The sequence below is a fragment of the Euprymna scolopes genome, chromosome 13 (genome assembly GCF_053919585.1).
Source record: "Euprymna scolopes isolate OS-2025 chromosome 13, ASM5391958v1, whole genome shotgun sequence".
Taxonomy (NCBI): Eukaryota; Metazoa; Mollusca; class Cephalopoda; order Sepiida; family Sepiolidae; genus Euprymna; species Euprymna scolopes.
Genome location: NC_136494.1, coordinates 4,134,985 through 4,387,430, shown reverse-complemented (window position 1 = coordinate 4,387,430; position 252,446 = coordinate 4,134,985). Strand labels below are relative to the sequence as shown.

The following is a 252,446-nucleotide window of genomic DNA, read 5'->3' as shown; positions in this document are numbered from 1 at the left end:
TACACAGCCTAACCTCAAAAGTTTACACCTTTTTTTTTATTTATTTATTTTTTTTATTCAATTTTCACCCCAAACAAGGCACAGTGTCACTTTGAAGCAGGGGGCTACTATTAGGGACTTAATTAGCGGGGTATTATGAAGGGAGATGAGTAGAAAGATGTTTGTTAACATTACACTTGAACTTCTGCATATCATTGCAGTTGGGAAAGCAGAATCCCGGAAGGGAGTTCCAAAGACCCGCAGTTCTGGGGAAGAAACTATTGGAGTAAAAGGCTTTCTTGCACCTAGGGATCTCTACTGTAAAGGGATGAGACTTAGTAGCTTGTCGGGTTTGTCGGGGGTAGTTACATCGGGGAGGTACAAGTGTTTGCAGTTCGTCAGAGCATTCACCATTAAAGTATTTGTAGAACAGGCAGAGGGATGCAACATCTCGTCGATGGGACAGAGGCTGAAGCCTAGATGACAGTTCAGGACCTATCAGGTTGGCGACTCTCTTTTGAACCCTGTCCAGGAGCGAGAGACAGATGCACCAGCCCAGATGTGACAACAGTACTCCATACATGGGCGAATGGTTGCCTTATAGAGGTATAGGATACTGTCAGGCGTAAGTAGTTTTCTAGCACGGTAGAGGGAGCCAACCTTCCTTGCAGCAGCCTTGGCAATGCTCTCAATGTATCTATTCCAGTTCATATTCCCTGTAAACGTTAGGCCGAGGAGTTTAAAAGAAGTACTTTCAGGCAATGTGTTATTGGCCATTGCTATTGGTGGTAGAGAAGGTTTCTTGTAGTTATTGAAGGAAACAAGCTTAACATCAAAAGTGCATTTGAGAAGTTTTATTATTACACAAGCCGATAGAACTGATATAAAATCAGCAGTAGATTCTTTGATACAACAGGGGCACGTTTGAAATGAATATTTCTGTTTAAAGCACAATTAAACCATGATACTTGACTTTTGCATTTTCAACTCAAATTCAAGCCATAATATATAAATACTAGCTCTTCGCCTGGTGTTGCCCGGTCATACAATACGTTTAAACATGATATTTTTATTTATGCACATTGCGTATGTATTATTATAGAATTAATCCTTTATTGAGTATTATATATTACGAGGAATAATTTGCCCGATGGACTAATTCACATAAATAAATAATAATAATAATGTCATTCATTAAATCCCATCTGTGTTTGTTTATAATATCATGTCAGCTGACAAGAATATCCTGAAAAAGTTACTTCTAATTAATGTTTAGCTTTTAAATATGTTGAAGAAATGATTTGCAGTGATTTTAAATGGTATCTTTTCTTTTATTGTAAATTGAACTCATTAATAAGAAAAAAATTAAAATAAAATGGTAAGGTACAACCGGGCTTGAACAAGAGATCATTCCATCTGTATTCAAATGCTCTACCACTGAGCTGTAACTGCAGCTGACAATAAATCTGGGGTTTTTTAAACAAGAAATGATTTGCTGAGATTTTTTTTTTTATTCCACTTGGCCGGTATAACGTAAAATATTCCACTGTAAAAATTCTTTTTTTTATCTATAAGAGAGAAAAACTATTTTCAAGATCGAATTTTTTTTCAATTTTTGAAAATAATTTGCTGAGATTTTATTATTTCTAACGTTGCCAACAGGCATTAAAAAAAATAATAAATACCACATCAGAGAAAATAAATCTGCAGAAAATCGCTAGACTTTTAACTTTTGCCATTTGAAATTTTCAAAAACCGCTAATTCAAAACAAAAAAAATCTCCAAAAAAGAAAAACGTTATATTTTAACTACCGACCCTACATAAAAATATCATGAATGTACAAAATATTCCATGTTTTCTCACTACATATTTTTAAAATTATATTGAAGCGATTGGTGCCCCATAAGGTTTTAAATTTTTATTAGCTAGTTTTATCTGTTTTTCGGAATGGATATATTTTGTTTCTTGCAAAACAAAATATAAAATCAAATTCAACATCACAATAATAGTGTACCTAAATATTTTTTATTGTCAAATAACTTCTTAATTATCAGAAAAATTAATATTTTTAAAATAAAAATTGAAAACAAAATCCTCAAAAGGCAGGCACCACATTTATACGTGAATTAATTGATGGATTTTAGAACCATTCTGAAGGGGAGATTGGGGAGGGTAGGTAAAAATGGCACAAATGTATAAATGGGAAAGATAGCACACGATGAAAATCTTTGAGGATATATACAAAGGGAAAACAAAGTAGTTGGTCAATTTAAAAATAATTTGAGGATATATACAAAGGGAAAATATTAAGTAGTTAGTCAATTTAAAAATAATCTGAGAATATATACAAAGGGAAAACATTAAGTAGTTGGTTAATTTAAAAATAATTAATATCCATATTTAAAAGCAGATAAGAACTCTTAGCTATCCCTTTTCGAAAAATGAGATTTTAGGTGAATATGTGTAAATATTCAACAAAAAATATTTTAGAGTTTAAAGTGGGGGGATCATTTTTCATATAAATGTTTATTAAAATGATCCCTAATTTCTAGGGCATTTTAACTTTTTGGGGACAGATAACTAATCTTTAATATCTGTTTAATCCTAAATCTGACTTGGAATGTCAAAACCAAGTGTCGAATAGTTAGCAGTCGAGAAATTGTAAACAATAACAAAAATCAACAAATCCCTAATATCAAATGCAGTAAAATTCAAGTATCTTTATACCTGCTGAAATTGTGTTTACATTCCTTTTATTACATTTCTTTCCAACAAATAACTGGTTGCTTGTCGCTTAACCGTTGGGGACTTCATTCTTGAAAAATTGTATTAAAAAATCTGATTACCACTAACTCTAAATTTGGGAATGCAAATTGAACTTAGGGTTAGTCGTAAAATAAGTCATTTGTTTACAATTTTTCAGGAATTAAGCTTCCCCACCTATTAAGCAATAAGTGGCCATTTGTTCATTTTTTTTTTTTTAATTTAATGCGCAAAAACCACTTTAAGCAACATATTTTGAAATTAGAAAAAACTGTTTTAGTATGTTAAAAGTATGTATGTCTGTAGATAATTAAATTGTACTGCATTTGGTATAAGTTTTTTGCTGTTGTTACTTATTTTATAATTTTTGTACCGAACTTTTATATACTTTTATTAAGTGAATAAATACTTTTAAATTAAGGGGAGAACTTAGATTGTATTTTATCTATGGAGGCTGGAACGCTTCCTCCTCCAATAAAATGTACTTGGAAAAATCGATTTTATCGTGAGTTTAGCAATGGTTAACAAAAAAAATGGTGAAAAGAAAACAAATAGTCAATAAATGATTGTTACGAAAGGCAATAAATGCTATTTTTCTATCTGAGTTTAGTTTATGATTAAGAGTATTTTGAAGCGCTTTTATTTTAATCTTAAATTGTGAGTTTGTACGTGTCAAATATCTCCAGATTTTCTAGAAAAAGCCTGGTAGCCACTAGATCAAAATTTTACCTGCTAGATTGCAAACAAAATCTACAAATCTAGCGGAAAAAACGCTAAATTGGCAACACTGATTATTTCCCTTTACCGGCGTAGCAGAAAAGGTTACCCTGTAAAAATTCTTATCTATAAGAAAGAGTATTTTAAGATTTAATTTTTCCGCTTTTCGATACTTATTGGATGAATTTCTATACAAAGCATATCTAAGAACACTGCCAGACATAAATTACCTTTGTGTGAAATTTGTAAAAGATTGGTTCTGTCGTTTCAGAACCTATGAGGAAGAAACTCACACACATACAAAAGTCACTTTTAGATAATAGTAGAGATAATTTTATAAAATCAAGAATAGGTTCTCTACAGTGCAATGTAGACTACAATGTATTGTGAAGTAAGTCACTATGGAAAGACATGTGAAGCTTCCTAATGGTGCACCACGATGGGTCTCCAATAAGAGCAGGTAATCAATTGATTTGATTGAAAAATGGGCGATTTTACCAATTTTGATAACAAAAATATGAGTGTGAAATATTCCTTGATCATCATTCAATCCCGGGCAACGTCTATTTACCCTGCCAGTATAATATATATTTGGCTGGGACTATCTTATATAATATCACTTCCCAAAAATATTTTGTAAGACTCGATACCACAGGATTCATTAATCTGTGTTCATATTCGCCTCAAGATTCTGATATATATATATATATATATGAGAAAACAGTTAATGAAATATGTTAAAAAACACTTTGAAATGAGTTAAAAACATATTTAATCTGAAAAGGAAACACTAGATAAATGGATAGTCCTTAATCTGCGGAGTTTCGAAGAAATACTCTTAACTTCATAACATTTGACATCCAAAATTATTATCAATCAATTTCTCCGATCCTTTTAAATAAGGCTCTTATCTATGCTAAAAGAAATTCTGACTTAACTAATTTAGAAATAAAATTAATTCTCCTAGCGAGAAAGTCCCTTATACAATTTAACAATAAGCTTTGGACTAGAAAGGATAACCCTGATAATTTTGACATCTTGATGGGTGCTTCTGACTCTGCAGAAGTTACAGATTTGGTGAGACTCTTCTTACTGAAAGAACTTAAATACCACTTTAAACATATCCAAGGGGGTCTTTATAGAGATGATGCCCTTTTTACTACAACAGCCAGGCCAAGAGAGTACAACAAAACTATTAAAAAATTACATAACTTCTTCAATAACTTTGGCTTTTCTATAATTATCGAACCAAACAAAAAAACTTCAAATTTTCTAGATGTTACACTTAATCTTAACACCGAAACTCATAGCCCCTATCATAAACCTAATCTTACGCTTTTATACGTCCATAAATCTTCTAACCATCCCAACTCAATTATAAAATCTATAGTACCATCTGTCTCTAGAAGAATTTCTGCTGATAAAAAAACTTAATCAAAATGCTACTTTCTTCAATAATGCTTTATGGAACTCAGGACACAAAAAAAAGATTAAATACAACAATTATGCTCCTCCCGCAGGCCGCCTTAAATCTGTAATCACACACAATATGACTCGTAAGAAACCAGTTCAAATAGCAAGATCTGCTGCTATCAATAACAATGAACCAGTCTACAATTATAATCCAAACCAAAATACTAATTGCAATGCCTCTAACCCATCTAGTTGCATCAGGAGAAAGAAAAATATTTGGTTTAATCCTCCATTTAGCCTAAATGTCAAAACTAATATACCTAAGGAATTTTTCAACATTGTACAAAACTCTTTCAAACACCCACACAGATATAGTTCTATTTTCAATAAAAATTCAATCCGGATTTCTTATTCAACAATGCCTAATTTAGCACAAAGAATCTTAACATCTAATAACAAAAAAATTAAATCAGCCCAAAAAATCCCTTTCCCAATTAAACCCAAAACTAACAGTAATTGTAATAACAAACATCTTTGCCCACTCAATAATGATTGCATCCATAAAGATGTTATATATTCTTGCACTATTACTGAGCTCCCACGCAATCCTCCCATAACAGACACTAATATTTTGTCTTCAAGTTATTCTTCTTCCCATCCTCCATAGTTACTAATCCAATACACCATTTGAGCAGCCCTTCCATCTACAATCATACAACTAGTAATAATGATGATGATGATAATAATAATAATAAAAATATTAATGAGAATAATAATATTTCTCCTAACAACCATCCTAACACTAACAACACTCATTATCCCCTCCAAAATAGTCCCCATACAGACATTGTCCCACCATTTGTTGAACACTATGAACAAAATTCAAACTATTTAACTAATACAAATCAGCAAATTAATATTAATACCAGACCTCGAGCTTTTAATAAAGTACATACATATATCGGCACTACTTCAACATTAATTAAGAAAAGAATATCAAACCACATTTCTTCTTTTAACAACCATAATTTTAATAATAACCAAGGAACTTCTCTAACCACTTTAATTAAAAAACTTAACTAACAATACTCCCTTCTCAATCAAATGGACTATTATAAAAAAAGTTAAGTCTTATACTCCAGGCTCTAAGTCATGTCGCCTCTGCACAACCGAAGCTATAACTATAATTACTTCCCCTCTAAGTAACAATATAATAAATTCTAAAAATGAACTGATCTCTTTCTGTAAACATAAGTCCAAATTTAATTATGGTAATTTTGAAATTAAATAGTTATTACTTTTATCTTTTATATAGATATAAATTATTTTTCCTTTAACTTTATCATTTTTCGACATACTTCTTAATACTTTATAATTTAATAATCTTTTATTTTAATTCTTTATTTCTTCTTTGTATGGCCGGTTCTTTATTTGCATTTTCTGTTTTATTTATTTATTTATTTATTTTTTATCTGCATTTTCTGTTTTATTCTTTAAACTTTCCTATCAATCTATCAATATACTCACACTTTCATATCTTGTATGTATATTTACTTAAATTTTACTATATGAATTTACTTATTTTTTTATTTATTTTTTATATATATATATATATATATATATATATATATATATATATATATATATATATATATATATATACTTTTTCCTGAAATTGCAGATACCGGCCATCTTCTCCTCTTAAATAATTTTTATTTTTTATTTTCATTCTTATTTATTTTATTTTTTTTTAATTTTATTCTTATTTTACTTTATTTTATATTATATTTTATATTTTATTTTTTATTATATTTCATTTTCTATTTATTTATTTATTTTCTATTTATTTATTATATATTTATTTATTTTCCTTTTAATGTCGTTTAACAATTCTTGCTGACACTTTTTTTTTTTTTTTTATAAGTGACCTGTACATTTTCTGTTGAGCTATATTATTTTGCCCTATATATATTTTCGCGCCTTTAACATTTCCTGTCTGGGTCAGTTTGACTTTTTTTTCCCTTTATTTTATTTTATATTTAACTTTATCATTTTTTTTTCTCCTTTCTCTTCCCAGATTTTTTTATTTATAGTTATGTCTCGCAAGTAGAGTGAAAAGCACATCTTATTTTTCTTTTATTGATATTTTTTCCTTGTACACACTTTTTTGTGAATTATTCCACGGATTTCTGCGTTTGGATTATTATGGACCATCTTCTTCCAATTACGGGATTTTTTTGGATTTTACTTGTACAAATGGAAACTCTTAACTTTCTTGAAGTTTTACATTTGGATTTTACCGTCACTGGATTTTTTATCTTCCACCAGACTATCCATTAATGTATAATAACCTTTTTATTTACCATATTCCCTCTGCTTAACTTATTTTGTTTTCAAGTAAGATTTTTGACTTATTTGTTGTTTCATCAAATACTTCTGCATGCAAAATCCGATCCTGCATTTTGATAATTCCTACCCTCTGATGAGAAGGAGAGTATTTCTTCGAAACTCTGCGGATTAAGGACTATCCATTTATCTAGTGTTTCCTTTTCAGATTAAATATGTTTTTAACTCATTTCAAAGTGTTTTTTAACATATTTCATTAACTGTTTGCTCATATTATAAGCTCTATTTCCTATTTGGTATTATCGAGCTTTTATATCTGGCTGAGATAATTTTATAAATATTAATTCTTTAATATTTATAATTTACTTTAATTTTACCATCTTGGATCATTTTGATAAATTCAATTGTAACTTTCATTTTATATATATATATATATATATATATATATAGCCAGCAACAAGTTAAACTGCAGACCAGCTTAATGCGGGTACTTGTCTTCCGCTTTATGGTTTTTTTAAATCAGAGATTTGCTTCTCCTAGAAAGGTTGCCTTCACCACGACTTACGGGAGCCCTCTCCACCCCAACGCACACATACAAACACACGATGCTAGTTGGCCATTGACCCCGAAAAAGGGTTCATTCGCCCTTTGGAAGGTCTTGTTTTTAATCCTTCAGGGAGACTAGCCACCCTCCTCACCAAACAAGTCTGGTGGGGGAACCAGTTTAGTCGCCGGTGACCCCGCCATGAGGCAGGTAGTACTGGGTTACATGGTACCAGTAGCATATGACATGACCTATATATATATATATATATATATATATATATATACATACACTGAAGATTCCAAAAAGGATGAAACACTAGTGGTTGTAGGTATTAAATTATTATAGTAAGAAATAATTATGTCAGCCCCTTTAAGAAATTTGTTTCTTATCATTGAGCAATTTCAGTTGAATTAAGTCGGTCAATTGAGCTCTTATGCATAGATCATCGTATAACAATTAGATCACTGTGACTCATGTAAAGAACATCTAAAAATAAAATATTTAAATTCAACGTTATTTCATACGGTTAATGGTAGCCGATTGGATACGGTCTTTGCTAATCGAGCCAGAGATGGCTCATGTTGCCAGGTTCGAATCTGTCGACTGGTGTTAATTGTGGCACTCTGCACTGAAGATTCCCGAAAGGATGAAACACTAGTGTCTGCAGGTATTATTATAGTAAAAAAAAAAAAAAAAATAAATAAATAAAATAAAAATAATTTATATATATATATATACACACACACACATATAGTTTTTATTTTTTCCACCTTTAATAAAGCTCCCTTCATACAGCTTTTGACGAGTGAGAGCCGAACTAGTCAACTGACTATTTTTTTTTTCGTAACCCCAAAAAAAATCATGAAATTATATATTTCACCAGATTTTTATTTTATTCACTGTCGTACATACATATACACACTCATGGTAGCTTCCTTCAATTTTGACAGACTATGGATACCGGCTGTCCAGGTGCCTGCACGTGAAATTTTTGCAGCAAGAGTTGAGCAATCTCAAACCACATCCCTCGAGTCGGCGTTGTTAAATACCAGTGGCAAATGGAGGTTCAGGCCGACTGGAAACAATGCTAAGATAAGCGGATAGCACATACAACACCTAGAATTCCCAAATGGTCACCCATCTGGTACTGACCAGGCTCAATGTTCCTTAACTTCGCTGATCTGATGAGAACCGGTGTGTCAATAAGATTATGTTGTATACAACATCACTATATTTTTGTTTTATGCATTGTTATAAATACATACACACATATATAAGCATATACACACGCATACATACATATAAGCATATACACACGCATACATACATATAAGCATATACACACGCATACATACATATAAGCATATACACACGCATACATACATATAAGCATATACACACGCATACATACATATAAGCATATACACACGCATACATACATATAAGCATACACACACGCATACATACATATAAGCATATACACACGCATACATACATATAAGCATACACACACGCATACATACATATAAGCATACACACACGCATACATACATATAAGCATACACACACGCATACATACATATAAGCATATACACACGCATACATACATATAAGCATATACACACGCATACATACATATAAGCATATACACACGCATACATACATACATATAAGCATATACACACGCATACATACATATAAGCATATACACACGCATACATACATATAAGCATATACACACACATATACATATAAGCATACACACACACACACACATATATACATATAAGCATACACACACACACACATATATACATATAAGCATACACACACACACACATATATACATATAAGCATACACACACACACACATATATACATATAAGCATACACACACACACACATATATACATATAAGCATACACACACACACACATATATACATATAAGCATACACACACACACACATATATACATATAAGCATACACACACACACATATATACATATAAGCATACACACACACACATATATACATATAAGCATACACACACACACATATATACATATAAGCATACACACACACACACATATATACATATAAGCATACACACACACACACATATATACATATAAGCATACACACACACACACACATATACATATAAGCATACACACACACACACATATACATATAAGCATACACACACACACACATATATACATATAAGCATACACACACACACACATATATACATATAAGCATACACACACACATATATACATATAAGCATACACACACACATATATACATATAAGCATACACACACACATATATACATATAAGCGTACACACACACATATATACATATAAGCATACACACATATACATACAAATATATACATACACATATATAGACACATAAGCATATACACACACATATATACATACACATAAGCATATACACACACATATATACATACACATAAGCATATACACACACATATATACATACACATAAGCATATACACACACATATATACATACACATAAGCATATACACACACATATATACATACACATACATACACACACAAAGCACTAATTTATGATGCATAACTTAACATTTTATGACATCATTGCTAACCTTTCCATAGAAAATGACTAAGCACTGAGCAGACGGGCCGTTCTTCTGCACACTTTACATAATTGTTATTATAAAGAAAAAAAGATGAAGCTATTTGTTCAGCATCCCATCCTTAGAAATGTTTTTTTTCTCTCTTTTCTTCTTGTTATACTGGGAAGGGATCCAGTCATCCGATAGGCGGAAGGTAACAACTTATTACGATAGAAGAGAGTCTAACCGGATTAGGAAACGGGGAAAAAGAGGCTTAACTATGATGTTAGTCAAAATGAGGTGATGAGGAAGACAGTTGTCTGCGATTGGAATCAACAAATGGAAGAAGACAAAGGAAGAGAAAAAAAAATTTTTATCTTAAAATAATTTGATTATGAGAATTTTTCACAAGATTTCATGAACCAATTCTTCAAAATTGAAAACGATATTCTTTAATTTAAATATAATCATTAAAAGCAGGCCATCATTTAGTGAATCAAGGAGAAAGTACACTGACTGACAGTCTGTTCGTAGACTTGTAAAATTTTCAATAACAAATAAAGGAAGAGCATTCTGGCCAAACAAAAATTGCCTGGGCAGCCCTGCCGGCATTCTCTGGTAAGGGTGTCTAAGGAAATTATGCAACATTTTTCATAACAAATAAGACATACATGCTGATCTTTTATGCGTTTCTTCTTCTTTTCAAGAAGAAAATAACATAAAGAGACGTTTGCTGGGTGTTTTCATATATAGAATTCACCTAAAAGAAAGAGAGACTAATGTTATCTTATCTAGTTATTTACTTCTTAAACATAACTTTTTAACTTAAGAAATGAGAGATGCAGACGGACAGAGACATTATTTGAAGAATACAGATTTAGGAGAGAGAGAGAGAGAGAGAGAGAGAGAGAGAGAGAGAGAGAGAGAGAGAGAGAGAGAGAGAGAGACTAATGTTCTCTTAAATAGTTCTTTACTTCTTAACTTTCTAACTTAACGAAATGAGTGATGCAGTTGGGCAAAAACATCAGTAATATTCGCTAACATTATCATTGGCAATATCTTGTTTGCACAACTTCCACAAAAACCCTCCCTGAAAACATTTCTTAATCTCCTCTCCATTTTCTCTACAGCGTTCGACGTATGCTCTTTACTTTAACTTTGTGTCATCTGGATTTCATTTAAACTTGGGAAAATTCTGTTTTACAGATCTTGGTTATTATCATGCACTCAGTGTGACCCTTTGTAAAATGTTTTTGACTCCTGATGGGGGTATGAGACGAATGGATTCGCCAATCATTTCTATAACCAACGGCTGTGCTAAACAACCAATGAAAATGTTTCAAAATTATTATAAAAATTGTCGAATTTTGGATTCAATAAGTTAACTACGGCACGGACCGCATTTGATTCTTGGCCGCCATCTTGGTTACTGATCTGAACTACGCCGTCATCTTTGTTCAACACAATATCTCAAAACTTAACACGCTTATCAAAGTTCAAGAATAAAACATCAAAAAAGCATGACAAATTGATTGTTTTTGTTTTGTTTTTTTTTAATTTGGTAAATTATTTCTTTGTTACAGACCTGTTACGTGGTGATTAACAAATACAAAGGATATGATAGGAGACGAGATGACAAGATTTAAAATTGTTTTCCTTTAATGGAAATCACCCTAGACAAGGCATAAAGCCACTTGATGTAAAGAGTTCTAAAAAAACAAAATAAAATAAATTACTACTTCAATGTCAAAAACCAATGATAAAAACAATACGGATAGATTTCCACTCTGTATACAATAACTCTTCTCCCATTGTCAGTAACATCACTCAGTGAATGTGAGGACTAAAGGACAAAATAAGGGAATATGCAACATTTTTAATAACAGAATAGACGTCTTTATACATACTTGCAGGTGTTTATAGGCGCTAGTCTTTTACATGCTTTCTGCTTCTTTTCACAAAGAAGGTAACACAAGGAGACATTTGCCGAGTTTTCATATATGGTTTTATTTGGAGAGAAGTTACTTAGTTCAGACAAGTCAGTGTTATTGTAGTTAGTTATTTTTGATTTTGTTATTGTAGTTAGTTATTTTTGATTTTGGCCTACAATCTCAATGCTCAACAACGCAACCATTTAATATAAATTTACACAGGTGCTTCATTACTGTCTCATCTTTGTAAATTTTTATCACATTTTATGTACATGGTATTGAAGCACATTGTTTTGTTTTTTTTGCCAAATAAATTGAACTGAAATGAATTGCATTATTATCTACAAACAGCTTAGCATTACCGTATGTAACAAGTGATATAATTTAACAAAAGTTCTCTCCCCCAAAAGGAGAGCATACATAGTTATATACGAGTGTTGTTTCAAAAGTAAGACCTTTTTTTTTAAGTAAAAAAACTAAAATGTTGAAGAGCTACACAAACGGGAGTGGCACCATTAAAACGAGCAAATTTTTGTGCTCTAGAATTTGTTTTTTCTACATAGTCACCACCATTCTATCTGATCTGCTCTACGAAAGCCGACTTAAAAAGCTTAATCTTTTCTCCCTTTAGCACTGATGACGACTACGCAGGGATCTGATTTTGGTCTACAATCTCCTTAATGGTCATTATGATAAACATCGCACAACCTTTTATTCACTCCTGCACCAAAAAGAGGACTACACGGACACTACATGAAATTTTTCACCGTCGGTTTCGATTGAACCAAAGGAGGGCTGTGTTTTAAATCAGAATCCATGGACCTTAGAATTGACTTTCAAGTAAAGCAATAAATGCAACAACAATGTAACAAGTTAGGGTAAATTTAAACAGGTGCTTGACTACTGTGTCCTCTTTTTTTATAAATTTTTGCCACCTTTTCCCTCACATGGTATTGAAGCACAATTGTTTTATCTTTTTGCCAAATAAATATAATTGAATTTACTTCCTAAATTTGACTTTCTAATTTACTTAAACGAGTGGTTCAAATGGACAGAGACATCAATAACATTCGCCTTAGATCATAGGTTTCTACATCATTGGATGTGGCTCACCTGTATCGCCTTAGATCATAGGTTTCTACATCATTGGATGTGGCTCACCTGTATCGTTTCCATGGAGAGACTCGTCTGAAACCTTAGTTTTCTCCCTGCTTGAAAACGTGGCATCATTCTTCAGTCTCCGTTTTGTCCACCATCCCATCTCAACTTTACATCACCCATTTTTCATTAAACCCTAGGAATGCACTGCTTTACAGATCTGGGTTAACATGCACTGAAGGTGACCCTTGTCAAAATTCACACCAGCTAACTTAATCGCCATTGACGTAGGGTCACTACTTTGTAACAGGTTTATATTTGTCAGCTCTAAAAAGAATAGCATTTTTTGTTGTTGTTTAGAATGCTAATTTTCATTGTTCAATTGTGCCCTAAAAAGAAACATTCATTTCAAATGTGGTCCTGTCATATCAAAGAAACTACTGCTAATTTTATATGCTGGGCCCTTCTGCTTGTGTAGTAATAAAACTTATACACTCATGATGTTTGGCTTTGTAAGGTGTTTAACTTTGTTCAAAATCGAGCTGCTCCTCGTTTCAATTGGATTTTTTGATTATCAATATTTATCAGAGGCATTCCAATACAAAACCTATCTAAGAACACCATAAGCAATTTATCAGCCAATTTTTATACAAATTAAGACAGAAAGGAAGGGTTTTAGTTCCTCTATTTGATAAAAATCTTAATCTTGATCAATCCACATGAAATTAAAGTTAAAATAGACTAGCTAACTGCAATGAGTAATCAACTAAGTTAAAAACTCATACATCTTTATTCGATGATCAATATGGAATGGAGAAAGAAAAAATCTAAAATAAAATTAATTCTTGCAAAACATGTATATATCATACAATCAAAACTTTACTTTCAAAACATGTATATATCATACAATCAAAACTTTACTTGCAAAACATGTATATATCATACAATCAAAACTTTACTTGCAAAACATGTATATATCATACAATCAAAACTTTACTTGCAAAACATGTATATATCATACAATCAAAACTTTACTTTCAAAACATGTATATATCATACAAACAAAACTTTACTTGCAAAACATGTATATATCATACAATCAAAACTTTACTTGCAAAACATGTATATATCATACAATCAAAACTTTACTTGCAAAACATGTATATATCATACAATCAAAACTTTACTTGCAAAACATGTATATATCATACAATCAAAACTTTAGTTGCAAAACATGTATATATCATACAATCAAAACTTTAGTTGCAAAACATGTATATATCATACAATCAAAACTTTACTTGCAAAACATGTATATATCATACAATCAAAACTTTACTTGCAAAACATGTATATATCATACAATCAAAACTTTACTTGCAAAACATGTATATATCATACAATCAAAACTTTACTTGCAAAACATGTATATATCATACAATCAAAACTTTACTTGCAAAACATGTATATTATACAATTAAAACTTTACTTGCAAAACATGTATATATCATACAATCAAAACTTTACTTGCAAAACATGTATATATCATACAATCAAAACTTTACTTGCAAAACATGTATATATCATACAAACAAAACTTTACTTGCAAAACATGTATATATCATACAATCAAAACTTTACTTGCAAAACATGTATATATCATACAATCAAAACTTTACTTGCAAAACATGTATATATCATACAATCAAAACTTTACTTGCAAAACATGTATATATCATACAATCAAAACTTTACTTGCAAAACATGTATATATCATACAATCAAAACTTTACTTGCAAAACATGTATATATCATACAAACAAAACTTTACTTGCAAAACATGTATATCATACAATTAAAACTTTACTTGCAAAACATGTATATATCATACAATCAAAACTTTACTTGCAAAACATGTATATATCATACAATCAAAACTTTACTTGCAAAACATGTATATCATAAAATCAAAACTTTACTTGCAAAACATGTATATATCATACAAACAAAACTTTACTTGCAAAACATGTATATATCATACAATCAAAACTTTACTTGCAAAACATGTATATATCATACAATCAAAACTTTACTTGCAAAACATGTATATATCATACAATCAAAACTTTACTTGCAAAACATGTATATATCATACAATCAAAACTTTACTTGCAAAACATGTATATATCATACAAACAAAACTTTACTTGCAAAACATGTATATATCATACAAACAAAACTTTACTTGCAAAACATGTATATATCATACAATCAAAACTTTACTTGCAAAACATGTATATTATACAATTAAAACTTTACTTGCAAAACATGTATATATCATACAATCAAAACTTTACTTGCAAAACATGTATATATCATACAATCAAAACTTTACTTGCAAAACATGTATATATCATACAATCAAAACTTTACTTGCAAAACATGTATATATCATACAAACAAAACTTTACTTGCAAAACATGTATATATCATACAATCAAAACTTTACTTGCAAAACATGTATATTATACAATTAAAACTTTACTTGCAAAACATGTATATATCATACAATCAAAACTTTACTTGCAAAACATGTATATATCATACAATCAAAACTTTACTTGCAAAACATGTATATATCATACAAACAAAACTTTACTTGCAAAACATGTATATTATACAATTAAAACTTTACTTGCAAAACATGTATATATCATACAATCAAAACTTTACTTGCAAAACATGTATATATCATACAATCAAAACTTTACTTGCAAAACATGTATATATCATACAATCAAAACTTTACTTGCAAAACATGTATATATCATACAATCAAAACTTTACTTGCAAAACATGTATATATCATACAATCAAAACTTTACTTGCAAAACATGTATATATCATACAATCAAAACTTTACTTGCAAAACATGTATATCATACAATCAAAACTTTAGTTGCAAAACATGTATATATCATACAATCAAAACTTTACTTGCAAAACATGTATATATCATACAATCAAAACTTTACTTGCAAAACATGTATATATCATACAATCAAAACTTTACTTGCAAAACATGTATATATCATACAAACAAAACTTTACTTGCAAAACATGTATATATCATACAAACAAAACTTTACTTGCAAAATATGTATATATCATACAATCAAAACTTTACTTGCAAAACATGTATATTATACAATTAAAACTTTACTTGCAAAACATGTATATATCATACAATCAAAACTTTACTTGCAAAACATGTATATATCATACAAACAAAACTTTACTTGCAAAACATGTATATATCATACAAACAAAACTTTACTTGCAAAACATGTATATATCATACAATCAAAACTTTACTTGCACAAAGTGTTTTAGATTGATGTCCATTCCCACTACTTAATATATCGAGCAAGTAGAGTTGCAGGAAGAGAACCTTGTGGTAGTTTAGACTGTCTGCTGTCTTGATGATGTGCCTGGTGATAGAGCTCACCGTTACGATACAGCAACTGCCAGAATCCGTTCTGTGTGGGAAAAAATTAAGAGAGCTCCTCACAGTCCTCACTTGCAGAGACATCTCGTTACAGAGTAATGGCTATGCTTGTAACACCTGCATCAGAAGCATTCTCATGTATGGCAGTAAGAATTGTAAGTGTTACAGTTGAATACATTACCAGACTAACTCGCAACGATCATGCAATACGATGGATATGCTCCTCAAAACTTGCTGATAGAACCCCTCTCAATGAGCTGAGATCTAAGTTTGATCTTGACATATCAAAGGCCTTCGACAAGGTATGGCATAAGGGTCTACTTCACAAGATTTCCAGCTACGGTATAACTGGAAATGTTTTCTCAATCATTAAATCATTTCTCTCTGATAGGCTCATAAGAGTAGTGGTTGATGGACAAAAATCAGAGGCCTGCAGTATTAATGCTGGAGTCCCTCAAGGGTCAATCCTAGGCCCAACTCTCTTCCTGATCTACATCAATGACCTCCCTAAACATATACTTAAATCATTCGTTGACATCTATGCTGATGACACGACCATCTACGGCAACACATCAAAGGCTGTAAATGACAAAGTTCTCTCTGATTCTCTCTCCTCTGATCTCGAGCGCGTGGTTCAGTGGGGGAAGACGTGGCTGGTTACCTTTAATGCATCTAAAATCAAACTCCTATCCTTATATCATCAATGCTTTGATCCTTATCTGGTATCAATTGTGATGGATGACTCTCGTCTGGAAGAGGCCCCGTGTTTTGACAAGCTTCTGTGTTTGACCTTTACTCCTGATCTGAAATGGAACACGTACATCAAGTCTGTTGCCAAGGTCGCTGCAAAGATGGTGGGATCCTTCTACCGCTCCAGAAGATATCTCAGTACGGATGCAATTCTCTATCTATATAAAAGCCAAGTACGTCCAAGGATGGAATACTATTGCCATATCTGGGCAGGAGCTGCTAAAAACAGCCTATCCTGCCTTGAAAGAGTACGAAATAGACTTTGTGGCTTAGTGGGGGATGCCCTTTTCTCTACCCTGCAACCTCTCTCCCACAGAAGAGACGTTGTGAGCCTATCTTTGTTTTATTGTTATTTCCATGGCAGGTGCTCGTCTGAACTCCAAAAAACACCCATCTAGCTGAATCCACTGTGAAAAATTTCCCCCTCTTTATCTGTGCCTAAATCAAAACGTGGATTCCATGAACAAAGCTTCTTTTTTAGAACTGCACGCCTGTGGAACTCTGTTCCGTCTTCCTGCTTCCCACCTGACTACAACTTGGATGTCTTCAAGTCCAATGTTAACAAATTCCTAATGAACCGCCCCCTTAAGTAAACACTTCATCAAATCTCCACACAAACGTAATGTACTTGCAATAACCCTTATCCCTGAGTGGCTTCTGGGCCTTGATAAGTGGTGACCACTGTGTAAAAAAAAATCTCAATTCAGTAGATGAGACCCTATACTGGAACAGACTAAGTTGGTTTGCAGGGTAGTCGGCAAATAACCAATTTATTTTGTCAAAATTTACAATATTGGCATATTATAAAAAAATTATTACAATAAAACTATATTAAAAATTTTTTTTATTCAACTTAGGCATAGAGTAATGTTGGCTTGAGGGATGAGGTGGGGGGGGGCGAGAGTCTTTCTATTGGTCTATGAAAGTCGACAAGTGGCCAAGAAGAATCATTAACTTTGATGCCCTTGGAGCTTGTCACAGAAGTCGACCCAGGAAAAGGTGGAGTTCCCTCTATCGTGTTAGAAAACTACTCACCCCTGAGAGTATCCTGCACCTCTACAAAGCCACCATTCGCACATGTATGGAGTATTGTTGCCACATCTGGGGTGGTGCATCTACCACTAGTCTGTCCCTAGATTTGATCTCAATTCAGTAGATGAGACTCCATGTAGGAATAGACGGAGATGGTTTGGCCATATCCAATGCATTGGCAGTCGACAAGCGGCCAAGAAAAATCATTAATTTTGATGTCCATGGAGCTTGTCCAAAAGATCGACCTAGAAAAAGGTGAAGTGATGACATCAAGCAGGATCTGAAACATGATACGTTAAAAATTAGCAATTGATCGAATCGCGTGGCGAGACGTCATTGGACCAAGTCAACGACCTAAATGTCCAACCCTCAAACTTAGAGAATAAGTGATGATAAATGTGCAGTAGTAATAGTAGTAGTATGTAGATTATCGATTTCGGAGAATAAAAGGTCTATAAAAATAAAACATTAATAAAAAAAAAGTAAGAAACAATCTATCTTTATTAATATGAGATAAAAGGAAAGTTTGTGTGTGTGTGTGTGTGTGTGTGAGTTCCTTATGGACTCCCAAAACAGCTGGGCCGATTTATTTTTTTTACATTTCGCACAAATGTACTTTATGTGCCTGGCAATGTTCTTAGATAGGTTTTGTATGGAAATATCTTCAATAAGTATTGATAATCGAAAAAAAAAAGTCCGATGAAAGAAGGAACAGGTAATTTTGACTATAAAGTTAACACCTTATACAGCCTAACATCGTAAGTGCATTTGAGAAGTTTTATTATCACACAAGCAGAAAAGCTAGGCATATAAAATCAACAGTAGGTTCTTTGATATGACAGAGACCCATTCGAAATAATTGTTTCTGTTTAAAGCACAACAGAACCATGATACTTGACTTTTGCATTTAAAACTTTAAGTAGTTATGTATTAAAAAAATGTTATAAAATCAACAAGTTCTCTACAGTGCTACATAAACTACAATGTATTTTGGACTAAGTCACTGTGAGGATGGATGTGAAGCCTGTTCCAAGTGCAATGCGGTGGGTCTCTAACTAGAGCAGGTAATAGACATACGTTTTTCAGACTGATATGTGAATAGGTATGTCGCGCACACATGCACACAAGCATTCATCAATATGCACCGGTTATTTGCCCTTGTCTTAGCTTTAGATCTATCCAGCAGGTAACATCTCTACTTCCTGTTTCTCATTCTCTATCCACTTCCGTTCTCTCTCGTCTGAATCTCCAATGTAGACAGACACACTTTCTGTTCGCCTCAACAGGCGGTATCTTCGTTTATAAAATAAAGGTACATCCTTTCTCAAGGTAAGAATACACATGCCTAAAACTACATTAACGAACTTGTATGAACACTAGATACACATGCATTCACAATGAACTTATTAAAACTTTTCCTGTTTATAGATATACACATAACGAACATACAAACATTTCAAGTTAAAAAGCCTGCTTATGCGTGTGCGTGCACACACAAACACACACACACTTGTTTTTACGTTGTTCGTTTAATAAAATATATTCTTTGAATATATTGTAACTCGGTAGCCATTGTCTCATTTTGAGGTCTGAGTTTTTGAACACGCATCATAAAATCTACAAGATTGGGTAACCCCTATCTCTACAGATTGGTGACTCAGTTCAACTACACAGGCAATTAATCGATTTGATTGGAAAATGGGTGATTTCGCGGATTCCGATGACAAAATGTGGGAGGGTGAAACATTAGTTCATCTTCATTAAATCCCGATTAACGTCGGGTCTCCCTGCTAGGTCGTTACTAAATTCCTTTTGAATTGACTAGAAATGGTTGACAATAACAGAACGGAGTTGGAAGATGTATTTGTTTACTATTATTTGAAAATCAATTTAACAAAAAAGAGACTTTGGTAAATTTCGGAATATGTAGTCGACCATTTTGAAAAAGAAAAAAAAACAACGTTAGATCAGTTTTTTAAGACAAAATGCAACAAAAAATTAAAATACTGTAAAAATAACAAAAAATATCCACCTAGGTAGAAAAGTAACTTTTATTGTCATTGGTAACATTTATTTGGTATCTATTTCTTTCACTTTTTTTCGTTAACTATTGTAAACCCAACATGAATAAAAGGTAGCAGCATTAACAAGTTCCATTTTTCCAAGTTGCTATCATCGCAAATACAAAGAAAGCGTCTGTATTGTTTTCTTTCCCGCTTTTCCGAGACAGCTTTTAAAATAAAATATAAATACAAAAATACATAAGCTGCAAATGTTCCGTATTGACAAAAAAAAAAAAAAAAACAATCAAAAACTTTTGATGCTTCTTGCTTTGTCTGGTGTATTAGTGTGTATGTACGTGTATTTTTTTTTTTTTTAAAACCGTCTCGACAAAATTATTTATTACTAGTTGGCCTATAGAAATTTCAATTTTATTCGTCTGTTGTTCTTCGTTTGCTGCCATGTTTGAATATATTTCCATTCTATAGACATCCGACACCAACGCAGACTCCACAATATTATTGTATCATCATTGTTCAAATCTAAACATACATACTACTTATCTAAGTAATCTACATCCAAAACTCTTATAAAAGTTTGATTTATTTAATACAAGCAGGGAGACCCGACGTTGCTTAGGATTGAATGATGATCAGAGAATGTTTCACACTCCCATATTTTTATTGTCATCGAAATCGGTGAAATCGACCATCTTTCGATCAAATCGATTGATTGCCTGCTCTATTTGAGGATCCATCACTGTGCACTGGGACGGAGCTTCATATGCCTCCCTGCAGCGATTTATTGCACAATACATTGTTATCTACATTGCACTGTAGAGAACCTCCTGTTGATTATATAAAATATGGCTTGAATTAAAGTTTAAAATGCAAAAGTATCATGCTTCAACTGTGCTCTAAACAGAAACATTCATCTTGAACGTACCCCTGTCATATCAAAGAACCTACTGTTGATTTTATATGTCGAGACTTTTGGCTTGTATGGTCATAAAGATTCTCAAATGCACTTATGATGTTAGGCTATGTAAGACGTTAACTTTGGTCAAAACCGCCTGTTCCTGCTTTCATTGTATTTTTTTGATTATCAATACTTATCAAAGACATTCCAATACAAAACCTATCTAAGAACACTGTCAGATATAAAGTAGATTCGTGTGAAATTAAAAAAAACAAAAAAAAAAAACGACCCATTCGTTTTGGAGTCCATAGGGAACGAACTCTCACACACGCAAAGTTCCTTTTATATAATAGAGAAGATAAACAAGTTAATGAGTCTGACATTTATGACATTAAAAGATATCCTAAAAGTGCTGATTGCTTTAAAATGGTTTCAGCAAGAAGCAAACGAAATGTTAACATTTCCGAAAAAGGTCAATATTTGGAGTATGGCTAAGAATTAGAATTCAAGTTTAAAAAAAATAAATAAATGATAGAAAGAAAAAAAAGGATATTTAGTTTAAAGAATTTATATATTATCGTTAAACAATCATTATTCTTTATACCTGCAGACACTAGTGTTTCATGTTTACACAATCATTACATACATTAGGCAATCTCGTGTTTGAACGAATGGAAGTCATGGACATTGCATAAGCGCTAGTTGACCGCCTTTTAGTTATAATTATGCTGCAATAAATGAGAGAATAATGCACTCATAGAATTGCTATTTCTTATCTCTCTTATGTTCATTGAGCTTTTTCTCTAATCTATTTGGGTTTCACCAAACTATATATGATGGCAATTTTGGCAAGGAACAATGTATATGCCTGCATTGAAATTGTTTGTTTTGGAGATGTTTTGTTATTTTAATGTTTGTTTCATAGTTTGTGATGTGGTTTGTATGATTGGAATTCCTAGTTTGTTTAGTGTAAATTATTGTATGATTGTTTTGTGTACGTAAAAAATGTCTGTTTATGAGAGAACTGTCTGATGTACATGATTCTTGTTTATTTATCCTGGAAAATATTTGGCTTTTTTTTCTTTGCATTTAATATGGGGGATGTTGAAAGGTTTTCAACATATTTGTGAGGTATTTGAATTCTATGTGCATTCAGAATTTGTAGTTCAGAATATCTGGACAAAGAATTCTCTCATAAACAAACATCATCTTTTATCTACACACACCAATCATACAATAATTTGCAACACAGCAAAGCAAAAATGATATACAGAGCTATCCGAAGATAAGGTTAACGCAATAGGATGATTGTCAGGTAAAATTGATCAATGGCAACATGTTCCAATGATGGGGAATTCTTGCAATCGCACTCACACCTGCTCCACCCTGTTCTCCAATGGTATCACCAAGGTAACAAAACTTCTGAACAATCTCAATAGCTTCACCATCCAAATATATGAGGGTAGTTCCAAAAGTAAAGCCTCCTATTTTTTTTTTTTCACTCAAAAAGTTGCAGAGCTATGAAGACGAGAGTGGTACCATTAAAATGAGCGACTTTTTGTGCTTCAGAATTTATTTTTCTACATAGCTACCAACATTCTCAATGCACTTTTGTCAGGAATTCAATGACACATCTCTTCTTCTTACTCACATCCATAACAGGGGTTGCTTTCTTAGAGTCTCACAATGTCAATATCTGCAACAATGTTATGAAACTTTCAGGTCATAAATGCATAAGTTCAGTCATCATAACAATGTGATTTGCAATTCCCTATTGTGGAATAAAAAATAGGAGGCATTACTTTTGGAACGCCTCTTGTACTTTCTCCATATCATTTGTCGAGCATTCATTCAGTTTATTCTTGAACTTTTCTACATTAGTGCAATTTTACCTTGATAAGATATATATATATATATACTAGCTGACAGCCTGGCATTGCCTGATCCTATATTACGCTTAAACATGATATTTTAATTTCTGCAGATTGCGTATGTATTATTACAGAATCTATCCTCTATCAATTATTATATATGAGGAATAATTTGCCCGATGGACTCATTTGCAAAAAAAAAAAAATAAAATAAAATAAAATAATGTTGTTCAAATTCTGTCTGTGTTTGTTTACAATATCACGTCAGCTGATATTTTGGGCTTGATGATGAATGCCCTGGAAAAGTCACTTCTGATTAATGTTTAGTTTTAAAATATGCAAATGAAGAAATGATTTGTGGCGATTTTAAATGGTATTTCTTCTTTTATTGTAAATTGAACTCATTAACAAGAAAAATTTTAAATAAAATGGTGAGGTATAACCGGGCTTGAACAGGGAATCATTTGATCTGTATTTGAATTCTCTAACACTGAGCTATATCTCCAAACGACAATAAATCTGTCTTTTTTAAGAAATGATTTGCTGAGATTTTATTATTTCCCTTGGTTGGTGTAACATAAAATATTCCCTTATAAAAATTCTTATTTATCTATTTTCAATACTTATCTGATGAATATTTATACATTAGAAACATATCTGTGTGAAATTTGCAAACGATAGGCTCAGCAGTTTCAGAAAACCTATGAGGAAGAGACACACACAAAGTGACTTTCATATAATATATATATATATATATATATACATACATATTACTTTTTTTCACTTCAAACAAGGCATATTGCCATTTGGATGTAAGGGGCTATTATTTGGGATCATGTCTAATAGGGAGTGGAGTACCAATATGTCTGTTTACATGATATTTAAATTTTTGTAGATTAGTACAGTAAGAGAAGAAGAAAACAGGGAGGGAATTCCAAAGTCTGGCAGTCCAAAAGAAAAAACTATTAGAGTAGAAGGCTTTCAAGCATCTAGGGATCTCTACAGTGAAGGGGTGGGATTTTGCTGATTATTGGGTTGTTGGGAGTATGTACATCAAGGGGGTGCATCAAACCAAATTCCATTAAAGTACTTGTTAAACAGGAACAAGGATGCAACATTGTGCCGATGTGACAGAGGATACAGCTTAGTTGATAGTGCGAGCCCTATTAGGTTTGAGACTCCTTTTTGTACTGTCTAAAAGTGAGAAACTAGAGGTTGATGCACCAGTCCAGAACAATACTCCATGCATTGGAGAATTGTAGCTTTGTAAAGATATAGGATGCTCTCTGGTCTGAGTAGTTTTCTAGCACAGTAGAGGGAGCCCGCCTTCTTTTCAAAAGCCTTGGCAATATACTCAGTGTATTTGTTCCAATTCATGTTTCCTGTGAATGTTAAGCTTAGGAGTTTGAACGATGAGCTCTCAAGTAGGGTGTTTTGTAATTGTTAAAGGAAAGAAGTTTAATCTTAGTAGCATTAAATATTACCATCTATTTAAGATCCCATTCCACTATGGATATGTGTATATTCATCTTTCCCCTCATACCTTTATGAATATCAGGAACAATAAAGGTCTAATAACCAACCCCTGGGGCACACCTGCATTAATATCATGTTTAGATGTACGGCCACTGAGGACAAACTGGAATTTTTGATTGTCTAGGCTCTGACTATATTGAGTATTCGTTCAGAAATATCATAGGATTTCATTTTTGTGAGAAGGCCCTTTATCAAGTTATACAAAATATATAAACTTCAAAGAGTATCTTAAATTAAAATTTTTTTGCTGCTTCTACACTATTGGGACGAAATTTCTGAAATCGTAAAACTGAATTTCACATGAAACCAATGGTATCTACGTATTCTTCGTATTTTTAAGATGATTATCCAAAAATTACGAAAATCAATAAGGTAGAAAATTATCTATTAAAGAAAATAAAAATAAAATTTGATGAAAACAATCATAAGACACAGGAGTTCAAAAGGGAGGTAATTTTCCATTTCGATTTAAATAAGATGGCAGCAATTTTTTTTACCTGCTACCACGATTGAAGTTGTTTTTTTTTTTTTAATAATCCAGTAATATTCCGGTAATTTTTTTAAAATTTGTTGAAACCATTGTTTTTTGATGTGAAAACTCCATTTATCGACTACAAAATTTTGTCCCAATAGTGTAGAAGTGCCATTCTTTTTTTTTTTTTTTTAACAAACAAAATTTATTTTTACTTTAATAATTCTCTATTAAAAATAAGATTGTGTACAAGATTAAATGTTTGAAGTTTTTCTTGCCAATAATTTTAGAATGTAAAAAGGAAAGATATTGATCAAAGCCATTATAACAATAAACTTAAATATTGTTATTTTCATGTCACGTGCTCGACTGAACTCCAATCTATGGTTCTCCCTTGTCAAACTTTCACAAAAAAACGGAAAAACACTTGATTAGTTACAACCACTATAAACGATTTACCCCACTCTTTATCTGTACCTAAATCTAGATGCAGATTCCATGAACAAAGCTTCTTTCCCAGAACTGCCCGCGTGTGGAACACTGTTCCGCTGCCCTGCTTCCTGGTTGAATACAGCATGGTAGCCCTCAAATCCAATGTAAACAAGTTCTTGTCGAGTCGTCCCTATAAATAATCAAATTCTACCTAATTTACACCATTAACGATTACTACACTACCACCTTACATTCATTAACCCTTATCCTCGAGTGGCCTTTTGGTCTTGATAAGTGGCGACTCCCAAATAAAATAAAAATCATGAACGTTTTTATGAAGATTTTATGTTCTCATTTTTGCTAATTTAATTTTTCTTCTCAATTTCTGGATAGTCAATCCATTAGTTAAATGAAAAACTGACAATCAATGGATATTGCTTAAAAGGCTATTAGTCATAATTTTTGTGTGATTTTATATGTGGAAAAAAAATTTCTGATGTAATTCATGGTTTCATTTCTCGTTTCATTTTTCTCTCCTTCCTTCATTTTTTTTCTAAATAAATTTATCGAGAGATTTTACATCAGGTGAGATTTTTAGTGACATCTTACATCATAGAAGACTTTGTAAACTTTTTCTCCCCCCCGCCTTTTTTTTTCCTTAATTTGTTGATGTTAAATTCTGGAGTGGTAGGCCCTACAAGGAAAAATTGTACATCCAATCTTGTTGATAATTATATCAAAGTCATATCCGATGCATCACGTGTGGTTGACTTGAAAATTGAATAAGAGGAGTTAGTCACATCTTTTGAAAGCATTAACAAAATCACATCCCTTCACTGTTGATAGCCCTAGATGCCAAAAAGCTTTCTACTCTAATAGCTTCTTTCCTTGGACTGCTAGAAGTTGAATTCCCTTTCTGTTTCCCTTACTGTACTAACATGCAGAAGTTTAAATGTAATGTGAACAAACATCTCGCTCATCTCATTACATAGTCCCAAATAGTAGCCTTACATCCAAATGGCAATATGCCTTCTTTGGGGTGAACAAGTATAATAAAAAAAAATAAAAAAAAAACTGTCACAAATTAAAAGATAATGGACCAGACCCTTATATTGTGACTTGACAAAAAGAGTAGAACATAGAAAGTTAATTTTGAGTTTACTTTAGACAGTCGCATTAACTCACACTCCCCTTATTTTGTCCTTTAGTCCTCACATTCCATAAGCGATGTTTCTGACAAAGGAGGAAAAATTGCTGTTTTTTGGATCAGTATTTATTCCATCTAACATTTACTGTTGGCAAGTTTTTGACTTTGAAGTAGTACTTTTTATTTTTAGCTCCTTCCATCAAGTGGCTTCATGCCTTGTTGGGAGTGATTTCCAAAAAATAGTCCAGCAATTAGAAACCGAGGGTACTTTTTACAGGTTTCTGTGATTAATTATTTAGTAATAGTGATTATTGTACAACTATTAATTATACAAGACTTTTACACAAATCTCCAAAATAGTAATTACTGAATTTTTGTTCACAAACACCTAAAGTTATAAAATAAATTCCCATAACTAGATGATAACTATATGATAACTGTAAGACAAAACAAAGACAACCTGTGAAAGCCTGGACCTGTAGAATCTTTTTTTTTTAACAGTGGAATCACCGCTTATCAAGGCCCTGAGGCCACTTGAGGATAACGGTTATTGGGTGTACAGTAATCAATGGGCTAATATCGTAGTAGTCGTTGGTAATAGAAATTTGGTAGATTAGATTACTTAAGGGAGGGGGGTCATCAAGAATTTGTTTATGTTGGACTTTAAGACAACCAAATTGTAGTCAGGTGGGAAACAGACAAACGAAAGAGTTCCACAGGCATGAACTTCTAAGAAAAAAGCTTTGTTCATGGAATCTATGTTTTGATTTAGGCACAGATAAAGAGTGGGGAAAACTTTTGACAGTGGTTTCAGCTAGATGAGTGTTTTTCGTGAAAGATTGGCGAGGGGGGACCAGAGATTGGAGAGAAAAGGGCATCCTCTAGGCTATGAAGTCTATTTTGTACTGTGTCAAGGTAGGATAAGCTGCTTCTAGCAGCTCCTGCCCAAATATGGCAACAATACTCCATTCCTGGACGTACTTGGCTTTTATATAAATAGAGAATTGTATCCGTTGTGAGATATTTACTCGAGCGACAGAAAGATCCCATCATTCTTACCACTTACTTCCGTCCTACAACAAGAAGATGTGATACAAGGTGAAGAAAAACAAGCCAGTAGCTCTAAAGGAGGAACACTTTGGCTTAACAAAAATAACCTGGTATTTCTTTTTTTTTGGGGGGGGGGGGCTCAGACAGTTAAAAAAAAAAAAAAATGGCCCATACTCTGTTGACTTTGAAAGGATCTAGTATGCTTATAAAATTTATTCTTTCTTTTTCAATGTTTAATCATACATTGAATGACATCATAAAAGGCATTGGATGAGAGAAACAGAAATCCTTTAGGCCAGTGATAAGTAGTAAAAGTAAAAGGAGATAAATGAGTAGAAAAAAAGACGGAGAAGAGTTTTTAAAAAAAGTATATATTATTCCTATTTACTTGCTTCCCAACGAGGGAGCAAAGTTAGAAACAATGTCGGTTTTTAATGTGGGGAAAATCCTGCTCACCAAAATGGGGCATTCTGAATAGAAAGACAAATAAAAATAGAAGTACATATTATTACTTGAAAATGGAAACATCATGAAAGACGACTGGTAGCTTTTGGTAAATTTATAAATTAAACGACACGTGACTTGTGGGTTCATCTTGACCCAACAGATCACTGGAGAGAAAGGAAAAGAGTAAGAGGAGAGGAGATTGGACTAGATGACGAGTTCCCTAATCTACATCTCAGTTGTAGTAGCCGTTTTTTTTTTGTTTATTTATTTATTTTTTTAAACAAGGGAGCCACAACCTCTTTCTCACAGAAGAGATGCTGCAAGTCTGCTTTATCATTATTTTCATGGCAAGTGCTCATTTGAGCTCCAATCTATGCCCCCCCCCCACTCGCCAAACTTTCACAAGAAACACTCGGCTAGCTGAAAACACTATCAATAATTCCTCCCACTCTTTATCTATGCCTAAACCTAAACGTAGATTCCATGAACAAAGCTTCTTTCCTCGAACTGCATGCCTGTGGAACTCTCTTCCGTTTGCCTGCTTTCCAGCTGACTACAATATGGTTGTCTTCAAGTCCTACGTAAACAAGTTCTTGATGAGCTGTTCCACTTAAGTTAACAAATTTACCGAATTTCCATTACTAACAATTACTATATTGTCCAATTGACTACTGTACAGTCTTTAACCCTTATCCTCCAGTGGCCTCTTGGCCTTGATAAGTGATGTCTATGTAAAAAAAGTCACCACTTATCAAGGCCTGAAGACCACTCGAGGATAAGGTTTAATGAATGTAAGGTGGTAGCATAGTAATCGTTAATGGTGTAAATTGGGTAGAATTTGATTATTTATGAGGATGGTTCAACAAGAACTTGTTAACATTGGACTTAAAGGCTATGATATTGTAGTCAGCCAGGAAACAGTCCAGTGGAACAGTGTTCCACAGGTCAAGGAATAAAGCTTTTCCATAAAATTTGTGTTTAGATTTAGGCACAGATAGAGAAGGGGGAAAATTGTTGATAATGGTTGTAACTAGTCGAGTGTTTTTTTTGTGAAAGTTTGGTCAGGGAGAACCATAGATTAGAACTCAAACGAGTACTTGCCTTGAAAGTAATGATAAAATGGAAACATGAAAAATTAATAGTAGGTTTTGGAAAATTTATAAATTAGATGACCCAAGTTGTAGTTACTGTTTGTTTACAGACGCCTCCTAGGGTTTTTGAGACAGACTCCAATAATCATGTATGCTAGCAGAACTCATGGAAATTCCACAGTAGTTGGAAATTTTTAAAACAGATAAAATGAATAAAAAAATAAAACAAATAACGATGAATTTAAAACAATTTTTAAGCAAATTCTTTAACCTTTTAAAGCTAAAAAGAATTGATTTTTAAAAATTTAGATTTTTTTTAATAAAAATTTAACACACAACACTTTTTCTGAATAATTTTTTATACAAATTATAAAGGAACAGATGTCAATTCACTTGCAAATTTTTTTTAATTTTAGAAAGAAACTATAATCAAAAATAAGCCTACAATTTCTTCTCAACATGACTTTAAATTATAAAATAGTCAATTTGAAATCGTAAACCAATAGCCATGTTTTTTAATTGGAGATGAAATGGTTTTGATGATTTTTAACTGATAAAAAGTGACTATAAAGGGAGGTAATTTGTTTCTCATTAATTAATGTTTGTGATGATGATTTTTTTATGACACTGTACGTACGGACAAGTAAATTAATATTTAGATTCTGAAATTATATTATCCTGAGTATTTGGATAAGTATATTTCATTTTGATCAAAAGAGGTGCAGCATTATTGTGGAGAGTTTTGTTCACCCTGGTCATCCATAAAAAGGAAATAGGTTTTACTTTGTTTTATTTATAACTTGAAAATTATAAAAATCAAAAAGAACTACTGTATAGTAAGATGGATTTTGGAATTTTTTCAGATGAGTTTGAAGATTTAGAATCTCTAGTTTTTAGTGTTGGAATAATTAATCGAAATCAGAATCAGAACTTCTGGGGTATATTGGAATCAGAAAAAATTGTGCCTATTTTCCGATGGCAAAAACGATTAAAAAAATTTATTTTATTTATTATTATTCAATTTTGTTAAAAAATCTTCAACTGCTGGTAGTAATAATGAAATAATGAATATTTATTGATTTTCAACTATCAGTAAAACTAAAATTGATAGCTTATCCCCCCCCCACACACACACATGTAATTTTATGTTTGAGAAAATATATGCACATTTAATGTGTTTTTACAGTAATCATGAAAAAAAAAAAAACAACTTTATAGTTAATATTTAGAGATTTATAAAGAATCGGAATTGGTAATTGTATTGGAATCAGGAAGTTTGTATGGAATTGGAAAAAATGTTAGAATTGTCCCATCACTACCAGTTTCACATAAAAATTCCTGAGTGCATAAGATGCCCTGAAGAAGATCGGAGGTTATATCAATTTTATTTAATCCATAAGTAGCAAGTACGACAATCCTCAACATCTGAAATGATTTTGGTAATCATTTCAATAAAATAAAATAATCAGTGATATGTATTTCTAACAGAACCTTTTATTTAATCCACGGAGATAGAATGTTCTCGTTCCGTCAGCCACGACCAGGTAAACATCCTAAATAATTTCCAATTGTGTTCTGCATATTGCCTGCACTGAGAATTGAACTTCAACCTCCACAAATTTTTTGTTGTTTTTATTTTCAATTTCTACTAGTTCCGTTCATAATTATTCTATTGGAATAAATTTAAGAAATTATTAAAAAGACATACATTGGAAAGCAAGTCAGACAATCCTCACCATTTGAAATGATTTTGGTAAGAAATCTTCCTTTTTAAATAAAAAAAATCAGCAATAAGGCTTTTTTTTTTCTTTAGGTCATCAGAAATGATAATTTATGCTTCTGAATTTTTGAGATGAGGAACGATAGTTTGTATTATTTGGACTACTGTTCTCATCTTGTGTTATTTTCATGTTTCAATCTATGTAACCTATGATCATCTTTATCTTGTCAAACTCTAAAATCTTTCTGTAAAACTCAGGAATCTGCACAGAATTTCGAATGGAATCCTTGATTTAATCTATGAGAGTAGAATGTTCTTATTCTGCCGCCATGATTTGGTAGACATCCTATACTACTCACAATTGTATTGCATGTATCGCCTGCACTGAGGATCGAACCTTTAACCTCCAGAAGAGTGCCACTTATAACTGAATTTTACCAAGTAGTTTATCCATTATGCCATGGGTCCTTGTAAGTGACACTCTTCTGGTGGTTGAAGGTTCAATCCTCAGTGCAGGCGATGATCAGAATATAAGTGTGCATTACTTAGAACTTCTACTCAATTATGGTTGACGGAAAGAAAGCTACTATATTTGTGGATCAAATACAGAGTTCTGTTTGAAATTCCACGCAGATTCCTAAGTTGGAAAGATTCTAGAGTTCGAAGAAGGTTAGAGGTTACATCAGTCAAAACGTTGTGAAAATAACATTCAAGATGAGAACAATAGTCCGAATAAATCAAATACGAATAATCAATCCTCATCTCCAAAAAATGTAGAAACATAAAAAAAAGCATTTTACTAATAAAAATATTCATAATTTCATTTAAACACCACATTATATACCCATTTTTGAAAAAGAAAAATAAATGTTTACTTGGAATTACACTTTATCAAAAAACGAAAAATCTTTATGCTGTATGCATGATGGAACAAAGATGTCATATTCCAAAAATCACATAAATTGATCAAATATATTTTTTGTAATTAATAAAATTAAATTTAAAGATTTTTAGCAATTAAAAAGTTTTAATTATTTTGAATACAAATAAAATCTCTGTAGTCGAATTGAATTGTCACCCTTGAATTCTGACAAAACTTAAATCATCATGGCTCTCCAAGCCTCCTCCTCACTATCTCATAAAATTTGATTTTCTTAAAAAAAAAAAATTAAAAAAAATAATAATAAAAAAAAAATACTTGATTTACAGTTACATGATTTTTGGAATATGACATTTTCGTTACGTGATGAGTAAATGAGTAAATACATTAAAGATTTTTATGTATCTTTGTCTTTTTTTAATCAAGGGTAATGCTAAATAAGCAGCAAAAATCAAGTCCAAACTATTCATTTTCATTATTTAATTTGATTTAAATTAAATTTTAATTTAATCACAAATTAAAATTTAAAAAAATGTTTTTAAAAAATTATTAATTTACCATTGATAATTTTTATGCATCACAAAAATGCTTTTATTTAAAATATTTCAAAAAGTATGGGACTATCTGAAAAATATATATTTTTAAATATTAGAATTTTTTGCTATAAAAATCTTTAATTTATCATAAACAATAAAACCAGAAGTCAAAAAAAATGGTGTGCCATTTTGGTTGTTGCTAATTTTGGGGTGCCTCAAACCTATTTGATCCACTCTAGTAGTTGTTAAAGTATTAAAAGCGTCACTTACTCTGATAGTTGCTAAATCACTAGTTTGACAATCTGTAGCCTTTAGCGAATGAAGCCAGTTAGTGTGAACCAAAAGAATCTGGAGAAAAAAAAAAAGAAACAAAAATGATAAGAAAATAAAGTTGTCCGGATATCTTAAAGAATTATTATTATCAGTAGAATGATACTTATAAACTATTGCATGCACACTCAAAACATTTAATTACAAGAATAAAAAAGCATTGGAAATGCAAAAGGATATAGGGATGGTATGCCAAAAAGTATACAAACAAGATAGCTATGAATGGCTAGGCACATGGAAATAGAATTACATCCAAAGTATAGCCCTATAGCTTTTCTCCGATCTTCATTCCGTGCCATCATTACGGTTGTAAAAAGCTATAGGGCTATACTTTGGATGCAATTCTATTTCCATGTGCCTAGCCATTCATAGCTATCTTGTTTGTATACTTTTTGGCATACCATCCCTATATCGTTTTGCATTTCCAATGCTTTTTTATTCTTGTTAATTAGTATTTTTACTTACAGTCTTATTTTTAAACTTACATTCATGATAGTATTGTCTTTTTTAGGAGGCGGCTCATTGCCGCCTCCATTAGTAGCAGGTCGCTTCCTGCTGGGTTTTAGGTCTTTGGGTTTTGGGCCTTAGGAGTTGCCTCTTGGTCCTCCATCGGTTCTATATTACATAGAGAGTGCTACCGCCTCTCTGATAAAATAGTTAGAGTATTATAAAGTTCTAAAATGTTCATACCTTCACTATTAAATTTTTCTTGACTTTCTTGCAGTTTCTTTTGCGGTTAATTTAACTTATTTCCTTTGGCGTTTGGTGAGTTCTTAGAAGAACTGGTCTGATCTACTTTTCTTAGCGAGCGAAGAGATTCAGCTGCATTTAACAATGGTTGCTATAGTGTATTTTTGCGCATGCGTGAGAATTTCAAGTTTCCTCCTTATTTTTCAATAGTTTGACAGTAGTCATGTGTCTTTCTGCCAAGAGCGACAGACGTCAGTGTTAGCCGTGATCGTCTAGAGGTTAGGACCCCACGTTGTGGCCGTGCTAACTTAGATTTGAATCCTGGTCACAGCATTGACATTTTGTACATATTTTACAGTCCAAAATCTGAAGAATTATTTGTTTTTATAACATTGTTTTTTGACGTCGTACTTGCTGATAGGTTACTCTTATAACAATTTTGATCAACTGAGATAAAGATTTCGTGGTTTCATTAACGCTGGTGGGTTACTGTTTAAAGAAAAAACCTTAACGTTCACCTCAAATATTCAGCGTCCAAGAAATATAGGCCACTGGCAAACTGGAACGTCTGTGAGCATCCGGTGTATTATTTGGAGCTGTCCCTTTTGAGAGAAGTTCCGTGTTCGAAGTGGTCTGTCTACATTGGGTATATAGTGTTTAAAACTTGTTATTACACGTAATCTTATTTAATTATGGAGTTAGCTAAAAAGCGATGGGTCACTGCACTTCTCCGTGTAAAGAGCAGTCGATTGATGCTTGAACTGTTGTCAGAGACCGTTCGTACACCGAGATACATCGTCTCAAAAGAAAGAAGAAGAAAGAAGAACAATTGGCCATTTTTGTACCCTTTTTTTTTTGCTCTCTTTTGACATTTTAACCGACGTTCTGACACTCGCTGGATTCGTAAGACACTTCTCTGTAAGAATATGTGCTTTTTGAAACTTATAAGTTGATTTTAGTTGAGATTTGGATAGTTTTGTTTTGTAGGCGTATATAGGCGTGTACGGGCCATCCCTATATAGAGAGTGCTACCGCCTCTCTGATAAAATGATGTTTTGTTTTACGGCATATCAACCCTTTATGGTTTCAGCTATTTTAGTAAACAATTTCATGCTTCAAGTTGTTCATACTTTGAAATATTTATTCATGGTGTTTTTGATTTGGTTGTTTACAGTGCATAAATCCATTTTCAGATTATTTAATGCCAAATCCAGAAATTTTGCAAAAAGATTTTACGCTTAAAGTTCTTTATATTTTTAAATATTTATCCGTAGTGTTTGGTTTGGTTGTTCTTTTACACTTTGCAGAACATGATTGAGTTTTGCAAAGGGAGAAAGAAAAAAAAACAATGATGTCAGTGTTTAGTGCATTTTTAGTCAGGACACCACATTCTCCACAACCCCCAAATGGAACTTCACTATTGGATATCTTTCTAGTTTTAGACACAGAGTTTCATTTTGTAGGGTAATAGTCATTACTAGGGCTGTGACAACAGCGTATTCTTTTTTATTGTTTTGACTCTTGAGTGTGTACCTGTTAATATCTTATGTTTTTATATAGACTGATGTGGTTCTCGGTTGACTGACTGTGTCTTATTGTGTCGGATATATACTTGAGAGTCGAAAGAATGAAAAGAATATTCTGTTGTCACAGCCCCAGTTATTACATATGCACTTTACAAAACATGATTGACTTTTGCAAAGGGGAAAAAAAAAGAACAATAACATCAATGGGGCCTCTTAAGGTCATACCTGGAAATAAAATGATATATTTAACACAACATTTATTTATACACCAAGCTGTTGTTTATATATTGACCTTTCGGCTAGGAACAAATGCCCCCCCCCCCAAAAAAAATGAGCAACATCAACTTTGGTGCCACAGAAAGTGATAGTGAAGAGTCTTGGAGGATGGAAAGAGCAAGAAAGAAAAGCACCATCCAGACTGTCACTAGAATGCAACGGAGAGTACTGTTGTGTAACCACGAGCTCTCAATAACAACTGCCAATCTAACGCTGTTTGTCATCGTTCTATACTCATTCATTTTCTTAGTTTCTCGTTCTGGCCAGGTTGTCATCTCTCACATGCTAAGGGTAAGCACTGGTTTATAAAAAATAAACTCAAGAGAAACCAAAGAATCTGACAAATTCTAAAGATCAGTTATACTGTGGGTGTGTCTGTGATACGACCAACACTCTAAATAAAAGGAAACACAAACTTTAATGCATTCTGTAGATATCAGTTGTATTCTGGGCGTGTGTGTGACACCATTGACCTTCTAAACCAGGGTTTCCCGAAGTGGGCTTCATGGAACCCTGGGGTTTCATAAGCGAGACTGAGGGGCTCCGGAAGGCCTTCCTTATAGAGGACCAAATCCTTTATATGGAAAAATTAAATGGCTGCAAACATTTAATTTGTTGATCTTTTTTTACCGCAAAGAGATATGATACATAACTACAGACGTAAAGAGTTTTAGGATGATTCATATAACAGACAATGAGACATTTATGTAATGGCGTATATGGCGACAACGATGACAATTACTTGTTGAGTTCATCGTTTGTAGTAAAAGGGATATAGATCTGAGAGTGTACTGTTCATTTACAAGACGAATCACAAAACGCATTACCTTTTCGGTTGAAATGATGAACGAAGACGTACAAATAACATGATATTTATTCTTCCAGCTGGATGAGATGATCAAATCACATTCCTAAGATTGCAATATGTATTCTTTTCAATTTCTGATTACTACGTTCGGTTCTAGCCTTTTCCGTTAATAAATATATTTTCAAACCTTATTTCCTTTGTTTCTTCAATTACATCTTTCCCCTTCCATATGCAAAACTTCTTTTCCTTTTCATTTAAAAAAAAAAAAAAAAAAAAAGAAAGTACATATTTTCAAATGCCAGTACATTTTTTTCTATTCTTCATTTATACCCGAACAATTCTTTTAATCCTTACAACCCACTTTGCTAGCAAAAAAACAAAAAAAAAAAAAAAAACAGACACCATCATAAAAACAAAACTTTTTTGGTCAGCCCTTTTCCAACTGACTTCCTAATTATTTTTAGACCAGACTCTCCATCCGATCTCCCTGGAATATTTCTTTTGGGTGTAGGGTACAACCTCCTACAGTCAATATCAGCTGTTTTAATCCATCCACCCTTATGCCGTAACAACTGAGGTCCATTTCTTTTTTTTTACCTCTTTACCAACTCAACTTCTCATCTGATGGGTCCTGACTCTTTCTTTTTCGTGTGTGTTACTATTAATTAGAGCATTGTCTCATTTTCTACACTATTTTACTTCTTTGTGATGGACAGCAAAGCTTATTTACTTAAACTTTTGTAGTGGTTGGTTTCTAATTATGCAAGATACCATTTATCATAATGATTCACTCGGACTTCCTAGCTTGGACTCTTAGAACTTGAAAGAGACATTAAAACATCACCATGAACTAAATAAACCCCCTTCCCTGCGCCAAATCCTAATGCACATACTGAAACCCTAACTATGGCAGTATGCAATTTTTCTTTTCTCTTCCATCAGAGAATCCAAGATTCCAAAATAGGCTTATCCTCACAACAGAAACATATGCAATGAGTAATCGCTAATAATGACTTGTGTGAGAACTCCTAGTGAGTAAAATAATATCAATCATAAGTAATACTTACTTCTTTATTCAGGACTTTACAAAGGGAATACACATTGGAAGGGATCTGAAAATACAAAAAAAATAAATTTTATTTTTTAATATTTTTTTGTGTAATTATTGACTTATAACTAGTTTTATAAATTTGTTGTGACTTTAAAAAAAAATCCTTAATAATCAATGCGTTACATTACAAGTTGTCTTATGTTGAATACTGATTAAATGAGTTAGTGCACTATGTCCAAATACAAAGTAAGTACAGATCAGGGTGACACAAGGTTTTGGGAAAAGGCAGAAAAGAATGCTCTATGCAACACCTCCCCAGATGTGCCAACATTATTCCAGTTAAGGACATATCTGACGTTTATATAGATAGATGATTGCATCCGGGAGTCATATTTTCTTGGGTGATAGAATGAGCCAATCATTTTTTTTTAACAACTTTAGAAACAAACTAAATATATAAATCGTTCATTTACTATTTGGAATGAAAGTCAGTCCTAAAAAATTGGAGCAGTGAGACATTTCTTATAACTGGAGGGGGGGGGGGAGAGAACAAGGATCTGAGTATTGGTGGTGAAAGAAGGGAAGTTTAATTTTAGTGGTGAATGTGTTCAAGATTAACTTACCTCACTGCATTCACTGCTAGAAATATCAAAAATTGGTTCTGGATTATCTTCAGCCTAAAAAAGAAAAACAAGAATATGCAAATGAAGTAGGAAATTAAAAAAAAAAAAAGAATATGCAAATAAAATAGGAAATTAAAAAACAAGAATATACAAACAAAAATAAAAAATATGCAAATTAAATAGGAAATTAAAAAATATGCAAATTAAATAGGAAATTAAAAAAAAACAATATGCAAATGAAATAGGAAATTAAAAAAAAACAATATGCAAATGAAATTGGAAATTAAGAAAAAAACAACAAGAATATGCAAACGGAATTAAAAAAAATTATGCAAATAAAATAGGAAATTAAAAATATGCAAACGAAATAGGAAAATTAAAAAAATGTGTCATTATTAACATGAAATATTTGTTGCACTTATTTTGTGGAATGAAAATTATAGATAATCAATCCGGTTGAGTTTATCGGATATAGAAAATAAAGAAACAAGCGATGTATAGCATGAATTTCGAAGCAAAATAATAATCTGAGGTGAAATAATTATTTGACCAATGATTGGGACAATACAATAATGTTTATTGTACAAATAGTGAAAAACAAGAATAGAATCTAATGACGGAGATATATATATATATATATATATATATATATATATATATATATATATACATGCACTATTATATAAAAGTCACTGTGTGTGCGAGTTCCTTCTTCATAGGTTCCGAAACGGCTGAGCTTATCTTTTGCAAACTTCACACTTAGATAATTTATATGTCTGGCAGTGTTCTTAGATATGTTTTGTACAGAAATTCATCTGATAAGTATCAAAAATCGAAAAAATCTGATCTTAAAAATAGTCTTTCTTTCTCATAGATAAAAAAAAAGAATTTTTACAGGGAATATTTTACATTACACCGACCAAAGAAAATAATTTTATTTCCCTTGGCCAGTGTAACGTAAAATAAAAAAAAATTGCTTTAAGATCATTTCTCTCCGGGAAGCCATACGAATGAGACATGACCAATAATGTAGAATAATCTAAGAAGAATGTTACTTCAATGTTTGTCCGTTTTTTTTGTTAGTTACAAAGTTTAAAAGTAAATAACTAGCTAAGATAACATTAGCCTCGTTTCTCCTAAGTAAATTCTCTCCAAATAAAATCTTGAAGGAAATTAACATAAAGTTTTTTGTTAATTTATTAAGAACTGCGATTTTCACTCAAGTCTGATACTAAATAAGCACCTAATAAAATAAATATTGGCAGCTGAAGTTACATATGCCCCATGGTTACAAGCATATAGTTGTAGAGTTATAGAAGAATAAAAATCAATTCCCCTAAACAAAACAGTTTAGCATGATATTCAAAATATAATGATACTAAAATCTGATGTCTAAAATCCTTATTCAAATTTTGATCAAAATCCATAATATTTGGATCATGAAAAACGTATAAAATTTAAGGCTTGAGCTTAAGGAGTCTTAAGAAAATGAAATTCTGAGAATTTTGCTTAATTAGTGTCTAATAATGATGGATCGAATCAAATACAAATCTGAAATATTTGAATTTTCATGCGAGACATTCTAATGCCGATATTATGCCCTCTAAAATTTTATTAAAATACTCCAACAAAACTGAAAATTAATGATGTCTAATATTTATTAATTGATGTCTAATATTTATTCTTCACATTTGATTTCTTTTACTAACACTTTTGGATTTAGTATCATTATTTTATATGATTTTAATCTATGTCAAAATGGTGCAGAACTGTTCTGTTTGGAAAATTCATTTTATCTGTCCTAGGACAGGTATTCTAGTTTAGTATGTGTTTTTTTTTTTGTTTGTTTTTTGACACAATGTGCTAATTTACTTGCCTCCCCACCAAAGCAAGGTTAGAGGGAGTAAGAATGATGACAGAGTGAAAGAAAGAAAGAGAGGGGGATATGATGGCAGAAAGGTGTTGAGAGAGAGAGAGAGAGAAAATAAAAAGACATGTTTGATGAAAAAGAAAATTGTAAATAGAAAAACTCAAAATAAAAATGTTTTTCTTTTTAACCTTTTTATAAAACAGGTTTTTAATGCAACTTATTTTTATTATGTATCATTTTTTTTATGTATATATGTTGACTTGTGTATGCATATCTGTAATGTAAAAAGAAAACACACACATGAGAAAGGAGTAGGGAAGCAAGAGCAGACGATACATTTTTATTGTAATTTCAAATTGTTTGCTTTTTTTTTTGTAATTCCTAAAATAGTCTGTATTTAAAACAAATTTACTTGAAAAAAAAAAAAAAAAATTTTTTTTTTTTTTTCATCCTAAACAAGACAGTGCCACTTGAATGTTAGGGGCCTACTATTTGGGACCAAATCTACAGGCATACTATGTAGGGAATTGAGCAGCAAGATGTCTGTTCACATTACAGGGTGGAATGAGAAAAGTGTCATCCTAAAGAAAACACTACAGCTTTATTCTAAAAATTTTATTGAAAATCAATTCAGGTAACTTGATTATGTAGTAGAGCTGATATCTAATGTAGCTGCCTTCAGCCTCAATCACCACCTCAATATAACTCCAGAACTGGAAGCATACATTTTCCACAAGTGCCGGCAGAAGCTCAGCGGGAGCTTGGCAAATACTCAGCAAATGGCAGTGATCAGGCTTGCTTTGGTGTTGTAGGAGGTTATGTTGGTGATGTTCTTTACTTATGACCAAATGAAGTAGTCCAACGGGTTCAGGGTCAGGAAAGGATAGGAGCCCAGTGAGAGAAAGGTACAAAGTCGTAACACTCCTTCTGAAACCAAACCTGGGTCTCTTTGAACTTGTAGGCAGGCACCAAGTCCTGCTACCATACCCAGGGTCTGCTCCAGGGGATTACCACACTCTCCAGCACATTCAGGTACATTTTGGTGTTGACTTTCTAGCTGACTTTGAAAATGTGAGGTGGAATGATGTGGCCCCGACGCCAAAGACCATAACTGTGGTCGGACACTTTATTTTCATCACTGAGCACATTCTTGTTATCCAAGGCAATCCAGCGATGCATTTTAAGGGTGCTGGCAATGGTCCTGTTGTCATAACTTGGATCGGTAGTAGAGAACAGGAGTTGTACAGCAGTGCATCTCCGATCTTGCTCGTTGAACATTGTGCCACTTTCAGACATAATAGAAGGCTCCTAGCACTCTTGGGACTTGTATATAGTCGATGGTCTGCTACAAAAAAAAAAGAAAACTGGTCTTCAAACGGAAATGGAATCATGCTGTCTTTTCTAGGGCAACAATATTATTGTTCCACCTGGTACACTTGAACTTCTGCAGGGCAGCAGCGAATCGGGAGTGAATTCCAAAGTCTAGCAATTTGAGGGAAGAAACTATTAGAATAGAACTCTTTCCGGCATCTAGAGACTTCTACAGTGAAGGGGTGAGATTTTGCTGCTTGTCAGGTTAGTCAGGTGGAATACAATTATAAGAGGTATTACTTTTGGAATGCTCCTCGTAGTTGGTTTCAGTTCACGCCTCTATGAGGATGAAGGTTTTTGGAGATTTTAAGTTAGGGTTTTTTGTCATGGGAGAAGTATTTTTAGGATGAGCCGAATTCAGAGGAATATTTTCAGGTTTTATATTTAAATGAGAAAAATGAAAGAGTGTCATACAGTAAACAAAAGAATGAGTTAAGAAGGAATATATTCATAAAAGAGATCATTTATATAGGTTAAAAATGGAAGGTTTACAGCAATAGGAAAACATAGAATGTTCGTGAATACTTTTAGAGTTCTTGCAAAAATAAGGGATTCATTAGCTGAGACATTTAAAGAAGTCTTGACCTATTAGGAGCCGTGAGTTTTAGGGGTCAGGAAACTTCTCTGCTCAAATAAATAAATTATGATTAATTGAAAAAGAGTTCAGTGACGCACCTGCAATGAAAATAACAGTTTTACTGTATTTGTACTAATGACAATAAAAATAAAGCTGTACTTGTACTAATGACAATAAAAATAAAGCTGTACTTGTACTAATGACAATCAAAATAAAACTGTACTTGTACTAATGACAACTAAAACTGTACTTGTACTAATGACAATAAAAATAAAACTGTACTTGTACTAATGACAATAAAACTAAAACTGTACTTGTACTAATGACAACTAAAACTGTACTTGTACTAATGACAACTAAAACTGTACTTGTACTAATGACAATAAAAATAAAACTGTACTTGTACTAATGACAATAAAACTAAAACTGTACTTGTACTAATGACAACTAAAACTGTACTTGTACTAATGACAACTAAAACTGTACTTGTACTAATGACAATACAACTAAAACTGTACTTGTACTAATGACAATAACACTAAAACTGTACTTGTATTAATGACAACTAAAACTGTACTTGTACTAATGACAACTAAAACTAAAACTGTACTTGTACTAATGATAAAAATAAAACTGTACTTGTACTAATGACAATAACACTAAATCTGTACTTGTACTAATGACAACTAAAACTGTACTTGTACTAATGACAACTAAAACTGTACTTGTACTAATGACAATAACACTAAATCTGTACTTGTATTAATGACAACTAAAACTGTACTTGTATTAATGACAACTAAAACTGTACTTGTATTAATGACAACTAAAACTGTACTTGTATTAATGACAACTAAAACTGTACTTGTACTAATGATAATAAAAATAAAACTGTACTTGTACTAATGATAAAAATAAAACTGTACTTGTACTAATGATAAAAATAAAACTGTACTTGTACTAATGACAATAAAACTAAAACTGTACTTGTACTAATGACAATAAAACTAAAACTGTACTTGTACTAATGACAATAAAACTAAAACTGTACTTGTACTAATGACAATAAAACTAAAACTGTACTTGTACTAATGACAAAACTAAAACTGTACTTGTACTAATGACAAAACTAAAACTGTACTTGTACTAATGACAAAACTAAAACTGTACTTGTACTAATGACAATAAAACTAAAACTGTACTTGTACTAATGACAATAAAACTAAAACTGTACTTGTACTAATGACAATAAAACTAAAACTGTACTTGTACTAATGACAATAAAACTAAAACTGTACTTGTACTAATGACAATAAAACTAAAACTGTACTTGTACTAATGACAATAAAACTAAAACTGTACTTGTACTAATGACAATAAAACTAAAACTGTACTTGTACTAATGATAAAAATAAAACTGTACTTGTACTAATGATAAAACTAAAACTGTACTTGTACTAATGACAACTAAAACTGTACTTGTACTAATGACAACTAAAACTGTACTTGTACTAATGACAATACAACTAAAACTGTACTTGTACTAATGACAATAACACTAAATCTGTACTTGTATTAATGACAACTAAAACTGTACTTGTATTAATGACAACTAAAACTGTACTTGTATTAATGACAACTAAAACTGTACTTGTATTAATGACAACTAAAACTGTACTTGTACTAATGACAACTAAAACTGTACTTGTACTAATGACAATAACACTAAATCTGTACTTGTATTAATGACAACTAAAACTGTACTTGTATTAATGACAACTAAAACTGTACTTGTATTAATGACAACTAAAACTGTACTTGTACTAATGATAATAAAACTAAAACTGTACTTGTACTAATGATAAAAATAAAACTGTACTTGTACTAATGACAATAACACTAAATCTGTACTTGTACTAATGACAACTAAAACTGTACTTGTACTAATGACAACTAAAACTGTACTTGTACTAATGACAATACAACTAAAACTGTACTTGTACTAATGACAACTAAAACTGTACTTGTACTAATGACAATACAACTAAAACTGTACTTGTATTAATGACAACTAAAACTGTACTTGTATTAATGACAACTAAAACTGTACTTGTACTAATGATAATAAAAATAAAACTGTACTTGTACTAATGATAAAAATAAAACTGTACTTGTACTAATGATAAAAATAAAACTGTACTTGTACTAATGATAAAAATAAAACTGTACTTGTACTAATGACAATAAAACTAAAACTGTACTTGTACTAATGACAATAAAACTAAAACTGTACTTGTACTAATGACAATAAAACTAAAACTGTACTTGTACTAATGACAATAAAACTAAAACTGTACTTGTACTAATGACAAAACTAAAACTGTACTTGTACTAATGACAAAACTAAAACTGTACTTGTACTAATGACAAAACTAAAACTGTACTTGTACTAATGACAAAACTAAAACTGTACTTGTACTAATGACAATAAAACTAAAACTGTACTTGTACTAATGACAATAAAACTAAAACTGTACTTGTACTAATGACAATAAAACTAAAACTGTACTTGTACTAATGACAATAAAACTAAAACTGTACTTGTACTAATGACAATAAAACTAAAACTGTACTTGTACTAATGATAAAAATAAAACTGTACTTGTACTAATGATAAAACTAAAACTGTACTTGTACTAATGACAACTAAAACTGTACTTGTACTAATGACAACTAAAACTGTACTTGTACTAATGACAATACAACTAAAACTGTACTTGTACTAATGACAATAACACTAAATCTGTACTTGTATTAATGACAACTAAAACTGTACTTGTATTAATGACAACTAAAACTGTACTTGTACTAATGACAACTAAAACTGTACTTGTACTAATGACAATAAAACTAAAACTGTACTTGTACTAATGACAATAAAACTAAAACTGTACTTGTACTAATGACAATAAAACTAAAACTGTACTTGTACTAATGACAATAAAACTAAAACTGTACTTGTACTAATGACAATAAAACTAAAACTGTACTTGTACTAATGACAATAAAACTAAAACTGTACTTGTACTAATGACAATAAAACTAAAACTGTACTTGTACTAATGACAATAAAACTAAAACTGTACTTGTACTAATGACAATAAAACTAAAACTGTACTTGTACTAATGACAATAAAACTAAAACTGTACTTGTACTAATGACAAAACTAAAACTGTACTTGTACTAATGACAAAACTAAAACTGTACTTGTACTAATGACAAAACTAAAACTGTACTTGTACTAATGACAATAAAACTAAAACTGTACTTGTACTAATGACAATAAAACTAAAACTGTACTTGTACTAATGACAATAAAACTTAAACTGTACTTGTACTAATGACAATAAAACTAAAACTGTACTTGTACTAATGACAATAAAACTAAAACTGTACTTGTACTAATGACAATAAAACTAAAACTGTACTTGTACTAATGACAATAAAACTAAAACTGTACTTGTACTAATGACAATAAAACTAAAACTGTACTTGTACTAATGACAATAAAACTAAAACTGTACTTGTACTAATGACAATAAAACTAAAACTGTACTTGTACTAATGACAAAACTAAAACTGTACTTGTACTAATGATAAAACTAAAACTGTACTTGTACTAATGATAAAACTAAAACTGTACTTGTACTAATGATAAAACTAAAACTGTACTTGTACTAATGATAAAACTAAAACTGTACTTGTACTAATGATAAAACTAAAACTGTACTTGTACTAATGATAAAAATAAAACTGTACTTGTACTAATGATAAAAATAAAACTGTACTTGTACTACTAATAAAACTAAAACTGTACTTGTACTACTAATAAAAATAAAACTGTACTTGTACTACTAATAAAACTAAAACTGTACTTGTACTACTAATAAAACTAAAACTGTACTTGTACTACTGATAAAACTAAAACTGTACTTGTACTACTGATAAAACTAAAACTGTACTTGTACTACTGATAAAACTAAAACTGTACTTGTACTACTGATAAAACTAAAACTGTACTTGTACTAATGATAAAACTAAAACTGTACTTGTACTACTGATAAAACTAAAACTGTACTTGTACTAATGATAAAACTAACACTGTACTTGTACTAATGATAAAACTAAAACTGTACTTGTACTAATGATAAAACTAAAACAGTACTTGTACTAATGATAAAACTAAAACTGTACTTGTACTAATGATAAAACTAAAACTGTACTTGTACTAATGATAAAACTAAAACTGTACTTGTACTAATGATAAAAGTAAAACTGTACTTGTACTAATGATAAAACTAAAACTGTACTTGTACTAATGATAAAACTAAAACTGTACTTGTACTAATGATAAAACTAAAACTGTACTTGTACTAATGATAAAACTAAAACTGTACTTGTACTAATGATAAAACTAAAACTGTACTTGTACTAATGATAAAAATAAAACTGTACTTGTACCAATGACAATAGAAATAAAGCTGTATTTGTACTAATGACAATAAAAATAAAACTGTACTTGTACTAATGACAATAAAAATAAAACTGTACTTGTACTAATGATAAAAATAAAACTGTACTTGTACTACTAATAAAAATAAAACTGTACTTGTACTACTAATAAAAATAAAACTGTACTTGTACTAATGATAAAAATAAAACTGTACTTGTACTAATGATAAAAATAAAACTGTACTTGTACTAATGATAAAAATAAAACTGTACTTGTACTAATGATAAAAATAAAACTGTACTTGTACTAATGATAATAAAACTAAAACTGTACTTGTACTAATGATAAAACTAAAACTGTACTTGTACTAATGATAAAACTAAAACTGTACTTGTACTAATGATAAAAATAAAACTGTACTTGTACTAATGATAAAAATAAAACTGTACTTGTACTAATGATAAAAATAAAACTGTACTTGTACTAATGATAAAAATAAAACTGTACTTGTACTAATGATAAAAATAAAACTGTACTTGTACTACTAATAAAAATAAAACTGTACTTGTACTACTAATAAAACTAAAACTGTACTTGTATTAATGATGATAAAATAAAACTGTACTTGTACTAATGATAAAAATAAAACTGTACTTGTACTACTAATAAAACTAAAACTGTACTTGTATTAATGATGATAAAATAAAACTGTACTTGTACTAATGATAATAAAAATAAACCTGTACTTGTACTAATGATAAAAATAAAACTGTACTTGTACTAATGATAAAAATAAAACTGTACTTGTACCAATGACAATAGAAATAAAGCTGTATTTGTACTAATGACAATAAAAATAAAACTGTACTTGTACTAATGACAATAAAAATAAAACTGTCCTTGTACTAATGATAATAAAAATAAAACTACTTGTAGTAATAATAATAAAAATAAAGCTGTATTTGTACTAATGATAATGAAAATAAAACTATTTGTACTAATGATAATAAAAATAAAACTGTACTTGTACTAATGATAATAAAAATAAAGCTGTACTTGTACTAATGATAAAACTAAAGCTGTAGTTGTACTAATGATAATAAAAATAAAGCTTGGCTGTTCTTATAAAATTTAAAAGAAGACATGAAATAAAGTAATCTCAAGTTAGGAGTATAAAGTCCTAAGTAGTGTTGGGACGATTCCTAATTTTTATACGATTCCGATTCCAGGAAAATATTGATTAACGATTCCGATACCAAGTACGATTCCGATTCCGATTCCTAGGGAATTTATTGTTTTGAAATATACCAGGTAGTTTTATACTTATGGTCGGTAGTTCCCAAATATGTTCCCTAACTTTGGAAGAGATATTTTATGTCTACACCGTCGTGTTTTGGTTTAAATAAAATTATTATATAGTAAACTAAACGGAAAAATTAGCAAAATTTATTTTAGAGAAAATTTATTTTACTTAATTGGAATACAGAAAAAAAACTCAAAGAAAATAGAATTTATCCTTCAGAGAAAAAACAAATAAAATAGAATTTATATAACAGAACAAAAACAAGAAAATTAGAGAATAAATACACATGATTCATTATTTTGGTCCTCATAATTAACAGATTTAATGAATTAAATAAAAAAAATATAGCGGAAGAGAAAGAAAATATATACTAATTAAATATAAAAAAAGTTAAATATTTGATTTAATAATTTATAAATGAACGTGCATGATGAAAAAAAAAAAACAATATACCACGTGACATGGCACCGTAGATACAAAATAACCTTTCCAAAGTTAACGACCATATATGAGAAATACCATTAATCGAAAGTTTTTGTGTTTTATACCAAAAGGTAGGTATAGCGAAAAGTTACAATTAAAGGAATTTCAAAAACGATTTTTTGTTTAGCTATTGATAGTTGTATTTGTGACGGCAGTTCTTCAGACCTCCATAATTCACAAGGAGTAGTTAACACCTATTATTTTTTCTTACTTTTTCATTGCTTTTACACATTGTTTCTAACGTGAAGAATAAGTTTAGCCAAACTAATTTTGAAATAGGGTATATCAAAGGAACACATATAAAAATGATACCACTATAAAAAACAAATGAAATACTAGATAAAATTGAGCAAACATAATTACCAAAATTACAGAAAAAGATTAAAAAAAAAAAAAAAATGGTGAAGTTTGTTGAGTGAAATGAATTATTGAAAGAAAATTAATTGAACTAATAGAAATGTTAAATAAAAAAATGTCACATTTCAATATTTTTTTAATAATTAAATTCTCAGGGTTGTCGAAATTAAAAATTAAGTGATTTTTTTTATTAGACTTCTTTCGAAGCTTGTTACCTTGAAAAATACATTTAAAACCCTGTTTTTTTTAAATAAATTGAAAAATAAATGCAATGAAAAAAATTTAATTGATAATTGAAACTTTAAAAACATATTAAACATTGAAAAATTACTTATCTCACAAATTAACGTCCAATAAAGTAGATCCAGTCTTCATACAGGAAGTTGGTTATAATAAATATATCTTTCCCAAACTTAAAAATTAAATTTTTTTTTTTTTTTGAGAGAGAGAGAGAGAGAGAGAGAGAGAGAGAGAGAGAGAGAGAGTGCTTTAAAATCGCTGGGGAGTGCCGTCTAAAATTTTAAAGAAGTAAATTTTAGGAGTTTAGTGCCTTTCAAAGACGGTTATCATAATTTATTATCATCATTTAATTTCCTTTTTTTCCTCCCCCCCCCCCACACCTTTCCACGTGGTTCAGTAGTTAACCAGTGCTCCTGTTGCTGTCAGTCAGCTATCTTTACCTAAGTTTTAATTTCTAGTTAAAAGAATTTTTCATGAATGGAATCAGCATTTTTAAAAATTATTATTTTAGTTGTATATATTGTATTTACTCTTTGAAGTTAAGGAGGGTTAAAAAAAAATGGTGACACCTAGATGGTGACGTAGGCAAAAAAAAAAAAAAAAAAAAAAAAAAAAAAAAGACACTTCGATTTCGACCCTCACTAATAAAACTGCTCTGAGTGACTAGTTGGTAATTTTTGTTCCTTTTCTTTTTTATTTTGCTCCTCCAATTTATTTGGATGCTTCATAGTTAAATGTTTTAACATGTTGGTTGTGGTCATGTTAGATGGTTTTATTCCTCGCGATATTTTAATTTGACAGACTTTGCAAATGGCTTTCAACTCATCATCTTCAAAAAGACTTTTTTTTGGACTTTGGGCCATATTAGAAAATTCAGTTTATCTGTAAACAAATAATTTACTATTAAATTTTGTTTTAAAGCTAGTCACTTATTTGGATAATTAATTGAAAATAATCCGCTAAAAAAGACAAAAAGAAAAAAATATAAAGGGATGGGGCGGTAAATTGTACCAACCGGTAGTTAACAAAAAAAACTTATAGAATTTAATTTTTGAAACCAATGTATAAAAGTTTACATAATGAAATGCAAATATGCATTTTCGGGTTTGTATTACTGTACACATAGATTCGAAAAAGTTGTCAAAAAACAAATATATAACAAACAAATATTATCAAAGGCAAGATAAGTTACTTTTCTACCAAACTGGGTAATTTATTTTGTTTTTATTCAATCTAACATGTTTATTCAGCTCGAAAAACATGCAGTGTTTACCGATGTATTGGAAAATTCAAAATGGCGCCCGACACTCTCTTTAACATGGTAAGTTCGGGAAAACGTGTTATAAATAATAAACTAGACAAAATACTATTAAAAAACACCGAATATATGTCAAAATATATCACGGTAACATATATTGAGCGAGTTTCTAGCAGTATTTTGTATAGTTTATTATTTATAACATCTTTTCCTGAACTTACCGTGTTAAAGAGAGTGTCGGGCGCCATTTTGAATTTTCCAATACATCGGTAAACATTGTATGCTTTTCGAGCTGAATAAACATGTTACATTGAATAAAAACCCAAAAAATATATCCAGTTAGGTAGAAAAATAACTTATCTTGCCTTTGATAACATTTATTTGTTATATATTTGTTTTTTGACAACTTTTTCGAATCTATGTGTACAGTAATACAAACCCGCATTTTCTTTTGAATTTTTTTTTTTGGTTGACTGTGTTCAATTCACACATGGTTGATGCGGTTCAATATTGCTAAACTATAAGTCCTTAGTAAAATTCTATTTATAAATACTTTTTAAAATTAAATTATTTAATTAATCGTAAATATTATTTAGACATAAACATTAATTGATTACAAAACCTTTTAAAAATATATATATTAATTTCTTTTTCGTTCGGCAAAAAACTGCGCAAAACACTTCTAATTTTCAATTTAAAATTCTAGAAAAAAGATTATATTATTCTGCTTTTAATATAATCAAATTCAGGGTTTTATCTTTCTGGAGAAAAAAAAATAATGGATTTTATTTCAATTAAATTAAAAAAAAAAAAACCTGACTGAATTGAATTAATTACCCTTAAATTAACGAAGGGGTTATTTAATAACTTTAGGTTTGGAAGAGATAGGTATGGGGTCGATTTTTTTGAAACTTCAAAAGAAACCGACTACTGTCAAAACTTTGCGAAATAATACAACGTGATCAATTTCATTTTAGAGATATTTCTTTCAAAAGCCTTCTTTTAAAAAAAGAAAAAAAAAGTATATTGTTCTATTAAACCGTTTACTGTTTAAATAATTTGACTTTGCTCGTTTTATTTTAAGAAAATATAAGTTGAAAAAGCATTTTCATTCACTATTAGAAGATTTGTCAGTAAAAAAAAAACAATCGCCAAAAAGATAAGCGTTTTTTTTATTTTTACTCGCAATGTAGAACCCTGCATACTTCTTTTCAAGTTAACTCTTTTGTAGTTTTGATTACAATAGATCTGAATCAATGAACCTTGTAAGGGAGGGGCACTAAGCATTGCCCTGTTAATAATGAATTTCTTTGGTTTCTTTTTATTTCTCTCTTGCGGTTAGAAATATCAGGAAATTTTTTTCTTTTTTTCAACATCAGACTAAAGAATCGTAATGAAGGAATCGGAAAATTAAGGTATTTTTTAACGATGCGATTCCGATACCTCCCAAAATACACGATTCTTACGATTAACGATTCCGATTCCGATTAATCGTCCCACCACTAATCCTAAGATTTCAAAATTAAAAAAAGGGGGGGGGATGCAAAATCTACTTACCAGGTGCATTTGATACTCAAACCTTCGTTTTGCTTCTTCACTTTGTTTTTTGAAGAACGACATTTTTTCTGATTTGTCAGTTGAAGAACGAGATGAAGATTTGGAACGTCTTCGTGTACTACTGTTTGTGCTGCTCGAGAAGTCTTCGTCACTCTCTGAAGAGTTAAGGTTATTTGCAGGTCCACATTTGCTCCGATGCTGTCCCATCCTAAATCAAAGGGACTGGAAAAAGAAATAAAAAAATTGTATTATAAAATAAAAAAAAATATTTCAGAAATGGTGTAAAATATAAAAATATTTCAGAAATGACGAGAAATTAAAAAATGAAAAAAATCCATCAGGAAAGCCTTGCTGAACAGGCATTTATTTTTATTTTTCCTCCTGAAAAAGAGATACTATTCTCGAAAATTAGGGACATCAACACCTATCATCTTGTACAACATATTATGTTTGTAAATAAACATAATATAATTGAAAATTATTGAAAATTTCTTATATTGTCATTTTTTTGAATGCTAACTCGTGCCCAGTGTTTCCTACAAACAACATTGATATAGGCTTCAAACAACTCCTTTCACACTATACCGGATGCTTCATGCAAACTAAAACATCCTTCTCAAATAAAAATAAAAATGATTTTTTTCCTTTGTACCATTTTTTTTCTTTTAAATAGATATTTTAAAGTTACAATTAATTATTACAGGTGTCATGGCCCGTGGCCCGGAGAAGGTCAGGGGGAAGAAAATTGAGACCTCAGAGTGGTTGCAAGTCAAATCGTTGATGTAAGTCCATGGCAGAGCGGAAACAACAGCAACATTGCTGGGGTCAAGTTATTTTTAGAGTTGACCAGAGGCCATGCCAAGGTCGTAGGAAACACGAACAGCAGCAGCCGAGAAGCAGGGAGGGAAAGAAAAAGAAAGAGAGGCAGTCAGGGTTCATGCGAATGATACCTTAAAAAGGAAAAAAATGTTATATGGTAGAATCTGAGTTAGCCATGAAGAGCGACGAATGTTTCTCTTTTTTAATTGGGCTCCGAAAAGAAAAAAAAAAAAAGAAAAAAAAAAAAAAAAAAAGAAATGTTATATGCGGTAACATATTACCCTGAAATGGAAATAGCAAGGATCCTCAATTTGGACTCTGATGAGAAACAGGTTTGTGAATTACTCATCTTTCCTCCACCAAACAGACTTTTGTGTTGTTTGCAGTCCGGTAGATGCTCGACAGGATTTTACCGTGCAGATGTACCATTAAATGAACTGTTGACCCCATCTCGGAATTAACCCCCTCCTTTCCACTGGAATCAATGGCGACTGCACTTCCTCTTTCTCCTCTGTCATCAATGAACTTTTTTTTTCGCCACCCTCAATCCTGGGTTATTTTTTCTTTGTTTATTTGTTTTTATACATAAGAAAAAGATAAATAAATCTCATAAAAAAGAATACATAAACTAAACCTCCGACCTCCTCATTATTTCATATTGAATTTTTTTGCCCCCTCTTTGCATGCTTCGCTTCTTACCGTTTGATTAGAGACTCGGGAAAATTCGATGGATGATTAAGTTTGTTTACACTTGACTGGATTCAGGGAACTAGCCGAGTAGCCATCATTGGTGGTAACGTCCCTTACCCTTCTCTAAGTCGAGTGCACACATTAACGTTAAGTCTGTGTGCTGGAGTTAAAGTCACTACTGTGCATTTAAACCCAGGCCAAGGATGTAACATAGGATATTATTTATCAACATCTCACCGTAGGAAGATTATAAACAAAGTCAAAAAACAAGAATGCAAGCTAAAAAGAAGCACTCTACAGAAAGAGCACTTTAGGCAAACAAAATCGACTGGGTAGCCTTTTCAGCATTCCTTGACAGGGGCGTCTAAAACGATTAGCAATAAACTAATCTCTTCCTTAGTAGGGGAGCCTCAGGCGATGAGCAATAAACTAAGCCCTACTCAAAAAGCAAGAAAGTTAAACCTGGAAATATGGACCTCCTAGAACTACACAGGACAATACCTTAGACTGGAAAAGGACAAGGCCATACCGAACTGGTCAAGAATCAGTCATATTTTGGTATGAAAATCCAGTTCCCTAGATGAAAAGCATTCTGGCTAAACAAAAATACCTGGCCATTCCTGTTGGCATTTCCCGAAAGGTGCACCTCAGTGCATATAGTATTGTTTATTCAGTTATTTATCTGAACTAATAAAAGTAAAATAAGTTGTTAAGGTAATATTGTTTTGATTTCTATAAACCGGATTTAAATTACAAATGGACGGGAAGTACTCCTTGAATTTAAACCAAGTATTAAGTAATACTGTTGAGAACCATTCGTTAACGGACGATTATTGTTGCCATTCATTTCTCTGATATCTTTCAAGTTAGAATTCTTTCCAGAAAGATATTGGGTACTTAATATAGAAACCACGTCAAGGTTGCCATCATCCCTAAGTGAAAATTTTTTTGTGCATATATGTTATATTTAGGACTCCCAGGCGTCGTCGAGGCATTGCAATTGTCAGTTGTTATTGAATGTGAAAATTCAATAGAAAAAGTATGATTGAAATGTTGCAAAAATAAAGTCGCAATTGATTTTTATCGAGTCAAATATTCAAGCGAGATAAACAACAGTTGGAATTTTAGAAACAATAAAATTTAGTATCAAAATAATGTCCTGGAATTAGTGACCCAAGTACTCAGTGACAACAGAGAATCGAACAAAGAGTTTTATTTATACAAACGGACCAATTTAGAGTCAAAATTGGACAGTCAAGAGAGGATGGTCTTGGAGAAGCTATTGGGTGCAAGACATAGCAAAATGTGAACTTCAACAAGCATTGTATAACTCTGGAATGGGATCCAGATGAGAATAAAAAGCACATAAATATATATTTCGTCTTGGTGCTTTCCTTTCAGAAAGAATACAAGAAACTTAGTAGAGCTAATGCTTTTAATGTTTTTGAAGAGAAGAAAAAAAAAAAAAAAAAAAAACAAGGTATGTGTCCTTTCTACTGGTGTCCCCACAGACAATGTTATTTGTCTCATTAAAACAAGAAAATATATACGTTTTGTTAAAGAACTGTCTTCATGCTAGACTATACAGATACACAATTATAAACAGGCATATATTATTGTTGCATCAAAAACTGTTAAATGTTATACAGCCATTCTGCTATACAGTTATTAATGTACACAATTAACCTTATATTGACACATATACACATACACTAGACTATAGAGATACACAATTATAAATCTTATAGGCACACACATTATATAGACCACACAGACATGTTATCTATACACTCGTTATATAAACCAACAACATAACATACACAACACATCAGTTCATATCGTTAACTATTTAGACACCGTCACCTGTCTGGTGGTGTTATTGGTTGAAAGCGTTGAGACAGGAGGTAGACATTCTTTTTTTTTATTCCATTTTCACCCCAAACAAAGCACAGTGCCACTTTGAAGTAGCGGCTACTATCGGGAACATAAGTTGCAGGGATATTATGAAGGGAGACGAGCAGCTAGATGTCTGTTCACATTACACTTGAACTTCTGCATATCAGTACAGTTGGGAAAGCAGAATCCCGGAAGAGAGCTCTAAAGTCTAGCAGTTCTGAGGGAAGACACTATTGAAGTAGAAGCCTTTCTTACACTTAGGGATCTCTGTTTTGCATGACATGTTGCCGAGTCGGCCGTGTCTCTATGTATCTGACTTGAATAAGAAAAGGAGTCACACAAGTTTGAAGAAAACGCCAAAGTCTTTTATTTAATTTCAACAAAAATACAGGAAGATAAACATGTGAATTGAGTGATTGGTTGGCATAAAGGTAATATAATTCTAGATATTTTAAAAATCCAGTTATTATCTGTGTAGCTTGCCACTGGGTTACAAAATGGTATTTGATCACTGTCATATTGGCTGCCTGGATGAAAGGATTTTTTTTTTTTGTAGAGTGGTGATGGTGTCTGTTGAAAGTGTCAAGACAGCAGATAGCCATTTTGCGGAGTCGACCACGTCTGTGTGATTGACTTCAGAAAAAGGTCACTAGAATTTGAAAGAAAACCCAATTTTCTCTATAATCGTACAAATCAATCCTTTGACACAGGAACATAAATATTAGTGATGGAGTGATTCTGATATTCCCCCCCCCATTCCGATACAATTACGGATTCTAATTCTTTATAAAATCGCTAAATATTTAACTATAAAATTGTTTTCTTTTTTTCTGATTCTCGTAAAAACACGTTAAATGTGCACATATTTTCTCAAACTTAAAAACACACTTGGGAGGGGGCTATCTATATAATTTAGTTTCACTGGATATTTAAATCAATAGATATTTATCTTATTATTTCTATACCAGCATTGGAAGAGTTTGTTTTAAACAAAATTAAATAAAAAAAAATTAAAAGAATCGTTTTTGGCATCGGAAAATAGGCATAAATTTTTCAGATTTCAATACCCTAAAAAGATCTGATTTTTCAAAATCTGATTAATGTCCCAACTCTAGTAAATACGTAAGATGAGTTGTTTGGCTAGTCGATATTATAGTAGGAAAGTAAAAAAATGTAAGGTGGTTGCGAGTTTATTCCTGCCTCGCATCACCATGACAATAACAAGCAAGAGAAAATGCCCGTTTGTCTATATTGACATTTCGACTAGCTGTCTTATATTGTGTGCAGATCAAACTTAGAGTGGATATTAGTATTGTTCATGTGCAGTGATGTGTTAAGTGATTGTTTACGCTCACTAAATCTCAACTTATTACACAATGGATTGAAAATAGTTTGTCATGTAATTGCTACCCATGTTTTCGTAAAATAATTTTCACTCAATTATAGCAAGTTTGTTCAATCATTATTTTCATGGCATGTGCTCATCTGAACTCAAATTTATGGTCCTCCCCTTGCCAAATTAAAAAAAAAACACTTGACTATCTACAATTTCTTCTGCTCTCTATCCGTGCCTAAATCTAAACAGATTCCATGAACAAAGTTTCTTTCCTAGAACTACCCACATGTGAAACTGTTCCATTGGTCTGCTTCCCAGCCAGTTACAATATGGTAGCCTTTAAGTTCCAACAACAACAAATTATTGTTGAGCTGTTCCCTTAAATAATAAAAATTCTACCCAATTTACACCATTAATGATTACTACACTAACATCTTGCATTCATTAACTCTTATCCTAAAATAAAGAGAAATTTTTATATATATATATATATATATATATATATATATATATATATATACATACATACATACATACTAGTAAAAGTACCCGTCGTTGACTGGGTTCAAAAACAGCCTACAGTAAATGGACTCTGATTTATGAAAGTATGATAGGTTATGAAAAGGAAGGGTTGCAAAGAGATAGCTTCGAATTTGGGGAGTATCAAAACCAAAGCAAAATATGATGAAAGCAAAAATAAAATAGATAAACCCCATAATTTATTATACCATACCTGTTCACACTGAAACACTTATAATATTCTGTGGATCTATATTAAAAAAGCTTGTTAAACTTTGTGATATACTTCCATTCTATGGAGGTCAGGAGCGAACGAACACCCCATAATTTTATTATACCATTTTTCTTCAAACTGAAACATAATTATCAAAGTATACTTACGCGGATAGATATGAAAAGTCTTTATTAAAATTTTTGCTTATTTCCATTCTATGGAGGCCAAGCGCGAACACAGACCCCACAATTTTATTATACTATCCCTATTTAAGTTAAAACATACTTATCAAAAGTATTATTATATACATCTATATCAAAAACACTTGTAAATGTTTTTTTTAATTTTTTTTTTATTTCCATACTTTGTGGACCAGGTGCATATGCAGACCCAACAATTTTAATGAATCATCATTATGCCAGATCAAACATACCCATTCCTGTGTCTTGATACATCTTGATATTTTCTATCATTATATGTGATCAGTTTTCTATAATAGTCAACCATATAGGAGCCTATTCGTGACCAGGCACACAAATAATGAAAAGATGTGTATGTACATTTTGAAATAATGAAAAGATGTGTATGTACATTTTGAAATAATGAAAAGATGTGTATGTACATTTTGAAATAATGAAAAGATGTGTATGTACATTTTGAAATAATGAAAAGATGTGTATGTACATTTTGAAATAATGAAAAGGTATGTATGTACATTTTGAAATAATGAAAAGGTGTGTATGTACATTTTGAAAAAAATCCAAGTTCAAGGAATGCCTTTTTTATATTGTAATATAATAAAAGGTATCCATTACAATACTATTTCGTTAGTCGCAATACGAAGCAATATTGTAATGCATACCTTTTTGAAAAGTAATAAATGACTAACTGAGTAAACTTGATATTTGGAACTTGGAGAATTATTATACTACGCACACACTATATATATATATACTAGCATGGGTACCCGGCATTGCCTGGGTTGACATGAAGTTACATTTGACCTAAGGATACCTAAGGCTATTAATCATTTTCATCATGGGCAACACTTTCAAAAATAAAAGACCGGAGAAAAACATGTAAATATAATCGTCCAAAAAAAGAAGTACCTGATGCCCCATTTCGGCAGAACAGATACAAAGAGAAGAAACTATTCTCCTGATATTGAACACATTTTATTGTATGTGTGTTAAAAAGAAAATCACCCCTCTCCCCACCAAAAATAAATAAACATAAATCAAAACTTTGTTTTAATAAAAATAGCAGAGAGTGCCCGAACATCTGAAAAAAATTAAAAAAATCAGCCAAACGCGTGCATGTAAAGGCACGTTTTTCATTGGCTTTTGTTTTTTTCGTAAATAATGGAAATTTTCGATTTGCTTTTTTTGAGGGGGGGAGGTTCTAAAAGTGTGGCTGAAGTTTGAATTTGAAGCGGTCAAAGTTTCTGTATAGCCATTTCAAGAATATTAAAAATAAACAAATGACATTTTTTCAGTTTATTCATGTTTTTTTTTTGTTTGAATATTTAAAAAAAAAACCTCTGTCTACACGGAATTGTTTTTTCAAGCTAGAAACTTCTGGAGATTACCAAATTATTTTATTTGGTGAAAAATTTATTCTTATGTTCTGAAGTTTCTAGGGGGAGACAACTCTACATCTTTAAAACTGTCGATGTTGAAAATAATTCCAAATAAATTAAATATATTATTAATTAAATTGTTAACAATTTGAAATAGAACACTTAAAACAATTCTCTCGCTAGAAACGTTAACTAACATACCGCTATTTAGTAAAATCGATTTTCCTTATGCAATATGCAAATGAGGTGGCCTCTTAATTGTATATTTTGCAAGAAAGAAACTATATATAGAAATAAATGAAAGAGTAAAGTAGGGGGCCTTTTGTATATATCAATCAAATTGTGAACAAACAAAAAACAGACAGGAATACAAATTTTATATATATATATATATATATATTATATATATTTTATTGATAGACAAATGTATAAAGTCACGGCACTGGACATGCTAATGTTTCAGACAGATGGTTGATTAAAACCACAAATCCTTGTTAGGCAACTTAAAAAGAAGTTTGTCTTCCACAGCAGAAAACCAGTTCTTAAATTTTTTCTTCCGTGGTTGCTTAAGTTTTTTTTTTTAAATCACCTGACAAAGACTTGTGATTTTAACCAACCATCTGTCTGAAAAATTAGCATGTCCAGTGTCACAACAGAACTTTGCAGCTAATTCTACCCTATGCGACGAAGGCCATCAACTCCCCATATTTCCTCCTATAGCACAGAACAAGCTAGGTAACATACAAATATCCGTGCATGAGGTCGCCAAGCTAATCAAGAACCTAGATTCCAGTAAAGCAACTGGCCTGATGGCATCCCAATTATAGTGTTAAAAAAGCTTCAACCAGAACTTGCTCCCATACTTACGAAACTATTTAAGCGCTGCCTTAAGGAGAAGTGCTTTCCGACTCCCTGGAAGACCTCATCAGTTTGCCCTGTATTTAAGAATTCAGGTGATGTCATCACCCTCTCAGTACAGACCAATAAGTCTCCTGTATGTTATGAGTAAGTTGCTGGAATCCATATTAAATAGAGAAATAGTCAACCACCTCAGCAGGAATAACCTTTCTTAGTGACACACAATATGGTTTCCACTCTGCAAGATCTACCGCAGATGTGCTGACGGTTATATCTCCCAGGATTAGTGAATCTCTTGACAAAGGCTTCCTTTCTAGGGCAATTGCTCTTCACATATCAAAGGCCTTCGACAAGGTATGGCATAAGGGTCTACTTCACAAGATTTCCAGCTACGGTATAACTGGAAATATTTTCTCAATCATTAAATCATTTCTCTCCGATAGGCTCATAAGAGTAGTGGTAGATGGATAAAAATCGGAGGCCTGCAATATAAATGCTGGAGTCCCTCAGGGGTCAATCCTAGGCCCAACTCTCTTCCAGATCTACATCAATGACCTCTCTAAACATATACTTAAATCATTTGTTGACATCTATGCTGATGACACGACCATCTACGGCAACACATCAAAGGCTGTAAATGACAAAGTTCTCTCTGATTCTCTCTCCTCTGATCTCGAGCGCGTGGTTTAGTGGGGGAAGATGTGGCTGGTTACCTTTAATGCATCTAAAACCAAACTCCTTTCCTTACATCATCAATGCTCTGATCCCCATCTGGCGTCAATTGTGATGGATGGCTCTCGTCTGGATGAGGCCCCGTGTTTTGACAAGCTTCTGGGTTTGACCTTTACTCCTGATTTGAAATGGAACACGTATATCAAGTCTGTTGCCAAGGTTGCTGGAAAGATGGTGGGATCCTTCTACCGCTCCAGAAGATATCTCACTACTGATGCAATTCTCTATCTATATAAAAGCCAAGTACGTCCAAGGATGGAATACTGTTGCCATATCTGGGCAGGAGCTGCTAAAAAACAGCCTATCCTGCCTTGACAGAGTACAAAATAGACTTCGTGGCTTAGTGGGGGATGCCCTTTTCTCTACCCTGCAACCTCTCTCCCACAGAAGAGACGTTGCGAGTCTATCCTTGTTTTATCGTAATTTCCATGGCAGGTGCTCGTCTGAACTCCAATCTTTGGTCCCCCCTCGCCAATCTTTCACGAAAAACACCCGTCTAGCTGAATCCACTGTGAAAAATTTCCCCCACTCTATATCTGTGCCTAAATCAAAACGTGGATTCTATGAACAAAGCTTCTTTCTTAGAACTGCACGCCTGTGGAACTCTGTTCCGTCTGCCTGCTTCTCACCGGACTACAACTTGGATGTCTTCAAGTCCAATGTTAACAAATTCCTAATGAACCGCCCCCTTAAGTAAACACTTCATCAAATCTCCACACTAACGTAATGTACTTGCAATAACCCTTATCCCTGAGTGGCTTCCCGGCCTTTATAAGTGGTGATCACTGGGTAAAAAAAATTTAAAAAAATAAAAAAAAATTGAAATGAACCAGCTCTCGTCTTGGAGAGGCTCCATGTTTTGACAAGCTTCTGGGTCTGACCTTTACTCTTGACCTGAGATGGAACACATTCATCAAATTCGTTGCCAAGGCTGCTGGAAAAATGGTAGAATCGTAATGCCACTCCACTAGATATCTCACTGCTGATGCAATTCTCTAACTGTATAAGAGTCAAGTATGTCCAAGGATGGAGTACTGTTACCACATTTGGACAGGAGGTGCTAGAAGCAGTTTCTCCTGCCTTGACAGAGTTCAAAATAAACTTTGTAGCATAATGGGGAATACCCTTTTCTCTTCCCTGCAACTTCTTTCCCATAACAAGTGCTCGTCTGAGCTCTAATTTACCAAATTTCCGCTACTAATGATTACTATGACATTTTCCCATCAACTACTATACACTCAGTAACCCTGACCCTCAAGTGGCCTCCACGCTATGATTAGTGGTAACTCCTTCATAAAAAAAATGATATTTTTATTTGTCCAGATTTCATATATATTATTATAGAGTTGTGATTTCAAAAGTAAAAAAAAAAAAAAACTATTTAGGTGCCATCATAAAAAATCCAATTATTTGGGGCCTCTACCGTCACTCTGCGACTTTTAGTTTCAGTAGAGATAGAGTTTGAAAATATGGAGACAGACAGTGCGTTTTATAAATTAGATTTTAGGGTAAGGGGCAAAGTGTAGTATTTGTTGTGTCCTGATACTACACTTCAGCTTCTAGACGGAGGTATTTTTTTTTTTTTTTTTTCCAAATCCAGAATGTCCTCTTTTGCGGAACTGGAAACTGATTGTGTCTAACTGTCCTCGTAGGAGGGGTGTGTGGAATAAGTAAACCCACAGCGAAAGAAAAATGGACAGTAATGCTGGAAGTATTTTTTCGCTTTCATTTTTGGAAGAGTTATACAAGCAAAAAGGGAAGACAATCCAAAAAATGCTTGCTTAATGGAACATTTTATCAAAAAAAAAAAAAAAAAAAAAAAAAAAAAAAATGGATGTAAATAAACGTAATTTAGAAAACGGCTTTTTTTTTTTTTGTAATGTCAAGAGTTTGAGTTCCATATAGAAACGTTGATTTAATTTGAATAAAATACGCATCAAGTGTGCTTGAAAGTCAAATGACAATGCAATATTAGGAAAATAAAATATTTTACTTGTTTGACATTTATAACAAATATATTTCGGGGCTAAACTCCATCCTCTGTATGTTGTAACAACATACGGAGTTTAGCTCAGACAATCCCTACATAGTACCCCAGTAGTTGTTGCCCCTGATAGTAGCCCCCTACACCAAAGTGGCAATTTGCCTTGTTTGGGGTGAAAATGTAATAAAAAAAAAAAAAGCTCAGATATATATTTAAGTTATAAATTTTAAACAAGTAAAATATTTTATTTTCCTAATATTACGTTGTGATTTGGCTTTCAAGCACACTTGATGCATATTTTATTTATTTTTTTTGTATTCTTCTTTACATCAAAAATTCAGCATAGACATGGATTGACAGGTTTAGATGGATGTATATGATATGACAATATCGGAATAAGGACTAGAAGTGTCTTTTTCATAAATAAATTTAATGTTTCGCAATTTAATGTTTTCAGTTGAGTTACTTCATTATTATTGAACTTGTTTTGAAATATACAAAAAAAAATTTATTAGAAAACAAGCATTAATTTTCGATTGTTTCCTCTTTTTCACTAGTTCTTCTGAAAATGAAAACACAAAAAAAACAAAAAAAAAAACTTCCAGAGAGCTAAAATGCAGTTGTGGCAAAAAATAAAATTTTATCAGGCGATTATGTATGAACACCCTAAAAGACTTTGTAGAAAGGAAAACAATAAATAAAAATAAAGATTTGTAGTGAACACACATAAAAGAACCTTTCTTTTATTTCCATAAACATTTTTGGTTTTCTTCCGAAAACAAATCCAAACGGAGAGGTATTTGTAGCAGATGGATTTGCAAGGAACCCAAGCAGGAGCTAATTCTCACAGCTGGAGATTTTGATTAGACTTCCTTCCTGGCTTGTCCAATCAGAAGCCAGCTCTCAGTCATGTGACTGAGTTCATAAAAGGTTAAACCAGCAACACACTTTTCTTCCTGGATCTTGGACTGACAACAACTCCACGTGGAACAGACCTGTCGCTCCAAACTTCTTTCAGGATTCAACCATACTCACCCGGCCTAAGACGTGAATGCAAACAAACCAACATGACTATCTACACCCACAGACTTTCTTTCTCATGCTACAATAATCTTTCATGATACACGTTTCTACTACTGCATACAAACATACATGAACAGTCTCTTTCAACAGGCCTGTGTAATCTTTAAATCTGCGTCTCCACACAGAAACACTTTCCGCGACTAACCCGTTTCCTTATTCTTACTAACGAAGATAATCAATAAAGCCATTTATTAAATACTAGCCTAGGTGCCCAGCATTGTCTGATCGTTTGGAGGTGTGTTTTGAGCAAAAAAAAAAAAAAAAAGTGGTAGCAGGCAGGTAGGCTCGAACCTGTGCCACCCAGGGGGAAAAGAACGTTAAAAAAAAAAAAAAAAAAAGTGACGTCTTTACTGTTGCACCATCTCCAAACCAGAAATGATGAATGTTTAAATTAAGGCTAGTCAATCTAAAAGAGGGAATGACTTTCGAAAATATTGGTGAAAAAAGTGACCCCTCATTGTAGAAAAGTGCCCAGTTGAGAATGAAGGAATTTTTTTTAGCCAATTTTCCATATTTGTCGTCCGAAAGATTCTAGTTTCAAAACGATACTGATCTCATGAAAATCCATTGCCTCTGTTGAAAGTTTTAGGCAGACATACAAACATACATACATTTAAACAGACAGGCGAGATTTATATTGTAGATTAGAATGAGATTTTGTGTCTTCATTTCTACAGATTCTTTAATAATTTTGCATATAAATTTAATGTAAAATGGTTCACAAATTCCGGGCTATTATGTATTTTAGGACAGTTAATCATTTTTTTTTTTTTGTGTCACATCTTTCTATGATAAAAGTGCGGTAAATGCTGCGCACGATCTTGATAAAACAAATTGCAACAGTCTTGCTTTTTTTTGTTTTCTTGACATCGAAATGAAACAACATTGTTAATTATTTTTCTTATCTGCATCCATAAATATTTATATGTCTGCTGCATCCTGGCAGCATCTAATAATATCTCGGCTGTGTTTCTTCAAAACAACGTAAAATAAGAAAACTAAATAACAGATGAAAAACAAAAAAAAAGCAGGGCAATATTAAATGCTTGTATAAAAAGGTATGGAAACTGATATAAGCCACCTTGTATATCAAACATTGTACAAGTTTTGTAAATAAATTTTGTAAAAAAACGATTATTTAGAAAATTCATTTTAAAGAATTTCAATTTTAAAGAAAACAGAAAATATCGATCGAAAAACGTAAAAAAAAAATCCAAAATTAGTTCATTATCAATAAATTGCGTCAATATAAAAGAAACGATTATATGATTAATGTTAATTAGCAAAAATAAAAAAAAACGACATTGAAAACAATCTGAAGCAATCGAATTATCGTTACATTTTGTCATTATACGAGTATTGTTTTTTTTGTCATTATACGAGTATTGTTTGTCATTATACGAGTATTGTTTGTCATTATACGAGTATTGTTTATTTTGTCATTATACGAGTAGTGTTTATTTTGTCATTATACGAGTATTGTTTATTTTGTCATTATACGAGTATTGTTTATTTTGTCATTATACGAGTATTGTTTATTTTGTCATTATACGAGTATTGTTTGTCATTATACGAGTATTGTTTGTCATTATACGAGTATTGTTTATTTTGTCATTATACGAGTATTGTTTATTTTGTCATTATACGAGTAGTGTTTATTTTGTCATTATACGAGTATTGTTTATTTTGTCATTATACGAGTATTGTTTATTTTGTCATTATACGAGTATTGTTTGTCATTATACGAGTATTGTTTATTTTGTCATTATACGAGTATTGTTTATTTTGTCATTATACGAGTAGTGTTTATTTTGTCATTATACGAGTAGTGTTTATTTTGTCATTATACGAGTATTGTTTATTTTGTCATTATACGAGTATTGTTTATTTTGTCATTATACGAGTATTGTTTATTTTGTCATTATACGAGTATTGTTTATTTTGTCATTATACGAGTATTGTTTATTTTGTCATTATACGAGTAGTGTTTATTTTGTCATTATACGAGTATTGTTTATTTTGTCATTATACGAGTAGTGTTTATTTTGTCATTATACGAGTAGTGTTTATTTTGTCATTATACGAGTAGTGTTTATTTTGTCATTATACGAGTATTGTTTATTTTGTCATTATACGAGTATTGTTTATTTTGTCATTATACGAGTAGTGTTTATTTTGTCATTATACGAGTATTGTTTATTTTGTCATTATACGAGTAGTGTTTATTTTGTCATTATACGAGTATTGTTTATTTTGTCATTATACGAGTATTGTTTATTTTGTCATTATACGAGTATTGTTTATTTTGTCATTATACAAGTAGTGTTTATTTTGTCATTATACGAGTATTGTTTATTTTGTCATTATACGAGTATTGTTTATTTTGTCATTATACAAGTATTGTTTATTTTGTCATTATACGAGTATTGTTTATTTTGTCATTATACGAGTATTGTTTATTTTGTCATTATACGAGTATTGTTTATTTTGTCATTATACGAGTAGTGTTTATTTTGTCATTATACGAGTAGTGTTTATTTTGTCATTATACGAGTATTGTTTATTTTGTCATTATACGAGTATTGTTTATTTTGTCATTATACGAGTATTGTTTATTTTGTCATTATACGAGTATTGTTTATTTTGTCATTATACGAGTAGTGTTTATTTTGTCATTATACGAGTATTGTTTATTTTGTCATTATACGAGTATTGTTTATTTTGTCATTATACGAGTAGTGTTTATTTTGTCATTATACGAGTAGTGTTTATTTTGTCATTATACGAGTAGTGTTTATTTTGTCATTATACGAGTAGTGTTTATTTTGTCATTATACGAGTAGTGTTTATTTTGTCATTATACGAGTAGTGTTTATTTTGTCATTATACGAGTAGTGTTTATTTTGTCATTATACGAGTATTGTTTATTTTGTCATTATACGAGTAGTGTTTATTTTGTCATTATACGAGTATTGTTTATTTTGTCATTATACGAGTATTGTTTATTTTGTCATTATACGAGTATTGTTTATTTTGTCATTATACGAGTATTGTTTATTTTGTCATTATACGAGTATTGTTTATTTTGTCATTATACGAGTATTGTTTATTTTGTCATTATACGAGTATTGTTTATTTTGTCATTATACGAGTATTGTTTATTTTGTCATTATACGAGTATTGTTTATTTTGTCATTATACGAGTAGTGTTTATTTTGTCATTATACGAGTATTGTTTATTTTGTCATTATATGAGTATTGTTTATTTCATCATTATATGAGTATTGTTTATTTTTGCAATATTAATATGAAAAATATGTTTCATTAAACTAAAATATACAGAAATTATATCAAATGCAAATAAATGAATACAACAAATAGAATAAATAAGTAAATAATATAGAAATAAATAGAATAAAATGCAAATTAAACTATGATCAAAATATATGTATTTTATTAAATATAACAAATGTCAGAAGTTTTTAGATAAAGACTTGATTAGTTTTATCCGGATGCTTCGGACTACTGTTCTCATCTTGTGTGTTATTTCCATAACATTTCGGTCGATATAACCTCCAACTTCCTTCAGGTGTAGCTTTTCAAACTCTGGGAATTTTTCTGTTGAACTAGGGAATCATGTCTGCAAGAAACCGTGTTATAGTAGAATAAAGTGCTTGGTAAAAAAACAATCGTAAAGTTACACTCTTCTGGTGGTTGAAGGTTCAATCCTAAATGTAAGTAACACTTAAAATACAACTGTGAATTACTTAAGACTTCTATCCAGTCATGGCTAATGGAACGAGAACATGCTACACTAGTGGATTAAATAAAGGGTTCTGTTTAAAATTCTGTGCAGATATCAGAGTTCAACATGATATACCTGAAAAAGGTCGGAGGTTACATTGATCAAAACGTGAAAATAAGACTTAAGCTGAGAACAATAGTCTGAAGAATGTGAATACAAAAAATTTATTAGTTATATTCTTTTGTCATCGTTTGACAAAAACTCAGAAACTACCAGAGATACAAAACTTACATATTTGAATTCTGTATGATAAAGAGTCCGTTAGGGTTAAAAGTCGTACGATAACGTTCATGTGGTTGGAGGTAATCAACGATAAGATTAGTGCATATTTCGTGAATTACATTCTTAATGGTATGAAAAACAATACTGAAACAGGGTCATCCATCCATCCATCCATCCATAGCCCTTGAGCCCCTGGAGGGGTATAGGCCATCTACAACTTTTTGTAGATGTTTTTGTAGCGAGGAGTTCTTTTTACAGGGTGAGGGTGCTGGCCCCACGCCCAACCTTCCTAGAAGGTATACACAGCACCTCGCCTTCCCAAATGGTCACCCATCCGATACTGGCCAGGCTCAACGTTGCTTAACTTCAGTGATCTGGCAAGAACCGATGTGTCAACGTGATTGTGCCGAACGAAACAGGGTCAGTCAGCTGATAATTATTCATGAAAAAAAGTTTCAATAAGGATAACAGTTTCGATAAGATTATATGCAGGGTCGGACATATTGGGTCAGGTGACGTAACAATTTATTCAGAAACATGAAAAAACAAGGCCGATAGCCATTAGTCGCGTGCTCTCGTGTAATGAATGACTGTGTTAGTGTAGGATTGACATGAAATTCTTAAAGATAAACTAAAATGACCGAAAAATGGACTGAAATGACTTAAATAAATAAAAAGTAAATGACTTAGAATGACTTTAATGAACTTAAGGATAAATTGAATGACCTTAAGAATGACTTGAATGCTTAAAAAATAACTGGAATCCTTCAAAAACAACTTGAATGATCTGGAGAATGACTTGAATGGCTTTGAGACTGACCGGTTGTAAAGTGGGTGATCATTTTACATTAAATTAATACAGAAAAGTGATCCCCCACTTTGTATCTTTTCCATACTAACGTAATGTACTTGCAATAACCCTTATCCCTCAATGGCTTCCGGGCCTTGATAAAAAAAATATCACAAAGTTACAACCATAAGTACAGCATGTAGTAAGAACAGATACTACACTTTGATCTTTACCAAAAGGCCAAGAAAACGGTAATTATTTGCTCCCCCACCAAGCAAATTAGGCACAAGGCCGATTTTTAATGTGAGGTGTGAAGGGGAAATGAGGACCAACTCCCCGGGGAGTAGGGGAGCTGGATAGTGACAATTGCTATGAAGGGTTGCCCCTACATTAACCAAAGTCTTATATGTGGGGGCAACCCTACATATAGTCTTTGCTTGCAGTATCTGCCGGAACAGATACTACACTTTTGTATTTTGATTTGAGACCAAAATAATAAATGTTAGGGGGTCAAATTGGGATCAAAGTTTAAAAAATTGACCTCTCGGTCGCTACAAAATTACTCAGACAAATTTTGGTCTCAACATTTGAAATCTTACATAAAATGTATTCACACGTAGGGCAAGTTATGAACAGTACATAGGGCTGAGCAAAGCCGGGCTGAACTACTGTACTACTATATTCATATATATATATATATATATACACTAGCTACTCAGAATACAATTGCAAATTACTTAACACTTTTACTCAGTCATGACTGACAGAATGAGAGTATGCTACCCCTGTATTCCATCTGAAATTCTATACAGATTTCTGAGTTTGACAAAATACACCTGAAGAAGGTTAGAGGTCAGATCAGCCGAAACGGTGTGAAAATAACATTCAAGATGAGAACAGTAGTCCAAAGAATCCAAATAATCAACCCTCATCTCAAAAATTCAGAAACATAAATTCTTTCAGCTCAGATGATGTAACTTTGTTGACAAATGTAACTTGTTTCCAAAACTCTTAAATGGAAAGGTAACCAAGCATTATTCACAATTTTAAAGCAGTTATCCATGGAACACTTAGTGAAAGCAAGATTATCAAGCAATACATGACTCATATGGTTATTCACTCCAAATGGATTGAGTTGGCTATTGCTAATGACTCAGCCACATCATGAACTGCTTAATTCCAACCTAGTTGGTTTAGTTCGTCCACAATGGTGACATCAAGTTATTTGCTCGGCTGGTATCAGATTACATAATTTGTTGGTATGGACATCTTTTCAAGTCAAACTACACCGTAATTAGCAATGTTTTTCATTCAACATCATGCGGTTTTCACTAGAAAGGGAGTGGTGTAGGATTAATGGTGTCCCTAGTTACTTGCCTCCCCACGAGGGGAGAGTTAAACACAAGGTTGGTTTTTAATGTAGGGTTGGGGGTTTTGTTTTATAGAATATCAACCTTTTTGGGGGTATCTAATACATAATCCAGTAATTTGGGGAAAAATTTTTATGCTTTAAGTTCTTTATATTTTCAAATATTCATTCATGGTGTTTGGTTTGGTTGTTTTGTAGAGGAAATTATTTTGACTCTGTAGAACATGATTGAGTGTTACATAGTAAAAAATCAAAGGTGTTGAATAGCGGGTGTACATATTGGAGACATAACGGATTATGAGACATTTATATAACGATGTATACAGCAATGATGATGAAATTACTTGTTGGGTTCATTATTTGTAGTAGAAGGAATATAGATGTGAGAGTGATGTGGTGTTTCACAGAGAGGGGAGATACATTATTTATGATGGGGATACCGTTAACACTTTTGGGTTTTACACAATTTACAATACAAATCACAAAAACACATTACCTTTCAGTTGAAATGATGAAAAACAAAAACTTACTAATAACATATTTATTCTTCCAGCTGGTTATGATGATGATCAGGTATTCGAATGCCTCGCAGTTTTACATTGTCCTGTCTCCCTTTCTAGTTCACTTCCAAAGGGGGTTCGGCTAACTCAACTCTCCTGTGTCTTCCAGCTGTGATTCTGAACTGACTACTCTCTGACTGACTCGACAACTGAATATTTGTTATCTATCTTTTTTTGTGACGTCAAAACATGCTCAGACATGTGATTCTCCTCACATGGACTTACATATTACATATGCCTACACACGTTTTTTTTTTTTGGCAAAACAAAGAAAATTCCTAAATTTACATTGTCCAATTCTACTTGCTCTGACTTCTAGTTGTATCGTTATTCTAACGCAATGGAAAATGTTCCACATTCCTCGGTTTGACTCTAAATTGCAATATACATTCTTTTCAACTCTTGAATACTGGGTTCGATTCCATCCTTTTCCTTATAATAAATATTGTTTCCAATTCTAATTACGTTGTTTCTCTAACTACCGAGTTTTGCAAAGGGAAAGGAAAACAATTACATCAATGTTAGGAATGTTTAGGCCAGGAAGTTTTAATGTGAATAAAATCCAGCTCTCTCAAAAAATTGGGACAAAAATTAAATTTGCCTCAGTCTAGAAGGATTTGCTATCACTCACTGAAGATAGATTTCAAGCAAACAAGAGGTGACACGATCACAATATTGGAAATGTTGCTTTAGTACGCCTCCATAAATCAATGATAACCAAGCCACTGACTCATTAGCGTCCATATTTCTTTTTTAGGATCAGAAGGCTAACACCTCAAAAAATTTCAGGTTTAAAAAAAGTACATGCCACATAAGATCCGTTTCAGCTTAAGAAAAATATTCTAATACTAAATCTGACCGTTATTTCTCTAGATTAGGCACTGTTTTCATATAGTATAAATCATATTTTTATTATTGGTTATGAATAAAAAACAAAATTGTCAATCGAAACATTTATTCTCTAAACACTCTTGTGTTGAGTATAATCTTCCCTTTTTATATTCCAACAATAGTCTACAAACATGCCAGGGTTCCATTTTCCATTTAAAACGTTTCTCCATCACTGAAATGTCCTGATGAAATTTCATGTCCTTCACTCACATCACTAAAATTTTCCGCAAAATTATCGAAAGTGACAACTGAATTAAAAAAAAATTGTATTTAATTCAACAAAAAGGAGTCCAGTAATGGATTTTCCATGCCATTATGCATATAAAAATGATCACAGATGTCCATTTTTTTTTAGTGTACTTAACCATATTTCAGCAATATCTATTTTTCAGAGATATTTATTATTAATCTTTAAGATTTTTTTTTTTTATTTATTCAACTTTCACCCCAAACAAGGCACAGTGCTATTATCTGGGACATAAGTTGCAGGGACATTACAAAGGGAGATGAGCAGCAGGATGCCTGTTCACATTGCACTTAAACTTCTGCATATCAGTACAGTTGGGAAAGCAGAATCCCAGAAGGGAGTTCCAAAGTCTAGCAGTTCTAGGGAGGAAACTACTGGAGTAGAAGGCTTTCTTACGCATAGGGATCTCTACTGTGTATGGGTGGGATTCAGCTGCTTGTCTGGTTTAACGTTGAGGGGGTACAAGTGCTTGTAGTTCAGAGCATTCACCATTAAAATACATTAATCAGGTTGACGATTCTCTTTTGAACCCTGTCCAGGAGGGAGAGACAAGTAGTAGATGCACCAGCCCAAATGTGACAACAGTACTCCATACATGGGCGAATGGTGTCCTTATAGAGGTACAAGATACTTTCAGGCATAAGTAGCTTTCTAGCACGGTAGAGAGAGCCCACCTTCTTCACAGCGGCTTTAGCAATGCTCTCAATGTATCTGTTCCAACTCATGTTTCCTGTAAACGTTAGGCTTAGGAGTTTAAAGGAAGTACCTTCAAGTAGTGAATTTTTGGCCATTGCTATTGGTGGTAGAGAAGGTTTTCTCTAATTATTGAAGGAAACGAGCATAATCTTGGCAGCATTGAATGGGACATCCATTTTTGTCCCCATTCCACTACAGACTGAAGGTCTTTCTCTAGTGTTTCTGCCATTGCCTTAGATATGTGTTCATTTGTTTTCCCCTCATGTCTTTTATAGAGCATGGGGTCATCAGTAAATATACCCATCCAGAGACTATTTTATCAGGGAGGTCATTTATGAATATTAGAAATAATAAAGGTCCAAGGATAGACCCCTGAGGTACTCCCACACTTATATCATTGCTTAGATGTACAACTGTCGAGGACAACCGATATTCTTCTCTTAAGAAGGATTTAATTACATTATGTATTTTTCCAGTGATACCATATGATCTGATTTTCCTAAGGCCATCGTACCATACCCTATCAAAAGCCTTAGATATATCTATGGCTACTACTTTACCCTCCCCTGCTTTGTTTAGTGAATGGTATATACGTTCAGAGATTACAGTTAGGATACCTGCTGTGGAACGGGCTTACCTAAATCCATATTATTGGTCTATCAGAAGTTTAGCAGCTGTAAGGTAATGGACTACAGCTTGATTAATTATGGTCTCAAATATTTTGGCAATAAGTGGGAGGAGGCTAATAGGTCGATAATTTAATGGGTCAGTTCTTTCACTAGAATTTTTGAAAACTGGTACCACAGAAACAGTTTTCCAGCAGTCAGATAAGCAAGATTCGTGAAGGCATTTATTGTAAAGTTTAGAGAGAACTGGAGCAACCTCGACAGAGCATTTTTTTTTAATAGTACAGCCGGGATGAGATCGGGTCCACATGCTTTCAAGGTGTCTAGGTTTTTTATGATACCATGCACCTGAGAAGGGGTGACTTTCAGATCATCTAATGTGGCCTCTGTTTGCAAAGGAAAGTCAGGGAGGGAGTGGTTTGCTGGTCCAATGTGGAGTTTGTGGCAAACCGACTGGCAAGTATGTCAGTCTTCTCGGTTGCCGTGCAAACAACCTCATGATTGTTTGATAGTGGGAGAATCGTAGACTGCCCATTATTTACTACACTGTTGTAGATTAGAGTGTCTTAAATATTACTCACTATTGGCAACTCTGATGTCTCAGCTTTCAGTATAAAAAGTAGAAGGATATAATCAGTTTCATCTTTTTTGTTTCGTATTAATTCAGTCAGAGTTCTTAGAAATCAAGGGACCCCCTTCCTGAGGCTAACACTTAATTTTGACATAAGATACATTTGAATATTCGAAGTTCTTTTATCTTTCAAACATTGAGTTAGTAGAAAAGTTAGTAATATTAATGTTCATCTTACTTATTGATAAGTTAACTACGGTATAGTAAATCTTGTTTCTTTTGATCTCTTGGTCTTACTGGATTTCAGGACAAAAATTCATCTAGTCTGGTGGAGTATCCAATTTCATATTGTTACTATAGCCAGCATCACTTGGTGAAGGTGTACCATTCCTTATAAAAGTCAGCACGTAGTTTTGTCGAGGATGTCTTATCTGGACTTTGAAATATTTAAAATATTTAATCGGCGTTTACTTGTAGGACAAAGTATCCTCATGCCAGTTTGTCCTGACTTTTAATGCATCCAAAACCAAGCTTCTATCTTTACATCATCAACGATCTGATCCCAATCTGGCATCAATTGAAATGGATGGCTCTCGTCTTGGGGAGGCTCCATGTTTTGACAAGCTTCTAGGTTTGACCTTTACTCCTGATCTGAAATGGAACACGTACATCAGGTCTGTTGCCAAGGACGCTGGGAAAATGGTGGGATCCTTCTACCGCTCCAGAAGATATCTCACTACTGATGCAATTCTCTATCTGTATAAAAGCCAAGTATGTCCAAGGATGGAGTACTGCTGACACATCTGGGCAGGAGCTGCTAAAAACAGTTTATCCTGCCTTGACAGAGTACAAAATAAACTTCGTGGTTTAGTGGGGGATGCCCTTTTCTCTTCCCTGCAACCTCTCTCCCACAGAAGAGACGTTGTGAGCCTGTCTTTGTTTTATCATTATTTCCATAGCAGGTGCTCGTCTGAGCTCCAATCTCGCCCCCCCCTCGCCAATCTTTCACGAGAAACACCCATGTGGCTGAAACTACTGTCAATAATTTTCTCCATTCTTTATCTGTGCCTAAATCAAAACGTAGATTCCATGAGCAAAGCTTCTTTCTTAGAACTGCACGCCAGTGGAACTCTCTGGCGCTTGCCTGTTTCCCACCTGACTACAACTTGGACGTCTTCAAGTCCAACATAAACAAACTCCTGACAAACCGCCCCCTTAAGTAAGACACTATCAAACCTCCAATACTAATGATTACTACAATACTATCTCATTGATTACTGTACATGCAATAACCCTTATCCCTGAGTGGCCTTCGGGCCTTGATAAGTGGTGACCCCCATGTAAAAAAAAAAAAAAAAAAAAAAAAAAAAAAAAATTTTGCACAGAGAGAACTTAGACACTCAAGGATAGTGTCTAGTAGGCATTCAAGTTCTCTCCTGCAAGCATTATGGAACGGTTTAAGACAAGGGTTTTTATTTTTACTCCGACTTAACCCTGCAATCTCTAAATTTTAGGTTTATTTTGGCAAGAGTAGGTTTGGTTCCGTTCAAATTCTATAAAAATGTAATAGCTCAAATTAGTTAATCCCTTTCTTTCTCTGGTCTGTTTTGATACAATACGCTTTTTTCGTCACAAGTTTTAATATGAAAGTGAGAACTGATGGAGTATCAAGCTTAATGTTGTTACTACAGACAACATCACTTAGAGAAGGTGCACCATTTCTCGTATAAACTATCCTATAAAGTTGAGCACATTTTTTAACACACACACACACACACACACACACACACGTGCGCGTTGCTTTTGAAATAATTATTTATCATTAAAAATAAATAAGTTTTTCTTCTGTAAAAAAAAGAAAAAGCAATTTTCAGTTAAATACTTAAATATAACAAAAATGTTTCTTATTTAAAATAGTTGCAATTTAATAATTTCTAAAACGATATGCTGTCTTTACCGTACAAATAATATTAAAAATAAATAAAACTAAAGTCACCTTTTGAAATGTATTTATTTAAAAATTGTACTGATTAATCGACCAGATGACATAGATGAATTGTTCAAAAATCAGATTATCATGAATCTCACCTGTCTGCTTAAATGTATGTATGTATGTTTGTATGTCTGCCTAAAACTTTCGACAGAGGCAATTCTCATGAGATTGGTATCATTTTGAAGCTCGACTCTTTGGACGACAAATATCGAAAAATTGGCTAAAACATTAATTCCTTCACCCTCAACTGGGCACTTTTCTACAAGGAGGAGGTCGCTTTTTCCGCCGATATTTTCAAAAGGCATCCCCTCTTTTTGATTGACTAGCCTTAATTTAAACCTTCGCCACCTCCGGTTTGGCAATAGATGCAATAGCAAAGATGTCACTTTTTTTTTTTTTCACATTATTTTCCTCCTTCACGGAACATGGTCTGAGCCTGCCTACCTACTATCACTTTTTTTTTTTTTTTTTTTGCTCAACACACTCCTCCAAACACCCGGGCAACACCAGGCACCGGAGCTAGTTTAAAAATAAATCAGAATTGTTTAGCTTAGTGAGATTAGATTAATCACCAGTTACCATGTTTGCTGATTAGACGACCTAACTTTTTTTTTTTAATGTATGAAAGCTGATAACCTATGCACGAATATGAAATGCCCTCGCGTATTATTATACAGATTATACTTTTAAAAAAAAAAAAATAATCAAGTACAAAATACGCTAAAGTTAGTCAAAGGTTTAAAAAAGTAAAATACTATAAGATATTGTTGATCATGGCAAGGCACGTATATACGCAGTGTGATGATGTATGGCAATGAAATTGGCCAGTGAGGATTGAGGATATGCGTTGCATGGAAAGAAATATGAAATTAATACGATGGATGTGTAATATGAGTCTTAAAGATTCAAGGTTTAGTGCTGATGAGCTCAGAGAAAGAGTAAATTTGGACAGGATAGAGTGATGGGTGCAGAACAGGAGACTTTTTTGGTTTGGTCACATTGAAAAAAAATGGAGTTATGGTAGCAAGTGTAGTTCATAGAGTAAGATCAAGAAAAATACGGAAGTGATGAGAATGGAAATAAGAGAAAGAGGGATAAATGAAGACCTGGGCAAAGATAAATTAGTTTGAAAATCAATTTCTTAAAGTTATACAACATTTGCAAGTGTGTAAAATAGATGTTAATAATAAAAAAATAAATAATATTATTAATTAGTGATGGGACGATTCCAATATATTTCCACGATTCCGATACAATTCCTGATTCCGATTCTTTATAAATCTCCAAATATTTAACTATAAAGTTTTTTTCCCCCTCTCAATTACCGTAAAAATACATGTTAAATGTGCAGATATTTTCTGAAATGTAAAAACACTTGTGGGGGGGGGGGGGATGATTTATAGATTTTAGTTTTATTGGTTGCTTAAAATTCATTATTTTATCATCATCAGTGGAAAGTTTTGTTTTAAATAAAATCAATTAAAAAAAGATAAAAGGAATCGTTTTGGGCCTCGGCACAAATTTTTCCGATTTTGATACCCCAAAAAAGTTATGCTTTTTCCAATTTCAATTAATCATTCCAACACTATTATAATTTAGTAGCATTATACTTCCCAAATTCACTTGCCACCTGATATGGAGGGTAAATATCTGATTGGTTAGTTCAATCATGTGGTGACATAGAAAGGATTTGAAGTTAGATTTCAGTGAAACAACTTTAGAAAATTAAAAAAAAAAAAAAAAAAAATATCCAAGACTAGATTCTACTAGATATGAATATTTCAACCCCTCAATCTTTTCTCCAAGAGCTTGACAGACATCTTAGAACATGAAACAATCATTCATAAAACATTTTATATTTATACAGGTCAAAAATTTACATTTTTTTTTTCTGTCAATTTTGACATATTAAAATATTCCATTTTACAGTTTTCTTATAGTAAAATTAATAATGTTAATTTTCCTATCATTTATTAATCAGTTAACTATTATTGTAGTATACCTTTCTTTTGGACTCTTGGTCTTACTGAATTCCAGGACAAGAATTCATCTAATCTAGCAGATTAGCTTAGTGTTGTTAATATTAGGAACTCGTGACTTCTGGAAAATCTACAACAGTGTAGTAAATAAAGGGCAATCAACAATTCCCCCACTATCCAACAATCATGAGGTTGTTTGCACAGCAACCGAGAAAGCTAACATGCTTGCCCATCGGTTTGCCTTTAACTCTACTTTGGACCCAACAAACCACTCCCTCCCTGATTTTCCTTTGCAGACAGAAACTACACTAGATGATCTGAAAATCACCCCCTTCTCAAGTACATGATATCATAAAAAAAAACTAGATACCGCAAAAGCAGGTGGGCCTGATCTCATCCCGGTTGTACTATTTAAAAAAATGCTCCGCTGAGGTTGCTCCAGTTCTCTCCAAACTTTTCAACAAATGCCTTAACGAATTTTGCTCCCATGACTGGTGAAAAACTGTTCCTGTGCTGCCAGTTTACAAGAATTCTGGCAAATGACCCATTAAACTATCGCCCCATTTATCTCTTCCCTTTTTTCACCAAAATATTTGAGTCCATAATTAATCACGCTCTTGTCCACCACTTAATAGTTGATAAACTTCTGTCTGATCATCAACATGAATTTACATAAGCCCGTTCTACTGCAGATATCCTAACAGTAATCTCTGAACGTATATACCATCCTCTAGATAAGGCAGTGGAGAGGAGGGTGGTAATACTAGACATATCTAAGGCTTTTGACAGGGTATAGCACGATGGCCTTATGAAAATCATATCCCATGGTATTACTGGACAAATACTTAATTAAATTCTTCTTAAAGAAGAGAGGAATCCAGGTTGTTGTCAATGGTCATACGTCCAAACAATGATATAAAGCGGGTATACCTCAGGGACCGATCCTTGGACCGTTATTATTCCTGATATTCATAAATGATCTCCCTGATAAAATTGTTTCTGTATATTTGCCGAGGACACCACGCTCTATAAAAGGCATGAGGGGAAAACAAATGAACACATCCACGACAATGGCAGAAACCCTAGAAGACTTCCAGTCTGTAATGGAATGGGGACAAAAATGGATGGTAACATTTAATGCCAAGACTAAGTTTCCTTCAACAATTACAAGAAACCTTCTCAACCACCAAGAGCCATTGGCTAGAGATTACCTGAAAGTACTTCATTCATATTGAGGTTTAAATTAAGGCTTGGCATATCGAAAAGAGGGGATGACTTTCGAAAAGATCGGCGAAAAAAGCAATCCCTCTCTGTGAAAAAGTGCCCAGTTGAGGGTGAAGGAATTAATGTTTTTGGACGAAGGGTCGAACTGTTACAGGGAAAGGCTGTCCCCTTTCCATGTAAATAAGAAGAGTATTAGATAAGGTGAAAATGAGATTAGGATAAGCCGAGACTCGAACCTTGTAAGCAAGGTTAAGTATTGGAATGTTAGAATTTAGTCTATTGATAAATTCTATTAGAATAGTTAGATATTGTTTATATTGTAAAAAGAATTGATTGTTCATTCTTTTAGAAAACTGAATATTAAAAATGTCAGCTAAAGAATGAACAATACAAATTAAAAATATATTGTTAAAAAATAGGTTAGAATTATATCTTCAGAATTCTTTTGTTGTTAAAAGTGTGTTTGGAAAATATGCATACGAGGGGCGTGCAATAAGTCATGCCCCTGACCCACTTCCCATAGCAGTAGAGCAACAAAACTTGGCACAGTTATTAATCTTTCTCTACATAGGAATCAACCAGAAGTATGCATTTTTTCCATCATTTGATTCAGCTCTGGAGACCGTTTTTGTAGAACACCCCAGGTTGGTCCTCCAACCACGACGTGACTTCAGAAAACAAGGCTGCATTATCTGGGAAATGCTTCCTTTCAAAAACAACTTCATGGCTGGGAAGAGGTGAAAGTCAGAGGACGCAAGGTCAGGAGAGTAGGGAGGATGGGGCAGGATTTCATAACCACACGCCCGTGCTTCTGATCTTGCGACATGCGAGTTGTGGACCCGAGCGTTGTCCTGCACGAGGAGGGTACCTTTGCTGATCTTGCCCCGCCTCTTGATTTTGATAGCTTCCCTTAATTTCCTCAAAAGTGAAGCATAATACGCTCCTGTAATTGTGATACCCTTTGCCAGGAAATCTGTCATCACTACTCCGTCCTGGTCCCAAAAGACTGTGAGCATGACCTTGTCAGCAGAGGGCTGCACCCTTGCCTTCTTTGGAAGTGATGAGTCCAAGTGCTTCCACTTCATTGACTGGGCTTTGGTCTCTGGATCATAGTGATGGACCCAGGTTTCATCCTGTGTAATCAGTCTTTCGAAAAACTTTGACTCATCTTGGCACATCTCCAAATTCATCCTTGAGCACTCAACGCGTTCTCGCTTCTGGAATGGTGTGAGCAACCTGGGAATCCATCTGGCAGACACCTTATGCATATGCAAATGGTCGTGAATGATAGTTTCCACAGACCCTGTATTAATCTGGACATCTTGGGCTATTTGGCGAATAGTAATGCGCTGATCTTCCAAAATGGCAGCCTCAACTTGACGGGCAGATGCCTCATCAATGGTAGAAAGGGGGGGGGGCGACCAGGTCTGGGAGCTGTGTCCACAGACTTCCGGCCATGTTTGAATTCATGATGCCAGCGTTTTACAAGGTCATATGATGGGGCATTATCACCATAAGTTTCTTTCATTTCATCAAAAGCCTCCTGTCGTGTGCGTCTTTTCAAATACAAAAACCGGATCACTGCTTGACATTTCACACCTGACTCCATTCTAACACCTGTAAAACAGAAACCACAATTAGTTCAGAGCTATAATTTGCCACATAACCCGTAGAGATATAAATCATTGCACATGCAAAATTTCAGCTAGATCAGACAACTGGAAGTGAGTCAAGGGAATTACTTATTGCACGCCCCTTGAAGCCATGTGAATTGGTCACGTTTGGAAAATACTTCTGACGTCATAGACGAAGGGGGATTCTCAATATAGAAGCTAGAGTTAGTCAGAGAGTCAGTCTGGGAGTCAGCAGAAGAGTAGAGTCGAGAGCAGTTGAGTTGGGTGAGTCGGAGTCAGTCCTTTGGAAGCAAAAGGAAGAACATTAAACTATGTAGATCCCAAATTTGAATTCTTGATGTAATCAATCATCATTGTTTTTGTAACTGCTGTCATGTGTCATCTTTCAACATTCAAAAGGTAATGTGTTAAACATTTAGTAATGAACATTGTGCAACACTTACAAGATTATGTACCTCCCCCTCCTGTGTTAAGAACTTGTATACATCTCCAGTCAGTATATATATGAAGTCCCAAGCATCCCAGAACTGTATAAATGTCTCTCCCTCATCATCACTATCATTATATGTATTGCCCAATATGACCCCCCCCCCCCCGTCTTTCTTTAATATGAAACCCCCACTATACAACTGAGCTTCAAAATGATACCGATCTCGTGAAAATCCATTGCCTCTGTCAAAAGTTTTAGGCAGACATACATACATACAGACAGGACTTATATTATAGATGGAGGGTTTTCTTTCTAAATTACTTTCAGACAGTTGAAGTTGTCAGAGTTGCTAGTCGCTTCCCAATGTAAATCTTTCTAATTATTTATTTTTTTTAATCCTCATTTCAATAGAATATTGGTAACTTATGGAGTTAAAAAAAAAAAAAAAAAAAAAAAAATCAAAAAAAAAAAAATCAAAAAAAAAGTCGAGAGGGGGCGAGTTAAAAATAAACTTTAGAACAGAAACCTCTTAGCAAAAGTAAATGAAAGAATAAAAAAAACCTGTGAAAAACATTAAAAATGGAGGAGTTCCACAATTATAAATATCAGGTTTACCAATATGAGAGGTCTGGCTACATGAAAAAAAAAAATGATGCCAGATGTTAAAAACAACAAAGACATTAGTAAAAGTGAAATGGTTAAAAAATCAAATTGAAAGAACAAAAGTCTCAAACAGAAATGTTAAAAGGAAATAAGTCGTTATAGAAAACCAAAAAAATCATGGAAATAGATTTGCATTTATCTTTCTATATTCATCAGAAGACATGTATGTATGTATGTGTGTATATATACATACATACATACACACATAAATACATACACACATATATATATATATATATCTCCACTTTGTGTTTGTATGTTTGCCCGCATTTTTAATCTTTTCAAGGGAGACCATTATATGAAAACTTCCAGCATCAAATGGCTCTGATGTTGTGGAGGCCATATACTACACTTTGGTCTTAGCCAAAATACCAAGGACCTATAAAAAAAATTTTGTGACTAGGCATTTTTAAACGAACAAAACAAAAAATTTAAACAAAAATAAAGAAAATGATACCAGATGTTAAAAGCATCAAAGACGTTAGCAGAAATGAAATTATTAAAAATGAAATTAATAATAGCATTCTTAGACCATCCATATATGTTAATTCCGTTGGAAAATTTAGATAAAATAACAAAAATGAAGAAAAAAATGCACTTAACCCGTTAGCGGCCGAATTAAGGGAAATATTTAGATGTAAAGCTTTTCATGAAAACTAAGTCTATGGACCCTTAACATCAGGATTTAAAATGGAACACATACATCAAATCCGTCATCAAGGTTAGAAAAAAAAAAAAAAAAAAAAGTTGGATCATTCTACTGCTCCAGAAGGTATCGCATTCCTGAGACAATCCCCTACTTGTATATGTCCTGAAAAGGAGTACTGTTGTCACATCTGGGGAGGAGCTGCTCAGAGCACCCTTTCCTGCTTTGAGAGAGTTCAAAATCGAAATCTAGTGGGCAATGCCCTTTTGTCTTCCCACAAAAGAGACATTGTGAGCATATATCTGCTCTATCGTTATTTTTCATGGCAGGTGCCCGATTGAGTTTTACTCTATGATTCCTCCTTATAATGCATTTGCAGGAAACACCCAACTAGCTACAACCATTATCCATATCAAGGGGATCTTATTTGGGCTGCGAATATGATGTTATTTTGAATATTTATTCAGGATTTACTTGCAGGAAAAAATATCTTTATGCCAGTTTTTCTCAACGAACTCTTATTCTTACCATCTACATCCTTATTTCTCATGTGTATATATATATACATTTTTATGTAAATAAATCTACATTCTTTCACTAATATATATCAGTATGTTTTCGTCATCATGCGGCCTTTTGCTTTTCAATCCATTAAGCCATTCAATCCATAAAACATGGAACATGGGATCCCAATTATATAAACAGGCCATCCTGTCCCCCCCCCTACGATCCGGTACATACCGATATATGAACATAAGTTGATATAGATAGAGATGAAGTAATCATGAAATGTGTCGTAGATTAAAAAAAAAAAAAAAAAAAAAAAAAAAAAAAATGGTCTTGTAATATCTTTGGAGAAATGCAAAGTCACAAATTGGGTAAAAAAAAAAAAAAAAAAGAAACTAAGGATTAAACAAAATACAAAACTTTGCAAATTCATGAAGATTGCCAATGCTGTTTTGATAGAAATAGATAAACTTGGCAAAAAAAAAAAAAAAAAGAAAGAAAGAAAAAGAAAAAAGAAAGAAAGAAAAAGAAAAAAGAAAGAAAAGAGAAAAAAAAGAAACGCCCCCTCCCCTCACAAAAAAGAAGAGAAAAAAAAAATTATTTTAAGAATGTTACTTTTTTAAGCTTTAGTCATTGTCCCAACCAACTTACACAACAACAAAACACTATTTCCAAGCCAACAAAAATTACTCAAGAAATACTAGTCGATTTACCCAGCGTTGCATGACTATCAAACACGTTATTATATTAAACGTGAGTTTATCAACGTTTCTTTCTCCCAAGACCTTTTTCCTATATTTTTAAACACAAAATACATGCTAAAATATATAACTTGTAATTGTATTCTTAGTATCGCCCACACTGAGGATTGAACCCTCAACCTCCAGACGTGTCTCAGAACTGAATTTTTACTTAATAGTTTATCTGTTATCAGCCAATCTATCTCATCTGTCTATAACCGAAACTGAAAACATATCTCCATATAGATAGATATATATAAATATTATTTCAATTTAATTTAGATAAACAAAATTACCATTAGGTGCGACAACAAATCTACTGTTTCAGTCTAAAAAGACTTCATCAGGTGACAAAAACAACCTCTGGTCACATTAAGCCATGATCCTTAAGTTTTTGTTTACCTAAATTAAATATATTAGGGTGTCCGGAAAATAATGGCCATTTCAGGAAGTCTGTTTTGAAATTGGATTTTATCATAGGATTTTTATTATATTTCAGGTAAACATCAACATTGATTTATATGTGCTCTTTAATAATTTCTTACTTTTTTCTTTCAGAAAACGTTTTATGAGTGAATGAGCCCATAATTTGGAATATGAGAAAAGAAGACTTACGATTACTTTTCCTGCATGAGTTTAAGCTTGGTAACAATGCTTCTCAAACAACTGCAAATATCAATAGGGCATGGGGAGAAGGCATCACAAGTGATAGAACAGTAGAAGGTGGTTTCAGAAATTTCGTAGTGGTAATGAGAGCCTTAAAGATGAAGAAGGTAGAGGACGGCCATCTAATCTTGACAATGAAAATTTGAGAGCCATTGTTGAGCAAAACCCATGGCAAAGTGTCAGGGAAGTGTCTCGAGAACTTGGTGTCAGCAGTTCAACAGTGTCGGACCATCTGAAGCAAATTGGCAAGGTGAAAAAGCTCGACAAATGGGTCCCACATGAGCTCAATGAAAATCAACAAGCTCGACGTTTTGAAGTGTGTTCGATGCTCTTTTTGCGAAACATTAATGATCCATTTCTTGACCGAATAGTCACCTGTGACGAAAAGTGGATCCTTTATGATAATCGGAAACGATCAGGTCAATGGCTTGATTGTAATGAACCACCCAAACATGTTCCAAAGCCAAAGTTTCACCAACAGAAGATTATGCTGACTGTTTGGTAGTGTGCAATTGGTGTTATTCATTACAGCTTTCTGGATGCTAATCAGAGCATCATGGCAGAGGTTTACTGCAATCAACTCGAAGAAATGCATCATCATTTACAAAAATTGAGACCTACATTAGTGAATAGGCGTGGTCCAATCCTGCTCCACGATAATGCGCGGCCTCATGTTGCGAGAATGACACTGCAGAAACTCACACACTTGGGATACGAAACACTACCACATCCTCCTTATTCTCCAGATCTTTCACCCACAGACTACCATTTTTCAAGCATTTAGCCGCTTTTTTAAGCAACAAAACTTTCAGATCTAATGCAGAGGTTGAATCTTTTTTCAAAGATTTCTTAGCATCTAAGCCAAAGAATTTTTATCAACGAGGCATAAATGATCTAGTTGATAGATGGCAAAAATGCATGGCTGATCAAGGATCATACTTTGACTAATTTCAATGTCTAGTGTCACCTATTTGATTAATAAATTCTTTTTCTCTAAAATTGGCCATTATTTTCCAGACAACCTAATATATATATATATATATATATATATATATATATAACTTCAAAATTTTTTTCCAAGTTTACAAATTGAATAATTCTGTAAACTTAAAGCAAGTATAAATATTAATATTTATAGGATAATCATAACCAGATAAAAATGCTCAATATTTGAGATATTGAGATAGAGCATTGATATAACTAGTGTTGAGATGATTAATCGGAATAATCAGAACTTTTATGACCAGGCAATGCCGGGAAGTATGCTAGTATATATATATATATATATATATATATATATACACACCCCATATTTAATTTGTAAGTCTAACATAATATACAAAAAGTATTATTAATGAGAAAAAAAAATAATCGGTGGCTTGATGAAAATTATGCAGTGTTTGAGAGTTTTATGAGAGGATTTAATTGCAGGAGAATGAAGGGTGTTGCTACTTTCTTTGTCAGATTACCTATTTACGAGTCTTTAGTCGGATTAAATGTAATAATTTGTAACTAGATGAAATACAAGCATACTTTGGTTAAACACGCTTTAGAAGTTGCTGTAAGTGGTGAGTTTTTAAGATTTGCAGAGGAAATATTTGGTTATTATTCAATAATTGCCAAAGTTGCGTAGGAAGAAAAAGTGACATTATTAGAAAGTGTTAGTTTTACTCATTTAGAACTGCTTTAAAGCATCACCACTCATTTTGTGACCAAATTTCAAATAATTTTTACAGTTCATAGGTCAGCTTCTCAGCTTATATTTTGAAAAGAAATTTTAAATTTTCGTTCAGTAGAACAAAAGTTATAAAATTACTGCTTTCAAAAATTCTCAGAATGTGTCAGGAACGGAAAGACTTTTTTTTGTTTTTATTGGCTGTTAGTTACCATAGCAACCAAATCTGTTACGCTACCTCAAATCGGCTGGGATGATGACGTAATAGGATATAAAACCTGTTGCTAATAATTCACCACTGTCCTGATCTATCGCTCAGCGGTATTGTCACTAAGATTTCACAGGTAACAAGCGAAACAGAGAGAGCAAATTTTATTTCAAAGCAAAGCCTGGAAAAATCATGGATTACATAGAAAAATGAGAGCATGAAAAGTAATATGGTTAATATTAAACATGGAAATGTACAATAAATAGTTGTTAAAACTGGAAAAGAAAAAGCCAAGATATTCTAGTAAAAAATATAATAAATTTATAACTTAAAATATTGCAGTATTAATTAAGAATCGATTATATAATGTTAAATTGAATTTTTGTTTTTAATTCTTACTGCTGCAATATTTTTAGTTATTAATTTATTATATTTTTTACTAGAATATCTTGTCTTTTTCTTTCCCAGTTTTAACAACTAGTCTTTTACTTTTCCATGTTTAATTTTAACCATATTACTTTTCATGCTCGCATTTTTGTATATATGGATATAATAAATATTTCATTCATAACTTTGAACCAAATCTTTATTCATGTAGAAAAAAAAATAACCATTTTAGTAATTACAGTACAAATTTATTTAGCTTTTAAATATGAGCGTAAAGAAAAGAAAAGAAAGAAATCAATTTGCCTTTCCACTTACAGTTTAGAAATAGATCTCAATGGCTGAAAATCAAGTCAGTCCCTCTAAAAAAAAAGAATATTTGAAAAACAAAAAAAAAATTATATATCTGAAACTTTTTCTTTTATATTGCAATTAAATGCTGCTCTGTTGAGCCGTATATTATTCAAGCAACGTCAATTGTGATTGTGTGTAGATATAAAGAGTGCCCAAAATAATCTGACACATTTGTAAGTAAAAAAAAAAAATTTTTTTAATTAAAAATTTAAACAAGCCGAGCATGCGGGGCCCCTCTTCACAAGTGAATAAATTTGTTCTGGCAAAAATTTACTTTCACCATGACTAATGTTTCTACATAACTTTTTAAAAATTCAAAGAGTGGTTATTAAGAAAAGTGCAAACAAAAGAACATATGATTTCGGGGCAATTTTGTGTGCCTTAGTGAACCATTTTTAATTATTGTTGAAGTAAATGCCACAAGAATATTGTTCCTCTTTTTGTTAAGGGGTCACTTTCTAACATTCTCCAAGTGGGGGGAAGGAAGTTCATAGCATCACAATTCACCGTTGTACTTTTGATCTTCCTTTGTCTTGTACTTTTTTTTTTTTCTACCATATCGCTGGAGATGATGGTGGCTAAGTGCATAATGACACAATCTGACAATCCGGGTGGACCAAATTCGAATCCAGTTCGTTCCACAGAAATACTTTCCCTTAATGTTGTCTCTTTTATAAGTACTTGATGTCTTTCTAGAAATAATTATAACTAGAAAGATATCAGGGAAATGAATGCCAACAATAATCATCGATTCATACAAAATGAATGAATGATGCTCAACAACAGATGCTAAGTATAACAAGCAGGCATTTAAGTCTAAACAAGCTTATATTGAACTTTTCAGCTTTGTAACAACTGTCAAATAGTGCAGTTTAAGGCCTTTAACATATGTAAATTTGAGTTCTGTACCATGCAAAAAAAAAAAATAAATAAATAAAATAAAAAAATAACCAAGTCCATCATTTGCCCCCCCCCCTCCCAATGTAGCCCCAAAAGTCCCCAAGGCCTTAACATATTTAAATTTGAGTTCAGCACCATGCAAAATTGCTAAATAAACGTACACAGAAAATTTTCAACAAATATGGTAAAATAGTCTCAAAAATGGAGTGTTTTTATTAGCCGTAAAAGAGCCCCTGGGGCACACCCAAGAGTTATTGCGAAGTATAAACAAACAAAATTATATAGAAATCAGTTCGTTACAACTTTTATAAAAATTTTATAAAAACCTAAGCAATCAATTTACAAAAGTGTCAATTTTAGCCATTTTAACCCGAAAGGCACCCCTAGGAGGGAAACTGGCATTTTCCCAGAAAATCAGTTCTGTTACTTTTTACTCATATCATGTTTAATGTTTGTGCAAAATTTTTAAAAATTCAAAGGCGCAGTTATTGAGAAAAATGCGGACAGATGAACAGACAAGGGTGAATTTACAGGTCTACCCTCCTGTCAGAGGACCAAAAAATAGAGCCAGACAAAAATGCTGTATTATTTAACCCTGCTCAATTTTTTGCAGATATTTTCTCTTTAGTAAATATTAGGTTGGTACAAAAACAATATCGTTTTTTCACATGTTACTTATAGAAAACCATGTTATATAAGTAATAATTACTTATATATAACCATGTTATATATCATTTTGAAGCGCGTTTTTCGCTCTATCGAATTATGTTATTCATTACCATTCTCAATATCTTCATTTTTTTTTTTGCAGGCTTTTCAACAGCATGGACAAAATTCAAACCAGCACAATTTTCTTGTTCCAGTTAAAACTAGGCCGAAAAGCTGCCGAGATAGCTTGTGATATTAATGATTTGTTTGGCCCAGGAACCACTAACAAACGTGTGGCACAATGGTGGTTCAAGAAATTTTGTAATGGTGAGGAGAGCCTCGAAGATGAAAATGGTCGCAGTCGGCCGATCGCAGTTCATAACAAATATTTGAAAGTCTTAGTTGAAGCCAATCTCCGCAAAATCACACAGAAAGTTGCTGTTGAACTCGAGGTCAACCACTCTACAGTCATTTGTCATTTATAGGGAAGTCAAAAAAGTTGGTTAAATGGGTGCGGCATGAATTGAAGTATAATAAAAAAATTGTCATTTTGAGGTGTGTTCTATGCTTTTTCTGCGCAACAAAAACGACCCATTTCTCAAATAAATTGTGGCGTGTGATGAGAAGTGGATCGTCTACGACAACTAGCGACATTCGGCACAGTGGTCGGATGCTGGAGAAGCTCCACAACACTTCCCAAAGCTGAAATTGCACCAAAAAAAAAAAAAAAAAAAAAAAAAAGTTATGGTGACTGTTTGCTAGTCTGCAGCCAGTCGCATCCATCACAACATCTTGAATCCGGGCGAAACCATTACGGCGGAGAAGTACAGTTGACAAATTGACAAAATGTACCAGAAGCTCCAACGTATGTACCCGAGATTGGTCAATATGAAGTGACCATTCTACTCCATGACAACACTTGCCACATATTGCTCAACTGACCCTGCAGAAGCTGAGCGAATTGGGCTACGAGACTACTGCATCTGCCATATTTACGGGACCACCAGTTTATCACTTTTTTAAGCATCTTGGCGACATCTTGCGCAAAAAATGCTTCAAAAGCCGAAATGATATTGAATTGGCTTCCAATGACTTCATCACTTCCAGAACTCCGAATTTCTATGCTAATGGGATAAATAAATTTGTTTCTCGTTGGCAAAAATGTGTTGATTCTAACGCTTCTTATTTCGACTAATAAAGTTTATTATGAAACCAGTTATGATTTTTTAAGTCGAACGTCAAAAAACAATATTACTTTTGCACTAACCTAATATTATAGATTTTTATCTTTTTGTTTTATTTTGCAAATATTTGCTTTTTCTGATTTTTGCAGATTCCAAATAATGCCAATTATGTTTATGAAGGGAGTAGGTGATTAGTTTTACTAAAATTAATTTCATAAAACAATATTTTTTAATTCTTATGTTTCAATTTTAATAACGTCAAATCATTTTTAAAACCAAATTAGATGCTAAAGATATTCAGTAAATGAAAACTATATAAATCAAATATTTCGGTTGTTTCCAGCCTTCTGTAGTGAGTTAGAGACATTTTTTTTTGTTCATTATCAAGTTATAACAATGAATGCTGATGATAGCCAATCTCTCCTTTCCAAATGGAAACAGTTAATATCTAGATATTGTGTAGAGAGCATGCTAATGATGGCTAATAGATCCTATATATATAAGAATAATAGTATAGTTATGTTACAAGATCTAAATATTTATTTTTCCTGCAAAACAGTTCCTCTAGCATTTTAAAATTTGGGTACATTTTTTACAGATCCATTTTGTTATGCAGAAACAAACGACAGTTATTTTGTCAATACCATCTCTTCTCATGCATACACTCTTCATAAAAATTAGAAATTCTTTGCTTAGATAGAAAAAAAAAAAATGCATGACACTACAAAAAGAAAAAAGTTCATAGAAGGTTCAACATAGTGTGTTTGTTCCGGCAGCCATCTGCACAAATGAATAAACATTGATATATTATATCTATGTGTGGGTACGTATAACATACATATGACTAATATTTTTTTGATAAATATAAAACTAATATATATATATATATATATATATATATATATATATATATATATATTAGTCAAATGCTTTAACTTTCACGAAATCCAAACTAGATAAAGTAAACAACACCTCAAAGTTAGATAGATGAAAGGTCTGCTAGAGATATTGTTATGTTTTGTTTGTTTTTATCTTTTAGGATTGAATTTCGTTTCAAAATTTCTATTATATAAAAGTCACTGTGTGTGTGTGTGTGTGTGTGTCTGAGTTCCTTCCTCATAAGCTCAGCCGTTTCAGAACTTACCTTTTACAAATTTTACACAAAGCTAATATATATGTCTGGCAGTGTTCTTGGATAGGTTTTGTACAGAAATTAATCTGATAAGCACTGAAAATTAAAAAAAAATTTGTTTGTAAAAATAGTCTTTCTTTCTTTCTCATCGATAAAAAAAAAATAATAATTTTTATAGGGGAATATTTTATGTTACACCGGATAAGGGAGATATTAAAATCTCAGCAAATCATTTCTTCTTAGAAAACAAAAAAAAAAAAACAGAATTAATGTCATCTGGAGATATAGCTCAGTAGTAGAGCATTCGACTATAGATCGAATGATGCCTTGTTCAAGTTTTTTTTTTTTTTTTTTTTTTTTTTTTTTTAAATCTTTTAGGGTCGAATTTGGTTTCAAAATGATTTTATATTTTCAATTCTGCATAGAAATATTGGATCGGGCAATAATTTGTTTTATTTGTTGATATTTGCAAAATAAAAATAAAAAACAAAACAATCATTTTTGTTCATAGACCTATTTCAATGTAAGACAGAACGTATCACAAGCATTTTGGTAATGATTACAGAGCTAAAAAGTTCAAGATAACCCTAAACAACATAAATTTTTGCTAATTTCTATTACAACACAATCAAGAAACCCAACACAGACACCAAATTTTACAATATTTATATCTTTCCAATCACTTATTCAATATCTTCTATTAATAGATATTCCAGCCTTCATTTCTAGATATTAGTTTCTAAACTTAATTTACATATATATTTACATATTATAAATTTATACACATATATAAAACGAGTTAAAATGAGCACAAAATGGCCGACATAATGTGGGTGAATACCTTTGGCAAGCTTTATTTGTCTACATAAGATGATTAAAACTATGCATCACTAGTCGGGGGGGGGCAAAGTAGAGGTAGGAGGATGTAACATGGGATTGCAGAGGGGAGTTGAGTTCATGCAACCTGCATGCATAAAGTGTATGTGGGAGGATGACCTGGTGGTATAAAGAGGACATGAGAGCAGTAGAAGTGGGAGGATGCAATCTTGGAGTACAAAGTAAAGGTGGGAGGAGGAAATCTGTTAAATTTTAATGATGGATGTAACATGGCGGTGTAAGTGAGAATGAAAGAATGCAATCTGGGAATCCGAAGTGGTGAATGCAACCCCGGGGTGCACGGTGGTAGATGCAACCCTGGGTTGCACGGTGGTAGATGTAACCTTGGGGTGCACGGTTGTAAATACAACACAGGGTGCAACTTAAATGTAAAAAATATTGATAGGAGGATACAAACTGGGGTGCAAAGTGAAGAATGCAACATGGGTGAGCAAAGTGGAGGTGGGAGGAGGCAATCTGGAAATCCTAAGTGGTGAATGCAACCTAGTGGCGAATGGTGGTAGATGCAACATGGTGTGAACGGATGTCGGTGCAACATGGCATGCACGGATGTAGGTGCAACATGGCGTGCACGGATGTAGGTGCAACATGGCGTGCACGGATGTAGGTGCACCATGGCGTGCATGGATGTAGGTGCACCATGGCGTGTACGGATGTAGGTGCAACATGGCGTGCACGGATGTAGGTGCAACATGGCGTGCACGGATGTAGGTGCAACATGGCGTGCACGGATGTAGGTGCAACATGGCGTGCACGGATGTAGGTGCACCATGGCGTGCACGGATGTAGGTGCAACATGGCGTGTACGGATGTAGGTGCAACATGGCGTGCACGGATGTAGGTGCAACATGGCGTGCACGGATGTAGGTGCAACATGGCGTGCATTGATGTAGGTGCAACATGGCGTGCACTGATGTAGGTGCAACATGACGTGCATGGATGTCGGTGCAACATGACGTGCATGGATGTCGGTGCAACATGGCGTGCATGGATGTAGGTGCAACATGGTGTACACTGATGTAGGTGCAACTTCAATGTGAAAAATATTGGTAGGAGGATGCAACCTAAGTGTTCAAAGTGGAGGTTGGAGGAGGCAATCTGGGAGTGCAAAATTGTGGGTGCAACATGTGGGGTGTAAAGTGGAAGTGAGAGAATGCAATCTGGGAATTGTAAATGGTGAATGCAACATGGGGTGGTGAAAAATGATAGATTCAACTTGTGTAAATATTTATATGAGGGTGCAACCTGAGGGTGCAAAGTGGTTGTAGGAGAATGACTGGTAGTGTAAAGTGCGGGTAGAAATATGACTTGTGACTACAAGATGGATGATGGACTGAGAACTACTGATCTATATTTAAAACACTTTTACGATGAAATTGACAACAGGAATACAAAAATGACAATAGCAAAAACAAGAAATGTTACCTGGTAATGTCTAGATGAATTTATATGGAATACTGGAAAGACATTAGTAAGGAAACGGAGAAATATTTTTTAATAAAAAATACTTTTATGATCAAAGAAAATAAGAAAATCTATAACAGAAATCAATATAAAAAAAAATAATTGATTTATATTAATTTTATATTTAAATGTTTTAAAATTATCTTTATATGTGGATGCGATATACTGAGTCACTTGAACATCTTTTACAAAGATTATTTAGCTTGACAGACATGATACAACCCTAAGTCCACCTGGCCCCATCACCACAGCACAAAAGCAAATTGTTGCAACTATATTTCAAAATAGAAGTTAAAAGAAAACAAATCATAATGTAGTCAAGTTAAGTAATATATGGTTATATGCTTCGAAAAAATTATTAGCAAAAATAAAGGGACGATTGCAATATTTTTTTCAATTCCGATACAATTACCGATTTCAATTCTTTCTAAAATCTCTATGTATTTAACTATAAAATTGTTATTTTTCACGATTACCGTAAAAATACATGTTAAATGTGCAGATATTTTCTTAAACATAAGGATACACTTGTGAGGGATGATCTATCGATTTTAGATTTACTAATAGGTTAAACTCAGATATTAACTATTTTAGTATTACTATCAGCGGTAGAATATTTTTATTTAAAGAAAATCAAATAAAAAAGCCAATTAAAAGAATTGTTGTTGGCATCGGAAAATAGGCACAAATTTTTCTGATACCGATACCCTAAAAAATTCTGATTAATCGTCCCAACACTAATATATATATATATATATATATATTAAATGAAAAATAAAAGTTATATATAACTTGATTATATAATCAGAACAATAAGGAAAAGTTAAGGGGGAATTTAAAAAAGTTCATTTTCTCCATTCACCTTTCTTTATTGATAAGATGATATAATTAAGTTATATATAACCTTCATTCCTCATCTTTCATTTAATATTATTGTTTGCTCCTTAATAGTGTTGAGCTTTTCTTATAAGTTTGGCTTTGTTAAAGAATTACTCTTCAATAAAATTATATGTATGATTTTCAGAATGTGAGAGATTGTATATAATAAATTCCACAGCCAAACAACATCGGAGCTCACAAGAGCCATGACAGTCAACGAACCAGAAGTTGTGTCTAACTGATGAGCCCAAATGAGTGCGAAACTCTAGTCTTGGACTTCCGGTTCGTTGACTGTCATGGCTCTTGTGAGCTGCGACGTTGTTTGGCTGTGGAATTTATTATATATATATATATATATATATATATATATATATATAAACTAAACAAATAAATTTAAATTCTGGAGTCTACATTTATATAAACTAGTTGTAGGTTGCTCGACGTTGCCCAGTCGTAAAATATGCATAAATATTACATTTTACTTAATGCAGAAACTGAGACATGTGTATGCAAGTATTTTTTTTTCCTTAACAAATCACTTCTTGTAATTACAAAGAAAAAAAAAAAAACTCAAGCTGAAATCTAAACCAAAACCAAAAGTCAATGAGTAAAGAACAATAACTATTACAACAGTGTAACCCGTTCTTTAAAAGAACTGAACGAGTAAATTAAAGATGCAAGTCTAATCTGATTTTATTATTTGCATTGAACTATGTAGCACAATATTATTTTCTGGGTATTAATTAGTACTTATTAATTTATCTCATTTGTGTCAGTTCTATATTTAATATACAATAGACACTATTTTCATAGAAATTGTAATAAACTCATATTTGCTGCATGTTATTGAGAGAGAAAAAGAAAAACTAATTTTTTGCATTATACAGAAAAATATCAGCCTTGTCAAAACACTTGTTAATTAAATATAGCTCTCATTCCATGGAATTTCCCTAGGTCACGCTAGTTATATCTTGTTTTCGAAATACAAAAACAAAATTCAACACTTTAAAAAATGAATCCAGTTTTCGAAAGGCAAATTTTGATCATGAACGATTGAATTTTGGTGCATTGCTATTGATCGATTTATAAAAAGGAAACGAGAATAAAAAAATCAATCGTAACATGTCAAGGATTTATCGAGCGATTTACCAAGGGGTATTGTAACAATATAACTATCTACTTATGAAGATCAGTCTTTTACAGTTATGTATGGCACAAATAACAAGCGTTTTTCTTCATCTCTCATGAAAACTAGCCCAGTCTAAAACATTACCATGAACCACAAAAAGACAGATATATTTTTAAATTTCTCTTTTGTCTCTCTCACATGCTAACACTCCCAAAACTTCCCATCCAGACCCCCAAAATGCCAACACTTCCTGCCCAGACCCCCCAAAATGCTAAAACTTCCCGCCCAGACCCCCCCCAAAATGCTAAAACTTCCCGCCCAGACCTCCCAAAATGCCAAAACTTCCTGCCCAGACCCTTAAAATGCCAAAACTTCCTGCCCAGACCCCCCCCTCCCCCAAATGCCAAAACTTCCAACTCAGAGAGGTAGAGAACCTTGTGAAAGGATCGAGAGGAAGAGAACCTCATGGAAGAATGGAGATAAGTAAAAAAAAAAAAAAAAAGATAAGCTTCTGCTGTGAATGGTTAGAAAGATCTCTGGTGGGGAAGGGAGTTAGCTTGAGAAAAAAAAAAAAGAAGGTTCTTGAGTGTTTAAAAAATTGCTGACATGGTCTTTAAAAATCCTGAAAGCAACTTCATGTCCTAAGATGAAGTACCGTTGCCACATCTAGGGAGATGCTGGTAAGAGTACTTTTTCCTGCCTTAACAGAGCTCAAAACCGGCTTCAAAATCCAGTGGGTGAAGCCCTCTTTTCTACTCTACTTCCTCTTTCTAACTGGATAGATGCAATGAGTTCATCTCTGCTCTATCGTTATTTTCATGGCAAATGGTCTCAACTGAGGTTCTGTCTTTTATAAAAGTAATGTTTTTTAGCAGTGATGTTTTCTAGGAATGACATTCCTGTAATATAGTGCATACGAGTGCATGGGATAATAGCAGCAGCAGCGAAGAATGACTGGCTTGCAAAGAGATTGGCAGCAGTAGCAAAAAAAAAGCACATATGCAAATTAGGAAGTGGGCACAGGAAGAAAAGGAAAAAAAGGAAAAAAGAAAAAATGCACCATGTGGTCGGGGAAAAACAAAATCGACATAAAAAAAAAATAAATAAATAAAAATGGACATGTAAAGTCGAAAGCAAAAAATGGCCGACTACTACAGCCGGTGTGTAATGGAGCAGAAGTGAGAGACTCTTTAAGTCTTGTCGAGATGGGAAAGTAACAGTAATAAAAAAACGAGTCAGATTTATTTATTTTTGCTTGTTTGTTCCTTTGAGTTTCCCACCCCCGTAAATTATCCATTTCCACCTTATTTACACTAACTATTAACATGCTGTTGTCTCAATTTTTACTGTACAATCATTAACCCTAATCCTCAAGTAGATTTTGGGCCTTGATAAGTGGTGATTCCTATGTATAAAAAAAAAATTGGGCTGCTTCCTGGCTGAATATAACATTGTCGTTTTCAAGTCTAATGTAAACAAGTTCCTGTTAAGCCATTTTCTCAAACGAGCACTACCCAAGTTCCACCATTACTGATCATCACAGTGCTGTCTCAACAACCACCTGACACTCATTAAGTCTTACCCGAGAGGGCCTTTAGTCCTTAATAGGAGGTGACCCCCAATAAAAAAAGAAACAAACAGAAAACAGAAAAGCCTACATCTGATTGCATTCACAGGAATGTTTCCAGCTACAGAAATCAAAACATGTCAATAAGCAAACTAGCAACTAAGCAATTAACTATAAATATTCACGAGTCAAGCGAGTGAAGATCAACTACTTCCCAATTCAATCATGTTTTATTTTTACTTACAACAGAAATAATTGGTGGCTCTCGACTGACCTAGTTTTGCTTGTGGTGCTTTAAAAGCAACTGAAAGCAGTGTCATGACTCACAGGGTAAAGATGCTGGTGCGTTTTGGATCTGGAGTTAAGCCAAAAGAAATGGCAGTCGGTATAATGGTTACTGACCACGGGCGATGGACATAGCTAGGCAGGTTCAAGTTTTTATCAGCACTAATACTATTGGAAATGGCTTGCCAACTACCTTTACTTCTAGGAGTTAAAATAAACAAAAAACTTGCAAACCCTGAACGTCCACCGTCTGATTAGTCAAGATATATAATGAAAGGATAACTGGAGATTTTAATCCTTAATATCTCTCCAAATGCACGCCGGGGGGGGGACAGAGAGATGGACGAGGGGAGGTAGATGGACGTAGACTAGGCCAAGGCAGGAGACAGATGAGGTGAGGGTGGGAGACAGACAAGGTGAGGGTGGAGGGAGAAAGGTGAGGGGAACGGGTGGGAGAGAGGCGAGGGGAGGGAGATACCAAATTAACATTTTTTTTTACTTTAAAATCACTGTCAAAGAAAGTTATTACTTCATCTTTCAGTTTTCATGCTGAGAAATTGTACAATAAATTGCGATGAGTGAACCAAAACTAAAGCATTCTTCATCAGTCATACTCTTGTTCCTCATTTTTTGACCCATGCTTCCATTACATATTTTTATTGTTTAGTAAAGCATATTTTATTGAGATAAATTACTTATCAGATAATTTAAATACAGTAAAACTCCTTTAATTTGAACTTCCCCTAAAGTTGGACTTCTTCTAAACCTGGACTTTCTCTAAACTTGAAGTGTCTCGTCATTGAAATTGTATTAGCATATTTGATGTGGAGTTGCAGTAAAACAGTTTACATGGTTTAGTCAGATATTGCGCAGAAATGTTAATATTGGTACTATGTAATTAATGTAAATTAGCTATTGATAATTCACAGTAACTGTAATTTTTTTTTTTTTTTTTTTTTCAGATTGCTATATTTAAAATAGTGTAAAACAACCCAGCACAATGGCTTGCAACTCTAAAAGAAAACAAGTGACACTGACTTTACTTGAAAAACGTCAAATTATAGAAAAATTAGATGCTGGAGTTGAAAATAGCGTTATATTGAGAGATTATAAGATTGGAAGAAGTACACTGTTTTACATCAAAAAGAAAAAGGAGGAAATACTGAACGCTGCTCCTTTCTCTCCAAATAAAAGACATGTCAAAAGAAGGACTCTTCGCAGATCAAAGCAAGTTAAATTTGATTGAATATTGCACGAGTGGTTTGTAGCAAAACGGAATGAAGGTGTAACAATATTTGGGTTCATGTTAATTGCGAAAGCAAAATCTCTGAAAGAGTTGAATATTGCAGAAGATATGAAATTTCAGTGAAGGCTTAGGAGCTTTAAGAGTAGACATGGTATAAGATAATTAACAATGTCACACGAACAACGGTCTGCTGATACACACGCAATATCAAATTATTGTGACAAATTCAAGACGATAATTGCCGATTATGGTTTAACACCAGAGGATGCTTACAACGCTGATGAAAGTGGCGTAAATTGGAAGTGCTTACCTAAAAAAAACATTAGCCGGATTTGAGGAGCCGAAAATAAAAGGATTCAAATTAAATAAAGAAAGACTAACAGTGATGGTATGTGCTAATGCTTCTGGAACTCATAAACTTAAGCTTCTTGTCATCGGCAAATCAAAGTGTCCCCAAGCATTGAAAGGAGTTTCACCTTTGCCAGTATCCTATTATTCTTCACGAAATGGATGGATGAATCAACAGTTGTTTAAAAAATGTTTTTTGCAAGAATTTGTGCCAGTTATCCAGAGGCGTTTTCTTGAATTAGGTAAATCTGATTCAAAGTGCTTGCTTCTGTTGGACAATTGTAGAGCACATCCTCCTGAGTCAGAACTAGTGTCATCTTGCGGGAATATTTTTGTGTGCTACTTACCACCTAATGTAACTTCTCTCATCCAACCTATAGATCAAGGGATTATTTGGAACTTAAAATGTTTCTACAGAAATGATTTCATGATGAATATGATAAATAGTACCGCGAGTATAAGCAATTCTCAGCACCATTTTACTATCAAAGATGCCATATTTTCTTTCGCAAGTGCATGGAATCAAATTCGAGCAAGCACATTAATAAAAGCATGGCCCAGTGCCAAAAGCTTCTGAACTGAAAGAATCAGAGAATACATCTGGTCTAGAAAAAATTTTTGAAACCAAATGGTTACCGACCAACCACGCTGTTCTTAAATCACTTAATGCAAATGATGTTGAAATGTGGGTGCAACAAGATGAGGAAACTACTGATCAATATCCTGAAGGCAGTAATGGTGATGAAAATAGTAACAGCTCCCATTCTCCTGATCCTAATGCAAATAACCAAGAACACTCTGATGAAGCAATATCATGGGATGATGCAGAAAAGTCTATGGAGACGGTTATAAAATGTCTAGAAAAAAGTCCTTACTTTAGTGACAACTATGTTTTGTAAGCAATGTCACTCCGAAGAGATATAATCATAAAGAAGCTAAACCAAGAAATTGTAGATTTTCGTGATCGCTTACGGAATATAATGGCAGCGCCCGAGAGCTCAATCGATGAAAATAGAAACTGCAATGAGACTCCTTCAATGAATAACTAAAAAAAAAAACTGTATTTTACATAAATGTATGATTTCTGTAGATGATAACTTAGGTAATAAATACCTAACAAGTAAGAGTAGATTTAATTTATTTTCATTGTTTTTGTTCCTGGTAATAATATTTAACAATTCTTACTTGCAATGTATCGTAAACTTAACTTAATATATACTTGAAGTATCATGTAGCAATGAATTTCATTTACTATTTCTTAATTCTTAGAAAATTAAAGTTAACTGCAGCACATTTTTCATCACAAAACTTGAACAGCATCCTCTAATTTGAACGAAGCGGATGTTCAAATTATAGGAATTATACTGTACATAAAAAAATTAAATATTGACAACAACCATCAGTCATTACGGCAACCATTTTCTGCTGGAAGTATTTTGATATCAATTCCAAGAATAAGAATATATCCGTCTTCAAATGATGCCAAACTATCATATCAAGACGTGGCAAATCAGCAAAAACTTTTACAATTTTAAACCATCTTAAAAAAAGGTTCATTCAGAAAAAGCAAAAGTTGCAGATAAGAAAAGAAAAAACATTGTTCAGGAACAGACATTCCAGGAACAAGTGGCAGCAACTATGAGCCTTGAGTGAAACACCAAACTGCGGGTAATATAGAATCGAGATTAGCCAAAAAGAAAGTTTGGAACATTAAAGACCACAGGTAACAAGAGATCCATTATCTGGTAGGAGAAATGATCGCTATTGATATTCAACCATATTCTGTAACATCTGATATTGGATTTAAAAGGTTTATTGCAACATTTTTTCCAAATAATAGTATTCCACCAAAAAAGTACTTCGCTGAATAAATAATTACAGATATATTTACAAAAATAAAAACAAAAATTCAATCATTTCTTAATAAAATTAGCATCATTTCTATGACTACAGACATTTGGACAACTACTACAAATAATGCTCCCTTTCAAATTATTTTGAACAGTGCAAAGTTGTGCTTAGAGTTGTTCAATTCCCTGGTACATATACAGGTGCAAGAATAACTGAAGAATTGTGCAATGCTTTAAATGAATATGAAATCTGGAGTAAAGTTTTCTTAGTCTTGTGGGATTCAGGAATAAATATGGTTGCTGGTGTCAAGGGAATGTGGTTTAAAGTCACTATCAAATTTCATACATACATTGCAACTCTCAATAAATGACTTATTATTTTCCCAACAGGCTGTACAAACGATCATCACAACAAAAATATAGTCTCTCACTTTAATCACTTTCCATCAGCAATTAGCAAATTAACTGAAATACAGGATCAGCTTAATTTGGAAAAACAAACTCATTCAAGATGCGACCATATGGTCGAATTCAACATATTATACTGAAAATAAATTAACAACAACAAAAAGCTCTTGTAACGTGTGCTCTTGATAAGATTCCTACCATAACAATTTACCAATGGGGACTTGTTAAAAAAAACTGTCCAGTTACTGAGTCCATTTGAAGAAATCAAAGAAGCAAGTAACAGAACTTCAATGATAATACCTACACTTTAAGCTTTGAGATTATTTCTTTCAAAAGCTGTCCAATCTAATTCTTCTGACTTTAGTGGAATCATTCTTACCATTGTTGAACAATTCAAGGAATCAACAGAAACAATATTCAAATATGAATTTCAAGAATATGACATAGAAAACACTATTAAGAATTGGATTCCACATCTTTCTACTGATGATAATGAAGCAGAATCAGGATACAATTCTTCAAGGTCTGCTGAAAGTGAAACTGTTTGAATTAGTTTCAAATGAACCTACATTAACAAATCCGAAATTAAAGCAGGTAGAGGCAAGGTTAAACCTTAAGACTGCAACCGCAACACAAGCATCACAATCTAAACTCAAAAGGAGTAAATTCCTTATGATTAAGTGCACAAAAGAATTTAATCATTATGTAACTTTACCACTACTTTCAAGAGGTGATTATCCATTACAGTGGTGAAAAAAAATTAGGAGACCTTACCACTGCTGAGTAAACTGACTTCGGAATATTTAAGTGCACGACCTTCATTTGTGGAAAGTGAGAGGCTCTTTAGAACAGATGATTATGTGTATGAACCTGTGTCTTGAGAATGGAGAAACTCAAATGTTTCTACATTACAATTTAAGAGTATTCAACTTTAAATGCTGATGAGACTATGAGAGCAAAGGAGGCAGGCACCAAGAATAGAAGATGAAGTAGAGCAGCAGCAGGTGCAGAGCAGAAGAAACCACCACAACATGCTCCAGTGGAAGTAGAACTTCAGCTCATATAAGAATTGGAACTTGTATTTTGTAGTTTCATCACTTAATAAAGCAAAAAAAAAAAAAAGCAATAATAGTCAGACACTTAGCAAATGTAAAGTTGAATCTGCCAATAAGTTACTTACCATTGATGAAATAGTTTAAATTTAATAGGAAAGAAAAAAGTAATTAACCGACTGATTACCATTAGAGCTGTTTACCTGCTGATTAATCGATACATCCCTAATATCTATTTATCTATCTCTGCATATAAGTGGCTTTGTGTGTCGCTACCAAATTCCTCTCTGAATTAGTTTACAGACTTGAAACTTGATATATAGGGGATTTGGACCTGTGGAACAAATTTGATTTGGTTTTTAGCCATTAAAATTAGCTGCAAAGGCTTCAAAATTTAAAAAAAATTGAACTTGCAGGCGTAAGTCACGTTAAAGTGCAATTGTACACATCTACAAATATACATTTATACGTTAAAGTCTGTTCATTTTTAACTATTTCTTGTTCACCTGACGATAGCTCAAATGGTAACGACTAAGGCTGGAGCGCTAAATGTTTTGATTTCAATTCTAGTTGATGGCACTCAAGTCATTTTTTTCTTTTATAGTTTTTTTTTTTTTAAATCACTACTATATTTTGGGTACAACATAATAATTGCTGCAATATTTTTGGTTATAGTAAAGAGGGTATGGTTACAAAAAATTGGAAGGTTCTATTTATAGACAGGGGTGATAAGAACTGACCAATCAAATGGAATGATGCTCTGCTATCGACCAATCAGAAACTGGAATCACTTTTAAAATTCAAGATTTCTACTGATTGGCTATTTAACGGGAAACTCTTTTCTTCAAACTTTTACAATTCAAGATTTCTACTGATTGGCTATTTAACGAGAAACGCTTTTCTTCAAACTTTTACAATTCAAAACTTCAAAAAATTGACATCACCATTTCGTTTGAAACATTCCTCTTCTCTTCTAAAACTAAAATGGCTTACAAGTAAAAGACAAAGGAGAATTTGCTCTTTAATAAATACGAAATCTGCATAAATTAAAATATCATAATTAAGCATATTTTATGACCAGGCAATGCCAGGCACCGTGCTAGTTTATATTAAAAAAAAAATTGCATTGTGACTGGTCTTTAAACCATTACAATAATTATTTTTGGCAAAATTTTAGCTATGCATCGAAGTGAACTTAACAGTTCTGGGAGAGTGTGAAATTTCTCATAAAAATCGGTCGCCTGTTCTATATTTTTCAGCAAGTTTTCCTCTGTAAATAATTGCATCCTCTAATAGACGTTGCTTAGCAACCTGAACATAAGGATGGCATCCTGCATTAAACTGATCACATGACCGATATGTCACCTCATCATCCTATTGTAGTTCGATAGACATTACTGTACAAAAAATAGCTCAAATTTCTGTGCGTATGTGTGTATGTAATATTTATATATATATCTGTGTGCGTGCGTGATCAATTCTACTGATTTTTGTAGTTAATCAAATCATTTTCTGGAGAGCGCATTTTGGGAAAAGTAAAGCCAGATTGAAATGGTGTTAGAAATTACTTTGATTCCATTGTTTTGTTGCTTCAGTTGTCTCCCCTGTGGCCTTGTCAGACCACTAATCTCCATCTATCTTCTATATATATAAAAGCGAAAATGTATGTATGTATGTATGTGTGTATGTTTGTGTGTCTGCTAAAATCTTTTGACAGACACGACGAAAATTCAAACAAAAAATATCGAAAAATTGGCCAAAGACGTTCATTTTTTTCACCTCGAAATCGGCAATTTTCGACAGGGGGTGGGGGGATCAACAAAAACGGCCCTCTCGATCGGTTCTACGCATGCATCATATGACGTCAAGACCTGATTTACTTTAAATAGTTGAAAAACTGAACAAATTTAATGTACGTCGTGTTAGCTCAGTTGATTAGCGCGTTGGTTCATTATCTAAAGTTTTGAGTTCGAATCGTGGTGCGAGATGTCTTTTTTTTCTTTTTTTTTTTCCATTTTTTAAATTTAAATATTGAACCAGTGTTATTTAAGCCATTTTTCACGTAACGTTCGTTTTTCTGTTTTTTTTGTTTTTTTTTTTACTTCGCTTATCCACCCCTGACCACACACCCAAAAACACCCAGGTACCCACCGATGTTTTTAATTTTAATATCGAAACAGGCTTATTTAAGCCATTTTTCACGTGTTCGTTTTTGTTTTCATGGTTCATTTGCCTTAGGTCATAACGCTCGACGACTTCTGGGTGCGTACCTGTCAATCTGGTTCTTACTTAAATAAATTCAAAAATCTTTCATTAGCTCATTCTGGCTGGCTGATTTTATTTTCAAACTTCACCTCAAGGCTTCCGGTTCGATCCTACCCCCCCCCCCACCTCCCCAGTTTCTTTTTTATTTAACACCACACACCTACAAACACCCGGGCAACGCCGGGTACCCCCGGTAGTCTATAAATATAAAAGCGAAATTGTTTGTGTGTGTGTGCGTTTTCATGCATATCCAAGAAAGGCTTTTTTCCGAGAACCTATCGGTCGCCTCACAACTTCTTAAAACTTTTTATATCATGCCTAAATGATAATATCTATGAGTTAACAACCGGGGGCGCCTGTCTATTTAATTTGCCTGACTTTAAAAAGATAAATATTCAACAATTTTCGATCGCCGCACGTGCATTAAGCTTTTTTGTATAAAAAAAAAGAAAAAGAAAAAACAGACTCGCGGTAAATAAAACACTGGTCCCACACTCAAAGTTGACGTCATTAACTCATCAAAAACAGGCACCTGCCAAGTCGCACATTTTTTTTTCACACTTTATTATTTTCCAACTGCGCGTCAAGGCTTCATTTTTTTTTTAAAACAACCAACGATTTTTGTTTTCATTTACCCGAAAACACACACACACCTACAAACACCCGGGCAACGCTGGATACCCCCCACTAGTCTATAATATAAATCTCACCTGTGTTTAAATGTATGTCTGTCTGCCTAAAACTTTCGACAGAGGTGACAGATTTTCACGAGATCAGTATCGTTTTGAAGCTCAACCCTTTGGACAACAAATATCAGTAATTTGGCTAAAAACATTAATTCTTTCACCCTCAACTGGGCACTTTCCTACAAGGATGGATCGCTTTTTTCACCGATATTTTCGAAAGTTACCCCCTCTTTTCGACTGATTAGCCTTAATTTAAACCTTCACCACTTCCGGTTTGCCAATGGACGCAATGGCAAAGACATCACGTTTTTTTTTAACGTTATTTTCTTGCTTCATAATACGGGTTCGAGCCTGCCTGCCTGCTTGCCTACTACCACTTTTCTTTTTGGGAAACACACACCTCCAAACACTCGGGAAATGCCGGGTACCCAGTCAAGTATATAATAAAATGACAGCAGAAATTCCCCTCAGGCACAAAGTATCGTAGGTTTGCAACAGATGCCACATACAAATTCAATACAGCTAGGCTAATAGCCACTATCTTATGTAGCTTTCGAACACTATTTTTGACACATTGAGTTGTGATAATAAAATACTACATTGCATCCTACGAGCAACACCATCACAATATCTTTAGAGGAAGGAGTCCCTATTTTTCTCTCTAAATATTGCTAGGTGGAGAGTTTAGTCACATACTATTTAAGATACACTGAATATATCTTAACTTGTTACAAAAAGTGACTACATGTTGCATTTAAGCATAAAACACACTCATTTTAATCTCTGAAAATCAAACACAAAGTAACTCTTGTAGCTTAAAGGGGAAATAACTCTTAGGGCTTAAATAAGCTTACTTCCAGTTTTAAAAGCAATTGTCAGCTATTTATAATTGAAAAATTAAATATAAATTAAATAAATCCACTTTAAATAATATTTCTAAACAACAATTAAAACGATTCTACTAAAACAAATAATTAATAACATGGAGCTAATTATTAAAATAAACTTTTGTAAATGTAATATGCAAATGAGGTTACTCATTCAATGTGGATTTATTTAAGAAGAAACCAATTATGTGCCAGAATCATTGAATTTTAAAAAAATTTTCATCTTGACGTATAAAAAAAAAAAAAAAAAAAAAAAACTGCTGATTCTGACTGGATTAATACTACCATTTTTTTTTTATCCGGAATTCTTTACAATTCAAAGCTTCTGACTGGATTGATGCTGCTAAATTTTGCTTCATTTAATATTTGCAATTGCTACATTTTGCTACATTCAATATTTGCAATTGGATAATTTTATTTTCTCTATGACAGAGTTATTTCTTTTTTTCATCTTATTGTTTTATGCGCTGTTGTAGTCATGGTAACAATATAGCAGTTAAGGAGACTTGTATAAAAAATATCGGACAATATACTTTCTTCTTTGTTCCAAAAGTAAAGCCTCCTGTTTTTTATATTAAAAAAGTGGAAAAGTTACCAAGACAAGAGTGGTACCATTAAAACGAGTGACCTATTATGTTCCAAAATTTATTTTTCTACATAGTCACCACCATTCTCAATGCACTTTTGCCAGGAATCCAATGACACATCTGCTTTCATAGAGTCTTACATTATCATTATCTACAACAGAGAGATGAAATTTTCAGATTATGAATGAATAAGTTATCATAATACAATTTGTAATCTCCTCTGATCCATTCAGGTGGAATAAAAAATTGGAGGCATTACTTTTGGAATGCTTTTCATATTATCCTTTAAAATGATTAGAGGAAATGTTCTTGAGTGTTATTTGTGCAATGTTTCGCTCGGTGTAGCCTTCGACCTTCGTCAGGCATGTTGGTCGCCATCTTAGAAAAGAAAGGAGAAAAGTTCCTGGCTTTGTATTCTTAGAGTTGTTTTTGTTTTTTTCGTTGTGGTTTTGTAAGTAAAAAAAAAATTTGGTTGACAAAGGGAGGTAACTAATAAGTCTTTTTCACACATACACAGCCACGGTGAAAAAAACAAAATAACTCCAAGCATATGAAAGCATCTACGGAACCAGTAACTTTTTTACCTTTCTTTTCCAAAATGGCGACCAACATGCCTGATGAAAGTCGAAGGCTACACCGACCAAAACGTGTCACAAATACCATTCAAGATGAGAACCGTGGTTCTATCAAAACAAGCTATACAAACCATCAGCCTCCATCCCAAAAATTCAGAACTGTTCTTACCGTAAATAAAAAAAAACATTCAAGAGCAAAAGTGATAAGTGAAAATACTTATCTAGCATTGGAGATAAGGCTTCGAGGCATTTAAAAAAAATTTTTTTTTTTTACTACGTATGATTTAGTCCAACAGACTATGGACAAGTTATATTTAGTGAGCGATGAAATCCTGGCCAATTAGAAAAGATAACATTTACACACACGTGCTTAACATGTACTTTTTTTTATTCCTCTTCTGATGTTTCAGAATGCGACATTTACCCCAAGTGGGCCAAGCAGAATTTCTCTTTCTAGGGAAGGTATTTATTTCTCTTCCACCATGAAAAATGCGACAAGGGTTTAAAAGCGAGATTGAAAAGTCAGTGCTTCAGAGGAGGAGCAAAGAATGCCTGTCCAGCTCTGTTGGCCTTTCATGGCAGAGGCGCCTCAGGTGATTAGTAATAAACATATCCCTTCTCAAAGGCAGTAAGCAAAGTCTAAGAGGGTGGACCTCCTAGAATTGCACAAAACCAGCATTTCACTGCAAATTCACACTCTGCCCCATAGACTATAGCAGAGCCTAGTCGACAAGATGGTCTGTTCTCAGTTGGTTGAGGTATGATCCATAAAGTCCTGTGCAGTTCTAGAAGGTCCACTCTCCAAAACTTTACCTTCTAACTCTTTAAGAAGAGGTTAGTTTATTGGTAATCGCCTAAGGTACCCCTATGGGGGAATGCTGACGAGAATCCCCAGGCATTTCTCCAATTCAGAATGCTCTTCCTCTAGAGCATTGGTTTTCAAATCATAATTTTCTGATCTTGTGTCACATCTTCCCGCGATGGGGTGGGTGGATATTAATATACTCCGGTCACATGTATATTCTGACCAGGCAAGATGATTTTGACAATGTGAGTTTGTAGAGGTATATGTCACCACTCTACAACAGCTGGTATTTGCAAATGGTCACCCACATGATAGCAACCAGGCTGAAAGTTGCTTAACTTTAGTGATTGAATAAAAACTGGTGTCAATGGGATTATGCTGAATACATGTGCTCATACATGAAACTTATGGCAAATCAATCGATGTTGGCATTTAGGTCAACGTTTTTTTATCCTCTTATTCACCTTAAACAAGCCAGATCCCCGAGACAACGGGTCACTGCAGATTAGGGACCATGCCTACAGGGACACTAAGTAGGGAGTTGAGCAGCAAGATATCTGTTCACATTACACTTAAATTTTACATGTTCATACAATCAGCAAAGTAGTATACAGGAAGGGAATTTCAAAGTCTAGCAACAGTTTGAGGGAAGAAACTTACAAAGTCGAAGGATTTCTGGCATTGGGAAACCTTTAGAGAAGGGTTTGAGATTCTGAAAGCAAATCGAGGATATAGGTTAACAGGTGTCAGTTGGCCGGTGAGTAAACACTGATTATTAGTGATGTTATAGTCAGCTGGGAAGCAGCCATGCGGTATTGTGTTCCAGAAATGTGCTGTTCTGAGAAAGAAGCTTTGCTCATAAGAGAAAGTGCTGGCCAAGAATATCTGCCTCCTTCATTGCAGTGGTGCAGCCTAGGAGGTCCTATTGACGTTCGCGTGTTCCATTATGTTAGGAAGATAAGTTTTGTAGCTAAATTACCTCAGTACAGATTTGTGTCAGATTAACAAAGTTAAGCAATATTAAACTTGGTCATTTCTTAAATGGGTGACTTCTTGAAAACACCAAGTACTGTAAGCAAAACACTACAATGGAGTGAATAAACAGCTACCAGTGCGGCTAAGAAATAAATGGTGACAGATTAGTGTCCTGTTATTGGAATGGTTTAGATCATGTATATTGCAAAATATTGAGCACTCTTAACCTAATAGTGAGATTACATAAAAAAAAAAAAAGAATTTCTAGAATTGTGGTGCATGTATTTCCTGAAAAAGTCCCCTTAAAATGGGGACAAAATGTTGAAAATTTCCTAAAAGGCTACAGGTTTTTCTTCCTTTTTTCCATAAATTTAATATAAAATGATCCCCCATTTCCGGGCCATTGTAACTTTTTAGGGTACCTATTTACTATGCCTCCCCACGGGACAGAGTTAGACATCAGGGTCGTTTTTTAACGTGGAGAAAAGGTACAAAAATAAAAATTGTCTCAGTCGTGAAGGATTTCTCCTCTAATGAAAGAGAACAAGAAATTGAAGTGCAGCATCTGAAGAACAGATACTACACTTTGATCTTGACCAAAAGGCCAGATTACATGTAACTTTTTAGGGTAGTTAACTAAATTTTCTTACCACTGACCCTAAATCCAGGTTACAAGGTTGTAGAGAAATTTTAAGCCCTCCACCATCCTAGTTTATTGCCAAAATAATAAGCAATTTGGTTTTTAATCACGTCAAAAGTGCAGTCATGCAGGGGAGCTGTAGGCAGCAAAACATGCGGATGTCCATTTGAAAACGAGATGATATTCTCAAAATTTTAAGCCCTCCACCATTCCAATTTATATTAAATACTAACTATTAAACATCTATCATTTTTTGATGCCCTAGACCCCCGGACAATGCTGGGTATCTCTGCTATTCATTATTAGAGCTGTGACAATAGAATACTCTTTTCATTCTTTTGACTCTTGGATACATATCCGACACAATAATACACAATTTATCAACTGAAAACCACATCTGTCTATATAAAAACAAATAAGGTATTAACGGATATATACTCAAGAGTCAAAACACATCAATCCATCACACTTAAGTTTGTGGTAAGTTATTATAATTCCACATGACAATAAAGTTCCTTTTAATCTATTTTGGGGAGTTAGGGAAAAAAGTCTTCACTCTAACAGTTCTCTTAACCAGAATAAGTATTAAAAAGTTAACAGCTTACTTAAAGCATTGTCTAGTGCGCATATAAAGGTAATTTGATACTTATGCACTTTTGTTACCGTGATGAAATAACGTTATTTAGAAAGCCATTCTTAACATGGGGAGTGGAGTGTTTTCTAACTATTCTCTACTTTCACTTATCAATTCAACATAAAGACATAAAACTTGAATTTAACCTGAAAATACTATTTAAAAAATATAGCATGGTAGCAAAAGTGCATAAGCACCGGTAATTTATAAAAAACACTACAATGCAGAGGTGTAACGGATAAATACAAGCTGACACAAATTAATGCATATAACAATGGAATGAGGTTTTGCAATTTTGTCATTTTATTGTATATATTTTTGTATCTATCCGTTATAACTTTGCCTTGTATTAGCATCTATAAATTATCTATAATATAAATTCTCACCTGTCTGTTTAAATGCATGTATATCTGCCTAAAACTTTCGAGAGAGGCGACGGATTTTCACAAAAAAATTAATTCCTTCATCCTCAACTGGGCACTTTTCTACAGGTAGGGTCGATTTTTCCGCTGACATTTTTTGCACGTCATTCAACCCTCATGTTCACGACATAAAAGGCGTTATTTCGGCCGCCCGTGACGTCACAACCACAGTAAGCACATCGGTAAAACAGTTTTTTTTTCACCTCTTTTTCCTCTTGCACGTTAAGGATTCAAGCCTGCTCCTACACCTATTTTTAAAAAAATTTTTTTTTTTTTGCGCTTGCAATTTTCATTTGTTTTTTTTTTTTTGCGCAACCAAATACTTTTACACACTTTCTTTTACACCTTCACATCATGGGTTCGAGCCTGCCTACCTACTACAACCGTTTTTTTTTTATTTTGTTCACACATCTCCAAACATCCAGGCAACGCTGAGCACCCAGTCTAGTCTTCATATATAAGGAAATATTTGTATTCTCCCTTCCCCCCTACTTTTTAATTACCTCATTCACGTCATCCTCTTACTCTCCTATTGCTGACACTACTCTCTTTTAGCCTCCACCCACCACTTCTCATCTCATTTGTCTTTCCTCATATCAGTTAATACATTTAATCATTGGTTTGTACATGGTGGAACGATAAAATTGTCGCTCTAGAAAAGACAACATTATTTCACCCTCCAACCACCACTGTTCTTATGGTCAGATGAAAGTTCCATATTGCATGATATTTTAAGAAAAAAATTTCCTTTCTCAGGTGTTTGAACTTTTTCGACTGTGGGAAACTGTTTAGCTTAGACTAAGTGATTGCTGGAAACATAAAAGGTAATTTCTAAAACGTAATTTCTAAAAGGTAATTTATAAAAGGCAAAACAATGCAGAGGAGCAACGGATAAACACAAACTGAAATAAATTCAAACATAACAGTAGAATAAGTTATACAGATTTACCTTTTATTAATACAATGTTTTTTATACTTTTAACATTGCACTGTTGTGTTTTTAATTGCGTCAGTGTGGTATGATGGAAGTTTGTATGATATTTCGGGAAAACTTCTCTTCGTCAGATATGTGTTTGACTTTAGTTCAAACATGCATACATGGGCTATTCTCGCATGAGGAAATCAATCTGGCAGCAACCCTTGCACTTTTTTTCATACAATTTTTTATTGTGGAAAACTGTCTGGCTCAAACTAAGCAATAAGATATTAATGTAGTTTGCTAGAACCACTGTTTAGTGTGTATAAAGGTCATTTATAGAAGGCAATACAATGCAGTAGTGTAACAGATAAACACGAGCTGAAGCAAATTAAGGTATCTAAAGATGGAAAAAGATTCACCTTTTAATACAATATATATATATATATATATATATATATATACATACACACACACATACAGGGTGGGCCAAAATAAGGGTCCTATCTTTAAATTTGAATAACTTCCACAAAATAAAAGTTAAACACAAACTTCATGTGTGTGTGTAAACTGACCCGAGATTTTTTTTAAATAAACAAAACAAATTTTGGCCGAAAAACACTTCTTAAAACTTACATGAATTTATGAATTTTTAAAAATAGGACCCTTATTTTGGCCCACCCTGTACATACACACACACACACACACACACTTTCATATACTTTTAACATAGCACTGTGATCTTATGGTCTGACGCAAGTTCCATGTTGTGATATTTCAGGAAAATTACTCTTCAAATCCGTATTCAACTTTAGTCCAAACGTGCATATTGGGGTTGTTATGCATGTGTGTTTGTCATATTTACATTTTCATCGCTCTTAACTGGAATAAGTATTAATATATATCTCCCCTGTTCCGTTTTCCTGCTTTCCAACTGACTACAATATGGTCGTCTTCAAGTCCAACATGAACAAGTTCTTGATGAGCCATCCCCTTAAGTAACCCAGTTTACCAAATTTCCACTACTAACGATGACCGACATGTTCCCCTTGACCACTGTACACTTATGAACCCTTATCCTCGAGTGGCCTCCGGGTCTTGATAAGTGGGGACTCCTTTGTAAAAAAAAAAAAAAAAAAAAAATTTTTTTTAAATAATAGGGTACAATTGTGAATAGCTCCAGTATCAAATAATCCTTATACATTGCGATGTTTACTTTATGTATGAAAACCAGAGAAAGGCGATATAACAGATGAGAAATATTTTAAAATCAAGTCTCCCCTTGCTGTTATTTCAGATTATTTGAAACCATAGCAGCAAGTTTTAATCTTCCCTCCATCAAGGCCAGAGGTTTTGAGGAAATATCAGATATTTTGTAATTCATGTGCAAAACTATGGAAACAAATGACTATGATTGAAACAATTTTATGGCTGTAAAAAAGTGCCAAAAATAGGCTCTGGATGATCTCCTTAATGTGTGAGCTTAAGGCCAGATGTCACATAATCCACTATACAATTCAGGTCATTACCTTTTCAACGAGCCTTCATTTGTTAAATTCTGATCAATAGTCGCTGAGATTTTGAACTTATAAAATTCCCAAAAAAGGTGGTATATCTATGGATATATCTATACTCGTAGCCAAATTGAATATTGAAATGCTCATGTCTTTGGTTCTATGAGACGAAACCACATGAAAATTTGCAGGATTTTTGAAGATTATAAGACTATTCTATGGTTAAAATTTTATAACAATTGGTTAAATCAACCTATATTTTCAAACCAATAAGATATGCCCAAATTTGCTTACATTTGCATATATAGTGTCCTGGCAAGCCAGCTTTAGTTTTGTTGCTTGGGATGAATTTTGTCTTTTTTTTTCTTTTGGCTTGGTTGTTTCGCCTGTGGCCTTGCAATTAATTAAAATATGATTACAAATGTGTGTGTGTGTGTGTGTGTGTGTGTGTGTGTGAGCTTCATATTTTCATTGCTAAACACAATTTGAATAAATGCATTTTACGAATACAAATTCTTATTTGTTTCAGATTAACTTTTTCAGTAATAACAGAATTATGAGCAAAGAAAACATCCATAAAATCAAAGAACTATAAATAATAGACTCGTTAAAAAATATATATATATACAAAGCGTTATCTCAACCAGCCAATCTCTCTTAGGAATTCATCTCTCAAACGGCTTATTGTAACATTTGGTCAACTTCAATTTGCTTCCAATTCAGCTTTTCTCATTTAACAAAAGATAAAACACAACCTCACTATTGTCTCCTGAACTATCACTTGATAACTTATGCCAAAATCTACACGCAACGTTTTCCTAGTATCATGTATTATGGCAATTGCTTTTTTATAATAGTAAACAAAAGTGAATGGTAAAAATGTTATACTATGCCCCCTCCCCATGCTGTAAGCAGAAAAATGTAGAGTAATCCTCTGTGCTAAATCGGTCCCTTCCCACCCCCATCCATGAGATTACTGATTAACGAGCAGATTACGTGTGAACCACTCTGAAAAATTGGAAGGAAAAAAAAATGATATTATTGGTCCACTGACTTGGTTGGATTTGAACCTTAGAATTCACTCTTGTCCGTTCGTTCCCAAAATTCTCAATAACTACTCATTACATTTTTCTGAAATTTTGCATGAAGTTACAACTATGCAAGGGAGAAAATGTAACATTTTCGGATTTTTTATAAAACTTCTGCTTGCATCCCCAGGGGTTAAAATTGCCAAAAATAGCACTGTTCGAGACATAGAATTTTTTTCTGACCATTAGATTTTGTTGAAAATTACCCAAAAGCAAGACCGCATAGCTATACATCTGGAAACGTAATATTTGACCCTGGGAAAATTCTGGGACTTGGTTTTAGGGGTGAAAAATACCTTTTGTGGCTATTTTTTCATTTTTCTCTTAAAATTCATACTTGTGTCTAAATAGGGGTACCGAATTAAAAACAAATTAAGGCATCGTTTATCATAAAACTGTCATTTGGTTGTTTTAATCCAGTGTTTTACATCAAGCCAGGGGTTTAAATGGTCAAAATAGGTAACAGTTCTGATTTTGGCTAACCATACAAAGGAAATAACTCTTGTAGACTTGATTTGACAAATATTGATTATATATTTGTAGATTGAACTTGATTACATGCAGTTGGTTTATAATATAAGGTCACAAATCAGTAAGCAGGCAACTCGCTCTTTTTTAAAGCGCCTTCTACACATGAAGATCCGACCTTTATCAAACTATACCCTCGTGAAAAGGCAAGTAAATAAGAACATATCAATTTTGATTTGTTTTACATTTCGAATTGACTATGTATTTATTCCAATTCATGTTACGTGTGAATGTTAGGCTGAGGAGTTTAAATAATAAACTCTCAGCTTATGTTCATAGGCAGTCATGAAGATTTCGTCAGTGATAAGAACCTTCAAATTTTTGTATTTTGTACGTAGATCATTTAGAGTTTTATCAGAAAGGGTCTTTCTTGATCTGACATAAAAAATAGAAAGGTGAAAAGCCGTGTGAAGTGTGGTACCGTTTATTTTACTGGCTGCAGTACCAATGGAAGCTGCGGCAAGAACAGCTGGATGTTCCATATTCTTGGGAGAAATTGTTGGCTTGAGGTAATCAGCTATAAAGGTTAACCACATGACTCTTTCCAGTCCCACCACAAAACATGACAAAGACACCATATAGTTTTTGGCTTGCTTTACAATTGCAATCATCTTTGCATATAAATTTAACTCCAACATATTAAAAATTTTTACGGCACAATCACGTGGACACACCGGTTCTCGCCAGATCATTGAAGTTAAGCAATGTTGAGCCTGGCCAGTACCAGATGGGGGGGGGGCCAATTGGGAAGGCTAGGCACTGTATGTATCTTCTGGGAAGGTTGGGCGTAGGGCCAGCATCCTCATCCCATAAAAAGAACTCAGTCGCTACAAAAATATCTACACAAAAATTGTAGATCGCCTATGCCCCCTCCAGGGGCTCAAGGGCTATGGATGGATGGATGTTATAAATTCACTGAAAGCATTAAAATACCCCACTTATTTTATATCAAATGCAAAGAAAAAAATATATTTTCTCCAACATATATATATATAAGCAGAAATATAATAGACCTAATACTTCCCTGTTAAACAGACATTTTCTTGTACCCACCCATGCCAACAACACAATTTATAATACTCTGAACAAAGTAGGAATACGAACGATGCAAGCGACATCATCAACTATAGCTCATATATTGAAAACCACAAAGCATCTTTCCAGAACCCCCACATCTCATGCTGGAATATTTCAGAGTAATCCTCCATACCATTCCCTGCAATGGCTGCTGTCAAATATATGTAGGAGAAACCGAATGAGATCCGAGAAAAATATTTGCAGAACATGAAAGAGATATAAAAAATGACAATCCCCTGAGCACAATTTTTGCCCATGTTTCATATCAAAACCACTCCTTTAGATTTACAAAGTCCAAAACAGTTAAATTTGCTTGTGATAAACTCCTACGAAAATTCTGATACCATCAAACAAAGAAACGGTTTTTACAATTTATTATAAGCAAATATGTGATCAAAGAGTATAACATGGATTTGAAACCTGATTAGTTTTGCTTCCACACTTTTTTTTTTTTCAATTGCTTTCTCTTTTTGTACATATTAAAAACAAAAAATTTCTCCCTTTTCAGAAGGGAAAACACAAAGGTTTCTTTCTTTGATGCTATCAAAATTCATAATTAGCGCCGATTCAAGGAGTCTTTGTAGAGGTTTATCATGAGCAATAGCAACCACTTTCGCTTCTTGCACAAAAAAAATGTATATATAAATATCTCACTTTTCAGAGTGGAAGACAAAGGTCTGCTCATCATGGTATATTTTATTCTCTATCATTTCCTGAAGAAATGCCCTGAAAATCGGGACGAAATATTGAAAATTTCCAAAAAGGCTGCAGGTTTTCCTTCCTTTTTACATAACATCGTATCATACCTACTGTTATGCATATATCATTTTTATTCCAGGTTAATAGTTTCTAGAGATGAAGCAACCAATTAATTTTTAACAAGGTTCATATAAGGGTGCTCAATACTGAAGTAGGACAATGTTTTGACAAGCTTCTGGGTTTGACCTTTACTCCTGATCTAAAATGGAACACGTACATCAAATCTGTTGCCAGGGACGCTGGGAAAATGGTGGGATCCTTCTACCGCTCCAGAAGATATCTCACTACTGATGCAATTCTCTATCTTTATAAAAGCTAAGTACGTCCAAGAATGGAGTACTGCTACCACATCTGGGCAGGAGCTGCTAAAAAAAGCCTATCCTGCCTTGACAGAGTACAAAGTAGGTTTTGTGGTTTAGTGAGGGATGCCCTTTTCTCTCCCCTGCAACCTCTCTCCTACAGAAGAGACGTTGCAAGCCTGTCTTTGTTTTATCGCTATTTCCATGGCAGGTGCTCGTCTGAGCTCCAATCCCTCGTCCCCCCTCGCCAATCTTTCACGAGAAACACCCGTCTGGCTGAAACTACTGTCAATAATTTTCCCCACTCTTTATCTGTGCCTAAATCCAAACGTAGATTCCATAAGCAAAGCTTCTTTCTTAGAACTGCACGCCAGTGGAACTCTGCCGCTTGCCTGTTTCCCACCTGACTACAACTTGGACGTCTTCAAGTCCAACATAAACAAACTCCTGACAAACTGCCCCCTTAAGTAGGACACTATCAAAACCCCCAATACTAATGATTACTACAATACTATCTCATTGATTACTGTACACGCAATAACCCTCATCCCTGAGTGGCCTTCGGGCCTTGATAAGTAGTGACCCCCCTGTAAAAAAAAAAAAAAAAGAAAAAAGGACAATATATACTTTTTATTATGCTTTACATAAGTATTTATATGCCACTACACATTCGTGAACATGTTTCGGTCAGCATATTACAAGTAACTAGAGATAGACCTCTTCAAGCGATATTTCTTATACAAGAGTCCAAACTCTGCCTGTGTATAAACAACATCGCTTGAAGAGCTTTCTAGTTACTTAACTGGCTGACCAAAACATGCTAATGAATGTGTAGTGACATATAAAGGCTTATGTAAAACTATATATATATATATATATATATTGTGTTGTTTATATTTATATTTTGTGCAGTAAAAATATATAATTTTTAAACAAAAATTTTTTATTTGAAGCAAGGAATAGAGAAAATTTAAAGTTTAAGAAAAGAACTTTAAATTTCGTGTATTCTATGCTCCAAATAATTTTTTGTTTAAAAATTCTATATTTTTACTGCAAAAAAATTAAATATAAATCATACAATTCTTACTTTGCTCTCTCTCTTGTATATTGAGTTATTTGATTTGGCTGAGATTGTCTTATCTAAAAATACGGTGGGGGGGGGGTTGCTCGAGTGTAAAATACACTTAAATATGATATTTTAATTTGACCAGATTTCGTACATATTATTATAGAGTCATGATTTAAAAAGTAAAAGAAAAGTATTTAGGTGCCATCAGCTAGAATCGAAACTGTAGCATTCAAATTCGGTGATATTACCACTACCAATGTGACATGCATATAAACCGATTAAAAATTATAAAATAAGATTATGTACAAAATGTTTAACGATTTTTTTCAATTTTGACCCGTTTCTGACCCATAAAAACAATTTTAACTGGCTAAAGATCTAGAAAAGAAAGGTCCATAAAAAATCCAATCATTTAAGGCTCCTAGCGCCACTCTGCGACTTAGTTTCGGATAGAGATAGAATTTGAAAATATGGAGACAAACAGACAGACACAGCTGTTTATATAAAAATATTTCCTCTCAACAATTTCTTGTAAGACTATAAAGCACAAGATTAATTAATCTGTGATTTAACTCATCTCATTGTTCAGATATATATATATATATATATATATATATATTTATTACACACATACACACACACACACACGAGTAAATGCGAGTGTATGTTAGTCATTTCAAAGGATCTTCTTTAAGAATATACAGCATGTTCTCGTTAGTTGAGCAATGTTGAGCTTGGTCAGTACCAGATGGGTGACTGTTTGAGAATAGCAGGCGTTGCATGACAGTAAGTCTACACTTCCCTGCAAACTCTGTTCCGTCTGCCTGCTTCCCTCCGGACTACAACTTGGATATCTTCAAGTCTAATGTTAACAAATTCCTAATGAACCGCCCCCCCCCCCTAATTAAACACTTCATAAAATCTCCTCACTAACGTGATGTACTTGCAATAACCCTTATCCCTGAGTGGCTTCCGGGCCTTGATAAGTGGTGATCACTGTGTAAAAAAAGAACTCCAAAAACCTAGCATCATCATCTCCCCTGACAGGGGACTGCTTGTGAATTTGATATTTCATGAATTTGATATTCCCAGTTCAACCTGCCTAGAGCAAGTGTTGCTTCGGTACATTTTTTTTTCTTTTTTTCAGATGAAATGAGATCTCTTGAAGTCATATTCTGTAATCAGTTATGTTTCTCTCGATGGCATTCTTAACACACAACACTGCTGATTAAATATTGTTGAAATTAAGCTCAAATAGAATGCAAACATAACCCACAGAAGAGACATTGCGAGCCTGTCTCTGTTTTATCGTTATTTTCATGGCAAGTGCTCGACTGAGCTCCAATCTACAGTCCTCCCTTCGAGAAACACTCGTTTGGCTGTAAACACCAATAATTTCCCCCACTTTTTATCTGTGCCTAAACCTAAATGCAGATTCCATGAACAAAGCTTCTTTCTTAGAACTGCACATCTGTGGAACTCTTCCGTTTACCTGCTTTTCAGCTGACTACAATACAGCCATCTTCAAGTCCAATGTAAACAAGTTCTTGATGATCTGTTCCCCTTAAGTAATCCAATTTATCAAATTTACACTTCTAACGATTACTATGACATTGTCCTTTTGACCACTGTACACTTTTTAACCCTTATCCTCGAGTGGCCTCTGGGCCTTGATAAGTGGGGAGTCCTTTGTAAAAAAAAAAAAAAAAAAAAAACTCAATAGTGTTTCTGCCATTTCCTTAGATATGTGTTCATTTGTTTCCCCTTCGTACCTGTTATAGAGAGTGGCGTCGTCAGCAAATATACCCATCTCAGAAACAATTTTATCAGAGAGGTTATTTCTGAATATCAGGAATAATAAAAGTCCAAGGATCGACCCCCTGAGATACTCATGCATTTATATCATATTGTTTAGATGCACGACCGTCGAGGACAACTTGGATTTTTCTCTTAAGAAGGATTTAATTACATTATGTATTCTTCAGTGATACCATATCATCTAATTTTCCTTAGAAGACCATCGTGCCATACTTTGTCAAAAGCCTTAGATATCTCGAGGGCTACCGCTCTACCTTCCCCTGTTTTGTCCAGTGAACGGTATATCAGTAATCCAAGTAATTAATTGCACTCCTTCCAAAACCAACTGCAGTGTGTTTGCCAGCATGTAAGTACATCCACGGTTTTTCAGTAGGAGGCTTAATAATAATTGGAATAGCTCTTGTAATGTTCACTCTCTAGACGTGGCTATAGGCCTAAGTTCGACATGATGTATTCAGTGATGATGACATTTTTTTCAGTAGATTAGAAAATGTAGTTTTTATGATATGTCATTCTCCTCTAGGTTCAACAAGTTCTAACGATTTAATGACAATTATTTAATGAACCCATTTAATGGCACTAAACGCATGCATTCACGCCTTGTGCAACGTATGCGTTTACGTTATTATGGTATGTGACATAAAAACAGTAACTGCGATTGGAATCTACAGCATGTCATTGATCAGAATGTCTGGTTAGCAACGTTTGCGTTCGTTGCATGTAAGTGTGCAGCAGGTTGGTTCTATATATGAAAATCGAAGAGACCACACTTGCATAAATGCATGTATTATCACTCGCGGATGCCGAGAAACGATTTATGTCTTACAAAAAAAAGAACACCAGAAAGGAAATTATCTGTGCAAAAAAAAAAAGCCATGAGACAGACCATTTAACTTGTCTAGAATCTACGGTCGACTTATACACAGGTAATACCTGAAATGAAAATTTTTTATTTTAAAATGCACATCGACTTATACACAAGATCGACTTATACGCAAGTATATACTATAGATAAAAAAAATAAAAATTTTAGGTCTTGGAATCAAGCATCACTTTATAAAAATTTTGCGTAAAATTATACCCAATATTTGACCACATAGCGTATGAATGAAAAAAAAAAAAAAAAAAAAGAAGAAAAAAAGAGTACTGTTTTTTTTTCTTTTTCATTTTTAAAATGGCAGTCATTTTTTAAATTGATTTATTTTCAGAACAATTTTTTTTGTTCTCGTATATCGTTAATTCTGCTTAGGATTAGCTATGGAGATTAATGATAAGAATTTTTCATAGGTGTGCTGTTTTTTCTCTGCTAAAAAGTACAGGAAGAACGAAAGTCTGTTGTCAAGAAAACACTAACCCTAAGAACTGAATGGTATTACGAAGGGGGGGGGGCAATACTCGAAAAAAAAATAATAAAATAAAAATTCTTAAATATATATGGTCTAAAAATGAAAAAAAAAAAATAGCGGCCATTTAGAAAATAAAAAAATGGTTACTCGTTCTGTCCTACGCTATGAAGTCACCTGGGTGACTGATCATTTTATATTATATTTATATAGAAAAGTGGAACCCTGACTTTAAATCAACTTTTGCCGAACTAAACCTAACATTTAGTTTAAGCTAAATTTAGGGTTAGAAAAAAAAAATGCAGACCGTGCTGAAATAGTTACAAATCCATTCTTAGCATGAGGATGGTTGCCTTTTTTTTTTTTTTTTTTTTAACTATTCTGTAGTTCACCTAGCAAATGTTAAAATCAATTTAACTTATAAATCCTATCTAAAATAAATAGCATATCAAAAAAAATAGTTCAGTTCAAATTCTGTAGACGTGCAGGTAATTTCATAGAACCACTCCCTTTGTACAAGGTTAGGGTTTCAGAGGATTTCCCTGCTGACGTCATATGACGTAATATATGAACTACTTCTTTGCGACGGTTCTTAATGCCAAAATTGTTCTCGAAAAACCACACAATAAAAACACTTGATTGGAAACGTGAACAACTATTTAAAATTATCAAACGTCTTCTTTTTAAATTCTTTGTGCATTTCCAGGGTGTTGACGTGTTACATATATTGTAGACAATTCAAAGATATTAAGCATTATGGCAGCTTATTAGACTTATATAAAAAAAAAATCTTTATAATGTACGGAATGAAGATGTCATATTCCAAAAATTACGTAAATTGATCACATATTTTTGTTAATAAAAAAAAAAAAAATAAAGGTACTCTTGCATAGTTCTTGGCCTTCGGGACAAGATCAAAGTGTAGTATCTGTTCTTCAGATGCTGCTCTTCTATTTCTTGTTCTCTTTCGGTGGAGGAGAAATCCTTCACGACTGAGACAATTTTAATTTTTGTACCTTTTCTCCACATTAAAAAACGACCCTGGTGTCTAATTCTGTCCCGTGGGGAGGCATAGTAAATAGGAACCATCAAGCATGGATCGGGCGAGACCGGCAATCATCGGTATCAGCCGACCGACGACCGTTGTTCAAATGTTGAAACACTAACTCGACTTTTTTATTTTATTTATTTAATTTTTCTTCTTTTATGTTTTTAGTAATTTTTTAAGGTGATATTAAACGGGCGGGGTGACTTTATTTTCTGATTAGTTACTTTCTTCCAATTCGAATGTCGTCTGCTTCCATTTAGATAATCGCTTTTTCATTGGCTAATCAAACTCCCAAAAATTCAATTAAAAAAAATAAATAAGTAACTAATCACAAAATAAAAAGTCGCCCGCTTAATATCACCTTAAAAATTACTAAAAACATAACAGAAAAAAATTAAATAAAACAAAAAGTCGAATTAGCGTTTCAACATTTGAACAACGCTCGTCTGATACCGATGATTGCCGGTCTCGCCCGATCCATGCTTGACGGGAATTCACGAGAATTCGGGTCAAATTATGCAAGAGTACCTTTATTTTATTTATTTATTTATTTTCAATTTTTTCCGCAAATTATTATCGAATGGGCACCAAGAAAGACGGAAAGAAAAAAGGCAAGATTTAAATATTTGTAAGGGGTGCTCAGTTTCTAATGCAACGTTCTTGCAAATCGATCACCCATTTTAGAAGCACTACGTTTTTAGTCCAAACTTCGCGAATTTAGCCTTTTTTTAAAAATAGTTTAGCCTTTTTTTTTTTTAAAGAGCCAAATTAAAAAAAAAAAAGTAAAAAAAAAAAAAAAAAGCCTAGATTCGCGAAATCTGGCCTAAAAACATCGTGTAGGTCTAAAATAGATGATCGATTTATTAGAATGTTGCATTGTAAACTGAACACCCCTTAGAAATATTTAAATATTGACTATTTTTCATTTTAAGAAAAAAATAGAGAGGGAGGGGCAAGATTCTCCAGGTTCGCCGGTGCATGTTCAGAGTTCATTGCACCGGCAGTTCAACCTAAAGAAGAAAAAAAAAAAAAAATAATGTGTAAGTCACGTAGAGTAGAGAAACACACACACACACACACACACGATAAGTGGTCTCAATGTTTGAAACATTCAGACAACTTGTTTCACAATATAATAATTAAGTTATCGTTACGATTACTGTTTCCACTTCACTTCCGGCTGCTCCTTAGTTTTTTTAATTGATTTTTTTTTTGGTGTTTATGCACTTTTGTTACTGCGTTATTTTTAAATAGTTTTTTTTTAACCCCTCTCCATGTTAAGAATGGCTTTCTAAATAATAACCATAATATTTTAGCACGGTATACTAAGTGCATAAAGTTCCTAACAAATATAAACTGAACTTTTAACATTTGCAACAACAATAAACAACAATGTATATTAAAATTTATTGAGTTTTTTTTTTGCTGTTGTTGCTTTCGAACTGATAAGTATATAATAATCTAAATTTTGATAAACAAAAAAAAATAAGCAAATAAGTAAGGTTTTAACTATATTATATAAAAAAGAAACATTTTAAATAATCAATATTAATTGGCTGTTATTCAAAAAGGAAAAAAAAAGTGCTTGTTAAGATATAGTCGACGGATTGAATTTTTTTATGTTATTTTAAGCAAAAACAATATTACGTTAGTCATGTCGAAAATAGTAATATATCAAAAAATTACGAAAAATCAGAGTAGAAAACTAATAATAGTTAATAGTAATTTTTACGGGAAATTGGTTAAAATTGCATTTTTCTTGGACGTTATAAAGTAGACAGTGAGAGTCTATACACAGGGGACATAACTCGAAAGGGATATTTTAGATTACTGATTCATGGTTGCAATATTTGTTGTCTATAGCGATAAGACTTTACTAAAAACACAATAGTTGTTCTACTCGCTGAATTTTCGTAATTTTTGGATATATTACTATTTTCGACATGACAATTAAGTACGTTTTGTTTAAAACGACATATTTAAGAAATAAAAATCTTAAATTTTTTTAATAGACACTTCTGCAGAATAGGAACAGAAACATTGTTTAGAAAGCCATTCTTAACATGAAGAGTGGGGTTGGGGTGGCGTTTTGTTTATTCTGTACTCTTACCTAACAATTTAATAAAAAAAAATCGGTAAATTTTTGCGACGTGCCCCAGTGCCCCACTGCCTTATAAACACCCCAACCTCCCCATGTTAAGAACGCCTTTCGGAATAAACATCTCCCCCACCTCGAAAGCCGTTCTTAACATGGGGTGGTTGGGGAGTGTTTATACTACGCTGGGGCAGGTTGTAAAAAAAATACCAAAAAATTGATGCTTATGTAGAATACGGACCGTGCTGAAATAACGTTATTTAGAAAGCCATTCTTAACATGGGGTGGTTAAATTATTCTGTACTATTACTCGATTTAATGATACCGCAAAATTGAATTTAATTTGAAAATCATATTTTATATATATATATATATATATATATATATATATATATATATATATGATTTGAAGTTATTTTCCAGAGGTAAGATAACTAGTGAAATATGACGAGGTTAATACAAGAGTGCCGAAAAGTAGAGAAAGTGACACTTTCAATTTGTCTTTACATAAGCAGTAATGTGTTGCTACACAATCATGAGCATGTTTCGGTCCTCAAGTATTTAGTAACTAGAGACCTGTTCAAGCAATCACGCTTACATTGAAAGCGAAGTCAGTAATCTTATATATATATATATATATATATATATATATATAATACATACACACACAGACACAAATTTTAACATGTTAGAGGAGCTGTTTTTCATAAAAAAATAAATATTTGGATCTTGGAATGTAACTATAACTGTTATTCTTTTATATATGCTCTCTTATATTTAATATACATTGAGTTTCTAAACAAAAAGGATTGGTATACACAAAGAGTGAAATATTATTGAAGAAACATTTTATCAAAACAAACAAACATATACAAGTCCGTTTCGTGCATAGTTGTCAAAACCTCAAGTAAAACCTGTGACTTATGCTGTAAACAAATTGAAATCTTACTCAACAACAACAACAACAACGACGATGACAACAAAATTTACAATGTCTGTCTTTTTATCTAATCTACAATGGTCAATGAAGATGTTTTGTATGTACGTACCAGTTGTTGAGGGAGATGAAAATCCATCAAGAAAAAAAGGTAGAGTCGCGTGGTTCGTACGAGAAAAAAGATTTAAAATTCGAAAGATGAAGAGCAGAAGAGAAATACGAGGATGAGGAGGAAGTAATAATAGAGAGACACGCAGTAAAGAGAGGAGGAGGGGAAGCCTTAAACGTGAAAGAGGGGAAATGGAGAAGAGGAGTTGGAAAATCAGAGGTGGAGGGATAACAGAAGAGGAGAGGGTTGAGGGGGAGGAAAAGCTTTAAAGCAAAAGAAGAAGGAATAAAGAGTGGGAGATGGAAAAGCAGATAAAGGGTATAAGAGAGGGAGGAGGAGGAGGTAGTAGATACGAGGAGAACAGGGTTTAAAAGCAAACGAGGGAGGAGGAGAGAGGAATAAAGATAGAATAGAGTGTATTAGGGAGAAGGAGGGGGGCGAAGGAGAAGATGATAAACTTAAAACACGTATGTAAATAGGACAGCCGCCTTTGTTATAGTTTATTTTAAAAGTTTCTTAGAAAAGCTAACGAAAAGAGAAAAAAAAAACTGATTTTACAGAATTTAAACTAACTTAGATTATCTTGACTATTACTGCTTCCACTTCACTTCCGGTTCTTCATTTTTAATTGATTTTTTACGGTATCTTTTGTTTATTAAAGTGAAATTATGCACGAAAGAAACCACTCTCCACAGCTAAGAGTTTTTTTGTTTTTTTAACAATAATGATATTATTTAGAAAAAAAATTCTTAACATTGGAGGTACAACCGGAAGTGACGGAAGTGAAGTAGAAGAAGTAATCGTAATGATAACCGGTTCAGATTAAAATAAAAAAGAGGTCTGGTTCAAATTCTGTAGAAGTACCCAAAAGAAGTCACACCAATAATCCAGTCCAAAAAAATCTCTTAGAGTTTTTGAAAAATATTTTTGGATTTAAGCAAATTAATCCGATTGAAATCGTTCTTGACACCACATTTAATAAATAAAAAAAAATTATAATAATAAATAAAAAATTATTGCAAGTTTATTTTATCGTACACTTGAAATGCCGAAATAAGTGGTGGCTATTTCGGAAATAGCCACCACTTATAACATAAGCAATTATATTGCTTAATATCTGGAAAACTACTTATTGGCGGAAAATTTAAATGCGATATTCGTTTTCAGCATACTCGAAGTCATTTTCAAGATAAATGTTAAGGTGGAAATCAAGTAAAAATGAAACGTCGTCAAGAAAAAATATAATAAGCTTAAAAATAAAAAGTCGAAATAAGGATAAGGGAACATAAAAGAAGTTTATAATTTTCTAATTAAGGAAAGGGAATCCTTTTGAGGTACTTATGCATAATAGCTTACCCAGTAAAACTACGATCCACGACAAGGGAAGACAATCATTGTATTTTTTTATATAAGAATGGACGTAAAATGTTCCGTTCTTAATTGATTTTTAACGGTATCTTTTGATTATTCAAAACAACGATGTTATTATTTAGAAAAAATATTTAGGCTAGAAAAAAAGTTGCTAAATTTTTAGTTTACCGACCCCTCGGCATTTCCTTTAAATTTTTCGACTTTTGAAGGTTTTCAAGTATGCTGAAAACGAATATCGCATTTATTTTTTGCACAAACAATTAGTTATCCCTTTATGAAGACATTCAGTCTCCAACGTCACTATCAATTTACTGGCGGCCATCTTGTTTTCCAATATCCCTCCCCCCCAAAAAAAACAGAAAAGGTCAACTTTGCCACACATCACTGGACACCCCCTCCTCTTCCCTCCACCGGCGTTAACGCCAAAAAAAGAAAATTTATTGGAGAGGGGGGGGGGTCTTCGGGTCTAGATCAAAGTGTAGTATCTGTTCTTCAGATGCTACGCTTCAATTTCTTGTTCTGTATGTGGAGGAGAAACCTTTCACAACTGAGACAATTTTTATTTTTGTTCCTTTTCTCCACATTAAAAAACGACCCTGGTGTACTGTCTAACTCTGTCCCGTGCGTCCGTGCGAGGCATTGTAAATAGGAACACAAGACCACAAATTAAAAACAGAAAACAGTTTAAATTGTATGTATCCGTTATGGAAAGAAGGGGTTTAGAGTAATATTTTAACGAAAAATAAAACGTTTTGGGTTTGTATTACTGTACACATGGATTCGAAAAAGTTGTCAAAAAACAAATATATAACAAATAAATGTTATCAAAGGCAAGATAAGTTACTTTTCTACTAAACTGGATATATTTTTTGTGTTTTTATTCAATGTAACATGTTTATTCAGCTCGAAAACCATACAGTGTTTACAGATGTATTGGAAAATTCAAGATGGCGTCTGATTCTCTCTTTAACACGGTAAGTTTGTGAAAAGGTGTTATAAATAAAAACCCAGATAAAATACTGTTAAAAACTCGCTCAATATATGTTACCGTGACATAGGTTGACATATATTCGGCGGGTTTTTAATAGTATTTTGTATAGTTTTTTATTTATAACACATTTTCCCAAACTCACCGTGTTAAAGAGAGAATCAGACGTCATCTTGAATTTTCCAATACATCGGTAAACACTGTATGTTTTTCGAGCTGAATAAATATGTTACATTGAATAAAAACACGAAAAATATATCCAGTTTGGTAGAAAAGTAACTTATCTTGCCTTTGATAACATTTATTTGTTATATATTTGTTTTTTGACAACTTTTTCGAATCTATGTGTACACTGTACAGTAATACAAACCCAACGTTTTATCTCAAACGAACATGAAAATATATCATTTTTTTTTCTTTTTACAAGAAAGTGTTTAGAGAGTAATATTTATTAAAATAAATTAAACTTTAGAAAGAAAATACGTTTACTGAAGTAAACACTGTATGGTTTTCGAGCTGAATAAACATGTTACATTGAATAAAAACACGAAAATTATATCCAGTTTGGTAGAAAAGTAACATATCTTGCCTTTGATAACATTTATTTGTTATATATTTGTTTTTTGACAACTTTTTCGAATCTATATGTACAGAATACAAACCCAAATGAACATTGGTAAATATGAAACTCATTTCACCCTCGGAAATTCCGTTTTTTTTTTTGGGGGGGGGTATTTCACGGGGAATATGAACGGTAAACGGGTTTTAATTTAATAGCTACTCCCTGGGGGTTTCTTTCACTTTCTTCGTATATATCTCGCCACATATCGATAATACACCAACGCACAACTTAACCTTAAAATGACCATTTTTATAGATTTTCGGGTATGTTATAAACGAATATCACATTAAAAATTGGGGAAGGGAGAAGATTCAATTATAGAACTTGTATAGTTTTTAACAGGTGCTTCTCAGTGAGAAGCCTTCTCACTGCAGTTGTTGATGTATTATCGAGATTGACCTTTTTTTTCTTTTTATCATAAAAATAATTGTTAAATCATGAAAATGCGTGATTTCTTTTGAAAAGGTGAACCGGGTGAGAAAAGAAAAAAAGAAAAGAGGAAATAATAAAAAAAATAGTTAATGCTTTGACTTATCCCCATAAAGCTCTTCAATTAAAAATTTGTGTAGAAGAAAAGATTTGTCTGTTTCACTTCGAATGAACAGATAGCGTGACAGGTATTGTTGCAGGTACTCTGTCCGAATGCCAGGCCTCTTGACCCACTCTTTAATATCTCGCCAGAGACGTTCAATATTTTGTCTATGTATATAGTAGGGTCTTGATGGTCCACAAATCTTTTGGAATGGTTTACCGTTCTATGTGTGTATTGTTGGCCGAGATTATGGTAAGCTTTCCAACAATCACTGTAAATAATGGAACCTGGCAAAGCAAATTTTGTAACTAACGGGACTAAAGTTTCTTCATTTCTCCGTTCGTCTGGTCCTGTCAGAGCGAGCATGAAACTACATTTCGAAACTCTCTCTCTGTCCCTTCAAAAAGCCAAATTTGGCTCAGTTTTCTTCCTTTGTTATATTTTCTGTGAACAATCAACGTTTCGTCAATTTCCACCTCGATGCCTTCTTCGCCGCCTATCACGTTTTGGTGTTGCACCAAATATTCGCACACCTCACTACAGAACGACCGCCAGTCAACCGCGGAACGGCTAGAAATTTGTAAATTCTCCATCACTGTTTTGTGATCCCACAGGTGGCTAAGAAAATGGTTAATAAATAATATTACCTCTCAGCATTCCATCCTGGTTTGCTCCAGGAATGTTCCTTTCGCGTCACTAACACTGAAGGAGCAGTATTTTCTTTTTTTTTTTCTTTTCGGCTCCACAGAGTAAGTTCTGCATTCTTCCTCCCTATAAAAGCACGTTTCTTTACAATTGGGGCAGGTGACACTTGTAGGAAAGACCACATGGAGTCTCAGAAAATTTCTACTGTTTTTCTTCCTGTCGAAGAAACTTCGCAATAGTATCAAAATACATATTTTGGCAACTGTCACAATCCGTGTGACTCATGTTTCCAGAAAATAGATGAAATTAATTGAAAAAATAAATAAATGTAATTAAGAAAGTGCAAAAATGAATGTAATGAAGAAAGTTAAAGAGTGTACGTTTCGATATCGAGAAGCGGGAAAATATTCAGAGGGGTGGGGGTGGGGGTGTTTGAAGCCGAAAAGTATCCGAAAAATGTATTGGGACCATATTTTGGCCCTTCTGGCTCCGTTTGGCTCTTTTTTGGCGTTTTTTTTTTTTTTTTCCTAAATTGGAAAATAGAAAACAAAATGGCCGCCAGTGGAAACGATAGTGATTACGTTGGATACTGAATGTCTTCAAATATGGATAATTAGTTGTTTGTGCAAAAAATGAATGCGATATTCGTTCTCAACGTACCTGAAAACCTAAAAAAATCGACAAATTAAAAGTGAATGTCGGTAAACTAAAAAAATACCAAAAAAATGGTAAAATTATTTAGAACAAAAAATTATTTAGGAAAAATTATTTATAAAAAAAATTATTTAGAGAAAAATTATTTAAAAAAATTATTTGGAAAACAATTATTTAAAAAACAATTATTTAGAAAAAAAAATTAATTAGAAAAAAAAATATTTAGAAAAAAATTTATTAAATTAATGGTTAATTCATTGGTTATAATCAGTATTGTTTGCTCTTCTGGACTTCCGGTTATTTTTTTTTTTTTATTATTTTTTTTTTTTTACAAAGGCATCACCACATTATCAAGGCCCAGAGGCCACTCAAGGATAAGGGTTAAAGAGTGTACAAAATTTATTATTGCTTCAGCTTCGCATACGGGACAAAGGTGACGGACAAGATATGGTCCCTTATGGTTAATGATTATCTTCCTCTCAGATAATGTAAAATCCTCCCCTTTCCTCGTGTTAAGAACGGCTTTCTTTTGTCCTTTAATTATCGAGCCAAATGGACAGCAGAAACCGGAAGTAAAAAAGATTAGACAAGATTGTCTATAACCCAATTTATTAGTTTACAAATAATTGTTGCAGAGTTTTTTTTTTTTGTTTTTTTTTTTGACAAGAGAATCACCATTTATCAAGGCCCGAATGCCACTCGAGGATAACGGTGTAAGAGTGTACGGTTATAGGAGTTTTGGTAGAATTGGTTATTTAAGGGAACAGAACAGCTTAACAAGAATTTGTAAAATTAAGAGATAAACTGATTTTGTCAAAAAAAAAAATAAAAGAGTTTGAGTGATTTTTAAGAAACTCGAAGCAATATTAAACAGCAAAGAAATGAAATTGAAACAAGAGAATTTTAAACATTTCAATTTTCGGATAATGTAGAGACCGTCGGTGTAGCTATTCGATTATTCATTTATTCTGTTATTCTTATATTCGAAATCTAAGAATTGAGAATATACTTAAACGTTTTTGATTTTCAGCCATAAAAATGGCATGATGAATTTATCTTTCTTTTCTTTTTTTTTAATGCAAAGGCAATTTTAGAACATTAATTTGTTCATAACATTCTAAAACGTAATTATGTACGATTTTGCAAACATTAAATAACATAAATGCTCTAAAGGTGTTCGTTTATTATTTGGGAATAGTAGTATCAGAATTATTTGAGAATGAGGATAGTGTAATGGAATAGCTGAATATTCCGGAATAGGAGAATATGATTTAAACGCATTTCGGAATAATAGTAGTTTTCGTCCACAAGTTACGTCAACATTCCGATCACTTAACAACAAGTTATTCCAACAACAATGCAAAATCAATTTTGTGTTTGGAATTTCTTGAGTCATTGATTTAAAAAAAAAAATTATATATAGCTTTAATCAATTCCTTGCACGAATGCAACTTTTTTTTTTTTTTAATAAATATTTTGAAACAATAATAGGTAAATCAGAAGAATAGGCGACTATTAAAACAATATATGTGACTGTGTGTGTCTCAGTGTCTGTGTGTGTGTCTGTGTACGGCGAGATGAAAAAGAAACAAACCAATTATTGGATAAATCAGAAGAACAGGCGACTCGAAATTCGCAGCGAGCAGTATCAGATAATAATTTATTCTTTTTTTTCGAAAGAAAAAAGAAATCAATAAATTTTTCATATATTTTTTTAAGTAAATTCAAAACAGTGAACCAATAACATTTTTCATGTTATTTTATGCCAAAAAAATAAAGTAGTACAATGTGATTTTTTTTTCTGACTTTGCTGCCGACTTCAAGTCGCCTGTCCTGATTCCCCCAATTATTGCATTATCGTTTGGTCATGTCCATTATGACGTCATCATCAAACGTCTCGGAGAAGAAAACGACCACAAAAAACGTCACGTTTTGTGGAGATAAGCAAAGAGAGAACTTATTTTTGCACTTGCACAAACGTGTATTGGAAAGGAAATATCATACACCAAAAACTACGTAAATTGATCAGTAAATAATTTTTAAGCGAATTTGAGTTTTTCCATGTTAAGGACGGCTTTCTAAAGTCTTGATTTTGGAGTTATCTCCCTTGTTCTTTCAGAATATTGTCAATGTGGCGTCGTGAGATCGTCGCTCATCGTTTAGCCATAAAACATGATTTTCTTTATAAAAATAAAATTATTTGATCAATTTACGTGATTTTTGGTGTACGATATTTTCTTTTCGTTACAGTTACAGTTACGCATGCCATACATATTTTTCTTTCTTTCGTGAGAGGGGGGGGGGGTGATATTCTGGATAAGCTCACTTATTTCAGTGCAATTGAACTTTTTTGGCTTGAGCAATTGCGTTTCGGTTTTGTATTGTCTCTTCTTAATGTAAAATCAATTTTTTTTTTTACATTTTCACCCCAAACAAGGCACGTTGCCGCTTTGATGTAGGGGACTACTATCAGGGACATAATCTACAGAGGTATTATGTGGGGAGTTAGGCAGCAAGATGTCGGTTCACGTTACACTTGAACTTCTGCATGTCAGTAGAGTTGGGGAAGCAGGAACCCGGAAGGGAATTCCAAAGTCTAGTGGTTCTGGGGAAGAAACTACTGGAGTAGAAGGCTCTCTTACATCTAGGGATCTCTACTGTGAAGGGGTGGGATTTAGCTGCTTGTCAAGTTTGTCAGGGGGTATTTACTTCAAGGAGGTACGAGTGCTTGCAGTTCGTCGAAGCATTCACCGTTAAAGTACTTGTAGAACAAGCAGAAAAATGGTGAATAGGCAAAGAAGAATGACAGACACAGGAATGTTCGTTTAAAGGACGAAAAATCGCCCTTTTATTTGTAAAAAGGAAAGGATGCGTTTGATCGAGAGCCCTCGTCCTGATCTTGATTGGTCGGCTGGATGTCAGGAACGAGTGACTTGACCGAGTCTGGATTAGTCAGGAACCGGGGGCCTAGACCCAGGAGCGGTCTAGGAATGGCATCCGGGACTGGAAAAGGAAGGCAACAGACTGCGAAGCAGGGCCAGGTGTTGCAAGAAGGAGTCTGGGGCTGCAGACAGGAGGTGCAGGAAGCTGGAGCTGCAGGAAGCTGGAGCTGCAGGCAGGAGTTGCCGGGAGGCTGCAGGCGCAGGAAGCTGGAGCTGCAGGCAGGAGATGCAGGAAAGCTGGAGGCTGCAGGAAGCTGGAGCTGCAGGAGGCGACAGGCAGTAAAACAAAGGGGAAGGTCTTTCGTAGGACGTAGCCCTGAAAAGGGCTCTTCGGATTACTACTGCGGCTGCACTGCGCTGCAGTCAGGAAAGGCTAAACAGAGTAAACAAAGGGGAGGTCTTTCGGAGGAACCTATCCCTGAAAAGGGCTTTTTGAATTATTGCTGTAGCGGCTGCTGGTATTGGAACTGGAGTTCGAGCTGCTGCTGCTGCTGCTGCTGCTGCTGCTGCATGAGATCCTACGGCCGTGTTTGGATCTCCTGATTCAGGGGGACTCTTAGCCCTCTAGCCGAGCTACTTGATTTGGTCAAGATGAACCGTATTCATGTCGTCGGCATGATATCAGAGCGGTCGTTTCGTGAACACAAACAAACGATTCTAATTAATTTTAGACGGAAATTTATGCAATCAAAAGTAGATTGTGAGTATTGATTCCATTTAAAATTAATTTTGTCTAAAGGATAAACGTTAATCGCCTGTTTTGGTGGTGTTTTTTGTGATATATTTAAGTTACGAGTTGATGATGAACGGGAGAAAGAAAGGGTGAAGGAATTCATTGCGGCCGGATCTTTTTGCTGGTTTCTACACTCATGCTCTCGCCGTGTCGCGTTTTAAGGTAAGGGAAGGCGCAGGGGTGCGGAAAGGAGAGAAAAACAAAGAAAATATTGAAGCAGTGATTTCCACCGTGACAAGTAGCTTTCTAGCACGGTAGAGAGAACCTTCTTCGCAGCAGTCCTGCCAATGCTCTCAATGTAATCGTTCCAATTAATGTTTCCTGTGAACATTAGGCCGAGGAGTTTAAAAGATGTATTTTCAGATAAAGAGTCTTTGGCCATTGCTATTGGTGATAGAGAAGGTTTCTTATAATTATTGAAGGAAACAAGTTTAGTCTTGGCAGCATTGAATGCGACCATCCATTTTTGTCCTCATTCCACTACAGATTGGAGGTCATCCTCTAGTGTTTCTGCTATTTCTTTAGATATGTGTTCATTTGTTTTTCCTGTCGTGTCTGTTATAGAGAGTAGTGTCATCAGCATATATACCCATCTCCCAGACAATTTTGTCAGGAGGGTCATTTATGAATATTAGGAATAATAGAGGTCCAAGCACTCCCGTATTTATATCATATTGTTTAGATGTACGACCGTCAAGGATAACCTGAATTTTTCTCTTACTTAAAAAGGATTTAATTATGTTGAGTATTCTTCCAGTGATACCATATGATCTGATTTTCCTGAGAAGACCTTCATGTCATAGCCTTTCAAAAGCCTTAGATATATCTAGAGCTACTGCTCTACCCTCCCCTGCTTTGTCCAGTGAATGGTATATACGTTCAGAGATTACAGTTAGAATGTCTGCTGTGGAACAGGCTTGCCTAAATCTGTATTGTTGGTCGGTCAGAAGTTTAGCAGCTGTACGGTGATGGACTAGAGCTTGGTTAATTATGGACTCAAATATTTTGGCAAAATGTAGGAGGAGGCTAATGTGGCGATAATTTACTGGGTCAGTTCTTTCGCCAGAATTCTTGAAAACTGGTACCACAGAATAGTTTTCCAGCAGGCAGGAAAGCAAGATTCATTAAGACATTTGTTGTAAAGTTTGGAGAGAACTGGACCTACTTCGGCAGAGCACTTTTTTAATAGCACAACTGGGATGAGATCAGGTCCACATGCTTTTGAAGTGTCAAGATTTTTATGATAGCATGTACCTGAAAAGGGATGATTTTCAGATCGTCTAGTGTGGCATCTGTTCGCAAAGGAAAGTCTGGGAGGGAGTGATTAGTAGGGTCCAGTGTGGAGTTGGAGGCAAACCGTCTGGCAAGCATGTTAGCCTTCTCGGTTGCTGAGCAAACAACCTCATGATTGTTGGATAGTGGGGGAATTGTTGATTGCCCATTATTTACTACACTGTTGTAGATTTTCCAGAAGTCACGGGTTCCTAATTTCTGTGCTTCGATGCGTTTTTTGGTGGTTTCAGTAAATTCTCTCTTAGCTGTCGCTATTTCTTTCTTACAGTTACTTCTGGCTTCTATATACTTCTGTCTGTTTGAACTGGACATATGTCAGTTAAATCTGCGCTACGCATGCTGCCTTTGCGCAATGGCAGCTGCACAAGTAGAAGTAAACCATTGGGGAGAGTCGGGCTTGCTATAAAATTTCTGTGTGGGAACATGTGCTTCAATTGCCATTTTGAACCATTCAGTGGTCTCATTTGCGCACTGGAAGTGAAAAGATATTTTGCCATGGGGCGTCTCTGATGAGATCCCTGATGGCTTCCCAGTCAGCCTTTTTATAATATCTTGTTGTTTTGAGCAATGGCGCCTCAGTTTTGGCCCTAGAGTTTAGGGCGATTTCAACCATTATCACTGCATGATCAGCGTTCCCAAGTGGGCTGTGGGCATTCATAACACAATCATTGGGAACTGTGATCAGAAACTGATCTAGAAGTGAAGCGTGTTGTTCTTGCTGGTCTGGAAAACGGGTTGGAAACATAACCATCTGTGAAAGAGAATGAGATATAGGGATGCTATGTGTTGTGCTGCCAGCTGCATCAAAATCCAAGCCAGTTTCTGTGGTGGACATTTAAGTCACCAAACACATGCACTTGTGCGCTAGTGTTGAGGGAAAGTGCTATATCTATGCTGTCAGAGACTTTGTTTATTAGGGTACAGTCCTGGATCGAGGGAGAGCGGTAGAGAAAATAAAAGTAACTAAGGTTATGTTGCATGTTAAGTCTAAAGCACATAAAGGCTTGATCGTCTGATTCTAGTTTTGTTTCTCTAGTCAAGGGGAGGGTGTTTCGAATATGTTATAACTTATTTAGAGCACTCATTTGTAACAGATTTTAAAAAACTTTTCATAGCCGAATTATTTTTTATTTCTATTTATTTATTGGTGGCTGTCCCGGATTCCTCCCCATACTGAAAATAAATAAAATATAAAAACATAAAATAAAAATAAAAATCTGTATTATGTACGTACCAGTGATGGAAATTAAAACATTCTACACAAAAAAAATCCTGTACATTTATTTCTAAAAAACAAAATAAAATTGTATGGCTAAACTACAAGCAACGATCTCTCAATGTCATATTGAAAACAGGTGAAAGAGAAAAGAGATAACTTTAATTCGAGATTGTAGAGATCCATTTTTAACATGAGGAGGCAGAGGACTAGAAAAACTCAAATTCGCTTAAAAATTATTTTCTTTATAAAAATAAAATTACTTAATAAATCTACGTGATTTTTGGTGTACAATATTTTCGTTAATGTGACCTTTGTCCCATTGAAGACTTACCTTAAAAGAGTGTTTATTCTGAAAGCTATTCTTAACATGGGGGGTATTCCGAAAGCTGTTTTAACATAGGGGAGATTAAGGGTAATACCCCTAAAAAGCAACCAGGCCACATTGACCATATTTTCTTTACATCATGCATAGTTTTTTTGGGGGGGGGCTTTTTCATATGAGGCGAATTCTAAACAAGCACCTATTTATTGTATTCAGGCGCTTGAATAAATTATTTTTTTTAAACATTCAAATCAATTTTTTTTAAATATTATAATAAATAATTTAGAATATTCCAATAATTTATTTTAATGAATTGTTTAAAAAATAATCCAATAAATCAGTAAAAAAAATATTCCAAAGAATTATTTTTTAAATATTCCAATAAATTATTTAAAAAATGTTACAATAAATTATTGAACAAATATTCCAATGAATCGGTTTTAAAATATTCTAATAAATTATAAAAAAAAATATTCCAATAAAATTTTTTGAAATATATTCCAGTAAATTATCAAAAAAATATTCTAATAAATTATCCAAAAATATTCTGATAAATTATTTAAAAAATGTTACAATAAATTATTTAAAAAATATTCCAATAAATTATTTCAAAATATTCCAATAAAGTTTTTGAGATATATTCGAATAAATTATCAAAAAAATATTCCAATAAATTATTTTAAAATATTCCAATAAAGTTTTTGAGATATATTCCAATAAATTATCAAAAAAATATTCCAATAAATTATTTTAAAATATTCCAATAAAGTTTTTGAGATATATTCCAATAAATTATCAAAAAAATATTCCAATAAATTATTTTAAAAAATATTCCAATAAATTATTTTAAAAAATATTCCAATAAATTATTCAAAAAAATATTCCAATAAATTATTTAAAAAATGTTACAATAAATTATTTTAAAATATTCCAATAAATTTTTTGAGATATATTTCAATAAATTATTAAAAAAATATTCCAATAAATTCTTTAAAAAATGTTACAATAAATATATTCCAATAAGTGATGTAAAATAACCCAACAAATTATTTGGAAAATATTACAACAAATTATTCAAAACATGTTCCAATAAATTTTTTTTTAATTCCAATAAATTAATTATTAGTATTTAAAAAATATTACAATAAATTAATTATTATTATTTAAAAAATATTACAATAAATTAATTATTATTATTAAAAAAATATTACAATAAATAAATTATTATTATTTAAAAATATTACAATAAATTAATTATTATTATTTAAAAAATATTACAATAGATTAATTATTATTATTTAAAAAATATTACAATAAATTAATTATTATTATTTAAAAAATATTACAATAAATTAATTATTATTATTTAAAAAATATTACAATAAATTAATTATTATTATTTCAAAAATATTACAATAAATTAATTATTATTATTTAAAAAATATTACAATAAATTAATTATTATTATTTAAAAAATATTACAATAAATTAATTAAAAAATATTACTACAAATTATTTTAAAATATTCCAAAAAAGTATTTATAAAGTATTCCTATGAATTATTAAAAAATAAATTGAAAAAAAAATTATTAAAAAAAATTACAATTAATTATTCAAAAAATATGTTAATAAATTATTGAAAAATATTCCAATAAATTCATTGAATTATTTAAACAATATTATAACTAATTATTTTAAAATATTACACCAAATTAAAAAAAAACATTCCAAAAGATTATTTTAAAAAAAACATTCTAATCAATAATTAAAAAATATTCCAATAAATTAAAACAAAAATATTCCAATCAATTATCTTTTTAAAATATTCCAATAAATTATTTTAAAATGTTCAACTAAATTATTTAAAAATATATCATAAAAATTATTTTTTTAAATATTCCAATAAATTATTTGAAAAATATTCGAATTAATTAGTTAAAATATATTCTAATAAACGATTTAAAAATATTCCACCAAATTATTTTAAAATATTCTAATAAATTATTTATGAACTATTTTTCAAAAAATAATCAAATAAAATTTTTTTAAATAAATTGCCATAAATGATTAAAAAAATTACAATGAATTATTTGAAAAAATATTACAATAAATTAATTAAAAATATTACAACAAATTATTTTAATATATAAAACTAATTAAAAAACGTTCTAAAAATTATTAAAAAAAATGTTACAATAAATTATTAAATAAATGTTGCCATAAATTATTTCAAAATATTCCATTAAATTATTTAAAAAAAACATTCCAATAAAAATATTTTTAAATATATTCTAATAAACAATTTTAAATATATTCCTTTAAATTTACAAAAAAAAATATTCTAATAAATTATTTGAAAAATATTCTAATAAATCATTTAAAAATATTCCAATAAATTATTTTTAAAACTTTTCAATAAATTATTTTAAAATATTCCAATAAATTAATGTTTTTTAAATCTTACAATAAATAATTATCTTACAATAAACAAATTATTTTAAAATATTCAAATAAATTTTAAAGTTTTCAAATTATTTTTTAAAATATTCCTATCAATTATTTCAAAATACGTTGCAATATTTTTTTAATGTTACACTAAATTATTTAAAAAAATATTACAATAAATTATTTAAAAAATATTACAATAAATTATTTTAAAATATTACAACTAATTCAAATAAAAACATTGTAATAAATTACTCCGCAAACATTCCTATAAACTATTTAAAAAATCCAATAAATTAATTAAATTATTTTTAAAATGTTGCAATAAATTAATAAAAAGATATTTTAACAAATTATTTTAAAACATTATAAAAAAGATTTTAAAAATTATTCAAAAATACATTGCAATGAATGATTTTTAAAAATCTCTCGATATAAAAATGGAACGTCTGGTTTATTCAAAATCGATAAACTAGAAATTTACAATCCCGTTTTCTGTGAAATTTTATAACAGTGAATCTTTATCACCGAACTTGGTTTTTAAATATTAAAAAGTAAATATTACCTCATTAAAAAAAAACAACTTTTATTCGCCGGGGAAAAGATGACGAAAAATTACGATTCTGACTATAACACAATTTTTTTTTTAAATCGTTAAAATAGTAACACAGAAATTAATCTCTATCTAAATAAAATGAACTCATTTTTTCCCGTCTGATTTTGACATTAATAGGATTAAAAATCAAGATATTTCATGCAAATATAATATGCACAAACGGCAGAACAATATCTGAGGTGTGTTATAGGCTTATTATTTCTCAAATTCCTCGATAATCTTAGATTTCTATACTTTTTCTGCTGAGAAGTCACGGCCAAAATCGGTTAAGATCAATGGAAGTGGTAAAATATTTTCTCTCTAATAAATTCCTCCTCCCCCTGCCACCACTTAACACCGTTTGGGGATCGTTCACAAGGAACAGTTGAGAAGAGAACACCGGTTTGGCTTCGTAGTTCTTTCATGTGAAGTTATTTAAAATCACTAAACTAAGCTGCAGTGCTCTGTGGCGTAGTGGTTAGCATGCTGGACAATTCACATTATATTTTCACGTTCGCGCCGACCTACCGTAGTCGTTTTTTTTTGTTTTTTTTTTCCTAAACAACTGGAATGGACTTTTCTTGGTGGCCGAACTGTTAACGTTGCAGATGTTTTTTTTTTTTTGTTTTTTTTTTCACACTTTATTTTCCTACTTTTACTCATGACTCCGGGTTTGATCCTTCCTACTTACCTACCATAACATTTTTTAAAACCGTCCCGGAAACAAACACTCGGGCAACGCCGGGTACCCCCGCTAGTATTAAATTAAATCAAAATATTTTTTGTAATGTGGAAATATTTTCGCCATTTTATTTCTGGTAGAAATGAGCGGTCCACGAGTTGATGACTTCCGAATTACAATATTTCATTATATGTTTTATTGATAAGTATAAAAAAAATTCCCTATTTTTTAAATTTAAATTTATTTTGGCGGTCCTTACGATAAAATTATACCATTCTGAAATGACAAAAAATAACGATTCTGACTACACGTGCGTATAAAAAAAACCTTTTTTTTAACAATCGTTAAAAGCATAAAACACAAATTGATACATTTGAGAAATAAAGTATAAGTAAAACAAAAACCAAATGTATAACAAATATTATCAAAGGCAAAATAAGTTACTTTTCTACCAAACTGGCTTATCCAGTTAGGTAGAAAAGTAATTTATTTTGCCTTAGAGAACATTTGTTATATATTTATTTTTCTACAACTTTTTCGGATATGTGTTCAGTAATACAAACCCGTTTGATTTAATGTAATGTTTAGTCGACTCGAAAACCAGTGTTTATCAGTGTATTTGAAAAATACAAATGGTGGCGGACACTGTTGATTACTTTGTTTTGGAAAATGAGTAAAAACTAAACTATAAATATACTGTCAGAAATCCACCCCTATGTCACGCTCACATATATTAGGTGGGTTTTTTACACTGTTATGTATAGTTTTTTTTTAGTTTTTTTTTTACTTATTTTCCCAAACTTAGCATATTCAACAGAGTCCACGACCATTTGTCTTTTTCAAATACATTGATAAACACTGTGTGCTTTTCTGAGCTGATTAAACCTTTTACAATAAATAAAAAAAAAATATCCAGTTATGTAGAAATGTAACTTACCTTACCTTTGCTTACATTTATTTGTTTTTGGACAACTTTTCGAATCTGTGTATAGTACTCCCCCCCCCTCACCAAAATATTAATTGAAAAGTAAGATTTTTGATTACAAAAAACCACAAAAAGAAAAAAATCGATTAACCATTCCAACATTTTAGCAACGTTCAGCTTAATCCATTGATTGCTGGTCAGATTCTGCAAGAGTACCGTTTTTTTTCCATTTTTGTATTTTTTTTTATACTTTTAGAGTGAATTTCTGTACTAAGAATATAAGAAACATGCATTTTCTCTTTTTATTAGATTTTTCCATTACACCAAATTGAGCCACAGCAACGCATTGCAGGGTACAGCTAGTATTACAATAAATTGTTTAAAAATATAACAACAAATTATTTTTAAATGTTACGACAAACTAAAGAAAAAAATCATTCTAACAACTTATTTAAGAAACATTCTAATAAATTATTTTAAAAAATACTACAATAAATTATTTTTAAAATGTTACAATAAATAATTTAAAAAGTATCACAATAAATGATTTATGAAAACATCCAATAAATTTTTTAAACAATTTTCCAATAAATTATTTGAAAATATTCCATTATATTATTTTTAAAAAATGCATAGCAATGAATGATTTTAAAAAATATCACAATAAATTATTTTTACAATTGTAAAACATTATTTTAAAATATTACAACAAATCCAAAAAACATTCTAATAAATTATTTAAAAAATGTAACAATAAATTATTTAAAAAGCATTCCAATTATTTAAAAAATGTAACAATAAATTATTTAAAAAAAAACTTCCCATAAATTATTTAAAAAATGTTACAATATATTTTTTAAATATTACAATAAATTATTTATGAACATTCCAATAAATAATGAAAAAAAAATGTTACAATAAGTTATTTTAAAAAATATCCCAATCAATTAATAACCGACCTTGTGTCTTACTCTGCCCTTATGGAGAGGCAAATAAATAACAATATTTAAAAAATAAATAAAAATAAAACTTTAATCAAAGGGAAATAACCTAAAATTTTATCTGATATAGAAAAAAAAAACAAAAAAAAAACAATTTTTGATTTTGATTTCATAAAATCCACATTTTTTTTTAACCTCTTTTTACCCCCTGGAGACGAAACTAGAATTTTTCCAGAGTCAAATATTACATTTCCAGATGAATATCCATGTGGTCTTGCTTTTGAGTAATTTTCAGCAAAATCTAATGATCAGAAAATACTCTATGTACCGAAAATTGCTATTTTTGCCCATTTTGACCCCTTTTGATCCCCTGGGATGCAAGTAAAATTTTCCCAGGGTCAAATATTACATTTTCAGATGTATATCATGTGGTCTTGTTTTTGAGTAATTTTCAGCAAAACTTAGTGGTTGGAAAAGATTCTGTATCCCGAAAAGTATTATTTTTTGCACTTTTGGACTAAAAAAGCATTTTTGACCACTTTTTGACCCCCTGAGGATGCAACCAGAATTTTCCCATTGTCAAATATTACATTTCCAGATATATATCCATGTGGTCTTGCTTTTGGGTAATTTTCAGTAAAATCTAATGGCCAGAAAAAAATTTATGTTCTTAAATGTGCTATTTTTGTCTATTTTGGGCTAAAAATCATCATTTTTACCCCTTTTTGACCCTCTGGGGACGAAACCAAAATTTTGCCAGGATCAAATATTATGTTTCCAGATGTATACCATGTGATTTTGCTTTTTGGTAATTTTCAGCAAAATCTAATGGTCAGAAAATATTTTATGTCTCGAAAAGTGCTTTTTTAGCCATTTTGACCCCTTTTGACCCTCTGGGAATGCAACACAATTTTTATAAAACATCAGAGAGTGTTGCACTTTCTCCCTTGCCTAGGTGTAGCTTCATGCAAAATTTAAGAAAAATGTTATGAATAGTCATTGAGAATTTTTGGAATGAACGGACAAACGGATAAGGGTAAATTCTAAGGTCTAAATCCGACTAAATTGGTGGACCAACAAGAAATAAACAGCGTTATTTTTCACCATTCACCAATAACATTCAGTGTTAATGTACATGAAACCGGTCGAAGGTTACGTTGGCTGAAACGTTGTGGAAAAAAACAACAACTTGAGAACAATCCAAATAATACAAAAATATTTATCAATCCTCACCTCAAAAATATACAAACATCATAAAAAAAAAACATCATGCTGTTTGAAAACCTAATAAAGAGGATTCTCACGAAAATGAAATCCTATGGTATTTCTGAACGAATACGCAACATAATCAGATTCTTTTTAGACAAGAGAAAAATGCAGGTTGTCCTTGATAGTTGCAAATCTCAACAACATGATATTAATGCAGGTGTGCCTCAGGGGTTGGTCATTGGACCTTTATTGTTCTTGATATTCATAAATGACTTCCCTGATGAAATTGTGTTTGAAATGGGTGTCTTTGCTGATGAGATCATGTTTTATAATAGATATGAGGAACAAAACGAATGTACACATATCCAAGTCAATGACAGAAAACGTAGAAAACGATCTTCATTCTGTAGTGGAATGAATGCGGTTGTAAATGGTTGATAACATTTAATGCTACTAAGATTAAGCTTCTTTCCTTTAACAATTACAAAAAAAAAACTTCTCAACCAACGATTGCCAACACTTTACCTGAGAGCCCATCTTTCAAACTCCTCGGTCTAACATTCACAGGCAATATGAATTGGAACAAATACATTGAGGACATTGCCAAGGCTGCTGCAAAGAAGGTGGACTCCCTCTACTATGCTAGAAAATTACACACACCATAAAGCATTGTATATCTTTAAGAAACTACCATTTGCCAATACATGGAGTTTTATTGCCACATCTACATTGGTGCATCTAGTAATAGTCTCTCACTCTAAGACAGGTTCCAAAAACGAGTCACAAATTAAATAAGTCTCGCACCATCAGTCAAGCTCCAACCTCTATCTCATCACCACCATGTTGTATCCCTGTGCTTATTCTTAGATGCTGGAAAGCCATCTATATTAAAAGCCAAGTATGAGTACTGCTGCCATATCTGGGCAGGAGTTGATTAAAACAGCCTATCCTGCCTTGACAGAGTACAAAATAGACTTTGTAGCCTAGTGGGGGATGCCCTTTTCTCTTCCCTGCAACCTCTCTCCCATAGGGCGTTGCGAGCCTGTCGTTGTTTTATCATTATTTCCATGGGAAGTGCTCATCTGAGCTCCAATCTTTGGTCCCCCCTTGCCAATCTTTCACGAAAAACACTCATCTAGTTGAAACCACTGTCCCCACTCTTTATCTCTGCCTAAGTCAAAATGTAGATTCCATGAACAAAGCTTCTTTCTTAGAAGTGCACGCCTGTGGAACTCTCTTCCGTTTGCCTGTTTCCCACCTGACTACAACTTGAATGTCTTCAAGTCCAAGATAAACAAATTCCTGATAAACCACCCCCTTAAGTAAGACACTTGATCAGATCTCCAATACTAATGATTGCTACGATATCCCATTAATTACTGTACATGCAATAACCCTTTTTAATAATTTGTGTGTGTAAAAAGTAATTAATTTTAAAGATATTGCTTGCGATTTTGTATGTTGTATCTATCCAGTGCTCCTTTTTTAGGGAACTCAGTCCCCACAATAAATGGACCTTGTGTCTAACTTTAGGGGCCATGTAAACAAAGTACTCAGATATATGCAGATGTTTTTTTTTTAAATGTTTTAAATGGATGAGTTGCTTAAAATTAGTCACGAAAACACATTTTTTTTTAAAACTAGCGAGGGACACTCGGCTTTGCCTGGTTGTAAAATATGCTTGAATATATTTTAATTCATGCAAATTTTGTACTTTTTTATTATAGAACCAATTCTCTATTGAATATTATATTGTACCTAATATATAATACTGCTTTCAAAAGTTTAAAAAAAAAAAAAAACTTAAGTACCATCAGCTAGAATCGAAACCAAAACATATAGTGTTCCAGCTGCGTTCCCTGCTGTTTGAGCTACTGACAGATAGATAAGAAAGATTTAAAATTAAACCACTTCAAGCTATGAATGACTTTGTGCATGCGCAAAAGCAACAGAAATATGTCAGTAAGCTGAAACGAATATTTTTGTATTTCAACTTGTCTACATATTTTTGTACGCATTAATCATCCATCCAAACAAAGATTTTAACTGTTATAAACCATTCTTGATGTATGATTACTATTTCATGTTAAGTTCAGTGTTATGTGACTTGTAGTTTAAGAATTTATCAGTTCAGTGTTTTCACACAGACAGACACACATACATACATACATATATCTACTGTTTTATTTATATAGATTATTTAATAGTAGTTTCGCGCCAATATTTCAATGGCAGCAACATATTTATCGTTAAATTTGTGAAATTATAATCTTGCTTATATCAAAATCGTGCAGCAAGAAATGAACCTTTAAAAGAATGTAGTTAATAAATTTGAAATTAAAAGATTAAAAGTTCTTCATTGTTTCAAGCGTTCATTTTCTGTTTCAAGGGAAGTAACTCTTACTAAATTTGCGTCGACGTTCACCCGAAATATTCACATGCTTTTGATTTTAGATTAAATGGTGCTTCTCCATTATTAGAGCGAAAACTGAAATACTGAATTTCAAGTAAAACCAATGGTATCTACTTGTCATGTCGCAGTAATTAACATATCCAAAAATGACAAAAAACGATAAAGTAAATAATTAATTATTAATGAAGGCAGTTAGCGAAAATTGAGTTCTTGCTTAGCAGAACTTCTGCTATATTGGCCTAAGATTTCCTAATTTTTCAGTTAAGAATTTCAGTTTTAATTTTTACCTCCCTGGTTATGATTCGAACTCTCCAGTTTCTTTTTAAGTAAAACTTAATTTTCGCAAATTGTTATTGAGAACAGCTTTATTAATAATTAATTTTGTACCCTATCGTTTTTCCATAATTTTTGGATATGTTCATTACTGTGACATGACATGATAATTAGATACCATTGTTTTTACTTGAAATTTGATTTTTCGATTTTCGCATTTCCCTCCAATAACAACGAAGCACTGGTTAAATATATTTGTAAAAAGTTGTTGTTCAGAATTCTCCCCCCCCCCTCCGTATCAAAAAAATAAAGAAAAATCTGTATGATATACACACCCGTGACGAAACGAAAATATCATATTCCAAAAATCACATAAGATTTAGTAGTTTATATATATATATATATATATACAGAGAGAGAGAGAGAGAGAGAGAGAGAGAGAGAGAGAGAGAGAGAGAGAGAGAGAGAGAATAAATGACAAAAAGTTATATTACAAAATTCATGATATTGGCCATTTTATAATTTATTCCTTTAATTCTGTTGATTTATACAATTCTTGACAGTATCTGTTTCGCAGCGCAAAATCAATCACTTAATTATTATATCAATCAGTGAATCTATTATGCCCTTCTGATGAGTTAAGAGCATAATAGATTCACTGATTGATATAATAATTAAGTGATTGATTTTGCGCTACGCAACAGATACTGTCAAGAATTGTATAAATCAACAGAATTAAAGGATTAAATTATAATATGGCCAACATCATGAATTTTAGAATATAACTTTTTGTCATTTATTCACTATATTGCTCTGTAATTACATTGAGCTTCTTAAATAAGGATTGATATATATTATAAGAAAATATATTTCTACAGAAATATATATATAAAATATAAGAACAAATAGTTAATAAAACATGCTAAAAAAACATATTTCATTTTAAAAGGGAAGCACAAAATAAGTGGATAGTCCTTAATCCGCAGAGTTTCGAAACTCTGCGGATTAAGGCTATCCACTTATTTTGTGCTTCCTTTTTAAAATTAAATATGTTTTTAACTCTTTTTCAAAGTGTTTTTTAAACATGTTTTATTAACTACTTGTTCTTAATATAAGCTCTATTTCCTATTTGGTTTTATCGAGCTTTTACATCTGGTTGAGATTACTTTATAAATATTAACTCTTCAATATTTATAATATACTTTAGTTTTGCCATTTTGGATTATTTTGGTAAACTTAACTGTAATTCTTATTTCATTTATATATATATATATATATATATATATATATATATATATATATATATATATATATATATATATATATGAGAATAAATGTAGAAAATGATGTCACAAAAACTTCATTTTCTACTTTTATTCTCCTATATAAGTTCCTAAGCAATTTTTGGAGCTTTGTATTATCACGATAAGTCTCCCCCTTATAGAATTGAATTTATTGTCTTAGTTGAATTAAGTCGGTCAATTTAACTCTTATGCATAGATCATGTGTGACTGACGTAAAGAACATTTAAAATTAAAATGTTTAAATTCAACGTTATTTCACGCGGTTAATGGTAGCTGATTGGATACTGTCTTTGCTAATTGAGCCAGAGATGGCTCGTATTGCCAGATTCAAATCTGTCGACTGGTGTTAATCATGACACCCTGCACTGAAGATTCCCGAAAGGATGAAACACTAATGTCTGTAGGTATTTAATTATCATAGTAAAAATATATATATATATATATATATATATATATATATATATATATATATATATATATATATATATATATATAAAACACCCTGCACTGAAGATTCCCGAAAGGATGAAACACTAGTGTCTGTATGTATTTAATTATTATAGTAAAAAAAATAATTATAACAGCCCCTTTAAGAAATTCGTTTCTTATCGTTAAGCACTTTCAGTTGAATTAAAGTCGGTCAATTTAGCTCTTATGCATAGCTCATCGTATAACGATTAGATCAGTGTTTGACTGACGTAAAGAACATTTAAAATTAAAATGTTTAAATTCAACGTTATTTCACGCGGTTAATGGTAGCCGATTGGATACTGTCTTTGCTAATTGAGCCAGAGATGGCTCGTATTGCCAGATTCAAATCTGTCGACTGGTGTTAATCATGACACCCTGCACTGAAGATTCCCGAAAGGATGAAACACTAATGTCTGTAGGTATTTAATTATCATAGTAAAAATATATATATATATATATATATATATATATATATATATATATATATAGTCTGTTTATTTTACATACATTATTAGTTACATATGGAACTATTAAAAATTTTTCAATATCACTCCTTGTTTTGGTCTGATAAGGTGGTCTCCTTGAATTAGGATTCCACTGAAACATGTATGCACATGTGTAACCAATAATGTTTGCATGATAAACAGACTATATACCAGCTCTGTCCTCCATTGAGCACTCTTTAATAATCGTAAGGATTTCATTGGATTTACATCTAAGAAACCAATCTATACAACGATTATACAGTATATCTTAGGGCTCGATCCTTGGAGCTTTATTATTCCTAATATTCATAAATGACCTCCCTGATAAAATTGTCTCTGAGATGAGTATATTTGCTGATGACACAACTTTCTATAACAGATATGAGGTGAAAACGAATGACCAAATATCTAAGGAAATGGAAAAAACACTAGAGGAAGATCTTCAGTTTGTAGTGGAATGGGGTCAAAAATGGATGGTAATGTTCAATGTTGCCAAGATTAAGCTTGTTTCCTTTAATAATTATAAGAAACCTTCTCAACCACCAATAGCTATGGCTGAAGATACATTAACTGAAAGTACTTCTTTCAAACTCCTCAGCTTAACGTTCACAGGGAACATGAGTTGGAATAACATCAAGGCTGCTGTGAGGAAGGTGGGCTCTCTCTACCATGTTAGAAAGTTACTTACACCTGAAAGTATCCTGTACCTCTACAAGGCCACCATTCGCCTATGCATGGAGTATTGTTGTCACATTTGGGCTGGTGCATCTGCTTCTAGTCTCTCACTCCTGGACAGGATTCAAAAGAGAGTCGCCACCCTGATAGGTTCTGAACTGTCATATAAGCTTTAACCTCTGTCTCACTGATGAAACATTGCATCCCTCTATATTACAAGTATTTTTTAATGGTGGATGCTCCGACGAACTAGTAGCCCATGTATCCCCTCGCCATAAATACCCCCGACAAATCCGACAAGCAGCAAAATCTCACCTCTTCATAGTAGAGATCCCTATATGTAAGAAAGCCTTCTATTCTAAGTTCCTTCCCCAAAACTGCTACGTTTTGGAATTCCCTTACGATTTCCTGCTTCCCCAACTGTACTGACATGCATAAGTTTAAATATAATGTGAACAAACATCTTGTTGCTAAACTCCCTACATAGTACCTCTGCAACTCATGTTACTGATAGTAGTCCACTACATCAAAGTGGCACTGTGTCTTGTTTGGGGGTGAAAATGTTATAAAATATATATATATATATATATATATATACTAGTATTTCAGGCTGGCGTTGCCCGGATGTTTGGAGGTGTATGCTGAGCAAAAACAAAAAAAAAGGGTTAATTTTTTTAACTTTGACCCCTATTATGACCCCTTAAAATTTATTGTTTTGGGCCCAAATTAAGTTATTAAGTTAGATCCATGTCCAAGGAACCTATATCTAAAATTTCAAGTGTGTAGATCCAAAATTGTCGAAGGAGTTTAGTAGAATTCTCAAAGGTCATATCGTTGAACTTTGACCCCGTAACATCCAAATTTCTGCCCGAAAACCGATCACATCGATTTTCCCAAATCTCAGTACCCTGTATATCAAATTTCGAGTCTGTAGACTAAAAATTGACAGTTATTGCGAAGGAAAATGTACACATACATACAGACAGACACACAGACACGTTAACTTTTATAGATATACTATCATGGGTGCCCGCGCTGCCCGGGTGTTTGGAGGTGTATGCTGAGCAAAAAAACAAACAAAAAAAAAACGGTAATTTTTTTAAAATTTGACCCCTATTATGATCCCTTAAAATTTATTGTTTTGGGCTCAAATCAAGTTATTAAGTTAGATCCATGTCCAAGGAACCTATATCTACAATTTCAAGTGTTTAAACCCAAAATTGTGGGAGGAGTTTGGTAGAGTTCTCAAAGGTCAAATCGTTGAACTTTGACCCCTTAATTGACAAATTTCTGGCCGAAAACGGATCACATCGATTTTTCTAAATCTTAGTACCCTGTATATCAAATTTCGAGTCTGTAGACTAAAAATTGACAGAGTTATTGCGCAGGGAAATGTACACAGACACACAGATACGTTTACTTATATATATATATATATATAGATAGATAGATAGATAGATAGGTAAAGAAAATCATTTTTAAATGATTAATGGAAATTTGTAGGTATTACAACTGAAATCATGTATGAATTATTGTTGAGTTATCTCCTTTGGTTTCTTGATGTTTTTTTTCAAAATTACAAACAGTCATTCCTTGCTTACTCATAAAATTTAATTTTCTTATTTATAAATAAAACTATTTGATCAATTTACATGCTTTTTGGAATATGATGTTTTTGTTTTGTCATAGGTGCATACATCAACCAGTTTTTTTTTTTCTATTTTTGTCTTTTAATACAGTGGTTATTCTGGACAAGAACCAAAAATTGATATAAAATAAATTAAACAAAAAAGTCCCTGTATGATTAAGAAAAATATGATAACGTTGTGTGTGTGTGTGTGTGTGTGTGTGTGTGTGTGCGTGCGTGCGTGCGTGCGTGTGCGTGTGTGTGCGTGCGTGCGTGCATGCGTGCGTGCGTGTGCGTGCGTGCGTGCGTGCGTGCGTGTGTGTGTGTGTGTGTGTGTGTGTGTGTGTGTTTTGATCATTTAACAAGAAAAAAAAAAAGGAATAAATTTTGTTCTAAGGAATTTTTGGTGTATGCCTGCATGTAAATTACGTATCAGAGATTTTTATTTAATTCATAAATATTCCTGTTTACTTGCCTCCCAACAAAGACAGAGTTTGACACAAGGTCGGTTTTTAATGTGGGGATGTTTTTTTATTTTCAACTTTTTTTCCAATTTTTGCAACAGACTATAAAAAAAAAGTTAATATTTAAATATCTGTAGAGCGTGCTTAGTTTGCAATGCAACGTTCCAATAAATTGATCACTTATTTTTAAACAACTTGACGTTTTTGCCTTCAAGGGTCAAGATCAAAGTGTAGTATCTGTTCTTCAGATGCTGCACTTCAATTTCTTGTTCTCTGTCAGTGGAGGAGAAATCCTTCACGACTGAGACAATTTTTATTTTTGTTCCTTTTCTCCACATTAAAAAACGACCCTGGTGTCTAAACTCTGTCCCGTGGGGAGACATTGTAAACAGGAACTTGACGTTTTTAGGCCAAATTTCGCAAATTTTGCCTTTGTTGGGCGTATTGCCATCACATAATTTAATTAATTAATCTGAAACAGAAAATACTTCATACAGACATTTATTAACACATTGACAAATGCAGCATTGTGGATGCGTTATCGGCAGCTCCTGTTACTCTTGCTTCTTCTTATTTGTCCCTCAGTCCTCATTTTTTAAATGAGTGATTTTTCTGACAAAGGGAGAAGAAAAAGCTGTTTTCTAGGTTGGCAGTATTTTTGCGCGAACAGTTGGCAGAGTTCGTGGAAATTTTCTGTTTCTATGTCTATCCTTGTCGCCATGTCACTAGTAAGGGTGCTGGAGGTAAACGTTTTGTCTGGGCTGACGTTATCCGCCTGATAGTCAGGGACCCGAACCTTGGATTAACCACTAAGGAGGCTGTCCTATCAGCAGGTGCAAAGTACTGGGGCTGCTGTATTGCCATTTGGTGAATGGAATCTGGACCATGCAGTAGCTTCTGGTGGGGCCTCTCGATGCCATACTAGTGGGTAATTGTTACGGCTTTACCTTATCATGTGGTACAAAAAAAAAATTCTTTGTTTCTTTTTCTCTCTTAGTTTCCCCTCTCTGTCCTGCTCTTAGTAAATCTGTCGACCTAGTCCACAAATTCCAAAATTTCATCATGACAAGTTTCAAGAAAAAATACACGATTAAACCCGGTTCTCCAACTTCCAACGTAGACCCCTACTACCATGTCTCCTTCTCCAACATCAGGGGTCTACGTTCTAACCTTCCAGAGGTTGAAACCCAATTACAGGAGACTAAACCAGACCTTTTATTTTTAAGTGAAACTGGCATTGGACAGGCTATTTCCCTAGATGAGTTTGCAATTACAGGATACTCTAACTTAACTTCTAAATCTGACCCCCAAGATCGCCATGGGCATGGAATATGTGCCTATATTAAAGATAGCTTTCCATGTGGGAGGGACATCTCCAGGGAAGATCCTAACTTACCCTATATGTGCTTCCGGGTTGCTTTAGCTCACACTACTGCATTTATATTTACTCTCTATCGCCCCCACAACAGCGGAGTTACTATCTTTCAAAGCATATCTGAGAAAATTGACCAAGTCCTTTCTACTTATCCTTCAGCTAACATTCACGTATGTGGAGACTTCAATGTTCACAACGTCGAATGGTTGACCCACTCAAACAAGACCGATGATGAGGGGAGGTTCTGTCATGATTTCTCCATTGCCTATGACCTCACTCAGATTGTTCAGGAACCTACCCGTGTGCCCGATAATGACGGCCAGTATGCGAGCCTACTAGCCCTTTTTCTCACAACTTGCCCTGAACTATGTTCAGTTTCTGTTCTGTCGCCTCTTGGATCTTCCGACCACTCTGTTGTATCAATTAAGATAAAAATGAAATGTAATAAGTCCCCAGACGTACCTCTTCATCGTACAGTATATCGATACACTAAGGCTGACTGGGATAGCTTCCGTACATTTATATCTGATCTACCTCTGCATTCCATGTTTAAAAAGGATGTGTCCTCTATAGTATTAGACCTAACTGAATGGTTAATTGTAGGTATTGACCATTTCATACCCTCTAAAAAGTTTCAGCAAAAACCTAACAGCCAGCCATGGTTCTCTCCAGAATGTGCTGCTGCCATTGCGCACAGAAATCACTTTTTCCACTGCTTCAAACGTAATAGATGTATGGAAACTAAAGCCGTTTTCAGGACTGCCAGCAACCATTGTAAGAAAGTAATAAGGAACGCAAGAGAGTTGTATGTTCAATCTGTTAAGTCCAAAGTAGCTGAGCAGCGGCTTGGTTCCCACCAGTTTTGGCAAATAGCAAACAGAATCCTGAACAGAAACGTGTGCTCCATCCCAACTATTATCAATGGACCTGAGGTAATCTCGTCAGCATCAGACAAAGCCAAACTCTTTGTCAAGAACTTTGCAGCTAATTCTACCCTTTGCGACCAAGACCGCCAACCCCCAATATTTCCTCTTGTATCAGAAAACACGCTATGTGATATACGTATATCTGTACGTGATGTTGCCAAGCTAATCAAAAACCTTGATTCCAGTAAAGCAACTGGCCCTGATGGTATTCCAATTATAGTACTCAAAAAACTTCAACCTGAACTAGCGCCCATACTTACAAAACTGTTTAAACGTTGTCTTAAGGAGAATAGTTTCCCATCTCCCTGGAAAATCTCATCAGTATGCCCTGTATTTAAGAACTCAGGTGATCGCTCATCCCCCTCTCAGTACAGGCCAATAAGTCTCCTGTGCGTCATGAGTAAGTTGCTAGAATCTGTATTAAATACAGAAGTAATCAACCATCTCAACAAAAATAACCTTCTTAGTGACACTCAATATGGTTTCCGTTCTGCTAGATCTACAGCAGATGTCCTTACAGTTATATCGCATAGGATTAGCAAATCTCTCGACGGTGGCAATCTTTCTAGGGCAATTGCTCTTGACATATCTAAAGCCTTTGATAGGGTATGGCATAAAGGTTTACTTCATAAGATCGCTAGCTATGGTATAGCTGGAAAAGTCTTCTCAATTATTAAATCATTTCTTTCTGATAGGTTTATAAGAGTAGTAGTTGAGGGGCAAAAATCAGAAGCTCACAGTATTAATGCCGGTGTCCCTCAGGGATCCATCCTGGGCCCAACTCTTTTCCTGATCTACATTAATGATCTTCCAAATCATATCCTTACATCATTTGTAGACATTTATGCTGACGACACTACCATTTATGGTACCACATCTAAGACAGTAAACGAGCATGTTCTCTCCAATTCTCTCTCCTCTGATCTTGAGCACGTAGTACAATGGGGAAAGGAGTGGCTGGTTACTTTTAATGCATCTAAAACCAAGCTTCTCTCTTTACATCATCAACATTCTAATCCACATTTGTCATCAATTGAAATGAATGGCTCTCGTCTTCAGGAGGCCTCAAGTTTTGACAAGCTTCTGGGCTTGACCATTACTCCTGATCTTAAATGGAACACGTATATCAAATCTGTTGCCAAGGCCGCTGGAAAAATGGTGGGATCTTTCTATCGATCCAGTAGATATCTCACTGCTGATGCTATTCTCTATCTATATAAGAGCCAGGTACGTCCAAGGATGGAATACTGTTGCCACATCTGGGCAGGAGCTGCTAGAAAGGACTTGTCCTGCCTTGATAGAGTTCAAAATAGACTTCGTAGCCTCGTAGGAGATGTCCTTTTCTCCTCCTTGCAACCTCTATCTCACAGAAGAGATGTTGCGAGTTTGTCTCTAATGTATCGTTATTTTCATGGAAAGTGTTCAACTGAGCTTCAATCTATGGTCCCCCCTCGCCAAACTTTCACAAGAAACACTCGTCTAGCTGTAAACACTATCAATAATTTCCCCCACTCTTTATCTGTGCCTAAACCTAAACGTAGATTCCATGAACAAAGCTTCTTTCTTAGAACTGCACGCCTGTGGAATTGTCTTCCGTTTTCCTGCTTTCCGGCTGACTACAATATGGTTGTGTTCAAGTCTAAAGTAAATAAGTTCTTGATGAGCCGTTCCATATAAGTTATTAAATTTACCAAATTTTCATTACTAATGATTACTATATTGACCAACTTCTACTGTACACTCTTTAACCCTTATCCTTGAGTGGCCTCTGGGCCTTGATAATGTGGTGATGTCTTTGTAAAAAAAAAAAAAAAAAAAAAAAAAAAACACGGACAAATAACACAACAGAGCAATACTCATCCACTGGGTGGAGACCTCTACCATCGATAGGATCAATATGTTCCGCCAATGTAAGGCTTGTATCTAACATGGAAGATAAGTATGTTCTCCCCTGTTGCATGCTTTATCTCACATGAGTTTTGATCCACCGTAGAGGAGAACGTGCTTTCGCAAATCCCTCGTCAGCTATCTGCTTCCCAAACCAAGGGAAACCACTGACCGGTGTATCTACAACCTGCATTGTTTCCCTAATTCCCCTACAGGGAAAATCCAGCTCCCCAAAAAGGGGCACTCTGGATAGGAGCAAAAATAAAAATTGTCTCAGTCATGAAGGATTTTTCCCCCACTGACCAAGGGCAGAAAAGGTGAAATGTAGCATCAGAACAGATACTACACTGTGATCTTGGCCTAAAGGTAAAAAATATGAACAAACTGTATTTAACTCTTGTAAACTCATTTTACTTTCCATTTTGTTTTGCTTTTTTTAAACTATTTTTTTTTATATATCACCAGACTCGAGATGCAGGCACAATGTCTTTGTCAATGAAGATATTGATGTAAGCCGATGTCGCAGTCCACATCTTCCTCCTGTGATAGCACCCTGCTAACGATAGCCTTCATAATGAGGGGAGTCACATTCAAGCCAATTTCAAGTCTATTTCCAACGGTCTGTCCTGTCTGATATGGCCACAGAGTCTCGTTGACCCGTACTTGGAGATACGCTCTCCAGAAGTCAAGCAGTTATATGTTTGGCCTTTTTGGTGCCACTTGTGTATCTTGGCAATGCAACCATCTGCATTTGCAGTGAATGCATCTACATGATTGTTGAGGTCACGGTAGCCAATCACTGGTCACACCTTTGCCTTATTCCGCTGCATCATGGTCATCAATGGAGGTCAGAGTCTATCCTCTGGGTATGGCACAAGCCAACCTTAGCCATCCATGCCCGGAGTTCTTGATCATAATCTGGACGAAGCTCCACAACCACTCGATATTCTGGCATTCCATTACACAGTCCTTCAGGTGGGCAGTTATCTGACCATTCCTATGCCACTACCCATGTTTGTTTCTGATGGTCAAACGAGACAGTAAAGTCTGGTTCATTGATGGAGATAGCCGAACACATGGAAACTTTCCAGACGCCGATCTAAACTGCACCCGACAGCTCTCAATGCTTTTATATCATCGATCCCAAACAACAGATTTAATCCGAGTGGTTTAGCACGCACCACCAGAGCACTGATCCTAACATAGTCACTATCGTTTGTTGATATACTGACTACACTACTTCCATAAATATGGTTAAATAACGTTTTCGCCTCAAAGATCGTTTTACTTAGAAAATCGCCTATATTTTTTGATTTCTAGAAACAGTCAAGCTATGCTGAAGAGAGGTAGATGCCTCAAAACATGCACGTACATAGATTATTGTTTTAAAAATAATAAAATAAATAAAAATATTATGTACGTCTGAATAAAATATGGGCGATTTTCTAAGTAAAACAATCTTCGAGGCAAAGTTGCTATTTAACCATATTTTTATTTTTTTTACATGGGCATCACCACCTATCAAGGCCCAGAGACCACTCGAGAATAAGGGTTAAGAGTATTCAGTAGTCAATTAGACAATATAGTAATCGTTAGTAATGGAAATTCGGTAAATTTGTTAACTTAAGTGGCAACAGTACTCCAGGCCCTGTCGGTGGGGCATTAGAATACGCCGACTGTCCCCCTGCAGAGGGTAAAAGTCCCTCAATGGGGGTCCTGGATATGACCTTAAACTATATCCAGTGGTGAGGCCCCAGCTTGTGGGCTTTGGGGAGTGTGGAGCCACCCTTTAATTACCATTGCTCCCAGGTCCACTCTGACCCGGAGTGGTAGTACCTGTTAGGGTCCCAACAATGGATTAAATAGAAACCGACGTGAAAACAACAAAAATATTCTATTAAAAAAATTTTTCTTCAGAATCTTTGGATTCGGCATTAAATAACCCGAAAAGGGTTGATATGCCGTAAAACAAAAACAACCAACCAACAGTACTCCATCCTTGCTTTCTTTGGATTTATCAATTTATCATTAAAAAATAATCAACAAGAAATCCTAGTTTATAAATGATAAAAATTAGCAGTAAAATTATCTAGGAGTTCATGGCATAACGGTTAACACACTGGACTGTAATGGTTCAGAGTTCAATTCCTAGAAACAGTCAAGCTACGCTGAAGAGAGGTAGATACCTCGGAAGATGCATGTACGTAGATTACTTTTTTAAAAAATAATAAATAAATGTTTTTTATTTTCTTGTAAATTTTAGTGTAAATTCCAAATAGTGTAATAAAAGACAATTGCAACTTTTCTTCCAATTTTCGAATTTTGTAATCATGCCTAAATGCATTTTATTTTATTTTGGTGGATTGATTGTTGCAATTCTTCTGAGGAGTTAAGGGTAGACTAGATTCATTGATTGATATAATAATCAAATGAATAATTTTGTGCTACGAAACAGGTGCTGTCAAAATTTCCATTTTGTTCTGCTTTACCCCCTCCCCCCAACACACACACCTCCAAACACCCAGGCAACACCGGGCACCCCCACTAGTATATATATATATATATATATATATATATATATATATATATATATATATATATATATAAAGACTAGTTTGGGTTCCCGGCATTGCCCAGGTGTTTGGAGGTGCGTATTGTGTAAATTGAAGGAATAAATTGTAAGATGGTCAACATCATGAAATTTGTAATATGGACCTTGTCATTTATTTGTATATGTATATACATATATATATATATACATGTGTGTGTGTGTGTGTGTGTGTGGATAGATATAAAAATATTTCTTTGTGCCACAAGGTTTTCATCTTACATTCTATGCAATTATTCAGAATGTAGAAACTATGCATAAATAAAATTCAGCATAATATTGAAATGATGCCAATCATCTAATAAGAAACCCTAAAAAATGAATAAGTAATTAATTAATGGCCGTTTTTGAAAGGAATATGCAAATCATTCGTATATCCATGGCTGAGTATATTTAAAAATTCATTGTGCTAATTTTTAAGAAAAAAAAAGTAGACTTTTAATATCAATGTCAGAGCAAGAAAACGAACTCAACTTTATAGTTGTATATAGATATAGAAAATATGATGATAAAGAAAACTCATCAATCTCCTTTTATGCTCGCTGGAAGTGAATTACTTCCCCTTGTTCATTTTTTTAGACAACCATTGTTCTTGTCGAGACGTGTTGGTAATAGTGCAGAAAGGGAGACCCTAACTTTCAAATACGTTGGCAGGTGGTGCCCACGTCTGTCTATTGAGGTATGGAAGCACAAAATGGATACAATGCTTCCGCTATTCTCTAAAATTGCTTACTTATATATTTGGGCAAAATAATAAGATATTTTTTGTTAGTATATGTTTTTTTCAAACATATTTTTGTTTTGTTTTTTCAAATATAGTTGTTGTTGTCTTTTTTTTAAATACACTTTAATTTGCAAACCTGCATAATCTATTACGATCTTTGCTGCCAAGTACGTTTTATCTGAAACCCTTGTCAAAACACGTAATGGATGAAATTGTTGGGGTAAATTTACCTATAAGTGACATGTTTTCTCTGGATTTTTCTTAAAAGCACCTTGTATTAGAAACAGGAGACACAATGAAAATGTTGGAGTGGCTGGCTAGACATGCCTGACTGCAAATATCAGCATGTGTAATAGGTGTAGACATCCATCGAGGATGTTATTACAGAGGAGAAATGTGGAGAAGTGTAGAGACGGTTATTGTTGGGTCTGTCCCAAATGCACAAAAAAAAAAAAAAAAAAAAACTGTACATGTGGCCTCTTTCTTTGATGGCGTCTAACATTAAATCAAATGATTGAGTTGATTTATTGGTGGTCAATAGAAGAGCCGAATCACCGAGTCAGGGCAGCAAAACAAACTGGAGTTTGTAGATGAAGTGTCCTTGACTGGTACAGTTTCTTGCATGAAATTTGTCGCATGTGCCTGATTGACAATCCTGTGAAAAAGGGGGGTCCTGATCAAACAAATGAAATTGATGAGAGTAAGTTTATGCGGCGCAAATACAATCGTGGACGATACAAGGAAGGGCAATGGGTTCTTGATATGGGGTGGGGGGGGGGGGGAGAAACAAATATGACAATGATGATACCAGTTAAAAAAAGGGACACAGAAAGTCTTTTACCAATCATTCAGCAATATGTTCGACCAGATTCATGCATTATAACTGACTAGCCTGGGTGCCCGGCATTGCCCGGATGTTTGGAGGTGTGTGTTAAGCAAATAAAAAATAAAAAAAGTAGTAGTAGGCAGGCAGGCAGGCAGGCTTGAACCCCTACTGCAAAGGAGGAAAAGAATATGAAAAAAAAACCCTGACGTCTTTGCTGTCACGTCCATCGCCAAACCGGAAATAGGGTAGGTTTAAATTAAGGCTAGATAATCGAAAGAGGGGATGACTTTTGAAAATATCGGCAAAAACAGCGACCCCTCCCTGTAGAAAAGTGCTCAGTTGAGGGTGAAAGAATTTATGTTTTGGGCCAATTTTTCGATATTTGTTGGCCGAAGGGTCGAGCTTCAAATTGAAACCAACCTTGTGAAAATTCATCACCTCTGTCGAAAGTTTTAGGAAGACATGCAAACATACATACATTTAAACAAATTTTTGCCCTTTATATTATGGTAGATGGCTGGTGATCATATAATGCCCTGCCTAATCACTTTGTGGTCGATCACACGTACAATTTTGCGGATCCGGATGATCTGACAGTAAACCCAGTTGAAAGATCTTGGAGTCTATGCAGAGTGAAACTAGAGCTATGAGAGGCACTAGCTCAGAAAATTTCTTCAGCCATTTACAGGAATTTCTGTGGCATCATCGATTTAAAAATAAATGTTTCGACAATATCATCTACTGGATTCGTACTTATTATGTTGTTTGAATTTAATGTCTTTTTTAAAACTGTTAAGCTATTTTCTGTTGCACATTCATCTTTTTTAAACTGCTAAACTATTAAAAAAACGTGACACATTCATAGATTTTTTTCATGTTTCTGTAAATAAATATATTTTAAAAATATCTAAATAGTTTGACAAAATATATAACACATTAACTGAAATAAACATAATTATTTGAAAAGATGTGCGATAAAAAAATTAAAAATTAATTGATAAAATAAGTTTTTATATATTTTTATTATGAGGAAGGTGAAAAAAAAAAACATAAAATATATTTGAAAATTGTACCCATTTTCTGCTTCCATGCCTCTATTGACATATGCAGGCACCACCTGCCGGTATTTTTGAAAGTTAGGGTCTCCCTTTATGCCCAATTATCAACTTGTTCCCTGCATAGTTCAAAGTAAAATAAAGCTTTTTCAAGCACATTCCAACTTTAACTTACTTTTAAAAAATTTACTGACTTTTACAATTTTTTTTTTTTTTTTTTTGTTAATCTGGTAAATTAGTGTCCATTCAATAATAACCTGCCAAAAAAATTGAAAAAAAAAGATTAAACTAAAAAATATAGGGAGGGGGGGTACTGCTCATACACGTGAACCAATCTCTGTCCTCTCTCAGCTATTTCCATCGAAAATTGCATCCGTCATGAAGAAATGCGAAACAAACAGAGGGATTATTCAGAGTTTTCACTGGTTATTCTGAGGAGTGTAATTTTTCTGTAGATATATTACCTATAAAAACTAACCCATTAACATTAACTACCCATGAGGTGGTTTAGGACCCAGGCACAGGGTTTATCCTCTCAGTGCTGATGGACCCATAGATCCATGACTTGAACAAATTACCGGTTTGCAAGCCTAAACTGCTTAAGGACTAGATAGGCTCTGTCCATTGCCCGGCTTTCCTACTCCTTCTTTGCTTATTAGCCAGGCGCAGAGGTATGAGCACAGGGACTTGACAGAAACACCCAATGTTTGACTTTGTTTCCTGACTAGGGCAGTGTACAGCATTCCCCACTCCCACCAAATCCTCATCCCCTAAAACTTTAGAGGTGCTTGATGCCATGCATACCAATTGATTTTTGTCTGGCAGGTTGAGGGTACCGGTTTGTCATTTCCTGGCTGCTGTTTTTGACTGATAGTACAGGAGCCCTAACTCTTTGGTCGCGCTTAGAGCAGCTGCTCAATCAACAGTTGTATAACATTGGGATGGTTATAGTGGCATGTCACGCATAGAAAGGGACCCTGCACCCATCTCCGGTGGGCTTTCCTGAGGTTACAATCCTGTAGATGAAGAGTCGGCTGATGACCTACTAATGTTGCATGTTTGGTATTCTACACAACCACTTTGTCCAGTACCTTTCACCCTAACTGAAACTTTTAAATAAAATAAAATTACGATTAAACGAGGCTTAAACTCAAACAAAATCAATTTGCCTCCTCCCTTGAAGCTTGCATTTATGAACTAATTTAGATGATGTTGAATCTTTCCTCCTAGAAAACACCCCGGATATTTTAGCACTAAGTGAAACTAACCTACACTCCTCCATCCCCTCTAACCACTTTAACATGCCTGGTTATCTCCCACTTTGCCATAAGGACTTAGACAGACATATGCACGGACTTTGAGTCTATATTCGAAACACCCTCACCTTGACTAGAGAAATAAAACTAGAATTAGACAACAAGGCCTTTATGTGCTTTAGACTTAACATTCAACATAACATGAGCTACTTATATTTTCTCTATCGCTCTCCCTCGACCTAGAAATGTACGCTAATCAACCAAGTCTCTGACAGCATAGATACAGCACTCTCCCTCAATACTAGCGCACAAGTACATGTATTTGGTGACTTCAACGCAGCTGGTAGAATAACACATAGCTTCTCGATATCTTATTCCCTATTACAGACTATTACATTTCCCAGACCAGCAAGATCAACATGCTTCACTTCTAAATGTATTTTTGACCACACTTCCCGATGATTGTGTAACAAATGCCGATAACCCACTCAGAAATGCTGATCATGCTGTGATAATGGTAAAAATCGCCCTTACTTCTCGTCCCAAAACTGAAGAGCCATTGCTCAAAACGACAAGGTATTATAAGAAGGCTGGCTGGGAAGCCATCAGGAATGCCCCATGGAGAAATATCTTTTCTTTTCCTGCTGAGCAGTGCACAAATGAGACAACTAAATGGTTCAACACTGCAATTCAAGCATATGTTCCCATGCGGAAATTCTATAGCAAACCCCACTCTCCCCAATAGTTCACTTTTGTTGTGCAGCAGCCATTGCACAAAGGCAGCATGCATACCACAGATTTAACAGACATAAGTCCAGTACAAACAGACAAAAGTTTATAGAAGCTAGAAGTAATTGTAAGAAAGAAATAGCGACAGTTAAGAGAGAATTTACCGAAACCAGCAGAAAAAGCATCAAAACACAGAAATTAGGAATCTGTGATTTCTAAAAAATCTACAACAGTGTAGTAAATAATGGGCAATCAACAATTCCCCCACTATCCAACAATCATGAAGTTGTTTGCATGGCATCCGAGAGGGCTAACATGCTTGCCAGTCGGTTTGCTCAAACTCCACATTGGACCCAGCAAACCACGCCATCCCTGACTTTTCTTTGCGGACTGATGCCACACTGGATGATCTGAAAATTACCCCTTCTCAGGTACATGATACCGTAATAAACCTAGACATCTCAAAAGCTTGTAGACCCAATTTCATCCCAGCTGTGCTATTAAAAAAATGCTCTGCTGAAATTGCTCCAGTCCTTTCCAAGCTTTACAAAACGAATCTTGCTTTCCTGATTGCTGTGTTACCAGTTTACAAGAATTCTTGCGAAAGAGCTGTCCCATTAAGTTATCGCCTCATTAGCCTCCTCCCACTTTTCACTAAAATATTTGAATCCATAATTAACCAAGCTGTAGTCCATCACCTTACAGCTGCTAAACTTCTGACTGAGCAATGATATGGATTTAGAGAAGCCCGTTTTACAGCAGATATCCTAACTAAAATCTCTGAACGTATATACCATGCATGGGACAAAGCAGAGGAGGGTAGAGCAGTAGCCCTAGACATATCTAAGGCGTTTGACAGGGTGTGGAATGATGGTCTTTTCAGGAAAATCAGATTATACGGTATCACTGGACGAATGCTTAACATAATTAAATCCTTAAATAAGAAAAGAATTCAGGTTTTCCTCAATGGTCGTACATCTAAACAATATGATATAAATGCAGGTGTACCTCAGGGGTTTTTCCTTGGATCTTTATTATTCCTAATATTCATAAATGACCTCCATGATAAAATTGTCTCTGAGATGGGTATATTTGCTGATGACACTGTGCTCTATAACAGGCACAAGGGGAAAACAAATGAACACATATCTAAGGAAATGGCAGAAACGCTAGCGGAAGACCTCTAATCTGTAGTGGAATGGAGTCAAAAATGGATGGTCACATTCAATGCTGCCAAGACCAAGCTGGTCTCCTTCAATAATTACAAGAAACCTTCTCAACCACCAATAGCTATGGCTAATGATACATTAACTGAAAGTACTGCTTTCAAACTCCTTAGCTTAATGTTCACAGGAGTTGGACAGATACATTGAGAGCATTGCCAGGGCAGCTCCGAGGAAAGTGGCTCTCTCTACCATGCTAGAAAGTTACTTATGCTTGAAAGTATCCTGTACCTCTACAAGCCACCATTCGCCCATGTATGGAGTATTGTTGTCACATTTGGGCTAGTGTACTTGCTACTAGTCTCTCGATCCTGGACAAGGTTCAAAAGAGAGTCGCCAACCTGATAGGTCCTGAACTGTCACCCAAGCTTCAACCACTGTCCCATTGACGAAATGTTACATCCCTCTGCCTGTTCTACAAGTATTTTAACGGTGGATGCTCTGACGAACTACAAGCCCTTGTACCCCATAGATACCCCTGACAAATTCGACAACCAGCCAAGTCCCACCCTTCACAATAGAGATCCCTATATGTAAGAAAGTCTTCTACTCTAATAGTTTCTTACCCAGAACTGCTAGACTTTGAAATTCCCTTCCGGGTTCATGTTTTCCCAGTTGTACTGACATGCAGAAGTTCAAGTGTAATGTGAATAGACATTTTGCTACTCGACTCCTTACATAGTATCCCTGTAACTACTGCCCCCGATAGTAGCCCCTACACTGTCATTGTGGAATAAAAATGGAATAAATTAAAATAAGAGAGACAGGGGATAACCGCTGACGTCCATGTCCCACATTTTTGCTGGCCTTGTACCTATTTTTTTAAAGATATTTTTTCTACTTTTAACGAATAAATAATTTAAAAACTAATGCAAACAAGTTTAAATAAATCCTAGTTTTGTCCTCGTGATAAAGGATGGTGCCACACAGGCAACGTTTCCCTTTACGCAAAGATTAGACCATTCCAGTAGTAATCCGGTCCCTGTTGATCTTGTGGTAGGAGTTTAGTTCTGTGCAATTCTAGGAGGTCAACCCTCTCAGGTCTCGCCTTCTCTTGTTAAGAAGGGATAAGTTGATTGCTAATTGCCTGAGACGCCCTCACCAGAGAATTCCGATGGGGCTTCTTTTCTGACGGTCAGAGTACCCCTTCCGCAGGGGCGCTAACTTCTCATTCCCACTTTCCGACCCTGGTGTCTAAGTTCTTGCAGTGGGAGAGAAATAAATAACATGAATGAAGAAATTTAATAGAAATGCTAAAACGGTGAATGTAACTTAAACCTGTTCACAATGGACATTCACCATTGTTGAAATGGACATTCACCATTGTTGAAATGGACATTCACCATTGTTGAAATGGACATTCGCCATTGTTGAAATGGACATTCACCATTGTTGAAATGTGAGAAAAAAATTTTTGAAAGCTGATATCAATGGCATACTAAAGTTAAAAGACATTTTTAAAGCATAAGAGAAAATAATATACAAGTTAGAATATGTTGAAGTTGTTAAGAAAATGTTAAATTCAAATTTTGAAAAGAAAGTTCAAGCGACACCTTAAATATTTATGTAACACTAACCTTTACTATTTTGTTTTATATATATATATATATATATATATATATATATATATATATATATATATATATATATATATAGCTCGATAATTATATATATATATATATATATATATATATATATATATATATATATATATATATATATATACAGTAGCGTCCAAAACTAAGGTACACAATTTTAAAACCTAATATTTGTTAGAAATAACAACTGTGAAAAGCTGAAATTTTGACAACTGGTAGTCGTTATCATCCATAATAACATACTAAAATTTGAATCATTTGCAAAGGATAGAAAAAGAATTATAACAATTATTTATTTATTTTAAAAATAGCATTTGTGCCCCTCAACATTCATACTCCCGACTAACCCAACTAGCAGCAAAATCCCACCCCTTCACTGTTGAGATTCTTAGATACTAGAAAGTCTTCTTTTTGAATAGTTTTTCTCCGTTTTGGAATTCCATTCCTGTTTCTTACTTCCCTGACTGTACTAGAATTCAGAAATTTAAATGTAATGCAACCAAACATCTTGCGATTCCACTCGTCACAGTCTCCTGTAGACATGATCCTAAGTAGTAGCTTCTTCCATCCAAGTGTAAGGTAAAGAATTAAAAAAAAAAAAGCAAATATAACCGTCCATGTATCAAAACAATTTCAAAATCATTTTTTAAAATGTACAAATAAAATATAACATTCAGTTTATGAATAGTTTAGATTGTCTCCCTTTTTCCTTACTAGAACTCTTCTGAAAATAAAACTAAAAAAATACTTCCCATTAGTTCAAGTGCACCAGTGCCAAAATGTTTTGCAGAAAATACTTACTTGCGAGCTGGAGCAAAAAGACAGCAATCCTTGTCTTAGATTAATACATGTCATAGGACGTCCAAAACACAATGAAAATATCTGCGAGACCTAATATGACAACGTTGGGATCAGCTAGACTTTAGACACCCCAGATCAGCAAATACCAAAAGGACATATTTTGGTCAACGCCATCTTTTTTTTTTCTTCCAGTTGAACAATAAAAAAAATAATATGAGTACACTTTGAAGATTTTGTTTTTCATTACAATTTTCTTTTTTTTAGTTTTGTTTTCTCAACTTTGGCGATTTGTAAAGAAAATAAATTTTTAATTAAAAAAGTTTTTTTTTTATCCTTTTTTAATTTTTGAGATGAGGATTGATAATTCGGATTGTTTGCATTATTCGGACTACTGTTCTCATCTTGATTGTTTTTTACACAATGTTTCATTATAGTTTTTTTTTAATAAAACTTTTTTTTTTACTTAAAAATGTGTCAAAAAGAAAAAAATTACAAAATATTTCAACAAATATTAAACTGTATTGAAAAAGCACAGTTAAATATTTGCCGATTTTACAATAATTGTGTCAAATTAAAATAAAATAAATATTGCATTGTATTAAAAAGGTACACAGAAAATCCCTTTTTTAAAACGACCCCTGACATTTTTTACTAGGATTAAAGTGTAGTGTCTGTTCTGATATTACACTTTATCTTTCCGGTCCTCAGTCAGTGGAGAAGAAATCTTTCTAGACTGAGACAATGTTAATTTTTTGTCACAATCTAGAGTGTCACTCTTTGGAGAACCTGCATTTTCTTTACATTTAAAACTGATCTTGTGTCAAACTCTGCCAGCAATGTAAATATTTGTCGATTTTACAATAATTGTGTCAAACTCTGTTAGTTCAAATGCTGATGAATGCCATTTTGACATTGATTTATGTTTATTATATATGGATACATGCACAGGCTGACACAGATACAGCTGTATTTTAAATAATAAACTAGCAAGGCTACCCGGCATTGCTCAGGGTCATGATTAAAATAAAATAGAAGAGGTTAAAAAGTATGACATATTTCTATTAAAACTTCCGGGTTTGTATTACTGTACACATAGATTCGAAAAAGTTGTCAAAAAACAAATATATAACAAATAAATGTTATCAAAGGCAAGATAAGTCACTTTTCTACCTAACTGGATAATTTTTTAGTGTTTTTATTTAATGTAACATGTTTATTAGGCTCGAAAAACATACAATGTTTACCGATGTATCCGAAAATTGCAAATGGCGGGGCACTCTCTGGTAAACACAGTAAGCTTTGGAAAATGAGTTAAAACTAAAAAAAATATTGTTAGAAACTCAATATATGTTACCATGACATAGGCTGACATATATTCGGTGGGTTTTTAACAGTATTTTGTGCATTTTTTAGTTTTAACTCTTTTTCCAAAACTTACTGCGTTTACCAGAGAGTGCTCCGCCATTTGCAATTTTCAAATACATCGGTAAACATTGTATGTTTTTCGAGCTGATAGACATGTTACATTAAATAAAAACCCTAAAAAAATTATCCAGTTTGGTAGAAAAGTAACTTATCTTTTCTTTGGGAACATTTATTTGTTATATATTTGTTTTTTGACAACTTTTTCAAATCTATGTGTACAGTAATACAAACCCAAACTTCCTTCCTTCTCACAGAGTGGGGAATAAATGCTGTTTCAAAATAAAACTAAGATGTTATCCCAACAAAATAATTTATTACAAAACTCAATTACAGAAAATGATTAGCAAATACAGAAGGAACAATATGGCATAAGTATTATTAAAAATGTTCCCCTTGAACCTTCTCTGCATTATGAAGTCTTTGGGGGAAATCATCTTTAGCTGCACTCACAACATCTAAGGGTATTTTCTCCCAGCATTTGTTAAAGTTTATGCTTAAAGGTTTAATATTTTGACAAGGAGTAGAGCAGGCTTCATTCTCAAGAATTGATTACAAAGAATAAGCAAGAGTATTAAGATCAGCTGATGAGGAGGTCATTCCTCTTTGCTGATTCAGGATGGACAGTTGTGTCTACACTACTGTTGTGCTACATGAGCAGTGTGACTTGTCGCACCATCTAGTTGGAGAGTCCAAACTTTCATCACTGTACACAGAATTACACCATAACGTCAGTGCACCTTCAAGAATGTGTTCAATGTAATGTACTTTGTTAATCTTGATCTCTTAAGAAAAAAAAAAACAAGTGGAGATTTCACTCTCTCAAAAATGGCTGCCCAGACCATCACTGATGCTTGTTTCTGCGTTCTGAAAACTTTTCCTACATTATCAGGTATTGCCACATGACTTCTCGCAAAGACTTTATCATTTTGATGATTGTGGAACTGTTGAAGTGAGAATAACTTTTCACCCCTGAAGATGATGTTATTCAGTGTGCCCTCTCTGATACGATTTAACAAGAGTTGACTTTCGATGAGTCTCTTTGCAATTGTAGGTGCAGAAATTAGCTGTCATATTTCGAGCTTATAAGGTGACATCTGTAAGGTCATTCGATATAGTCTTCGCATAGTCTTTGTTGACGTTTGTCTCATGGATCTTCTTGTATTTCGCCTGATTTTTTCCCTAACATTTTTGATGAGTTTAGGTGTTCTGGAGGTGTGCGGACGGCACCCTCCCTTTCCTTAAAAATATAATGAGATCTATATTTATTTAAATGTACTCCAGGAAAACGCTGGGTTGCTTATCTTCTCTCTTTCCTCTTTAACAATATAATGAAACCTATATTTGTTTTAATGTGTTCCCGGATAACACTGAATACACAGACATATAAACAACTACTTTTTATATAATAGATGTTATATATGTCTATTCTGGAAGTATGCTACTCAAAAAATGTGTGAACCTCTGGTTCATGACCTTTTTTTAAGATAATCTGCAAAGGTAAGGTATCGTTTCTATCAAATTTCACATTCCTAGGTCTAGTAATTGTGTATCCATAGGCAAGGGTCATAAATAAAGACTTGAACAACAGATTTAGGTAGAAAAGAATATATTGTACAAGAAAGTGATACAAAGAAAAGGTTGTTAGTATTTTCTGACTGTGAAGTTAGACAGTCTGTAGACTTATCTTAGGTTGAGATAACTCAGTATTTACCTTTCTCTCTCTCTCTCATTGTGAGGGTATGTGACACAAGGTCGGAAGGTGGGAAAATGGGTCAGCCTCCCAAGAGGCGGAGCACTCTGGCCCTAAAAAAATAAGTCTGAATAGCCCCATCGGCATCCCCCGGTGAGTGCATCTTAAACAGCAAGCAATAAATTTACACTTCTCAAAAGCCAAAGGGTAAAGCCTGGGAGGGCAAATCTTCTAGGGCTACCAAGAACATTTGTATCGATTTGAAAGAAAAAAAGGGCACTGAAATCATCCAGTTTCTGCCAGACTGATTATTGAACCTATTGACGTAAGGCTCACAATAATTCTCCACAAGAGTATTAGACTCAGTGGTTTTTATAATGAGTAGCAGAGTCCATTATGAGTGAATGAGTAAGTTGCCATATCAGTATAACCTAAAAGTATAGTGTATAAAAGAATGTACTATTAATAGCACCAATATTCCTATGCGACAAGATTTGAGATGATACTTGTGACATTTGTCTTCGTACGATCATTTTGGATGATGAACAAACATACCAAAACAAAAATACCATAAATAAACATACCAAAACAAACATACCATAAACAAACGTACCAAAACAAACATACCATAAACAAACATACCAAAACAAACATACCATAAACAAACATATCATAAACAAACATACCAAAACAAACATACCATAAACAAACATACCAAAACAAACATACCAAAACAAACATACTATAAACAAACATACCATAAACAAACATACTAAAACAAACATACCAAAACAAACATACCAAAACAAATATACCATAAACAAACATACCAAAAGAAACATACCAAAAGAAACATACTATAAACAAACATACCATAAACAAACATACCAAAACAAACATACCAAAACAAACATACTATAAACAAACATACCATAAACAAACATACCAAAACAAACATACCATAAACAAAAACAAGGAAAGAATCCGACTCACTTGTTTTTAATTGAAACAATAGACATTTATTTACAGGCATTTTCTTTTTCAAAAATCTTCTCGTACTCCAACGTGTTTGACAAGACTGTCATGTTGAACACATGATATTCTGTCTTTGTCCGCCCATGCTTAGGATACATCTTTCCCTGCCGCTCTCGGGTCACGTGTGTAACACGTCTATTTCTGCTGTCTCATGTCTGAAACACATCCCGAATCCTCTACATGTCGAACACGTCTCTAATACCTGCTTCTCTGAAACACGGGGCCGGTTTATTTCTGTTGTTGGTTCCGTTACTTGCATATGGCTGCTGCCTGTTTTGATATTTAAGTCAATTAAAAAATACGTATTTTGCTCACATTTACAAAGATACCATGTTTCAATGATGTTAGACACAGTGTCATGCAAAATACACTCCTTTCAGACAGTTTTAAGGATTTTTTTTTACAAAGGAGTCACCACTTATCAAGGCCCAGAGGCCACTCGAGGATAAGGCTTAATAAGTGCACAGTGCTCAATGGGACAGTGACGTAGTAATTGTTAGTAATGGAAATTTGGTAAATTGGATTACTTAAGGGGAACGGCTCATCAAGAACTTGTTTATGTTGGACTTGAACACGACCATATTATAGTCAACCGGAAACCAGGCAAATGGAAGAGAGTTTCACAAGTGTGCAGTTCTAAGAAAAAAGCTTTGTTCATAGGATCTACGTTTAGGTTTAGGCACGGATAAAGAGTGGGGGAAATTATTGATAGTGTTTTCAGCTAGTCGAGTGTTTGTCGTAAAAGTTTGGCGAGGGGGGGGCATAGATTGGAGCTCAGACGAGCACTTGCCATGAAAATAACGATAAAACAGAGACAAGCTCGCAACATCTCTTCTGTGAGAAAGAGGTTGCAGGGAAGAAAAAAGGGTATCCCCCACTAGGCTATAAAGTCTGTTCTGAACTCTGTGATGGCAGGATAAGTCCTTTCTAGCAACTCCTGCCCAGATGTGGCAACAGTACTCCATTCTTGGATGTAACTGGCTCTTATATAGCTAAAGAATTGCATCAGCAGTGAGATATCTACTGGATCGATAGAAGGATCCCACCATTTTTCCAGTGACCTTGGCAACAGATTTGATGTAAGTGTTCCATTTCATATCAGGAGTAATGGTCAAGCTTGTCAAAACATGGAGCCTCCCCAAGACGAGAGCCATTCATTTGAATTGATGCCAGATGGGGATCAGAGCGTTGATGATGTAAAGACAAAAGCTTAGTTGAATTTGGGATGAATATTAAAATTTCCTCCGTCAAAGAGAATTGTGGTACTTAATATACGCTTGATCCTATGTTAGAAAGATAATATCTCCACATATAATAATTTGATTGATAAAATTCCTGTCTGGACCAAAGTACCGTAAGTTTGCAACAACAGATGCCACATATAAATTTATTATGTCTAGACACTATTTTATGTAACTTTGATCCTATGTTAGAAAAATAATATTATTATATATTGGGAGCATATGCCAGTAAGTAGCGATTATACTAGCTAGTGTGAATTTTGGAAAGGGTGGCAATAGTACATGTCAGGATAACCTGGTAGCAAACGGAAATGTACCCACAGGCAGATGTTGTGACTTGAAGCAGAAGCCAAAGGTCAACTCCATAGGCAAACCACACTAGAAAAAACAGGTGTCGAATGATATGAGGATATGAGATGATATTAATAACTGAGAGAAAAAAGGTTTCTGGTCAGTTCCCTCTGGGAAGCCGAGCCATGCAAACAACAGTTCAATAATGTAAATGATCTAAGCGAATGTTAGCTGAAGAGTCTGTCCTTCGTTGTTCCTTCTTAAGGGTAGTTAGCAAAATTAGAAGTAAATAATTAATTAGTTGTGTGTCTCTCTCTCTCCGATGAATAAATTCTTTCACAAAATAAAACCTTTGAAAACTCAGCAATATCTCCCTTATGCTATTTATGAATGAAAAGATTATTTTGTCTAAAAGTTAAACATGTTGGATATCTAGGCTGTGTGTACTAAGAAATAATTTTGACAAAAATGAACACCTGTTGACAAATGTAAGAAACAACAAAATAATTATCAAAGGTCTTTTGAATAAAAAATTATGAACCTAACATCTTGTTAATACTAAGAAATCATCAACTGCCTTTTACATAATAGAAAATTAACATCTGTTTACTTTTTTATGGACCAAACAACACCGGTTAGCCCTACTAGTATTTAATTAAAAGATGGCAACAAGCGTAAGCAACGACAAAATAATTATCAAATGTACCAAAAAAATCATGAACTGAATAAGAATAGTGTGTCGTCATTGTTTTGAATATAACAGAAATACAACAATATTAATCAGCTGCTTTAAACAAATATATTCCTTTCCGGAACATATCGCTATCTCAGCGGTTCAAAATAATATTTTCGGGATTGTTTCTTTTTTGTTTTGTTTTATGGCACATCAACCCCTTTTTAGATTATTTATTGCCAACATGCAACACTGTTGGATATTTAGGCCGTGTGTACCGAGGAATCATTTTAACAAAAGTGTGTATCTGGCCAAATGCAAAAAAAACAAAAAACAAAAAAACAATGAAATAATTATTAAATGTACCAAAAGGTCATTTAAATAAAAATCATGAACCTAACACAGACATCTGCTGTGAAAAAGCAAAAAACTTGATCAATTGTCAAAAAGAAGGTAAGTAAAAAGCATGACGTTTGAAAGATCATTTTCAGCAAAAGGTTACACAGGTGTAATCAAAGTCAGGTCAATCCAATGAAACAACAATGGCCAAATAAAATGCCCTTAAAAAAGTGACAATATCACTCCAAAAGGGTGTTTCAAGTGGTCACAAATGCTTATATAATAAAATCCGAAAAAAATATTTTTGTTGGTTAACAAATTGGGTCAAGAAAGATCAACCCATCGAATTTCCGTGTATGCGTCTCCCTCCTAACAACCGCACATCTACATCCGTCACCGAGAATAAAGATATATTGTTATATTCTTATATATCAGTGTATCGTCATTTTTTTTAAACACAGCAGAAATATAACACTTAACCTTATGTCTAGAATCCTTATTCTAATTTTAATCAAAATCAATTACATGAATTTGATTTTGTAGAAACTCTCAAATTTAAGGCTTAAGCTTAATAGGTCTTAAGAAGAAACTGAAATTCAGGAAATCTTACCTAATTGATGTTTAATGACTATGGATCAAATTTAATGCAAATCTGAAATATTTTGAATTTTCAAATAGGAGGTAGTGCTCATATTTTCATATATCAGTGTGTCGTCATTAAACACAGAAGAAATACAAGAAAACGATAACGATGGAAAGAAAATGAGAAGAAATGAAAAAAATAAAAAATAAAAAATAACGAGCACATATATGTAAAGCCATTTATTTTGCAGTTCTCTTGATCGCTCACCAGCGAGAATGAACATGTGCGATTTGATTTCACGTTAGATGTAAATGTCACAATATGATTAAATATTGTGGAAATCATAATTAACATAAAAGCAGTATGATTATTTGAAATTTTTGGCACTTCTACACTATTGGGGCGAGATTTTATAGTCGATAAATGGAGTTTACAGATAAAAAAAAACAATGGTTTCAACTGATTTTTTTGTCAATTCTAATAAATTACAATGGCAGCTTCCAAATTACACAGTCGGAATTACCGGAATATTTCTGAATTATTAAAAAAAAACAAAAAAACAACTTTAATCGTGTTAGCAGGTGAAAAAATTACCGCCATCTCGTTTTTATAAAATGGAAAATTACCTCACTTTTGAACTCCCCTGTGTCTTATGATCGTTTGCATCAAATTCTGTTTTATTTTCTTTAATAAATAATTTTCTAACTTATCGATTTTCGTAAGTTTTGGATATAATCATCTTAAAAATACGAGGAATGCGTAGATACCATTGTTTTTATGTGAAATTTAGTTTTACGATTTCCGAAATTTTGTTCTGATAGTGTAGAAGCGACGTTTTTTTTGTTTTTTTTAATTAGTGATTTTTTTTTTTTCAGAATTGAATTTTTTTTTTTTTTTTTTTCAGAATTAAAATTTTTCTAATGATTTTACGCTAATTTATGCGAATCAAATTTTTATTACTTTCACATTTGACTGATTTTGGATCCCACATCGCGTGCAGCCATGCGTAGAAATCTCCCACTTCCCCAACCCGATACTCAAAAGTCGTCTTCACAAATTATAAGGATGATAGATTTATCTCAAAGAAATTTAAAAATCACTAAATTTCCCGTGATTAAAGGAACTTTTTTTTAATGTGGTTCTTTAGAATGTAGCTTGATTTGTCATAATCTTTTTTTATTGAACAAATGAAAAATAAAATTGCTTTCTTTTATTTGAACATTCAAAGAAACTTTCAAATTTAAAATCTAAAAAGTTCACGACGATGTTACTACAACTAGTGTTGGGACGATAAATCAAAAGCGAAATCGGGGATCAGAAAAATCGGAATTTTGGTGGGTATCGGAGTCGGAACCAGGAACAATTGTACCTATTTTCCAATGTCAAAAACGATTCTTTTAATTGGCCTTTTTTTTTTTAATTATTTTGTTTCTACTTCTACTGCGGATAGTAATAATAAAAAAAATGAATATCTATTGATTCTAAACTACCAGTAAAACTAAAATCGGTACATCATCCCCACAAATGTCTTTTTACATTTGAAAAAAAATATGTACATTCAACATGTGTTTTTACAGTAATCGTGAAAAAAATAACAACTTTATGGTTAAATATTTAGAGATTTATAAAGAATCGGAATTGGTAATTGTAACAGAATTGGTTATTGTATCGTAATCGGGAATAATATTGGAATTGTCCCATCACAAATTACAACATTTTTTTTTTATTACATTTTCACCCCAAACAAGGCACAGTGCCATCTTGATGTAGGGGGCTACCATCAGGGACATAAGTTGCAGAGATACTAGGTAGGGAGTTGAGCAACAAGATGTCTGTTTACATTATACTTGAACTTCTGCATGTCAGTACAGTTGGGGAAACAGGAACCCGGAAGGGAATTCCAAAGTCTAGCAGTTCTGGGAAAGAAACTACTGAAGTAGAAGGCTTTCTTACATCTAGGGATCTCTACTGTGAAGGGGTGGGATTTTGCTGCTTGTCAGGTTTGTTGTGGGTATTTACATGGAGAGGGTACAAGGGCTTGTAATTTGTTGGAGCATCCACCATTAAAATGCTTATAAAATAGGCAGAGGGATGCAACATTTTCTCGATGAGACAGAGGTTGAAGCTTAGATGACAGTTCAGGACCTATCAGGTTGGCGACTCCCTTTTGAACCCTGTCCAGGAGTGAGAGACTAGTAGCAAATGCACCAACCCAAATGTGACAACAATACTCCATACGAGGGCGAATGGTGGCTTGTAGAGGTACAACATTCATTTTTTACAATCATCATGTTAGTTCCTATTTATCTGCCTCATCATGGGAGTAGAGTGTTACTTTTAAGAATTGGGATAAATATTAAAATTGCCTTGGTCTTATAAATAGTGATGGGACGATTCCAATAATAAATTGTTAAATGTTCCAATCAAGAAAAACGGAGAAAATAATGTCTCTTTACTGCAACCACTTCATGTCTATGGATGAATTGGATGAATTGGAGGAATTGGAAAATCTGATAAAGACAATCATAATCTTCAGCCATTATATTTAAATGGAATTCAAGATGTGTGCACTACTGGAGATAAAAAAGGGAAAACTTCAGACAGCGGAGGACATGGAACTACTTATGTAACATAGCGTGGGTGCACAGATGTAATTGCATGCAAAATGACGTCACCAGTAAATGGGAAAAAAGACTATAAAAAAGAGAAAAAGAACGATTACAGGAGAGACATGGATAACGTTCGTAATCTCGTGCGAGGCGTAAATGATTGTCGAGGAGACAATAACGTGAAGGACGTCACAGCAGTAACGAGAGAATTCAATAATGAATAATAAATAGTCTAGTTAAAATACGGGTTGACTCTGAATAAATTCCAAGATTTTGGTAAATTTTAGTATGTTGTTCCCCACATGTAATAGTAATAAAAAAAAAATTATTAAACGCTTTCTTAGAATTTGTTCAGGGGAGAGAATTTTTTTTTTTTTTTTTTTTTTTTTCGTATTTTAACTGGATTAAAATAAATACATCATAAAATAATCGTAGTAATAAAATGGTTTAGTTTTGATGTAGGACTTTGGTGCTTGTTAAGATATAGATATGTATTTGTAGTAAAAAAAAAAGTCTATCGCTATAGACAACAAATATTACAGTCATGAACAAGTAATAAAAAATATTCGTTCCTAGTTATGCCCCCTGCGTGTAGACTCTTACTGTCTACATTATAACGTCTAAAAAAATACAATTTTACTTAATTTCCTGTAAAAATTATTTTTAACTATAAACAAATTTCTACTTGATGATTTTACATACTTTATAGATATATTACTATTTTCGACATGACAATTAAGTACATAATATTGTTTTTGCTTATAAAGACATATTTAAAAAAATCGATCTGCTAACTGTATCTTAACAAGCATCGGACTTTGTTTTCAATTGTATCTCCAGATAACAAACAGACAAACAGAGAGAGAGAGAGAGAGAGAGAGAGAGAGAGAGAGAGAGAGAGAGAGAGAGAGAGAGAGAGAAATCATGATTAAAGTGCAGATGTCCCCAAAGGTGATATCAACTACCTTTTTTTATTATTATTGGAATCGTGTTTTGACGTTGCTTAGTAACCATAACGTGAGATTCTTATTTTCCGGCAAATGAAGAGGTCTGTGTCCACGGAAAATGTCAACGGGAATGAACGTCTAACGGTATTGCGAAACAGATGCTGCGGAACAAACAAAATAATAATATGGAAATGTTATTGAAACAAAGAGAATAAAAAAATTGTGCCGATTCCTATAAAATTCGAATTAATCAACCGTTCATGATTTTTTAACCTGTTCCTCTTGGTTTGGCATTGGTTTCTTCTAATTATTTACAGAGTGGAACGATAAAATTATCGCCCTAGAAAAGGTGACATGATTCCATTTCCAATTGATGAAAACCGGTTTTCTTTTTTTGTTGCACACCATCTACTAAATCTCAAGAGTGATAGGAACTTTCTATCATGTCTGAAAGTAGCACAATGTTCAACAAGCGAGATCGGAGATGAGCCCCCTGTACAACCATGGCCACTGAGATATAGAAGGCTTGTTAACTGAAAAATGCCTACAGGCAATGTAGGTAAGATTTAATCAATATGGAATATAAATATCATCTATGTAAAATTATGTAATTTTAAAGCAATATACAATCTAATACTAATAAAACTGAATTTAGGGAACAAACAATTAAAGAAACATAAACTACAAACAATTCTTGGCAAGATCAGTGTAGTAGTATCTGTTCTGATGTTACAGTTCATCTTTTCTCTCCTCGACCGGTGGAGGAGAAATCCTTCATGACTGAGACAATTTTTATTTTTGTTTCTATCCAGAGTGCCCTTTATTGGGGAGCTGGATTTTCCCCACAAGATTATATGTTGAAATATTTAAATAACTATTACTTTTAATACAGAAATTACATTTAAAGTTTTGGTTTTCTGTTCTATGTTCGTTTTCCCCCATGTTTTTCATCAAAATATGTAGCATATTTTCATCAGTTACATGGTTAGGAATTCTATACTCTGCTATAGTCTTCATTTTCATATCAGTGCAGAATACATGAATACGAAAATGAAGTTCACATAACTACTAAAAGACAATCATACTATAATGTGAACATTGGTTAAAAACTAAGAAAATATAGTAACCATCTATGATATTAAATCAGGATGGTGGTGAATTTGGGAGGGAACATTATCATTATTTCACTCACTAGGAGTTGTTTCACAGGCCATCATCAGCGATCGCTCACTGGCAGTAACCTGTGGTATTCACTGGAGACCGCGTGACAACAAGTCTTCTCAGATTTCCAATGTTCTCCACCTCTTGACCACTCGTGCAGATGATTGCACGTTATCACAACAGCCGTTTGCCATTGATTTCTCATTGGCAAAATGCACCCCATAAGGTACCAGATTTGAACCACACTTCCAGTGAAGATCTGATTAGTACTCTCCCACCTCGGTCTTTCCATCCTCCCTGACCCTTCACAACTAGTTGGTGGTGTGGTGTGGCGCCAGTCGATGTCATCTACACCAGTTTTTTTTTTATTATCATTGTTATGTAACCTAGTGCTAGTTGCCTCATGGTCGGGTTGTCGGCGACTAAACTGGCTCCCCCGCCCGGGGACATCCAGCAGGACCAAAAACAAGACCTATCAAAGGTCAGATGAGCTTCTTATGAGCCAACGGCCATCTCTTGCAGCCAGAATCAGTACCAACGTATCGACCTTGTCTTTCCATGGGTTCCACCGGCTCTGGTCAAGTTCCATTCGTGCCGCTTGGGCAACGCACGAGTTTCTTCGCCCAGGCTCTCGCAACGGTGGAAGATAGTTACGAGTTAAAAGTCTGGTCAAATTGACGGCGCTTCGGATCCTCTGCAACGATGGGAGGGGCTATTTAGCCCCAGTGGGTGGCTACCGCCCGCCTCAAACCAGGCAGCCCCTGGTCAGTAAGGTGCTACCCAGTCACGTCCGCTGCTTCAATGGGGTGGTCAGGCAATCATGGACGTAAATCATTCACCTGTTACAAATCACAATTCAAAGACTACTCTCCGACTCGGAAGTTGGAACATTCGTACACTGTGCCCGGGTTTCACGCATGACCCGGATCTCAACCTTCGTGCACAAGGTCTGCCTTGTAAGACGGCATTACTTGACTGTGAACTTGCCAAGCTGTCTGTTGACATTGTCACTCTACAGGAGACCAGATTGGCTGGAACTGGCTCCATCTCGGAAAAAAACTACACTTCGCATCCATGGAGTAGGCTTTGCAGTGACAAACAAATTACTCAAAGAACATGTAGTCGACACTCCGGTCAGCATTTCAGAGAGAATTATGACACTGAAGATCAACTGCGCCGATACACTAGTACACCTCATCAGCGTCTATGCACCAACACTGCCTAGCAAAGATCATGTGAAGGATGAATTCTACGAATGTCTCAACGAAATACTGAGCAGGATCCCAGCCAGCGATCACCCCCTAGTATTCGGAGACTTCAACACCAGAGTCGGTGCAAACCATACTGCCTGGCCTGACATCATTGGTCACTTTGGTACTGGTAAAATAAATGAAAATGGTCAAAGAACTCTGGAGCTCTGTAGTCAACAGGGACTCTGTATTGCAAACACCTGGTTCAAACAGAAAATGTGTCATTGTGTCTCTTTGAGACACCCTCGTTCCAAACATTGGCACCAATTGGATCTTGCATTGTGTAGAAAAAGAGACATCAGTTTTGACAAGCAATCAAGAACCTACCACTCCGCCGATGGTGATACCGACCACTCACTCGTGCTGACACAACTCGATCTCCCGAACAAGAAACCTGCACAACGTAAGCCAAGACCACTTCATAGTCTCAACACGGCTGCAATGAAGAACAACGACAGCATCAGTGCGTTTCGCACTGCACTCGAAAATAAGCTGCTCAAGTGCGATAAGTTCCTGCTCCCGCACTTGTACGACCTCCTTTGCACCAGTTGGCGCAATGGAAAATTTCCAATAGCTATGAAAGATGCTAAAATTGTCAGGAGACAAAGGAGATTGCAATAACTACCGTGGTATATCTTTACTCAGTGTCACTGGCAAAGTCTTTGCCAGAGTGCTCCCTTCAAGGTTCCAGCAGATTGCAAACCGCGTTTATCCAGAATCGCAATGCGGCTTCTGCAGCAGGCGCTCAACCACGGACATGATATTTTCAATGCGTCAAATCCAGGAAAAATGCAGAGAACAACGTAGGCTCCATATCGCATTTGTGGACCTCACAAAAGCTTTTGACATGGTCAGTAGAGATGGTCTGTTTGCCATCCTACAAAAGTTGGGCTGTTCACCAACTCTTCTTAGTTTGATAAGATCGCTCCATGACAACATGACAGTCGCAGTCTTCTTCGAGGGTGACATGTCTGACAACTTCCCCGTGTGCAGTGGAGTCAAGCAAGGTTGTGTGTTGGCTTTCACACTGTTTGGCATCTTCTTCTCAGTTCTTCTGCACCACGCTTTTGGAAATCACGAGTATGAAGACAGTGTGTTCCTTCATACTCGCTCTGATGGAAAACTTTTTAACTTGGCTCACCTACGTGACAAAACCAAGATTTGAAAAGTCCTAATACTTGAACTGCTGCTTGCAGACGATGCTGCATTGGTCTCGCACTCCGCAAGTAGACTCCAGCGGCTGCTTGACAAATTGAGCGCTGCTTGTGCAGAGTTCGCACTAGTAATCAGTGTGAAGAAGACAGTTGTGATGCATCACCAATCACCATCAATGGCCACAAACTAGAGACTGTTGAGAACTTTGCATATCTTGGATTCAACATCAACAAGGGAGTATCCATTGAACAGGAGCTACTAACGCACATAGGTAGAGCAGCGTCTACTTTCAATCGACTACGTGAAAGAGTATAGTTCAATAAATACCTCACTTCTCGCACAAAATGCAGCATCTACGAATGCTGTGTTCTGAGTACCCTACTGTATGGAGCAGAGACTTGTACCATGTATGCTCGTCATGAGAAAAGGCTGAACATCTACCATCTCCGATGCTTGCGACATATCATGGGCATCAGTTGGTGGGATAGAATCACCAACAAAGAAACGCTAAGACATGCCGGCAGCCGCTCCTTGTTCCAGACACTCAAGATCCGACGATCGAGTTGGCTTGGATACCTACGCAGAATATCCTCTACAGCAAACTGGCAAATGGACCAAGAAGCCATGGTCGCCCAGTGCTGCGCTTTAAAGACGTGGCCAAACGGGATCTGATCACTCTTGGCATCGATGTGAATGTGTGGGAGGAGCTAGCCGAAGATAGACCAGCATGGAGGCGTGCCTTGAGTAAGGGTGGCGAAGGACTTGAGAATCTTTGGCTCAAGAGGCTGGCGCAGAGAAGACAAAACTAGTGACTACGTTTACTGTTGCTTGCATTAATCTTTCGTAGATTGCTTGCCATTATTATTATTATTATTATTATTATTATTATTGTTATTATGATAATAATAATAATAATAATAATAATAATAATAATAATAATAATAATGATAATAATGTAGAAAATAATACAAGAAGACAATCAATATGACAAAGAAGCGTTACAGGAATCAAGAACACCGAAGCTGCATATCTACAAGTTCTACACCCCCATAATTGTCTCATCATCGTTCCTCCCAATAGAAAAGTGATACCAAAGAGCCGAGAAGGGTCAAGAAGGATTGAAAGACCGAGGAGAGAGCGCTGGCCAGACCTCGGCTGGACAAGCATGAAGAGAACTGGGACCTTGGGGAGGCTTAGTGCCACTCAAATTCCAGTATAAACCAATAGCCACTGCCAACGAGAAATCAATGGTAAGAGTCTGTTGTGATGATGCAAATTCATTTGCAAATGCTATTGAAGGAGGTGGAGAGAGCTGGACGTCTGGGGAGACTTGTTGTCACTCAGCTTCCAGAGAACACCACAGGTTTCCAATCAGATCGTTTGTTGACTTGTGTGAAAGCTTCGTGTGAGTCGTCAATAATAATAATAATAATAATAATAATAATAATAATAATGATGATGATGATGATGATGATGATGATGATGATGATGATGATGCTGATGATGATGATGATGATGATGATGATGATGATGATGATGATGATGATGATAATAATAATAATAATAATAATAATAATAATAATAATAATAATAATAATGGTGCTTGTGCAGTGAATGCACCTTGCTATATTTTAGATAGTATTTCCAAGTTAAATTAATTAAATTTTTATGGTATCTTCCCACCAGTTTTGGCAAATAATAAAAAGGGTCCAGAATAGAAGTGTGTGCTCTATCCCAACCATCATCAATGGACCTGAGGTAATCTCGTCAACATCGGATAAAGTCAAACTCTTTGCCAAGAACTTTGCAACTAATTCTACCTTATGTGATCAAGGCCGTCAACACCCATATTTTCTCCTGCATCTGAAAACACACCATGTGACATACAAATATCTGTGCGTGATGTTGCCAAGCTAATCAAAAATCTTGATTCCAGTAAAGCAACTGGCTCTGACGGCATTCCAATTCTAGTACTGAAAAAGCTTCAACCAGAACTAGCTCCCATACTTACACAGCTGTTCAAGCATTGCCTTAAGGAGAATTGCTTTCCAATACCCTGGAAAACCTCATTAGTATGTCCTGTATTTAAAAATTCAGGTGATTGGTCATCTCCCTCTCAGTACAGACCTCCTGTGCATCATGAGAAAGTTGCTGGAATCTGTGTTAAATAGAGAAGTAGTCAACCACCTCAGCATAAATAACCTTCTTAATGATATGCAATATGACCTCTGTTCTGTTAGATCTACAGCAGATGTGCTAACGGTTATATCTCATAGGATTAGCGAATCTCTTGATGGAGGCTTCCTTTCTAGGGCAATTGCTCTTGACATATCAAAGGCCTTTGATAGGGTATGGCATAAAGGTTTACTTCACAAGATCTCCAGCTACGGTATAGCTGGAAATGTTTTCTCAATTATTAAATTATTTCTCTGATAGGTTCATAAGAGTAGTGGTTGATGGGCAGAAATCAGAAGCTCACAGTATTAATGCTGGAGTCCATCAGGGGGTCTATCCTGGGCCCAACTCTCTTTCTGATCTACATCAATGATCTCTCAAATCACATCCTTACATCATTTGTAGACATTTATGCTGACAATACTATCATCTATGGCAACACTTCAAACGCCATAAATGACCAAGTTCTCTCTGGTTCTCTCTCTTTTGATCTTGAGCACGTGGTGCAATGGGGAAAGAGGTAGCTGGTTAATTTTAATGCATCTAAAACCAAGCTCCAATCTTGACATCATCAATACTCTGATCCCCGTCTGGCATCAATTGAAATGAATAGCTCTCGTCTTAAGAAGGCTCCATATTTTGACAAGCTTCTGGGTTTGACCTTTACTCCTGATCTGACATGGAACACATACATCAAATCCATTGCCAAGGCTGCTGGAAAAATGGTACGATCATTCTACTGGTCCAGTAGATATCTCACTGCTGTTGCAATTCTCTACCTGTTTAAGAGTTAAGTATGTCCAAAGATGGAGTGCTGTTGCCACACATGGCCAGGAGTTGCTAGAAACACTTATCCTGCCTTGACAGAGTTTGAAATAGACTTTGTAGCCTAATGGGGAATACCCTTTTCTTTTCCCTGCAATCTCTTTCCCACAAAAGAGACGTTGTGAGCCTGTCTCTGCTTTATTGCTATTTTCATGGCAAGGGCTCGTCTGAGCCCCAATCTATGGTCCTCCCTGGCCTGACTTTATTGAAAAACACTCGTCTAGCTGAAACCACTATCAATAATTTCCCCCACTCTTTATCTGTGCCTAAGCCTAAATGTAAATTCCATGAACAAAGTTTCTTTCTTAGAATTGCACGCCTGTGGAACTTTCTTCTGTTTTCCCACTGACTACTGTACACTCATTAACCTGTATCCTCTAGTGACTTTTGGGCCTTGATAAGTGATGTTTCCTAGTAAAAAAGGAAAAAAAAATCAAACAACTCAGATTTCAAACAATTATTTTTTGTAATTTTGCTCCAGAATCTGAACGTTTCTTGAAAAGCAAAAAGTGAAGAAAATAAATATTTTTTAAGAAATAAAACCACAACCGGCCCGGCAGAAACTTGGCCATTTCAGTGACCTTTTATCTGGTAGGCTATGGCAGTCATTTTGGGTAGTCCTAAGAGAGCCACCTTCCCAGGTTTTGCCCTATCCTCTTTGGGGAGAAGTTAGTTCATTGCTTACAACCTGAGACACTCTGACCAGGGAATGGTAATGGGGCTTTTCAGACAACTTTTAAAAGGCCAGAGTGCTGGCTGCTTCTTTGGGGGCACTGACTTGACTCTTCTCATCTTTCAGCTTTGTGCCCCATCTTTCTGCAATGGAGAATAAATAAACAGCACGTATTTATACTTCTGAAACATACTTTTGTTAATAAATATTTTGTTAACTATACCACAGTGTTTGTTATGATTATTACTGGTCTGCATGGTCATAATGCTGGCGACAAGGGATTTTAGATTTGGATTACCTTAACATCTGGTCTGAATCCTCCATACGAGCAAGCTCTAAGATCCATTGCTTTCAGAGTGTAAATAGCAGACGGATATACTTTTTTTACTAAGGTGTCACCATTTATCAAGGCTGAAAGGCCATTCGAGTATAAGTCAAATGAGTGTCAGGTGGATGGCGAGACAACAACGTGATGATTGGTAATTCTTTTTTTTTACTCATGTTCACCCCTAACAAGACGTATCGCCACTTGGACGTAAGGGGCTACCATTTAGGACCATGCCTAGAAAAGATTAACAAAATGTTGGTTTACATTATATTTAAACTTCTGCATATCAGTACAGTCAGGGAAGCAGGTAGCAGAAAGGGAATTCCAAAGTTTAACTGTTCAAGGAAAAAAACTATCAGAGTAGAAAGCTTTCTGGCATTTAGGGACCTCAACAGTGAAGGGGTGTGATTTTGTTGCTAAGCGGGTTTGTCAGGTATATGTACGTCGAGTGGACACAAGTGCAATGAGTTCATCAGAACACATTCCAGTAAAATAATTGTAAAACAGACACAGAGATGCAATATTGTGGCAGTGAGGCAGGGGTTGGAGCTTAGTTGACAAAATGGGACCTATTAGATTGAAAACTCTTTTTTGGACCCTATCCAAAGGGAGAGGCTAGTGGTAGATGCACGAGCCCAGATGTGGCAACAATATTCCATGTATGGACGAATGATGCTGGTGATTGTTTAGAATTTGATTATTTAAGAGGACGGCTCAAAAAGAGTTTATTTACTTTGGACTTGAAAATGATCTTCGCAATCTAGTAAGAGATGATCTCTTTCATTCCCAACAGATCATTTCTCACAGAATAGACGTTGCTAGTCCTTCTCTGCTCTATCGTTATTTCCAGATCTGAAACGGAATTTTTTTTTTATAGGAATAGCTCCAGACAATGCATGAAGCCACTTGATGCAAGGAACTAAAAGAAAAATATTAATTCAAGGTCAAAAAGTTGCTAACAATAAGTGTTAGATAAAATAGATTCTGACTCAGAAAAAAGCAATTCTTCTCCATTTGTTAGAAACAATACTCATGGAATGTGAGGACTAAAGGACAAAATAAGGGGAGTGTGAGTTAACGCGACTGTCGAAAGTAAACCTAAGATCCACTTTCTACTTCCTCTGCATCAAATCTCTTGCTAAAGTCGCTGGGAAAATGGTTGGATCATTCTATTCCTCCAAAAAATGCCTGGCTCCTGTCGAAATCTTGTACCTATGTAAGAATCAGTCACCACTTATCAAGACCGAAAGGCTACTCGAGGATAAGAGTTAAATGAGTGTCAGGTGGACAACAATGGAATGATTGCTGACGATGATGGTGATTGGGCAGAATTGTGTTATTTAAGATAACTGCTCAACAGGAATTTGTTTACATTGGACTTAAAAACAACAATGTCGTATTCAGCTGGGAAGCAGCTCCATCGTATTGTATTCCACAAATGGGTAATTCTAGGAAAGAAACTTTGCTTATAAAAGCTCCGCTTAGTTCTAGGCAGAGAGAGAGAGAGAGAGAGAGAGAGAGAGAGAGAGAGAGAGAGAGAGAGAGAGAGAGAGAAAAGAAAATTAGGATTTTTCCAAGCACTCTAACCACTGTGCCAGTTGTAGAAAGTGATATTCTCCTGAAGGTTAACCGTTTAATTCTCAGTGTGAGCAACCAAAAACTACAATTGAAAATTACTTAGAACCTTTATCCAGTCATAGCTGACGGAACAAGAGCATGCTACTCTCCGTGAAGTAAATAAAAACGTTTCCGCTCGAAATTCTGTCCAAATTCCAAAGAGTTTGACAGAAACATTCCCGAGTTCGACAAGATACACTTGAAGTAGGTCGGAGGTTACATCGACCGAAATGTAGTGAAAATCACACTCAAAATCAGAACAGTAGTCCGATGAATCCAAATAATACGTATATATATATAACTACTTGATCAATTTATGTGGTTTTTGGAATGTGACATCTTTGTTCCGTGATGGGTATGTACATCATAAAGATTTTTCTGCAATTTAGTTTTGTTCAAAATAAGCACTGACATTTCTTCGTCTTTTTTTTCTTTTTTTTTTTTTTTACTCTGCAATTAAGATGTTTACGTACATGATTTGGGTCAAATTGTCATGTCGTCCATCCAACGCGTATCAAGCATACATTGCTTGATACGTCTGTCTGTTTGTCTGCCGAAGGTGCAGGCCTTACCACAAAATAGAACATGAATGCAAAAAATGTAAACTTTTTGAAAGATAAACCATCAAGATCTTTAAGGTGTGTCCGTTGGGTTAACGTCACTGTCCATATGTTTTAAGGGCTAAGACATTCTTTCATTTGTCTCTCCACTTCTCTCATGACAATCACGATTGGAGGCTTGGTTCGTAGCCTACGTAAACAGAAGGCTGTGTCCACTAGGGTTGGATCAAATACAATTGTATTTGTATTTCAATTGTATTTAAATACAATTTTAATGTATCTATTTACTATGCCTCCCCACGGGACAGAGTTAGACACCAGGGTCGTTTTTTAACGTGGAGAAAAGGTACAAAAATAAAAATTGTCTCAGTCGTGAAGGATTTCTCCTCCACCGAAAGAGAACAAGAAATAGAAGTGCAGCATCTGAAAAACAGATACTACACTTTGATCTTGACCAAAAGGCCAATTTTAATGTAATTGTATTTGTATTTGTATTTTAACATCACAAGAAAAAGTAATTTGTATTTGTATTATGGCATCCAGGAAAATAGTATTTTGTATTTGTATTTATATTTGAGAGAGAGAGAGAGAGAGAGAGAGAGAGAGAGAGAGAGAGAGAGAGAGAGAGAGACTTTCAGATCTCTAATGATAATAAAATGCAACGAGGACACGATATAGAATGTAATGTAGATGTCAAATTTGGAAGGAAATATTTCTTTTCTTTTTTTTCTTTTTTTTTTTAAACATATTTTCAGATTTCTTTATTACTTTGAAAAAAAAAAAGTACTTATATTTGTTTTTGTTTAAATCAGTTATTGTATTTTTATTTGTATTTTAAGATTTAGGAATAAAAGTATTTGTATTTGTATTTGTATTTCTGGTAATCTAAACGAAAGTATTTGTATTTGTATTTCAATTGTTAAAAGTCAGTATTTGATCCAACCCTAGTGTCCACTAACGTCACGTGACCTGCTGACGTCACAGAATAAAGTACAATGGCCACGTTAGGCGATAGATTTTTATTACGAGGATTATCATTTTCTGTTTGAATTCTCAAAAACAATCAGGGATTTATAAAACTTGTCCAAAAGTGATTGCATTTGGCGACCACACATATTAACATACACGAGCCATTGCTTGGTGTTTACGTCATGGCACCTCATAGTAAATAGATCATGCCAGCTATACAGGGTGTTTTAAAAGTCTTGAGAACATTACAAATGCGTATATCTCATGAACTATTCCAGGTAGAAAAATGAAACTGGTGCCATTTTAAAGCTTACTTAATCAAGTTTTTGGTCATACAAATGATTTTCGTCTAATCTTTCCAGGTGCAGTAATGGCGTTCTCTAAACAAGACAAGGCATTTTGCGTCCTCCAATTTGCAAAGACTGAATCGTGGACATGTGTTCAGTGTGCATTTCGCAGGAAATTTAAAAAAGAAGTCCCTGAAAGGAAATCCATTGTCAGATGGCATGCTAAATTTGTGAAAGATGGGTGTTTGTGCCCAAGTAAGCGAACAGGTCGCCCTTCAACTTCAGAAGAAGCAGTTGAGCAAGTTCGGACAGCCTTTCAGCGGAGCCCCCGTAAATCAGTGAGAAGAGCCAGCAGGGAACTTCAGCTTGCTCCAGCAACTGTCTGGCGAGTCTTAAGGAAACGACTGCAAATGGTACCTTACAAGCTCAAGTTGGTCCAAAAGTTGAAGGACACTGATAAGCCACTTCGCCGTGACTTTTGCATTGTAATGCAAGAGAAGTTGGAAGATAACGGCTTTGAAGACCGGCTTGTTTTTAGCGATGAGGCGACCTTCCATCTGAATGGCAAAGTTAACAAGCATAACACTCGCATATGGGGTACTGAGAATCCTCATGAACTTCTTGAGCACGAGCGAGATTCACCAAAAGTGAACGTGTTTTGTGCAATTTCCAGGAAAGGTGTCTATGGGCCGTTCTTCTTTGAAGAGGCAACTATCACTGGTGAATCCTATCTCAACATGCTGGAAGACTGGTTAATGGCTCAGTTGGAAGAAGCAGAATCTGATGACTTCATTTTTCAACAAGATGGTGCACCACCACACTGGAGTCTTAGAGTAAGGCAGTTTCTTAACACAAGGCTGCCTGGTAGATGGATTGGGAGATCTGGGCGAGGTGATGACGTTCTCATGCCCTGGCCTCCTAGGTCTCCAGATCTTACCCCGTGTGACTTTGTTTCTTTGGGGCTTTGTCAAGCAACAAGTATATGTGTCGCCCCTTCCAAGAGATATTGACGAACTAAAGGCTCGAGTAACGGTAGTTGTGGGAACCATTGACGTCACGATTCTGGAACGCGTTTGGCAGGAAATGGACTATCGACTAGATGTCTGCCGTGTGACGAATGGTGCTCATATTGAGCAACTTTAAAGATTCCCCACAAAACTTGAAATTTTAACCTTTCCAACGGTACCAATTTCATTTTTCAACTCCTAATAGTTTTTGAGTTATTAAAAATCGTTATGTTCCCAAGACTTTTGAAACACCCTGTATTATTAAAAAATTAAAAATAGTGTAAAAAAAATCATTTTAAAAATATTTTAAAACGTGTGCACTTTAAATTAATAATTAAATGCACTTAAAAAAAAAACAACTTCATTATCGCTTGTTGTTTAAGGCGCCCTCGCCGGGAAATGCCGCCGGGACTACTCATATTCATTTTTGCAGGACCTAAGTGGTTCTCTTTTAGGGGTGTTGGCTCATTTATCCCATCTTCCAACCTTGTGTCACATCATTTTGCAGTGGGAGAAAGGTAAATGTCGTGAACCATTGAGACGGTCAAGTTGCATAAGGAAGAGTGTATGTTCTGTGTGACTGAAATGTTTGGCCATTTGGGTGTCGAGTGTGTGGCGATCATGCGTGTTAACCTACCTGGGCCATTGCTTGGTGCCTACGTCATGACACCTCAAAGGTAACGGACAATGTAAGCTGTAAAAAAAAAAAAAAAAAAAAAAAAAAAAAAAAAAAAAGATTCTAAAAATAAAAAAAATCTCATTTAAAAAATATTTTCAAACGGGTGCATTTTAAAATTAATGATTAAATACACTTAAAAAAAACTTCATTACAATATTTTTCCCTTTTAATTGCACGTGCGCAAACGGAAAATAATACTTTATGTTTGGGAAAAGAAAATAGAGTCACTTTTGGACCAGTTTTATAAATCCCTGGATAATTTCTTTGAGATTTGAAAGAGATAATAACTATCTTCGTAATAGTCATCTTTCACCTAACCGTGGCCATTGTACTTTATTCTTCGACATCAGCAGGTCACGTGACTTTAGTTGAACGGCCTTCTATTTACGTGGGCCACGATTTGTTCCGCTTTAGTTGTGTTTACATTTGTATCTGCACTAAGATATTTAAGCGATAACAATTGGCGAGCTTCTTTTTTTTTTTTAATTATTTTTTTATTTATTTATTTTGTTGCCGCTGAAATAGGCCACTCATTTTCACTGCATTAATAACTTCTTAGATACAAACTCTAGTGGTTTCACACATTCTGACCTACTGGTTGACTTAACTGTTTTTCTTTTCTTTTTTTATACAGCGAGTGGGGATCATCGCTTATCGATGCCTAAAGGCCACTCGAGGATAAGGGTAAATGAGTGTGTCAGGTAGACAATGAGCCAACACTGTGATCATCGGTAATGGTGAAACCTAGGTAGGGTTTGATTATTTAAGAGGATGGCTCAGCAAGAACTTGAAAATGACCGTGTTATAATCAGTCGGGAAGCAGTCCTGCGATACTGTGTTCCACAGATGGGTAGTTCTATGAAAGAAACTTTGCCCATGGAATTTTCATTTAGTTTTATGCGCACCGATAAAGAGTAAGAGAAATTGTTGACAATTGTTATTGCTAGACAAGTGTTTGTTGTGAATGTTTTATGGTAGAGGTAGAGATTGAAGCTCAGTCGAGCATTTTCCATGAACGATAGACTTGCAACGTCTCTTCTGCGGGAAAGAGTACACAAGGAGGGAAAAAGGTCATCACCCATTAGATTTTGATATATCTATACATAAAAATAAATGTTTGTTTGTATGTTATAATTTTTTCTTTTCTTGGGAATCACGACTTATCAAAACCCACAGGCCATTCAAGAATAAGAGTTAATAAACGTAAGGTGATAGTTTAGTAACCGTTAATGGTCTAGATTAGGTAGAATTTGGATTATTTAAGGGGACGGCTCAATAAGAACTTGTTTACATTGGACTTGAAGGCTACCATGTTGCATTTAACTAGGAAGCAAGCTAGCAGAACAGTGTTTCACAGGTGGGTAATTCGGAGTTGAGATTTCGGCACAGATAGACAGTGGGGAAAATCGTTTATAGTGGTTGTAGCTAGTCGAGTGTTTTTTTTTATTTTGTGAAAGCTTGGCAAAGGGGGGGGCATAGATTGAAGTTCAGTTGAGCATTTGCCATAAAAATAACGATAAAGCAGAAATAGGCTCGTAACATCTCTTCTGTGGGAAAGAGGTTGCACGGAAGAGAAAAGGGTATCATCGAATACATTTCAGTAAGGGTTAAATTTTTCAATCAATCTAAAATCACGTTTCTGAATTTTTAGGATGAGGATTGATTTTTCGTATTATTTTGAATATTCAGATTCCAATGGCCACCATACACTCATTAATACTTGTTTACATTGGAATTGAAAACAACCATATTGTAGTCAGCTGGAAAGCAGGTCGGTGGAACAGAGTTCCATTAGCGGACCAGCCAGTGGCGTAGCTAGAGTAAACGTCACACAGGGCGGTCTGCTTAAATGTTTCCACACTGACATTGTATCACCCTCCTTTGCTGTAACCCGGACCGCCCCCCCCCTTAGATACGACACCTTATATATACATACATACATATATATATATATATATATATATATTAGACTGTTAAAGACGCGTTTCTCATTTTTATTTACTGTTTAATTTTTAATTTTTCGTTTGTATGTATATATGTACTGTGTGCATGTGTGTATGTGCGTACTCATATGTTTATATATTTAAGATTGACGTGACACTTTCTCATTGGCTATACCTCCTTCTCCTCCTCCTTCTTCTCCTCCTCTACCTTCCTTCCTTTTCCATTCCCCTTTTCCCCGTGCATCCTCATATATTCACTACACCGATGAAGACTGAAGGATCGGTCGAAAATTATGTCCTTATGAAAAAAGTTTTTTAATTTTTTTTCATAATATTATTATTTTGTATTCCTGCACGTCACCAATTAAAAACGAATAAAGAAAAGTTATAAGCTTTTATACTTTTCGCATTCTTTTTTATTCATATATATATATATATATATATATATATATATATATATATATATATATATATATATATATATATATATATATATATATATATAACTACTTCATTTATTCACATAAATTTAATATACGAAAGTATAGATTTATGTTAAACTTTAAGTATTTACTTCAAAAGTGCTCAATACGTAGGTAGAGCTAGTTAGTAATTTATATCGCCATATATATTTTATAAATTACTATATATATATATATATATATATATATATATATATATATATATATATATATAACCACTTAATCCTTTTCAATTATTTTTCACAGTTAAAAAAAAAGAATGAGTGCCATAAAATGATTTCAAATGTACAATTAAAAACTACAAAAAATACAGGGTTTAGAGTTTTCAATAAACATCGGCAAAAACATTCTTTAGTTACTTATTTTAAAAAAAATTAAGAGTTTCTAATGTTTTCGAAAAGATTAAAAACATAAGAAAATTTACATAATATATGATAAATAAATCCTTTTTTCAGACTATTTTCCCACCTTACTTACCTCCAGCTACGCCATTGCTTTTAAGTGATGACTCTCTCTCTCAAAAAAAAAAATATTATTCACGGAAAGTGCACTAATTTGATCGCTGATGGCCGAAAACGAATGAATATTATGGCACTAGTTTTAACCATAACTAACTCTTTATCATACAGAGTACAAATATGTAAGTTTTGTATCTCTGGTAGTTTCTGATTTTTTGTCAAACACATGTAAAAGACGGTTATTTTGTATACAATAGAATATAACTGATAACTTTTTTGTATTATTTGGATTCTTCGGACTACTGTTCTCATCGTGTGTCTTATTTTCACAACATTTCGGTTGACGTAATCTCTTAATCTCTGTCCTTCTTCAGGTGTATTTTGTCAAACTCGGAAATCCGTTTTGTTGAACTCTGGAAGAACCCATGGCATAAAGTATTAAGTAAAATTCAGTTCTGAGTAACACTCTTCTGGAGGTGGAAGGTTCTATCTTAAATACGGGCAATACTAAGAATTCAATTACATATTACTTAAGACTTCTACCTAATCATGGCTGACAGAACAAGAACATGTTACCCATATGGATTAAATAATAAACAAAGATTCTTTTCTCGAATAGCCTGCTTATGGAACTCTGTTCGCTGGTCTGCTTTCCAGCTGACTACAATATGGTTGTTTTCAAGTCCAATGTAAACAAGTTCTTATTGAGCCCCACCCCCAATAATCCATGTCTACCCAATTTCCATCACTAACTATTAATATTCTGTTAACCATACACTCATTAACCCTTATCCTCAAGTGGCCTTTGGGCCTTGATAACTAGTGATTCACATGTAAGAAATTAAAAAAAATAAATAAAGGGTTCCATTAAAAATTCTGAAGAGATTCCTGAGTTTGACAGAAAGATGACCGAATTCGACAAGATACATCTGAAGATAGAGATTATATTGGCCGAAATAGTGTGAGAATAACACTCACGATGAGAACATGAATACTACAAATAAATTTAAAGACTCCATTGAAATTTTCCTTTTGGTTTCATCTCGAGTCACTAGGGGCAATTATCAGTCAGGTCCATAAAATAACCGAAATATATTAAAATGAAAAAACAAAACGAAAATAAGTTTTATTTCAATAGATTGTCTTCCTCTCATAAAACAAAATAAAATTTAAACAAAGGAAGTGAAGGATGTATTCTAAACTAGAAGTAGCGAAGGTTTAAATTAAGGCTAGTCAATTGAAAAGAGGGGATGAATTTCGAAAATATTGGCGAAAAAAGCGACCCCTTTTTGTAGAAAAATGCCTAGTTGAGGGTGAAGGAATTAATGTTTTAAGCCAATTTTTTGATATTTGTCGTTTGAAGGGTCGAGTTTCAAAATGATACTGATTTTGTGAAAATCCGTCGTGTCTCTGTTGAAAGTTTTAGGCAGACTGTTATGGGGTTAAATGGTAATAAACGAAAGGAACACAAGATTTTTAGGAAACGAACATGTATTCACATAGATTACAGGCAAAGCAAGTTGAACAATACCATTCCTCAACGATGGGGCATGTGCACCCGACCTGCTTGGTCGAGTGCCAATCACTCAGGGTACTGGTACTCGATACCGGGAGTGACGTCACTATAGAAAGTGACGTCATGAGATAGTCCATTAATCCCATGGAGGGGCGTCATACATACATACATACATTTAAACAGACAAGTGAGATTTATATAATAGACTAGCCTGGGTGCCCGGCATTACCCAGGTGTTTGGAGGTGTGTGTTGAGCAAAAAAAAGTGGTAGTAAGCAGGCAGGCTCGAACCCGTACCAAAAAGGAGGAAAAGAACGTTAAAAAAAATGTGACGTCTTTGCTGTTGCATCCATCACCAAACTGGAAGTGACAAAGGTTTAAATTAAGGCTAGTTAATCGAAATAGGGGGTTTGACTTTCGAAAATATCGGCGAAAAAAGCGACCCCTCCCTGTAGAAAAGTGCCCAGTTGAGAATGAAGGAATTAATGTTTTTAGCCAATTTTTCGATATTTGTCGTCCGAAGGATCAAGCTTCAAAACAATATCAATCTCGTGAAAATCTGTCGCCTCTGACGAAAGTTTTAGGCAGACATACATACATTTAAACAGACAGGTGAGATTTACATTATAGATTATCTATATATTTATTTATTTATTTTTATTTATTATTATTTATTTATTTATATATTTACTTATTTTTATTTATTATTATTTATTTATTTTTTATTTATTTCTACTAACGAAGTTTGAAAATCTCGTTAAACTTTGGTAAGAAGTTGTAAAGAAGAGTTTGAAAAGCATTTCAAACAAAGCACGAAAATGGTTATTTTTTTAACCATTTTTAAAAAATAAAAATTAAGGTACAATATTTAATTTGACATTTATTAATTTTCAAAGTGCACTTTTGTAAAATATATTTTGAAAGTATTTTAACTTTTTCTTGTTCTATTTTACTTCAGTCGAAGTCCCCAAAAACCGAGGTACTCTTTCTTGTGTCTAACATTTGATCTCTATATGAGATGTATAGATATATATATAGACATTTGATCCCTATATGAGGTGTATAGATATTTGATCTCTATATGAGATGTATAGATATTCGGATATCAAATTTTACACTATTGTTGGCTGTGCCATATTTTCTGATAGTATTTCTTAGAAAACATCAGTTTCTCAAAGTGCATCACTGGATTGTCATGAATAATAGGCACGTGCCCAGGGTGATGAAAACATTTTGAGGGTGCTGGCAATGGTCCTGTTGTCATAATTTGTATCGGTAGAGAGCATGAGTTGTACAGCGGCGCATCTCTGATCTCACTCATTGAACACTGCGTAACTTTCAGACATGATAAAAGGCTCTTGGGATTTGTACACAACTGCCCAACTAGTAGATGGTCTGCAAATTAGTAGATGGTCTGCAACAAAAAAAAAAGAAAACCGGCTTTCATCAAACGGAAATGGAATCATGTCGTCTTTTCTAGGGCAACAATTTTATCGTTTCACCCTGTAGTCGTATGTACATAATATATATAATAACCTCATCATCAAATTTTTAATCCGGTCCTGGATATGACGTTAAACTATATCCGACGGTGAGGCCCCAGCTTGCGGGCTTTGGGGAGTGTGGAGCCACCCTTTAATTGCCATTGCTCCCAGGTCCACTCTGACCCAGAGTGGTAGTACCTGTCAGGGTCCCAACTATGTATGGGTTAAATAGAAACCGACTTGAAACAAACAAATATATTCTATTAAAAAATTTTCTTCAAAATAACTGGATTTGGCATTAAATAACCTGAAAAGGGTTGATATGCTGTTAAACAAAAACAACCAAAACAACCAACCAAATTTTTAATCCAGAAAATATTTTGTCGTTTTATTTAAAAGAATGAAATATAACCACAGGATTTTATGACTGAAATTATCACGAGGAAGATTTATTTAGTTGAGCAGATTAAGGATTAAAGATTAAACGATACAACGGATTAGCTTTTAATCTTAAATCTCTAATGTCATTTCATTATAAGGAAGTGAAGTTATTTATCTCCCTCTCATCGCACGATGATGTGACACAAGGGTCGGAAAGTGGGGTTTGAAGCGCCAGCGCCATAGAGGAAAAGTATTCCGGCCTGAAAAAAAATGCCCATTGGGATTGTTCAGTAGGGGCTCTTCAGGTGACTAACAATGAACCAACCCCTTCTCAAAAGGAGAAGACAAAGCCTGAGAGGGTGAACCTCCTAGAACTGCACGGGACCAGAGACATATTTCAGTCAACGGAGAGTAAGCCATCTTAATAATGCCTGGCAGTAAAACCACAAAAGCGTTGGTGAAACAATTTTTCTATAAAGACATTCCAACTGAAGAATTTCTGTGCATGTTAACACATTAGTAAAAGACTATTTGTATTTCTTAGATGAGGGTTAATAAACTGCATTATTTGGATTCTTCAGATTATTGATCTCGTCATCAGTGTTATTTGAACACAAGTTTCGATTGATGTAACCACCGACCTTCTTCAGGTTTATCTTGTCGAACACAGGAAACTTTTTATTGAACCCGGAAATCTGCACGCAATTTTGAACGGAATCCTTTATTTAACTCACAACGGTAAAATGTTCTCGTTCTGTCAGCCATGATTGAGTAGAAATCCTAAGTAGTTTGAAATTGTAGAAGTGTGTAACTTACAACTGAATTTTTACCAAATGCTTTATCCACTAAGCTACGGATCCTTACGAACAATTCTAGTATGAATTTTAGCAGCCTTAAACCAAGTTCGACAACCACTATATACAATTTCCGCTACTCTCTAACTGTGCCGAAATCTATAAATCTAAACAAGACTAACTAAAACGACTATATACGATTTTTTACACTCTCTATCTGTGCCTAAATCTAAACGCAGATTCTATGAACAAATTTTCTTTCCTAGAACTGCCCGCCTGCGGAACACTGTTCCACTGGCCTGCTTCCCGGTTGAATACAACGTGGTAGCCTTGAAATCCAATGTAAACAAGTTCTTGTTGAGCCATTCCCATAAATAATCAAATTGAATCCAATTAACACAATTAACGATTTCTACACTACCACATTACATTCATTAACCCATATCCTCGAGTGACCTTCGGGCCTTGATAAGTGGTGACTCCCAAGTAAAGAAAAAAGAAAAGATTCTTGAGTTCGACAAAAAGGTTGGAGGTTACATCGACTGAAATATTGTGCTAATGACCCTCGCTGAATCCAAATAGGGTCCCAACTATGTTCGTCTCAAAACTTCAGAAACAGCAAAAGACTAACCCTCATAGATTTGCTTTTTTTTAACAACAAAAGGAAGCACTTGAGACTGATCCATGTTATTAAATGATAAGTTCTGCGCATAAAATTATCGCCCTAGAAAAGACATGATCCCATTTTCGTTTGATAAAAAAACAATTTTCGTTTTTTATTGCAGATCATCTACTAGTTGGCCAGTTGTATACAAATCCCAAGAGTGATAGGAGCCTTCTATCATGTCTGAAAGTGACACAATGTTCAATGAGTGAGATTAGAGATGCATCACTGTACAACTCATGCTCTCTACCAATCAAAGTTATGACAACAGCACCCTCAAAATGCATCGTTGGATTGCCACGAATAACAGGGACGTGCGTAGAGTGATGAAAACAAGGTTTCCAGCCACGGTTACAGCGTTTGGTGTGGTTTCAATCGAAGACCACATCATGTCACCTCACATCTTTGAAGTCGGCTTGAAAGTCAACACCAAAGTGTACCTGGATGTGCTGAATAGTGTGATGATCCCCTGGTGCAATCAGGTGGCTGCTGGCAGACCCTGAATGGACAGGAGGATTTGGCGCTGGCCTACAAGTTCAAAGAGACCCAGGCTTCGCTTCAGAACGAGTGCTATGACTTTGTATTCTTCACTCACTGGTTCCCTCCTCTTCCCCTTACCTGAACCTGTGGGACTACTTCGTTTGACCATATGTTGAAAACATCACCAACATGACCTCCCACAACACCAAAGCCAGCCTGATCACCCCCATATGCCAAGTATTTGCTGAGCTCCTGCCGGCGCATGTGGAAAAGGCATGCTCCCAGTTCCGGACCCATATTGAGGCAGTTATTCAGGCGGCTACATTGAATAGATGTCAGCTCTACTACATAATCAAGTTATCTGAATTGATTTTTTCAATAAAAGTTTTAAAATAATGCTGTCGTGTTGTTTTCTTTAGGATGACCCTTTTATCGTTCCACCCTGTATATATATCTACATGTGTGTGTGTGTGCGTGCGTGCATGTGTGTGTGTGTTTGTGTGTGTGTGTGTGTGCGTGTGTGCATATGTATATATGTACACACATACACACACACACACACACACACACACACACACATATATATTTTTTCAGTATATTCTACCACGGTTGTGTGTTCAATTCTTGATTCCGGAAAAAACTTATACGAGATATCTAAAAACTATGGTATGCGATCCATAAATTAAATAAAAAGTCCGGAATTCCCTGAAAATAACTGACCATGACAAATTATACAAAATTGTGTAAACAGATGGGCAGTTCAGTTTGAAGCAATGTTTTCCTTTTAAATTTTTTATTTTATTTTTTACCACAATTTAGTTGATTTACGATTGCATATGATGAAATGGCAAATAATTAGTCGCCACTGGACAATGAGACTGTGAAATGTTCCATGCAAGTTACTTGTAGTTATAAGGTCTAAGATCTATGGGCCTCAATGACTCATCGCTGAATGACTCACCGATATGTAACTGTCTACTAATAATTGAAGTTCTATTTCGGTCTATCTATCTATCTATCTATCTCAGTATGTTCATCTATCTATCTATCTATCTATCTATCTATCTATCTATCTATTTATCTGTCTATCTATCTATCTTAGTATGTTGATTCATCTATCTATCTATCTATCTATCTATCTATCTATCTATCTATCTATCTATTTATCTGTCTGTCTATCTATCTCAGTATGTTTATCTATCTACCTATCTATCTATCTATCTATCGTTCTGTCTATCTATCTATCTATCTATCTATCTATCTATCTATCTCAGTATGTTTATTCATTTATCTATCTATCGATCTATCTATCGTTCTGTCTATCTATCTATCTATCTATCTATCTCAGTATGTTCATTCATCTATCTATCTATCTATCGTTCTGTCTATCGATCTATCTATCGTTCTGTCTATCTATCTATCTATCTATCTATCTATCTATCTCAGTATGTTCATTCATCTATCTATCTATCTATCTATCTATCTATCTATCTATCTATCTATCTATCTATCTATCTATCTGTCTGTCTGTCTGTATGTATGTCTGTCTATCTATCTATCTATCTATCTATTTCAGTATGTCTATCTAACTGTCTATCTATTTATCTGTCTGTCTGTCTATCTCAGTATGTTTATTTATTTATCTATCTATCTATCTATCTATCGTTCTGTCTATCTATCTATCTATCTCAGTATGTTCATTCATCTATCTATCTATCTATCTATCTATCTATCTATCTGTCTGTCTGTATGTCTATCTATCTATCTATCTATTTCAGTATGTTTATTCATCTATCTATCTTTCTATCTATCGGTCTGTCTATCTATCTATCGATCTATCTGTATGTTCATTCATCTATCTATTTATCTATCAATCAATCTATCTATTTATCATCTCAGTACACCTATATATATGTCTCAGTATGTCTACCTCTTTATCTATCTATCTCACTTTCTCTCTCTTGGTATGCTCATCTATCTACCCATCTCCTCAATATGTTCATCTATTTGTCTATCATTTTTAGTATGTATATATGTATGTATGTATGTATATACTAGCATGGGTACCTGACGTTGCTCTGGTCGACATGAAGTTCCGTTTGGAACACCCCTGTTATACTAAGACTATTAATCATTTTTTACGATGGGCAACGTCGATACTCCCACCACAATTTCAAAAATAAAGGAACGGATAAAAACATGTAAATGTAATTCTCCCCCACCCCACCCCACCAAAGAAAAAAAAGAAGTACTTGATACCCTCTCCACCATATATTTCGGTAAAAGAGATACAAAAAGAAGAAACTATTCTCTCGATATTGGGCACATTTGTTGCCCGTGCGCTAGAAATAACCTCCCAAACAAAAATAAAAATAACTAAATAAAAACTTTTGTTTCAATAAAAATAGCAGCGAGTGCCCGAGCGACAGCAAAAAAAATAAAAATATAAATTAGCGACGTAAGCAGGTTCGAACCTGAAATGCGAATGAAAGGAAAAGATATTTTATAACCTATTTTACCCACTGGACTACGACGACTTACAACTTTGGGACCTTGAAAAATAACGTTTATTAATATGTGCGTGAATTGCGTCTGTTTTTTTGTTTTTTTTTTTTTTTTTTTGTAAAGGCAGTCTTTTAACTGGCTTTTTATTTTTGAAAATAAAGGAAATTTTCGATTTGCTTTTGGGGGTGGGTGCGTTTTTGTTTCCAAAAGTATGGCTTAAGTTTCAGTTGCCGGAAAGATAAAAAAAATTCTGTATAGCCGTTTCAAGAATAATAAAAACAAACAAATAAAATCTTTTCAGTGTATTCGTAAGTATTTTTTGTTTGTTTGAATATTTTAAAGAGAGAAAAGGAAAACATTTTTCTGTCTACATGGAATTATTTTTTCATGCTAGAAACTTATTGAGATGACCAAATTACTTTATTTGGTGAAGAGTTTTTTTAAACATTTTTTTTATCCTTCGATGTTTCCAGGGGGAAATAACTCTAGACCCGTTTTTAAAAAGTCGATGTCGGAAATAATAATTCCAAATAAATTAAATTAAATATATTATCAATATAATTGTTATTTAAAGTTTATTGAACAACAATTTCAAATAGAACACTTAAAACAATTCTCTCGCTAGAAACGTTAACTAACATATTGCTATTTAGTAAAATCAATTTTCCTTAATTAATATAATATGCAAATGAGGTGTCCTCTTGATTATATATTTTGCAAGAATCATACTATATATAGAAATAAATGAAAGAGTAAAGTAACGGACCTTTTGTATATGTTAATCAAATTGTGAACAAACAAACAAACAAACAAACAGGAATACGAATTTATATATATATAGATGTACATATGTATGTATATATTATGTATGTGGGCCAAGGTTCTTTAACCAAAGGCTATGGGTGAGATAATTCTGAAAGAAACCAGAGGAGTGTAGACCCTGTCAGCTGCGGCATGCATAACCCACCAATGTGCAGAGTATGCTCTAGTGCCCAGCAACCTAACTCCCAGACATGGATCGAATAGCATTGGGGTGGAGAGGGTTCCCATAAGCCGTGGTGAAAGCAACCTCTCTAGGAGAAGCAAATCTCTGATTTAGAAAACCATAAAGCGGAAGACCAGTACCCACATTAAGCTGGTCTGCAGTTTAACTTGTTGCTGGCTATTTTGCTCTTGCTTGTTGCCAGATCTCAACATTTTGAACCGAAAGAGAGAGAGACTTAGCTGTTGTACAAAGCTAAAACTCTGTAATAACATCTTTGTACAGATACTCCCTCAGACATTTGTCTATAAAAAAAAAAAGTCCCGTGGCGATGGAAAAGTTGTGACACATGTAGGCCTGACAGGCTGGAAGCATATAGTAACTGATCTGCACACAGGCCTATACTAGCATTGCTTTCTGCAACAATACTTAGGTAATTGTGTACCCGGTGGGGATTTTTGTGACTGAGCAACTTTTTAAGATAGCACTGCTTACCCAAGAATTTGGGAGGGGACAAGAAAATGCGTCCTAAACAAAACTGCCTTTGACCTGCTGGTCAGCAACCTGCGGCTGACGGCTGTCTATATTAGCAGGAACAGAAGACATTATGCTAAACGAAACTCACTTTATCTCTGTTGGTGGAATGTGAGAACACTTATTGACAATGATAAAAGACTAGAACGGAAGACTGCAATTTTGGCTAAGGAATTTAGACATTGCTACACTCTCTGAGACGTGTTTCACAGGTGTGTATCAACTGGTTGAGCATGAGTCAGACTACACGATTTTCTGGTTTGGTAGATCTGAAAATGAGAGGTGTGAGGCTGGTGCGGGCTTTTATGGAAAAGTTCAAGCAACTTCATCATAATATGGTCGCCTATCAGAAGAATTCTCCATTGATAATGAAGTGAAGCAGGGTGATATAGCTGCACTGACATTGTTTTCGCTCTCTTTGACTGCTGTGCTCTGGTATGGTTTCCGCGATTGCGATATGTTAGATTTCTAATGACTGGAAAGGTGATCAACCTCAGAGAATTTCAAGCCAAAACACTTATAGTGATGGACTTGTTAGGGAGCTGTTATATGCTGATGATGCTGACCTGGTGACACACTCCCTAGTAGATATAAGATTAGTGATGAATCTCTTCACGAATGCTTGTACCTGCTTCAGACTGCCAGTTAGCGTTAAGAAAACTATGGTCATGTATTACACTCCCGCTCCAGAGAATCAGCAAGGCATCAGGCGCATTTGTAAGGTTACAAGATAGAGTCTGATCTGATGGTAATTTAACTCTGACAACTAAAATGTCAGCATATCAAACATGTGTAGTGCCATAGTGCCATCCTTACTTTATGCCTCTGAAACATTGACCTTGTACCAGTCACATGTAGAACTGCTTGAAGGTTTCATCAACACTGCCTTAGACACATTCTTGGTTTAAAGTGGGATAGTTTTGTCCCTTATACATGTCTTAAATAAAGCAAAAAACGAACCTGTATTGCTACCATTGATATTAAGACCCAGATGTGTTGGACAAGGTTATCTTGTCCGGCTTGATGACTATCGACTCCTAAAACAGTTGGTCTTCTTGGCAAAAGACCCCAGCACACGCCCAAAAAACGTTTTCGTGCTCGCATCAAGAAGAGTCTGGTGAGCTTTCATGTTCCTGTTGACAATTGGGAGTCCCTTGCGTATGATCGCAAGCAGTGGACAGCACTGATATGCAGGGGCACTTTGAAGCAGCCAAGATAGACTGAGCGAGGCTCAAGAGAGCAACCTCAAACCTTGCCGCCCAATCATGGAGATCTTTGGATCTGTGAGGTGTGTGATCGGGTTCTGTTGTGCAAGGCAGGTCTTATTAATCACATGAAAGCGCATGATGATATGAGTTCCGTTGCTGTTGGGTTTCATCCAAACCAATAGCCATCTTCAGTGCCATGTCTGCTTCAGGGTGTGCAAGTCACTGGCAAGACTGAAAAGTCATCTTCGGGCACATGGGCTTTCAGTGACTGAGGGAGTGGCACTTGTCTGATAAGACGTCGCAATCATCATGTATATGTATGTATGTATGTATGTATGTACGTATTTATTCCAAAAGTGTTTGTCCCAACCAAACTTTTTATTTAAAAAAAAAAAAAAAAAAAAGTAAGCGTCTTTAATATATGTCTGTGGACTGTTTACATTTTGACTATCCGTCGCTGAGTTTATTTGTGAAAAAATGTGTGAATTTGTTTATATCATCGTCAGTTACTATTCCAAAAGTGTTTGTCTCAACCAAACTTTTTATTTTAAAAAAAACAAAACAAAACGGGAGACCAGTACCCGCATTAAGCTGGTCTGCAGTTTGACTTGTTGCTGGCTATCTTGCTTTTGCTTGTTGCTGGATGTCAACATTTTGAACCGAGAGAGAGATTTAGCTGTCGTACAAAGCTAAAACTCTGTAACATCATCTTTGTATAGATACTCCCTCAGGTATTTGTCTATTATAAAAAAACAAAAAGAAAAAAAGTCCTGTGGCGATAAAAAAGCTGTGACATGTGTACGCCTGTAATGCTGGATGCATGTAACAATTATTCTGCCATCATTATATGTATCTATGTATGTGTATGTGTATTTATATTTATGTATGTATATGTGTATGTATATTTATATATGTATGTGTGTGTATATTTATATATGTACATGTGAGTTTATATGTATTTATATCTATGTGTATATGTATGTATATGTGTCTATGTGTATATATGTTTGTGTGTGTACATATATACATTTATAAATGTTTGTATGCATGTATGTGTGTATATGCATGTATGTGTATGTATGCAGGTGTGTATGTATATGTATTTGTATGTGTGCATGTATGTGTGTATGTGTATTAATGCATATATATAGATGTGTATGTATATGTAGGTAAGTGTATGTATATATATGTGCATATGTGAACGTATATGTATGTGTAAGTATATGTGTGTATGTATTTGTATATGTGGATGTATATGTATGTATATGTGTATGTATGAATGTGGGTATGTATATGTATGTTTGTCTATTATGCATTGTGTATGTATATGGGTATATATGAGCATATGCTTATAGACATGTATGCATGTATGTATGTATGCATGTATACATTTATATGTATGTATACCAATGACCGTCTTGTTTATGTTTGCATGTGTGTGTGTATGTATATGTATGTGTGCGTATTGTGTATTGTGTATGTACGCATGTATATGTGTGTGTGCGTGTATATATATGTATGTATAACAATGACCGTCTTTAGTGTCATGTCTGCTTGAGCATGTGAATTCGCTGGCAGGACTATATGTCATTTTTCGGGCTCATGAACTTTCAGTGTCTGAGGGAGTGGCACTCGTCTGACAAGACGTTGCAATCATCATGTATCTATCTATTTATTTATTTCAGTATTTTCCTATTTACTTGCTTCTCTAAAAGGACAGCCTAAGAATATAAAAAAGTGCAGCTCCTCCAAAAGTGACGCTCTGCTTGTGACAAAAATAAAATTATTTTAGAGTAGAAAGATTTATCCTTCATTGACCTGGAACAGAAAAAGATGGAATGGAGAATCAGAACATCTTGCTCTTTGTCAAATGGAAATCTATCTATCTATCTATCTATCTATCTATCTATCTATCTATCTATCTATCTATCTCAATATGTCCATCTTTTTTTCTAATTTCGTCAATTTTTTTTCCTGAAATTTTATATTATTTACAATTCTGAAAAAATGAAACCAAGAAGTTTAAAAAATAAAATAATGGATACAAATCCCGCACTATTGGCCAAGCTTCAACTTCTGTCGCATCTCTGTCTTTTTCACATGTACTTTAATTGAAAGTGCTCTGATGAACTCAGAGCACTTATGCCCCTTTGATGCACATATTCCTGACTAACCCGGAAAACAGCGAAATCCTACCCCTTCACTGTTGAGATCCCGAGATGCCGGAAAGCCTTCTACTCTAATAAATTTTTCCCTCAGACCTCTAGACTTTGAAATTTCCTCCTTGTTTCCTGGATCCTTGACTGTACTATTAGGTTAGTGCAAAAATAAAGTTGTCTTTTGATGTTCAACTTCATGTAAAAAAAAATGACATTATTTTTGCACCAACCTAATAACTTGCAGAAGTTTAAATGTAATGTGAACAAAGATCTCGCTGCTCCACTTGTCACAATTAATAGTTTCTTATGTTCAAATAGCAATACATCTTGTTTTTGGTGAAAAAAGAGTGAAATAAAAATTAAAGTGGAATTTAGTTGAATTATTGTGAACATAAAAAGATTAAAATTAAACAACATCCAAAAAATAATGAAAATAACAGATGCAAGAATTAAGTCATAAATTTGAATATCTTTCAAGTAATATGAAGTGCCTTCAATAAGTTTCTAGACATTTTTGTACAGGCATTTAAAATTTTCGTAAGCTCTTGAAAATTCGGTATGTTATTGATATACATCTTATGAGATGGCTGAACAATTTTTATGATTTCAGATTCAAATGAACAGCTACAGCAGGAATTGGAACACACCCTACTAAAGCCTCATTTTCACAGCTGGTGGATTTCAAAAATGCAATCTGGATGTGAAGACACTTTAGAAGAACGACATGCAATAAAATTCTATTTTAAACTTGGAAAAAATGTCACAGAAATGTATGGAATGCTTCAGACTGCTTTTGGACCATCTTGCATGAATCGATCACCCTTTTTTGGACAGCATAAGAGATTCAAGGAAGACAGGGTGTCTGTGGGGATGATGAGATGTGTGGAAGGAGTAAGGAAGTCAGAACACCAGAGTTGATTGGCCAAATAAAGAGTTTCATGGATAAGGACCGTCGTGTGTCTATAGAAACAATAAGCGCACAGTTTGCTGTCAGTGTGGGAACTGTACACACAGTTATTCATGAGAAATTGAAAATTTGTATGAATTTTGTCCCAAGTGTGCTCAGAGAAGATCAGAAAAAAAGTCGTTATCATGTTAGCAGGGAGATGATCAAGCTTCTCAATTCAGATCCTGCACTTCTTGATGCTCTGGTGACCTGCGATGAAAACTGGATCTACTGCTATGATCCAGAAACCAAGAGACAGAGTTCCTAGATGAAGCATGCTGGCTCTCTCAAGGAGGCCAGACAGCACAAATCCACCCAGAAATTTATGATGATCTTATTTTTTGACAGCACAGGCATGATCTACATGCACCGAGTTTCCAATCGACACAGTCAACAAGTAATACTATATTGAGGTTTTACAGGAGTTCAGGAAGAGGCCAGCACTCTATAAATCGAACCAGTGGCATTTCCACTAAGACAATGCATCAGTCCACAACTCCATTCTTGTCACAGACTATTTGAACAAGATGGGAATCAAGACAGTTCCTCATCCTCCCTATTATCCAGATCTTGTTCCCTGTGATTTTTGGTTATTCCCTAAGCTCAAGGAAAATCTTAGAGGCTGTCGTTATGAGACATAAAAAATATACTCGAGCTGACATCAAAAATAAAACCTAAAGACACTGAGTCAAGTATGATAACCATCAGACCAACTTGCCACAATCTTTAAAAAGTGTTTTCGAACCAACTTTTATTTAGCATAAGGAAGCTGTCATGTTTCACGACTGCGCATGTACAGTCATGAAACAGTTGAAAACAGATAAAAATTCGATGATCCCACATACTAATTTTTTAATTTTGACTCCTTAGCAGCCTTTTTTTTTCCGGATGGGTTGAGAGTTGTCATCACACACATACACACACACGCACACACGCACGCACGCACGCACACACACACACACACACACACACACACACACACACACACACTCTCTCTCGCTTTTATAGGTATTAGTAATGAGACAATTGAAATATTTTTTCCAATTCCGATACAACTGCCGATTCTGAACTAAATTCCCAATTCGATTCAGATACGATTACTGATTTCAATTTCGATGTTTTATTCAACTCTAAAGTTGTTTTATTTTCCCCGATTATCGTAAAAACCCACGTTAAATGTGCATATATTTTCTCAAACATAAAAACACACAGGGATGATCTATAGATTTTAGTTTTACTAATAGTTTAAAATTAATATTTATTATTTCATTATTACTACCAGCAATGTAAGATTTTGTTTTAAACAAAATCAAATCATAAAAAAAAAAAAATAATTAAAGGAATCGTTTTTTATTATCGAAAAGTAGGCACAAATTTTTCCGACCAATCCCAATTTCGATACCGCAAAAACGTTCTGATTTTTTCCGATTCCAAATAATAGATATATAGATTTTTTTTTTTTTTATAGGAGTCACCACTTATTAAGGCCGGAGGCCACTCAAGGATAAGGGTTATTGAGTGTACAGTAATCAATAGGATAATATCATAGTAATCGTTAGTAATGGGAATTTGGTAGATTGGATTACTTAAGGGGGCGGTTCATCAAGAATTTGTTTATGTTGGACTTGAAGACAACCAAGTTGTAGTCAGCTGGGAAGCAGGCAAACGGAAGAGAGTTCCACATGTGTGCAGTTCTAAGAAAGAAGCTTTGTTCATGGCATCTACGTTTAGGTTTAGGCACAGTTAAAGAGTGGGGAAATTAATGACAGTGGTTTCAACTAGACGGGTGTTTTTTGTGAAAGATTGGCGAGATTGGAGTTCAGACGAGCACTTGCCATGGAAATAACGATAAAACAAAGACAAGCTCGCAACGTCCTTTCTGTGGGAAAGAGGTTGCAGGGAAGAGAAAAGGGCATCTCCTGCTAGGCTACGAAGTCTGTTTTGTACTCTGTCAAGGCAGGATAGGCTGTTTCTAGCAGCTCCTGCCCAGATGTGGCAACAGTACTCCATCCTTGGACGTACTTTTAACTTTTGCTCAATCAGAATCGAACCAAATATGGTGAGCGACATGATGTTGTATTTTGCAACCAAACGACATTGAACAATAAATGCCTTGACATGTGGCGACTTGTATGCTTTTTCTGTCAAAATTTAATCTCTTCTTCTACGTTGTGCAGTTAAAAATAAAACCATCAGCTTGATTATAAAATTAAAAAAAAAATGTTTCAGCAATTTCAAAAGTGATTTCTTTTCAAACCATTGAATTTATTTTCTAGCAAATGCACCCGGCGTTGCTCGGTATTAAACGTAACGTTAAATTCCTTTTAAATAAAAAATAATGAAGTAAAAACACAAATATGGAAAGAAACTGAGACGTGTGCATGCAAATATTAATTTTTTTCTAAACAGTTCACTTCTTGTAAGTAAAAAAAAAAAAATCATTAGGCCAGCTTGACACAATCTTTAAAAAGTGTTTTCAGACCTATGTATTCTTAACATATGGAAGCTGTCATGTTAACGATTCGTGCATGTGCAGTCATGAAACAGTTGACTAATAGATAAAAATCTGATGATCCCCCTTTTTGTCTGGATGAAAACCCGATTAAAAAGTTTTCTATGAGTCTGAATACCCTATATACCAAATTTCAAATCTGTAAATCCAAAATTCATGGAATGTACAGATTGAGAATTGTCCACACACACACACACACACACACACACACACGCATATTCTCACTTTTATAGATATATAACCACTCTCTTTATTCATTGTTTTTTTTGTATTTTTCTTTTCTGCTTAATATATTTCGCTTTCACTAAATACAGAGTTTTTTTTTGTTTTTTTTCCGGACCCTTACTGGTCCACTACATTGGCGACGAGGGATTTGTTTATAATCTTGAGAAGTACTTTTTTCTCTTCACAAACAAAAGATTTAATCTTATCTTTATTACTGACTAGCCTGGATACCCGGGTGTTGCCCGGGTGTTTGGAGGTGTGTTAGGGTTTTTTTGAGCAAAAAAAAAAGTAGTAGTAGGCGAGCAGGCTCGAACCCGTAATGTTGCGTCCACTGCCAAACCGGAAGTGACGAAGGTTTAAATTAAGGCTAGTCAATCGAAAAGAGGGGATGACTTTCGAAAATATCAGTGAAAAAAGCGACCCCTTCCCGTAGAAAAGTGCTCAGTTGAGGATGAAGGAATTAATTTTTCGCCAATTTTTCGATATTTGTCGTCCGAAGGGTCGAACTTCAAAACAATAATGATCTGAAAATCCGTCGCCTCTGTCAAAAGTTTTAGGCAGACATACAAACATACAGATACATACATACATTTAAGCAGACAGGTAAAACTTATATTATAGATGACCACATATATATCTTGCTCACCCATTTATTTTTGTATATATAGTGGTTCCCTATCCACACACACACACACACACACACACACACACACTTTAATATATATATAGATTCACTCGTTTCTCAGGAGTATTTCTATTTTCACTTTTATTTTCTTCATTGAACCTGATGTTCGTCTGCTCCATTTTATCTTTTATTTTAATTAATTGGAGAGTAACACGTGGGCCTTGGGTTTACTTTCGGATAACTTCGTAATTGTGACTTTCCTTATTTTGTCCATTAGTCCTCACATTTCATGAATGATACCGTAATGTGGCCGTTGCATTTTAACTGTGTCGCTACATATCAAACTGCTTTTTAACTGTGTCGCTACATATCAAACTACTTGGACCCGCACATTGTCTGGTACTGTCGCAGGAACAAACAAACAAGGAAGTACATAAAAAATATGACTCAACATTTTTTTAGTTGAATACAAAAAGCATTTATTCCAGGAATTTCTGATTCACTGACTCTACGGTGCATTTTTTTTTATTGCTACACATGAGTGTTGCTTCCCTCGCTCGACCATGTGCTGTACTTTTATTTCCCTTTTCTCTCCTTCTTCTTTTTGTGACATCAGTACATGCACACTTGCTTAATTTGCATATGTGCTAAGACAGCTGCTGCGAATATTTTCGCTACTCAGCTATCCTATGGTTGCAGCTGATTTTCTCACATGTCATATGTGCGATGTTACAAACGTTACACATGTCATACGCGCGATGATACAATATTTCTAACAAAGAGGGAAAAATTGCTTTTTCTTGATTGGAATTTATTAATATAATATTAAAGACACAAGACTATCTCTCTTTCTGACTCTTTTCTAGTAGCAGTTGCATGCACTCCCAGAACAACAAAATAAGTGACATATACTTATCTATTACTCACGCATATTTTCTCTATCCACAACCCTGAAAACGCATGTCTTTATTGTTGTATTGGAATACTAATGTATGTATTGGCCTTCGGGACGAGATCAAAGTGTAGTATCTGTTCCGGCAGATACTGCAAGCAAAGACCATATGTGGGGGCAACCCTACATATAAGACCTTGGTCAATGTAGGGGCAACCCTTCATACCAATTGTCACTATCCAGCTCCCCTACTCCCTGGGGAGTTGGTCCCCATTTCCCCTTCACTCCTCACATTAAAAATCGGCCTTGTGCCTAATTTGCTCAGTGGGGGAGCAAATAAATAACATCTGTTCTTCAGATGTTGCACTTCTATTTCTTGTTCTCTTTCGGTGGAGGAGAAATCCTTCACGACTGAGACAATTTTTATTTTTGTACCTTTTCTCCACGTTAAAAAACGACCCTGGTGTCTAACTCTGTCCCGTGGGGAGGCATAGTAAATAGGTACTTATGTATGTATTAATTTGACTATAGATTTCACTCTTTTGTATATCGTATCAAGCACCACTTTACATGTATAGTATCCCCCTTTTATTTGATCATAACTGTGTATGTATGTGATGTGGTGTAACAATGGTGGATAACAATGAACTTTTCCATTTACTATAAAGACCGGAAGAATTATGTCTCTCAGCATTGTGCACACTTGACGGTCGGACTGATACATAACTACACTCTTTATTTTTTTATTTTTTTTATTTTTTTGTATTTTTCTTTTCTGATTAATATATTTTGTTTTCACTCTAAATACGAGTTGGGTCTTTCTTCTGGACCCTTACAGTTCCACAACACTGGCGACAAAGGATTTGTTTAATATTTTAAGAAGTATTTTTCCCCTTTACAAATAAAAACTCCAAACTAAAACAAAAAAAAAAAATTTGATAATATTTTCATTGCTGATGTCGACATGCATATCTTGTTTCCCACAGATCTTAAATCTAATTGTAAAGGATTGGAGACATGGTTTACGTAGTGTGTGACCCAAAACAGAAGTCTCTACACTTTATTAAGGTGGGCTCTCTCTACCGTGCTAGAAAGCTACTTACACCTGAAAGTATCCAGTACCTCTACAAAGGCCATCATTCGCCCATGTATGGAGTACTGTTGTCATATTTGGGCTGGTGCATCTGCTACTAGTCTCTCACTCTTGGACAGAATTACAAAAGAGAGTCGCAAACCTGATAGGTTCTGAACTGTCATCTAAGCTTCTGTCCTATCAATGAAATGTTGTATCTCTCTGCCTGTTCTACAAGTATTTTAATGGCGAATGCTCTGACGAATTACAAGCACTTGTATCCTCTCGACGTAAGTACCCCTGACAAACTCCACAAGCAACTAAATTCCACCCCTTCACAGTAGAGATCCCTAGGTGTAAAAAAGCCTTCTACTCCAATAGTTTCTTCCCCAGAACTGCTAGACTTTGGAACTCCCTTTTGGGATCCTGCTTTCCCAACTGTACTGACATGCAGAAGTTCAAGTGTAATGTGAACAGACATCTTGCTGCCCATCTCCCTTCATAATATCCCTGCAACTTATGTCCCAGATAGTAGCTCCCTACTTCAAAGTGGCACTGTGCCTTGTTTGAGCTGAAAATTGAATAAAAAAAAAAGAAAGTCTTCACACCTTATCATGATAAACCCTAGGAGTAAATGATACTTATATCATTCATCCATCCATAGCCTTCAGCTTCTGGAGGAGCATAGGCCATCCACAACTTTGTAGATGCTTTTGTAGTGAGGAGTTCTTTTTTTGGGGTGAGGATGCTGGCCCCATGCACAACCTTCCCAGAAGGTACATACAGCACCTAGCCTTCCCAAATGGTCACCCATCTGGTACTGCCCAGGCTCAATTTTGCTTAACTTTGGTGATCTGGTGAGAACTGATGTGTCAGTATGCTTGTGCCGTACATGATACTTATACCCCTGTGGAGTTAAGGGTAAAAGTCCCTCAATGGGGGTCCTGGATATGACCTTAAACTATATCCAGTGGTGAGGCCTCAGCTTGTGGGCTTTGGGGAGTGTGGAGCCACCCTTTAATTACCATTGCTCCCAAGTCCACTCTGACCCGGAGTGGTAGTACCTGTTAGGGTCCCAACTATGGGTTAAATAGAAACCGATGTGAAAACAACAAATATATTCTATTAAAAAAATTTTTCTTCAAAATCTTTGGATTCGGCATTAAATAACCTGAAAAGGGTTGATATGCCATAAAACAAAAACAACCAACCAACCAACCAACCAACAAACATTGGAAACTAACCTTCAAAACCTATACACGTACCACAAACAACGGCGAAATTGAATATAACCCTCAAAACTTCTTCGCCTTAATCAACTCTATTTCAGCAGTGATCTATGAAATAATTAGCATTAATTACAGACTATATTACACGCGATAAAAGCTCCAGACTATGCCTACATTAAACTGGCAAATGTTGTATACAATGGACACTGGTTACTTACGAACAAACAACAACCGGCACAAACTATCGACGTATTTATGTAACAATTAGAAATACTTGCAAAATCGTATGAATTCCAAGCCGTAATCGCAGAAGAGAACAAGAAACAATATATTCAAGACGCTTTTATTAGTGACATCTCTTCCTCATCTATTTGTCAACGCTTGCTTGAGAAACCGTTCCTAACATTACAAGAGAACTATGCAATGGCCAGATCCTTGGGACAAGCGAAGAAACTTTCGATAAGCTATGAAAACAACCTTAACGTAGCCGCTACTGTAATTCCGCCAGAAGACGCTTACTTAGCCGCTATAAAGGGAAATACTCATCCAAAAGGAATTTGTTTCTTCTGTGGGAACTTTCGGTATCCACGAGCGATATGCCCGGGGTGTAACACCGAGTGCAGGAAATGTAAAAAGAACGACCATTGGGCTAAGGTATGTAAATCTTCCTCTTCTACTGGTGCTGTATTATACGACCCGGACTCACCCCCACCTAATCTCGCCTGACTAGGAACGGAAGCAAAAGATATTACGTTTACTAAATGTAAAATAAATGGGCATACTGTTAATACTATTGTAGATTCTAGTAGCGTGGGAACGTTTATCAACAAAAATACCGGAAAAACAAAAAAAAACTGAAGCTCTTCATTATACCTAAACAAAAGACCATAGCGTTGGCAGACCCTAACCAACATGCCAAAATTATTGGTGAAACCATTGTTGACATTGCTCTAAATAATTAAAACCATCCTGGCATGACAGTGGAGATAATCAAGAATCTATTTATCGACATAATTATTGGGAAAGACATTCTAAATAATTACAAAAGAGTGACCCTGAAATTTGACGGTCTTGAGGATGAACTTGTCAGTGGAACTGTTAACAAGAACGACTCTTTTCCATCCATGAACATTCCTCCTCCTCCTCTTCCTCCTCTCTTTTTTCATCTCTCTCCACATGCAACTCCTATTGCAACCAAATCTCGTCGTCACACCATTGCTGACAAGAAATTCATAAGAGAGGAGACTGCTAGGATGCTGAGAGAAGGTATAATAGAGCCCTCTATATCTCCTTTACGAGCTCAAATTCTAGTGACCTCCAACAAAAATCACAAAAAAAGAATAATTGTCGACTACAGTGATACCATAAATAGATTTACAGAACTTGACGCCTATCCCATACCTAACATCAATAAAATGATTGACGATGTAGCACGGTATAATATCTTCATAACACTCGACCTGGAGTCTGCATACCACCAAATACCGATAAGTCACACTGATCGAAAATACACTGCCTTCAAAGTAAGTGGAAAACTGTACCAGTTTACCACTTACTTCGTGTACGTAGACAACGTCACAATATGTGGAATGGATAAAAAAGAGCACGACTACAATCTCATTTCAGTTTCCTCAATCATTTTACTTGGTTACACAATCCAAAACAATCAAATTGCTTTTGACTACCAAAGACTAAAACCACTCCTGAAAATGCCATCATCTTTAAATCTTGCAACTCAAAAACGAGTAGTCGGAATGTTTTCGTATTATAGTAAGTTCATTTAAAACTTCTCTGATAAAATACTGCTACTCAACCACAACAAAAAGTTTCCACTGCTCTCATCTGTCTTAAACTCTTTTCAAACATTGAAGACTGATCTAAAAAATGCTACACTAATAACAGTTGATCTGGATAAGGAATTTGAAGTAGAAACAGGTGCGAGTGATTACTGCACAGCTGCTACACCAAACCAACAAGGTCGACCTGTTGCATTCTTTTCACGGATATTAAACCCAAACGAAATTAAACATTATGCTGTTGAAAAGGAAACTTCTGCTATTGTCAAAGTTACTCGGAAGACACTTCAAAGTCATTATAAACCAAAATAGCATTAGTTTTATGTTTGACAACAGTAGAAAATCCAAAATCTAAAATGATAAGATATGTCATTGGCGGATTAACAGTCACAGTTCAAATTCAATAGCGTCTACCATCCAAGAATGGGAAATGCAGCTGCTGACACATTCTCTCGCATCTCTGCTCTAACTCACACTCTACAAGACCTTCACGATTTGCATGTTAGACTATACTATCCCGGTGTTACACGGCTCAACCACTTCATCAAAACAAGGAACCATACTCTTTGGAACAAGTTAAAAACATAACCGACTCTTGCGCCTCCTGCCGATATCTGAAGCCAAAATTTGCCAGTTGTAACAAAGGAACACTCGTACAGACTATACTACCTTTTCAGCGATTAAACATTGACTTCAAAGGCCCCCTACCTACTTCTTCGCATGGTAACAAATACTCACTATAATTGATGAGTATTCTCGCTTTCCTTTTGCCTTTCCCTGTAAAGACATGACAAGCAAAACCATTATCTGATGTCTAAACCAACTATTTTCAATTTTTGGTATGCCTGATATGATACATACTGACAATACTGCCGACTTCCTTTCTGGTAAAACTAGAGACTACTTACATGGGAAAGGTATTGCTACCTCGAAAACTAGTAGATATCATCCCGAAGGTAATGGGCAGGTTGAGAAATTCAATGGAACTTTATGGAAGCCCATCCAAACAACCTTACACTCTAGCAACATGGGAAGACATACTACCTGACACTCTTTATTCAATTAGATAGCTACTCTGCACTGCCACTAATATGATGACTCATGACAGGCTACTCAAATATAGCCGTAAATCCTTCTCTGGTATTTCGATTCTGTCTTAGGTAAAACCCGGCCCAATATATATCAGAAACCATGCTAAGGCTAATAAACTCGACCCTCTTGTAACTCCTGCTACCCTATTAGACGTCAATCCCTACTATTCTCATGTGTGACTACCTTCTGGTGCCGAAACTACTGTTAATGTGCGAGACCTGGCTCCTAACTTCTGTAATGAAAAAGACCTTTGCACTGAAAGCAATCCTGCAAAACCTGAGGCTTCTAAAGAGCCGCCTAATGATGAAAACAGGACCAATGTGAAGAAAAAGAATCCTTAGCCGATCCTAAAGAAATCAACGCCTCCCAAGAAGTTGACACCGGGGATCAAAATCCCAGCGAGTAGGTGCGGGGGTCGTCCAGAATGCAACGATTCCCAAGTAAATATAAGGACTTTGTAACTTAATGCGGGACAAACTAACTTTACTTATCCTCTTTATAACTCGATACTTAATAATCATTGAAGGGGAAAATGCTATAATTTAAATTACCTTTGGTTCCTTAGCTATAATAAATATTGTAGTTATCTCCCTTGGCCGGAAGTAGCTATTCCGTCATATTAACTTGCTTATAATCAGAGCACGTGCATTAATTTTCAGTTGATAAAAAACTTTATCAAAGGCGTTCCTGTTTTCTCTTACTTCATTCTTTTTTTACACGTCATTACAAATGGGTTCTGCTGTGTCAGAGCCCTACTAAGGGAGTAAAGCATGCAATGTCCTCGTTGCTAAGTGTCAATGTTTGCTCTGCTGCTGTTTTTCGATTGGTTAACCATATCGATAAGTGTTTTTTTTTTTTTTGTTTTACACATTATTTGTAAACAACAAAGCCAAATATTTCAATAAAATATTTAACTATTTTTCTTCTCTGCAACTTCTCTCTCACAGATGTGATGTTTTTTTTACATAGGCATAACACCTTATCAAGGCCCATAGACCACTCGAGGATAAGGGTTAAGATGTGATTTTGCTAGTCTCAGTCTTTTCTATAAATACTATTATGACGTATGTTCTTCAGAATAGTCTGCTTTAACCCCTGCTTTGTTTGCGGGTTTTTAAATGTTAAATATGTAGATAAGAAACAATCTATGAACACTACAACCATAAATATATATCAAAAAGTGTTTGTTTTTTTTTGTTTCACACAAGCAACGGTCAAAGTTCACCGTTATGCCAACTGAAGACGCCTCTACATTTTTCCATAAATCAACAACTGATATAGGTTTTCGGCTATGCTGAACACGAATATTGCAGGGAAAATTAGCATAGACAAATAGTTTTCTGGATATTTATACCTATATAATGCATCCTAATTCCTAGTAGTTTGAATTGGCCGCCATCTTTGTTGTTTCAATGAAATGGGATAGTGAGCATGCGATGTGTGTAGTTAAGTCTATGAGATGCAAGCGTTTATTCAGAGTCATTTCTTTTGGAATAAACATCCCCACCTCCCCATGTTAAGAATGGCTTTGGGAATAACTCCCCTCACACCTCCCCGTATTAAGAACGGCTTTCAGAATAAACATCCCCCCAACCTCCTTATGTTAAGAACGGCTTTCAGAATAAACACACCCACCCACCTCCCCATGTTAAGAATGGCTTTCGGAATAAATATCCCCCCCACCTTCCCATGTTAAGAACGGTATTCAGAATTGCATTGAGTTAACTACACAGATTGTCTGCTAACTGCAGTGTGCTTGCGCATGTTCAGTATACCATTTCATTGAAAGAACAAAGATGGCGGCGAAATAAAACTACTAGAAATTACGTAACAAAATACAGGTATTTATATCGCGAAAACTTTGTGTTTGTGCTAATTTTCCCTGCGATATTTGTTTTCAGCATAACTGAAAACCAATAAAAGTCATCATTTTTAAAGAAATTGTTGAGGCGTCTTCAGTTGGCGTAACGGTGAACATTGACCCAAACAACAAATGTTTCATTAAAATATTTAAATACGAATTTACATAAGTCACATCCTGTCTAAACAAACTGCCTTGAATTTCAAAAACGATCTTGATCTAAATTTCAATCTTTTATGTATATTTGTATAGCCTGCTTTCATCGACATCATCATAGTTATTAATAGTTATCTGATTAGTATTAATATTAACACTGTAGAATGTAATGTAAATAAACTATCAAAACTTATGGTTGTTGTTAATCTACAGACAATATTAAAAGAAACAAAGAATCCATGTTATCATAGTTATTAAAAAAGCGACAGATGACCTCTAAATGTTAAATATGTCAGCAAGAAACAGTGTATGAACATTACAAGCAAACGATATTCCTTGGCTGAGATAAAAAAATATGTGACTTCCGGTTGCATATTTTTGTTAGTATATAACTAGTTGGCAGCCCATCGTTGCCCGGTCGTACAATATACTTAAACATGTCATTTTAATTCATGCAGATTGCCTATGTATTATTATAGAATCAATCCTCTATTGATTATTATATATTACAAGGAATAATTTGCCTGGTGGACTAATTCACAACAAAAATCCGTCTGTGTTTGTTTACAATATCACGTCAGCTGATATTTGGGCTTGACAATGATTTGTAGCAATTTTAAATGACACCTCTTCTTTTATCGTAAATTGAACTCATTAATGAGAAAAAATTAAAATAAAATGATGACGTAGATCCGGGCTTTAACTCTACCAATAAGCTACATCTCCAGATTATAATAAATCTGTTTCTTTTTAAGAAGAAATAATTTGTTGAAATTTTATTATCTCCCTTGGCCGGTGTAATGAAAAATGTTCCTCTGTAAAACTTTTATTATTCTTTTTTATCTATAAGAGAGGAAGACTATTTTTAAGATTGGAAGTTTTCGATTTTCGATATTTATCGGATTAATTTTTGAACAAAACGTATCTAAGAATACTGCCAGGCATATAAATTAGCTTTGTTTGAAAATTTCCAAAAGAAAGGCTCAGCCGCTTTGGAACCTATGAATAAGGAACTCTCTCTCTCTCTCTCTCTCTCTCTCACACACACACACACACACACACACACACACACACACACACACACACACACACACACACACACACACACACACACACAAATGACTTTTATTTCATAGTAGAGATTACTCCAAAAGAAGAGGAGAAGGTAATTCCTTGGAGGGATAGTATCATGACTACAAAACAGATACTACACTACTCTTCTTCTCAAAACCTAAAATCTTGGAGTTATTGTTATTCATTAATAGTTATCAGATTAGTATTAATATGGGGCAATGTCTTGGCAAGCCTCTCTCCTCTTGTTAAAGTGGACGAACCATTTAAGTTTGCACTTCCTGATTGGGGAGAATATTTTCAGAAGGACCAATAGCTTACCTTATTCTGCTTTTGATTGGTTATTTTGTCTTTGTAAGAAATGTCGAATAGTCTTCTGAAGCATGTTATTTTTTAGGCCTGAATCCTCTTCTCCAATTCTGCCGTAAAGGTCCACGTTTCACAAACATACAAGAAAACTAAGTGGACAAGGGAACGTATGAGTCTTATCTTTAAGCTGAGTTTGATTGCCTCGTCCTTTCAAATGATGTTCAACTGAGCCAGTGTTGCAGTTGTTATTGCAATTCTGGCTAATCCTTCAAATTTGGATCCCTGATCTGAAACTATTGCTCCAAGGTATTTAAAATTCTTCACGGTTTCAAACTTTTCTCCGTTGACACTGATGTTAGTTTCGATTCGATTGTCACTATTTGTCATCAGTTTTGTCTTGTTTGCACTGATTTCCATGCCGTGATATATGGAGTATCTGTCTAGTTGCCTGGCCAGGTTCTCTAAGCAACTAGAGAGGTCCTCCACAGCTTGCAGCATAGAAAATAGAGCAAACTCTATCTGCACCGTGTCCTTTCAAATGATGTTTTTAACTTAGCCAGTGTTACAGCTGTCATTGTAATTCTGGCTTATACTTCAGACTGAAGCAATTATAGCTGAAGAGCAGGCAGGATTCAGGGCAGAACATAGCATAATTGAGCAGATCCTCAACCTCAGGATTCTATGGGAGAGATGATCCCTTCAACACCAACAAGAACTCTATCACATTCATAGACTTCAAGAAGGCATTTGATAGAGTGTGGCATGCGGCACTCTGAGTGACCATGAACTACTATAACATCAATGTAACCCTATCTGCGTCATACAGAACCTCTCCGACAAGACCAATAGTGCCGTTTACCTCAACAGAGACATTGGAGACTAGTTCCGTACCACAGTTGGAGTGAGACAGGGATGTTTGCTCTTGGCGACACTCTTCAATGTTTTCTTTGAAAGAATTATGGCAGATGCACTTGAAGACAACCAAGGAACAGTCAGCATCGGTGGCAGAACAATCACAAACTTGTGTTTTGCTGATGATGTGGATGGACTCGCAGGCTTAGAAGAAGAACTGGAGAATCTGGTCAGGCAACTAGACAGATTCTCCACAGATTATAGCTTGGAAATTAGTGCAAACAAACAAAACTGATGACAAATAGTGACAATGGAACCCAAACGGAGAAAAGCTTGAAAATGTGAAGAATTTCAAATACTTTGGAGCAATAGTTTCAGATGAGGTTAATCTACAGACAACATTAAAAGAAACAAAGAATCCATGTTTCCATAGTTTCTTTCAATTTTATCTTTCTTCCGACACCCATTTGCCATCCATGATATCACAACACACAAAATGGCATCCTTATGCTCGGGAAAGATACAGTTGAACACGTAGTCGTTAAAATAAATATAAAAGCTACACGATATTTATTAGCTTTATGAAGGCATTCATGAAATTCTCCTATGATATCATAAAACACCCTCCTCCTTGTGAGGACATGCAAAAGAATCTCATTGCACAAAAAATATATTTCTTTAGATTTATTTGGTTTCTTTTTTTGTGGGACGGGGGTTGTATGTATTTCTTTTTTGCAGAGAGGTTGTTTGCATTTTTTTGGAGGGGGATATGCATTTTTTTCTTCTTTTTGGCGGGAGCGGGAGGTTGCATGAATTCAAAAAGGGTATAAAAAAAAAAGAAAAGAAAGGAAGTTATATTTTATTTGAATCTCTTTCTCCTTCATGGGACGTTTAAAACTATTTTCTATTTCACCCTGCCCTTCTCGTCTAAATCAAACAATGGGCAAAAACACCTGCCTCCTTTAATCAGACGATGGCCTTCCCGTTTGTTGGGGGGAGGGGACATATCTTTACGTTGATGCTTTAACATAAGACACCAGTTTCTTCTGTTTGTGGAGCTCGACAATCTCTGAGTCAAATAGGCAACTTCACTTATTCTGCACTGACACTAAATACCCTGCAAACCCACCGACCAGTAGTGTTCCAATCTTCATATGGGAAAAGCCATAATTAATCTAGATGCTATTTTACCCAATTTTCTGTAAAAATTACTTTTAACTGTAAATAACTTTTTACTTGATTTTTCATAATTTTTGGATATATTACTATTTTACGGCTTAACAATTAAGTATGTTATATTGTTTTTGGTTAAAACAACATATTTAAAAAATCGTCTAAGAAAAATGCGATTTTACCCAATTTTCCATAAAAATTAGTTTTAACTATAAATAACTTTCTACTCGATAAATTTTCGTCATTTTCCTAGTTCCTATCGCCAGTGTCTATAAATAGAATCTTCCAACTTTCTTATTGATTTCCAAAGTAGTCTATCTCTAGCCAGGTCTTTATTTATCCCCCTTTCTCTCATTTTATTACTTCCTCCATAGGGCCTACCCCTGCCAACTCACCCTGCTACCTCAGCTGTTCTACATGTATCAACACAAGAAATATTGTTATTCTTTTAATGTGTGCAAGCCTTTTCTAGTCTCACACAAAAACACGCATTCACATCTCAAGCCATTTTTCTTGTCATACACATACGTGCACACAAACATACGCGCGCACGTACACACACATAGATATATTCACGTTCACGTACATACACTCACATTCACGTGCATACACACACCCGCTAATGTACACACATGTACGTACGCATACGCACACACGTATGCACACATGGGAAACGTCACTTCCCCTTTAAAGGAAATCCACACATGCGCAAAAGAGCATCAGAAACAACTATAAAAAACAAGAGCAATAAGCTGCTTCCCCCTTTTTCGACTCACCTTCCGAGCTGAGCGGTCGACAGACCAACGGCCCCGCCACCTGCTACTGTGTGCGGGGCAAGAGTCAACAGACAGTATGTACACCTTACACGTTTTCTATCTCCATGGCCTGCATTGACTTTCTCTCTCTCTCTCTCTCTCTCTCTCTCTCTCTCTTTCTCTCTCTCTACAACAATAGACTTTCCTTCTCACCAGTTAACAGCGAGAGACGCACGCCAAACTAAACACATGCTGTACCCTTTTCTTTCATTTGTTTCTTCACGAAATAAATCCTAGTTCGTTTAATTCAAATTTAACACGTTGTTCGTTCCTTCCTCAAAACAATTCATTTTTCCTATTTTTGCACCACAACAAATGTGACCATACCAACGAAGTCTACTTTTCTGCATACATTTCTCTATACTATCCAAGTTCAATCTTCCTCTGAGATCATCAAAACTAAGTCTGTTTAAAAGACAAATTCATCACATCATTTTCATATCATTTTTTTTCATGCAAAGCTTGTCCTCAACAATCATTGACCACATTTCACTTTCGTATGTCATCACACTGGGTACACATACATGGTAGACTCTTCCCTTGATCGACAGTGGTAATGTTCTGCTGCTTAGTAATGACATAGATTCCCTTAAATTATTCCACCCACTCTTAATTCTTGCAACCATACTAGCATACTTTCTCATTTTGGAGTAGGGAATAACCTTGCATCTGTCAGGCTTAGGGGTGGGTAGTCCTAGGAAGTCCACCCTCCCAGATCCTGCCTTCCATCTTTTTAGTGGAGTAAGTTAATTGATCACTACCTGAGATGCCTCTACCAGAGAATGCCGACAGGGCTCCCCAGGCAATTTTTAAAAGGTCAGAGTGCCTGTCTTTTAAGATCGCTGGCTTGACTTTCTCCACCTTCCAACCTTGTGTCACATCTTCCTGCGGTGGAAAGGAAGTAAACAACTATTAGCACCTGATCCACCCTGTGCACCAATGATATCATCAATGTAACAAAATTTCTGAACATTCTCAACAGTTAAAAGAAAATTTATTTCGGGTGCAAACACAACTTTCACTATAGAAAAATAAATGGATTTTTTCGATTTTGGTTATGCAACTCACTTCAAAGTCATACCAGAGCAAAACAGTATTTTCTATAAAGATTTATAATAATGCTAGCAGGTTAGGGTGCCCGGCCTTGCCCGGTCATAAAATATGCTTAAATGTAGTTTAATTCATGCAGATTTCGTATTTATTATTACAGAGCCAATTCGCTTTGCTACACACACACACACACACACACATATATATATATATATATATATATATATATATATATATATATATATATATATATCATTCAACCACGGTAGTGGTTGAATATATGCTTAAGTCCGAAATTGAATGAGTCGAGACACATTCAAACCCCCACCACTAATTCCGTTCGCAACCAAATTTCAAACAGGTTCTATAGTTGGATAGAACACCTCATTAGCTACATTTTGAAAAATAAATTTCGAAAATTGGTTCAGTAGAAAAAAAGTTACAACAAAATATGTGGGTTCACAAACAAGAGAGTAAGTACATAAGTGACTAACGCTTTTTTTTATTTTGCATAACTTTTTTGTATATAAATATTTTTTACTGCGATTTTGCCAATATGACATGTTAGCGTAACGGTTAGAGTACCGGGGGTTGGTGGAAAGATTTTAGGTTCAATCCCGTGTATCGTTTTTTTTATAATTAAAAAACCGAACTTTTTTTTAATAACTGATTTTTTTTAACTCTCCTTATGATTTTATAGCAAAAAATGGTGAATTTATCGATTAAAAATATTAGTGAATTCTATGATATACATATTCTTTGAATGAACTCAAATTTTTCGTTATCACATTTGATGAAAAATGTAGTCCCATTTTGGCAATGCGTCTGACCAATGATGCTTTTGAACCCGCGACCAGCACTGCGATGTCATCAGCATCAGCCTGGGCATAAATATTCCTATTTTTAAACTCCTTTAAAAGAGGATTCAGCATACAGTTCCATAGTAAAGGTGATAAAATCCCACTTTGGGGGTTTCATTTAACTACTTCCCTTTTAACAGTTCCCCTCAGTAGTTCTACTTGAACTGTTCTGTGCCTCACCATATACTCAATCCATCGGATGAGTACTGGTGGCACATTGAGTTCTCGTAGCGACTTGAACATACTACTGAAGGGTATGTTGTCAAAAGCTCCAACGATATCTAAAAAGACACCGAGTTCCATCTTCTTTTTTGTTAGTTTACGCTCTATACAGATCACGAATTCATGAACCGCAGTCTCGGTAGAGACCCTGGTCGGAACTACTGTGATTAAATGATAAATATTGCATAAATGTGTGTTTGAGAGCTAATTTTTTTTGACAATCATTAATAAATATTATAAATTTATATATTAATACAATAGCAATGCCTGGAAAAATCATGGATTATATGGAAAAATGCGCGCATGAAAAGTAATATTCTTAAGATTTTATTAAACCTGGAAAAGTAAAGGACAAGAAATTCAACCTGGAAAAGTAAAGAACAAGATATTCTAGTAAAGTAAAAAATAAGAATTTTTTAGACTTAAAATATTGCAGCTAAAAATAAAATTTGAATATTGATAAATATTTTATTTATTATTTGCATATGTTGTTGTTTATTGTTGACTTAGAAAGAATTAAATGATCCTAATTATGATATAATAAAATTATTAATTTTTATATAAATTATAAAATTATTAATTCCATCTACTAACTAACTAACTAATGAATTAATTTTATTCAAACAATTTTCACTACATAAATATATGCAAATAATAGGGGGGAAATAAGTTCAATCCAGCGACTGACACCCTTTCTAACTCAACAATAGACAACAACATATGCAAATAATAAATAAAATATTTATCAATATTCAAATTTTATTTTTAGCTGCAATATTTTAAGTCTAAAAAATTCTTATTTTTTACTTTACTAGAATATCTTGTTCTTTACTTTTCCAGGTTGAATTTCTTGTCCTTTACTTTTCCAGGTTTAATAAAATCTTAAGAATATTACTTTTCATGCGCGCATTTTTCCATATAATATATATATATATAATATTCAGTAGTATTCGAATTGGTTTTGTAATAATAAATACAAATTCTGTATTTATTATTACAAAGCCAATTCGATATTGAATATTATATCATTCAAACACGGTAGTGCTTGAATGTATGGTTAAGTGGAAGTTTTAGTCATTTAAAACTGCTTTAAAGCTTCACCGCTCACTCATTTTTCGACCAAATTTCAAACAATTATTACAGTTTATAAATCACCTTTTCAATTTTCGTTCAGTAAAACAAAAGTTATGATGAATTTTCAAGTGTTCAAAATTGTAAACTATTAGAGTATAAAGCTTTCTTGCATTTAGGGACCTCAACAGTGAAGAGGTGAGATTTTGTTGCTAAGCGGGTTTGTTGTGGATTTGTACGTTGAGGGGGCACAAGTGCAACGAGTTCATTAGGGAACCTTCCATGAAAATATTTGTAAAACAGGCACTGAGATGCAACATTGTGGCGATGGTAAAGAAAAAGGTGATTACACATTCCATGGATTTCTGCCTTTGGATTATTATGGACCATCTTCCAATTACGGGATTTCTTTGGATTTTACTTGTACAAATGGAAATTCTTTTAACTTTCTTGAAGTTTTACATTTGGATTTTACCGTCACTAGATTTTTTTATCTTCCACCAGACTATCCATTAATGTGTAATCACCTTTTTCTTTACCATATTCTCTCTGCTTAACTTATTTTGTTTTCAAGTAAGATCTTTGACTTATTTGTTGTTTCATCAAATACTTCTGCATGCAAAATCCGATCCTGCATTTTGCTAATTCCTACCCTTTGATGAGAAGGAGAGTATTTCTTCGAAACTCCGCGGATTAAGGACTGTCCATTTATCTAGTGTTTCCTTTTCAGATTAAATATGTTTTTAACTCGTTTCAAAGTGTTTTTTTAACATATTTCATTAACTGTTTGCTCATATTATAAGCTCTATTTCCTATTTGGTATTATCGAGCTTTTATACCTGGCTGAGATAAGTTTATAAATATTAATTCTTTAATATTTATAATTTACTTTAATTTTACCATCTTGGATCATTTTGGTAAATTCAATTGTAATTTTCATTTTATATATATATATATATATATATATATATATATATATATATATATATATATATATATATATAAAGCTGAACGTCTGTGTGTGTGTGTCTGGTCACGAATAGGCTCCTATATGGTTGACTATTATAGAAAACCGATCACATATAATGATAGAAGATGTATCGAGACACAGGAATGGGTATGTTTGATCTGGCATAATGATGATTCATTAAAATTTTGAGGTCTGCATACGCGCCTGGTCCACAAAGTATGGAAATAAAAAATTTTAAAATTAAAAAAAAAACGTTTACAAGGGTTTTTGATATAGATGTACATAAGAATACTTTGATAAGTATGTTTTAACTTAAATAGGGATGGTATAATAAAATTGTGGGGTCTGCGTTCACGCCTGGCCTCCATAGAATGGAAATAGGCACAAACTTTAATAAAGACTTTTCATATCTATCTGCGTAAGTATACTTTGATAATTATGTTTCAGTTTGAAGAAATATGGTATAATAAAATTATGGGGTGTTCGTTCACGCCTGACCTCCATAGAATGGAAATATGTCACAAAGTTTAACAAGGTTTTTTAATATAGATCTACAGAATATTGTGATAAGTGTTTCAGTGTGAACAGGTATGGTATAATAAATTATGGGGTTTATCTATTTTATTTTTACTTTCATCATATTTTGCTTTGGTTTTGATACCCCCAAATTCGAAGCTATCTCTTTACAACCCTTCGTTTTCATAACTTATCATACTTTCATAAATCAGAGTCCATTTTCTGTAGGCTGTTTTTTAACCCAGTCAACGACGGGTACTTTTGCTAGTATATATATATATATATATATATATATATATATATATATATATATATATATATATATATATATAACTACTTCATTTAATCACATAAATAAATGTACAAAAGTATAAATTTATGCGTAAACTTTAAGTATTTACTTCAACAGTGCTCAGTACGTAGGTAGAGCTAGATTGTAAGTTATAAAATATATATGGTGATTAAGCTACACAAAATATTCCGCGTTTCATCCACACTAGGATTCCTCAGACTTATGCGAGAATTTTGTGATTGTCTCACGTTTTTATATACGCACCTTCTATTGAGTTTTTAGTTAGCCAATCAGCTTTCTAGTTTTCACCCGACCTTTTCTAATCAGTCAATGAGCAGGCACTTAAGGACAAAGGCCCAGTTGACCTCCGGTTGCCCCGTTCCTTTGTGTGTGCTGTACTCATGTGGTTCTGGATATTTTCTATTAATCTACTTTGGTTAATTTGATATATATAGTCTTGATTTCAAAAGTAAAAAAAAAAAAATGACTTGGGTGCCATCAGCTAGAATCAAAACCAAAACATTCAGCATTCCAGCCGCATTCTGTACCCTTTGAGTTATTGACAGATAGATAAGAAATATTTAAAATTAAACCACGTCAAGCAATGAATGAATTTGCACTTGCGCAAAAGTAATAGAAATATGTCGGCAAGTTGAGATGCAAAATATTCATTTGAACTTTCCGACAAATTTCTGTACTCCTTATTCATTTATGCAAACAAATATTTTACTCGTTATAAACCATCCTTGATGTATAATTACTATTTCCTATTAATATCAGTGTTATGTGTAGTTTAAGAGTTTATTGATTTAAATATTTACACACACACACATATTTACACACATACACATGCATACATCTATTGTTTTATTTAGACTAAACGACTTACCTTTTATGACCACGGTCTGTGAAGGAGAAATCCTTCTAGACCGAAACAGTTTTTAAATCTCTCTCTCTCTCTCTCTCTCTCTCTCTCTATCAATCTATCTATATATTTCTCCATCTTTCTTTCTCTCTCTCTCTCTCTCTCTCTCTCTCTATATATATATATATATATATATATATATATATATATATATATATGATTCTCTCTCTCTCTCTCTCTCTCTCTCTCTCTCTCTCAATTAGAAAACTTATGATCCTTTTAGCTATTTCGCTCTCCCCATCTCTCTCTCTCTCTCTCTCTCTATATATATATATATATATATATTCATCTCTCTATCTCGGTCTCTATCTCTATCTATCTATTTCTCTCTCACTTGGCCCTCATTTGAAACCACACTAATGATCATAACTGTGGCTGGAACTTTATCTCTCACTCACTCACTCACTCACTCACTCACTCACACACTCCCTCTCTATGTATCTATCTCTCAATTAGAAAACTTATGCGCCTATGTGATGTCTTACTCATGGAAATCAACCAATCAATTTTCCGGAATTGTTTTTTCACTCTCAATAAGTCAGTTCCCTTTCTTTTCTTTACTTCTAAAATATAAACCAATTAGGAAGCAAGTTGCTGTTTATGCATCCTGGTTCAGCAGGACATATTGGTGCGTTTATTGATGCCAATGTAGTGACACACTTCAAAGTATTCCAAACAAATGTAATCGTTATTTGAGCCTTATCAGATAAGCTTGACTGCTTCATTAATCTAAATTAACCCAGTATTCTCCTTCAACGAACGAATATATATGGAACATTTAAGCATATTAAAATGAAAATATAATGAAACATTAATATAAAAGAAGGGTCATCAACGACTATCTAGGGTGGAACGATAAAGTTGTCGCCCTAAAGAAAACAACACTACAACTTTAATAATCAATTCAAGTTACTTAATTATGCAGTAAAGCTGACATATATTCAATGTAGCTGCCTTCAGCCTCGATCACCGCCTCGATACGGGTCTGGAACTGGGAGCATGCCTTTTCCACAAGCGCCGGTGGGAACTTGGTGAATATTCAGCAGATGGCAGTGATCAGGCTTGTTTTGTTGTTGTAGTCATGTTCTCGGCGAATGACCAAACGAAATATTCTAATGGGTTTAGGTTGGGGGAGGAAGAGGGGTCAGTGAGAGAAGGGTACAAAGTCGTAGCACTCCTTCTGAAACCAAGTCTCTTTGGACCTGTGGGCCTTGCCGGGTCTTCCTGCCACATCCAGGGTCTGCTAGTGGGCACGTTATTGCATCAGGGGATCACCACACTCTTCAGCATATTGAAGTACACTTTGGTGTTGACTTTTAAGCTGACTTTAAAGATGTGAGGTGGCATGATGTGGCCCTCACTTGAAACCACACTAATGATCATAACTGTGGCTGGAACTTTGTTTAGCTGTGCCCTAAAGCGTTGAATCCTCCAGATTTTCATTTTGAGGGCGCTGGCAATGATCTTGTTGTTATAACTTGCATCAGTAGAGAGCATGAGCTGTCCAGTGGCGCATCTCCGATCTTGTTCGTTGAACATTGTGTCACTTTCAGACATAATAGAAGGCTCCTATTGCTGTTGGGATTTGTACATAACTGACCAACTAGTGGATGGTCTGTAACAGACAAAGAAAACCGGTTTTCATCAAACGGAAATGGAATCATGTCATTTTTTTCTAGGGTGACAATTTTATTGTCTTACCCTGTAAAACATTAACAGGGTTTTATAAGTCAAAAATGGAGAAATATGAAAGTTTATTAGATAACATTTTTATATAAGAAATGAACAGGCCACACAGCGTTGCTCCGTTGTAAAATACACAAAAAATATTATATTTTAATTCATACAGAAACTGAGTTTTTGCTAAACAGTTAACTTCTTGTAAGTAAAAAAAATACTTGAGCTGAGATCAAGACCAAAACCTGAAGACAGTGAATCAAGTATGATAACCATTAGGCCAGCTTACCATGTTCTTTAAAAAGTGTTTTAAAACCTACTTATTCTTAATATAAGCAATCTGTCATGAGAACCATTTGCGCATGTGCAGCCATGAAACAGTTGGCAAACACATACTTAAATCATTCGTTGACATCTATGCTGATGACACGACCATCTACGGTAACACATCAAAGGCTGTAAATGACAAAGCTCTCTCTGATTCTCTCTCCTCTGATCTCGAGCGCGTGGTTCAGTGGGGGAAGATGTGGCTGGTTACCTTTAATGCATCCAAAACCAAACTCCTATCCTTACATCATCAACGCTCTGATCCCCATCTGGCATCAATTGTGATGGATGGCTCTCGTCTGGGTGAGGCCCCGTGTTTTGACAAGCTTCTGGGCTTGACCTTTACTCCTGATCTGAAATGGAACATGTACATCAAGTCTGTTGCCAAGGTCGCTGGAAAGATGGTGGGATCCTTCTACTGCTCCAGAAGATATCTCACTACTGATGCAATTCTCTATCTATATAAAAGCCAAGTACGTCCAAGGATGGAATACTGTTGCCATATCTGGGCAGGAGCTGCTAAAAACAGCCTATCCTGCCTTGACAGAGTACAAAATAGACTTTGTAGCTTAGTGGGGGATGCACTTTTCTCTACCCTGCAACCTCTCTCTCACAGAAGAGACGTTGCGAGCCTATCCCTGTTTTATTGTTATTTCCATGACAGGTGCTCGTCTGAACTCCAATCTCTAGTCCCCCCTCGCCAATCTTTCACGAAAAACACCCGTCTAGCTGAATCCACTGTGAAAAATTTCCCCCACTCTATATCTGTGCCTAAATCAAAACGCGGATTCCATGAACAAAGCTTCTTTCTTAGAACTGCACACCTGTGGAACTCTGTTCCGTCTGCCTGCTTCCCACCTGACTACAACTTGGATGTCTTCAAGTCCAATGTTAACAAATTCCTAATGAACCGCCCCCTTAAGTAAACACTTCATCAGATCTCCACACTAACGTAATGTACTTGCAATAACCCTTATCCCTGAGTGGCTTCTGGGCCTTGATAAGTGGTGATCACTGTGTAAAAAAAAAAAATAAAATAAAATAAAAAAAACAGATAAAAATCCAATAACCCCTCATGTAATAATTTTTCAATTTTGACCCATGGTGCAATGGTTAGAATACTTGAAAAAATCAATAGTAAAAGTAATATTCTGCTGAGGGTTGAAGGTTCAATTCTCAGGTTTTTGCGACCAAAAAATAAAATTGCAAATTACTTCAAACCTCTATCCAGACAGAGATCATGTTAGAGATGATAATAGCGCAATTATCGCTTTTTTCACCGACTATTTCATGTCTTTTTGTGAGTGATGCGGCCATGTCTACAGATGACTATGTGAGAAGTTGAGCAGCGAGATGTTTGTTCGCATTACATTTAAAATTCTGCAGATTAGTACAGTTAGGGAAGCCAAAAAAACAGGGAGGCAATTTTATAGTTCAGCAGTCTGAGAAAAAAAAACTACTAGAGTAGAAAATTTTCTGGCATTTGAAACGTGCGTCTGAAAATGTTTGCGAAATCACGTTACTCGTACTGGTACGGAAAAATAAAAACTTTAAAATTTGGATCATGTTAGAGACGAAAATAATGTTCCATATCACGTTAGTGGCGTGGATCACGTGAGAGAAGACGATCACGTGGGTAACGTCACGGACGTAACAATGTGGAAGTGCATGTTGTTATAAAGAAAAAGTGAGTTGAAGTTCATTTGTATTCCTTGTCTATTTTGCGACTGAGGTTACCATGTGTTGGTTCCCGGACAGCATTACATAAGGGACATCTATGGTAAAATAATGGGATTTTGTTGATGGAGGGGTTTGTTTGTTGCATGCAGTGTGTTGCGGCAAGATCCGATGAAAAGTCACTCGAATGAAGGGTGAAATGTTTTACTCAATTCATGAATAAATATCATTAATCTCAGATTATCTGTCTTGCGACGACAATTTGAAAGTTAAATTCTCATTGTTCCCATTAACGACAAAGTTTCAGCGCTCTATAAATTATGAATACTTGTTATTTTTTAAACGTATCCGTTGATGTAACCTCCGGCCTTCTTCAGGTGCATCTTGTCAAGGACCTGTGGCGCAGTAGTTAGAATACTTGAAAAAATCAATTGTAAAAGTAATATTCTTCTAAGAGTTGATGGTTCAATTCTCAGTGTGGGCAACCGAAAAATCAAATTGCAGATTACTTCGAACCTCTATTTAGTCATGGCTGACAAAACAAGAGCATGCTACCTCCCTGAAGTAAATAAAGGGTTCTGTTTGAAATTCCGTCCAAATTCTCGAGTTCTACAGAAACATTCCAGAGTTCAACAAGATACACCTGGAGAAGGTCGGAGGTTACAGCAACCAAAATAGTGTGAAAATCACCCTCAAGATGAGAACAGTAGTCCGATGAACCCAAATAAAACAAACAAAAATGTTTTTTTAACAATTAGTAAAGGGCAGGTGAAGAGCTCCTTATCATTGATAGGTAATCACCTAGAGATACAAACACTGGTCCCTATCATCTCACTGGGTTGGTGTCAGGAAAGACATCCAGACTTAAAAAACTCAACTACAAAAATTACTTCCAAGGAAACATGACCAAAGATAAGTTTGGAAGTGAATATTTTAAAATGTAAATCGCTCCTGGCAAAGTATGAAGAGACTTGATGTAAGAAGATAAAAAAGAATAGCAAGTTAGTTTTCACAGGAATATGTTAACTTAAAGGTTGATGACCAATCAATGATTAGTGTGGAATGGATAGACTTTGTCTCCTGATAACAACAATTCTTCCATCATTATCAAAACCATCATTCATGGAATGTGAGGTCTCATAGTGATATTGTTGGGATTCACTATCCTTTTTTTCACTTCCAAAAGCAAGTTAGTTTTTACAGAAACATGTTAACTCAAAGTTTTTCAACTGATATAAGTTTTCTTCCCTTGCTTTAGCATAACTCTTATACCCAATTTATATTGTCAATGTGGTTCTTGGCAAATCCCGAAAATGCTATCATCATCGAAAATGGCTAAGAGCAGGACCCATGTCACTGTATTCTTCCTTTTCTCCTTTCTGGATCTTTCGATCTACTTTTTTTTCTTCCATTGTTTTTATTGTGCCCTTGTCTCCTGTTGAGATTACTAACTGTTTTTACTTGTTTTCTTTCTTTTTTAGCACCAAAGGAACTAACCTGACTTAAGCAGTTTGCTGGTGCCTTGAAGACTAATGCCCCCGTAAAACAGTGAAGGTCTTATAATTCAATAACTTGAGTGTTATTTCTTCCAAACTTCTGTACACGTAACGCACCTTCTCTCAACTCCCAACGTACTTCTGCTAATTCAACTTATTTCTTCGAAATCCAACTTCAAAATGAACGACCTTCTAAAAAATCAACCCTCTTTTATCTCCAACCAGGAGCATCTCATTTGCATATCGGGTGGTCACATTGCAGGCATATAGAGAGATAAGGCAGCCATTTTTGTTTCTTTCTTCGTCATTCATTTCATTCCACGACCGACCCGTTGAATTATGCACACGTGCTAATTAGGTAAGTCGCACGTTTTCCTACAGTCTCCTCGGTCTGCTTGGTCTCCGAATCAGCGGGTCAGTATGGGCCCTTGGGATGACAGATGTCCCATAGAGCATCTGCCTACAAGGTTGCTCCTAGAAGGAACAACTCATGCTCGGTCGGTTCGGTGGGGGCCTTCCCCATTCCCTAGTAGCATCTGCTCAGAAGGATGCCACTGGAAGAGCCATGTCTCATGGCCCTTCCTGTTCAGTCGATTTGGTAGGGGGTACTATACCCGATAATGCCCCAAGTTTGGTTCGTTCAGTAGGGAGTGTCATGCCCAATTGCACCCCTACTTCGGTTTAGGGTACCATGCCCACTAGTGGTACTCAAAGGAAAGACAGATGGCATAGGTACAACCTGTTCAGTCTGCCAGCTGCTAATATTTCTGGTGCTGCCCCCTGCACCGTAAATAGATGGAAGCTTTTCACCTTGTGTGGCTACTCCCTAGATTCTTTTGATGCTGTCGGCCTCAATGCGTCACCTCTAGCTGGGACGGGTGATCAGAGCAGGTGGATCCATACACTGACTGGTTGACATATTTCCGTGGACAGGAGTAAGGCCAGCCAGGTCTATGGAGTTGCCAAAATATGTAGCCACTGACCCTGATCAGAATCTTTAGAAGGCCTCTTTGACCAGAAGGCCACCATTAAGAGAATCATGAACCTGAATGACGGCTTTTTCCTACAATGAAATAGAAATAGTTGAACATGCTTTCTTCAACTATGTGAATTCTGGACGTATGTCAGTGGGGTAACAGTTTGCATCGTTCCCAAGTGGGTGCCGTGCTTGGATTTGGAGTCAGTTATTTACAACATAGATCTGTTGTGGGCCAGTGAGGAATGAATGGTGTTTCTAGGGATCTTAGGCATAACTAGGCTGGTAGTGTGGATTTCATGCATAGAGATAGGGCGTGGGAGGTCGCCGCATTCTCATTATGATCTGATTTCTCATTTTAAGCATTAGCTTAAAATCAAAATCAGATGTGATAGAAGGAGGTTGCCTCCCGTGGTTTAAAACATAGGTCAATTTACACCGCTAGTTTATGCGTATTTGTTCGAAACAAGTTTGAGTATGTATTCCCTGCCTAAGCATGGCAAATCTTGACCTTAGGTCCTGATAGCAAAGACCAAAAGAAACGTTTCTTAGTTAGTCGTAAGAATGAGTCAGGTCTCTCATTTATTTTAGGTGTTTGAATACCTTTAGAATGCCTTTCCTGATAGTTGTTTTCATTCCTTGGTCCATCCTGATGGTACTTATTCTGGAGGTCACCACACACCCCAAGGACCCCTTTTTTTTAGTCACCACTTATCAAGGCCCGGAAGCCACTCAGAGATAAGGGTTATTGTAAGTACAGTACGTTAGTGAGGATATTTAATAAAGTGTCTACTTAAGGGGGCGGTTCATCAGGAATTTGTTTACGTTGGACTTGAAGAGATCCAAGTTGTAGTCAGGAGGGAAGCAGGCAGACGGAACAGAGTTCCACAGGCATGCAGTTCTTAGAAAGAAGCTTTGTTCATGGAATCTACGTTTTGATTTAGGCATAGATGAAGAGTGGGGAAAGTTTTTGACAGTGGATTCAGCTAGACGGCTGTTTTTCGTAAAAGATTGGTGAGAAGGGATGAGAGATTGGAGTTCAGACGAGCACCTGCCATGAAAATAACGATAAAACAAAGATAGGCTTGAAACGTCTCTTCTGTGAGAGAGAGGTTGCAGGGAAGAGAAAAGGGCATCCCCCACTAAGCCACGGTCTATTTTGTACTCTGTCAAGGCAGGATAGGCTGTTTTTAGCAGCTCCTGCCCAGATATGGAAGCAGCTCCTGCCCAGATATGGAAGCAGTATTCCATCCTTGGATGTACTTGGCTTTTATATAGATAGAGAATTGCATCAGTAGTGAGATATCTTCTGGAGCGGTAGAAGGATCCCACCATCTTTCCAGCGACCTTGGCAACAGACTTGATGTACGTGTTCCATTTCAGATCAGGAGTGAAGGTCAAGCCCAGAAGCATGTCAAAACATGGGGCTTCTCCTAGATGAGAGCCATCCATTTCAATTGATGCCAGATGGGGATCAGAGCGTTGATGATGTAAAGATAGGAGTTTGGTTTTAGATACATTAAAGGTAACGTCTTCCCTCACTAAACCACTCGTTCGAGATCAGAGGAGAGAGAATCAGAGAGAGCTTTGTCATTTAAAGCCTTTGATGTGTTGCCATAGATGGTCGTGTCATCAGCATAGATGTCAACAAATGATTTAAGTATGTGTTTAGGGAGATCATTAATGTAGATCAGGAAGAGAGTTGGGCCCAGGATGGACCCTTGAGGGACTCCAGCATTAATACTGCAGGCCTCTGATTTTTGTCCATCAACCACTACTCTTATGAGCCTATCAGAGAGAAATGATTTAATGATCGAGAAAATATTTCCAGTTATACTGTAGCTGGAGATCTTGTGAAGTAGGCCTTTATGCCATACCTTGTCGAAGGCCTTTGATATATCAAGAGCAATTGCCCTGGAAGGGAAGCCTTCTTTTGCCCATAGACTGCCCACTCCCTATTAGGAAGTGTCTTGCTTGTTTTTGGCAATGAGCATTTCAACAACTGGAATAAGTTGGGAGGGCCCTCACTAACATAATATAGTAAGCATTTTGTTTAGTTCATTTCTTTTTCTTATTGTTATTTTTCTTTATTTTGGGGTGTTATCCCCCCGCCCCCATCATTGGACACTTTTAATTTTTCTTTCATGCTTATTTTTGTTTCTGTTATGGTTGTACATGTATGTTTGATTCTTTGTTAATAAAAAATTGTGTATTTTTTGTTTATAAAAAAATGTTTATTATGTTTTTGTAAATAAAATTTTGAAAAACATTCATGTGGGAATATTTTAAATAGCTTCGGCCCACAGAGTGAATGAGATATTATGTTGAGTGATAAGCTAACTTGGGGAATTGACAAAGTGGATGAACCCCGACCCCCACCCTCATTCCCTTTTGGCTTCATGTCACATTATTTTTAAGAACTCCCCACATTCTTAATAAAATATTTTGATAAAGTGTTGCAAAAAAATGGGGAGGAGGGGGTCTTAGTAATAACCCCCCCCCCAAAAAAACTCCTCCCACATTTCTCATCAACCCTCACAGGCTGCTTGATTCGTGCAAGATGGTCCAAAAACAGTCTGAAGCATTCCATACGTTTCTGTGACTTTAGTAGAGTGTATTCCAATTCCTGCTGTAGCTGTTCATTTGAGCCTGAAATCATAAAAATTGGTCAGTCATATCATAAGATGTATAGCAATAACATACGGATTTTTCAAGAGTCTGTGACAATTTTAAATGTCTGTACAAAAAAAAAAAAGTCTGAAACTTATTGAAGGCCTCTCGGAGATCTCTACGAGGGAGTGGAGTTTTAAGTGGGGTACCAGCAGGTTGGAATTGGGGAAAGTGAGGGGGTGTCCTACAAAGATAATGCATTTTCTCTGTGAAACCATTTATTCTTTTCATGGACTGACCCTGGGACAAATATACTTTCTTTTGCTGCCCCCATCAATATTATGCATTACTTTCTTTTTCAAGACTGTCGTATTGTTGTTTATCTGCAGTAAGTACACTTTATTCGTAGCTGGCATAGCCTGAGTAAGTTATATTCAGGCCAGTCGAGGATACGTCCTCGACACTCAGTCCGACATTTATTACTTATTCCTGAGGCGCACATACCGGGGAATGCGGACGGGGATACTCTGGCAATTTTAAAACGCCGGAGTGCTCTTCCTTTAGGGTCGTGTGCTTCCACTCTCCCCACCATCCAAACTTGTGTCACATCTTCCTGCATTGGGAAGTAAATTCCTACTTACCTGGCACAGACTCTCAAAATAAATTGTCGTTCTGTTTGGTCCCAGGAGGATAAGCTTTTCACGTATTTCCTTCTCATTCAGGGAGGGCAATCGTTTTATTTACCGGTCGCCAGAGGCATCTACATCGGGGAATGCCGACCTTGGATCTCGATTATTCCGTCCAAAGTGTGCTACCCCCCCACACCCCTTTTTTTAGGGATGGAGGTTGGTAAAGGGTCGGATTCCCCACTATGAAGTGACCTCGTGTCTAACTTTAATGGAAGACACAGGCGTAAACAAACAAATAGCATACTTTTATTTTTTTTCATTCATTGCGTTTATCATTTTTAAGAAACTCACATATTTACTCCGGTTCCGTTTTTTTTTAAATTTTTTTCGTTTATCATAAAAAAATTAAACTGCAAACGTTTTTATTTATTAGTCTGTTTAAAAAAAATATTTCACTATCCAATTTGTAATAACTGTAACCTTTAACCTTTCAAACTCCAAAACAGACTGTGACGATCCGTTTCCTTGTCTGAGTTTTTTTCTCTCCTCTCCCTCCTACTAGATTTATGCTCTTTAAACACCCCCACCCGTCAATGTACCTCCTCCTCTCTTCACTGCTGCATACTCCTCCTCCTCCAACTCTCACAGTATTACACTACCTCCTCCTCCTCCGCCTCCGTTAACGTTACATTGCCTCCTACTCTTGTCACTGCCGCCTCCTCCTCCTACTTCCCCCCTCCTTCCCTCTCTCTAGTCAAAGTGAAGACGTCAATATGGCGACTAAGTAGCCAGCAGTGCTACTATTTGCCCACGGATGGACGGAAATCTGGCTGCCTATGGCTACTAAATAAGATTTGGACCGTGGCCGGACTTGCTCCTTGGTGCACTCTTTACAGTCTTCGCAAATGGTAGTTACGGTAGAAAGCATCCATCCGGCCGTAGAGAACATAGACTTGCTACTACCACCGCCACCATAAACACCACATAGTGCTCCAGCTCCACTCCATAGTAGTATAGTAGTAGTAGTAGTACATTACTACTACTCCTACTATTATTATCTAGTTATAGCTGTAGTGATTACATACATATCATGTAGTATAGTTTCCTAGTCAGTTTTTACTGGCCATCGTAGTTTTTTTTTTTTTTTTTGTGTTCGTCATCATCCATCCTTCTGGCTGTATCTTATCATTTGCCTCACCAAGAAAAAAGGCCAGAAGATGTCGAGTATTATTGCGTATAGAGGAGTCGTGATGGAGACCGGCCCTGGAGCTGGACACTCGTATAACATGTAGACAACACTAGAACACACACACACACACACACACCGCATTCCGGATATATATATATATATATATATATATATATATATATATATATATTCACACATATATATAAACAACACATACACACATTTATCTGGTACATATACATACATACATACATTTTAGTATGTATACATACATACAAATATATCTAAAATCACATACATTTATCTAATATATATACACACATAAATTATATATATATATATATATACATATCTAAAATTATAAACACATTCAAGTGTGTGTGTGTGTATATATATATATATATATATATATTCTTTCCTTTTTTATATAACCTTTTTATTCCCTCTCTCTCTCTTTCACACAAACAAACACACTCTTTCTTTCTTTTGTTTTATTTTCCCAAAATCAAATTCTTCAATCATACACACATTTAGACCTATTAAGTATAAACACCCATAAAAGTGTCTCTCTCTCTATATATATTTATATATATAATTTTTCTTTTAACGCATTTGTTTTTTCTGTCTACACACACACGCCTACAAAATACCCGCATCTTTTTCCCTATGTCCATGCATGCCGAGATGGATCTCCTAAAATCCATGGACACAAATTCGAATCTACACACGTAGAATTAATCAACACATTTTTTAATTCTACACAAATATTACAACTGCATCAATGCAGACAACACGCTTTAAATACGTATATATGTAGATGTATATATATATACGCATGTATACATCAGTGGGGGTTATTAGCAAAGAAAATTGAATTTTATACTTAGTTTGTAAGTATACATATGCCTATATAAACGCGACTGGTGGATTTTATTTTTTAATAAATTATGGGAGCCCAACAGACTAAGGAGTCCAGGTCGACTAGTTCGAGCAAAACTAAATTGTCAAAGACAAAAGAACCGAGGATCTCGTCGGGGAATATCTTTGCGGAACATAATGGTGAGTCTTTTTGGTGCCTTCATTGGAATATTTCTGCCAGGTTTCCTCATTGTTTTTGTCTTATCTTCCGCGTACTGTTTTTTATTTTATTTTTATTTATTGATATTTCAAGTTGAAATTTAAAAAAATCCTAGTAAAAAAAAAAAAAAAAAAAAAAAAAAAAAAAAAATTAATCCAAACAAGTGATTCCACAAGAGATATAATAAATATTTATCAACGTTATTATTTCAGCACGGTCCGTATTCTGCATAAGTACCTAAACATTGGTTCTTGTACAAAGAAAGGCGACGGATCAAACAAGGAAGAAAAATCGTAAAATAATGGAGATTTATCATTATTATTAAATTGTTAGATGCTGGTGCAGAATACTTATAAAAACACCCTCCCCGTGTTAAGAATGGCTTTCTAAATAAGGTTATTAATTTAGGGCGGTACAATAAGTGCATTAGTACCAATTTAGTTAAACAGAAAAAAACATTGGTTATGCATGCACTTATATTACCGTGTTGGAGTAATAACATTATTTTGAACGCCATTTTTAACATGGGGAGGGGAGAATGTTTGTAACCATTCTACCTAACAATTTAATAAAAAGATATCACGAAACTTGAATTTAACTAGAAAATACTATTTAAAAAATAGCACAAGAAATTAAATTTTGAATAATTTCAAGTTCTGTATCGGTTAATTTATATAAAAAATAATTAAATACCAAACAATAAACAAAAAGTTGATGCTATTTAAAATAAGCATTCTGAGTTCTGTCCCTTGTTTCTGCAATGTTATTAAAAAAAAAAAACAAAAACAAAAAACGATCTGTCGCCTTTCTTTGTATACGCACCTAAATATTTATCACACGCCTCTTTTGGCATCTCTTGTTTTGGTTATTGATTAAAACAATTGTTATCTTGAACTTTTCAGCTTTTAACATGGATATCAAAAAATTACTATTTCTAGTTTCATAGCAATTTGGTCCAACCAAAAATTTAACTTTCTTCAACTTTGTGTTCTTTTTTTTCTGAAATATTAACGTTATTTCGAAAGCCATTCTTAACATGTGGAATGGAGATGTTTTGTAAATATTCTGTACTTTCACCTAACAATTTAATAAAAAAAATATCGTGAAACTTGAATTGAATTTTGAAATACTATTAAAAAAAAAAAAAAAGCACGGTACAAAATAAGTACATAAGAACCATAAAAAAAAAAAATCTTAACATGAGGAAGGGCAACCGGAAGTGAATTGGAAACAGTAATCGTAAAGTTAACCACATTTTTTTATTAACTCAAATAGGTCACAAATATTAAGGTTATCCAATTCTATCTATTCAAATTTCTCAACTGCATTTCCTTAAAAATAATGTCGCCAATAGTAACGTTTATTGAATAAAACAATGGCGACAGGAACCGAAATATAGACTTTATTCATTATGTCCCTTTAGTGGACATCTTTGTTTTTAATAAATCTCGTATCCATTCTGTATTGTCTGCTGTTTATTTATAAAATAGTGTGAGCACTTCTCGTGTGTATGTCACTCCTATGTGATTTTATTAATCACGAAATTAAATCCACCAAAATGCATTTCGTTTTCTTTGTAAACAAGTCGGCCATTTTAATCTTAGAAGTGATTACTTTATGACCCTTCAAAATCTGAAAGAAATTTCGGGCTTGTTTTGCAATCGTGTTATTTTATCGTGTGGGATGGATATATATTAGGTGGGTTTCTGACAGCATTTTGTATAGACTTTTATCTTTAGGTCATTATCAAAACTTCAAACATTTAGGTGTCAATTCGCGGCCATTTTTCTTGTTCTCATCTAACACTCGACACTATATGTTGTTCGAATCAAATAAACGTTTTAAAGTGAATAAAACCACTACAAACTTTTCCAGATAGGTAGAAGAGTAACTCATCTTGCCTTTGAGAACATTTATTTGCTATATTTTTTTAAAATTTTTGACACCGACCACTTTTTCATACCTCTATGGATTGTAAAACAAACTAATAATTTACAGATTGAAAGATTTGGAATCTATTTACACCCAATAATTTTATAAACAGAAAAGATTAAAACCGCATAACTTGAACAAATCATAATAGTTTTATAACAATTTCGTCAAACGATACTGTAATTCAATTTAATTTTCGAAAATCGTACTTAAAAAAGGGGGACGAAAGAAAAAGAAAATTAAAGAGTTCCAGGGCAACGCCTGGTAGGCAAAGATCTAGTAAAAATTTTATTTATCATGCTTATGTGGGTATAATATCAGACCATGCTTATGTGGGTATAATATCAGACCATGCTTATGTGGGTATAATATCAGACCATGTTGTCATATTTGGGCTGGTGAATCTGTCCCATTTAAGGGTTCTTGATAAATTGCAGAATCATATCTGTAATTTGATTGGCCCTATCTTTTCTTCTTCTCTGCAGCCTCTTTCTCACAGATGTGATGTTGCTAGTCTCAGTCTTTTCTATAAATATTATTATGGCATGTGTTCTTCAGAATTGTCTGATCTATTCCCTGCTTCCTTTGTTTCAGCTCGTTTGACTCGTTGCTCTCGTGGTCTCCATCAGTTCGTTGTTTTAATACCTCATTGTAATACAGCTTCCGATTCCAGTAGCTTCTTTCCAAGGACTGCAAGGTTATGGAACTCTTTCCTGCTTCCTGTTTTCCTTATACATACAACTTGATCTTTTCAAGACTAAGGTCATAGGCATCTGGCATCACTTGTTTTTGCAATAATCAGCATTCGTTCTTATTTCTTTACATCAAGAAGCTTCATGTCTTGTCTTGAGCGATTTCCATATATATATATATATATATATATATATATATATATATATATATTATTAGAACATTTGTCTCTGATGAGTTGTTTAATGATCTTCCGCTATTCTAAGAAACACGTGTAAGACGTACTATAACGAATTATTTTAATTATTTTATACTAAAATTGTCCCTGTATATTTTCTCTATTTCTCAATTCATCTAAATTAATTTCCAAATGAATTTCATACAAAAATAAAGATTTTTTTATATAAAAAGAACAAAATATCAACCGTAAATTACAACTATTTTTATTTATTTTATTTGAAATATTTTTTTAACATTTTTGTTTAAATTAGTACAAATTACCCGGTGTTTTTCCTAACGTATTTGTATTTTCGTCTTTTTATTTTTAATTAAATTAATTTTTTTAAAATAAGATAAAAATCGTTTTAGTACTTTACGATATTGCATTTTTTTTTAAATTTAAATAACCGATGTATGTGATGTATAGTATAAAAAAAGTGTTAGTCATACGAAGTAGAAACACGTACACACGTGAAATTATCTCCTACTTCTTTTATTATATTGAAATGTAAAAAACGTATACTTATGCAGAATACGGACTTAGCTTCTTTTTTGTTAATATCAAGTTAAATTCAATTTTTATAGTATTTTTGTTTGTTAGGTGAAAGTACGCACAAAACAATCGCTTTCGCTTTCCTACTGTTAAGAACGGGTGTATAATAACGTTATTTCAGCACGATCCGTATTCTGCATAAGTAAAAAAAAAAAAAGAAGTAAACTCAAGTATTTAAAATTATTTTTGGTACTTATGCACTCATTGTATCGTGCTGAAATATTTGGGAAGCCATTCTTAACTTGGGGAGGGTGGTTTAACTATTCTGTACTTTCACCTAACAATTTAATAATTAAAAAAAACAAAAAAAACACGTAAAACTTAAATTTAACTGGAAAATCTTATTAAAAAAGGTACTCACGTGCAGTCATGCACATGCATGCACTTATTGATCCGTGCTGAAATAATAACGTTATTATTTAAAAAGCCATTCTTAACATGGGGAGGGGAGAGTGTTTTGTACCTATTCTATACTTTAACCTTACAATTGAATAAAAAAAAAAAAAAAATAAAAACTTTAATTAAACGTGGAAATACGATTTAAAAAATAGCGCGGATCACTCTCTGCATTAGCACCCCCCCCCCAAAAAAAATAGCTCGGAACAATAAGTTTATTTTATTTATTTTTTTTTTTTTCAAACATTTTCTGTTCATTCATCGAGAATTTCGAACAGTTTTGCTAATTAATTCTCCAATCTTTGTAAACAATAAAAAAGGCGTTAAAAATTTAAAAAATATTTTAATCGAATTACAAAAGATATTCGATTTGCTTTCGTCTATTTTAATTACTTTTAGAAAAAAAAAAGATTTTCGTAAAAAAAACAAAAATAATTTTCTTTTTTATTTTTCGTAAAAAGCCAATCCCACATCTTTTTAATATTCAAGATTGTGAAAAAAAAAAAATTTCTAGTAGGACGTCCCCTTATTTTTGAACTCATTTTCCCCGCTTGTGAACATTAGAAAAAATATTAGCAATTGTTTCCATATGAATATTTTAACTTAAAACTATTCATCATAATTAAAAAATGCTAATAAATATTTAAAAACAAACTATTTTTTCACTTAAAATCTCAACCATTTAAAAACGCCAATCGATCCTTACTTCCTTGATTTGTTGAAAATAACGTTCGTTGCATTTGTTGAAAGAAATAGAGCAAGTTTTGATTGATGTTAAAATAATCAAACGTGTAAATATATTGTTTTTTAAATATCAAATATTGCATGAAAATAGTTTTTGGTTTTAATCATTTATAAAAGCTTTAATTTTAATCTAAAATGATGTCTATATTAATAATTTCTGAACGACTTTGACAACTGGTGTTTTCTACGGATGGCCATTAGCGTAATAATAATCTTTTTTATTTTAATTTATTTTTGTAAGAAAATCATCTTTTTCTGAATTTTAAATTGATTTATTTATTTATAAATTCTTTCTAACATGCTGGGTTTCCAAATAAAATACTATTTTAAAATTACTTTTTCCATTAAATTGCATTTTTCCCCCTATATTTTCTTCGCTAAAACGTTTTAACACATTGTGAAATGTGATTTTTGTTCGAGAAATAAAAAAAATATATATAAAAAAACAACAATCTTGTTGACAAATATTAATATACATTAAATAAAACTAAGTTTGGAAACAAAAATTGTTCTATATTGACTTGGAATTTCATTGGGGGTTTCTTTTCATCCCTCCGGAAGATATCAACTTCACACCATATGTCGGTAACTATTGATCAAACCCCATGGCTGCCAATATTGGTTCGGTAGAATCTGGTGTAACAAATTATAAAAGACGAAAGGCGATCACACAAAATAAAACTCTGGTTCCTAAGAGAAAAAAACGAAACAAAATAAGAAAAAACAAAAAAAAAAACAAACACTGATTTACTTGTATTTTATTTATTTTTTTTACTAATATTATTATTGCATGCATTGCATCGCTTTTTTTTTTTTTTAAATTCAGTTATTTTAATTTTACGTACAAAACCTAAGTGTTCAGTTTCACTTTATTAAATAAATAAAAATTATAAAACAAAATAAAAAGCAACAATTTAGAAAAAAATCCAAACAAAACAAAACAATGCAACAATATTTATTAAATATATGGATAATCAGTTAAAAAAATTTTTTTTTTCTATTTCCTATTTCAGGAACTCGAGTTTCATCTATGTGATCGCTTTTAAATTATAACTCGTTACCGGATTTTACAGGCCAATATTGGCCGCCATGGGAGCTGCTGATCTATATAAGCACTCGTATGTCTTGGAACGAACGTGTTCTTTAACTATCTGCCGTCCGCATATTTATAGGATGCTGATGGAGGGTTTTAAGGGTTGGAAATTTGTAAATCATATTTATAATTAAAATAAATAACTTATACAATTGAGTGGTGGATGAAGATAGTTTGCTTGGAAATGTTTTTAACTTTTTACAGTATTTACGTATTATCTCTAGAAAATAATGCGATTATACGTCTCGTTTCCTTTATAGTCATAAAAAATGAGATCGTCCGATCGCGAAATAATTCATGATTATCTGACATCCGCTGTTCTGTTTGTCCAAAAGAATTATCCATTTAAAAATTGATAAGAAAACGGGTATTATTTTTATTTATTTATTTATTTTTTTTTACGAAATACCTATCGTAGTATAAATACCCCCTAACCCCCCCATGTTAAGAACGGCTTTCGAAATAACCCCTTCCCCCGAAACCTCGGAAGCCGTTCTTAACATGGGAAGGTTGGCGTTGGGTATAGTTTATACAACGCAAGCTACTGTCGAAAAAAAAAATATCAAAAATCAAATAAAAGTATTTTTGGTACTTGTGCAGTTGTGCACTTTTGCCACTGTGCTAAAATAATATCGTCATTATTTTGAAAGCCATTCTTAACATGGGGAGGGGAGGGTGTTTTGTGCCTATTCTGTGCTTCCACCTAACAATTAAATAATAAAGATATCAAGAAGGAGCTTGAATTTAAAAATAGCGCGGTGGCAAATGTACACAAGAAGCAGAAGCACCGTATTTTTTATTTATTTATTTTTAGCTCTTTGCATCAAGTGGCTACATGCGTTGTCTGGAGCGATTTCCATAAAAATGTTTTTATTTAAAATTCAACCTAATTTTTTAAAAAAAAGGAAGTAAAAATACAGAAACCTTTTTATGTGTACGTCCCCGTCATGGAACGTTAATGTCATATTCCAAAAATTACGTAAATTGATTTGATTAACTAGTTTTATTTTTAACGAAGAAAATCAAATTTTATGAGTAAGCAAAAAGACACCATCTCGCATCGTCATTTTGAAAAAAAAAACAAAAAACAAAAACAAATAGCAGATAAGTCCACACTAATTCAAACTTGCAAGATCAGTCTTGTAATGCTACCGATTTCACAATCGGTAAGATGTTTAAAAAATGATTTTCTTAGTTAAAACAAAACTACTTGATCAATTTATGTGATTTTTTGAATATGACATTTCGTTCCATGACTGGTACGTACATTATAAAGATTTATTTCTGTAGTTTTGTTTTAGGTTGACCCCCCCCCCAAATGAATTCTGTTGTCATCGATTTAGGTGATATTCGTTTTAATCGAACAATAATTAGCTGGGAATTATTTTTACTGTGATAAATTTTTTAAATTGTTAGGATAAATAACTAAATAAATAACTAAAATATTTTTTTTCTTAATTGTTAGGATAAATAACTAAAACCGTACATTTTATTAAAAAATGATAAAGCCGACAAGTAAAAAGAAAAGAAAGATGGGAGTTACGGGATCGTGGATTTTCCACGGGGTCCCACGCTAGTTAGAATTGTTACGTTAACGATTTTGGGACTAAATAAATGTAATGCATTTTTTTGAAAAATTAAAATTTTTAATAATACATTCTGGTTTGAATAATCCATTTTATTTTTTAGCATCTAAAAAAAGAAGAAAATAAACATAAAATAAACATCAATCATAAAAATGTTACTGAAATCTATCACTCACTATTATAGTGCCGGATATTGTGTGCGTGTGTTTCTTGCGATTGCAAATACATTGTGTGTGTCAACGTGCTTAAAGGAATAAATTGTAAGATGGTCAACATCATGAACTTTTTAATGCTGTGTAATTATACTGAGCTTCATAAATAAAAGGTGAAATATAATTGGAAAGAAAAAAAAAATAGTCATATTTCCACAGGAATATATAATCTTTTATTTACTATTAAGCGAATATATGTATTGAACTAAAACTACGATTGTGTAAAATGAAGGTTTAAAAAAAGGTCTATCACCAAAAAATAAATACATCAGAATGTATTTCTGTTTCTTCATAAACAAGTCAACCATTTGAATCTTTTGTTAATATTTGGAAAAACAAAAATGTAAAGAATTAATTTTTTTCTGATTCTTTGAAATTTGAAAAGAATCTAGACGCATTTAAAATGTAGTTCAAGTGTAATGTGAGCAGACAGACATCTTGCTGCTCAACTCCCTACTAACTCCTTATCCCTGTGGAACTGGCCCCAAATAGTAGCTTCTTACGTCCAAGGAGCAGTGTCTTTTGGGATGAAATAACAAGAAAAAAACAAAAAAAAACAAAACAAAAAAAAAAACGAACTAATAGTGATTTCTGGTTTTAAAATTCTTTGCACCAATATTGTATTAAAAAGATTGAACATTTTTATTATTTACATCCAAAATTTTATAGAATTAAATGCTGTATTACAATTTGGTTATCTTTACGCTTATTGTTTCCACTTCATTTCCGGTTGTCCTACCCCATGTTAAAAGTGTTTTTCTAAATTAATAGTTATTATTTTAAAAAATCCTTAACATTGGGATAGAAGGGGGGGGCTTCCTTTATCTATTCTGTACTTTCACCTAACAATTTAATAAACAACTGATACAGTAAAATAATATTTCATAAACGAAGGAGCAACCGGAAATGAAGTAGCAACAGTAATCGTAAAGAGTACCTTGAATTTACTTTTAAAAAAAAAAAATCTATAAAAAATATTTTGTAAACTAAAACAAAAATGAAAGTAAAGACTTCCGTGCAACGCCGGGTAGGTAAACTAGTTTAGATTTTTTTTTTTTTTTTTTTTAGATTTTATTTTTAAGAATCCTTTCCACACTGTCTCTAATATTTCAAGTCATCGTTGTAGCTGTAGTACTGTTGGTTGATGAAGAACAAGACTGGGCGACAGATAGGGAAATGATGGAGTGCGCTGGATGCTGCTGGTCTACTACTAGGGAGGTAGGGATGCTGGCATAGGTTGTGTGTTGATTCACCACACACTTCCGCACCACACACACACGGTGTGTCACGCTACACCATTCGATGTATTCAAGGGCAGATCGAGAATTCATTTTAAGGATGAGGAGGACTGGAAGAAGACCTCCATCCCTCACTCTTCATACGTCTAGTTAATATTAAGAGTGATCCCTTAGCCATAACCTGTCAACTTCATGCAAAGTCACCATTCAATAACTCTACCGAAAAAGGCACTTTAAAATTTACTCATTTAAGTAATATATATATATATATATATATATATATATATATATATATATATATATATATATATATATATATATATATATATATATATTAGTTGAATATAAATTATATTTGGTTCTAAGAGAGCATCCTCCTGTGCACTGTTTTCTCCTTTCTTTAAAATTAAGAAGGAATTATTCTTCATATTTACTCCCCCCCCCAACGAGGGCAGAGTTATACATAAGGTCGTTTTTAATGTGAGGGTAAATCCAGCTTCCCAAAAAGGGGCACTCTGGATAGGAACAAAAATTTAAATTGCCTTAGTCTACAAGGATTTCTCTGCCACTGATCGAGGTCAGAAAAGGTGAAATGTATCAGAACAGATACCACACCGTGATCTTTGCCAAAAGGCCAAGTACATCTAACACTAATAGGAGAATGTTGTCGACAGTAAACATTGCATTCATTCAAAATGCTCCTTTTTTTTTGAGGGGGGGGTCCCCCTCATCCCCTACGTTAAATTAATCTTATGTCTAACGTTACAATGGGAAGTAAATATAATTGCTAGGAGTAAAGTGTAGCATCTGTTCTGATATTACATTTCATCTTTTCTGTCTTCGGTCACCGGCCTAGAAATCTTTCTAGACCGAATCAAGTTTAATTTTTGTTCCAATCTAGAGTGCCCCTTTTTTTGGGAACTGGATTTCCCTCCACATTAAAAACCTATCTTATGTTTAATCCTGCCTTTTTGGGGAAACAAGTATATAGGAACACACAATGGTAAGCATAAAAATATTAGATTCTAGAATCACTCCCGTCTTTAAGTTAACCCTAATAGCTAAAGTTATATTTTAACAGTACGCAGTAAAAAAGTGTTAGGAAAAAAGAAAATCTGGAGAAATACGTTTTGTGCGCATAAAAGCTTATTGATGAAAAAGGTTATGTTAAAACCCTGAAATGGCCTTCCCCCCCCCCCCTTATTTTTCTGTCAATTGTTCTGGTTAGAAATGTGTTTCAAATTGACCAGATGGAGCCGATCGAGCGAGGTGCATGTGTGGTGTATGGTTGCTGCCTTTAAAGTAGTAACATTTCACACACAACATGTCTGTCGTGCTGCTGAGAAAGGCACATGTCCTCTTAGTGACAAGTGCGCGTGCAACTGGGAAGATCAATACGAAACAGAAAATCAAATGGTGTCAGTCGTTGAAATGTGAAAACTCAATGAATGAAATGGATTCATTTGTTTTTTTTTTGTTTTTTTTCTTCTTCCCTCTGATTGTAATTTATAATAGTGTTGCATTTCTTTCTTGCTCGTTTTTCCACCCAAGCATGGCATATTGCCACTTAGAACGCGAGAGGCTTGTATTTGGGATCGTGTCTAATAGAGGACCGACCGTGAGAAGTTGAACAGGGAGATGTCTGTTCACATTACATTTAAACTTTATTAAAGTACGAGAAGCATAAAACATAGGAGAATTCCAAAGTCCAGTAGAAGAAACTATTAGAATAGAAGGCTTTTCGATAATCTTTACAATGAACAGGTGGGATTTTGCTGTAAACAACAATTTGATTTCTAACTCCTCTCGGATTTTAGACGATCGTCATTCAGTATTTAAAAAGAAAAAGGGCTCTTTTTCACTTTAAACAAGATATATTGCCGCTTGGAACATAAGGAGATACTATTTAAGATCGTGTCTGACCGTGGGGAGTTGAACAGCGAGGTGTTTGTTTACATTACATTTAAACTTCAGCAAATTAATACAGTCGGGGAAGCAGGAAACAGGGAAAGAATTCCAAAGTCTAGCAGTTCGAGAAAAGAAGCTATTAGAATAGAAGTCTTTCCGACATCTAGGTATCTCAACAGTGAAGGGATGGGACTTTGCTGTTTGTCAGGTTAGTTAAGAGAATGTATGTCAAGGAGACACAAGTGTAGTTTGCCCCGAGATACGGTTTTCAGATTACAATGTGGAATATGATGTTTTTCTGGTCACGGTATTTGCCCCGCCTTACGGCGTTATTTCAAATGTTATTTGACTATATATATATAATATATATATATATGTATGTATATATGCATCACCACTTATCAAGGCCAAGATATAAGATATATATAGTGTGTGTGTATTATATACTGTACTATATTTTGTTACTAATTTTTAATATGTACTGTATAAAATTTTGCTTAGGCCCCGCCATACAGCGATTTCACCAACTCCGGAACGGATTAATGCCGTATCTCGCGGTTCAATTGTACTATGAGTTTATCAGAGCGCATTTCATTAAAGTACTTGTAAAACAGTGATGCAACAGTGCAAACGATGAGACACAGTACGGGACCTATTAGATTTGAGAATCTTTTGGGCCATGTCTAAGAGTGAGAGGCTACTGGTATATGCACCAGCCCAGATGTGGCAACAATACTCCATGCATGGCCGAACTGTGGCTTTGTAGATATAGGATATTGTCGTTAGAGAGAGTCCACCTTCTTTGCGGCAGCTTTGGCAATCTCCTCTCTGTATCTGTTCCAATTCATGTTGCCTATGAATAATAAGGTTACATTTCATCATTATTTATTTATTATGTAATTAGCTGTGTTTACCCAGCGTTGTTTGGGAGTTTTTTTTTTTTTTACTTTCATTTTTTTTTTGTTTCGTTTTAACCAGATTATTTCTTCCATACTTTTTGCGAGTTAAATTTAATTATCACGATATAGTTGATTAACTAATTCGTCTACGTTGGTTTTATTAAATTATTGGAATGTAAATAGCTCCGAAAACTTATTTTAATACATTATATGAGGATTTGTAACTTGAAATACATTTGAAAAACTAACAAATGTTTGTCTTCGACAATTTGCAGGTTTCCAAATTTCTTTTACATTTCGAAGTGTCATGAACTATTTAATTCTTTTAACAGCTATTAACAAAAAACTAAAATATGTGGTTCGTTTACAGATTGAAATGCATTCTGGTTGATTTAATAATGTAATGGAATTATTCTCTAAAAAGTTAATTTTAGTACTTCACGCTGTTGCAATGTTGGTTTTCATTGATTATGAAAAAAATAATGAAAAATAACAATGTGTAAATTATGTAAAAGCGAGAAACACAAACACAAGAATTTGTCACATAATTTTATTAATATTAAAAGAATCTTGATTTTAAAAAACAAAACGTGGTAGGTTATGGAATTAGGAAATATGAAAAGGATTAATTTAATGAAATAATCTTTAATGAAATTTGGGTGCTAATGCAGTAATGCACTTACTGATCCGCGCTATTTTTTTAATCGTATTTCCAAGTTTAATTAAAGTTTTATGATATGTTTTTTTTTTTTTAAATTTTTTTTTTATTCAATCGTAAGGTTAAAGTATAGAATAGGTACAAAACACCCTCCCCTCTCCATATTAAGAATGGCTTTTTAAATAATAACGTTATTATTTCAGCACGGATCAATAAGTGCACTAGTACCGAAATTTTTTAATATACTAAAAAGAAATGCAGACTTGTGGAGTGTATATATTTCTGTTATTCGTAAATATTGATTATATTTGCACAGGAATATAAGTATGAATAAGTAAAAGAAAAACAAATAACCTTAAATTTGTCTTCGCGTTATTAGTGAGTTCTACAATTAGAGAATCATAGCAGACATGTTTAACCAATGGTGTGTGAAGCCAGTTCCGATCTGTTTCCGAATTAACCATTTCTTTTTTTAACATGTGCGTTATTCAAGATTTAAGTCAACTTATTGAATACAACCAGAAAACAAATATTATCAACCAATTTTGTGATCGGAACTCGTTGGTGCCATGCCATAGGACTTGTCTGCGGCTAAGCAGGTCGTTAAAAGAAATGGACGCATCGTCGCATCATCTTCATCATAACGTCAGCGTTGTTTCCCATCGACTTTCCCCGAAGAGTTCTAACATTGATACGTGAAATGCACGAGACAAAGAATAAAAGAAACATTCACAATTTCTCATGTGTTGATTTATTATTCTTACGCAAGCTTTCGACTTGCATACGTCATCATCATCATCAGGGTAGGATGTCTTGAGGAAAGAACATCTTTATGGATACCCCCCCCTTTCCCCTAAATGTACTTAGATCAAACCTTTTAGTATCATTTAGCATCGATATATTTCTATTCTCTAGAATGTCGAGACCGTTATTTGTACAAGATCTGCTGTGTTAACTCGGTTCTGTTCTGATTTGGAGATGTCGAATTTCTTGTATGAACCCGAACCCCCCCCCATCTCTCTCTCTCTCATATATATATATATATATATATATATATATATATATATATATATGATTCCTGTATCCATTCATCGTATTCTTTTAAATATTATTGATCACTATTGATCCTCCCCAAGACGTCGACAATATTATTTGCATGCTTTTTATTTTTTCTAAGGAATTTTAACGATAGCATGAGTTCAAGTATCAACCGCCTTGAAGAATCTTTCTCTGTCACTTTTTATTGTGCCCGATTATTTTTCTTCTCATAAATTTCGAAAGCTAAAACGAGATTATATCTCTGATTTCTTCGTATTAGACTCGTTGAATGCAAAAAATAAATAAATAAATAAATAAAATAAATCTTAAATTATTTCAAAAGAATTCATGTTTTCGGAGAGAAATCTCTATAAATTCTTTTTTTTTTTTTTTTAATTTTTTATCATCGTCATTTAAGCCTAATACAAAGACAACGTGTTTTTAAATTGCTGCTGTACGAAGTGGTTGCAGATTTGTGCTCGTTTCTTGTCCCATTTAAGCTTAGCTTGTTTAATGTCTCGTTCAGTCGTTCATCTGGAAAAAGAAAATTTACTTTCTGGAAGTATTATAATATAGTGTGCGTATTAAAAAAATTTTTTTTTATTAAAGCGAAGTAAATTGACGTTTGTTTTCTGAACGCTTTTTCTCCTGTTAAACTTGAATGGCACAAAAGAAATGCGAAAATATTTAGTTCTGGGATTGAGTTAAGTTTGAAAACAATTCTATTTGAATTGTTCTAATTTTCCGTAATTAGTGATTAATCCATCAAGTAACCTATCTCTCAAGTTTCTCATGGCAATGTTTTTATTATAAGGTGTATATGATCGTTGCTTCCGTCTCTCATATCTGTT

General features: G+C 34.1%; 2 protein-coding genes and 1 pseudogene across 7 annotated transcripts in view; 1 reads left to right on the top strand and 2 right to left on the bottom strand.

Annotated features, from left to right (window-relative positions):
• Positions 1-17,630: 17,630 nt before the first annotated feature.
• On the bottom strand, positions 17,631-124,430 carry LOC145291923 (E3 ubiquitin-protein ligase LRSAM1-like). Of its 6 annotated transcripts, none has more exons than XM_080137775.1 (7): positions 124,296-124,428; positions 86,192-86,235; positions 51,638-51,859; positions 38,108-38,161; positions 37,501-37,545; positions 33,074-33,151; positions 18,720-18,982 (listed from the first exon to the last, which is right to left on the bottom strand). In XM_080137775.1, exons 3-7 carry the CDS (start codon positions 51,842-51,844, stop codon positions 18,815-18,817), a joined length of 552 nt encoding a protein of 183 aa, XP_079993901.1. In that variant the 5' UTR covers positions 51,845-51,859; positions 86,192-86,235; positions 124,296-124,428; the 3' UTR covers positions 18,720-18,814. The 6 variants fall into 6 exon arrangements, with proteins under 6 accessions (XP_079993904.1, XP_079993901.1, XP_079993902.1 ...); XM_080137776.1 differs by lacking the exon at positions 86,192-86,235 and adding an exon at positions 92,414-92,445 and having other exon boundaries at positions 124,296-124,426; XM_080137778.1 differs by lacking the exons at positions 18,720-18,982; positions 86,192-86,235 and adding an exon at positions 17,631-17,723 and having other exon boundaries at positions 124,296-124,430.
• Positions 68,305-68,417, bottom strand: LOC145292634 (U2 spliceosomal RNA; annotated as a pseudogene).
• Positions 124,431-238,151: 113,721 nt separating the features above from the next.
• Positions 238,152-252,446, top strand: part of LOC145291919 (uncharacterized) — a 411,504-nt gene continuing 397,209 nt past the window's right edge. Inside the window, exon 1 of the mRNA XM_080137767.1 lies at positions 238,152-238,410. Within this exon, the coding sequence (XP_079993893.1) occupies positions 238,299-238,410 (112 nt within the window). The 5' untranslated portion in view covers positions 238,152-238,298. The remainder of the gene's footprint in view (positions 238,411-252,446) is intronic.

Bases quoted from the DNA above. Each gene is read 5' to 3' on its own strand.
- LOC145291923 (XM_080137774.1), bottom strand. From the start codon at position 51,844: ATGGGACAGCATCGGAGCAAATGTGGACCTGCAAATAACCTTAACTCT. The intron at 38,162-51,637 runs GTAAGTAGATTT...TTTCTTTTTTAG, and splicing joins TTGAGTATCAAATGCACCTG to GCTGAAGATAATCCAGAACC. The intron at 37,546-38,107 runs GTAAGTTAATCT...TTGTATTTTCAG, and splicing joins CTAGCAGTGAATGCAGTGAG to ATCCCTTCCAATGTGTATTC.